Source organism: Tamandua tetradactyla, chromosome 11 (genome assembly GCF_023851605.1).
Source record: "Tamandua tetradactyla isolate mTamTet1 chromosome 11, mTamTet1.pri, whole genome shotgun sequence".
Classification (NCBI taxonomy): Eukaryota; Metazoa; Chordata; class Mammalia; order Pilosa; family Myrmecophagidae; genus Tamandua; species Tamandua tetradactyla.
Window position 1 is genome coordinate 21,493,640 of NC_135337.1, and position 239,308 is coordinate 21,732,947.

Genomic DNA, 239,308 nt, shown 5'->3' on the forward strand with positions numbered 1-239,308 from the left:
ACTCTGTTAAGATGTCAAATATACTCTCACCCTGAACCTTACCTCTTATAAACATTGAATACCAGTGATACTATTTTGCATTCTCTCAATTGCCAACTCATTCCATGGACTGTCAGTGCCATCCTGACTATTGGAAATAAAGTCACTAGTGCCTTTGAATCTAATGAAACTAGAGAGCAAATTCCAAAAATCCCCAGAACCAACCCAGAAATCTCATCCTTAAAATTCTGTTCTCAAGAACTACTCCTATATATAACCATACATCTTTTACAATGTTACTGTATGATTGTGAAAACCTTGTGTCTGATGTTCCTTTTATCTAAGGTGTGGACAGATGAGTAAAAAAATAAGGATAAACAAAAGGACTACTCCTGATACCAATTCTGTATTGGTCAGCGTTCTCCGGGGAATTAGAACTGACTGAAAATATATACATTATGTGAATATTATGAGATTTATTGTAGAAATTTGCATACACAACTGTAGGGTTGGGCAAGTTCAAATTCCATAAGGTAGGTGACAAGCTGGGAATTCTGATGAAAGCTTTAGATGAATTCACCAGGAGAAGCTAGCTGCTGAAATAGAGATGGAAGCTCTTCCTTCTGACTGCAGAAATCATCAGTTCTCCTTTTAAGTTCAACTGATTGAATGAGATTTCTCTCATTGTTGAAGACAAACTCCATGGTTAATTGTAGATGCAATCAACTTACTCATGATTTAAATCCACAAAATATCATCACAGTAACAGTCAGACCACGTTTGCTTAACCATACAATTGGACACCATAACCTAGCCAAGTTGACGCATGAACTTAACTGTTGCATTTAACTTTTCTCTCCTTTCATTTCCACATTCAGGTAAAATAATTCCAGTATATCCACATCATTGGTATCAATTTTCACTTTTTTACACCAATCACAAATCTCTGGCACAGACCTCTCAAAACCCTGGACTCATACAAATACCTACTCAGCATCCCCACTTAAATAATTCAAAGGTGCTTCATAGCCCAAAACTCAATTCATTATTCCCAACCTCACACTGCACCTCCATAACTGGTTTTCTTCCAGTGTGAGTATTATCAGTAAAAAAATACAAGCTCTTATTCTCTTAAGCAAGCCAGAAATCAAGGAATCATTCCTATTCCTTTGCCCTCACTGTTGATATCCAAAAACACATCCTGCCAATTTTACTTTTGAAATACCTCCTGAATCTGTCTAGTGCACCACATCCGCTCTATAATATTGTAAACCAAATTAACCACACCTCTTGCTCAAACTGTTGAAATTCTTCTTACATACTAATGACCACTAATCTACTCTCTACAATGAGACTGATCTTTTCAAAGTACAAATTTAATCACATCGTTCCATCACCCCTTAAAACTCATCAGAGGCTTCCCTTCAATACTGGCTAAAGATTCATATGCTTAACATTAGTCCCCCAAGATCCTGCCTTGGCCTGGATCTTTTCTGCCTCCCCAGTTTCATTAAAATCCATAATTCCACTTTCCCTCTGCAGGTCAGCCACATTAGCTTGTTTCTTGAATAGGCTTGCTCACTCCAGCCAAGGGGTTTTGGAACATAGAAATTCCATGGTTTCAAACAATCTCCCTACCCATCTCATGCTCATTTTAACCTCTTCCTTTAGATTTTTATCTCATTTCAATCCTAATGTGAGCTCCATCTGTGATTAATTTCCTCTTTCATAAGTTGTCCTAAAAATCTCTCTCTGTGTGCCAAATCACAGTCGTAAACTTGCATGCATCTGTAGGATTCTTTGATTAATTCCTATTCTCCTCACTACACCACAAGTGGCCCCATGAAAGGGGAAACCATTCCTACTTTTATTCCACCAGCATATATCCTCAGGGACACAGGCAGTAGCCGGGAGTGTTCTAAGTTCTGGGCATTCAGTAATAACGAAAAGAGAAGCTTCCATCTGCTGTGGTATTTTCACTATAGTAATAAAAAGAGAAGGGCAAATATGGTTTTTTTTAATTAAAAAAATAGCAAAATAATAAGTATTATGCAGAAGATTAAAATAAGGTGATATGACACATAGTTAGGTGACCTAGTGGTTACTTCAGATTGAAAGAGGACGTTTTTGGAGTGGTGAAATTGAAATTTTTAGTTAAGGCTCGAATGATAAAGGTGAAGCCAGACATGGGAAGATCAGTGAGCAGAGGGAACAGCTACTGCTGAGGTTAGAAGGCAGAAGCAAACACCTGGCACGATGCCAAGCTCATCATGAATGCTCAATAAATATTAATTGATTGCTGTTGTAGCAAATAGATATAGAAGTACGGCCCACTGAGGGGGCCCAAAACCAGGCTTCTCTTCTTTAGGTTGTGAAATACGGGAGGAATAGGAGAGGAAGGGACAAGCGATGGGGATGATTTTGCTATTGACTGCCAGATCTCCAGGCCTGCTCTCCAAGGAAGTGAGGTGTGACACACTGATTTTTGTCATTTCTATTGTGCGACAGGCATGACTCGTCTTATTGACAAGGGTGCTTTGGTAAACTTCATACAGTGAGACTTTGGGCGGGCTGAAGAAAAAGCTGCATCTGCTATAACTATTGCTGCTTTGCTCAGATTATATCTAACTCCAAGGCTTTGCTTTGAACCAGGCACAGTAAAGTTAAAACTGTTTTCTTGATTTAGGGTTGTGCTTTCAGAGTGAAATTATGTGTGTAAATAAATTCATAATATCTAAAGTAGGCGTCAACCGTAACATATAATTTTTAAGTCTAAAATCATCTCATGTCTTCTTCACAGCCTTTGGGTATTCTCTCAAATTACAGTTTCCTCAGTTATTTTTTTCTTCATCTATCTCTAGAGCAACAATAAAATTTTGCACACTGAATGATGAATAAGACATGCTCTTCCCCAGGCAGAAACCAGGATCAAAGCAAAGTATGTTACTCAAATCTTCAGCATTTTTAAAAAGCAAATGTTTCTTTACAGATTGAACTAAAATATTTAATGTTTGAAGAAAATATGGTCTGTAAAGTCCTTTAAAGTTGCCATCCAATTACATTAATAATTTGCTCTCCTGAATAAAGAGAATTTTAAACCATCCAGTTCATTTTTTATTTTTTATTTTTTTAAAAATGTGTGTGTGTGTGTGTGTGTGTGTGTGCAGGTGGGGAGGAGGGAGGAGAAGGGACTTTGGAAATTTTCTAAATAAAACTGTTTTATTTAAGGGTCCTCTGTCCCTGCCTTTGGGAAAAGTAACTTTTGATGACAGCGTTTAGAATGCTTCAGTCACCCCAGATCACTATCATTAATGAAGTAATGAGCAAGCTTATGTATTAACCAAATCAGCCTACTCAATAGCAATTCTTTGGGGAAAGTTAATTACCATCTCTGAGTCTCAGCTTCCTAGCCTGTACTATGGTGATAATAACAATCTCTTTTACACAGAGATAATGTCAACAGCATCTAATGCATCGCCTAAATGTGGGACGGTGATCAATGAAGATAATTACTATTAGCGTGATTTCTTATGAGGAGTGTAAGACTTTGCAATTTGAAAGAAAGTAATAGTGAAGATGTTTGAATGAAATGCAGTTTTCTGACATCACCGTTCAGACAGTTCTCTGCGAACGGTTCTCCATTCTAACTAACAATTAGCATCACATGGGGAGCATTTTTTAAAGTACAGATTCAGGAGGAAATCTGACAGTCAGCTAAGTTTGGGAACAGTTAATGGGCAAGCATATTATAATATGTAATGTAATTACTAGAACATTTTTCATATATTACCGCTGGTAATGCTCATGCCAGCCCTCCCTGTATTGAAATGAGAATGGAATTTGGAATTAAAAGAACTGGCATTTCCACTTTTTAGCTTTGAAAATCACTCAACTCCTACGATCTTTGGTGTTCCCACCTATAAAATAGAAATATAGCTAAATCCAACCTGTTGTCTACTAAGCTTTCTGTAAACTCTGAGGCTCTTGCAAATATAAAGTATCATTATAAAAAATGGAAAATGGAGTTTTAGTCCCAAGTGTTTTTATTAAACTCTGCAAAAGTAAAAATAAAACCATGGGTGTCTGAAGGAAGACACATAAGTGTCTGTGTATATGTGTGTATATATGTGTATATATGTTTATGAGAATATTAAAGAAAAGTTAGGCCAAACAGGACTGTTTTAGTTTCCTAAACTGCTCAAGCAAATACCATGTATGATGATTCTGGTGTCAACTTAGCCAGGTGGCTATGCCGCGCTGTCTGGTTGGGCAGGCACCGGCCTGACCACTGCTGGGGGAATGTTTTGTGGCTGGTTGATGAACTGGAAGGCTGGTGTAGTAAATCAACACTCAGTTGATTGCATCAGTGGCTGACTGCATGTGACCTACTAAGGCATGTCTCCACAATGAGATAATCCAATCATTTGAGGGCTTTTAAGGAAAAGGAGAAACTCTTTCACTGCTTCTTCAGCCAGCAAGCCTCTCCTGTCCACTTCATCAGACCCTTCATCAGAGCTGCCAGCTTCGCAGCCCGCCCTATGGATTTTGGTCTCTTCCATCCCCACAGTTCCATGAGATACCTTTTTAATTCTCCAATTTACAGATTTCTCCTGCAGGTTCTTTTTCTCTAGAGAACCCTGACTAACACACCATGCAACAGGGAGGCTTAAACAATGGGAACGTATTCACTCACAGTTTTCAGGCAAAGAGAGAAACGATATCATGAAGGCTATTCTTTTTCTCTGAGGACTGTGGCATATTGGGGATGGCCCCATGCAATCCCGGAACCTTAGCATGTCACATGGCAAGGCACAGGGCAGCATCTCCCTTCTCTTCGGGATCACTTGATGTTCAGCTTCTGACTGCTTCTTCTGTGGCTTTCTCTCCCTCTGAATTTCATGCCTCTTATAAAGGGCTCCAGTAATAGGATTAAGTCACATCCTGCCTGATTGGGCCAGGCCACCCTTCAAGTGAAGAAACCTCAGCAAAAGTTCCTATGTACAATGATTCACACCTCCAGAAATGAATTAATTTTAAACACATGTTTTTCTGGGGTTCATACAGCTCCCAACTGCCACAAGGACCTTAGGTGATGTCACCTTGGATGGCACCTGGAAATTTTTTTCATTTTGTTTTGTGGATTTAACTCAGGTTGAGTATTAAATAAAATAAAATCTCATCATTAAATGTGAACTCTGGAAGAAAATTCTGCATGTTATCATAAAATATAATGTCTATCTAATTAAAGTATTTAGGAAAACTACATCATTTTTTTAACTTTGCATGCTGCACTGTGAACTATTCTAAAAGTGCTTGCAATCAGGAAATTTTATGGGTTCTCACCCCTCCTCTAAAACATAATTTTAATTTTAGTTGGGTTTACTTTAATAGTTTCCATTCTTCTAAGTCACTGGTAAATTAAGTTATATAGGGAATGGGAGCATTAATGAAAGAAAAGAAGATAATCAAAACGTGGTGGCTTTTAATGTATAAGTTACAGAAACAAAATTTGTTTCCTCCGGATGCAGAATGAACTTTCACCCATGAACCTAAATAAAGCAATTGCAATGGTTATGTAAAATAAGCATAGAAATATAATGCCCACTTTAAGAAGGAGTTACATTACACTTTACCTACAGAGTAGGTAATGACCACTTAAGTTCCAGAAGTAAAACATTCTGCCATTATTTTCTTAACTCTGGACATTAAAAATTAGAGAACAGATGGAAAGATCCAGGACATAAAGAGGACACACTATGAGACTAAAAGTCATCCCCACAAAATGCTGCCTAGGAAGTTTGTTTAAAATGAGATGTCCTAGCCCTACCACCAAGATTCTAATTTATTAGTTCTGGAGTGGGATCCAGATAACAGATTTTTTAATAAGCATTTATTAGATCCCAAAACAAGTATAATGAGGGTAACTTCACAATCCTTGGTGTAGGGTGTTAGTTAAAGCAAGGCATGTAGCAGACACCTTTCAAATAACAATCCAGGTGATGAAATTCCATGCCCTTCACATCTTTATCTATGGAATCTGTAACTCACTATGCAACAGAGTATTCCGTTGCATAAATAAAACTCAATGAGAACGCCAGCAGGGAACCCCAAAACCACACAGGTTTGAATCTGTCATGTACCCCAGAAAAGCCTATGTTCTTTTAATCCAGTCTCATGGGGCAGACCTATTGTGGGGTGGGACCTTTGATTTGGTTCTTTCCATGGAGATGTGACCCCGTCCATTCCAGACGGGTCTTAATTCATTTGCTAAAGTCTTTTAAGGGACAGACGTTTTGGAGACCTGAGAGAAAGACATTCTGGATCGAAGGACCAGCAAATGTTTCTGTGTGACTTCCCATGTAATAGAGGAACCCTGGAGGCCAGCAGCCTTTGCCTCCCAGAAGATATCCTCTTGTTGATGCCTTAATTTGGACATTTTCATGGCCTTAGAATTATAACTTGTAACTTAATAAATCCTCTTTGTAAAAGTCAATCCATTTCTGGTATATTGCATTCTGGCAGCTTTAGCAAAACGAAACAGAAAGTACATATTATTCTTTAATACATGGAATATTAAAAGTCACCCTTTCAAACAAAGAAGTATTAAGAAATGGAAAGAATCAAAAGTAAATGCATGTATATATCAGCTAATATGTAATGATAACTATATAAAATGTAATCATGAGATCACAAACAATTACAATTATCTTGCTAATTGTAGCAGAGTTGTTACCCAATGCACAGTCCATACACTTACCACCAAAGTAATCTGTCTGAAGTATTGTATCATCTACTGCTATACTCATTCATTCCCTCAGCTGAGTCAGAGTCAAACTGAGAAGGCCAGAACAAGAAAGCAGTATTAAGTAAGCACATTTTGATGCAGGGGACTCATTTCCTGTCATTCTTTCAAAACTTTCATTCATCCTTATGTCCTAGAGACTCAGTTTTTCAGCTGTTTTTCTATGGTATGGTTGATTAGAATAAGCTAATGCTCATTCCATTTCTCAACACAATAAAAATTTTATGTTAACAATCTTGGAGATAGAATTAATAATCTTCTTAAACAAGCCATACCATGTCATACCTTTAGAGAATACAGTGAAAATTCAAGGGACATAATTTGACACATAGCATATTATGTGCATTATTATAAATATAGTGATATATAATAGCAATAATGGGATATTCACTTATCCTTGATCAGTCTCAAATTTTACATTTTTAAATGCCATCTGTCACCCTAAAAATACTTACATAATATCAAACTATGCTAGATTCATGAGATCTTGCATTAAATAAAATATATATATGCCTGACTTTAGGTAACCTGCACTCTAACACACAAGTCAAAAAAAAAATAAACATATTGTTGTGAGACAATTTCCTATAGGTCTGTCATGTGATTTGTGTGATTGTGCAAGCAAAGGTACTAATTGCCCATTGTTCTAAATTACCCTTTTAAGACTGTTACTATAACAACCTTGGAACACTGAAATTATATCTTCCTATGCAGCAAAGGGTAGGTTTACCTACTGTCCAGCATAAAATATTCAGAATCCCTAAATTCATGAATCATCTTCTGAAATGCAATCTGCTGTGACTTCATTCGGTCCCATCCACATCAAACCAGCCCCACTCCATGGGACTGGAGGACAAGGAGAACTGATGAAAATATGCTAATGCTCATGGTGCCTGCTGAGCTATGAGTAATAACATCTTTTGTCTCTGACCCAGGAGTCTCATATCTTCAGTTAGCATCTGTGAAACTGTGGCAGGTTACTTGTCAGTTTGCAAGTAGTTTAAAATCTTAAACCCTTTACCATTACTGACTGATGTGACTATTATTATCCCCAGAACTTTACATGAATGCTCATTATTTCTTTAGTTCTAAGGTGCCATTGATTGCGAGCTACCTTACCAGCGTGACAACATTTGGCAGTGGATTAAGAGGGGGGATGACTGCCATTTAAGGTATACATTTAATATATAATGTATCACAATGTTGAAAAATTAACAATAAGTGAAATGTCACAATAAAAAAAATACTGTGTTCACTTTGAATCTTTGGTTTGAAAATCAAACTGGAAACCTAAAAATAAAATAAAAAATTCTTATTCTTTCATTCATTTGACAAATATTTATTCCTCACCTCTTATATCCCAGGCACTATTCTATGTGTTGGCAATACAACATTGAACAAAATAGGCAAGACTTCCAGTTCTCATGGAACTTTCATTCTAGAGGAGAACTCAGATGTTAAACAATTAAATAAAATATAGATTATAATGGATTGTGATTAGTACTAGGGAAAAAAATAAAGTACAAAAGGGAAACAAGAAAGGTTAGAAAGGAGTTTTGAATTTTTAAAAGGGACAGGAAAGGCGTCACTGGGAAAATGATAGGTCAGTAAAAGTCTGAAAGCAATGAGGGACCCAATGCCCTGGCTACTGGAGATATACTTCCAGGCAGAGAGAACGGAAAATACAGCTCAGAAGCCCGTATGATTGAATCAGCGTGATCTAAAGAGATAGAGCAGATGAAATCAGAGAAATGGGGGAGGGCAGGTTAGAGGAGGGGGAGGTCATTGTAAGGATTCAGCTTTGATGGTGCTGGGAAGGGAAACCAATGGTTCTGAAAAAACAAGTGATGTACAACATCTAAAAAGACATATGAAGCAGAGGAAAGAATAGACGTTTGTCAAGTACAGAAAAGCAGTACTGGTCTTATAAGTGGAAGTTATAATAGGTAGATCTAAGTTTCCTATAAAGAAAAATTGCTCCACAAGAAATTCAAGCAGAGTCTGCATGATATTCGGAGAAATTATTACTAATTTCTAAGTGAATGAGATCCTCTCTCACTGGTCAATCCAATGATCCTGTGATTTGTTCAGGTCATGTCCCAGCAGAGTTAAAATCGCAATTTTTCAAAATTTCTAATTCTAAAATGGAAACATGTTTCATGTTGACCAAATGAGTCACATTTTTCAGGGAAACCATGATACTAGGTTCTCAACTACAGTGTTAATACACCAACTTATTTCTGTCTTAGCAGATTATCAACTCAGAAGAATTCATACAAATATTATACAAAATAATTTACTGTGTCATCAGTGTGTGATGTGAGTTCAAATACCTCTCTATTTTGGTGACAAGGAAACCCAGAAAGGCAAAGAGGCTTAGATATCATCTGGCTTGCTATCTCCCATCAAATAGTGGCTCCTTGGAACCCTTTCTTGAGTGTCTCAGTTCTAGAGTCATGATCTGTTTGCTAGGAGTATGGCTGCTTACTTCATATATAGCTATCATAATGTAAATTATTCTAAGCAAAGACACAGATTGTTCCAAAATTGATAAATTGAGAATCACATGCTTTAAGATAGGGGTTATGTTTCTGGTTCCTGCCAAGATGGCAAGTTAGTTCCAGCTGCTGGTTACCACCCCAACTTCTTCTACCTTTGGGAACCTAAAGAGTATGCTTACAATGCCCCATTTAGGATGATGTTTTTTATAGAATTTTTATAGATATCTTTTCTGCAGTTTAAGTTCTCTGACATTCCTAATTTATAAAGGTTTTATTTATTTTAATCAGAAATGAACACTGAACTTTAAGAATTTTTTTCTGCATTTATTGCATTGACTATATGGTTTTTCTCTGTTAATATGTTACTGGGGTGAAGAACTTTTATATTGTATCATTTCGCTCAGTTCTAAGTATTCTTAAACTTCAACTATACTTTCTCCTTTATTATATATGAATTATTCAAGGGTGTTTTTATTTTCAAATATATGGTGACTTATATTTGTAAAAAAGACATGAATTGTTATACCAATACTCTAGTGTACTCATGCAAATAATTCTTTAATGTTTACATTAGCAAAAACTAGAGAATAACTGACCATGAACTGGGGAATATTAGATGTTATATTATACCCCCTTATGTAGCAATCTTCAAGCATTAAAAATATGATGTAGACATTTATTAGATGACATAAAAAGTGTTTATGATGTATTTGTTATGTGAAAACATGGGTCTCAAACCATAGAAAGTATGACCACATCTTTTAAATATATAGTTTTGACATAGGAAATATGTTGAGACAGGATTTACATATGTAAATATAAGGCAGGTCAGAGTTTTGTTCCTTCCTCACCTCCCTATTTGCTTTCTCCCCTTCTACCCCTGCCTGGGAGGAATTTGGGGGTTTTTGTTGTTTTTTTTTGCTACTGTTGTTCATATTACTGTTTTCTTTTGTTTGTGTATTTGAAAGACAGAAAAAAAAAGAGACCAAAAATCTGCTAGCCTAGAAAGGTATTGAATTTATTCTATAAAAGACATTAATGTAATTAAACAAAAGTTTTGTTGTTTGTCCTGTAAATTTTTAACTCTGAGTAAACAAAAGCTCCTTACCAAAAAGAAAACACCTTCCAGTGAAACACATCAAAAGCCCCGACACCACCTCTCCAGGAGGGGAGGCCAATAGAACCAATAATAAAAGGCATTGAAAAAGGCTGAAAGCCTAAGGCAAGAGGGAATCCATCTGAGGCAAACCCAGACACACTGACACATGACTCAAAAAGGAAAGTAAATGTCTGTTCTGCATTATCCTCTGGGCCCTGTGTGTAGCAGAGTAGCAAAAGTGTCTTAATGGACTTGACCTCAATGCCCTAAAGTTCTCGCTGGCATTACTAAGGGACGTGGGTGTTAACGTGCCTGTGTGTTTCCAGAAAAACTCAGAAACAATACATATCATGGTAGTAATAGTAAGTTATACAAGAGTGATGAGATGATGCAGAATTTTTATTTTCTAATTTTTGCTTATCTATGCTTTCTAACCTTTTTCTACAATAAACATGTTGTGTTTTGAATAAGAAAAAATATGTAATCATTATTTTAAGCAAAGGAAGAGAGAAAGCTTGCAAGGGAGATTTCAGACAAGGTAACTCTGGTGATCTCCCCATCGTTTCACCTGCAGGGCAAGCAAAAAAAAAAATAAGAAAAAAAAACATGCTGTGTACTTCCAGAAATTGTAACACTAGATGGGATCTTAGAAATGATATGGTTCCTCTCTCTCTCTCTCTCTCTCTCTCTCTCTCTCTCTCTCTCTCTCTCTCTCATTTTACAGATAAGGAAACCCAGGCTCAGAAATGCTTAGTATTGCATCCAATAAAAGTTCATAGCAGCAGTGCAAGGAAATAATTTAGATTTGCTAGTTCTTAACCCTATACTTTTATGAGGTAGCAGGAGATGTAGAATCATAACAAATTAAGGTTCTACAGTGTATACAATTAATTCCATCCAAAAAAGAAAAATATGAGGTTTTTTTGGCCAAAGACAAAAGAATGTAGTTAGCAATACTTAAAAGTTTAGGTCCAATCTATTTGAAACTGATGTTTTAAATCAATGTCCAACTCCCAGGACATGTTGAACACATATGTATTTATAACGTTTTCCTCTATAAACTAACTGCTGACCTCTGTGCTCTATCCCCTCCTGTTTAACATCCTCCCCTAGGTGAAGACTGTCCAGTGATGGGATCACTGATCACCAACCTATTCCCTTCCCAGAGAGTGAGGTAAAATTATTATCAAAACCCCAGCAATTTTCAGTGTCATTTTTTTCTAAACATGTCTGTTCCTGACTGATAAACAGGAGGCATTTTCCTTTCAGCTATCTCTTATTCTAAAAGTAGAATTGTAAGGATGACTTTACAAATAATGCATGCCTCCTATTTGGCTCAGGTAAGCCAAATGGAACAATATCTACAAAGTACTTTGAGCTCCCAGACATGGACTCCTGCAATGAGCACTAGACTTACTCTCGTGAAAGGTATCTGCTGAGCCTGGCAAATCACCAAACTGTAAAACAACTTTGCTGCACCCCATCTGTATCTTTCACCTACATACCGAAATTGAAAGTAGGAACCAGGAGTTTGGGGCAAAATCACATGCCACAGTAGTTCTGCAGCGTGGGTAAGAAAGGAGGTGAGAGATGCAAAGGGGAAGCTTTCTGAAAGCAGAGAGGGTATTTAAGTCAACTTTCAAATTTACCTCTTCCTTTCCCATGTGTTCTAAATCTGACATCTTTCCCATATGCCTGCAGATGGTGTCTCTAGGGCTGGTGCCACTGCTCTCTAAAGGGTAAAACTAGAACTGAAACCCACAAGCTTAGCACCTGCGGGGGTCATTAACGATGTCAGCACTCACTTAATTCTAAGAACTGACCCAAAAAACCTAACTCCTAACAAGGAGACCCCTCATCCTTTGGTGATACGTCACCTTCTCCTTAGCAGTCCAGTTTTTAGTCTTACTCCCTGTTTGATCCAGCACAGGTATCTTAAATCTTGAACTCTCCTTAGTAAAACTCAAAGTTGAAACGTCCTGATTGACAAATCTCATCCAGCAAAGAGAAATTTACTATGAATTTACATCTTCAACATTGGTGAGTGTCTGTTGTTTTTAAAAATTACTTTAAAGTTGCCAGAAAATCATTACTCTACCTTTCCTCACACACATTTCTTCATCTTGAATTTCTTGCTTTTCATTCTGATTGCAATTAAAGTATGCAGAGGTTGTGAATGTAAGTGGTGCGGCTACTATGGAATATAATATGGGGATTCTTCAAAAAGATAAATGTAGGATTTCCATACAGAATTACTCAACAATTTCATTTCTAGGTCTGTACCCAAATAAATTGAAAAGCAGGCTCACACAGAAACTTGCCTGAAGGGGGAAGAGGGAAGAGGGAGGTGTTGCTTGGTGGGAAAAGAATCTTTATGATTTGGGGACATTTTTAATCAAAACCAATTTTTAAAATAACATCATTTAAAAATAAGAAACTAAAAAAAAAAAACATGAAGAGGATGCATCAGTAAGGCTAGCTAGTCATCTTATCACACATAAATGATTTTGTTTGTAGAGCTGTCCCCATCCATAGAAGAAACCTTCTGGAGAATCTTATGAATAGCAGAAATATTAGACCACATCTGTATGAGCTGTGGATTAGAGGTAGAAGTACCAGGAATTGCTAAAAACAGTAAGGACTCTGGGTCTGTGTCTTAACACTTATACCCATTTTACAGAATAACAAACCTAGGCATAGAGAAGTGACATAAAATGCAAATTATATAACTAAATTAGAAAGATTCCTATAAATATATTTTCATTATGTGAAGCACATTATACATTTTACTGAAGCATTTAGTATTACTAAGTAAACATCAGTCTACTAATTTAGGAGCATATGTTTTAAAACAAGATAGAATCGTTCATTTTGAGCAAGGCTTTGGGCTGGCGATAAATCCAGATGACAGTTTTATTACTGAGAACAGCAGCTCTTTGCATAACAGAAATAGTCCTTAATCAAGGGACAAACTTGGATCTGCAGTGGAAAAAGCAGTTTCATTTCAACTCCAAACATCTCCCAAGTATCAATGAACCTGTCCCTGGCACTGTGCTGATACGTCACACAGATGCATTCATACCCTCGTTTTCCAAAATTCTGAAAATCTTATGAGGGTAGAGAGATGACCAACTATAAAGCAATGCAGGGACGGAAAAATCTCCAAACAGCTGTAAGTGAGGAGCATTTGGAACCCAGGAGATGGAGCAAGATGACCATGAAAAATGTCAGCCATTGGCCCAAATTAGCCTTTCAGCTACAACCACAGACAGGAGCATTATCTTTCAAAACAAGGAATAAGCTGTAATTACAGAATTGACTTGAAGGTAAAATTGGCCCATAGATGGTGGTGGCAAGGTAAAAATGGCTAGAGAAAAATCTGTGTCGCTTTCCCAGAGAAGGGATGGTCTGTCAAAGAGCAAAATAAGGAGCAATAGAGTTTGGCGATGAGCAGAAGAGAGAATGTTCCATGCTTCTGGGGTAGTTAATGGAAAGTAAAAAAAAAAAAAAAGGAAAACAAATAAACAAATAAAAAACAACATGGCCAAAACAAAATTTAAACAATTTGATCAGTGGCTTCAATTTGATCCAGAAATAGACAGGAGTAGAATAAAGCCGTCAGAACAACAGAGCAGAAAATTATTGAACAAAAAAGATGCTGTCATCATAATTAACACATTCGGTTTTCTGAGAGCATACTGCATCAATGTTGCAGTAGGTTAAATGATATAACCCCCCTAAAAAACTTTTTCTTAATCTTAACCCCATTCCTATGGATATGAAGCCACAGGATCTTTTGAAGATGTTATTTAAAATTGAGGTGTGACCCTGCTGAATCAAGTTGGATCTTAAGCTATATAACTGGAATATTCTAGAAGCAAAAGAAATTCAGACAGTGAAAAAAAGCCACAGGGGGAAGCCAAAAGCTGGAAGTCAATGGAACCTGGAAAAGAAAGAAGCCTCACCAGGTGATAGAAAAGCAAAGGGACCCAAGCATTACCAGCCAGCCATGATGCTGTTGACCCCAGGAGGAAGCAAACTTTCCATACTCTGAAACTGTGAGCCAATGCATTCCTGTTGTTGAAGCCAATCAGTTGTGTGATAGCTGCATTACAGTGCAACAAAACTAAGACAGATGTTATTAGTGCTAAGTCTATAGAATAGAGTTAAGACAGCCTTTGCTCTCAGGGAGCATACATTCTAGCTAGGGAGACAGACAAAACAATATAGGCAGCCTATATTAAATGCCAAAATGAGATGCATATAAAAATAAAGCTTTGGGGATCAGAGAACAAAGAAATTAGAGACCAGGAGATGAGAAAAATAATGGGTTTTGATAAACCAAGGATGTGTTACCTGGGACTCTGAGGGAGGCAGGGATGTGTAACACTTTTCTGTGAAAGTAAAGAAAGAGCAACTTGAGATTTTATTAAACTGCTGTAAAGATAACTAAATGAAGTGTAATATTTTGTGGGGCAGAACATGCTCAGCCGCAAACACTGAAACCATTTGGGCTCCGTGGACTTCCCCAGGATGTGAAAGTACACACAGGTCCTCAATGAGTTAAACAACTGTTCATTGAGGGTATGTGCATGCTAAGAAAATCTTCTTTTTTATTTTTATTTAAATTCACCATACTTAGACAGCCAAAAGGTAAATCCCCTCTAAGAGGTTGAAGAATGATGCCTCTAGTACAAGTGGTACAACTGATTAGCAACTTATTCTGTGGCAGGATAATTATCTATAAAACCTGTGTGTTCCTGTGTTGAATTATTCAGATGTATTGTATTTACATACTACAATCTTCAAAGAGTTCCTTATACCTAGCACAGGGAGGAAGTGGTCTTATATTTAGAAAATGTAAAATCAATCTGTTTTGTTTAGAAAATCCAGTGGAATGTGATTATGCTCATTTGGAAAGTGCTTTATTTATGCAAACATGTATTGTACTTATGTAATAAATAATTCATTTACTTTCAAATGCAATCAAGACTCTATCGTCTCCCAAATACTCTAGTGTCCCCTTTGAAGTATCAAATGTATTTCATGCATTCCATTTAAAACATAAGTAAAATACCTAAAGAACTCTAAAGTCACCGATTTTTTTTTTTTTAATTATTATAGTTCTCCCTGTTTAGCAATAGGTAAAATTGTTACAGCAGGGAGATACATGGGTGGAGGTGAACATAAGTATTAATCATCTGTGGTAGACTGAATAATGGCTCCCCAAGGTGTCCATGTCTTAATCTCTGAAACTTGTAATAGATTGTCTTACATAGCATGATGGTTAAGTTCACTTGTCAACTTGGCTAGGTTAAGGGATTTTGCAGATGTGATTAGATTAAGGATCTTCATATGGGGAGACTATCCTGGATTATCCTGGGTGGACTCAATATAATCACAAATGTCCTTATAAGAGGGAGGCAGGGAGGTTAGAGTCAAAGAAGGAAATGTGATAGAGGAAGCAGGGCCCGGAGTGGTGTAAAGAAGCTCTCCCTAGTTTAAGAATGCAGGCAGCCTCTTCAGTGGGAAAAAGCAAGGAAACAATTCTCCCCTAAAGCCTACAGAAGGAATAAGCCCTGACTACCAATTTTGACTTCTGACCTCCAGAACTGTAAGATAATAAACTTGGGTTGTTTTAAGCCACTATGTTTGTGGTAATTTATTACAGCAACAACAGGAAACTAATACACCATCCATTTTAAAAGTTAAGATCATGCTACTGACTCTGAGTCAAGTGTACGGAATATGCATGGCATTTTCCCACTAACAAAAAAGGTTTTCAGTGAGGACCATAATCTGACTATTTATAACCATTTATAAGAAGGCTCTCTGGGTCTGGAGGTACCAAACATAAATTAAAATCTAGGACTTCGGCCTCAGTATTTCTAAACCAGCTACAACGGTCGGTGAATTTTCTCAGTAAAGAGCCAGATATTAAATATTTTTTACTTTGCAGATCATACAATCTGTCTCAACCATTTAATTCTGCTGTTGTAGCACAAAAGCATAACTAGACAATGCAAAAATGAATGGGCTATCTGTGTTCCAGCAAAACTTTATTTATGGGAAAACACAGTGGGTTGGATGTGGCCCATCGGCCAACCCCTGAACTACAGTATTGACATTAATAAGCAGTAGCAGGCAAGGTTAAATAGTCCTCATTTACAAGGGATTAATATTTAGGGGAATCAGAACTCATGGATGGAACCCACTGCCTATGCAAATGGAAACCACTGGGGAGCCCATACCAACATACTAAAAGAGTTTAACAGACCAGTATGAGAGACTTACAATGTGTGATTTAAGATGCATTTGTCACCAGGTCTAACCAGGTATTAGAGGAAATCTGAACTTGTGTTTCAGGACCTGTTCCATTATTAAAATGCATTTCCTCCAGCAATTTCTAACCGCACACCCCTTCTCATCCCAGATTGGCCCAGATTTTCTCTGACAAGAGCACTTTTAGTCTCAAGAATCCTCTACTCTCAGTGTTGCCGGGCAAAAGTTAATTTCAGCTCATAGGCTGGGCTCTCAGCCAATCTAGGGGGAGGGCTGACATGCTGCATATCTTCCTTTGTTCTTTGTGTACAATTTAGTTTCTGCATTTTCTACATGTGAAATGTTTCAAGTCCATATATTTTCAAAGAAATGATCCCCCCTGCCCCCAATTTTCTACTTCAGAGGGAACAGCTTATCCACTATGATGTTAAAGATTTTTTCTAAAGCGAGAAAAATTACTCCTGACACCGAATGTGTTCTTGATAAATTATTCCTCCAAAGATTTTTTGTTGCTGTGTTTAGTATCCTTTACATGAAAGAAGTCAAATGAAGAGCTCAATAGAATAATGCAAAGATTCTCATTTCAATTTCGATGACCCTTCTAAAGCCCTGGAGTTATTGGCCTAAAATTGAGTCCAAACTTTTGGTGAAATGGTTACTCATCTTCCTAGCCGCCACTCCCTCTACTTCTTGATGTTTCTCTGGCATTTTCCAACCATCCTTTTGAGCAAATCAACCCTTCAGCAGGAAGCATCATGTATAATGAACTCTCCTGAGAAGGGTGTTTATCTCACACCCAATCAATGGTAACTTTTCCTCTGACTTCTCTGTTTCTGCCCTGATATGCCTTCTAGGGTTTCAGTTCCTTAATATTCTATTCAACAGGGAGAAGGATGAAAGGACAGGACTAGCACTGTTATAGATGCACTTCCTAGTCTGAGATACTTGCCAATGCAGAAGAAAAGAGAAATCCTCTAATGTTCTAGCACATTACATTGATGCCAGGGAAAGTGCAAACCTGCAGGACTGAATTGGGAAGGAATTGACATTATACCTATACCTCCCTCACCCTGGCACTGCAGACCGGTGATTCAGACGCAGCGCTGGAAACAACGCCTCTCTCACCAAAACTGTGAAGCCAGGGGGTTTGTCTTCAGGCTGTACATTCCTCCTTGTGCTTCTTCTCTCCCTCATCACCTTCCAATCCAGGGGTCATCCCTCTGACCTAGTGTCCTTAGATTCACTCTGGGCTCACCTTCTTAAAGTTCTGATGAACTTATTCAGATTGGATTGTAACTCCTAAGACAATGGGTTAACCCCTTCTGATGTAATTTGCATTTTGATAAGAGGAAAACCCCTTTTGAAACTAAAACCAAAGGAATGAAGACCATCATAAGGAAAATATGGTATTAAAAAATAAGAAAGAAGAATTTGGGGAACAAGTCCCATGGAGAGACTCTTGTGGCTGCTTCCTCCCTCCTGTGTGCACACCTCTGCTAAAGGATTGTAGGTGGCAGTTCAAACAATGCATGCTAGCAGCAGATGGTCACATTTCATAAGCCTATTCCACCTCTTATTAGCAGTGTAAACTTGGACAAGTATTTAAGTTCATTTGCCTCCATTTAATCATCCCAAAAATGGGCATAATAATAGTACATTCTTCATGGGTTTGGCTATGAGGAGGGTTAGATGAGTTAATACATGCAAATTACCTAGAAGTGTGCCTACCACATAGGATGCAGACAATAAATGTTAGCAATGATTATTGCCACAATGCATATACAATATAGAGTTTCTGTCTCCAAAAGAAATTAAAATTCTTGAGTATGAGACCCTTGTCGGGGTCATTTTTGAGCCTACATCACATTGAGGCATTGAATTGATGCATTAAGTCAGGTTCTATGCAGAAGAAAACTGAAATGAGTATCCAGACATATATCCTTTCATTCCCTAGCTTCCTAAGGTAAGCCCAGTGTCACTCCATTCAGGAAACCTGATGTCCCTAGCCACTGTTAAGAACTCCTATAAGAAATCCACTTGGACCTCATGCATTTCCCTTAACACTGTTTATTGAAATCCATGTTTAATTTTTCTTTCTCATCACAAGAGAAAGTTTCCTGAGAGCAGAGACCATATTCTTTGTCATTATATTTAATCACCATCACCTCTAATTCCTCATACAATATCGTTGCATAGTAGACGCTCAATAAATATATTTGAATGAATAATGATATTATTACCAATTAGTGTAATCTTATATTGTATGATACTTTTTTAATCCTCGTAGCTGGTGGTGCTTTTGTTATCCTCATTTTATATGCCAAAAAAATGAGACTCAAAGAGGGAAGCAATATCCTAAGGCTGCACAGATGTAGGATGGAAAACCATGGGTCTGTTATACAAACCACTCTCTAAAAAGTTAGAGCCAGGCTCTTACATGGAAAACCAAAGAGAAAAAAAAGTGGTATTTATCCATAAATTTTTATCAACTCTACTATTTCTATTTTCAAAACCTAATTTTGTATTTATTTAGAATATAATTGTATGTATTTATTGTACGTAACATTGATAACTCAGAAAACATAGATATTTTTATTTAACTAACAATATTAAACTAGTCATGTTTGTCTAAATTAGATGAAATTGATTTTTTAATTTTTATTGTGAAAAATGACATCTATGCAAGAAAACAATACATTTCAAAGCACACTGCAAAATTAGTTACAAAACAGATTCAGAGGGTGCATGGGTGGTTCAGTGGTAGAATGCTTGCCTTCCATGAAGGAGGCCTGGGTTTGATTTCTGGACCATGCACCTGAAAAAAAAACACAGTTTTCAGAGTTTGGTATGGGTTACAGTTTCACAATTTTAATTTTTTTCTTCTGGCTACTCCAACACACTGGAAACTAAAAGAAATATCTATATAATGATTCAACAATCATACACATTTGTTAAATCCTATCTTCTCTGTTATAATTCCACTGTCTCCTTGGATCTTTCTCCCAATCTTTAGGGGTATTTGGGCTATGCCCATTCTAACTTTTGCCTGTTGTTAAGGGTTGTTGATAATAATATGGATAGAGGGGTGGGACTACTTAATATTCTGGAGATACTGGCCCCTCTGGGTTTCAGGACTCATCCGGCCTAGGAACGCATCTGGAGGTTTTGGGAAAGTAATAGGTTTTTGGAAAGTAATCATAGTGCATGGAACCTTTGTAGGATCTCAGATAATGACCTAGGTTACATGAGAGTAGCCTCTCAACTCTTTCAGTCCCTCATACTTTATTTGTTGCAATTCTTTTCCCCCTTTTGGTGAGGAAGGCATTGTTGATCCTGTGGTACCAGGACCATGTTCATCCCTGGGAATCATATCCCACATTGCCAGGGATACTTTCACCCTTGGAAGTCATGTCCCACTTAGTGGGGGAGGGTAATGGTTTTACTTGCAGAATTGGGCTTAGAGAGAGAGAGAGAGGCTGCATCTGAACAACTAACAAGGTCCTCTGGAAGTAACTCTCAAGCATAACCATAGGTAGGCTTAGCCTCTGTGGTTCATAAATTAATCTCACAAGAGCAAACCTCAAGATTAAGGGTTTGGCCTAATAACTTGGGAGTTACTAATGTTTGAGATACTATCAGGGATTTCCCCAGTGGTAAAGTTTAATAGTTCCATATTTTTTGTCCCATCCCTCAAGTGACTTTGACACTACTTTTTAATGATCTGCTCAACATACTTTAGGATGTATCTGGGCATTATATTAAGCTTTACAGAATTTCAAGCCCTCGTTCCCATTCTGGGTTCCCTGTGTTTGGGCTGTTTAAATGATCTATCCCGACTGGTTGAGTTAGATTATGTGCTACAGAAAATTTAGATTTTAAACAAAATAAACCTCACTTCCTTTGGTCTCTTAGAGTAGGTGAAATTCTAAAATACAGATAATGTCCTCCTTACCCCTGTATTCTAATTTACCTTCACCCTGACTCAATATACTTTGTTCTTATCTCTAATTGAAGTCTGATCTCTTTTCACTTTCTTTAACCGTTGTTGTATGTGGCAATGCTGACCTTCAGAACTACAGAATTTCTACTCTGAGCGTTAGTTGATACACAGGTACCCAAAGTTCCAGGGAAATATCAGGTTATACATATATAGCACAGCCTCTCAAAATCTAGAAATAACAATTACAGCTCTGGACTAAATGTGACTACTAAGAGAGCTTACAACCTAGATCCCAATTTTCTTATAGGTATTTCTAAACGAGACCATACAATATTTGCTTTTCTATTTCTGCTTATTTTGTACCACACAATGTCCCATGGCTTCATTTACAGCACTGCATGTCTCATGACTTCGTTCCTTTGTGTAGAACACAGTATTTGATCATACGTATGTACCACAGTTCGCCATTCTACTTCTCCGTCAGTGTATTCTTCAACCACTTCCATCCATTAGGCATCATGTATGATGTCCAACCTCAGCTGTCCATATCTCACATTATACCACTGAGTGGTATAATCATCAACAGTCTCCATTTTAGACAGTTTTCATTGCCCCCAAGAGAAAAATAACCAATAAACACATCTTCACCAAATAGAAATTCCAAGCCTCCCCTTACTCTTGTCTTTTCCTGCCCATTATTTACTCCTGTTATTGCTTTGGTACTGTTGATGTCTTCCTGCTAAACACAGCCCATAGCAACCAATAGTACTTTCCCCCTATACCCGATATCATAAACTCTTTGTACAAGATTCTTACCTTTGAAGTAGTTCATGCAATAACTTATATTTGTAGTGTTAATCATTGGGATACATGGCTCTAAACAACCCCTTTCAATCATTTTCACCTTCAATATGGCAATATTACTTATAGACCCACTGATGAACTGCCTTCACGTCTATCTCTTCCCTTACATTTAAGTTCAACCTTATTAGCTAACCATTCATCCATCTCTAGCTTCCATGTGTCTCTGTATCTGTATTATAAGCCTCTGAATTTTTCTTTACCAAGGTCATAAAAATGAAATAATGCAGTATCTATCCTTTTGTGTCTGGATTATTTCGCTCAGTATTATGCCACCTAGGTTCATCCATCTTGTCATATGCTTCAAGACATCATTTAATCTTACTTCTGCATAATATTACATCATATGTATATACCACATTTTGCTTATCCACTCATTTGTTTATGGGTATTTGGATTGTTTCCATCTTTTGGCAATTGTGAATAATGTTACTATGAGTATAAGTGTGCAAATGTCTGTTTTCTGTCACTGCTTTCAGCTCTTCTGGTATTGTCAGGTCACAGGGCAACTTCATATTTAGTCTTCTAAGGAATCACCAAACTGTCTTCCACAGCAGCTGTTCCATTATACAGTCCCACCAGCAGAGCATAAGTGTCTCAATTTCTCCACATTCTCGCCAACATTTGTAGTTTCCTGTTTGTTTAATACCAGCCATTCTTATAGGTGTGAGGTGATATCTCATTGTAATCTTGTTATGCATTTCCTTTACAATTAATGAAAATGAGCAACTTTTCATGTGCTTTTTAGCTGTATGTACTCTCTTCAGAAAAATGTCCATTAATATCTTTAGCCCATTTTATAATTGGCTTGTGTGTTCTTTTATTGTTGAGTTGTATGATTTCTTTATGTATATAGGATATCAAACTTTTATCCTGTACATGATTTCCAAATATTTTCTCCCATTGAGTTGGCTGCCTCTTCACTTTTTTGTCAAAATCTTTTGAGACACAGAAGCATTTGGTTTTGAGGCATCTGCATTTATCTATCTTTTCTTTCGTTACTTTGGGTGGAAAGTTTAGGAAGCTACCTCCTATTACTAGGTCTTAAAGATGTTTCCTCATATTTTCTTCTAGGAGTTTTATGGTGCTAGTTCTTATATTTCAGTCTCTGATCCACTGTGAGTTAATTTGTGTGTAGGTTGTAAGGTAAGGATCCTCTTTCATTCTTTTGGCTATGTGTATCCACTTCTCCTATACCCATTTACTGAAAAGACTATTTTGTCCCAGTGCAGTGGATTTGGGAGCCTTGTCAAAGGTCAATTGATCATTGATTTGGTGGTCTATTTCCACATTCTTGATTTGACTCCATTGGTCAATACTTCTATCTCTGTGTCAGTAACAAGCTGTTTTGACCATCGTAGCTTCATAGTAAGAACTATAATCAGGAAGTGTTAATCCTCCCACTTTGTTCTTTTTTCAGATATTTCCAGCTATTTGACGTCTTTTTTCCTTTGAAATGAATTTTATAACTAGCTTTCCCAAGTCATCAAAGTAGGTTACTGGAATTTTTATTGGCATGGCAATGAATCTGTAGATCAATTTGGATAAAATTAACTACATTTAACTTTCTTATTCATGAGCAGGGAATGTCATTCCACTTATTCAGATCTTCTTAGATTTCTTTTAGCAATGTTAAGTAGTTTTCTGTGTACAAGTCCTTTACATCCCTAGTTAAGTTTATCCTAAATACTTGATTTTTTTAGTTGCAATTTTGAATGGAACTTTTAGCTTTTTTCCTCAGGTAGGTCATTACTTGTGCATAGAAACATTTTGATGTTTGCACATTAATCTTACATTCCAACACTGTGCCAAACTTGTTTATTAGCTCAAGAAGCTTTGTTATAGATTTCTCATGATTTTCTAAGTATCATGTCATCTGCAAATAATGAAAGTGTTACTTCTTGCTTTCTTATTTGGATGCCTTTTATTTTTTTTTCCTGCCTGATTGTTTTAGCTAGAACTTCTAGTACAATATTGAATAATAGTGGTGAGAGTGGGCATCCTTATTTCATTCCCAATCTTAGTGGGAAGGCCTTCAATCACCATTGGGTACAATGCTGGCTATGGGTTTTTCATATAAGCCCCTTATCATATTGAGGAAGATTACCTTTGTTTACTATCTTTTGAAGGTTTTTATCAGAAAAGGATGTTGAATTTTGTCAAATGCTTTTTTAGTATCAGTAGAGATGATCATGTGATTTTTCTCTTTCAATTTGTCAATGTGCTGTATTACACTGATTGATTTTCTTGTGTTGAACCATCCTTGCATTCCTTGTATAAACTTCACTTGGTCATAGTGTATAATTCTTTGAATGTGTCATTGGATTTGATTTGCTAGTATTTTGTTGAGAACTTTTGCATCTATGTTCATTAGGGATATCAACCTGTAGTTTTCCTTTCTTATAATGTCTTTACCCAGTTTGGGTATTATAGTGTTGTTAGCTTCATATAATGAGTTAGGTAGTGTTCCTTTTTCTTCAAATTTTTTGAAGACTTTGAGCAGGATTGGTGTTACTTCTTTTTGGAATGTTTGATAAAATTTCCCCTGTGAAACCAACTGGCCCTGGGATTTTCTTATAGAAATATTTTTGGTGACTGATTGAATCTCTTCACTTGTGATTGGTTTGCTGAGATCTTCTAATTCTTCTTGAGTCAATGTAGCTTGTTTGTGTATTTCTTGAAATTTGACTATTTCACCTAAGGTTAATGGTTCTGACAGTATCATCTTATGATTTCTTTATTTCTTCAAGATCTATGATAATGACCCCCCCCCCATAATTTCTGATTTTCTTTATTTGCATCCTCTCTTTTTTAATTTGTCAACCTAGCTAGGGGACTATTGATTTTATTGATTTTTTCAAAGAACCAGCGTTTTGTTTTATTGATTCTTTCTATTGTTCTTTTGTTCTCCAAATCATTTAATCTTGCTTTAATCTTTGTCATTGCTCTTCTTTTATTTGCTTTGGGATTAGATTGCTGTTCTTTCTCTAGTTCCTCCACTGGAACAGTTAAGTCCTCGATTTTCATTCTTTCTTCTTTTCTAATACAGGCATTTAGGGCAATAAATTTCCCTCTCAGCACTGTCTTTGCTGCATCCCATAAGTTTTGATATATTGAACTCTCATTTTCATTCATTTCCAGATAATTACTGATTTTTCTAGCAATTTCTTCTTTGACCCACTGGTTGTTTAAGAGTGTGGCATTTAATATCCATGTATTTTGTGAAAGTTCTGCTTATTTGGTGGTTGTTGATTTCCAGCTTCATTCTATTGTGACCACAGGAAGTGCTTTGAATAATTCCAATGTTCTTACATTTATAAATCCCTGTTTTGTGCCCAGCATATGATCTATCTTGGAGAATATCCCATGAGCACTAGAGAAGATTGTATATTCTGGTGTTTTGGGGTGTAATGATCTATATATGTCTTTTAGGTTTAATTCATTTATCAAATTGTTTAAGTTGTCTATTTCCTTATTGATCCTCTGTCTGGTCATTCTATCTGTAGAAGATAGTGGTGTACTGAAGTCTTCCACTATTATTATTGAAATGTCTATCTTTCCCTTTAGTTTTGCCAATGTTTGCCTCTTTTACTTTGGAGCATCTTGATTGGGAGCCTGAATATTAATTTGTTATTTCTTCTTGGTGAGTTGTCCCATTTATTAATATATAGTGTCTTCCTTTGTCTCTTATGACTTCTTTACATTTTAAGGTTATTTTGTCTCATATTAGTGTAACTACTCCTGCTTTCTTTTGGTTACAGCTTACATGGAATATCTTTTTCCATTCTTTCATTTTATATCTATTTGTATCCTTGGGTCTAAAATGAGTCTCTTATTAGCAGCGTATGGATGGATCATATTTCTTCATCCATTCTGCCAATTTGTATTATTGAGTTGATGAGTTTAGTTTGTTAACCTTCAAAGTTATTACTGTAAAGGCATTTCTTAAATCTGCCATCTTATCCTTTGGCTTTTACTTGACAGATTTATATATTCTTTTCCCTCTTTCTCTTTTTACCCTTTAAGTTACCCTTACTGATACTCTTCAGTTCTGTGCCCTCCTCCAGACCTCTTTCTCCTGTCCTTTTTTCAGCCAATAGAGTTCCCTTTAGTTTTCTTTGTAGGGCTGGTCTCTTGTTGACAGATTCTCTCAGTATTTGTTTGTCTATGAAAATTTTAATCTCTCCCTCAGTTTTGAAGGACAATTCGGCTGGGTACAGAACTTTCGGTCAAAGCCTCACTCTTTCAGGATCTTAAATATATCATATCGCTGCTTTCTTGCCTCCATGGTGCCTGTTGAGTAGTCTGACCTCAGACTTAAATGAGTTCCCTTGTATATAATAGATCACTTTTCTGTTGCCACTTTTGGGATTTTCTGCTTCTCTTCAATACTTGACAGACTGATTAGTATGTGTCTAGTCATAGACCTACTTGGATATATTCTGTTTGGGATTTATTGGGTTTCTTTGACTCACATATTTATGTCTTTTGTAATGGTTAGCCAATTTTGCCTCAACTAATCTTCCTAGCCCTTTACTCTACTCTTCTCTTTCTGGGTCACCAATGATTCTTATATTTGTGTACATCATGTTGGCCATCATTTCCCTGAGATTTATTTCAAAATTTTTCATCTTTTTGCCATTTGTTCTTTTGTACATTCAAAATCTATTGCCCTAACCTCTAGTGTGCTTATTCTTTCTTCTCTCTCTTTAAATCTACTATTCTGTATCTGTAGTATATTTTTTATTTGCTGTACAGTATCTTTTCATCCTTGTGATAGCTGCCGTTTTCTATTTATTCTTTTAAATTCTTCTTTATGCTCTTCTAGTGTCTTCTTGATCTCCTTTATGTCATTAGCCAAGCCATTGATTTTATTTAGTAGAGTTGTATGAATATTTTTGATTAGTTGTTCCAAAACTGGTTTCTCCTCCAGTGTTTTAATTTGGTCATTATGCTGGGCTGTATCTGTCTGCATCTTCATATGCTTTGTAACTTTCTGTTGCCTTTAAGGCATGTAATTATCTTGGTAGGGTTACTTTGGAAATTGATTTTCCTCAGTAGTATAAGATTTTGTATTTGGGGGATGGGCATGAGGCAGGACACGAGGCACAGGGTGGGGTACAGCAGGACAGTAGTGGGGCAAGAGCAGGGCTAGGAGTTATGCTGGTGGCTGGGAGAGTAAAGGGCAGTGCATTGGTTTCTGGGGGGTTCCGTGGGAGCCATGGGGTGGGGTGCAGCTCAGGCAGGTCGTGAAGCACAGGATCAGGGCACAGAATAGGGGACACAGAGGCAGGGTGCAATGGAAGGCAGCTTATGGAGGGTGTGCAGGGCACAGTGTGGGTGATACGTTGGAGGGCAGGGCATGGGCAGTGGGAGAACATGGTGTGGGTGAGTGAGGGCCCTGAGAAAAGTCCACAGTCATCTGGGAGCTTCTGATGTGTCCCAAGAGTGGGGTGGACCTCTGAACTAGTCATCAGAAAATTGATTCCATTTAGATTGCCTAACAATGGCACCATATATAATGAGATGTGATTGTGTGCATTTGTGTGTGTGTGCATTTGCATGTGAATATAACAAAATCTATGTCATAAACAGAAAGCAATTACCTCTTTGCTAGGCAGAGTTAGGGACAAAGGAGAGTTCCAAAAACCAAGTTATGGGGATTTTACTGTAGAAAATACAACCAAATCTGAATTTTTTTTAAAAAGAAAAGCAATTCTTATATAAATTGTAGCAAAATGAAATTAGGATCTTTGCCTATCAGTTCAGCAAAAGCTAAAAGGATTGATATCAATGCAGGCAAAGGTGTGAGAGATTTAACAATTTTGTACATATCTGGTGGGAATGTATTTAGCATAATATTTCTGGAAGGCCATTGGAGATATACGTTACAAGGTAAATCATGCATGCTTTTGACCCACCAATTCCACTTTGCAGGGTTTTATCACAGGAAATGAAAGGATAAGCATGGAAAATTATAGGTGCAAATGTATTCCTTGCAGCATCGTATATAACAGAAGAAAATATCCATCAATAAAAGATTCATCAAATTAATAATAATACTGCTGTTTGAAGGATGAGCTGTAGGTCTGTAGGTAATGACCCAGAAAGGTGCCCAATAACTAGTCTGGAGGTAAAAGATCACATTACAAAGCAAGAAGTGTAGTCTGGTTGTGGTTCTGTAAAATAAAATTGTGTTCATGTTTACAAAAAATATTTGGAATGATTTATAACAAAATCTTAGCAAGACATTGCGTCTAGAGGATAAATGGCATTATGGAAGTAAGGAAAGAATTTCACTTTCTACTTTGTACATTACTATTTTTTCCCAAAGTTCATATGCTATTTCTACATTTGGAGAAAAATAACAGTAAGACTACTGTCATTTAGGAAAGAAGAGAGAAGAAAGTTTTTTTCTGATACCTTATGGTAGAGCAGGCTCAGTTTATATCTCTCCACTCTAATCTGAGGTCGTGGCCAGATTCCCCCATTATGCAACAAATAAAAAATTTGAATTTCCATATTTCTGTATCTTTTTTCCCACTGATTCATAAGCTGGCATTTCCTGTGCAGCCTGTGCACCTGTAGTCACCTTGGCAAAACAGAGCTGCGGTAGTAGACAAGCAAGGAAAGTGCTTTTCTGGGAGCCCAGTTACTGCTAGCTAACAAATAAAGAACAAATGAGAGCTTTACCTGTTTGGAACCTTACAGATGGTTCAATTTTCTCCTATAATAAAAATGAAAGCAAGGGCTAAATATACTCTTACAACAAAATCACAAAGAGCACTAAGAGCACATGCTATTCTGCATATAAATGTACAGCTCACCTTTTAATACATAGTAATACTGTTTATTCTGAAATGTTCTTTTCAATGTTATATATTAGAATAGTGAAACAGTACCCTACTTCCAACAACGGCATTGCAGTCAACAACTCTACGCAATTGATTTGGGCTTTGTTTTCTGCCTGTGACTTGCTGAAAGAGAGCCCTTCACCATTCATAGCACTTCTTATTTTTAGAAAGTACACTGCCATGCCTCTCCTCTGTGTAAAAAGACAGCCTTTATCATGAGAGAAGGAAAAGACACTTTCTATCTTGCAAACCATGATAATTTCCATTTTATAACACATTTTTCCTAAAATTAGCATAAATTTGTTATTTTTTCTATTGGCCTTATAATTTTAAGTGTTTTCTTTTCATTTTTATTTCTCTTTGGTCACTAATATTTCCTAAACATTTTATGTTTTTCTGCCACCACCAACACCTCCTGTCTCTCTGTAATCTATAAATAAAATACCAAGTGTATTAAAATCATTCTATTAAAAGACTCATGGTAGAAAAGCCCTTTGCAAACCAAGTTATTATACAGGCCAACACTATAACTTACCAGTTTTGTAAATTGCCCATTTTGAATGTGGGTGATTTTTTAAGCAGATACATCTATATTTTTCTTTTCCTTGTTGTAGAACTATAAAAGCTAAGCAAGGAAAGAGAAGGAAATATCTTGAGATGATTTGCAAATTAATGGCAATTGGTTCAGAAACCTTAATTCTCAGTTATAACCAATGTATGCTAAAGACTAATCCATAGAAAAAAATTTTTTTAGTCCTGAAAATAGCTCTTCCTAAGAAGAGAAACATGAATTCATTGCAAGTGCTAATTTCCCTGGGAAGGCAATTGGTCAGTTTCTTTTTGGCAGCTTCTTTTTCTTGGGTAACATCAAAGGCTTTTATATCTTTTCAGAATCAACTGTTTGTCAATAACCTGAAGAAGGATGTAAGGAAGGAGTAAAGCAAAAATAAATAACTATGACCTCATGTGCAGAGCCTAGGGTCATAGGAAAACAACCAAAAGCACAATCTGTGTGGGGATCATTCTTTGCACATACTCAGATGACAACAGAAAAATATGAGAGGCATATAGAGATGGGGAAAGACAGGTAACAGACCAAATCCATTGCAAACTATTTACAATTGTTTCTACTTTTGTGACTTTGATTGCTCAATGACCTTGTATCTTGCCTGTAAGAGCTCTCTCCACCAGTTGTTACAGTATTATTGTAAAAGATTCAAACACCACAGAGGTTAAGAAGAAATGGAGTCTTCCTTCCCTTCCTTTACATTTTTGCTCCTCACACCAGATAAGGACTTTTAATACTTAGGAGCACATTGGTCCAATCCTTTGTTTTTATCACCGCACGGATATAAATATGGAATTATATTGCTTTGGTGATTGTGGTAGATTCCATTACTGCAGCCAACTATTGGCTCTTTTGCTGAAAGGATAGCACACGTCCCTGCTTAATGCTGTATGATTTGCAGTACTTCCCAACAAGTATATTTCAGGTGGAAGAAATTTGAATAAGTATAGTAAATTGAATTATGTATCCCAACATAGACATGTTCTTAATCTTAATCCACATACCTATGGGTTTGAATCCATTGCAAATAGGACCTCTTCAAGATGTTACTTTTAGTTAAGGTATGGCCCATTTAAATCAGAATGGACATTAATCCAGATTACTGGAGGCCTTACAAAAGAAACCAGGAAGTCACAGGAATGAGAGAGGAGAAGACATCACCACGTGACACGGCACAGAAATGTAAACCAAAGAACTCCAAAGATTGTGGCAAACTAGCACCAAAATGCTACCTACCCCAAGGGGAATCAAGCTTTTTAGCTTCCAAAACCATGAGACAATGAATTCCCATTATGAAAGACAACGCATTAGGTAATATTTGTAATAGCAGCCTGGCAAACCAAGACAGATTTTGGAACCAGAAGTAGAGTGCTGCTTATTAAAAAGCCTAAAAATGTAGAGATGGCTTTAGAAGAAAGTAATGGTAGAGGATGGAAGAATTTTGAGGTGCTTGGCAGAAAAAACCTAAACTGCTTTGAAGAGATTATTGATAGAAGTATATGCATACTTAAAGGTGCTTCCAATGGGCTCTCAGAGGGAAATGATGAATGTGTTATTGGAAACAGGAGAAAAGGCAACCCTTGTTATAAAGAGGCAGAGAACTTGGGAAAAGTGTTTCTGATGTTGAATGGAAGGCAGAAATTGTAAGAGTTGACCTTGGATGTTTAGCTGTGGAGGTTTCTAAGGAAAGTGTAGAAAATATGGCCTGATTTCTTCTTGCTACTTATAGCAAAATGAGCAAGGAGAGATATAAATTGCAGATTGAACAGTGAAGCACAAAGAACCAACAATTGGGATTTGGAAAATCTTCAACCTACCCAGATAGTCTGCACTGAGAATAGAGCCAGAAGCAGATTCTCACAAATGTATAGCCAAACAACCCTTTGCTAGAGATTGTACCTGAAAATGGATCCAGTCAGTCATTTTAAAAGAAGTCAGGGTTGGAAATATATTTGTCTAGGAAAAATCTGTGGAAAATCCTTTGGTTTGATGATTTTGACTCCCATCAACTGCATGGAAAACTAAGGTTTTTTAGAATATTGTATGAACAAAAGCATTGCCAGTCTGGACTGTAAGGGACAGAAATTGGATGAATCCAAGGAAAAATTATTTAAAGGGCAAAATCATGGAAGCAGAAGTCTGGACCAAATTGAACTCAGGCCAAGAGAGAGAACCAATCCAATTTGAAGAACAGGTAGTCTGACCCTGTGCTTCTGCCCTGATGTTGGAGGGGGCAAGGCTTCTCACTCAGGAACCCAATATGTGGAGAAGGGGGTCTATGCCCACGTGTTTGGGGAGAGTTCTGCCACCACCCCAATGTTTGGAAAGGGTGAAGCCCTATACCCTAGCTTTCAGGCACAGCATGCTCCTCACTCCTGTGGGCCTAGGCCCAGCTTTCAGGGAGTACATGGCTGCTGCCCTAGGTCATGGAAAGGGCATGGCTGACACCCCAGGGGGGCTAGAGGACAAAACATCAATCCGGAGATGGTTCTCTGAACTTGAAACCCAGCTGGGCTACAAAATTGCTGGGGGCAAGCAAGTTTTCTTTCTAGTTTCTCCCTTCTGGAGTAGGAATGTCTGCTCTACTCCTGTCCCATTGCATTTAATTTGTCTTTTACACTTCACAGGTCCGCAGATGGAGAGTATTTTTTCCACAGAATAGACTTCACTCATAATTGATTTCGATGATGCCTTGGGCTTAGAGCTGTTACTGAAATAACATAAGGCTTTTGGATATTGTAATATGATGAATATATTTTGAATGTGGGAAGAACGAGTCTTTTAGGGGGTCCAGATGGTAGACTGTGGTAGATTGAAAATTCAACAAAGATATGTTCTTAATCTGAGCTACATTCCTATGGGTTGTTAATAGGACCTCCTCTTGAAGATGCTACTTTCAGTTAAGGCATGGCTCAACTGAAGCAGAATGGACCTTAATCCAGATTACTGGAAGCCTTATAGAAAGAACTGGGAGTCCGAGGAGTGAAAAGGGAAAGAACATTGCCATGTGATTTGAGGCAGAGATGTAAGCCAGGAAACACCAAGGACTACATCAAGCCATCACTGGAATGCTCCTGACTCCAGTAGGAATCAAGACTTCTAGCCTTCAAAACCATGAGACAATAAATTCCTAATGTTCAAACCAACCCATTGTATGGTATTTATCATAGCAGCCTGGCAAATTAAGACAATGGACAATTGGAACTCCAAATCTCCATCTTAAGTCTAAAATGGATATTTTATGAAAATATGTAGGATGTTTTGAGTGATGGCACCAATTCCTGAATCAAGAAATCATGGAGAAGGGTCAGTATTTCTACTTACTAAGACTGTATATAAACTACATTTAAAATTTAGTGCTTTAAATAAACAACATATTTCATACTTTTCTGTCATGGTTCTTAGATGTGATGGATTTATCTGAGCAGTCCTCACTCAGGTTCTCTCATATGATTGCAAACAAAGGTCAGGGACCTATGCTGAGAAGATGTAAACATCTGGCATCTGCAACAGCTGAGGACCCTGTAGCATTTCTCCCTATTCTACGCATTCTCTCCATGCAGTCTCTCCCATGCAGTGGCTTCAGAGTAGTTAGATGTCTTACACATCATCTTAGGATTTCCAAAGTGTGTTTCCTGAGAGAGTTATTCATACAGAAGCCATGTTTTCTTTATGGCTCAGCTTCGGAAGTCATATAGCATCACTTTGCCTCACTCTGTTCATCAAACTAGACACAAGCTCCTTCTCCTTCAAGGGGAGAGAACAGAGTCCTCACTTCTTGGTGGGAGGAGTGACTAATTTTACGAAGAATATGGAGATCATGATTTGCCAAACCCCAATAAAAACCATTCCTGCCAACCTTAATGAACACCAAGGGCTTTATCTGAGAATCAACAAAGGTTCTGTGCACCAAGATTACTTTCCAGGAAGCTATAACCTTCAGGTGGATTCCTAGGTCAGATAAGTCCTGAAACCAAGAGGGACCAGCCTCTCCAGGCTATTTCCATCCGCCTATCCCATATTATCCACAGCCCTTTCCAGCATGCGAAAGTTAGCCCAAATACCTCTAAAGATTGGGAGAAAGATCAAAGGAGGAGGTGGAATTATAACAGAGTAGACATTTAATAAATGATTATGATTGCTGAATCATTATATTGATATTTATTTTAGTCTCTAGTGTCTTGGAACAGCCAGAAGGAAAAATCTAAACTTGTGGAACTGTATCCTATACCAAACTCTGAAATCGGTTCTATAATTAATTGTTGGTCTGTGTTTTGAAATTTATTGCTTTTCTGTATATATGCTATTTGCACAGGACAAAAAATAATTAAAAAAAAAAAAAGCCTGGGGAATAGGATATATATAATTTGTACAGTCAAAGTTAAGAAGTAAGAATCACTATTTCAAGTATGGAGAACATGATTTTGAAATACCTTTGGAATAATTCAAGATATTTGGGGTGAGCAACTAAATATGAGTCCAGAATTCTGAGGAGATATCTGAGCAACAGATAGAAAGAGGTGGTCAGTATCCAGCAGATCCAGGGAAGTGACGTATGAAATTCCAACTGAATGCAGAAGAACCAAACCGAAGTCCCATAATGAAAAGAGTTAGTATAGTTCTTATGTTGGAATAAAATGCATTCCCACAAATACTGCTTTACCATTTTCCTGGAGCCTGGCTAGTACAAATGAGCTGATAAAGTTTTTGTCAAAATCCCTAGAAGCTAAAAATTATCATTGCCATCATTGAAATAACTATTTAGTTAATATTTTCACACATCCTACTGATAAAATTAAGATGATTAGTAGAAAATTGAGTTATAATTGTGCTTTTCTTTGTCATTAAGGGTAGAGCATTGTACTCATTTATACATTAATTTAATCTGTATATTAATAAACACTTTAAATATTTACATGAAAAGTCACTGATATCTACTACTCAAATCTTCTCTTGCATGACCTTTTCAGAAGACAATTATTAAAAACATGTAAAGTACTGGATAAATTAGATTAATGGGAAGATTTTATTATAAATACATTGATGAATTGCTCATAATAAAACTAATTGCCTTATCTTCTGAAGACAGAGTAAAGATCTAATAGAAAAAATAGAGCTATAAACCACGTTATTAATTTAGAAAGCTGCAAGTTTTCTGAGATCTGTGTACTATACAAAAAACAAGGAGAGCCCATGGAGAATAGAGCCTTAATAAGAAAGTGACCAGGAAGAGATTTTGTCAGCATTTCTGAAATATTTACCATCAAATTAACTTGAGTTACTGTGGTAATGCAACTGAGAAAATGCACAAAGAATTCTAGAAATAGTCATGTTTTCAATAATGAGAATAAGAACCTGAATAAAAATACTAATGTGAGGTTTATAATTATATAAGGGCCAGCATGTGTTAATTCATGGAAACAATTTCCAGTCATCAACTGTCTTACCAACTACTGGTTTGTGATACAAAAATTATTCTATCTTTAATGTTGCATTTAAGTTAACTGAACTATTTAATAAAGCATTAACAGACACAGTGGCCCCTTTGCCATCAAATTTGCCCAATTCCTAATGAACTAAGGTTTCCTATTGAGTAACAAATTCTAATTTTTATATTAGTACTATACAAAGGACATATTTTTAAAGGAGTTGAACACATTCTTTTACATTTTTAAGTATCCGAAGCTGAATATTATTAAACATTTCACCCATTGGGTAGCAATAACATAAGGAGAAATTTTATTTGGGAATTAGTTAACTTATGACACAATGGTCTTGAAAGAAAAACTTCCCTTAAATAATTATGCCAAAACTTCCAATCAGCTTGAAAATTTTGCATTGTGCTAGGAATCCAACTCAGTGTTCCTTGAAAATGGAATGTATTAGTTCATGTAACTGAAAAATCCAAGGATAGATTTTTAATTGCAGCTGGAGTCAGCAGTTTAGATGATACAGTCAGAACCGCATAGTCTCCTGAAGGGGACTCATCCGGTGTCATGGCTTGAAACGCTGGTATTTTGTTTTAAACATTTCAGCAAAGAGAAGGAGGAGAGCAGAGGAGAACAGAGAGAGGGGAGAAGGGAAGAGAGGATTGGAAGGAGGAGGGTTGGAGAGGAGAGGGGGATGGGCTAGGGACAGAATGGGAAGAAACGGGGATGGGAGGGAAGGGGAGGAGAAAGGAAAAGGGGACAGATGCAGCAAATAGAGCAAATTTGTAGTAACTTTTGAACCAGGATGATACATATCAGACATTCATTATACTCTTCTTCCTGATTTTGTTGTTTTTTAAAAATCTTTTCCAATTTTTTAAGTATAATTTTTAATTTATGAAGAATTGCTCCTGAAAAAAAGGGAATAAAACAAGGGAGCGAAAAAAACACAGGCATGAGATCCTACACAGAACAGTTATATATACTATAATGGAGTATTTTGGAAAAATATAATGGAGTATTTTGGGAAAAATAAGAATAGGTATATAAGAGATTATGGAAGTAAAAAATGATAAGGCAGTTTTTAATTCCATGAAAAAGTTTAAAAAATAAGAAAGGGAATGAATTATAGTATAATAGTAGACTATTCAATAAGATATATTTACTTACTTCATCAAAATAATGTAAAGATTGATTGCTGACCACGAAAATTACGATTTTATTATATATAGTGGGAAAGGAAGGAAAAAATTTGTGGAGATGGTGGTAGAGAGCCAAGTACTCAAATTTTCAAAGAGGAAAATTTGGCCATAGAGCATGCCAAAAACTTAGGAATCATAATGATATTGCAGTTAATAATAGAAAAGAGAGCAAAAAAAAGTTAAAACTTAGGGATCATAATGATATTGCAGTTAATACTAGAAAAGAGAGCAAAAAAAAGTTAAGAGTGATCTCCTTAGGGATAGAGAGGAGTAGTTCAAGAGACTACCATTTTTCATTATAAGCCTTGGGTAATATTTTATAACTTATTTGCATGTATTGCATTGACAAATTTTTTAGAGTAAGAAAAAGTATTTTGTTTAATTGAAGAAGCAAAAAGCCTAAAATTTTGTTGTTGTTTGCGTTTATCCTTGGAAATGTCTAGCTCAGATTTGTCTTTTAGTTCAGGAGTTTGGCAAGTACCAACCATTCAAAGAAAATTGAGTCTTAATGTCTGCCTTTGACCATGTCAGAAGGTGTAGTTTCAAACACATCCTCATTAAGGCATCACTAAACTTAGCTAAAGAAAAGGCTCACTGAGGGCTTTTAATTATTACACACTGCGGTAGATTTATTACTCATGGTTCTCCAGAGAAACAGAACTGATAGGTTATATAGATAGATATAAAAAGATGATGATAGAGATAGAGATACATAAATATTATGGGAATTGGCTCACAGGACCATGAGGATTGGCAAGTCTGAATTCCTTGGAGTAGGCTTAAGGTGGAAACTCAGTGAATTCCCCAGGAGAAGCCCTCTGACTGGAGTAGAGATAGAAAATCCTTCTGACTGCTGAAATCCTCATCTCTCACTTTAAGATCTCCAACTGAAGGCAGGCCACAGTGGCTCAGCAGGCAGAGTTCTTGCCTACCATGCCAGAGACCCAGGTTTGTTTCCCCATGCCTCCATGCAAAAAAAAAAAAAAAAAAAAAAAAGACCTCCAACTGATTGGACTGCTGAAGGCAGGCTCTTTTGTTGATTGTAGATATAATCAGCCATAGATGCAATCAATTGACTTGGCTTAAATCCATAAAATACCCTCACAGTAACAGTCAGGCCAGTGCTTCTTTGAAGAAACAACTGGATACTGTAATCTACCCAATTTGACACATGAAATTAACCATCACAGACAAAAATGGGCAGTCATAAATGAAAAACTTATTCTGATCAAATAATTAGCCAGCTTATAAAATGACTTATAAGTCCTGAATGAGCACTGAGAGAGAAGCCATAAGACCTGGCTTCTGACACCAACTGAATATGTTACACTGAGTAGGTGACTTCAATCTTCGAAGCCTCAGTTTCCTCAACTTTAATTCCCTTTAAGCTTGAAAATTTTGTTTTTGAACATGGTTCCAATCAGAAATGCCAGAGTATATGAGTAGAAAATAGAGACTGTTTTCTGTTTTTGTTTTTGTTTTTGCTTTTTGTTCTTTGTTTTATTTTCATTTTGAATTTTAAGCAGGTTGGCTCATTTTTATTTGGAATTAGAAATGTTCAGGGCCCATAAAGGGAACATATTGAATATACAGTAAAAGATTTCAGCAAGCGCAATTTCAGACAAGAGCCTGAAAGGATTCTTTTTAGGCCAAAAATAGAGTAGTTTGTCCTTTAAATTCCAAGTACATTTTGACAGGGTGACACTCACTGCAAACATAAAGAACAAGAGAAAATAATGGCTCTGAGAGAAAAGCTATTTGGATCATTTGAAAAAGTCCAGTTAAATGGGATGTGGCCAAAACGTTCACTTACTCTCTTTACCACAATCCATCTACTTGGCCTGGTGCTGCAGGGGCTCAGAAAATATATTATCTGATCCCGTGTGTATGACCAGAGAGATGCAAGGAAATAAAATTAGTCAATGAATGAAGCTGGGTTTTGGAGCCATCCTTAAAAATGTGAGTTTTGGGCCATCCTCCAAGTTTTATTTGACTCCTGATTTGTTTTGAGCTGTGAAAGAAGAGATTTCCTCGTTTTGCCTGACCTTCTCTAATCCCTCAGCATCCCTCCTCTAAATATGTGCAAAGTATGTACATCCTTCCTCTGTCTGTACAAACACCTATTGCAGATGGAGTCCTAGAGGATATAATGGAAGGACATGTGTGACATTATAAATAAGGGCAGTGTTGTAAGCAAACGGGGGGGAGATGACCTCCAAAAGAGTCTCACTTGCAGCTAAACTTTTCACCACCACTACCCATAAAATAGAGGTTTTTTTCTCTCTGCCTTTCAAATCCTAAAGTCCTTTTTATCTTTCTCTCTAGTTCTCTCCCACTTCGTGCCTTCCCCTTGATTCAATCAGTTAGCTGGCATCTAAAACTAATGGGAATGGGGAATATGAAAGAATCATGACAGAGTTACTGTTTATTGAGAGTTTATTAAGTATCAGCCATTAAGCTAAATGAGAATCATGTAATGTTTCTCTCATAATTGCATTTTACAGATTAAGAACTTGAAACCCCAAAAGGTTAAGTCCCTTTGCTCAAGGTTCTCCAAATAGAAATGACAAGCATGAGACTTGAAGCCACATCCATCAAGCTCCCAAAACCCCCGTCCTTAACTACATGACATAAGTAGTTGTACCAACTGAGAATAGAGATGCACCACTTACCATATAGAGCACACAGGGGTGTGATGGCTGAAAAGAGCTTGACATAGTTTACCAGAGCAGTTCACAAACCTTAGTGACTTAAGAATCACCTGGGGAACTTGTTAAAAATAGATTCATAGCTTGCCATGCAAGAGACCAGGGTTCAATTCCTGGCCCATGCACCAAAAAAAAAAAAAAAAAGATCCATAGGTAATTCTCCCAATTTACTAATCCAAACCTCTAAGAATGGGCCTGAAGAACCCGCATCCTTTAACAAGCTCCACTGGTGATTCTCACTCTGTGGTTTAAACTCTATAACCTTTTGTCAGACTCTCAGATTCTCAGGCTTTATGCTTTTGTTTTCATCTGACCACAATGTGTCTGGTGAAAAATGATCTAGTTCTCATGTAGTTTCTTAAGTCTCTCAGAAATAGTCCCAATAACATTAGCTCTGGTGAGTGCCCCTTGGTTCTAAATGGGATACTCAGTTACTCTGTTTCACTCCTTCTGCTTGATAACTCTTGAACTTGGCACTTGGGCTACTCAAAAAAATCTGTACAGAGACTCATCATAGTTAAACTTCTGAGAGCTTAAGACAAAGAAAAAATTTTGAAACCAGCAAATGAAAAGCAACTCCTTTCCTATAAGGTAAAATAGTAATAATAAAAAAGAATGTGAATTAATTTCTCATCAAAAACCATGGAAGCCATGAAAAATAGAAAAAAATTTTATAAGTGCTGAAAGAAAAAAATCCTATATCTTATAAAAATACTTCCAGGAAAGGAGGGGTAAATCAATAGTCTCAAATAAAGGAAAATTAAGAAAACTTGTCACCAGCAGAACTATTTTAAAAAGTTCTCTAAATAGAAAGGAAATGATAAAAGAAGGAATCTTGCAACATCAGGAAGAAATTAAGCACACAATAAGCAAATAAATAAAATATAAGATTATATAGCATATAATAATATATAAGTATAATTACTTTCCTTCTCTTCTTATTTTATAATTTATATATGAGGGTTGAAGCAAAAATTATAACATTGACTAATATTATTCTTAATGTATGTAAAGGTTATATTTGCAATAATTATTATATTATAAACAGGAGAGGGTAAAATGATTGAAAGGGACATAAGGTTATTACGTTTTACTACTGCACTTTACTCCGGCTGGTAAAAAAAAATGACATCAATATACTTTGATAAGTTATGTAATATCTACAGCAACCATTTAAAATGTGTATATAATTGAATATATATAAAAGGGGAAGTTGTAGGTTGTATATATATTACTAGAATAATTTTTTAAATGTATATAACACAAACAGTGAACTCTAATATAAACTATGGACTATAGTTAACAATACAATTATAATAATATTATTTCATCAATTGTACAAAGGTATCACTAATACAAGGTATCAATAATGGGAGAATATGGAAATTGAATTTTCTGCCTAATTTTTCTGTAAACCTTTAATTTCTCTAATTAAATAATTTCTATTTAAAAAACTAAGCAAAGAGATGCACTCAAAGACACTGTAGATAAAGCAAAATGGAGCTCAAAAAAATATGTTCAAGTAAAACACAAGAAGGCAAGAGAAAAAAAACAAAGAAAGGGAAAATAAAAAGAAAGAGCCAAGAAAAAAGTAAAAACAGCAGGCCTCTACCCTAGTAAGTCAGTAATTATATGAAAGTATACTTATTTTCTAGGTGGATTAAAAATCATTACTCAACTATATGCTGTTGACTGGAAACTTATTTTAAAAATAAAAGTATAGGCAGGTTGAAAAACCAAACCAAAAATATATATATATATATAAATGCATATATATGTACATATGTATTGAGATGTTTATTAACTGGAAAAACTCTATTAAAAAACTAACATATTTACCCTTTTTAAGTAAAATAGCAACTGCTATTCAATGATGCCCTGAGTCATAACAAGATCATAGATTCCCTGTGAATTATCAAAGAAGATTAGTTTTAGAAGTAAGAATTTGGTTGTTTTCTTAGTGAGGTGGAAAGGGCATGGACTCTAGATTAGCATAGCTCTAGGTTTAAATACTGGTTCCTCCATTAATTAATTGTATGGTCAAGAGCAACTTATATTACTGTTCTAAGCATTAGCATCCTCACTCCAGTATGCCAGCTGTTTTGTTGATTTAATGAGATAATATTTGTAAAGTGTTCAGTACCAAAAAGACTGAAAATACTAAATAAACATTCCCCTTAACTCTTTCACCCTTATAAAATTGAAAATGTATTCAAGAGTCTCTATTTATAATATTTGTATTAATCAGATTACCTATTCCCCAGTTATGATGTAAAACAGTTAAGTTTATCATATAAAATATTAAAAAGTATTTACCAAAACCCTGATATTGTAGCATCCCTTTGTATAGCAATACTTCTTTGGTATTTTGTCTAACTCAAAAAAATGGACTCTTTGCCATCCTTTCTATATCGAATCCATTCTTCACAGTTGGGTGTTTTTGCTTTCAATGTCAATCAGCAGCATTCATTGTGAGTTGAGTCCTGTACTGCGTGTCAGAATGTTCAAAATTATTCATTAACAAATGAATATGTTGGGTGCTTGGGTATGTAAAGGGACAACACATGTGACTGCCCATGCACTCCCAGGAAGCTACAGTGTAGAGGGGGTGAAAATAAGTCTGGTGAAAACTGGAATTCAGTGTGATAAGTGCTCTGATGGCATATAAAGAATATGCTCTGATAGTATATTCTTCTGATAGGAAGAATCAGAAATGGTTTCCTGGAGAAAGTGAGAGACCTATGGAAGAGCAAGCATAAATAAGGTCTAGAAGAAGGAAAGGGTCCTTATAAGAGGGACACAGGAAGGTCAAAGTCAGAGAAGGGAGTGCCCTTTCTCTTCAAATTGCTTCTCCTCACCAACCCCAGAATGATGAGCTCAAGATATAGCTGGCCCACACTTGGATTCAAGACCACTAAGTGCAACATAGAGAAATGGTTTTATGTTTACAGATATTCTGAGTTTCTCTCCAGAATGTTTTCATGTGTACCCTACATGCAGGGTTAATTCTTTAATAACAGTCAACTCCAAAGGAGTGTTGAAGTTCTTTTTGTAGTGGGGCTTTTATTGGTCAAATGTTGAAGTAGACTGTAGAGTCCCATAGAAATGATGTTCATTTACTACAGGATTTAACCTATAATACTCAACATATTTTTTGCTAAAAAAAAAAGTCAGGGAAGTCAATGTGATCACAGAGTTAGAGACCACAGTAATGTGAGGCCATGAACTAAAGAAAGAAGGCAGCCTCTAGGATTGGGAAAAGACAAAAACGTGGATTGTCCCTATAGCCTCCAGAAGGAACCCACCCCTTCCTACCCACTGGACTTCTGACCTCCAAAACTATAAAATAATAAATTAGTGTTGTTGTAAGACACTGCATTTGTGATAATTTGTTATAGCAGCAAAAGGAAACTAATACACTAGACATCATCAAACTCAAGAATCTTTTGAGCCTTGAGAATGAAAAGTCCAAGAAAGATTGGAATTAAATAGCATAAATCTAATAAAAGACTTGTACCAAGAATATATAAAGATATTCTAGAACTCAATAATTTTTTACATTGACCATTCATAATAAATTTTTTTTTAAAAAAGACACAGCTCAAAGCAAATAAAAACTTATACTAAAAAAAAAAATAATTAACAGTAGGGTACATATCAAAGGGCAGATGCTCAGAAAAGCTTAGTTCTCATCCAATGAAATTCATTTCTTTATATTAATACTTCCATCATTAGAACAGGGGCATACAACAGAGGTATTTGGAGAAGGGATAGGGAGCAAGAGCAAGCAATCTGTAGGATTCCCTCCAAAAACAGATTCCATGTTTCTCTTCCATGTTTTCTGTGTGTCTTTGAGTGTTAACTGCACAAGCATTGATGTGGGGACCGTTGTTGAATGTCAAAGCATGAATAAATTAAATTGGACTCGGACATTAAACACTTCCCAGGACTTTTCCATGGTGAAGATAAGTGACATCCTCAAATTGGTGGATTAGGATTAGCGCGACCCTAATCCATTACTTACAATAGTAAAAAAAAAAAAAAAATCTAGTTGATAATTTTCCATACCCTTGTCCCTGACTGTCATGCTCCTCAAAGCAGAGTGAAGATGGAGCTCCCTCAGCCTAGGTTTCTGGACCCATCACATAAGTAAGAAATATATTCTTTTTCTGTTAAATTCTGAGGTTGGGGGTCGTTTGCCTGAAGCAAAATCTAACGCATTCTTGTTGACTGAGCCGCTTTTCCTGAATTGCTCCTTTGCTGAGTGGAGTTTGGGGAAGCACCAGGAAGGAGAGGTAGCTTCTTTGGAGGTAGAGACTTGTGGGGTGAAAATGTAGAAGCCTGAATGGGATGAGTCCTGAATTTTTCTGACCCTCTTGTCTCTTCAAAGAGGGATGAGACCTGAGGTATGGAGAAGGGTGTGTGAATTTTGTCCCGAGAACCTTTGCATTGGGAGAGGTGGTAATGCTTGGCCTGATAACAGTTTATGGTTTCACCTGCAGGATCAGATATTACCCCCTCCCAGTACCTCTCCAAACAGACCCCCTCAAAGCCCCGACTAACTTCATTTCTTAGCACCCAGTGGTTCCTTTGCAATACAAGCTGTTAACATACTGACTTTTAAGTGTAAGCAGATATTTCCTGCCCTAATCTATAAATATAATGCAATTATTCAGACTTACCTGAAAAATTGAAAATGGAAGAATAGCTAGAAAGAACGTTAAAGACTTGGAAGAGAATGCTTGCATTACCACATAGCAAAATAGACTACAAACCCACAACAAGGAAAACGGTACGATGTTCACACAAGATTTGTGAAGCAAATCCATACATATGTGAGGTTTTGGTATGTCATAGTGATGACATTTCAGGTCAGGTGTGGTAAAGACCATGCTATGAAAGAAATAATTTTTATACAATTAGCGCAGCATTTGGAATAGAGTAACTTTTTCAAAGACTGCATGCAAAATTAACATGAGATGAATGAAAATTTTAAATGTAAAATACAAAGCTCTAAAATTTGGGAAAAAAACAGATGATTCTTATAATTCCTTTTTTGTAATATAAAACTTGCTTTTTTATGTTTTTTGATTACTAGGGAATATCCTAGGAATGGAAGTTTATCATATGAGGAAAATGAGAAATTTTCACTTTCTACTTTTACATGACATAGCAACACAGCATGCATTGCATTTATAATTGAAAAAATATTATTTTTATACTTTAGAAAACAAAAGATACCATGAATGAAATTAAGAAAAATTATAAACTAAAAAAATTGCAACACATATTAAAAGCAATGGTTTACTATTCCATAAATCAGTAAGAAAAGGATATTTGAAAATTAAAAGTGGTCAAAAAAAATGAATTGATAGATGACAATTCTGCTACAACTAAAATGAAGTGATGCTAACACAAGATTTATGAAGCAAATCTAAGGAGAAATAAAACTGGCTATAAATAAGAAAATATACACAATTTTACTAACAAAGAAGTACAAATTAGAATGCCACCAAGGTGCTACTTATCACTCATAAGATTGTCAAGGGTAAAAATGATAAACACTATCCAATTCAGGGAAGGGAGAAAGTTGGGGTATAAGTTACAAAAGTTTTTCACAGAGCAATTTGACAATATCTGTCCCAATGCAAAGTATGAACTCTAATGGCAAAATTTGGAGAAACAGGCAATTTCACATATTGCTAGTGGGTGTGTACTTTGGGACTAATTTACAGAAGGCAATTTGGCACTATCTTCAAAAAAAAAAATTAAACGTACAACTTACCTGTGACCCAGCAATTCCACTCATTGATATTTACCCAAAAGAAATGAAATCGTATGTGCATACAGCCTTATATATGAATACTCATTGTAACTCTATTCAAAGTAGCCAAAAATTGGAAACTAAAATTTTATTAGTGAGTAAACAGAGAAAAACATGTGGTAAATCCAAACCTTAGAATACTATTCAGCAATAAAAAGGAATGAACTAGTGAGGCATCAACATGAATGAATCTCAAAAGACATGATGCTGAGTTAAAAAAAAAAAGACACCAAAGAGTATATATTGTATGATCCCTTCTATATTAAATTCTAGAAAAGGCAGGGGCAGTAAAGAAATGATTTCAAAGAAGAGGGTGGGGAGAGTTATACGAATGGAAACTTTCTATACCTTGATTGTGTTCGTGGTTACACTGATAAAGGCATTTATATGCAAATAACTCAGTGAAGTTGATTTTAAAAAGAAAAAGACATAGTAATTATTAAAATGTGGTGATAGGGAGAATGAGTATAAAAAGACCATCAGTCTGAGATGGGGTTCACACAAAGAGCCTCAGGAACTCAGTGAAGCAGTAGGTACAGAGACTGTATGTGTTAACAGCAGACGTGCCTTAAATGATCATTTAGAATAGGTAGGTAGAATTTGAGATTCTGCTAACAGGGAAAGAGGCATGGCATGTTGGTTTGAAAGGATTATGTACCCTAGAAAAGCCATGTTTAAATTCTGATTCAATCTTGTGGGCGCAACCTTTTCTTTTAATCCTTATTCATTAGAGTATGTTGCAAACTTGATTAGATTATCTCCACAGAGACGTGTCTCACCCAAACGTGGGTATTAACCTTGGATTAGAGGGAGCTGTGACTCCACCCAATCCAGGTGGGTCTTGATTAGTTTACTGGAATCCTTTAAAAGAGTCAGCATTTTGTAGAAAGCTTCAGAATGATGAGAGAGCCATGAGAACTACAAGAGCCCACACAGCCAGACACCTTTGGAGACAAAGCAGGAGAATGCCCCTGGGGGAGCTTCACAAAATGAGAAACCTGGAGAGAAAGCTAGCAGATGCTACCATGTTTGCCACTTGCCTTTCCAGTTGAGAGAGAAACTCTGAACTTCATTGGCCTTCTTGAACCAAGGTATCTTTCCCTGATAGGACATTGTTATAGCTTTGCCTTAATTGGGACATTTTCATGGGCCTAGAACCATAAACATGCTACTTATTAAACTCCCCCTTTTTAAAAGCTGTTGTTTTTCTGGAATATCACATTCCAGCAGCTAGCAACTAGAACACATGGGTATTCTGCTTTGTTCATCGTTTGACAAGAGTTTTATCTCCAAAAGTTGCTAGGCAATATATGAGAAAGTCAGTTCTACACATTTATGATAAAGAAGTTTTTACATAGGAAAATATTAGACCTTATGTCCCAGAGAACTGAACTGAATGCACATAATGGGAGAACTAAATGGAAATATTGTCAACAGTAGAAAGCTTTCTGGAATTGTTTGAATAGCCATAACTCTATAACAAAAATAAACAAGAAGGAAGAACACAGTCTTTGTGAGAGCCACAGGAGTCCTCCACTTATTGTCTGATTACCCTTTGAAAAATGGACAGCCTTGGGTTGAAATAAGTTCCCCACTGATTCTGCAGTAAGTAAATGAATAAATAAATTTCTCATTGGTATTCATCTCAACTGAGTCAAGGCAATGCTGGTGCTGTTCCCTGAAACAACAATGGAGGAAATCACATATAGGCTGAATGGTTGTACACACATTGCAATTAATGAGAGAAGTTGTGCTTAGGAATAACAATGCCTATTTATTTCATAAGAAGCTAAAAGAATGTATCCATGTGCTTGCATGGCTTCATGACTTGGGGCTAGCCAAGTTGATGCCCTCTTGGAGACCTCCCTAGCTAGTGACCAAGCTAATGACCAAAATTCCAGAAAACCACCTAATCCTGTACTTGAGTTCCTTGCTGGGCCCTTCCACTTCACCAGTGAAGAGGAAGAACAAGAGCACATGGCTTCTTCCATTCACTCCTTTCTTTCTTCAACTGGTAAAAGAGAGTCAAATAATGTAAAAGCTACAATAATGGGATGGGCTGCCTCTGAAGGTGTTCAAGAAGAGGTCCATATCAGGAAGGGGTGGTTAAGGGAGATGTGGTAGGCACTCTACAAAGATGTCCACATCTTAGTTCCTAGAACCTTTGAATATACTATCTTACATGGCAAAAGGGATGTTGCAGATGTGATTAAGTTTAGGATCATGAAATGGGGAGATAATCCTGAATTATCCAGTTGGACCAGATGTAAACAAGGGTCCTTAAAAGGGGCAGGCAGTAGAGTTATAATCAGAGAAGGACAAGGATGACAGAAGCAGAGGTTTGCAGTGATGTACTATGAAGATGTACTATGTAGAATCTACATGTAAAGTTCTAATCCTATAAAGGTCAGCTAACAAATTCTACACCAGCATGTTTTTCCCAAACCCCATTTTTGTTTTCTTCAACCACTGTCCTTAATGCTCTTGGTCATTGTCGCCATTGTTGTTGCTCAATAAGTGCACAACCATTTTGGTTTTCTAACTAATGGAAAGGAAGTCAAAACACAGAAACATAAAGTGGATACAGGACGTAAGCCACCTGTAACAGTTTGAAAGTATTATGTGCCCCAGAAAAGCCATGCTTCAATCCCAGTTCAATCTTGTTGAGGCAGCTGTTTCTTTCAATCCTGATTCAGTTCTGTAGGTTAGAATCTTTTGATTAGATTATCTCTATGGATTTGTGACACACCCAATTGTGGGTGTGCTCTCTGATTAGATGGGGATGTGACTCCACCCACTCCACATGGGGTTTTGATTAGTTTACTGGAATCTTTTAAAAGAGAAAACATTTTGAAGAGAACCAGAAAAGATAGAAGCCTCAAAGTCAACAGAAATTTCACAGCAGAGCTGACATAGATGCAGACATGTGGAGAACAGAGATACAGATGTTTGGAGATGCTTGGAGCCCAGCAGATATTGCCATGAGATGTTAAACAAGACACAACCTGGAGAGAGCCAAGGGAAGCCAAGAGATGAAAGCCAGCCCCAGAGAAGCAAAGTGAGGAACCCCCACAGGTACAGAAGCTAAAGCCCTCAGAGCCCAGGAGCAAGGGACCAGTGATGCCAGCCACATGACTACCCAGCTGACAGAGGTGTTCCTGACCCATCAGCCTTTCTTGAGTGAAGGTAACCTCTAATTAAGTTAAATTGAGTGCCTTTATTTAGACACTTTCACTTCCATCGAACTGTAAACTTGTAAAAACTTATTAAATTCCCCTTTATAAAAGCCATTGCAATTCCATTATATCACATTCTGGCAGCTAGCAAACTAATACACCACCTCTTCCCCATTTGTCCTCATTAGTTCTCTTCTTGCTTTGCTTAGACCCTGCCCGGCAAATCAAGTGCAATCATCACTTCGCCTGGACTCATGAGTTTTGTTCTGGCAAAACAAGGTCTACTCTGTCTCATGCAGCTTATGAAATATTTCTCTCCCAGCCCCAAGGTAACTTTTCATTCCAAAGAACCCACCTTTTATCTGTTTCTATTACTCAAAACAGCAGGCAGTTCTGTACAGAAATTAGCATTTTTTATGAAATCCGGAACAACGATCTTGGTGTCTCAATTTAATTGAGGTAAAGAATGGGCTTCTGGAGCCCAGTCTAGCAGAGCTAACATAAATAGTCATTAAGACATGAGTAAGAATAAAGAGGGTGGAGTCCTTACATAAGTATCTACAGTGCAACAGAAGCATTACCTATACATCATTTTTTCCTTAAATAACCTTGAAAGTATTATCTTCTCTTTATAAATGAAGAAACAAAAGCACAGAGCAGTTAAACAATGGCTAAGTTGCCCAACTGTATGTTATCAAGTGGCATTGCTCAGACCAGAACCCACATCTTCCCTGACATTCTGGTTAGCAACATAACAACTGCCCAAGAATACTGGGTAGAAGGAAAGGCATCCACAATCCCCTTGTGCGACTTGCCTTAGGTTCCCACAGCCCCAGGATTGACTTCCTATTCTTTGAATCAGAGTCTCAAGCACCCCTTCCCTGCAATTCCCAATCTGAATTCCACCCTCTTTGAGGGTACATTTGTTTTCTGTCTGCTAGAGGGCAAGAAATGGAAGAAATCTCGTTTAGCACTTGGCAATTTCAGAATTTTGTAACAAATGCAAGCTCCGTGGGTTTTCCTTGGGCTCCTGCTATGCCGCCACTTTGTCAGTGTCCCCATCAAGCACAGGCTGCACAATGAGAAAATTGCTCTCTCTGTGGGAAACTAAGCCTCAAGGCCGAGAGAAAAGCACCAAACCCAAGCCCCTTGGGTTCTTGTCCCTTGGTCGGAGTCAGGGACAACCTACAAATGTGGGTAGGCTATTTGCAATTTTGTGATTCTATGTTCCCTTCCTCAGGATCACTCAGCCAATCATAAACCTTGGAGAGGTGGGACAAAATGAGTCCGGATGCCTGGGAGAGGCCTTGAGGCCATCCAGAAATTGGCCTCTTATTTACTTTGTATTTATCCCAGAGGGACATCAAGAGAAATATACAGTTCTTCTTAATGCCAAATTCCCAGTGCAGAGAAAATAATCACAATAACCATTGCCTAAAAATCCATTTTGAAATAGTGGCTCCACAAAATATTGAACATGCAATTTTGGGTTTCCTGATAAGCTAAGGTCAGCAAATGTCACCATAATTGGCATATTGTTTTTGTGTCCCCAGAGTTCACAAAGCATTGAACAATGTACTTGTATGCCTAAATATGTGGAGGTGCAAATAGCAGGAATTAAGAAATTCTTGCTTCTGGAGCTTGTTTCCAGAAAACCCATTCATGTCTGATTGCCAACAGGAAGACACCAAACCCAGCCACATAAACATGCAATGTTGTGCCTTCCGGTAATGCTTCTTGACTTGCTGTTGATTTAAGTCTAAAATCCCTCACAAGGGAGAATTTCTCCGGTCTCCAATGGTTCAAAAATAATGATACGTTTAGAATAAAGATGCACCATTTATTTCTTCTTTCTCTCACAGAGAACTAAAAATGGGGGAAAAAAGGTTATATAAAGGCAAAGATAAGAAAAGGGCACTTTAACACAATTACATTTTCAAAGGACTTGCCAAGAAAATATTTTCAGCTGCCAAGTCAGCAATTTTCCAAAGATATCCTAACAGAAAAAAAAAAGGATTAATGGAAAATAAATTATCAGGGGAAATTTAACTATAGTTTAAAGAACAGCAGGTGGTAACAGCACATTATTACTTTTTTATTCATTACTTGCTTCAGAGATTCAAAAAAAAAACTAACCAAACTGACAGGCAGCAGCCCGGAGCTGTGACCTTATGAATACCAAATCTGTGCAATAATAACATCAGCCTGACCCGTGGGGCCTCCACCTCGCCGCGTCTATTACAGTGTTTTTTAAAGCACACACTGGAGTCCTCCCTGGTTTGCACATAGGGAATCTGAAGCATCACGTGTCAGAGAAACCTTCCCAGGGTCAAACGAAAAGCCTGTGGGTCCAGCCTACAGCGCCCTAGAGTCTTTCCCCTCCCTCACTAGTGCCGGTACTGGCGCCGGTACCCCTCACTTCTTCCCCTGACACCCAACGCTGCATCATCAGGCAGTGACTTTTCTCTGACCCCAGCAAACGGATCCTTTTTTAAAAATATCCAGTCAATGGGAAACTGCGACCAAGCTTGAGCAATTGGTTTAAAGACTCCTGGGTTTTCCTTGGAGATTTTAATTTAAGAAGTTAGAAGATTTATGTCTTGGGGTGATTTGGTGAAAATTTGTTATTGTGAAATGGACATGAATTCTGGTAAATTGCCATGGGAAAAATAGGAGGACTATTCCTGAGCTTATATCAACTTTCAATTTATTCTAGAGCTGCTTATCCAGTTTGTGTGTTATTTATGTTTTTAATTCTCCTCTCTTTTGCTGTCTACCTTTTTTTTTAGCCATTTTAATATTCTCAGAATTTTCACGATAATATGGCAAAGAATACATTTCACCATTTTATAGTACCATCACCCGGGTATGGAGAGAAATTTAAAATCCTAATTACTTCATCTTTTCAGCAGTTTAATATAATATATGTGGGGGGGAAGTACAAGTCGCTACCATAATTAAAATTTGAGGATTGTCTGTGGATTTTATTTATTTTACTATTAACTATCAAGCTGCATTTATTGAGGGCTTGCTATATGCAAAATATTCTGAAAAAAAATTATATGATGGAAGGAAAAGGAACAAAAAATACATGGTTTGCATTCTTATAATCTCAACAGATAGTATGATTTTCAGTGTTTTTACATGTATTATTTATCCCTTCAATAATACATATTGAGTGCCTACTGTGTATCAGACTCTGATATAGATTCTGAATACACATTAAATAGCTCACTGAGGTAGAAATTGAATCCTGTTATTTTTAAGTAAAGGTTTAACACTTAATAGCTACCACTTCACTGAGGTCTTATCTGCTAGGTACTTCATTAAGTGCTTTATTAACCATAGCTATACTCAATATTTATTGAGCTTATCACATGCCAGATGTGTTGGGGGAAAAACTTTCCATGAGTCTCTTGCATTCTTGCCCATCTGGCAATTGGAGGCCTTGATCACCTTTTTCCAGGGCTATTTTTTCAAGGATACTTGCTAGCTAACAGTCTTGGAAGACAGAGAGAATAACTCCCTCCAGACCAACGGAGCAAGTTTACATACTACCCGTTATAAAAATCTAGATTTCCTAAAACCTGAGTTTTTCTTCTGTAACTCAATTCTCCGCACAGGCAGGCATCACTTGGCTCTTGTTTTGCCTTGTAGGAAGTGGGGCACAGGTAGCTAGCATTTCTGCTGATCCTGTTGCTACTGCTATAAAGTCCTTTGTCTCTGACCCAGGAGTCTTGTGTCTTTTGCCAGTGTTCTTGAAACTGTAGTAGGTTAATTTGTTAGTTTGCAAGTAAGGTAAAATATCAGATCCTTCACAGTTCTTGACACTGCTGAATGTTTTACATACATCATTTCACTGACTCTTCCCCACAACCTATCCATATTACCCCCATTTTAAAAATGGAAGATCCAAGACTCAGAGATATTAAAGTGCTGCTCCAGTTCACATAGCTGAAGTTCTACCTCCAACTTCCCCAAATTTTTTGTTCACAGTAAACGCCCGTATTACAACCAAAGGTGTAAGAGTCCAAGCGGATGGGCATGAGATTGGCTTTGAGAGACACATTGATTAGGGCGTTGGAGCCTGTAGACTTGGAAGGAAGCAATGAGATCTTTCCCCATGAAATGAGCTGCGTTAGGGGAAGACTCTGCAAGCCATGGCACTCCAAGTTTTGCACTCGAGGGAGACAGGACTAAATTACTGAGGTGGAGGAAGGTGGAAGAGAGTCACACTTTGGAAAATGATTCTATTGGAAGAGCTTAGACAAGGCTTGAACGAAAGATGGGGAGCCAAGTTCAGAAAAGGGAGAAATGAAGGCAGAGATATTATCAGAGAAGCTATTGTTGAAATTCAAATACAGCTTGAGGAGAACTTCACACACTCATAAGCAACGTTCTCACTTGGGAGCCACGAGAGTAATGTGACCTATCAAACTCTCAGATATGACTCATACTGAGAAGTTGTTCTGGAAATAAACAAAGTCTATTAGATATAGAATCTGTTAGCTTAAGTTAGAGTTCCATTCCCATTTGACTCAGAGAGATGACAGAAGCCCCATCAGGGAGCCTCTTAAATATCCTCCCAAATGCAAATCTATGGACCAATGACTGGGTCTGAAGCTAGCAGGGACTGTGGACAATGAGAAGAAATCTTGTTCTCATGGGAAATCCCAGGAAGTGGGTCCTTTAAGATTCAGATTTCTGCCACTAAAAGATGGTTCCTCAGTGACATAAACAGCATGGGTTATCAGCCTAGCCTTTGCAGTAGAAAAATGTGAATGTGAGGGAAAAAATCAAATGATTTTTCTTGGATCTGATAGCCTAGAGTGGCCAAAACTCGGACTGTACCAGGGGCACATCAGAATCCTAAATAGCATATTTGGGGTGATTTAACTTAAGGTCAGGTTACGTAGCATCAGAAAGCATGGACTTCCAGGCCAAACTCTGCCTAGATCCAAAAGCATGGACAATCCTGATTCCCAAATACTGGGTAATTTTTTTGTGAGCTTTCAGGGAAAATTCACAAGTGCTATTAATAGCCTTTGACCTTGGATATTTATCAAGGCAAAACAGGAGAAGTTATAATTAGGAATACAGCCCATGAGGTAAAGGTCAGATAACATGCTAAAATACTGCTTAATATACAGAGCACTGAGCAAAAGTGCTGATGCAGGAGAAATGACTATTGATTAAATCTGGTGCTTCAAATCCCTGCTAATACCATAAAATTTAATGGATTACAAAGTGAACACAAAAGGCACAAGGAAAAGATGGGAAGCACAGCTTCAGTGACTCATCTAATTAAGGCAGGCAGAAAACATACACTGTTTTTTTTTTTTTTTGAGAAGCCAAACCTTTAAAGATCCAATAAAAAAAAAAATGCATCTTTATTTATCCTTGCCTTATGCAACTTTGCATCACTTCTTCTTGGGGAGAATTTACTACTCACATAAGGAACAGCCCCAGACGCAGCAGGGCTGTTGGCCTTTCCTTTATGACCAGCATAATTTGGGCTTTGAAAAGTTTTCCCCACAGTCCTGTATCACACTCCCTGCCCTGTGCTGTCAACATGCCCAAAAGCAGCAATAGAGGGCTGGCTGGGCTCACCTCTAGCAGTCGTCACTCTCTGTGGTCATTCAAGGCTTCTAGGAAGGACATTAATGGGAGGATCTTGTTCTTTTCCTGCTTTGCTTGGTGGGAAAGGTGATTATTCACCTCACTGCGAACAGCCTTAACAGCTCCCTCTCAGAACATGGCAGAAGGACCTTTCCACCTCATGAGGGCAGTTGTGTTTGATTGCCCCCTTCATTTTGCTCCTCTTTATCACTGCCAAACAAGCCTTAGCTTGTCATAACCACTTCACAAACAAATGCCCTCAGTTGCACAAAGCAGACAATGAGTTTGGCTTGCTTACTTGGAAAAGGAATGTACCAGAATCTCAGTTACACAAAACAGACAGTGACTTGGGCTTGCTTACTTGGAAAACGAATGTACCAGAAGGATCACAGAGAGGTTGGAGAATCAACGTCCAACATAGAGAATCAGGTTTAAAAGAGGGACATGTGTCAACGGAGACAAGGTACAGCTAAAACAGGACCACAGAAATGGTCTGCTTTGAACTCTGCTCTGAGCGCCACCGCCTCCGGCACTACTGCCGCTCACCACAGCACTCTTGGACTCACCCCTTTTTAACTCTCTAGATTAAGAGTCCCAGGCCAGAGCCTCCGTTTGCAAAGTCTGAGTCACATGTTTGTCCCTGGCCTGCCTGGGAGCTGTAGGCAGGACTATCCACCTCCATAAACAGGAAGGGCATTCAGATGCCAAACAGTCTACAAACTCTTCAATAAATCTCCAATGCCTACAGAATAAATCCAAGTTCCTTAACCTGTCATAAAGATAAGGTGAGGATGTCTGAGTTTTTCTAGCTTTTAATTGTTGTCCCAGAATAGTTAATAATGTGAACTCCTCGGTCTCAAAAATGTCAGTAACTTGAAAAAAATTATATATTCACCCTACTTAGAAAGCTCTTCATGATATGTCCCCTGTCTAACTTCTCAACTTCATTCTTTATTCTCCAGTATAACAAAAGTGTTCATAATTCTTCATTTCCTAGGGTGGCCATAACAAATTATTGTGAACTTGGTATTTAAAACAGAAAGCCTTTGTCTCTCAAGTTCTGGAAGGCAGAATCCTGAAGTCACAGTGTCGGTAGGGTCATGCTCCCTCTGAAACCTGTAGAGAAGAATCCTTCTTTGCTCCTTCCTAGCTTCTCGTGGTTTGCTGACAATCCTTGGCTGTTCTTGGCTTGCAGCTCTAGCCCTTCGATCCCCACCTATGCCAACCATGGCTTTCTCCTCTGCGTCTGCCTGTGTCTCTTCTCCCCCTTTTAAAAAGGCACCAGCTATATTGGATTAAGGAAACATCCTACCCCTGTACTACCCCATTTTAACATAACTAATTCCATCTGCAATGACTCTACTTCCTCACACGGTCATGTTCATAGGTACCGAGGGTTGGGACGGCAACATATTTTTTTTGAAGGGTACAATTCAACCGATAGCTTATACAGATGCTATTTTTATGTTCAATTCTGTGCTCATGCTTCCTCTCTGCCTGGAATCTCCTTTTCATTATCTCCATTCCATCTTTTAATAATAAAAGCCTTCCTTGGCCTCCACTCGCTCACTGAGTAATATGCTTATCCCCTACCAACAACGCTCTGTCCATACACACGTCTGTCTTTTGCCTACCACTTTATATTGTAATCATCTATTTAAAGTCTAACCTCTCCTTTAGACTGTAATTGCTTAAGACAAGGAGCTGTAATGTGCTCCTCTTTGATTCGTCAGATCGTAGAACAGCGCCTGACAAATGGAAAGTGAAGTTTCAAAAATAACTGATCAACGACTAAATCATGCAAGTTTGAAATAAGGGATTTATTGGGAAATTACCAGAGTGGCAAAATAAATAGAAAGAGGAAAGATCTTCAGAGGAAGGAGAGGCAAGGAAATATAGAGGGAGAGTAGAGCAAATCACTAACTTGACTATGCAAGGCAAAACTGAGTGAATTCCAAATCCCAGGTCCCAAAGTTGTTCCTCAAATTTAGCTCAGAGCCCAAAGGGGTGAGCGCTGATGGGTGGAGTGAGACAAGGTCTGAACGGTAGAGGAATAAAGTCTCCAGCTGATTTGTTAGATGCCAGAGTAAAGACCAACCAGTGTTTGGGATTATAATGGACAAAGTCAGACTGTCAAGAGTTCAGGCAGTGTCAGCTCGCCAAGGCCACTGGAGTGTGATCAGGAATCTGATCACAGGGTAGACAAGTACAACAGATGATGAAAGAAGCATGAGGTCTGAGAGACTCAGGTATACCACATCTTACTCCAAAGATACTGGGTAAGGCTACTTCCCAGTATTTTTGGAATAAGGTACTTTCTAAGCTGCCTTTATCAGGATTGACTCCAGGCCCTGGAACAGTAAAAACTTCAGGATAAAAAGCCACAGTGCCTGCCAGTTAGCAGGGCTGGTAAAGGCAGAAGCTGTCACCTGCAATTAATAGCAACTACAGCCTGGGCTTTAAATAAGATCTGTTTGGAAGGGGTGGGGAGCACTGGCGTGCTTACCCTCTAAGAATCCAGTACATACGATTTGATCTATTGAACTACATGTTTATCTTTCTTCCAGGCAGAAAGGAATATCTATCATCAGGTCCTTGCACTTAATTTCCACTGTGAATTCTGGGCTACTTTGGTGCCAAAGTAAAATCATAGAAAACAGAAAACTTGCAGGCCAGGGTAGCAAGAGAAACTGCACAGAACTACCCTTGCAAAGCTCAAAACGGACTGCAAAGTGTCCCCAGTATGTATCCCATGTCCAGTGCTACTTAGTTTGAGCTGTGCTCCCTTTTTACTCATTTTACTGTGTTTGGGCTTATCCAGGAACAAGCTAGCACTTTTTCTCTTTCACTTCATGTGTTGGTTCTTCTTGTCGGGGAGAGGCCAGGAAAGGTAACGGTTAGGAGACTGCAAAAGAGATACAGAAAATTTCTGTGGCTTGCCAGCTAGGCATCATGGAGTTTTGAAGACACAGAAATGGTCTCTAGTCTCAGCTCTCCTGTTTACAATCTACTTTTGAACAAGCTATGTCCCGGAGCCATTGTCCTTTTCCATAAAATGGGGATTTTATTACCTACTTCGTAACTGACTTTGTTTTAACATAGTTCTTAGCACATAGTAGACATGCAGTAAATATTAGCTACTATACATGTTCATAGTCAAGGTGAATTGGGTAGTACTGGCACTTAAGCCATTTAACTAGAAGAAAAGTAGTCAGACTTCCACTAAGTTTTGGACTTCATGCCCCTGGCTCTGTATCATCAATACCACTTCAAATCAAACACCAAAGCCCAGATTCCAGTGCTTCCAGAATATCCCAATGACCAGAGCACTAGATCATCACCAGTAACTTAGGATTCTAGGCTCCTGGCATTTTTTTAACATAATTTTATTGAGATATATTCAATACCATATAGTCCATTAAATGCATACAATCAGTGGTTCATAGTATCATTGTATAGTTATGAATTTATCACTGTGATCATTCTTAGAAAATTTGCATCATTCCAGAAAAAGAAATAAAAAGAAAACAGGAAACCCCAAATATTACATACACTTTTCCCCTTCAACTTATTGACCACTAGTATTGCACTCTACCTAATTTTAAGACTTATAATAGAACTAGGTTAACTAAGACAGCATAGTATTGTCTGATATATATATACATATCAGTGAAAAGTGAAACAGAACAAAACATCCAACAAGCATGAGCAACTGACTTTTTTTTTTTTTTTTTGCAGCATAATCATACCATCACTATGAAGGATCAAGGTTACTGGATTACAGTTCAACAACTTCAGGTATTTCCTTCTGGCTATTCTAAAGCATTAGACACTAAAAAGAAATATCTATATAATGAGCTCTGACACCTTAATAATATTTCAGCTTACCAGGAGGTTTCTTTATTATTTGAGAGCCTATTTCAAACAAAAATTTGGAAATCCAAGTGAATCACCTCCTCCTTAAGACCTCCGTCTCCTTGTATTTCCTGTGATCCTCTGGTCGTTTTCATTCTGTGGGGAAGCTTCTTATTGTCCTTACACTGCGTTCCAGCATCAGGCAGATTAGATCCCATCTTTTATGGGAAGATTCAGAGATCACTGTCCTACAGACTCTGGCCAGCCTGGCCCCAAGGTCTTTAGAGCTCCCACCTGATGCCAGATGAAGAAGGACCAGCAGCCAGGAGACTCCTGTAGTTTTCTTTAAGGTTATTTGGTTTTTGTTTGTTTGTTTGTTTGTTTTAATTTTTTTATTAATTAAAAAAATTAACAGACAAAACATTAAGATATCATTAAACTATTTGTTTTTTTTACTTGCTAATGAAATAATTCCTCTTTCAGCATCACAGGATAAGTCTTCTTAATAGCTCCAGGATTTCTACATAGAAGGGGTTTAGTGGTAGCAATCTGTTTGAAAAGGTACCTAAGGAAATAGCCTCGAAGCTATATCTGCATAGTAAGTCCATAGTTTGGGACTGGACTATATGCTCCAAATCAGTTTCCAACATTGGCAAATCTTTCTAAATATATAATTCACATTATACATAGCATTGTGGAAATTGCCTTATCAAAGAATGGGCAACTTAGGGAGATAATGGAGGTCAAAGTCCCCAGCTCATCCCTAGAAATCAACATGGTCCCAGTCTTCCCCTAACCACTCTCAATATACAAGAGTGACAATAATTCATTAATTGTTTCCTCGGTGCTATGGAACAACTTCAGGGCAGAAGGCTGTGAACCAGCTTGTGGGCAGTACTACAGTGGAGGGGCTGCTGAGCCCCTGTTGTCCAATGCAGTGGTTCTCAGCAAGGGATGTCCATCACACTCACGTATGGCTCCCTTAAAAAAAAAGCACAGGTTCACACACCCCTCCTCAAACTTATGTACTCAGAATCTCAAAGGGAGGACCTCAGGCACAAGAATATTTTTAAAGTAGCATGAGCGATTCTGATACATAACCCTGACTAAGTGGCCTGGTCTAATGAGAAAAATTAGATAATTTGAGCTGAACAACCAAGGCTCAATCACAGCCCTATCAATCATTTAGATGGCTTAAAGTAATTCATTCAACCCTTGAGTGCCAAATTTTCTCATAAGGAAAATAATAATGCCTTTATTCTCCTTAAAGTCAGTATGAGGATCAAATGAAATGATAGCAAATATATATATATGCCTACAGCTCTTAAAGATCTACAGCTCTGTGCAAGTGTTAGCATTGCAATTTGAGGAATCTTTGCTCTTACCATCTTTCCCAGGTTCTGTTGATGTTCAGCTTTTGGCTATTCCCAGTGGCTTCTCTTCCCGTGTCCAATTTTCTTTGCTTATAATGATTTCAGCCATAGTGGATTAAAACCCACCCTCATTCCATCTGTGTGCTGGTTTGAAATGATGTATGTACCCTAGAAAAGCCATGTTTTAATCCTAATCCCATTTTGTAAAGGCAGCCACTTCTTCTAATCCCTATTCAGCACTGTATGTTTGAAACTGTAATTAGATCATCTCCCTGGAGATGAGATTTAAGATGGATTAGCTGGAGGCATGTCTCCATCCATTTTGGTGGGTCTTGATTAGTTTCTGAAGTTCTATAAAAGAGGAAACATTTTGGAGAATGAGAGATTCAGAGATAGCAGAGCAGAACAACATAGCCATGAGAAGCAGAGTCCACCAGCCAGCGACCGCTGGAGAAGAAGGAAAATGCCTCCCGGGAAGCTTCATGAAACAGGAGGCCAGGAGAAGAAGCTAGCAGATGCCTCCATGTTCACCATGTGCCCTTCCAGATGAGAGAGGAACCCTGACTGTGTTTACCATGTGCTTTCTCACTAGAGACAGAAACCCTGAACTTCATCAGCCTTCTTGAACCAAGGTATCATTTCCTGGATGCCTTAGATTGGACATTTCTATAGACTTGCTTTAATTGGGACACTTTCTCAGCCTTAGAACTGTAAACTTGCAACTTATTAAATTCCCCTTTTTAAAAGCTTTTTTGTTTCTGGTATATTGCATTCCAGAAGCTAGCAAACTGGAACAATCTGGCACACCTTATCTAACCACATCTTTATAGGTCCTGTTTACAAAAGGGTTCACACCCACAGGAACAGGGGCTGGGGCCGTGAACCTTTTGTAGGGCAATGATTCAATCCCAATGCTATCCACAGACCTGGAGGCTTTCCTGGCCTACGATTACAGGATCTCCTGTTTTTCTCTTAGCTCTACTCGAGTTTTACTCTTCCTGTTGTAAGGAAGACACTCACTCAAATTACCTCAAAAATTGTTTTATATAAATATAGATATGGAATGAAAATAGAACTAGACCTGGAACCAGGAAGCTGTCAGAAACCAGGACAATCCCAGGGACCAGCAACTCCCCCAACACTCTCTCATGTGCCCTATATAACCTCTGGGACTGAAAGTCTTTGCCACCAACCCATGTCCTCTCCCTCGTCACCCACAGAGTTTACCCACCAACCTCATGAAACCAACTCTACCTCATTGTCCTCTCGGCATCATTTCAGCATCTGTAGTCTTCTGAAAGAAGAAATATAATTAGCACAGTCCTTGGCTAATCTTAGATCAATAAAATAATATGTCACTGGCTCATCTCAGATCATGTACCCACCCTTATCCAAATACTAGCTATGAGACAGGCAGTGTTGAGAAGAGAACAGAATCGCACAGTCTGCATAGAGTAGTCTCCTCAGCAGCAGCTACAAGCAAAGCAGTTTCACTGAGAAAGGACTGTGGGCTGGCAGGAGTCATGACTGACATCTTTAATGAAAAGTCTCAGCTTTCTTCTCCTGGGAGTAAGTCAGTGAGAGCAAAATGTTCATCCTGGTAGTAATAAAATCAAGAGATTACTTTCCTGAGACGTGAAGTTTGAATAGGTCATAAAGTACACCCAGGTCAGCAATTTCAGCCATAGTATGCAGTTAGAATCCAGATCTGAACTGCTTAGGTTTATTTAAAGACCCCAGGCTCCAGATGCCAATGTTCAGTCATTTCAGTTAATTAATGTGCCTCCTGAAACCCCATATTCCATTGCTGGTTTCCTTCTTTACCTCTACCCTCCTTATTCCCTAGACTCAAGGCAAATATTTTCTAAGCTTCCTGAGCCACTGGGGATCATGGGTTATGATCCACGAGTCTCACTAAAGGAGAGCCACCCTTTTCAAGTTTTTCTGGATATCTGTTTTAGTTTGCAAGCTGCCGGAATGCAATATACCGAAACTGGAATGGCTTCTACAAAGGGGAATTTAATAAGTTGCAAGTTTACAGTTCTAAGCCTGTGGAAATGTCAAAACTAAGGCATCCAAGGAAAGTTACTTAATTCAAGGAAGGTTGATGCATCTGCAACACCTCTGTTGCTGGGATGGCACATTCTGCTGGTCCCTTGCTCCTGGGCTCCGTTGCTTTCAGCCTCTGTTCCTGTGGAGTTCTTCACTTTACTTTTCCAGTGCTAGCTTTCATCTCTTGACTTCCCTTGGCTCTCTCCAAGTTCTGACTTGCTTAACATCTCATGGCAACATCTGCTGGGCTCCAAGCACCTCCAAACATCTGTGTCTCTGTTCGCCACATGTCAGCATCTGTGTCAGCTCTGCTATGAAATTTCTTTCATCTCTGAGGCTTCTGTCATTCTGTCAGCTCTGTCATCTCTGAGGTTTCTTCAAAATATTTCCTCTTTTAAAGGATTCCAATAATCTTTTCCATATCCACCTGAATGGGTGGAGTCCCATCTCCAACTAATCAAAGGTTAATACCCACAACTGAGTGCGTCACATCTTCATAGAGATAACCTAATCAAAAGATTCCAACCTACATTATTGAATCAGGATTAAAGGAAACAGCTGCCTCCACAAGATTGAGTCAGGAATAAAACATGGCTTTTCTAGGGTGCACTATATTTTCCAATGGGCACAATGTCTAAAGAATGATCTTCTACAAGTAATTTTCCCTTCCCCAGGTGGAGAAATAACTAGACTCAGGAAACCATCCCACCGATATACTCCTTACTTTCTAAGACTTCACCTGTGCCAGTTTGAAAAGGTTTATGTATCCTAGCAAAGTCATGTTTTAATCCTAATCAATTGTTGTGGGAGCAACAATTTCTTCTAATCCCTCTTCAGTACTGTATGTTGAGAACTTTAATTAGCTTATCTCCATGGAGATGTGACTCAATCAAATGTGGGTATTAAACTTGATTAGGTGGAGATGTGTCTCCACTCATTCCAGGTGGGTTTGATTGGTTTTACTGGAATCCTTTAAAAAAAAGAAGCACTTTGGAAAAAGCAAGAGAACAACAAGAGAGAAAGCCACGAAATTCTGAGAGAGCAGAGAACACCACAGCCATGAGAAGCAGAGTCCACCAGCAGCAACTTTCAGAGTCCACCAGCAGCAACTTTCAGAGATGAAGAAGGAAAACGCCTCCCAGGGAGCTTCATGAAGCAGGAAGCCTGGAAAGGAAGCTAGCAGATGATGTCATGTTCTCCATGTGCCTTCCCAGATGAGCGAGAAACCCTGACAGGGCTCACCACATGCCTTCCCATTTGAGAAGGAATCCCTGAACTTCATTGGCTTTCTTGAATCAAGGTATCTTTCATGGATGCCTTTGATTGGACATTTCTAAAGACTTGCTTTAATTGGGACATTTTCATGGTCTTAGAACTGTAAACTTGTAACTTATTAAATTCCCTTTAAGCCATTCCATTTCTGGTATAATGCATTCTGGCAGGTAGCAAACTAGAACAATACTAAACCTGCATAAAGCATTTTACTGGGAAAAAAAAAGTCTTTTTTCTTTGCCCACCCTACTTTCACCACCAGGTCTGCTCCACTCCCTCACAGTTCCCAATGTCTCAGGCAGCTTGTTGTCCTCCCAGGTTGTCAATTTGATTTTCCCAGCTATTGCTCTCCTTCCTTCTACCACATGGGGGCACTGTTCTCTGGCAGCTTCTTCCTAGCCCCTGGATTAAAAGATGAGGTTGCCGGTGTCCAGTCCTCAGACTTATAGGAGGATTTCTGTCTTGTCTGGTCTTGGAGTGAATATTGCTCTGAATTAAATTCCCAAACATAGACTTTTCTAACCTTGTTTATTGTTTCTTCTTCCAAAGACCTGGGTAAGAGAATACTTGAGTCTCATCAGCCTGTGTTGCATTTTAAAATGCCTCTTCCCTACAGAGGACAACCAGGACCTAGGCACAGGGGTCCAGGCTCCTCAACTTTCCTAAATTAAAGTTATTTCCCTGTCTCCTGCTGGAGGGAGTACATGTCCGCATCCCAAGTCTATCCTTCATTCAAACCTCACATGCAGTGTTTCCCGGGAAGCCCTCACATAATGCGACCCCTCAGGAGCCACTGTGTTGCCCAACTCCACATCCTCACCACGCTCACATCTCTCACACCACCCCGCCCCAGCAAAGAGGGAAGAGTAGGCTTTGAGATCAAACCTGGTTCCATTCTTATTAGCTGAGTAGTCAAACTGTCCAGGTTAAGCCTCAATTTCCTCAATTTCAAAATGGGGACAACATAACTCATCTCAGTGATTAAATGGGGTATAATATGCAAAGCACTTAACATAGTATTTGATGTATAGTAGATGCTCAATAAATGTTCACTCCTTTTTTTCTTCTCTCCTTATCCACAAGCCTGGATCCTTTAGTCTGAAATCTCTTGTTTGTCTAGGCTCTAGGGCCCATCAATCTAATTTACTTTCAGTACATGACTCTTTGTGTTTTTATAACTGAACTCTAGTTACCAACAAGATACATAGAAGGAAAGGTTTTAACTGCAGGATTGTGGGGGAAAAAGCAAATCTGTTGTACTTTTTAGGATACAACATTAATTGATAAAACTGTACCCAAAATTACAGTGACTTAAACAAGATTGAAGATTTTTCTCTCTTACAAACCTCATATGGAAGCAGCTCCGCTTGGCAGGACCAGGTTCCTTTTACGTTGCCACTCAGCCATCCTTAGAGTGTTGCACTTGCCTCTTATGGTCCCAGCTACCGTACCATGGTATCTGCATGGCGGTCATCAGGGTATGGGAAAGACCAAAAAGGAGGGCAAGCCATCTCCCCTTAAGGGCACACAGAAGTTGCCCAGCTCATAGGTCTCTCCTATTCAGACCTTATTCACACACCCACCTCCAAGGAGGCCGAGAGGCCAGCAAAGCTATTATGCATCAGGCTGAAAATACTATTACTTTGCAGGAAGGAGGGAACCAATACAGGAGAAAATAAACAGTTCCGGCCACTGTGCTAATCGGGAGTTTTTCTCTTCCAAAACAAATTTCAAAGCCAGGATAATCCATGTAAGCAGAAAGCTATCCAAGCTGCAGGTAATGACCCATTCATTTCAAACAAATCCATAAAGAAAATTTAACATCAGCCAAAAACCCATATATAAATGACAAAGACTTTCAACTAAATCAAGGGAATATAGCCATATAAGAAAACATGAAGCATTTTATCCTATAAAATCAACGATTCTTAGAGCTGGTGGGAATCTTAAAGATGATTTAGTACAACCTTCCTCTTAATGCAAGAATTCCCGCTACAGTAATTTGACAAAAACTATCCCATCTCCACTGGCACACTTTCGGGTGACAGTGCCTCCAGCTTGAAGATCCACAGTCCCTGGGAGTTGTGGACAAAAGCAGAAATATGGAGCCAGCAGGAAACACAGGTCAGAGCCTGCATCCAGGACACTAAGCCAGGGTGCAAGGTCAGAGTGTACTGCGCCCCAATCCCAGGATCAGCCAAGAGATCGTGATGGAGGGAAAAGGGTTTTCATTCATTTGGACCTAAGTGTGAATTTGCAAAAAGAACATATTGTTCCTGCAACATAGTTTTAGAAGCCCCAGAATATGCCATTTCAGCACAGCTGCCTGAAAGGGGTAGCTCCCAATAATGTTACATTTAAGGTGCCTTTGAGACATTTGGGTCAATATTTCAAGTAAATATCTGTAGCTCAGGGAGAAGGTCAGTACTAGATATACTTAATTAGCTGCATAGAGGTTATATTTGAAGTTGTGACACAGAAAAGCAAATAGATATAGAGGTAAGAGAAGCTGGATCAAAGCCTTGTTTTTAGAGAACAGAAAGCAGAAATGCTAGAAAAGGAGGATGATGAACTGCTTTGAAAAAGAAAAAGAAAAGAAAATTAGGTGGTCTATGTTTCATGTCAGATGGAAACGCAACATTAACACTCATTTTATAACTTACCAGCAGGGTCTATCTCCTAGGGAACTGCTTTGTGTTTGCATTTGTTCTGGGCATATGGTGTGGACAAAAATTGAAATGGATGCTTGGCTCAGAAAGACTGCAAATCCCCGGTTCTAATGAAAGGCTCTGTCCCTGCCAGACTGGGCCAAGCACAGCACCTTGGGGCTTTAGCACAGTGTTCGGACCTGGGAGGACTCATGCGCCAAGTCAATGTCAGTCTCTCCCTGGGATCGCTGTAGCTGACGCTACAAGAGAGAAGCTTTTCCCTCCGCTCTTTGTGTTGTAAGGATGTGGTCCTGGAATGGCTAACCAGTAAAAGCAGAGAGGCAGAGTTGAGCCGAAGTGGAAGTACCAGCATCATACGACTTTGGCTATGAATCCCTAGAGGAGGCCTCATCAGGGGCATGATATCCCCCAAGGGCCAGACCAGTGAGGTTTTCTGAGGTCAGCCTTGGGCTTGTTTTTAGCCTTCAAGAGCCATCATTTTAAGTAGCAATTGTACGCTCTGGCCCATGGTTTGAGGGAAGGGAGAGTCCCCTCCCCAAGGCTGAGTGAATGTGTAAGCAGGGTCACCAGGAGAGGACATCAATGCTCAATGTGAGAAATGGGATCTCGCAAAGGTCACTGCAGTGGAGGCAGCAGTGTAGCCACAAACAAAAGAACAGTAAACGGAGGACCCCAGGAATCTGGGATAACCCAGCTTGAGATGGCAAGAAGGGACATGCTGAAAATAAGAGCCACGGGCAGGACGGCCTCCTAAGGTGACACATGACAACAGGGATAAAACCTATGAAATGTCGAAGAATTTCCTGGAATTCCCAGGGATGCAGAAGATGAAAGCTCAGTGAAACTCTGTAATTTCTATAGGTAAAACAAAATAATTTTAATATAAAAGAGGATAGCGTGAGGGGGCGCAAGAGTAGTTCAGTGGTAGAATTTTCGCCTGCCATGCGGGAGACCCAGGTTCGATTTCTGGCCCACGCAACTTCCCCAAAACAAACAAACAGACAAAAACCAAACAAGCAAAGAAAATTTTAAAAAATCAACAAATGGTACTGCAATAACAGGATACTAACATGGAAAAAGAATGAAATGTGACCGCCATCATACAACATACAAAAAAAAAAAAGATGATAGTGTGATCATAGCGTGGTGAAGCCTGAGATAAGGGATGGAAAAAGTTTCAAAGGGTTGGTGCTCAAGACAGGACAGGAAGGTAAAGATCAGGAAAATGATGTTAGAGGTTGTGACTGCATTTATTAATGACCTTTAAGGTAGTTATTTAAGTAAAATGATGAGGCAGAAAACAGATTCAAGGATATTAAGAAGTTAGTGATGGTGGAAAAATCTAAGAGCAAGAAGTGACTATATTTTCAAGAAGTTTGTGAAAAGAAAAAAGAGCTAGAATCATAGAAGACAATAACTAGATTGAAGAGAGGTATATGGGCAAAGAGAATGGCCCAGGTGGCAAAGAAGACGGTGAAAAGAGGCAACAGGGGACAGAGTGAATGCAGATTAATAGAAATCTTAAGGTATATAAAAAGGAAAGTTAAGCCATACCCTTTGGATATAATTTTTCAGAAAACTGTGAATCCACTTTTCTCTATCTTGCTAATAAAAACAATTATTCATTCTTTTAGTCTTGTTTTATTTTTAATATTAATTGAGCATCTCTCATGTGTATGAAACATACTAGTACCAAGGGGGAAGAAAAAATATGTATTTCATAAAGTACAGCTCTTAAAAATCTCAACGGACTTCCGGAGAAGATGGCGGCTTAGTAAGACGCGCGGGTCTTAGTTCCTCCTCCAGAAAAGCAACTAAAGAAACAGAAACAATACAAAACAGCTCCCAGAGTCACGACAGAGACCAAAAAAGACAGCGTACCCCATTCTGGAACGGCTGAACGGGTAGGGAGAATCCACTGCTGTGAGATACCCGAGGGGTGCACGTTTTCCCGGCTGGGGTGGCTGGCGTCTGGGGTCCCCTCCACGCACGTGGCTCCCCGGTCTGACTGGGAACATTGGATAGCGGGGCCCTCCCGTCACGCTTGGCGTCTCGGGCCAGCTGGGCAATTTGGACCGGCACTCCCCCAAGCCACGGCCAGCGACCCCCGCCTCCACGCGCGGTTTCCCGGGCCGACTGCCCCGCAGACAAACGACCGCCACGAGCGCCACCTACTGGGCAGGAAAAGAAAAACAGAGCCCAGAGATTCCACAGAAAAACCTTTCAACCAGCTGGGTCCCACACCCAGGGAGATCTGATCAAATGCCCAGACACCAGCAGAAAATAATGGATGACGCTCGGAAAATTGAAGATATGGCCCAATCAAAGGAACAAACCAATAGTTCAAATGAGATACAGGAGCTGAGACAACTAATGCTGAATATACGAACAGAAATGGAAAAACTCTTCAAAAACCAAATCAATAAATTGAGGGAGGACATGAAGAAGATATGGGCTGAACAAAAAGAAGAAATAGAAAATCTGAAAAAACAAATCACAGAACTTGTGGGAGTGAAGGACAAAGAAGAAAAAATGGAAAAAACAGTGGATACCTACAATGGTAGATCTAAAGAGACAGAAGCTACAATTAGTGAACTGGAGGATGGAACAACTGAATTCCAAAAAGAAACAGAAACTATAGGGAAAAGAATGGAAAAACTTGAGCAGGGAATCAGGGAACTGAATGACAATATGAAGCGCACAAATATACGTGTTGTGGGTGTCCCAGAAGGAGAAGAGAAGGGAAAAGGAGGAGAAAAACTAATGGAAGAAATTATCACTGAAAATTTCCCAACTCTTATGAAAGACCTAAATATACAGATCCAAGAAGTGCAGCGCACCCCAAAGAGAATAGACCCAAATAGGCGTTCTCCAAGACATTTACTAGTTAGAATGTCAGAGGTCAAAGAGAAAGAGAGGATCTTGAAAGCAGCAAGAGAAAAACAATCTGTCACATACAAGGGAAACCCAATAAGACTATGTGTAGATTTCTCAGCAGAAACCATGGAAGCTAGAAGACAGTGGGATGATATATTTAAATCACTAAAAGAGAAAAACTGCCAACCAAGACTCCTATATCCAGCAAAATTGTCCTTCAAAAATGAAGGAGAAATTAAAACATTTATAGACAAAAAGTCACTGAGAGAATTTGTGACCAAGAGACCAGCTCTGCAAGAAATACTAAAGGGAGCACTAGAGTCAGATACGAAAAGACAGAAGAGAGAGGTATGGAGTAAAGTGTAGAAAGAAGGAAAATCAGATATGATATATATAATACAAAAGCCAAAATGGTAGAGGAAAATATTATCCAAACAGTAATAACACTAAAAGTTAATGGACTGAATTTCCCAATCAAAAGACATAGAATGGCAGAATGGATTCAGCTTTAAGACAAGATAAACTTATGAACCATGTAATAACATGGATGGACCTAGAGAATATTATGCTGAGTGAATCCAGCCAAAAACTAAAGGACAAATACTGTATGGTCCCACTGATGTGAACGGACATTCGAGAATAAACTTGAAATATGTCATTGGTAACAGAGTTCAGCAGGAGTTAGAAACAGGGTAAGACAATGGGTAATTGAAGCTGAAGGGATACAGACTGTGCAACAGGACTAGATACAAAAACTCAAAAATGGACAGCACAATAATACCTAATTGTAAAGTAATCATGTTAAAACACTGAATGAAGCTGCATCTGAGCTATAGGTTTTTGTTTTGTTTTGTTTTATTTTGTTTTGATTTTACTATTATTACTTTTATTTTTTTCTCTATATTAACATTCTATATCTTTTTCGGTTATGTTGCTAGTTCTTCTAAACCAATGCAAATGTACTAAGAAATGATCATGCATCTATGTGATGATGTTAAGAATTAATGATTGCATGTGTAGAATGGTATGATCTCTAAATGTTGGGTTAATTTCTTTTTTTCCGTTAATTAAAAAAAAAAAAAAAAAGAGAAGGGATAATTGGAGATGAAGGGATACAGACTGTACAACGGGACTGGATATAAAAACTCAGAAATGGACAGCACAATACTACCCAATTGTAATGCAATTATATTAAAACACTGAATGAAGCTGCATGTGAGGTATAGGTTTTTTGTTTTTTTTTTTTTGTTTTTTTTTCTTTCTATTATTGTTTTAATTCTTATTCTGTTGTCTTTTTATTTCTTTTTCTAAACTGATGCAAATGTACTAAGAAATGATGAATATGCAACTATGTGATGTTATTAAGAATTACTGATTGTACATGTAGATTGGAATGATTTCTAATTGTTTTGTTAATTCTTTTTTTAATTAATAAAAAAAATAAAAATAAATAAAAAAAAATAAAAAAAAAAAATCTCAACGGCTGGCAGAAGGGGAGGGGTAGAGAAACAACTTCTAAACAGTCTGGTGAATGCAATAATAAAGATATAAGAAGCTGTTGTGGGAATACAAAGAACGGAATGGCTAAGTCTGCCTGAGGGAATCAGAAAATACTTCTCAAAGAAAGTGATATTGGCTGAGCTTTGAAGTATGACTAGGAGTTTGCCAGGCAAAAAAGGAGACCGGGAGATAATGGACAGGTAGAAGAGCATTTCCTTGCTTTATGGGCAGCGAAAGAGATAAGAATAATGAAAATGTGAGTGTAGTAAGAGCCTAGGTTGTATGCAGTGTTTCGGGAGGCAATCGTTTTGCTAAGAAAGGCAGCAACAGATTGTGAAGCATTTTATAGGTCAGATAATGATGCTGGGATTTGTCCTGTGGATGTCAAAGAGCCAGCAAAGTTTTAAGCACAATCAGATTTATTTTTAGATAACTCTGGTGGCAGCACAGAATACGATCCAGAACAGAGAGAGAAAGGTGAGACACTCTCCAGGAATGATCCAGAGATAAAGAGGAACAAAGCATCAAGGACAACTGTGAGGGCTAGATCTTAGAAGACAGGCTTTGGTAGTCCCACCAAGACATTAAGACGGAAAGCTTCTATGAGGGAAGATTTTAAATTCACCTTAGGTCATGCTGTATTTGAGGGAACAACATATTCAGTAGGTAATTAAAAATAGAAATCATCAAACATAAAGACCTTAGTAAAATCGAGATCAACTGTGTCTGGATGAAGCAATTTGTTCATCAAGAAAATGATCCTGAATTTGCTATGAATTACTTTTAATGATACGGATGTCATGAAAATGGATATAACAATGGATAGAGGCAATAGATGATAGCTAGTGACCACCATTTTCTTTTCTCGGCTGTTTACAAGCCATCTGCTTAACAATCTGTTTAATAATAAAAATCAGTGATCACCTCAATCATGCATAATTTTTAGAAACTATCTTTTTCTCTTTTTGGAAAATTGTTACAACACAATGGTGCATCTCTAAATATCTTCATTGTCTTATGCACCATTATTCTGCAAAGATTAGTGACAATGGTTCTAGTTTCCCACCTGTAGGTCCTCTCACTGCCCAGGAATGTCATCCATCTGCATTTGGGATTTGACCTCCTTAAAAACAACTAATTCTCTACAGTGGTAGGATGCTAGCCTTCCATACAGAAGACCAGGGTTCAATTCCTAGATCATGTACCGACCACACCCCCCCAAAAAAACAACTAATTTCCCCCTTACTATCCTGACCTAATTGGGATTGCAATTCCTTTTTGAATGTTGCTTATTTGGACTTGCCCGTTTTGAAATTATTTTTGTGAGTAAAAAATATAGCAACAACATAAAAGTTGGGCAGTTTTGCTTTCTCTTTGTCATCTGCAGTTAGCATTACAACATCTGTTTCAAGAAACGGGTCTCAGGCAGGTCAGAAACATTCCTTGTTTTTGTCTCCAACAAGTTAAATCAAAATCAGAATGTTGCTGTCTTTAGCATTTTGGAGAGGCCCAGTAAATTGTTGCCTATAGTTTCTTCACACTGATGTTATCGATTTATGCCACTCTTTTGTATTCCTTCTTAGCCTGTGTCCCTCCTTCAGGGTTTTGTGAATATGCTGCCTATGGTTCCTTTATATGAGTGCCTCTTTACAACCTCATTGTCTGGCAGCTATAATTGCAGTGTCAGAGTTATGTTTTTTTGATCTACCTAAGTTTCTTCCCAGTTAGTCTTTAAAATTTTTAAAGACTTTCTTTCTCTTCAAGTTTTTTAGTCTCATTTCCCCAACCCTTGTGTTTATGTCTGACAATAACCACCATCCTTGACCATCACAAACTCCAAGATGACAGGGTCACTTTCCCTTAAGATTCTGATCATCATCGCCTTACCACTATGTTCTCTCCTTTGTTGGTCATTGTTAGCCATGCATCGTATTCTCAAAATTCTGAGAGATGAAATTATCTTCAAGACTTAAGTGTTCTAGGTGCTCTGCTTTTGCCAGATTAGATCTCCAGCCACTCTGCAGATGCTGAGACATCCTTCCCTTCCCATCTAGTGAGTATTCTTGTTTCCATGCCACATTTGAAGTTTCTATTGAGAAATGGCCATCTATGCTTCATTTCTGACTAAGTGTTCAACAGTACCACTACCTTTTATCCTTAAAAAAATGTTCTATATTATTCATCTGTTCATTCGGAAAATAGTTATTAAGCATACACATTATGAGCCAAGACTTGATCTAGGTCCTGGGACTATATTAGTGGAAAAACAACATCCCTGCCTTCATAGAGTTTTCACTCTGGTGGGAAAGTGGGAGAGAGACAGTAAACAAGTATACAATGTATGCCGGCTAATAGCATTTGGAATCTGTGATGGTTAATTTCATTTGTCAGGTTGGCTGGGTTATGGTGTCCAGTTGTTTGGTCAGATGGAATTTGTATCTATAATCAGTTGATTCCATCTACCATCCAAAAGGAGATTACCCTCAGCAATGTGGATAATATACTCAGCTAAGCATTTGGAGCTCATAAAATCCAGAACTGAGGATTTTAGAAGGAGAATCTCTTCCTCAACTTCGTATTGGCTCTTGCCAGAATTTTCAGCTGGTTAACTTTGCCAGGGGGAAGAACTTCAGCTTGCAGCCTGCCCTATGTAATTCAGACCTGTCAGCCCCTACTGTTGCATGAACCTATTCCTTATAATAAATCTCTTAGTGTGTTTGTGTGTGTGCAGATTAGATGGATAGATAGATAGATGATTGCTAGATAAAAATTAGATATATAGCTAAAGATTAGAGAGGTAGGATAGATAAGAATTAGGTGATAGATAAAGATTAGGTAATAGATATAGATAGATGATAGATAGGTAGGTAGGTAGATAGACAGACAGGTCTTCCTCTGGAGAACACTGACTAGTGCAGAATCTTAAGCAGGGTAAAGAGATAAAGGGTGTCAGTAGGGGATGAAGCAGGGAGCATTGTCATTCTAGCTGAGGCAACACTAGGACAGAGATGTGCATGAAATGAGGGACAAGGTCTGTGGTTATATGGGAGATCTGCATTCTAAGCAAAGGGAAGAGCAATTGCAAAGGCCCGAGGCAGGAGCATGTTGGCATATTCAAGACGCATGCAGGAAGTACAGGATGAAGTACAGTGAGTCGGGAGAAGTCCAGTGGTGAGAAATGGTATAGGGTATTGTAAAGGTTTGGGTTATAGTCTAAATATCCAAAGTAATATGGGAACCCATTTGAGAGTTACATGTAGGGAACGGACTTAAGAGAGAAAATTTTACCAAACCTGGCTTTTATGGGATATAACTGATTGCTCCTTGCAGGTAATAAATACTTATAGGTAATAAATAGCATTCTTGGTAAAAGTACTCAATTTTCTAGTAGACTTCATTGAAATGAAGAATTCCTCTTTAAGGGAGTGACACACACTAACCCAACTGACTATAAATCTTATAAGAAACTTGATAATATTTCACTAACCATTCTTTTATTGTACCATTTTTTTCACAAAAAATATCTTTACCAAGAGGGAATCTTTAAATAGGCTTTTCTGGAAACCTCTTCTCTTAACGCAAGTTTGAAATTAACCTTTGACACATGCTTGTCATCAATTTGTCTGAGTTGTTTTAGTAAATGAAATTATATTTACATTTTTAAAGAATTACTCTGGATACTGGATAATACACTATAAGGTTTTCATTTGTATATATAACTTCTTTTATTATACCTGCCTGTTTTATATAAGGCGTGACCTTCTATTGCCATATTCCAGGCACAGATCTCTTAATTATGCTTGTACTTTTCAAGTCTAAATTTATTACTTAGGTCCTCTATCTCTAGTATAGTCCACTCAATGACTAAATTACAAGAAGATGAATGATTACAAAATATCTAAAATACCAAAGCAAGCCCATTTCTGATACAAACTGACCTTTCTGCAGTAGTAAATAAGAAGTTTCCTAAAAATGTCTCTTTTTTCTAATTTTCCACTTTAAAATCATAGATAATTATATATTAAGAGACAATGACTGTTTGAAGACTGCAGAACCAATCAAATAAAACTACCATTCCTCTCCCATTAAAACAAAAAAGCAAGACTGTTTTACTTATAAGATTTACATTTTCTGATCTAACTGCAGCTGTAGTATTTACTAAGAGAATTCCAACAAGCATCAAAGAGAAACTATACTGTCAGCAGAACCAATTTCTTGCATTATTTGCTAATATGGAATGTATGAAGCCCCAAGTTTTTGATTGGTTTATTAATGAAAAAGGATGAATTGGAAGTTCTCAGATAAATTAGAATGCTACAAAGTTTTGTTTTGTCCATGCATGTAAAAATATGAAATTGTCCCCTGATAAATGAGATACAAAAATGTCAATTTTTTAATCAAATCAAATCCAGATCCATTTTCCCTCTCACTTGAACGGGCAAGTACCATATCAGCTACCATTGGGGTTTCCTCCCTACACAGAGCTCCCATGATCCCAGGAACCAAGGAAGGCAGGTCCCGGTTGCTATCATTTCCCACAGCTCTTTCCATGTGTGTAGCCCAGAGAACGTTTCAGCTTAAACCAGTTTGGAGCTTGACTTCAGGGCAGCTCCTGAGTACAGAAAAGAGATTGTAAGGTCCAGCTACCTTTCCAAGGGCAGGGTGGGTGTGGTTATGAACGTTTACCGTCCATTCTTTCTGGAGTCAAGAAAAGTGGGAAAACATATTCTTATTGATTGAATGGTTAATTTCAAAGAGAAAGACAATCAGGTCTCCTGCCCAACCACCCTGCTCCTTCCACTGATTCATTCATTAGACAACCTTTTTCTTGCCCCTGTTTTGGTTTATTAGCTGCCACTATGCTATACACCAGAAATGGAATGGCTTTTAAAAAGGGAAATTTATTAAGTTACAAGTTTACCATTCTAAGGCCACGAAAATGTCCCAATTAAAGCAAAACTATCAAAATGCCCGAATTAAGGCACCAACAAGGGGTTAACTTCATTGAAGAAAGGCTGATGAAGTCCAGGGTTTCTCTCTCAACTGGAAAAGCACATGATGAATATGGTGACATCTGCTGACTTTCTCTCCCGGCTTCTCGTTTCATGAAGCTAACCCAGGAGCATACTCTTCTTCATCTCCAAAGGTCTCTGGTTGTGTGGGCTCTCGTGGTTCTCGTGACTCTGCTGTTCTCCAAAATGCTTCCTCTTTTAAAGGATTCCAGTAAATTAATCAACCCCCTGCAATGGTTTTGATTCCATCTAATCCAGAAGTTAATACCCACAATTGGGTGTGTCACATCTCCATGGAGATAATCTAATCACAAGATTCCAACCTACATTATTGAATAGTGATTAACAGAAAGAGTGCTCCCACAGAATGAACCAAGATTAAAACATGGCTTTTCTAGGGTACATAATCCTTTCAAGCAAGCACAGCCCCTTTTAGTGCAATACAATGTTATAGATGCTGTGGATACCAAAAAAGAAAGATAAGGCGCCTTTCCTAGTGAGATTTGCATGGAGAGAGTCCACAATCAAACATACTCTGTGCTGTCTAATAAGAGTTGCTGCAGACAGAAGTAATCCTGAAAGACCAAGACCACAGTAGGGGTTTCCATCTTACTGCTATATAATCACTAAGTAAATAAATATATATACTTAGCTTTTCTTTTTTTATTCTTTTTCTCTGATTTTCCTAATGAAATTAAGAACCTTGGCCAGAAAGTCATTACCTTCCCTAATGAGATTATTCCCACTTAGCTCCTGTGCTGGTTTGAGAGTATTATGTACCCTAGAAAAGCTATGTTTTAATCCTAATCCATTTTGTGGAGGCAGCCATTTCTTTTCACTCTTATTCTGCACTGTAGGTTGGAAACTTGATTAGATTTTCTCCACTGAGATGTGCCACATCAAATTGTGGGTATTAACATTTGATTAGAGGAGGATATGACTCCACCGTTCCAGGTGGGTTTTGATTAGTTTACTGGAATTCTTTAAAAAGGGAGCATTTTGGAAAAAGAGAGAGAGCCACAGAGCCCATGCAGGTAGCGACTTTTGGGGAGATGAAAGAGGAAAACGCCCCTGGGCATGTTGCTTCATGAAACAAGAAGCCTAGAGAGAAAGCTAGCAGATGTCACCATGTTTGCCATGCACTTTTCCAGTTGAGAGAGAAACTCTGAACTTCACTGCCCTTTCTTGAGTGGAAGTAACCTCTTGTTGGTGCCCTAATTTTATAGACTTGCTTTAATTGGGACCTTTTCTTAGAACTATAAACTTCCAACTAATAAATTCCCCCTTTTAAAAGCCATTCTGGGGCGGGCCACAGCAGTTCAGCAGTCAGAGTTCTTGTCTGCCATGCCAGAGAAATTGGGTTAGCTTCCCGGTGCCTGCCCATGCCAAAAAACAAAAAAAAACCATTCTCTTTCTGGTATATCACATTCCAGCAACTAGCAAATTAGAACAGCCACCCATCCAACTTTGTGTATTGTAGAGTAAGTACTTTTAGAAAATTGAGTTTACTAGCTCGTTGAGATTTTATTGGTTCTGGGGCCCAAAGAGAAAAACAAGAGTTGGAGAAATGGATGGGACAGGAAGGGAAGAAAATATGGGAGAGATAAAGAGAAAAAGAGAAATAAGAAAACGTAAATTTGTTTAAATTTTAATAAAGAACCAATATATGCAAAGTAACTTGCACTCAAGAGATTATTTACTTAAAGATAAAATCACATGAACATATTTCAAGTTAAAAACTATTAGAGCCATGTTAAGCAGGGAAATTAGGGGCTTGCACTGACAGGCAGCACGTAACAAAAAATTAGAACTTAGAAATTAGTAATTAAGTCACAGAAGTGATGCATTTTTTTCCAAATGAATTGTACCATCTTTTGCTTAGAAATTTCAAGCTTTCTGTGTTCAATATTACCTCCAATCTTTGTTTGTTAATCCAAGCTAAATATCTCTAAAATACTCTGTTAACATGATATATTCACTACCCCCTCTACATAAAGAACATTATAGTAAATGTGTTCTTTTTCTTAGCTGATTTTTATTTAATGATTCTTATTTCACAGCCAACTTTTCTCAAAATCACCTTGCATTTAATGCACCCCATATTATGAAGGTGATATATTCATCCCACCTACACCCCTCAATGCTGAGTCAAAAATCTACCAGTCACTGTGGGTAACAGCCCCAAAATGGGAAACAATGACTTTGCATTTGCCATTCCTTCTTTGAGTTCAAACAGTCAGTCAGACATACTCCTGTGGCTTCCAAGAACCCTAGTGTTCTCTCTCTACAGAGCCATATATGTGAATCTTTCAGATCATAAATCCATAGTATATGAAAGATTGAGGTTGAACTAGGTTAAGACATCAAACAAAGATTTTTTCTCATATACATTAACTATACATATACCCAAACAAATCTATCTGAGATAAACCACAGTGGAATTCAAATAAACATTTAATCCATGGTTTTCAAAAGTGTGGTAGAATGAAATTCATTAATAGATTATTTTACAAACAAAACCCAAGTTATAGGGAAGGATCTTAGTGAAAATGTTAGAATACTTTGTACCTTATTTGGGCTTAAGTCACTGACATACCAAAGGTTAATCGAAGCATTAGAGAGGTTCAAACAATGCTGTGTTTTAGTATTCTTGGGTGCTCAAGCAAATACCATGCAGTTGGTTGACAAACAATGGGATTTTATTGGTTCATGGTTTGAAGTTAGGAGAATTCCACTGAGATGACAGTTAGGCAATACTTTCTTCTTGAAGTCTGGTGTTCTGGAGCTGGCTGCTGGTGAACCCTGGTCCTGGAATTCCCTCCCACATGACAATGTATATGGCAGCCTCTCCTGGCCTCTTCTTTCTCTTCCAGATTCTGTTGACCTTCAGCTTCTTGCTTCCCATGGTTTTCTCTCTATGTGACTTTCATTCTGCTCATTATTACTTCTTTCATTCCAGTAATAACACTATGACTTATCCTGATTGAATCGAACAGTAACTTAACTGAAGTCATCTCATCAGACGGTCTTACTTACAATGGGTTCACACTCACAGGAATGTTTTCAAGTTTAAGGACATGTTTTTCTGGGGTATATGGCTCCATACCACCACATGCTGCAAGGGTTAGCATAGCTCAAACTTTGTCTGAGTTTTTTGATATTGTATAAAGAATCAGGAACTAATTATCTATTTTAGCTTACTAAAGCTGCCAAAATGCAATATACAAAAATTGGGTTGACTTTTATAATGGTAATTTATTCATCTACAAGCTTACAGTTCTGAAGCCTTGAAAATGACTAAACATCAATAGGCAATGCTTTTTCCCTGAAGACTGGCTACCGGTAATCTTGAATGCCTCTGTCCCATGCAAGGCATATGGTAGTTTCTACTACTCTCTCCCTTCTCTCCTGCACTTCTTTGCTTTCAGCTTTGGATACTCCATCTCTGGCTTTCTTTCTCAGTTTCTGTGTCTTTCTTCGCTGAGCTTCTGTGTCTTTCTCTGACACAGAAGCTTTATAAAGTACTCCAGTAACAGGATCAGGAACCTCCTGGGGTATGCCTCAACTGAAATAACCTAATCAAAAGATTCCATCCACAATAGGTTTACTCCCACAGGAATGGATTATCTTTAAGAACATGATCTTCTGGGGTCCATAAAGCTTCCACACCATTACACTTCACCCTCTGGACCTAAAAAGACATGTTCTTTCCATATGCAAATACACTCATTCAATCACAATATCCTAAAGCCTTAAATCATTTCAGTAATGATTTAATGTAAATATTAATTACAGTTTCCTCAACCCAGTTACATGTGTGGTCTGTCCTGGAGCACAATTCCTCTCAGGCTATGGACCTGTGAAACTAAGGACAAATTCAAAGGAGGGATAGTTGTACAGTAAACATTCCCATCACTACACAGAGAAATTGGGAGGAAAACAAGGGTCATGGGACCTAAAGAGTTCCAGAACGCTGTTGGGCATATTTCATTAGATTTCAAGGTCTGAGGGTCATCTATAGAATGATGCTTCGCCTTCCAGCTTGATGGGATAGCAGCCCCACACATTCCAAGGACTTGTGCAGCAGACTTGCCCTCTCCAATCACTGGGGTGAGGACTCTAATATCTACAAGTATTGGGGTGGTCGAGATGCTCTTGGCTCTACCTTCATCAAGCAGCATCAGGTGGTAGCCAAACCCTAGGGCCCACCCTCTTCAAGCATTGGGGTGATGACCAAACTCTGCAACATTGGGGTGATGACCAAACTCTGCAACCTCTGGAGCATAGGCTCAACCCCTCAGAATAATGGGGTGGTGGCCAAATCTCTCCAATCCCCAGAGAATGTGTTCCACCCTCTCTGTATACTGGGGTGGCAGCACTCTTCTAGAGCAACTGGGCAGAAAGCCTGCACTCTACAATCTCCTGGGCATGCTGACCTTTTCTACATACATGGATGGGTTCACTCTTTCCCACAGAGAAAATATCTTTGTTCCAGAGCTCAGCTTACATGGTTCTGCCATTAATCATTTTTCCTTCAATTTATCCCTTTCCTGTCCCTTTTAGTATGGGCTGACAGTGGTTCTGTTCATACAGTTATTGCAAAATAAAAATAAATAAATAAAATAACTTGTCAGTTTTGCATGTAGAACACAGGGGTCCCGACTCTCAGATAATAGGACTTTCCACAAATTCTTTCTGAATAACTGCATTTCCAATCCCGTCTTGCACTGAAATGGCTGACTGGCTCCATGTTCAGTTAAACCCTCACATGGGGCACTATTATCTGGGATTTAATTTCTGGATGCTCAGAATTTTGCAAAATCATGAATTTTTGGTTTCTTTGTACCCAGGAGTTCAGTTCTCAGCTCATCCCTTTCTTCTCATGTAAGCTGCAAGGAGAAGCCAACCTTCACTTTCCACTTTTAGTCTGGAAATTTTCTCAATCAAACATCCAGGCTCATCACTTTCAAATTCCACTTTCCAATGGACATCAGAACTCAATTTTGCCAAATTCTCTGCCACTTCAGAACAAGGATTGCCTTTCTTTCAGTTAGTGATGACGCATTTGTCATTTCTGTCTAAGGCTCCTTTGGAAGTAACTTCAGCATCCATATTTCTACCAAAAGTCTCTATAAAGCAATCTAGGCCTTTTCTATGAAGCATCTCATAATTCCTCCAGAATATCCCCTTGCCCACTCAAATTTTAAGAAAATTGCTAGAGACATTGAAAATTGTGTGTGTGCTGCCAATCATCCAGAGTCTGCTCAATCTTCAACAACACTTGTTCCATGTCAAATTGAGATGTAAGCCAATTTCTGCATGAACATTCACTTATTTCCCCTTTTTTGTGCTGTAAAAAATTAAGTGGTAGATCCATTGAATTAAAATATCATTGCTAGCTCTGGAGTCACCACAAGCAGCCTTTTCACCATGTGTGAGCTAGACACAATCCCTGCCCACCTTGCTCTCTGCTAACTGCAGTTCATTCCTTCAAAATGACTGAGGAAGTATACCATGGAAAGGATAAGGTGGAAACTTTTGGCTTCCAGGCAGAGATTGTCTAACTTTATGTTCTCATCATCAATACCTTGTATTCCAATGAGGAAATTTTCCTTTGGGAGTTGATTTCTGATGCTTCTGATTCTTTGAACAAGATTCACTATGAGATCCTAACAGACCCCTCTGAGTTAGACAGTGGTAAAGAGCTGAAAATTGACATCATCCCAAACCCCCAGGAATGTACTCTGACTCTGGTGGATACACGCATTAGTGTGACCAAGGCTGATCTCACAAATAATTTGGGAACTATTGCCAAGTCTGGTATCAAAGCATTTATGGAGGCACTGCACTCTGGTGCAAACATCTACATGATTGGGCAATTTGGTCTTGGCTTTTATTCTGCCTATTTAGTAGTATAGAAAGAGGTTATAATCACAGTACAAGTGTGATGAGCAGTATGCCTGGGAGTCTTCCTCAGGTGACTCCTTCATTGTTCATACTGACCACAGGGAGCATATTGGCCAGGGCACCAAAGTGGTCTTGCACTTTAAAGAAGACCAGAGGGTACTTAGAGGAGAGAGAGGTCAAAGAAGTGGTGAAGAACTACTCGTAGTTCTTATGCTACCCCATCACCCAAGAAGGAAGAAGAGAATGAAATTAGCAATGATAAGGCCAAGGAAGGAAAAGATGAGAAAAAAGAAGATAAGAATGATGAAGAGAAGCCCAAGATTGAGGATGTAGGCTTAGATGAGGAGGATGATAGTGGTAAGGACAAGAAAAAAGAAAACCAAGAAGACTAAGAAGAAATACATTGATCAAGAAGAACTGAACAAGATCAAGTCCATTTGGACCAGAAACTGATGGCATCAACCAGGAGGAATGTGGAGAATATTACAAAATCTTAAGAGAGATTGGAAAAACCACCTGGAAGACAATCACTCTCTGTGGAAGGTCACTTGGAATTCAGGGTATTGTTTTCATCCCCTGCCTGACTCCCTTTAACCTCTTTGTGAAAAAGAAGAAAAAGAACATCAAACGTCATCTGTTCATCATGGACAGTGGTGATGAATTGATACCAGAGTATCTCAACTTCATTTATGGTGTAGTCAACTCTGAGGACTTGCTCCTGTACATCTCACAAGAAACATTGCAGAGGAGAAAAATCCTGAAGGTCATTCACAAAAACATTGTATAGAAGTGCCTTGAGCTCTTCTCTGAGCTAGTAGAAGATAAAGAGAATTACAAGAAATTCTACTAGGCATTCTCTAAAAACCTGAAGCTTGGAATCATGAGGACTCCACTAATCAATGACACCTTTCTAAGCTGCTGCTCTATTACAACTCCCAGTCTGGAGATGAGATGGCTTCCCTTTTTAATATGTCTCTAGAATGAAGGAGACCCAGAACTTCATCTATTGGTGAGAGCAAGTAGAAGGTGGCCAACTCTGCTTTTGTGGAAGTGGGGCCTTGTGACGGTATATCTGACTGAGCCTATTGATGAGTACTGAATAGCACAGCTCAAGGAGTTTGATGGGAAGACCTTAGTCTCAATTACCAAGGAAGGCTTGTAGCTACCTGAGGAAGAGGAGGAGGAGATGAAAATGGAGGTGAGCAAGGCCATTTGAGAACCTCTACAAGCTAATGAAGAAAATCTTGGAAAAAAGATTGAGAAGGTGAAAATCTCCAATAGGCCTGTATCTTCACCCTGCTGCACTGTAACTAGCATCCATGGCTGGATACCCAACATGGAGTGGAACACGAAAGCCCAAGAACTTCAGAACAACTCTACAAATTGACTACATGATAGCCAAAAAGCACATGGAGACCCACTCTGATGATGCCAGTCTTCTGCCACAGCAGAAGGCAGTCAAGGACCTGGTAGTACTGTTGCTTGAAATTGCACTGCTCTCCTCTCACTTCTCCTTTGAGAATCCTCAGACCCACTCAAACCAAATCTATTACATGATTGAGCTAGGCTTATGTATTGATGAAGATGAAGACCAGCAGAGGAACCCAGTGTTGCTGTTCCTGATGAGATGTTCCCTCCATGGCTGCCCAATGGTAATGAAGATGCATCTCACATGGAAGTAGATTAGGAGTTTTTATCCACAAATGTTGTGCTCACTGTATTGCATACCCCTGGCTCCCACAGCAGCTTGAGTGGCCCTGTCCCACTTGGTTTTACCTACTGAGGTCTGGTGTTTTTTCTCTTTCCAGCCCTTGTGTCTAAGGCAACGTAAGGACCATGAGCCTCATCCCATTTGACAATGGGGCTGGATGTTGTATATTGTGAGTTTTTTTGTTGTTGTTGCTTATTTTGTTCTGAAACTAAAGTGCACAAATAAAGAAGATGCAGTTTTACAAAAAAAAAATGGGATGATAAACATTACTAAACTCATTTTAAAAATCAATAGGCGGTCAGGCCACAGCGGCTCAGCATGCAGAGATCTCACCTGCCAGGCTGGAGACCTGGGTTCGATTCCTGGTGCCTGCCTATGCAAAAAAAAAATCGATAGGAATACAGCAGGCATTTCTACTGGACATTAAAGTGAAAATTTGAATGTGACGCAGGGGGTTTTCTTGCTACATTCATATTTATTATTTAAGTACTATATTTATAGCTTGACTCTGTTTACCCTAATTTGATTTCAGGACTTGAGAAGTTGTCACTCAAGCAAACCTATCCCCCCAGGCCCCAAAATTAGAACATTCCCTCAGTTCACAAGGAGTAATTGATGGTCCTATTTCATAAATAACAGTGTATTCTACTCTCCCTTCTGGGCAGAAACCAGGCTGGCCGGTGAAGCTGAGTTATTCTCTGTGGTCTACCTCCTTCAGTCCTCTGTATCCCTCCTAGATAGAGAATATAACAAATATCCCTAAGAATTTGTTCCTCTTTCACATGCATCTCTTTATACTTCTTCATAGGTGTTTACACTAATCAATGTACAGAAAGCATTTTGTATTGTCAAAAAAAATTGCACCAGATGATGTGAAACAGGCAAGAATCACTTCATTCAAAGCTGTATGTAACAGGAAACCAGAAGGCGTTTGTGAGAGATAGACCAGAAGACTAATATAATAGAGGGCTCCACTCAGCTGAACCAGAAGGCAGGAGAGTTTTTAAGGACTGGGATAAGCTACTGGATGAGACTGAAGAACATGCTATGGGGTGTGTCCATCACATGATGTTATTTACTGAATCTACTCTGAGCTGAGGGAACTCAGGGGCCGAGAGTCAAGGAGAAGCCTTCTAAAGTTCAGTCAGACCAAGGAGAATTAAGGCATTGTACTGGTTTGAAAGGATGTATGTCCCTAAGAAAAGCCATGTTTTAATCTAAATACCACTTTGTAAAGGCAGAGCAATCCCTATTCAATACTGTATGTTTGAAACTGTAATCAGATCATCTCCCCAGAGATGTGATTTAATCAAGAGTGGTTGTCAAGCTGGATTAGGTGATGACATGTCTCCACCCATTTGGGTGGGTCTTGATAAGTTTCTGGAGTCCTATAAAGGAGGAAACATTTTGGAGAATGGGAGATTCAGAGAGAGCAGAGAAGAACGACATAGCTACAAGAAGCAGAGATCCCACAAGCCAGCGACCTTTGAAGATGAAGAAAGGAAACACGTCCCAGGGAGCTTCATGAAGCAGGAAGCCAGGAGAAAGCTAGCAGATGACAGCTTGCTCACCATGTACCCTTCCAGTCAAGAGAGAAACTGATGTTCCAGCAGCTAGCAAACTAGAACAGGCATCTTCATTGGTAACACAAAGGGTGGTCTTAACCTATACTGTTTTCCAAGATCACATGTTCAGGTAAAAGTCAACATTGTCAGTATATGTAAAGGGTATATCTGTATATTATTTGGTAACTTGCCTCTCCTCCCCACAATAATTTTGATGAATTGTCCATATTGTTATGTGTAGTTGTATCGCATTCATTTTCATGATGGTGTAACATCACATTATCTGAATATACCAAAATTTATCTAGCCATTCTCCTGTCAATAGACACTGAAGTGATTTTTAGTTTTATACTCTTAGAAACAATGCTTCTATGGAAATTCTTGTATTTTTTTTGTGTGTGTACAAACATGATCTTTCCTTTAGGACAGAAATCCTGAGCCAGTAAGCTAACCATTTGGGAAACAAATGAATTATGGGTATGCCAAGGAATATATCTCTCCAGCCCTCAGATTGGCCTGGGATGAGCAGAGCCTCTCATTGATCCTCTGCTTCACCCATTTATCCCCATGTATGCTGTGAAGTGAAAGCCTGAAATCATCTCAGGCAGGATGAGAAATGAAAAACATAACTCACTGTCTACATTATTTTTTGTATACTTTTGTATTTCATTAGCATTACTTTACTTAGCCAGAGGTCTCTTGCCCAGGAAAATGATTTGATTATTCATTGTAGAAATATCTTGAAAAATTCATCAACTCTTCAATAGAAAGCATCAATGGACAATTTGCACCCTAAGATTCTTTTAATTTCTTGCCTCAAAATTCTCACTTTGCTGTTTCCATTAATACTGGACAAATGTATCTGGGTCCTTACCCAATCCTAATCAAGACCCCACATTAAAAGATTCACCTTAAACCAGGCTTCCAATTCTCAATAAATTCTAACCTTGCCTTCCTCTCTCCAAGATTCTGTTAAATGTCTCTGTAGGTTGCCTTCTCCCTTAGCATGATAAACAAAAAACTCAGCTTTATCTTACCAGCAGGTGGTGTTGGTGATATTTGGGAGCTGGCATTTAATGGGAATATTAGGATTTTCAACAAGTGTCACTATGGAAAAAACTTTGAGAAGCCTGGCCCCAGGGTACTTGCCTAGGTGTGGAATGGCTAGGTCTTAAGGTAAATACATTTTAAACTTTACTATATATTGTCAAATTGATTAATTTAAGCCTTGTTTTCTCATCTGCAAAATAAAGTGGTTGACCAAAATAACGTTTAAGTTCTTTCTTGCTCTAAAAATAATGTTGTGATTTTCAGACTTGTAATAGGAACTCATTCTAAGAACAAAGAGAACATTACAGTGATTTATATGTAGATATACTAACATAGCAAAACCTCATCTTGAATGGTAAGGTATTTTAAAATGACTTTAATAAAGACAGAAAATGAAGCATGGAGAAGAAAAATTACTAACAATGTTCCCAACCATCCAAGAAGTGGAAAAAGGAAACACATCACTAAGCCTCCTTCAGAATATCTATGAACAAACCTCTTTTTATAAGTTCTGTGATACGATGCCAATAGCAGTAATATCAAATATATGACACATATGCCAACACCTCACTCTCTCTTGCCCTTAGCAGACATTAGGAAGCTATCACAGCATTCATTCTTGCTGTTCCCAGAGCCCATTTCAAAATCCCTCTCAGCACAACTCTAGGCAGGCACCACTAGTCACTTGGGTTGGCACTCAAGAGACCACAACTGACTATTCCCAATTATTCCATATTCTCCAGTCCAAGCAACCTGGTTTATCTGCTGCCTCTCCACATGTCATGCCCAATCCTCCACTGGATACTTTGATCATACTGTTTCTCTATCTAGGATAGATGCTCTCTATTCTCCTTTTATAAACTCTACTCACAGCCATTTTCAAGGTTAAACTCAAATCACATCTCCTCCGTGAAAGCTTCTCCTGTAACTCCACATCATGGTGGTCTAACCCATTCATAAACTCTTAGAGTCTGAAGCCATGCCCAACAACCTGGAATTCTCCAAACATACATGCTTCGGTTCCTTTGCATATTTCTCCTCTCTTCTTCTCCTTTTTCACCCTGGCAAATTCTCACTCACACTAGAAAATTAAATTCAGGTGTTGGCTCCCTTTTTGACATCTTTAGAAAAGAAAAAGCCTCTTTCTCTAAAAATTAAGCATTCCCTTTCCTCAGTCCCAGAGCATCCTGTGCTTTCCTCTGGTACAGCAAGTACCACATTGTCACATAGCTGTTTAATTATCTTTCGTCCCCAGGAGACACTGAGTTGGTTAAGGGATTTGCAGTCACATTTGGACCAGGTGCAGGGTTAGTAGTCAAGAAATGTATGTTGAATTGAAATGAAGTGAAATGTAATTAAATAAATTAGATTTACTTCAAGCTATAAAACCGAACCAGGGTTTTAGGAAAATCTCAATTTCACGAAATCACTTTACTTCACTGAACATAATTCATTAATATATTACTGTGATTTCATTTATATAATTCTGTAAGACTTTTCTCACAGATAAATTCACAGATCACATGTCCCCAGTTTGGGTGTGGGAAGTCCTGTCACTGAATACCATCTGATTGCATTTGCCACTGCACACTGTTCCTTGGGAGCATGGCCAGCAGCTGTGCTCCTCCTTCCTTACCTCACCACCTAGCAGGAGACTGAACCCAGAGCAAGCAGACAATAGGCCCACTGGTTGTCTTATGTATATCCAGTCACCTAAAAGGAATAGAAGAAACAAGAAGACCCTCTAGTGGAGTAAATAACCAGAAACAATCTCCCAAGGCAAATAACTGTGGAAAAGCACAAGGACAGGTAAGGAAGAACCTGGTACCTTCATGCAGACATCAGATGCCTAAGAGAGCACTGAAGAATAAAGCCATGCATTGATGAACACTGGAAATATGAAACATGTTTGTCAAGAGTAGAAAGGGAAGGAAAATCACTGTTTCCTTGTATAATCGTTGTTGGTTTTTATTCTGTCAGGTCATTTTTCTTAAAAGGAAATTGTGTGGTAGTTGGTGATGAAAATTAAGAGTAGCTGAGAAACAGGGCATTTCTACTCCCTGTGTTCTATTTTGCAGTCATTTCTCAGATACTGAATTTGAATTTCTCTATCTAGGATAGATGCTCTCTATTCTCCCTTATCAACTCTACTCACAGCCATTTTCAAGGTCAAATTCAAATCATATCTGGAGATGCAAATTTGGAGAAAGGAACTGATACTAGAATCAAAATGCTTTCTCCATAAAGATGATCAGCAGAAAACATTCACCTTGGTTACCAAGGTTTAGGGATTATGTATTGCTACCCATAAAGATTGAAGACCAATACTGAAGAAGAATCACCAAATAATTACTGGATCATGACCCATCAATCTAATTTCAGCAAAGGTAGCCGAAGTGACTGGATCAATAATTGTAAAGTCCAACTATCTGTTGTCTTGGAGATAGAATGGCTCACCCCTGTATGAGCTGATCAATTGTTCCACAATCATATTGCAAACAATGCTCTACTGTATACTCAGCAGGTTATTTTGGGCACAAGAGTAATTAGAATTCTAGGCAGATTTCCTATCACAGGTGGTTAGAAAGAGTTAACTAACACAAAGGATTGAAGTATTATGCATTTGAAATTACACAATTTTCTATTTGCTTTGTCCTTTCCCAAATTCTCAGTTGCTTTCAATAAGTTGCATGTTTAATTACCTTTGTCTGCAACCAGCAAGACTGCTAATTTTAATCCAGGAACTACAGATAATCATACAAATATAGTATTTTAATCATTTAACAGGTAAATACAATTTCTGAAAAATTGTATAGACCTTTCTTATCTTGTATTCTTTTGAACCAAACATAAATAACTTGTTAGAGGAGTTTATTTTCAGGTGTTAAACTATATGCTTCAGTCCCATGTAGAGGTCATAAGTGAGAATGTAAACAAATGAAAATGTTAATGAGGTGTTTGAGAAGCAAAATGAAGGCAATCGAAGGTTTAAAGATACTGTAAGTGTTCCATTCTAGTTTGCTAGCTCCTGGAATGCAATATGTAAGAAACTGAATGGTTTTTAAAATGGGGAATTTAATAAGTTGCTAGTTTTCAGTTCTAAGGCCGAGAAAATGTCCCAATTAAAACAAGTCTATAGAAATGTCCAATCTAAGACATCCAGGGAAAGATACCATGGTTCAAGAAGGCCGATGAAAGTCAGGGTTTCTCAAGTGGAAGGGCACATGGCGAACACAGTCAGAATTTCTCTCTCATCTGGAAAGGCACATGGTGTACACGGTCAGGGTTCCTCTCTTATCTGGAAGGGCACATGGCGGACACGGTGTCTTCTGATAGCTTTCTCTCCTGGCTTCCATTTTCAGGAAGCTCCCTGGGAGGCATTTTCCTTCTTCATCTCCAAAGGTCATTGGCTGGTGGACTCTCTGCTTCATGGTGCTGCAGCATTCTCTGCTCGCTCCAAATCTCTCTCATTCCCCAAAATGTTTCCTCTTCTATAGAACTCCAGAAACTAATCAAGACCCACCCACATGGGTGGAGACATGCCTCTACTTAATCCAGTTTAACAACCACTCTTGATTAAATCACATCTCCAGGGAGATGATCTAGTTACAGTTTCAAACATACTATGCTGCATAGGGATTAGAAGAAACGGCTGCCTCTACAAAATGGGATTAGGATTAAAACATGGCTTTTCTCGGGTACATACATCATTTCAAGCCAGCACATGTTCCTTAAAATAAAGTGAATAATAAGAAAAGTAAATTACTGAGGAAATCGCTTCCCTCATCTAAAGTTTAGGATTGGAAAAATTACAAACAATAAAAAATTATGAGGAATTAAAAACAACCAAAGAACTTCCAAACATGTGCCTTATTCTTTTTTTACATTGAAGGAGATAAACTTCTTCCCTGAGATCAATTCTGGTACTAATGTTTTGGAACCTACACTTGCCTCCTTCTCTGGAAACTTCTTTCTCCCACATAAATCAACTTCTCCTTTTTAATTGGTTCTTTCCCATCAACAATTTTACACACTTAATTTCTCTGCTGCCCTTCTAATCTAACTTTTTGAAAGAGTTGTCTAAGCACAGTTTTAATTTCTTACTTCCCACTCACTAATAAACTCATCCTAGTCTGGTTTTGGTGCTAACATGCCACTTTTTGCTTCTATGTCAATAAATCCAATGGCATATCAAATAAATATCTCTAAATTTGACTTCTCTTCTCAACTTCCAACCAATGCATCCAACTGCACTGTGAAATCTCCAATTGAATGGCTCAATGGCATCTCAATATGTACTAAGACTGAATTCATGATCTGCCCCTAAAACCTAATATTATTCCAGTGTTGTCCGTCTCAATGAGTGGCACCACAAGTCAGAATCTGGCTTAAATAGTTCTCCAATTTGCCTGCTACTTACCGTGTCCGCTGCCACTCCCTAATCCATGCTATCATTGTCTCTTACAAAAGCTTTTACAACAGCCTACACTGGTCTTCTGTACTCTAACCCTCTCCCAGCACATTGTTCTACTAGCAGCCTGAGTGACATTTTTAAAAACAAAACTCTGATGATACTATACCTCATAAATACCATACTTACTTCCAACAAACCATAAAACAAGATAAAAAAATTTTATATAAGAGGTTACCTCTGTTTATAATTACCCACTGCTCAAGTTTGCTAGCTGCCAGAATGCAATATACCAGAAATGGAATGGCTTTTAAAAAGGGGAATTTAATGAGTTGCTAGTTTATATAGTTCTAAGGCTGAGAAAATGTCCCAATTAAAGCAAGTCTATAGAAATGTCCAATCAAAGGTATCCAGGAAAGGATACCTTGGTTCAAAAAAGGCCGATGAAGTTCGGGAGAACGCACATGGCGAACATGGTCACAGTTTCTCCCACAGCTGGAAGGGCACATGATGAGCACAAGGTCATCTGCTAGCTTTCTCTCTTGGCTTCCTGTTTCATGAAGCTCCCCAGGAGGCGTCTTCCTTCTTCATCTCCAAAGCACTGGCTGATGGACTCTCTGCTTCATGGTGCTGCAGCATTCTCTGCTCTCTCTGAATCTCTCATTCTCCAAAATGTTTCCTCTTTTATAGAACTTCAGAAACTAATCAAGACCCACCCAAATGGGTGGAGACATGTCGTCACCTAATCCAGCTTAATAACCTCGATTACATCACATCTCCAAGGAGAAGATCTAATTACAGTTTCAAACATACAATGCTGAATAGGGATTAGAAGAAATGGCTGCCTTTACAAAATTGATTAGGATTAAAATATAGCTTTTCTAGGGTACATACATCATTTCAAACCAGCACACCCACCCATTAATGTTATCACTCATTTAATGTCTATCCCACCCACTTGCCTGAAAGCACCATGGAGTAAGATACAGACCTGTTCTGGCTCACTGCTCTGGCTCACTCAGTGCATAAGATCATTTAACAAATATGCATTCAATAAAGCAACGTAAAAATATTTCACCTGTGTTCTAAAAAAATGATCATGGTGATGAATATACTACTTTGTGATGATATTGTGAGCCATTGATCGTACACCGTGTATGGAATGTTTGTATGTTAAGAATGTTCGTGTTTCCAGACAAATCCAAACTGAGGGACATCGAGAGACAAAATAACAGATTAGTAATCTTTAAAGTATCAAGGTCATGAAAGGAGACAAAGAAAGACTGAGGAACCACTGCAGACTGAAGGGGACTAAGGGATTATGATGACTAAATGCCAACGGGATTCTGGATGGGATCCTGGATCAGAAAAAGGGAATTAGTAAGAAGAGTGATGAAATCAGAATAAAGGCTGTAGTTTAGTCAATAATTGGACCAAAGTTATTTTTTTAATTTTGATAATTTTTTTTTTTGCTTATATAAGGTGTTAGCATAGGCCGCTGGTATAATTTAGCTCTCTATACTATTTTTGCAACTTTTCTGTAAGTCTAGAATTATCTCAAAATAAAACGCTGTTTTAAAAGGATCATCAGGAGTAACTACAGATTTGTCGGGCTTTTTTTTTTTTCATTTTCTTTTTTTACTGAACCTAGGGTTTGGGGGCAGAGAGAATGGAAAATATGTCTAGGAGTTAACATTGTTAAAAGTGGAATTATGATATGGTAGCCCATGACGAACTCTCGAATCTGTCCTGTAACCACTCATTGAAGAGTGCTTTGAAAACTATTGTTTTTCTTATTTCTTTGCTTTGTATATATGTTATACTATACAATAAAAAAAGTTAAAAAAAAACGTTTGTGTTTGTATGTTGTTTTGTCAATAAAAATGTTTAAAATATACATACATATTTCACCTATATTTTATCCTTCTTTCATTGAAACTGGCTGTTGGATGACTCACATAACTTTGTTTGAAGGCAGGCATCATAAATATAAATATAATGTAAATGTCCTGGACACTGGAGGATAACTGAGTCTTCTATTTTAAGGCAAGGGGATGGAGAATCTGTTGAAACAAGCTGGAATCTCCTCAGCAGACATTCCCCCAACAACAGTCTCTGTACTTCAAGAGAGAAGTTACCAATGAAGATGTATTGTGTCCACAAACGTGTGGAAGAAATAAATGATCATGATCTTTTTTGAATCTAATCTTCTCAATTTACAAAGTAGCTGAGTTCCAGAAAGGTAAAAAGAGTTGTCCACTTTCTTCCAATGTAGGTCCCTTACTCCTAAGTCCGATAACACTACTTAATTTGTGTCCCTCCATATACCTAATATGTTCTCAGAGGACCTATGATAAAGTATATTAATTTAAAAAAAACATAGTAAATACACAAAAATATAATTCACTCAACAAATATTTATTCAACACATTCTATTTGTTGGGCCCAGGCATGTAATGCAGAAGTGAAAATAAGCCATATGTGGCACATTCTTCATGGAGCTTACATTCATTAAGATAATTCTAGCAATTCTGAGAATTGCTATAAAAGATATAAACATGGCAAGGAGACAGAGAATAGTGACTGGGGAGGAAATAGCCACAGCCACCTTATTTGTTTTCTGGGCTGTTATGACAAATACCACACAATGGGTTGGCTTAAACAACAGGAATTCATTGGCTCAGAGTTTCACAGGCTAGAAGGCTTGCTTCCTCTGAGGTCAGCACTGCTCTGTGTTGCTGGCAATCTTTGGGTTCCTTGGCTTTCCTGTCATATGGCAATGTCCTCTCCTTTCTCTCCCTGCTCCTCCCTATGGCTTTCTCCCTCTATGTCTGAATTTCTTCTGCATCTAAAGGACTCCAGTAATCCAGATTAAGGCCTAATGACATGTAGTTGGGCCACACCTTGACTAAAATGACATCTTCAAGAGGTCCTATTTACAATGGGTTCATACCCACAGGAATGCACAGCAAGAACATGTCTAAATTAGGGTACATAATCCAATCCACCATAGTCACTTTAGATAGAATAGTCAAAGCAGATCTCTCAGAGGAACGATACAGAACTTTAGATGAGTAAGATAAGAAGCAGCTAACCAAATTAAAGGCATGTGGGAAATAACTTCAGTGGAGAGAGGGGTCCAGGCTGAGGTAACAGCCTGTGTTAAGTCTCTGAAGAATGAAAGAACTCATCTTCCACAAGGAAAATAAGAGCAGTTGTGACTGGGAGGTGATGGGCAGTAGAGAATATCATATGGGATGAAACTGGAGAGACTGGTAGGAATCAAATCACCCAAAGCTTTGACGTCTATTTTAAGGAACTTGGAATTTGTTCTAAGAGCTAAATTGAGCCATGGAAAGAGTGTATTAGTTGGAGGAGGAATGGTCATGTCACCTAATTTTCATGTTTGAAAGATTACTCTGGGGAAAAAATTAATTTTTTAGGGGCAAATCAGTGATGTATTGCTGTAGTCCTTACAAGAGATAAAGGTGACTTGATCTAAGGGGATAGAGTGAAGATGGAGAAGTAAATGTTCATGTGATATATTTCTGGGAGGAAAAAGACAGAAACGAGTAAGAGTGTAGACAGAAACAATGATGAAGGATCTAAAGTCTTCAACAAATGTGTGATCAGGGGGTCAGTTTAAGGAAGTTTCAAGGGGGGTAGTGATATAACTGAATGTCATCAGGAGAAAGGAACTTGGGCTTTGCATAAGAAATGGAAGATAGATTGTTTAAATCATAAGACACAAGAAAGAATATTTACTACCTCTCATGAGGTATGAGAGACAAAGAAAGAAGTAAAACAGCTCCCACCAGCATGGGCTGCAAGGAAAATGGTGTCAGAAGGAAACAAAGTAGGTTCCAGTTAAAGTGAAAAGATGAAGGAATGTTCAAACAAATGGAGTTTGTTGATCACAGATCAGGAATTCCAGAGGACACAGTGAAAGAATTTGAGAGGAAGAGGGTGACTTCTTAGATTAGTGCCATATATGAGAATGCACATTCTTAGAATAATGGCAATAAGTGGGAAAACTTAGATCTGAGACCTGAGAGGATAAATTGTGAGTGGCTCATGACAAAGAAGACAATGAATTCAAGCTGTGGACCTTAGCACATGGCTTGATGGTGTGGAGGTTTCTAGGTGACTTTTTTCTCTTGCAATTCATAGAGTGGTGGTCTGGGTGATGGGGTCAGTTGATGCCACCTCTCCATCCAGAGAATGAGTACATTGTACAGTGAGGCATGTGACTGGATCCAGAGAAGTACTCTCTTGGATAGTGGAAAAGGTGTTTTGGAACTGTCACGTTTTTAGTGGATCCCGCCTTCCAAGACACCGTTGATTAGGATATAGATGGTCACCTGTTCCAAGTTGAGCTAACTAGAGTCCTTCTTATACTCTTTCCATTTAGAACAGGGAGCTTAAAATGTAAATGTAAAACTTGATATCTCTGGACAACCATTTTCCCATCACGCAGAGAGTGAAGCCTGAATGAGAATTCCTTAACTCCTTCTTGATTTCTTGGGGCCAATAAATTTATCTCTTTGCCTAAGATATTTAGAGTTGTGTTTCTGACACCCAAAACCAAAGAGTACTAACTTGAAGTCAAAATATTAATAGCTAATGCACAGATCCTGTAGCCCCCTGCTGCTTTCACAGCAAACCATAGTGTAACACCCCCCTTCCCCATAAAATAAGCTAGCAAATTCTTTATACATTAATGTGAAAGAGCCATAAAAGGAGGAAATACACTGTAGGGAAACACCCAACCCTACAAGGCACTTTCCAGGTATATGATTGGCTTGCACTATACAAAAGGCTGCTGGATAAATTAATTCTTCTGTTGACTTGGTCCTGATGCCAAGGGTGAACTTGGGCTTACTCTAAGACTAGGCAACATTCTATTGAAGAAATAGCAGAGGTAGGGAAATACATGGAGGAGAGAGGAAAAATACCCCATGTTGACCTAGTCAGTATGCTCTAGTGAACAGTCTCTTTCAAAGCAAGTGTTATGAGCATTGGGAAAATTCTACAAAGTAGTTTGCAAAAGCAGAATGAGCTCGAGGAAGGTTAATTTGGAAAGCCTATACACCAGTAAAGCCAAGCTGGTAGAGAAAAATTTTATGATCTGGGTAGAATGCCAAGAAATCAAAAGGATTTGACACGATACAAAGGGAAGGAACCTAGGTCCAAAAAGATAAACCAAAGCCTAAAGATAAACTCCTCAGGCCTCAGTTTACTCATCTGTAAATGATCATAATAATAATAGTGTATGACAGGAAGATTCAATCAGATAATGTAAGAAACCATTAGCAAGAACAAATAAGGACAACTTACTTTTGTAATGTTTATTCCATGTCCAAAGACTGCTTGCCATCCTTTGCATTAAGAAGACCTGCTAAGGGTGCACAGGTGGTTCAATGGTAGAATGCTTGCCTTCCATGCTGGAAACCTAGGTTCAATTCCCAAACCATGACCACCCCACTGCACCCCCCACCACCAGAAAAAGACCTGTCAGAGGAGGGAAACACAGAAACATAAAGTACAAGAGCTGAATTCAAGCAAAGGGGCTGAGGGCTGAAGAACCAAGCTTTCAGGGAGCCCTTTCCCTCATCTCTTGGGTGATGAAAGCATTAAGATCCCACCACATGCACTGATATATCCCAGAGTAATTTGGGCAATAAATAAAGAAGTATTTGCAAAGTTCCCTTGGGGGATGGAGAGAAAGTTGGAAATATTCAACTTCCTTATTTGGAGAATTTCTGATATTCTCGCAAGCAGTGCGGACAACCAAATCAATAAATCAAGCCCTCGATCTTGGGGTTCACCCCTATGAAACTTATTCCTGCAAAGGATAGGCTAGCCTTACTTATAATTATGCCTAAGAGTCACCCCCAGAGAACCTCTTTTGTTGCTCAGCTGTGGCCTTTCTAATTCAACTGGGCAAGTGAGCTCACTGCCCTCCCCCCTACATGGAACATGGCTCCTAGGGATGTAAATCTCCCTGGCAATGTGGGACACAACTCCTGGGATTTGCCAGGACCCAGCATTAAGGGATTGAGAAATCCTTCTTGGCCAAAGACAGGAAGAGAGAAATGAGACAAAATAAAGTTTCAGTGGCTGAGAGATTTCAAAGAGTCGAGAGGCTATCCTAGAGGTTATTCTTGTGCATTATATAGATACCCTTTTTTAATTTATGGTGTATTGGACTGGCTGGAGGGAAGTATCTAAAACTGTAGAGCTGTGTTCCACTCGCCTTGATTCTTGAAGATGACTGTATAATGATATAACTTTTACTATGTGACCCTGTGATTGTGAAAACCTTGTATCTGATGCTCCTTTTATACAGGGTATGCACAAATTAATAAAAAAATTATGGATAAAAATAAATAAATAATAGGGGGATATGGGGTAAAACAAATGGGTAGATGGAAATACTAGTGGTCAATGAGAGGGAGGGGTAAGGGGTATGGGATGTATGAGATTTTTTTTCTTTTTATTTCTTTTTCTGGAGTGATGCAAATGTTCTAAAAGTGATCAAGGTGATGAATACACAGCTATGTGATGATAATGTGAGCCATTGACTGTACACCATGTATGAACTGTATGTGTGTGAAAATTTGTTCATAAAAATATTCTTAAAACCAGAGTCCATCACGGGTACAAGGGTAGTTCAGGGATAGAATTCTCACCTAGCATGCGGGAGACCCAGGTTCGATTCCCAGTCCATGCACTTCCCAAAAAACAAACAAACAAGCAAACAAAAAAAAAAAATTCAACAAATTGTGCTACAATAATGGGTACATAGATGGAAAAATAATGAAATGTGACTCTACCATATACAAAAAAAAAGAAAAAAACAGATCCCATCACAGAGATGGTTTTGAGAGTTTGGTTTTAAGGGCTTCTCTGTTTATCTATATGCTATTGGTCTTTTGGGAGTGTCAGAATCCACCTACATTGTTTTCCTATCTTACAGTGAGGCTTTGTGTAAGTTAGTTACATTGTCAAATGATTCTAGATATTAATCGAGCCCAATATATTTGTCACGTGTCTTCCTCAAAAGTCTTTGGAAGAATGGAGTGCACTATAATTTTCTACAGCACTTTCTCTCTAAGGATCTCAAAGCATTTTATTCCTGCCAAGTGCAAATATATTACATGATTAACAACACTGCTTCTGAAAGTGACAGAGAAAAGAATTTCACAGCCCCAACTATTGTGCTGTCAAATGCAGCATTCTCTAGCTGCGATGACTTTATCATACCATTACATAAGAGTGATAAAATGGAAAGAAGTGAATGAAAATTAAGACTGTTAAACTTGCTACTTGTTTCCTAATTAATAACTAAAGAATGCCTCCCAACTGCTTTTTATTTTAGTTCATTAGGAAATCACACATGGATGGATTCATAATTACTCTTAAATTACAAGCACGTGTTTATTAATATTATCAAACTGAGGAGCAGTACAACTGTCAACGATATGTCAATTTCAAAATGCTGTGAAGCAAACTGTTACTCTGTGTTAATTATGTTGAACCTTTCACATTTTGGATTCTGAATGGTTGTAATGCTTGAAACACTCTGCCCTTATGCTTCACAGGGAGAAAAAAAAATCGACCTAATATTCATTGCTTAACCAAAGAGTAGATAGAAAACAGTTAACAGTATTTTTCAAAGGATCGTATGTGAAGCTGCATCATATTTCAATAAAATTTGATTACAGAAGAAATTAGCATTAGAATTCCTGTGCGAGAAAAAAAATGCAATTTTGGTTTTAGAGTTGCGCTTTTCCCAATTTTTGTTACTTGGATATTTAAGGGGCAAGCTGACTCATTAGAGAAAGACTCTAATCACTAAGTTTCTAAGTTTAGTCATGCATATTGGGGTGTGCATAATTTTTAAAAATGTAATTTTACATTTGAATAATAGTAATGAATTTACTGGACAATATAGAAAAAAATGAGATAAACATGACACCTTCTAGGGGCTTAGGATAATTGTTTTGTCCTTGCCAAGATTTACCAAAACTGGATTTGTAATCACCGAAGATGGTCTTGCAGAAACTATTTCTGTAATCTATAGGATCTTCCTAATTTCTACTAATTTACCAAAACATCCACAATGAATTATAAAGTTTTGTGAATTAGAGAAAAAATAATATGATTACTAATATTCCAAGGCAATGAATCAAGCCAGATGTCTTCATCCTACATAAAACAATGCCTTTCAGCGGTGGCCAGAATGTATCCTAGCAACATAGTAGGCTCTTTACTGAGAACAAAGGAAATGTAATAGTTAAAGCAAAGAACTGCCCATCTCCAGTTTTCTGTTCTGTTCTTGGCTCTGCTACTAATTTTTAGCCCGAATAAGTCTCTAATATACTTTAATGTCTCTAGGCCTCTACTCAGAAAATTAAAAGGATATGTTATGGGATATTTAGCCTGAGCAAAGACCTAGACTAGGTTAAATAATATTAATTTAACTCAAATTTAAGGTTAATAAAAAAGGTAAATGTCAAAAAGATTCCAAACCTTCCCTTACCCACCAACAGTGGATTTCACAAAATGCTTCTTGTTCTTTTGATAGTCTCCAGAGAGCAGCCTTTAATTTCTCATGATAACATATTTTTAAAACCCAGCCATACAAAGCAGGAGCATCGGTGATTTTTCCATCTTTCCCTTCCCTCCCCTCACTCACTACTCTCCTCTTTCTGCCTTTATAATGGGATTTCAGAAGCAAATTGGGGGCAAGGAAAGATTCTGGTGACTCATCCGACATCCTTCCCTTCTCCTCTCCCTTAAGGAGCTCTCCCAGTGTTAAAAACACCTTATTGATAGAAACAAAGAGGGTAAATCAGACCTTGGAAAGGTCCCACCACCAATATTTCTCCTGGCCCACTCCCACCCATCCATGGATGCCCTCATCTATGGATGCCAATGAAACCAGCGCATTTTGAATCCATTCCTGGATATGACATAAAAATATAGTATCAGAAAGCATTTAGTGAAAATGTAATCTCTATTAACAGAACAGTATTCTGTGTGTGTGTGTATGTGTTTAAATAAGCCTCTGAATTTATTTTTCACTGCTAAAGAATCAAAATCGAAACTCTGCAACCAGCTCAAGACTCCAGCTATAAGAACCACACTCCGATCTTTCCAAAAGCGTCTCCTCGGTGGTCATTCACAGCATTCCATGCAGCAGATGAAAAATTGGCTCAGAGAGAAGCAAAGCACTCATTTACAAATTAGCTCCCCTGCAGTTAATATATTGTTGCTTGGATTTAATGCTCTCATTATCTTTCATTATTTACAGCTAATATATTAACATCCAGGAAATGTTTCTTCTGAAAATGATTTTAATCTTCTTATCTAGTTTGTTCTAAATGCAACCACTTTGCAGTAATGAAACAGCTCCCCCTAATTAACTGTCCATGAGGAACCCCCTACTCTGTAAGGAAGTTATTACTAATGTGAAGTGTTCAAAAATTCCTGGTAGGGGTGCCTGGCTGTCAGCAGGAATTGTCACAGTTCTATCAATTCATTCAAAATCATGAGCATGGGTTCTAAGTAGCAAAACCTTCTACATATCCCACACGGGATCCCTTTGTTCCACATCTATGACTATAGCAGTCGACACCAGACACAAGTTTATTAAATCACACACCTTTTACTGACATGCTTACCAAGCAACCATCACTGTGCGGCACTGGAGCTTAAAAGATAGAAGCCACAGCCACAGGCCTCAGAAGCTTCCCAACAGAGGAAAGTCCGCAGGAGAGTTATTTCTGAAAAAGATGTAAATAAAAGTGCCACAAAAATCTCATAAAACACTACAAGATTAAACGCCAAATAAGTAGATGAGACAGTTCAGCACAGGAAGAGACCACAGTGAATGAGAATGAGCTGAGAAGGCCTTGCAATTTTAAAGATGCTTAGAGGGTGGGCCGCGGTGGCTCAGCGGGCAGAGTGCTTGCCTGCTATGCCGGAGGACCTCGGTTCGATTCCCGGCCCCAGCCCATGTAACAAAAACGGAGAAACAGAATACAATAAAACAAGAAAATGTTTAAAAATGTTTCCCTTTCTTCCTTCCTTCCTTCCTTCTCTCTGTCTTTCCTTTAAAAAAAAAAAAAAAAAAAAAGATGCTTAGAAAAAAATCTTGCTGGAAGGACAGGGTTTGAGTGGTGACAGACGGAGTAGGGCATTCTTAATATGTGCAAGCTATTCACTTAATGAGTTCCTATTCTTTATCAGGCAATCCACTCCGGGCATTACCTACACTAGCTCATTTATACTACAAGACGCACAACAGGTAGGTTTTACATCATGATTCCTTCAAAGAAGCACTTAGGCATAGAGAAGTCTAACAGCTAATTAGCGGTAGAGTCATAATTTGGACACGTTCTGACTCTAAGTCAGTCTTTTGACTCTGCTAATACTATGTCCCCACATGTCAAGGAAACGGAGTAAGAAAGAACATGAAGATCAGAGTCTAAGTAAGCCAGCTTTACAGGAAAGGGCCCAAGATAAGGAAAGAAAGAGGGACTGTGGAGTTCTCCAAATGTCATGGCATCTACTGAGGAGTTTAGAAAGTTCGCTTTGGTTGTCAGGTCAAGATTCATTAGAGGAGAAAAGACTGGCAGTAGGGAGACAATTTAAGAGACAAATAATTCAACGGACATTGCAGTTCTTCATGTGCAATCATGGCTTGTACGAGGGCAAAATACATGGATATGAGAGATGCCACAACAGAGCAATCAGCAGGATTCGGCCATTGGCAGAGACTGGCCAGCTTTACTGCATGTGCTCCGCTTCCGGGAGAAACAACTACCATTGCAGTTGAGTGGCCCACGCGCCTGAGTTCCAGCCACAAGAGCACACACAGAATTGAAGGGCACTACTTCTGATCCACAAAGTTTCCCACATAGCATCTTCCATGTTCTTTCCCCCTATTTCTGGCACCGTGAAGGCTCTGAGAGGATAGAGACAAAGGATGGAAGGAATCTTGATCAGGTGTCTCCTCCCTATTCAGAGGAGAGCTGTGCACTGACCAGGAATACCTGATGGGGACATTATATAACTGAGAAATGAACTGCTATCGTGTTTGAGTCATTTTCCATGCTTCTATTACTTCTTACAGCAATTAGGAGGGCCTTAGCTAAGAAAGCCACAAATCAGATGTAGAGATAAGATTGAGCAAGAGAGATCATTCTAATGATCTGCACATCAGTGCATGGAATGACCATTTTTAATAGGATGTTGGTAAAGTGTAAATAAATAAGTGAAAGTTGGAACAGAAGATGATGATTTTGCTTAACATATATGAAAAAGGAGGCAATAGTGGAACAGCTAAACTGAAATATCCACTTAGTGGCTCATGTCACGGGGAAGATAGGCCAGGGACAGCATAAATTTTGGGGTGTTGCTGCAAATGATAATGGTTAACATTATAGCCGCTGCTGAGATTCCAAGTAACTGTAGAAAACAGGAGGCAGTAGCTAGAGACGCACACAGGAGGGAAAGGGAATCATCATGAAAGCCAGGTGTTCTAGATTGCTAGCTGCTGGAATGCAATATATCAGAAACAGAATGGCTTTTAACAAGGGGAATTTAATGAGTTGCTACTTTACAGTTCCAAGGCCAAGAAAATGTCCCAATGAAAACAAATCTATAGAAATGTCCAATCAAAGGCATCCAGGGAAAGATACCTTGGTTCAAGAAGGCCGATGAAGTTCAGGGTTTCTCTCTCAAGTGAGAAGGCACATGGTGAACACAGTCAGGGTTTTTCTCTCGGCTGGAAGGGCACATGGCGAACACAGCATCATCTGCTAGTTTTCTCTCCTGGCTTCCGGTTTCAAGAAGCTCCCCGGGAGGCGTTTTCCTTCTTCATCTCCAAAGGTCACTGGCTGGTGGACTCTCTGCTTCGTGGTGCTGCAGTATTCTCTGCTCTCTCTGAATCTCTCATTCTCCAAAATGTTTCCTCTTTTATAGGACTCCAATAAACCAATCAAGACCCACCCAAATGAGTGGAAACATGTCATCACCTAATCCAGTTTAACATCCACTCTTGACTAAATCACATCATCCAGGGAGATGATCTGATTACAGTTTCAAATACACAGTATTGACTAGAGATTATTCTACCTTTATGAAATGGGAATTTGATCAAAACATGGCTTTTCTAGGGGGCATACTTCCTTTCAAACCAGCACACCAGGTGAGGAGAGAACTTGAAGTAAATGTGGTCAAGTTTGAGGGAAAAATAATGAAGAGTTTATTTTAAAACAAGGTTTTGCTTTTTTAAAGGATGGAATTGCAGAAAGGAAGAAAGACGATGCTCATGAGCCAGAGTCCGGGGTTCCCTCCCCCAAATTTCTTTACACAAGAAAAGAATGAAATTACTTTGTACATGAACACAACTTAAGACCCTCTCCAAGAACTGCCATTGGTTCAGAAGGAGAAAAGGGAAGGAAAATGAGACCTCATGACACACGGGCAGTGGCGGGGAAGAGGAGAGCTTATAGTGACAAGCTAGTGAGCCTCCGTGAGGCTACTTGAGAGGGAACCTGGCACATTTGAAACGGATCACAGTATTTTTCAATTTAGGGTCTGTAATGGGGTTACGACATTTGACCATGGAAGTAAATCAGTAAAGATCTCTGTTGGGTTTTTTTTTTTTTCCTTTCAGAATATGTGGTGCAAAGTTCCCTCAGTTATGGGAGTTCTTGTCCTTTTTTATAAGAGGCCAAGGTGTAGGGGAGGAGAGAAGCTGTCTGTAGTGGAGGAGGGAGATGCCACAAACCTCAGGCATGTGTATGAACTGTTAGAGGTAGAGTTGTATATTTATACGTGTGTGAATATAGAATTATATATACTAGTTGTCGACATGTGGGGCGGTAACATGGGGGAGGGAGGAACCAAGAAAAGAAGGAGGAAAAGAAAAAAGATTATACTAAAAAAAAAACCTATGATATGATTACATTTATTCATTGAAGAATAATTATATATATACATTTATAAAACTAATTTAAGTTTAAGTTGGAGGTAGTGGATGTATGCCACTCATTGCAAATGCTTGCCAGAGCTAAAGGAAAGAACAAACTAGAATGTTAATTTGGGGGGAAGACTAGGTAAAATGAAGGTTTTAGCAATCCAGTAGATGAACTGCCAGTGATCTTTTATATCAGTGTTTGTGAATTACATGAGGAAGCTAGGTTGAATTTAATATTCATTGACTATTTTTCATTTGAAGAAAAAGAAGCTAAAAGTTGTAATCCATTTTTTAACTATCTTATTCGATCTACCATTTACATTGAATTAGTTTCACAAATTTAAGACCATAAGTTTTAAACTTGGTGATTTATTATGCAAACTGTTTTTAAGTCATGGACACTAGTCACCATCATTAACCTAAAAAGGAAGTTATTAGCCTCTTCAATTAGCCATTTACAGATAAACAAACAAAGACCATTCAATAAACCAGATGTTTTTAGCCTCCATCCTTTTCAAAGTCCACTGTGCATTCCTGGAACTGAGAAGTTTTGCTAATTCTGAGCCCGCAAGCAGTTCTTGCCACTACTAATAAATATGAATTTTTAAAAGAAAATTTTAAAAAAAGAAGCTTCCTTCTGAGCAGATTCCCAGCACACTGTGATGGAATGAAGCTCCCAGAAGGGATCCTAAGAAACAAATTCTCCCAAGTGTAGGTATTATTCCAGCCCTTTCAGCAAACCTGAAGCAGTCATAAAGCCACTTGCTCTATGAGACAAAACCTCAGGACATCAAAGCTAGGACTCAGAGAGATTTTCTAAGTCAAGCCCCTTCAATTTCTGGGTTCTCGCTGTCTGTCATCCCAGCCTTTGCACCTGCCAAGTGTCAAGATCTAGATGCAAACCTCATCCCCACTCTGCCCCTTTCTGGCTAGGTGATCTTGAACCCAGGGCTTAATCTTTCCGTACCTAAATTTCTTTATGAAATGATCTCTGTAATTGCCTAGTTAGCTTATGTAATCTGTAAACATCTCTTCAGATATCTGACCTTCCAGTCTCCAAAACATTCTGGGAACTTCTCTACCCAGCTGGGAAAATTAGAGAGAGAGGTTTCCAAATCGCCCATGAAAACCCTCATCCATCATTTAAAAAAAACATTAAGGTCCTTTCCCCATTATGGCAGGTGTTTATTTTGTATCGGTTGACTCGGAAAACAGTAGCCCAAAAGCTTTTCAAAATTGAGTCCGTGTTTAGAAGGTTTGCATTTTCCCATTTGCAATAGCATCTACACACAGTTGACAAATAGAATTGTTAATCTGAGGGAGTCACAGGATCTATTCAGTCTGTGGACAACACTGATAATAGTTTTGCCACTCCTTACAATAACGTTGAGGCCATCCTGAAGATAGTCAGCTCTCAGTTTGGGAACCACTGATCAGAGTTATTAACTAGCTGGGTAATTATTGAGCTCAGAAAGTCAATTTTTCCTGTAACTTCCTCATGTAGTGAAATCGGTTGTTAAAGGAGCCACATAGAAAGTTGGTCTTGTTCCATGTACGCACTATAGATTACAAATATGGAGAGTCTTAAATCACCTTCCTAGCATAACTGTATTCTCATCAAGAATTTAGAAAGCATTTGCTTAAAGGGCAGAACTCTTGTTTTGTTGTTTGCTCGCCTTCCCTTCTGAAAGGCCTCATTAAGCTGAACAGCAGATTTAGAAAAAAAGAAGAAGAAGAAGTGAAACTGCCTTCCAAAATCCAAGAGTTCAAGTGAGATTGCACACAGATTGCTAGGGTTTCCCTTCTCTCAGCCTAGCAGCTATTATTCCCACTTCTATGTGACTTGCATGGCAAACAACGGAACAGAGCACAGAGCCAAAGACCCACGGCTGTGAAAACAATGAAATTGTTGTTCACGTTTGCTTCAGTGATCTCCCAGGCTCCTCATTGCCTAGCAAATTTCTTCCACATGCTGCTGCCCGTCGTACCGGCAGCTTTAAGGAACTGAAAGAAAAAAAAAAAAAGAAAAAGTCATCAGCTGTCATAGAAACAACAGCAATTTGTGTCACCTTTGTGCAAGCAGATGAGAGAAGGCTTGCTGCTGCTGTTTGACCATTTTCCAAGGACCCAGATTGAGAAACACTCCCCAGCTTAAAAGGGAGCCACTGAATTTCTGCCAAACAAGCAAATCTACACCCTTCAAGTAGGCTGTCAAACATTTGCCTGGAGTTGAGGGTTAATTAAAATACAACCCTGAAAGAAGGAGCAGTTTGGGAAAGACAGGTGACTCGACCCAAAATTCCCCTCGCTGAGGTCTAATGAGGCAATTGCAACCTTTGTGTACCACGGGGGTCCTATGGAAAGCAGCAGGGAGCAGAGCGTGAAACCCACAGTCTGATGGATTCAGTTCTCATGACAGAGGGATGTCATCATTTCTAAGAGACTATGATTACACTGGTGATTAAGGTTAGCATTGGGAAAGGAAACATCCCAAGGGTGAGGCTGGGCTGCCAGGGACTGTGCTAACAGAGTGCAAGGCCAGGTGGCTGTGGCTTTCCTTCAATTTATGGTCTCTTTAAGACAGCTGCAAAATGGCTCCCCTCATAAATCATTAGGCCAACATGAAATAGTAACCCCCAACCTTTAGTAGTGAACTCTAAATGACTGGCAGTCCCTGGTGACTCAGCCAACATAGAAAGTATACATCTGAGAGACATGGCACTGAGGCCTTAAATTCACTATGCTTATGTGAAAATGCAGGTCCCATGAGTTTGTGGAGAAGAAAATCCTGTTACCAGAATTTTGGGGAATGGAGGTGAGATGAGGGTCTCTCCCCCACTTTGTGCTGTTTCTACTTGTTAGTCCTGAGACTAAGAATAGCTGAGGATTACAGATCCAGAGCAATGAGTCAGCATGGGAACCTTAGGCTTGGTGATGGAGACATGGATAGTGCAAGCTAGGCAGGAGATCTGTCATCAGGCAGGGGTCAAATCCTAGTGAAGGCCAGAGGAAACCAGAGAGCTAGGGGAATGAAAGCACAGGAGGAGGAGGAAGCAGGGTCGACACAGGCAAAAACAGGAAGCGCTAAAGTTTTCCTTGGGCTGGAGATCTGCAGAATCTCAGAGCAGGCAAGAGAATGCAAACTGAGGCTTGATTCTGAGGCACGGTCCAAATTCATTCAGCAGCTTTCCACATGTTACTGTTAGGACAAGAGCAAATCCAATACCGGATCCATCCGATTAGGTTTAACTGCCTGACACAGAAAGTCAAAAAGCGCCCTGGCAAAAGTCACAGGTGACAGAACAAAACTGCTGTGTTGGCTTTATGGTATTCAAGAACACAGGCTCCCTTCTGCTGTCCGTTCCACCTGTAGGCTGAGGTCATCCTCAGTGCCCATGTGAAAAAGGAGGAATAGATCATTTTAGTTAACTAGAAGTCTCTACCCAACAGAATAGTTCTTCTTGGACTTTCTGATGAACCCCTTCAAATGTGTCAGTCAAGGCTATATACTTTGCATCAAGCCTGACTTGGTTCAGTTCTTTGTCCCCAAGATAGAGTACCATCTTCCCCAGCCATGGAAGGCAGTACTGGAATCAGGAACCCAATGGAAGGTAAGAGGTTTTATAAGCTCTTGCCTATCAGGAAAATCCCTGAACAGTTAAATCCCAGCAATGTGTTCTCATCACCCAGGGACTGAGTCAGTTTCACAGAGGCCTCTGGTTTAATCTATTCTGGGTTTACACTAAAGGCAAGTCAAGCTTGGCCCCTGTGAAAGCCTAGGAGACCACTGTCGTAACCAGAACACGGCAGTGTGATTCATTCACTGAATGAGTATTTACTCTCTGCAAACACTTCCTCAGGTATGGAAGACACAAACATGAGAAGCATCCCTGCCTCTGAAGATGCTTCAGCTCCTGCAGGTAAGATCCTAGTAAATCACAGGTTAAAGGGCAGTGTGATAAGTGCAACATTAGGTCACACTGGTACACTATGGAAGGATCATCTAAACCATATGGGAGCAAGGGAAGACTGAGTAGGGTGAAATCCTGTTGGGTTTTGAAAGGCAAGTAGAAGTTAGGCTAGTTGAAGAAACTGGAAAAGCATTCTGTGTAGGGGAAACAGTGCGTGCATGTCGCAGATAAGACAATGTTCAAGAAGAGTACTGACTGGATTAGTGTCCTAGAGCTGCCATAATAGAGTACCACAAACTGGATGGCATAAAACAAAAGAAATTTACTGTCTCATAGTTCTGAAGTCTAGATGCCCAAAATCAAGCTGTTGACAGTGCCTTGCTTTCTCTTAAACCTGTAGGCAGGATGTGTTACATGCCTCTCTCCTGGCTTCTGGCAGCAGCTTGCTGGCAATCGTGATATTCTCTGCCTCATTTGTCATATGATGTCCTTCCCTTTGTTGGTATGCATCCAATTTTCCCCTTCTCAAAGGGACACTGGTCATATTGAACTGGATTCCACCCTAGTACAGTTTGGCTTCGTCTTATCTAATAACATCTTCAAAGACCCGATTTCCAAAAAAGGTAACATTCACAGGACTGGAAGTTAAGATTTGAGCATATCTTTTTTTTTTTTTTTTTTTTGGTGCATGGTCTGGGAATCAAACCCAGGTCTCTTGCATGGAGGGCAAATCATTCTACCCCTGAATCACCCATGTACCCAGAGCATACCTTTTGCAGACACAATTCAACACATAACACAGGTGTTTGAGCCTGACTGGAGTATAGGGTAAAAGTGAATGGATAGAAAAAAAAAAAAAAAAAAGTGGATGGATAGAAACCCAATCTTGAGTACTAATAATAGTTAACACTTATATAATGCTTATCCTTTGCCAAATGCTACTCTAAATGCTTTAGATTATATAATCCTCATGACAACTCTGAGTAAATATTTTATCCCCATTTTATAGATAAGGATACCAAGAGCCAGAGAATGAGGTCGGACAACTAGCACGTGAAACAGGCAGCCTGATTCCAGGGTCTGTGCTTTTAACCAGACTGCACCATACTACAGCCTGGAGAATGGCTACTATAACTTCGGGTTTGAAGTGTACTCCAATGGCGGTTAGGAGCCTTTAAGTCTAGCGGAGACAGTATCAGACTTTTGTCTTTAAGAAGTCACTCTGGAGTTCGGTGAGGAAGGTCTGAAAGGGGTGAGAGATCGACCACACCTAGGACTGCTGGACCCTGAAGGCACACAGTCTCTTTGGTTTAAGTAAGCACTAGGAAGAGGTGTGACCTTCAGGGTTTCAACATCAGGAAGTCCAGTTGCTCCCAACAGAGGGAAGTCCTAGCAGGCAGCTGGAGCACTGCATCTGAGGACCTGGTAGGCAGAGCAGCAATTTGTATCAGGAGGACCCATGAGCAGGCACCCAGAGTGGCATCCAGCATTCTGGAGCAAGACTCTCATCTTGGGGTAACTGGGTGTGAAGCAGGTGAAAGAAGGTGATTTTTAAATTCCTAAAGGTCTATGGGTACTGAAGGAAGTCAAGCGTTCAGGCACTATGGCAGTTCAGTATCACGCCTTGGTTACTAGAACAGAGATATAAGCAAAGCTGGGGCACAAATGAGGTAAGAGTCTAGTTCGTAGCACGGGTCTTACAGTCTTCTAACATGGAAGAGAAGCCAGCAGATCATGACGCTGTGCAGGAGCGCCAAGCTCCCAGACTGAAGCTCCCTCTGCCACAATATTCCAGACTGTATGTCCCCAGAATCTGAAGCTGGGCGGACCTATTTTGAGGAGCAGAGGATCAGGGTCTTTCCCTGGGCCTGTGAGAGGGGCGCAGGCAGCCAAACAGAACATTGCACTGAATTATCAGCACTGTTCTACATTTAAGCCCCTGAGCCACAGAGCCTGGGATACTTGAAACACAGATGACTGAAATTCTAAAAGTGAGACCACTGGGAATATTCAAAGGCCTAAGGAACTTCATGCCGACAAATGGATTTCTGATGCTGCCATGTGAACTAAACTTTCCTACCTCTGATCCTCCAAATGAAGCTCTCTCTGGCTTTCCTCTCTAGGATGACAAGCACAGGAGAGCTATGTCTTCCCCACTTCCTGGACAATCCACTGTAAAGGCTTAGGGAGGTAAATGAGCGGAGAAAGGACCAACCAGCCAGGGTGTCCCCCAGATATTTTAACAATTAAGAGTAGACAAGACAGTTCTGCTGAGAGCCCCACAATAAACGCCATCTGGGTCTTGAACAAGCAGCACAATCTCCTGATTCCTCAGAGAACATTTCCCCTCTGGGTGATCATTGAGAGGGAAGGGCCTCCACCCTTACCCAGAAAAGGTAAATGCTGCCACATGAGAAGCAACAAGATGCAGAAGGAATTTGGTTGAAAGAGTACAGGCTTTGAGCTTATTTAGCAAATGTTCATTAATCTATTACTATGTGCCCGGCAGTCTGCTGGGAGTGCAGCGGTAAGCATTGCTCCTTGGAATGAGAACAAAGGAAAGTGTTATAATCATCATTTTGGAAATGAAGGTGGAAGGAAGACGTTGTAATCATCATGTTGGAAATGAAAATAAACTGCGGTAAAGAGAGCAGGTGCCCTGTTATCCAGACAATGAAAAAAAATAGCATCAGAATTTAAGACTATAGTGAGAGACCATGAAATAAATAAATAAACAACCAACAAAAAATTCATTTATACAATAATGACAAATCAAGAAGAGCTGTGGAGTGGCCCATGAGTCTTCTTTATTTTTCCTCTTCTTATTCTAAAGCAAGGATAACAACTCTACAGTTACAAACCATCATCTAAAAATATATTCACTGCAAACTGGAGACAACCCGGTCCTCGGGAGCGAAACATCATGTGAGCTCATTGCATCAAATCTGTCACCATGAAATCATGCTTTAAATAATTTTACCCTTCCTTTTCCTATCTATCCTCCACTCATGGGGAGCTGGGGAGCATTTTCCATTTGTATTTGTTGTTGAGAATAAGTTTATGAACACCTCTGTATAAAGTGAGAACTGGTATCCCTTGTATATTCTTAAAATCATAGACAATGTCTGTAGACATTGTTTCCTAGGCCCTAACGCAGACCCTCACACAAGCCTCTTCCTGCACCTCACCCCAGGAGATGCTCTGAACATTTTAAAACAAATAAGTCCTCATTAATCTGAATTTCACCACTTTGGAAGATGCGGTCTTTTATCTTCTGTTGGGATGAAATTTACCTAACACAATTGAAGATAGGTTTCTAAACTGCTTACTAGCAAAAACACCACAAAGCACCTGATATGTTAGTTCTTTTCTTCTTTGCAAGTTAATGTTTTCTCTTCTGGGGTAGCTAAGACAAATGCAAACCCAACGCCATTCTTTCCCCACCACTCCATCCCCAGATTTCCTGATGCTGGGTGACTGTAAAAGGACAAATGAGCAGTAGCAGGCAAGGAGGGAAAGGAAGACTGGGGTCCGATTTATTTATCTTATGCCCACCCTCCGCCCCAGTATTCAAGGGGGGATTTAGTTCTGGTCGCCATGGCCTCTGCGACTGGCTGCAAAACACCACTGCACCGGAATTCCAGCAAGGAATTGCTCAACCGGGAGCCGGCCTGAGTAAAAGAGGTGGGGACACAAATGCAACACAAGAGATCAAAGGGTGGTCGGCGGGATTAAAAGTGACGGGGTCCGAATGAAAAAGTCGGGGGTACATTCTCAGCTCACGCTTGGCCAGGAACACTGCAAAGGGCTGCGGAACAATGCGGAACCGCGAAGAGTGGTGCAGCAGCCTGCAGATTTAACGTCTGTAACTCAGTGGAGCTTGTCAGCAATAAAACCTGACGTGCTAAAAAAGAACAAAGGAAAGAAGGAAGGCTGGTGAATATCACAGGGCTCGAAGAAATGCTGCAAAGTAATGCTTCAGCCCAAGATGCTTTCGCATGCAGCCCCCGCTGCCGCAGCGACCCTGAGCGTTGCCTTCTCTTAAGCTGCCACTTTGATGCCGCAGCCTTTTGAAGTCCTTTTTCATATATTTGCAATTTACTTCTGTAACAGAACTTACTGTTGCTGGATTTACCCTCCAGCTGGGCTCAGCTACCAGGCAAGGTAAAAGGTAGGTCCGTCGGCGCCCTCTTCTGGCAACACTAGGAAGCTGCAACAAGCATAGGAAGACGAAAAAGCCTCCCATGTTTTCCCATATATAGTACAGTAAGTTTTTATTAAAGTTTACCCCAAATCTGTGGTTCGCAAACCTTAGCGTTCATCAGAATCACCTGGAGGGCTCGTTAAAACAGGATTGCTGGCCCCACCCTAAGAGTTTCCGAGTCAGTAGGTTTAAGGTGGGACCCGTGAATTTGCATATCTAACAAGTTCTCTGGCTGGTGAAGCTCCGCAGTACCAGAACCACTACCAAGTGCACAAAGCACTGGGGAGCGGAGGAAGCCGCTTTTCTCAATCTGTGGACCTTCTTCTAAAGCAGGAAGGGGGGCGTGAGATGAGTAAACTAAAGAAACGTTTCTGTTTGCCGGCGTTTCATGCAAAGCAGTAAATGGCGCCGCCTGACTGAGATCTCAGGTCTCCAACCCCAGCCAGCAACACCCACCTCCCATCTGGGTATGCGATGCACGAGAGCCCAGCCACAAAAGCATCATCAGGGCACGGCTGTGGTGGATTTGGACACAATCAGGCCACCATTGTGGTAAATTTTCTCCCCACAACCCAGTGTGCAGGAACAGGTGTGAGAAAACCAAATCTTCGTGATTGCTGCTGTCACCCATTTTGTAGCTCCCCATTGCTCTCAGAACAGGTTCTTTTGCAGGACACACCTCCTGACTTCCCCTTTCTCCTCACTTAATGTTCTGAATAATTACAATTGCTCCTCTCTCCCCATTGAAACTTGGCACTTGCATGTCTTCTGCCTGGAATGCCTTCTCCTCACCTGCTCAATCAACAATGCCTCCTATCAGCACAGCTGTCTGATGAGTACATCCACCAGGACCCAGCCATGACTTTTGTGTCTGGACAGCCTCTTTTCATCCTCCCCACCCCATGACTGAGGGTTCCTTCTGAAGGTCTCCCACAGACTGCCACAGCCTCAAATGCTCTGCATGGCAATTGCTGGTTCTGGGGATGGGGGCGTGGGGGGGGGGCGGATATCTCTCCTTGAGGGCAGGAACTATGCCTTTTTTATTTTTGTACCTTCATTTTAGCACAGAGCCTAGAACATAATGGGTGCTCAAGACATAAATCTTAAAGGAGTGAATGAAGGGACATGGAATGGAAATGTTCTATGCCGCAGATAGACATAAAATGAAAAAGAGCAAGAGTAAGTGAGACCAATGAGCATTTGAAGAATATGAAACATTGCAATTCTCCACCCCCAGGCCGTGTAAGAGAAGCCACACTTACTGAAAAATACCGCAGTTGTATTTTGGTGAACCCTAGCAATCCCAGAACAAATCATAAACGCTGAAATGTCATGATTGGGAAGTTCCTTAGAGATTTCACAGAGACACAGAAAGGTAGCATGGATTGTCCATAGTTCCAAACTTTTCGGCAAAACTATAGGAAGTCGCACCCAGGTCTCCAGACTCATGGTCCAATGCTATTCTCACCACATATTATGAATAAAGACACTGAATAAGCCCAAAGACAAAAAGGTGAGGTTGAAAATAGCAAGAGGACTGCAACAACAGATGCAGCAGCCATGGATCTGGGCTGCTCAGATCACTCTTCAAAGAAGAACTTGTCATCAATTGCAGGGCATGCAGTTAGCTGACAGCCTACGGTGTCCACAACTTCAAGAGTCACCTATGTTTTCGGGTCTTGTCTGTGGTTTTCCTGGGAAGCTCCCAGTCAGTGACTCAGCACAGCAAAGGCAATAGGAGCTGGTCATTTCTGCCTAATGTGGGATTCCTCTAATGAGTAACCTTTCCCAGTGGACTCCCAATTACACTGGCTGACACTTACAGATCTGTATAGCGGTCTGGGGCTTCCCCTGCTCAGTCCTGCTGCTTCCCCCTTTTACTTTCCACGAACTTACCCTCCTGATAAACTTCTTGCCTTCCTAACTCCATTTTACTGTCTTCCTGGAGAACCAGACACCTCATCCAATAGCCAGAAGACAGAGCCCATGGGGTAGGAATCACAGGAGAAAGGGGTTTCCTACAGCTGGTGGAGATCACCAAACCCAGAGGTCCTGTAAGTTACCTCTCACGAGACCATAAAGCAGACATCTTTGGAGACACTAGAACTGTTAAGTGCATCTTCCATGGGCATTAAGGAGCAATTATCTTTTTTTTTCCAGTAGCCCTAAATGCCTGGAGCCATTATTTCATGTGACCTTGCTTTTCTACCAAGAAAGAATTTCTGAGGTTCTTTGCATGTGAGGGAAATTTGCACAAAGAAAGGGAAAACAGGGGTACCGAATCGGAGGTTCCATCATTTCAGTTTTTTAAAGCAAGCTCCCTTAACTCCAGCCCAAATTCCAGGTGCATGCCTACCTTTAAATGTGTCCTTCACCACACCCTCCCTCCTCCCACTGTCCAGACACACACACCACTAACAGCAATCTCCAAAAGAGCAGCCTAAGTAGACTTAAATATACTGTCCCTTCTGAGGGACTGGAGATAATACAGAACTATTAAACTTTCCCATCTGGAAAATACTTGATACTCCCTCAAACACTAGGAAATCCCAAGTTAACAGGCCAAGCCCTAGATCTTGAGGCTTGCTCTTATGCAACATTTCTGTAACAGAGAAGCTAAGTCTACCTAAAATTATGCCTAAGAGCAAATTCTAGAGGACCTCTTTTTTTGCTCAGATGTGGCCTCTCTCTCTAAGCTCAACTCTGCAAGTGAAATCATTACCCTCCCCCTTACATCCAGAGGTGTGAGTCTCCCCAGCAACATGGGACATGACTCCCAAGGATGAGCCTGGCTCTGGCACCGTAGGATTGATAAAGCGTTCTTGACCAAAAGGGGGAAAAGAAATGAAGCAAAATACGGTATCAGTGGCTAGGAGAGTTTAAATAGAGTCAAGAGGATATTCTGGAAGCTACTTTCATGCAAGCTTCAACGAGGTATTGCTAATTGCTATAGTTTGCCAAACCCCAACCAGCATCATTCCTGTTAACCTTAAAGAATACCCAGGGCTTTATCTGGAATCCTACAAAAGTTGAATGCACTGAGTTTACGTTTCAGAAACCTGTAACCTCCACATGGTTCCTAGGCCGGATAAGTCCTGAAACCCAGAAGTGCCACTCTCTCCAAGAACATCAACCAGTTCCATTCCCGTACCCCATATTGTTGACACCCCTTTTCAACGTGAAACACTTAGAATTAGTATGACTGCAATCATTATATCAATATTTATTTTTAGTCTCCAGTGTCTTGGAGAAGCTAGAAGGAAAACTTTGAACATGTGGAATTATAACCCATAGGAAACTTTGGAATCTGTTCTATAACTGCTAGGTAAAATATACTTTGAAATCTATTGCTTTTTTGTATATATGTCATATTTCACAATAAAAATAATGTTAAAAAAAAAACAAAACTGCCTTTTATCTACAGTCATTGTTTGTTGTTTCATCTGACTCTCAAAGAGACATTTCTTGGTCAGAGTAAATATAGTTATATATACTGACCTATATAGTAACTCTATTTTAGTGCTCACTGTCAAAGACAATTTAGAATTGAGTCCATTTCCTCTGCCTCCAGGCTTTTGCAGAACCCTAGGAATCAGAAAGTGACTAAGAAGGCTCCCAGTTCAGCTACAATCTTTAATTAGCGCCACACTTAAAACTTCCCGACAGAGGAGAATCTATACATACAATTCTCAAGACACTAACTGAATAGAAGAGGTCATTCCATTAATTAAATAGTGAGTAATAGACATTTCTGCACATAAATGGCATTGCTATTGGCTGTGCCACCTGTAGAAATCTAGCCTGCCCAGAATTACTACACTTAGGATCATAATCTCATTTGGGACACATTATCAGAAGATAAGAACATAATGGGCAGAAGTTATAGCACAGTTCCCAGCTTAGAAAATGAGCCAATTTGACTTTCCAAGCTCCTCCGGGAACATGTTTAAAAACCTGGGAAAGGAACATCCTTCTCTGAGCAACTCTGATTAACTCTCAAGGTATTTCCTGGGAATTCACAGCCAGCAAGGCCACCCACTGACCCAATTGTGCACGTCATGCCATTAGCCCAACACTGGATACTCACTTCCAGGAAATCTATTGAGCTTGAATCATTGTCATTAAAATATGCAGGGGAAAAAAATGGGCATAAAGATTTTTCTTGGATGAAGTGTTTCTGCCCAGTTCAAGAAAATTTTTAGCCTAGGATAAATTTCTCCAGTCTTCAGGATTCTTCTTGAAAGGGGTTAATGACTCATTACAGACTGCACTGGGGAGAAACAGAAACTCTTGGAGGCTCTGTAAAGGTTCTTGTGGCAATTGATAAAATTGAACTAGAATCCCAGGTCAATCATTTAATAAATGTGCATCCATGGGAAAGCTCTTTAACCTTTCTGATACTCACTTTTTTTTCATGTGTAAAATGAAAGAAATACTATCTGCTTTATGGGTGGTTGTAAGGATTCAGTGAAGTCCAGCACAGCAGTAGGGATTAAAAGCCACTCTTTGGCACCAAACTCTATCCAAAATTGGTTTTTACAAAGGGTATAACTTTGGTCAAGTTATTCATCCTTTTTGTGCCTCAGTTTCTTCTTAATAATCATACCTATTTAGGGTATTGTAATGAGAATGAAATAAGTTAGCAGAGGTAAAATACTGAGAACACATAGTAGGCAGCCAGTATTAGCTATTATTATTTTTCCTCTTTGTAAAGAACCAAGCACAGAGCCTGCACAGAATAGACACCCCACATAAGTTCTCTTGGCTATTCTCTTGACCAATTCAGACTCCAGGGAAAATGGTAGGTAACATTATTCAGTACTTGTTATTTACTATGCCCTCTGTGTATAGTACCGGAGCTCCCCGAAATCAGGAAAACTGTGAAGAATTGTCTCCTCATCTCCACGGTCATGAACCTTGTCCTTGTTCCCACTGGAAATGTTTCAGATATAGTACTATCCCCACACCCAACAAAAGGGACCTATAAAGCCCTCTTGACAAAAAAAAAGTACACCCCTCTAGCCCATCTGGTCCCAGCCAAAAAATATACACAAACCACCTCACCTACCCACCCAGGTTCTTCAAACATTCATGATTTCATAATCAAGCAAATATTAGCAAAGTGTTTAACATATGTAAAACAATAAGTGGATATGGTGGTTTGAAAAACATGTCCTTAAAATCAATCTATTTCTGTAGGTGTGAACCCATCCTAAGTATTACCTTTAGATGAGGCTGCTTCAGTTAAGGTGCAACCTGCCTCAATCAGAATGGGTCTTAATCCTATTACTAGAGTTCTTTGGAGTGGAGTGAAATTCAGAGAGGGAAAGAAAACTACAGGAAGCAAGAAGCTGAGCAGAATCCAGAAACAGAAGGGATCCACTATATGCCTGGCCATCTGATAAATGATGCCTTGATCTGGACTTTCTTTTAGCCTCAAAATCCTAATTAATCAGTTCTAATTGTGTAAGCTAACCCATTTCATGGTGTTTGCTTGAGCAGCCTAGGAAACTAAAACTAAAAGATGAGTTCATGGATTCTGCCTCAAGTTCCCGGAAACCTGTAGGCGCAAAGGAAGATAACTACCATGAGAGAAAAACAAAGTGTTGAAAGAGCAATTCTAACCAGTGAGAGAGTGAGAAAAGACTTCAGGAAGGAAGTGGAATTTGGACGTCATCTAAACTAATACACAGAATTCCAAAGGCAGAGATGTGAAGGGGGATTCCAAAAGGAAGGAAGATTGGGAGCAAAGGCTAGACAACATGGGACAGATACCAGGAAATGCATATCATCTTCTCAGGCAGGCACTTAGAATAAATAAAGGGTAATAGTTAATAGATAACATTTTAAGGCAGTGCTTGGAGGATATCAGAATATGTATAAAATGACAGGCCAAGGAAGGTTTTTGAAAGGCAAGGAAGTAGCATGACCAAAGTTGATTCTTGGATAGTCAGTCCAGCAATGATGAGAAAGATGAATTTGCAAGAAAATAGATCAGAGTTAGGAGACTATTGCAATACCGCAGGTAAGAGATTAGGCTACTAATGGGGGGTGATATGGGAGAATGAGAAAGACTTGGCACGTAAGGTCCATAGATCTTGATAAATGATTCGATATGGAAGTAAAAAGAGAAAGAAATCAAGGATGAGCCTCAGATCTTGAACCCAGTGTCCAAAAGAACAGTGGTATCCTCCACAGAAGTAGGGGAAAAGAAGATGTTGGTTCTGGTAGGAAATGATGACTTGAGTTTATCCCTCCAAATGACTTAGCATTCATTGCCCTTTCTGGGCATCCTTTTATGAAGCTGCAAATAATGAGGATTATTTTCTCATATCTTTATTTGTAGCAGGGGTTTCTATGAAAATTCCTGAGACACTTGAACAGAGAGGAAAAGATGACAAAAGCAGAACCAGAGATGGGAATAAATCTTCTGTCTTCCTCAGATGTGTCTGACAAGCCTGCCCCTTGCTCATACAAGAGAAAGAAATGGATGGCAGGAGGAATTTTCTCAACTAGAATATAATTTCCATGAGAGATAGATTTGGGGGGGGGGGGTGTATGTGTGCATTTCTATTTTGTTCAATGATGCATCTCTAGTGTCATTTATAGCCCTGGCAATAGTGGGAGCTCAATCAGTAATTGCCAAATGAAAGAATGGTCCCTATCTCTAGGCATAAGGAGAAATAACAAATCAAAGGTCCCTTGCAGCTAACTCAGGAACTTCCTTCCACACCAGTCATCTAGCCAATTCATTCTTTTATTCATCTTCATCTTTGTCCAAGAAACACCTAGAAATAATTCTCGAAGAGCTCCACTTTGTATTCTCACACCCTTACAAACCCAACAGAAATTGACAGTTGGAGCCAGGAAACGGGAGCTTTTTGATGAGCAGAAAGCTGGATATATACAATGTCAAGCAAATTTGGTCTCAAGCTGTGGAGGGAGGCTGACTTTGGAAATATGCAAGTATTGACTTCTTCCTTGACTTTATTTTCTACGTAAAAGTTCACTTGGCCTCTTAGATTATAACTGGCAGAAACATGCCATTTGTACATTGGAATGCCATCCGGAGTGGTGTGAATCTCTTTTTGATGCCATGAAAGGGCATCTTACAACCAGTTTTGAGAAATCTGAGAAACGGAATCTTCTATAGACCCTCACTAAACATCCCAAGGGCCAGGAGGAGAATGTTTTTAAGTGGATAAAGATTGGGAAGTAAAAGGATGTTATTCAAAAAAATAGTTTATGAGTCAGATTGGTCTTGACATCAGACGCCTTTAAACCAGGTCCACCCATCCGGACTTATTAAGTTAAATTGTGTCTTATCTTCCTTTTCTGTTTCCTGAGATTTAATCATGGTTTCCCCAGTAAGTGTCATCAGCTGCCTAAAACTTTACAAGATAAAAGGATGTTTTCTTTTTTGGAAGGTGCTGCTCAAGGGCTGAAACTGATTTCCAAAACTGCAACTTTAAACTATGTAACGATTGACATGAGCAACTTATCCCCACTCTTCAAATTAAACTCCAGGATCATTTATTATTTGCCTACTGCAGGAAAGGCATGGTGGGAATACAATACAGAGATGATTAAGATTTAGTCTCTGCCCTTCAGAAAGCCATGTAGAGAAAGACACACAGCCAACTTTTCTATAATAGATTGTGACAAGTGCTAACACGGAGTCATTGAAAATTTTGGAGAAGCAAGTAACATGGTCATTCAGGCTTAGCCTTTTCTAGATATATTTTACAAGTATGTTAGATGTATTTTATTTCCAAGTAAGTGTGGGAGGGAAGATAAATTCATTTGTTCACTTTACAAATATTTATTGCTGAATCTACTCAGAAATTCTACAGGCACCCACTTCTATTCAAAAGCTAAAGTAGACTACCCATAGTTAAGAGCAGCACAACAGAGCTTGAGCTGAAGGTGAGAAAAGTGGTCCAGTTCTGGGGGAAAATGAAGAAAACAGGAAGAAAAGAGGAAAACAGGGCAGAGGTGAACGTGGAAATGCAGAATCTAGGAGAAATAGAGATAAGAGATTCTAATCTGGAGACATGAAATGCTAAGACACACCAAGATGCATGTGAGAGCGGACATGTCTGGATTCTCCCCCAGAACTTAGGATATGTGTAGTTCTTAGGACACTTAGACTCCACATATGGTATTGAGTGAACATTTCTTGATGAATATACTAAAAAGCAATTAATTTGGTGTGCTTCATTATAATCCTTACAATTATGAATCATTCTTTCTTTGAAATGCAGAGCTTAAACTCTCTCTACCATCACTGTTTAATTTTTCAGGTCATTTTAACATATGCATGGTTATGATATCATGAAATATTTTGATTAAGCAATCTCTTGTAAATAATCTACATTTTACATGATTCACAATATTAGATGTTAACATTTTAAATGTATATTGGAAAGGCAAGAAAACATCTCGGCACTGCAGATGAGATATTCTAAGTAAATAAATAAATGTTGCTCACTGTTTGGGAATTCAAGAGCAATCCTGGTGACCTGCTCATCACTGGTTCTCCCTTTGAAGACTCTGCCAATTTCAAGAACAAGCTTCTCTCTACTCCTGCTACATCTGCCCCTACCTTCTGTCTAGCATCAGGATTTCCTCTTGGGAAAGAACACTGAATGGGTTGACAGCTAATCAACGAGGGCTGCTCGCACTGGACAGAGTTCTTGGATCTGGAAATCCCACAGATGCTAATCCACAAGATGTTGATAGTTGAGGGGTCAATTCCCACTCCATTGTGTCCATGGCAACACAGTTTGGAGAAACTCCCTGAGGCTGCCTAGAAGGCTAGGAATGTGACAAACACTTAGGATTTCATAGATGTTCAAATTTACATGAATATAGAATGACTAAGTATTCACAGAGCTACCAGAACTAGGAGAACATTGAAAACATCTTATGCCTAAATCTGAATTCCTGAAATTTCAACCCACCACCCAGCCACCTCCAGCAAACCTGCTGTTCCCACCATCTTCCCCATCTCAACTGAAGACAACTCCATCCTTTCACTTACTCATCTATATAATTGGATTCCTCTTGATTCCTGTCTTTTTCTCAAATCTCACATCTGGTCTGAGAGGAAATCCTATTGACTTCACCTATAAAATATACCCAGAAGCTTACAATCTCCACTGTCATTGCTTCCAACTTGGATTTATTGCAGTAGTTCTAATTGGTCTCCAAGCATCCACTCTCCTGCGCTCACTCCACCACCAGTCTGTTCTCAACACAGCAGCCAGAATGTGCCTTTTAAAACATACCATCTGTCTTCAACCCTCTCCGGTAGTTCCCCATGTCTCTTGGTATAAACCCCAAATCCTCCCCAGCTCCTGTTTTAACACTCACTCTCTCTCACTCTGTACAAGTCACATGATCTTTTCTGATGTTTCTGGAACATACCAAACATGCTTTCACCTTTGCATAGGCTTTTCCCTTGTTCTGCAAGGTCCTTCCCCAAGATAACCACAGGGCTAATTCCTGCAGTTCCTTAAAGTATGTGTTCCCACGTCATCCTCTCAATGATACTTAACAAATCGCCTCACTTAAAAACCCTCCAGCAATCCCAAGCCATTTATCTGTGCTATGTGGTATTTTATAACATATCATATAATTTATGTATTCATTTTGGGTTTAGGGTTTGTTTTTGTTTGTTTGTTTGTTTGTTTGTTTGTTTTTGATTGGCTGTTTGGTTAGTTAGCTTGGGCATTTTATATTTTTTATTTCAGTCTCTCTTCTCCTGCTAGAATGAAAGCCCCATGGGGCACCTAAACCAGCCTCTGGAACTTAATAGGTGCTCAGTAAATATTTGTTGGTGAATAAAGATAACACCTGATTACCTGATTATGACAGTTGTTGCATATCCTGAGTGTATCAATTTAGAAGAGATCAAGTATTGTGAAAATTCATCTGTGGCTTGAGGTTTGGCATGAGGGAATTTAAAAAAAAAACTTCAATTAGAAAAGTATACTCCTTTTTCTCACTATCTTCTAATCAATCTACTCTGATGTGATCTATATGTAATGCTGATAAATAGATGTAAAGTTGGAAATCAGTCATCAGCTTAATGCAAATCACTATGGGCCAGGGAGAATGAAAAGATAGGGTTTTTCTCCTCAAAGAATTTATATGTGGCATGCATGGATTATTCCACTATACTCCAATGCAAGAAATATCACATTATTGTTTTTTTTTTCTTATCTCTAAATCAAATTAAATCTGCTTTCCCCTCTGAACCAACAATAAGGTGAGATCATCTACTATGGACCCTAAGGTCACCATCTTAACCCTTTGCCACCCTTGTTCCCACACACACCCACCAGTCATCCTATTTACTCTTGAGGTGCTGGGAAGGAGTTGTGTCATTACAGCTCCATGACATTCTCAGATACAAAGATCCAGAATTTATCTCTTTCCCTGATACAATGTATCTGCCAAGATAAAATGGCTTCAGAACAATTACAACAAAAGAAATTGCAAAATATAGCCTCTTAATTGAATGTATAAATTATCAAGACAATGTAAAATTAAGAATTGATCCAGTGAGCTAGAATTTATCAGAGAAGTGTTTAAAAAAACAGAAAAAAGAAGTCGACTTGGTACAAGACAGGTGATGAGAGATAGAAACTTCCCAATGAAGGAGGAGTGATTTTCTTCTGGGTATATCATGGGGGAGAGAGGGTGGGACGAAGTCAGGAAATGGTGAGTCATATATTGGGATAAGAGTGAGAAGGTCATGATGTGGGACACCACAGTCACAACAGGACCCATCACCATGGCAGAAGGGCAAGTCCATGGTGTGGGAGACTCAGTTGGAAGTCTGGTAACACACAAGGGGTGTGACGCAAAGCCAGCCCGGATTCTGGGAAGAAAAACTGGGGAATGAAATGCTTTCATTTCTCCTTAGTAAAAGGAGACCCACAAAAACAGAAAAGAAGACCAAATACCACAATGAAAAATCCCAAGCGTGGTGTTGGGTACCCCTTTCCAACTAACGCATAAAATTTCAGCCGTATTGTGTTTCCCAGAGCTGTTTCAATCATTGAGTTCATAAACCCAATTCCTCCTTTTGGTGGTCAAGAATTTGAAGCCACAGAGACTCGCTGACATTCAGAATCTAGAGACAGTCTGTCCTGATTTTCTGAGGTGGTGTAAGCATTGTCTTCTTTTTTTTTTTAATATTTTTATTGTCAAATATTAAACATTCTTGACATACAAACATTCTATACATGGTGCACAATCAATGGCTCACAATATCATCACATAGTTGTGTAGTCATCACCATGATCATTTTTTTGAACATTTACATCTCTTCCAACAAAAGAAATAAAAAAGAAAGAACTCATGCATACCATACCCCTTATCCCTCCCTCTCATTGACCACTAATATTTCAATCTATTCAATTTCTTTTGACCTTTGTTCCCCCTATTATTTGTTTATTTGTTATCCATATCTTTTATTCATCTTTCCATACTGTAGATAAAAGGAGCATCAGACACAAGGTTTTCACAATCACACAGTCACACTGCGAAAGTTATATCATTATATAATCATCTTCAAGAATCAAGGCTACTGAAACACAGCTGCACAGTTTCAGGTATTTCCCTCTAATCACTGCAATGCACCCTAAACTGAAAAGGGGTTCTCTATACAATGTATAAGAATAGGGTGGGCCTCGGTGGCTCAGGTTCAATTTCTGGTGCCTAGCCATGAAAAAAAAATATATATATATATATATATATATATATATATATATATATATATATAAAATACATATGAATAACCTCCAGGATAATCTCTCAACTCTGTTTGAAATCTCTCAGCCACTGAAACTATATTTTGTCTCATTTCTCTCTTCCCCCTTTTGGTTAAGAAGGTTTTCTCAATCCCTTGGTGCCAAGTCCCAGCTCATCCCAGGATTTCTTTTCTGTTCCATGTCGCCAGGGACGTTGTGTTAGTTAGATTCAGTTGTCAACTTGGCCAGGTGAGCATACCTAGTCCTGTTGCTGCAGACATAAACCAATGGTACGTGAACCTTGGTACGTGAACCTCATCTGTTGCCAATTACATCTGCAGTCAGCTAGGAGGCGTGTCTGCTGTAATGAGTGACGTTTGACTTAATTGGCTGGTGCTTAAATGAGAGATTGCAACATAGTGCTGCTAAGCAGCTCGGCATTCCTCATCTCAGCACTTGCAGCTCAGCCCAGGCCTTTGGAGAAGTCACCCCGGGGAAAGTTGTTGGAACCCAGGGGCCTGGAGAGAAGACCAGCAGAGACCATCCTGTGCCTTCCACGTAAGAAAAGAGCCTCAGTGGAAAGTTAGCTGCCTTTCCTCTGAAGAACCAACAACATAAATCCCCTTTTATTAAAAGCCAATCCATCTCTGGTGTGTTGCATTCCGGCAGCTAGCAAACCAGAACAGACGTTTACACCCCTGCGGTCATGTCCCACACAGTAAGAGGGAGGGCAGTGAGTTTGCCTGCCATGTTGGCTTAGAGAGAGAGAGGCCACATCTGAGTAAAAAGAGAGGTTCTCTGGGGGTTCCTCTTAGGCCTAATTTTAAGTAGGTTTCACCTATCCTTTGTGGGGATGAGTTTCATAGGGGCAAATCCCAAGATTTCGAGCTTGACCTATTGATTTGGTTGTCCCCACTGCTTGTTGCATTGTCTTCCACCTCAGGGCTCAGAACCCTTTAGAAGACACAGAGGGCACACTTCTAGCACGAAGAGGGACCAAACACAAACCAATATGTCCAAGGTAGCTCTGTTCCCTTCAAAGCAGTTTCACTTGGGGGTTATATACTTTTGCTCCAGCTGCCAGCACACAGACATGCAGCTTTTAATTATGCCTAAAACTTGTGAAATCTTTATCCTTCAAGGGGGATGATTGTGTGAAATAGCTAAAAGTTTTTCACTTCTAGTTCTGTTGATTAAGCTATGTAATCAAACTGGGTACAATGCCATTTGCATTATAATAAAGTAACTAGATTGGATTTCTCCTGTGGTTCCTTATGGAAGTTCTCTAGAGAGATCTAGTGATCCCTTACCCTGCGGCAGGTGCTGCAGAAGAAAACAGAGATGGATTCCATGGTCCTTGCCATCAAGAAGCTTGCATTTTAGGGAAGTACTTATCCAGACAAACGTGTTTAATATCAGAAAACGTGAAATACCATGATGTGTGCAGAGAACACAAGCCATTATTCTGATTTGAGGAATACTTGAGGAAAGGCTTCATAGGAAAATACATTTTAGCTGGTCCTTGAAGGATAAACAGAATTTTTTGTGGGGGGAGGGAAGGGGCACACATGGTCTGGGGATCGAACCCGGGTCTCCCATATGGAAGGCAAGAATTCTCCCACTCAACCACCCGCGCACCCTTTAAAAAGAGAGTTGGGTTTTCTTTGTGCATATTTTTGGGGGGGGGATCATTTGGGAACCTGGGTCTCCCACATGGTAGGCGAGAATTCTATCACAGAGCTACCCTTGCACCACCCCAGGATAAATAAGCAAAGAAGTTGTTTTTTTTAAAAAAGCATTCCAAGCAAAGAAATTGATTTTTTTAGAAAAGCATTCCAAGCTGAGTAGGAATAACAAAGCCACAGCAATGTGAAAGTATAGGGTGAATTCAGGAAACAGCCAACAATTCTGCGGCTGGAGCAAGAGGCGCTTGGAATACGGTGATGGGAGATAAAGCCAGATCGTAGAGGGGCACAAATATCAGGCTCAGCATTTCAGCAGATCTGGAAGAGTAACCCCAATCGCGTTTTGAGCAATAAGGGTCCTGTTACAAGTGGGTGGCCTCCCCATATGATTACTTTGAAGGGCAACACTCATTGGGATCCTTAGTTTCCAGGTCTGCTTAAAAGGAAATCAGTCCCCATGACTTCATAGTCACATTTTTCTTGCTTCTAAGTTAAGGAAACTTCAGCACCAATTAGGTAAGAAATCAGACTTCAGAGCACAAAATGATCAACAGCAGACTCACAAAAGAGAAAGAGACTCAGTCCTGCTGGACTATCTCGCATGTGAAATTACTGAGCATAAAAATAAACTCTTCCTGGAGGCCCCTTTGGAAAAATCTGTTTCTGGCTCCAGGAATTGGAGACGTCCCTCCTAGAGGAAGGACTTCTAGGGAAAGGACTTCCAGGGCTCAAGGTGACAGGAGTGCACGTGCATAGACTGAGTTTAGGAAGAGCCCAGCATAGTGAGATACTAAGGCACAAGACAGAAAACCAGTTTATTCTCAAGCACCGAGATAGAATGGAAGTGACTGCGGAGAAAGGCTGCAATTTTCTGGGCCTGTGGGTACCCAAGACACATGTCAAAGGCTCGAGATAGAGCACCATAGCAGCACCGCACTGGCTGCCAAAGGTACCAATATAGTTCTCAAGTTTTAGTGTGCTCCAGAATTATCTGGAGGACTTCTTAAAACACAGAGTGCCAGGACCCAACCTCAGAGTTTCTGATTCAATATATCTGGGATGGACTGAGAATTTGATTTTTTAAGGACTTGCCGAGTGGTGCTGTTTCTGCTGGTCTGGGAGCCACACTATGAGAGACACTGGCCTCATCCTTGATGGGCCAAAGCACTCAGGTGAAGTCTTCAGAAGCTGAACCTGAAAGGAATTAAAAAGGGTAAGAGCTGATACTTTCCAGGGGTTATATGCTGAGGAGTCAGGTGAGCATCCAAACAGGCAACAACCCAAATAGAGATGAAGATAATACAATAGACAGAGGAGAAGAAGAGATGGCTGGATTAAAGGAAAGGGTTGGGGAAGGAAGGAATCCAGCCATCAGCTCAGAAGACAGCTATCTCTTGGAGGAGGAAGGCATTGCATCACTGTCATTGAGAATCTACAGCCTTGTTCTGTAGAACAAGGGGCCTTCTAGAATCATCTGGGGAACTTTCAAAAAATACCAAGCCCTGATCCCAGGAGAGAAAGAGGATATCCCCATGTGATGAGAAAGCCATGGAACCCTAAGGAACGCCAGCAGCCAGCACCAGCCTACAGAATTTTTAGGAGAAAGGAAGCCTTACGAATTTCTTGATTTTGGACTTCTTAGAGCCTCAAAAACATGAGCCAATATATTCCATTGCATAAGCCAACCTATTGTATGATATTTGTCATAGCAGTCTGTCAAACTAAGACACTGTCCAAACAATACGCTCTTGGTTTTGTTTGTTTTTGTGTTTTATAAAAACAGCACTTTTAAAACAGTTGTAGTCACATGACACTTATTTTTTTACTCTGAGTTATATTTTTATGACTCATGCCTATTATTTCATGTAGCCAGTTCATTCATTTTCACTTATGTTTTGCCATTCTGTAATTATGCTACAGTTTCATCACTTTTCTGACAATTGGCATTTCTGCAACTTCCAATTTTTGTTATAGTCTGCCTGTGAGTATTCTTAGACATATCTCTCTTTATCTATCAAATGTTCTCCCAAATATTTTCAAACAAATCTCCTCCCAAGTATTTTTAGGTGCATGCAAGTTTAAAACAAATTTAATATAAATTGTCTTTAAGTTAGTCAAGTTATTACTTCCTGGCAATATTGTTTTTTATCCTTTTATTTCAACTTGTGTAACTATATGTTTTAAATATTATATTTTTTAAAAATCATTCTGAAATTTCTATCTTTTTAACCAACAAACTTAATGCTTTAAAAAATACAACAAGTCATGGACCCCAACCCTAGAAAAATTAAATCAGAATCTTTGGAGTAGGCCCCTGACATCGATAGTTTCTGAAAGCTCCCAGAGGATTCCATTTTGCAGCTAAGGTTGAGAACCACTAGTATAAGGGAAATCTAATCCTTTTTCAGTGAAGAAAGTTCAGTCTACAGGGATTGATAGGTTACCTCAATTAAAAAGAAATGTAATAGGGGATCTATGGGATGAGAAGTCCATCTCCAGTTAACCGAAAACTTAACAAAGTTTCTAAAATGACCAATCTTTTCCCCTTTGCTCTGTCTTTCCAAGTCCTTCAAGTCCATCTTTCTGTTGGACCAAAGACTACAGCAAGAAAAAATATATCCAAAGGAAATGCTCAGGGCTACCATCTACAGATCCAGCACTGTGCCTGTGCAGATTATTTATTATCCTTCCCCTGTGCCTTGCTAACTGTGAGTCACTATTATAGTTACCAGCCAATCCAGTGTTACAGCTGAAAACCTTGAAAACAGGTATTCTCCTTGAGCTCACTTTCCTCCTATCTTCCAGAGGCCTGACACTAAGCAGGCTAAAGGGACTTTTGTATTTTCATTGCCACACACACACACACACACACACACACGTATATATATACATGTGCATATACACATATGCATGTACATGTGTGTGTGTGTATAAATCTCACTATAAATTTTTAGGTCAAACTTCCTCTCTATAAAATAGGTAAAAGAGGAACTACAGAATAGTGTGTATAATATGTTATTTGTGTTAAAAAGAAGAAGAGTGGGACAATATGCTGTTTGAGAGATATTTCTGGAAGCTATACAAGAGACTTCAGCCTTGGTTTCCTCTAGTATAGGAAACAGGGTCAGGTTGGTAAGGAAGCATTTCACTGTATACTTCTTTGAATTGTTTTTAACATTTTCTACTGTGAACTATAACATGCATACAAAAAAGCAATCAATTTCAAAGTTCATTTTAACAAGCAGTTATACAACAGATTTCAAAGTTTGCTATAGGCAACAGTTCCACAAGTTCAGATTTTTCCTTCTATTTGCTCCCAGAAACTGGAGACTAAAATATCGATACAGTGACTGAGTAGTTACACTCATTTGTTAAATCTTAAATTCTCTGTTATAACTCCTTCTTCTTTGATCCTTCGCCCAATCTTTAAGGCTATTTTGGGCTACGCCCATTCTAACTTTTTCCATGTTGAAAATGGGTGTTGACAATATAGGAGCGGGGGATGGAACTGGTTGATGTTCTTGGAGAGACTGGGCAAGATAAGTTCAGAAACTCAAGGGTGCCAGTCTTTCCTTTGAATTTTGAATCATGTGTGTATCATCGATTCAAAAATAAATTTTATTTTTTTAAAATGGAGACTTTCTTGTTAGAGCAGGCTGTACCTTCCCTTACCACCTCTCTCCCTCACCCCAACCTCCACCTTTCCCTCATGTGACACATGAGGATTTCTACTCCCATCAGGATCCGCAGAGGAATCCTGAAATCCCCATTGGAAAGTCAGACAACTAATGAACTTTTTCACCCTCCCCTCCCCCAGCCTTTTAGCAGCCAGAATTGATGCCTAAAAAGACAATGTATCTGGCTCAAAGTCCCACAGCTAACAAATAAACTTGATTCTCTGTCCAACATTTTCTTCTACGCCCTATCAAAAATGTAATCCCTCCAACGCAGCATCTCAGATAGTTGTTGAACTCTTGTTTACTTTTACAAAGGGACACCATTCATGCAAACACACATCAACAACAGAGAAAAATGTGTTGGCCAAATCCCAATAAGCACAAGCCTCACCATTGCAGTATTGATCATACGATGATATTGATTATGTGATTATATTACTATATTATATATAATAATATCCCTCCTGGTTTCTGAATTTTTGCTATTAACAACTAAAATATATAAACTATCATGCAGCATACTCAAATATGTTAAAGCCTGAGTCACGAGACAAACATTTAGAAGAGGGAAGCACCATATAGAAAGCAACTCAGCGAGATCTTTTTTGGTGCCTGCATAGCCCCCAATGACCAGTAGATGGCAGTAATGTTATAGTAACAATAAAGCAGCTAGGGCTTGAGCTCTTAAAGAAGAATGAATCAATATGACAAAGCTGACCCAACTGGGTACACACAGCCTTGAGGCCCAGAGAGAATTATTATCACTATACTCCAAATATCTTTTCCTTTTATTTATACGCTGTGTCCTCTATTGTAACCGCGTCCCTGGAGCAGAATCTGGTCAGCAGTGAAGTAATTGCCTAGGGTGGTATTTGGTTTTATGGTTGTTTTGTTTTGATCTAAAAATGCCTTTGAGACAGTCCCTCTCCAGTTTACCACAACTCCCACCATCCCTTAATGTCTTTTGCAAAGATCCTTCACACATTTGCGTGGTCTCTGAAGTCATTTGAGATTGGGATACCTGCTGAAATGCAATCTAACTGGTCAATTCAAGTACCTTGGGCTCTCCCTCCTCCATCCCTCTTTTCCCAGGTCATTCCTCTACCTACAATGGTCTCTCCCAAGCATTTCCAATTTTTTTACAATCCTTTCCATTCTTGAAAGCCCAAATCAAGTGTCACCACCTCCTTTCTCAATTACACCTGCCTGAAGTACACTCTCTCCTCTACCTCTCATGGCATACAGAGTCTAGATTAGTTAGTGAGTGCTTATTTTCTGATCTCTCTTGTCAGCTATCATTCGTATGTCTCAGCTTCTTGTAAGTTGTCTGAGGGAAGCAAAGAAGGTTGCCACTGCTTTGCACATGGATACTGGAATCCAGTACAGTGTCTTCTCCACGAATTTGCTACCTCTTCCAACTCCAAAACTCAGCCAATGCCTCCTTCATTTGGACTAACCAGAGGCAGGATCAATTAGAAAAAGACTCAGATGTAGAACATCTTTAAAGTTATGTCATTTAATGACACCAATGTATGAAAAATAAAAACCATTCCATTGTCTTCTAGATGCTCGAAGGGGATATTTGGGGGTTCAATATAAGCTCTAGAGTCAGACCGTTGAGGTACATAGCATTGCTTTACCCTATACAAGCTGGGTGACCCTCAGCAACTTTCTTCGCTTTGATGACAAAAACACACAGTTTATGAGGGTTTATATTTTAGTCTGCTGGGCTGATGAAAGCAGATGCCATGAAATGGGTTGGCGTTTAACAATGGGAATTTATTAGCTTATAGTTTTAAAGCTGAGATAAAATGTCCATATCAAGGCATCATCAAGGCAATGCTTTCCTTCTGAAGGCTGGTTGCTGACAGTCCTTGCCTCCTCTGCCACATGGCAAGGGACATGGTGGCATCTACTGGTCTGTCCGTTCTCCTCTGGATTTCATTGCTTTCAGCTCCTTGCTTCTGTGGCTCTCTCTCCATTCTGTTTATAAGGAATTCCAGTAACAGGACTAAGACCCCTGCTGAATGAGGTGGGTCACATGCTAACTGCAGTAGCCTTATCAAAAGATCTTACTTGCAATGGGTCCATACCCGTAGGAATGGGTTATGCTTTTCGGAATACATACAGTTCCAAACCACCACAGTTTACGAGAACTGAATGGAGTAAGACATTTATAACAGCACCTGACACAAGAGGAAGACTCAATAGCTTTTAACCATTTGTAATATTATTATTATATTAAAATTTTTAAAAATTTTTAATATTACTATTAATGAGACAATATGAAAGTTTTGGACTGAGTACCACTAAAATGTTTAAGGAGGTCCCAAATTAATCTACCTATTTTCTTCAAAGAACTATCATGAAGAAATGATTGTCTATGGGAAAGTGTCTTTAGAATTGGAAAGCACTAGTATAGAAATCGCTGCAACTCTTGGTAACCGTTTGCAAACTTCACATACGATTTGCTTAAGCATTCCCTTGCAATGTTATTAGCACCACTGTTCATTTGGCTACGGTTCCGTGGCTGTCAGACAGCTCTGGAAGGCAAACATGAACCCAGTGGCTGTCCCCATTATCACACGTTCTCAGTGATTGGCACCCACCATCAGTGAGGTTTTGCCTCCTGAGGCTTGGGGCTTCCAGCGGCTGTCTTCCGGCCCTGTGAGCATATCCTTCCCTCAGAGAGGAAGCCTGCCTGTGAACCTGCCAGCAGAAGGCTGATTTCTCCATTAACCAGCTGTGTAGCCTTGGGTCAGGCCCCTCAGCCCAGCACTTTGTCTCAATTCCATGGCTGCAAAATAAGGATAACAATCCTTACCAGGAGACAATGAGGATTAATGAGCTAATCTTTATAGAGCTTTTCGGTACTACAAAATGGGCAAACTCTTATTCATCTCTTTCTAGAACTTGCATACAGTCTAAATACCTGCAAGGAAACCAGAAACCGTTTATTCAATGTTGCTTGAAATAAATCGCCTTAGCCTCCGAGGAGTGGGAAAAGGACCTAAACTTCACTATGTCTGAGCAAGTAAATAAGTGGAATGATGTCTTCCCCTGAAGGCTTTGCTTATCAGACACTCACAGAGGCCAGGCAGAAACTGTAGCCTGCAGTTTGCCCTTGCAGAGGGGCTGCCTGACATGGATAAGGAAAAGAACCGGAGACTCTCCCCAGGGCTGATGAATATTTCTTAAACCTCTGTCCACAGCCTCCACACTCCCAGTGTGTGAGAAGGGGAAGTGGATAACGCTTAGCAGCTTCCTAAATCAACTTTCCGAGCCCACCGCCATTCCTCAAGGCTAGCAGTAACTATTTCTTGCTTAAAGTAGTGCTCTAAAGACTTTCAAAGTTATCAGTCATGTGGCAATCAAAGCTTGAAATTAATCTCCCCATCTGTGATTTCTTGCCAGGGGGACTGTTTTGTTGCAATCCTATCTCCATGCCATATCCTTCCTTTCCTTGCCCTACTCCCAAGCAAATATCACCTTGTGCCTGGCAATAGCTTTCTAGATGATCTCCCTAACTCTGCTCCCAAATTCATCCTGCACACTCCTGCCACAGTCTTCCCAGGTCCAGTCCACCTATCAAAAAACAAAATTGTGAAACAATAAAAGCTTTCAAATCCCATTTCTATTCCTATAACTTCTTTGGAGTCTTTTATAGTAAGGGTCAGTAGCTATTAGCCAAGCAAAGAGAAAAGGTGTGAGAGCGTGGCAGGGCTGAGGACAGCACAACAAACAGAAAAGTCCATGAAGTGAGAGCATGGCCTATTTTAAAAATTTACATAATTCAGTAAAGTGGGAGCCTAAGAGGCAGAGGAGAAAGAGAAATGAAGTGGCAAGGGAAGCAGAGCCAGGTCTCAGAGAGCCCTCTCAGCTCCCACATGAAGGAGTTCAGACTTCATCTAGGAGGGGACGGTGCCGGTAAAGAGTTTTAAGTAGGAGAGTGTCACAACAGACTTGCATATTTGAAAGATGTTTCTGGCAGAAGAGTAAATACATTGGAGGAAAAGACTGGAAGCAGAGAGACCATCTGGGAGGTTGTTGCAATAATCTGAAGGAGACAGCAACAAGGGATAAGAGACGTGATAATAAACACTGTTACGCAAAGTGTTGTCCTTGGACCAGTGCCAATTTCTGGACCAATGTCAGTCTCCAACTATTTTTACTGATTCATTATGAGATAAGGAACTTGTGCCTGAATGCAAATGCAAAGCACTTCTTCCTTCATCCAGAAAGTATTGCTTTATTTAAAAAAAAAAAAAAAATTTCAGTTAACTAAACAGTGTGCTCCGTAAGGTGGTTGATTTGTATTCTGGGCCAAGTTCCTTATCCTCGTGAACCCGTGGTAAGCAGCTCACAGCGCTTTCTGCAAGTGGCACTGACTCAAAGTACTTTCTGGACTGATTATGATTTAGATCAAAATGAAAATTTATAGTCATGGTAGATTAAGAAAGGGAGGGAGACAACACATGCTTATAAGGAAAATAAGTAATTTAAGGGAAGGATGGGTGTACACAGGAGTGACATGTGAACTAAATATTCAAGAGCTGCACTGGAGAAGGTCTGGATGGGACGGTGGAATGACCACAGGCTTTTGAGTCAAGCAATGCTGAGTTCAAATCTCAACTTCATGACTTACTGTGTAGACTTAGGTTAGCTAACTAAACTCTCTGAGCCTCCTTTTTCCCATCTGTAAAATAGGTGAAACTTGACCTGCCTCTCAGGGATGTTGTGACAATTCCAAGATCTAGTACATGGCAGGTGCTCATTAAATGTTCCCAGGATCTGGCACATGGCAAGTCACCTGAAATGTGTTGAATATCACACATAAAATGAGCAGAAAATGATGAGATGACAGCAAAAAAGGAGAGTCGAATGAGCAAAGACAGAGTTGGGATTGTCAGCTATTCTGTTAGCACAGTATTCTGTATAATAATAAAACAACGCAGTGACAGTCTTACCTCAGTAGAGGCGTAAAATCCACTTTTCTTACCCTGTCTCCCTTCCCCAAACTCTGCTTATCCACCTCCGGGCTTGGCCCCATCTTCTGTGGCCCAGTTTTAAATCACCTTGAGAAGGATCCATTGCAACACTGTCTTGGTCTGATAACAGGGTCTGCCTTGATACCTACCACGTTTCAACCTATACCCCAGGTCCCTCAGCTAGACCACCTGGGCTGTTCTTACCGATTCCCTTCCCCGGAGATTCCTAAACTCTCTACCCCAAGGCTGTTGCCCTGATACCTACTTACAGACAGATGTCCTTGAGACCACATGAGATATTAATCCCCATTTTGTCTCGACCTCTTGACAATTTTCTTGCTAAGCTGATGTAGTATTGCCTTCCCCTTGGACACCAAACTTTGCACTCAGCTGGAAACTCACCCCAGTACCTGCTGAAGCCAAAACTTTTTCTTTTTCTGAGCGCCTGCCTTACGCCTAGTGTGTAAATCCAGTTCAAGATCAAGTTCTACACTATACGCACTTGGGGTAAGAACAAAATAAACAGCCCTTTGTGTTTACGTGGCAGTTGTATAATTTACAAAGTTCTTTCGGATGATCTCAAATGACCTTCACACCAAGCTCATAACAGAGAAAAGACTCAGGTTCCCTAATTTGCAGATACATGTGTGTGACTTAGCTAGGGTGGTCACCAGTTCCTGTTTGCCTGGGACTGCAGGGTTACCAGCATGCAGGACTTTCAGTACTAAAACCAGGACAGTCCCAGAAAAACCAGGATGGTTGGTCACCCTAGACCAAGTAACTAGTAAGTGGCTGAGCTGGAATTTGAACCTAGGGCACCTAATCCACTACTATAGCAATTGGCACTCATTGGTTGTTGAACGAATGACTTCCAGTTTGTCTTTTTTGGGGGGGGGGGGTATGGTCCAGGAATCTCCAGCATGAAAGGCGAGTATTCTAAGCACTGAACTGCCTGTGCACCCTATTATTTTCACTGCACTGTGTTCCTCTCGTAAACAGCATCCTCTGCAGGCAGATACATCAAATTCTTTCTTCCTAAAATGACAATCAGAGATGGTGGGCAGAGAACACTGCTTTGTGTGAGAAAAGCTTCCTTGTGTTAACTCCCATGGAGGAGTAAACAGCAATAGTAATAATTTCAACAAAGGGATTAATTAAGCAGAGTCTGTGATTATCTTAATAAGAACTTGAAATTAAAAGTGATTGTGAACCGGCCATCAACCCAATCAATATAAATACTCTGCCCTGAGATAATCAAAGGTTGATTGCGTGTATGAATATTCAGTACATGTAAATTTAAAATCCTACTATCAGATAATAATGAAGAGTTGTAGGAGACATCAAATGGTTGGTACATCTTTTTAAATTCAGGCTGAGCCTCCCTGAAACTATCTCGGACAAGATGATAATATACGCTGCTTTTGAAGACCTCTGGATGAGAAGAGTCTGCTTCAGGTGGTGTTTTTAACATTTAACCATTGAGAAATGATAAGCAAATATATGTGGGAGTATTTAGTGATAAAGAAGCATAATGTAAGCAGCTTACTCTCAAATGTTTAGAAAATAGATAGCCATATAGAGATACAGAGAGAAGAGACAGAATGATGCAACCAAATGATTAAAAGTTGATAAATCTGAGTATCTAGGTAGGTGCTATATTGGAATTCTCTGTATTATTTTTCTATTAGTTTTTCAAATTTCTTACGTTTGAAATAATTTCAAACCAAAAGTTGCTTTTTAAAAATATATATGGAAGAAAGGATGAGAAAGAAGTGATTTCTGGGGAAGGCCATGGTAGCTCAGTAGGCAGATGCCTTGCCTGCCATCCTTGAGACCCGGGTTCGATCCCCGGTTCCTATCCATGCAAAAAAAAAAAGAAGTGATTTCTGGATGATGGTGTGTTTCTCCTATCTCAGCAAAGAAGAGTTTTCCTTTTCCCTTCATCCACGAAGTAGGCTCCTGTTCTTTGGTGAAAAATGAGAAAATATAAGCTTAGCTGACTCAGGACAGATCCATGGTGACGCTAATATGGAAGACAGCATGGATTTCTTTATGAAATCAGCATTAAAAACCTCAAAATTTGGCCTCTCCAGGACCAATGATAGCCTGGGACTCTGCAAATAACAAAACCTCAGCCTCTCTGGGGACCAATTAGAACAGGGTCGTCCAACCTCAGGCCTGGCTCAGCCTTTCTCCAAGTACACTTGACCCGCTGACAAGTGGAGGGTCCATTAACCTCCCCTGCACCAGACTCTTTTGGGCAGAACACAACCTTTAGAAACCCTTTCTCAACCCCTGCCATTTCTCGCGCCCCTCTGTTGCCCAGGTGCAGCTAGCATCCAAGACTGTGTCCAGTCTTTCTTTCAGCATCTTTCCTTTTTTTAGCAGTTTGGGATAATTTATTCCAAAGACTCAACCCCATGGTAGCACATACTTTGTCCGCACCCAGAATTAGCCTTTTACATTTGTTTACAATCTCCACATGCATCAATGAATCGCCATCATTCATTCAATAAACATTTATGAAATGTCTGTAACGTATCAGGCACTGTGCAGGGTAGTGAGGCTAGTGTAACTTAGACATGTATCATAAGTCTAGTACAATTATAGATGAGATGCTATGACTGTGGAAGCTAATAACCATTAAGGAGGGAGGCAGGGTGGTAGGAACATTTCAGAGAGTAGGATTTCTCAAGGCAGTCAAAGGAGCAGGGAAGTAGAAAAGCCGTCCAGGGAAGAGAGGATAGCATTTCATACACAAGAAGATAGGCTACAAGTTAGCTCAGAAGGGTTGGAGGCAGAAATTCTTTGAAGCATTGGCAAAACATAAGCCCAGAAAATTTGGTACTTTCTCAGGAAATCTTCTCTGCCAATTGCTGCAGAAGCAGTAGCTTCTGCCCCTCATCTTGAATGAATATAAAACAATCAAAGCCTCTTACTCTTCCTTCCTTATTTTCCAATTTCCAGTGCTTTCCCACTGATGAAAATACTTAACTGCTACTTGCATTTTCTTTTCCATCTGTCTTTTGTCTATACCCTACATATTGATCCACATTAATGTTTTGTGCCAGCAACCGCTGGCAAGGGTGGAGTAGCCAGCGCTTCCTGTGGCCCAGGAAGAAGAGAAAACATGGGTTGTCAGCTCTGTGCTATGATTAAGTCAACTAACCACTGCGTCAGTAGTTGTGCTTCTTTGAAAGTCTGATATACTTGCCTTTATGCAACATCAAATACCTGTCTCTGCTAACCATGCCCTGTTAAGTGAGAGGAGAGAATCACTTATACTTCCAAACATGCCTTCCAATGACAGAAAGGTTGCTAAGCAAAGGACTGGTTTAATACAGTCAGTACAAAGAGAGGGAAGAAGACTAGAAGAAAAGCTGAGCAAGACAAAGGAAAAGAGGAAAGAGGCTCTGTGGGAAGGATTCCTGGTTTGGGCACTATTATGAACCTGTCAATCACATGCATGCCCCACCCACATGCTCAATTAAATCTGCCCCCAGCCCCACCTGCAGAGCCTGAGCTGATTGGAACATAAATAGGATCTGACCAAGGGATGTCAACCCACAAGCTGGACAGTGACGACTTGTTATGCAGCTGAGAACGATGACAGTGCTGATGGTAGAAATGATAATAGCTATGATTCATTCAGGGTTTTCAATGTGGCTGGCAAATAGTTTATCTCATTTAATTCTTTCAACAATATGCTGTTATTATCTCCCTTTTACAGATGATAAAACATGGTTCAAGAGGTTTTTCGAGACTTCCAAGGTCAGAGGATTGAGTCAAACCCTGGCCCATCTGATTTTAAAACCGAGTTCTTCCTTACCTTTCAGTATTTCCTTTCATTCTCACTCGACCCCCAGCTGCTTTTGACTACTCAACTGTTATCCAAAGCACAGTGCAAAGTGCTAGAAATATCGTGGGGAACCTAAACTAAAAATGTCCCTATCCCCTGGAGCTTGTACTCTGCAGAGCAGAATAATTATCAACAATAAACAAATAATCACCTAAAATAAATGCGAGTTATATTATATGCTTGGAAATAGATGATTGGTATATTGTGGGAGAGAAGCATAGGGATTTGCTTAGGAGGTTGGTTGGGGAAGGCCCCTCAAGGAAGAAGGGACAGCACACCAAGATCCGAAGGATGCAACAAAGCTTGTGCTCTTGTTTCCTGGCTGCCAAAACAAATACCGTGCGATGGGTTGGTTTAAGCAATGGACATTTATTGGTTCACAGTTTTGAAGTTAGGAGAAGTCCAAAATTAAGGCGTCATCATGGCAATGCTTTCTCCTGGGAGATTGTAGCATTCTGAGGCTTGCTGCCAGCGATCCTTGGTCCCTGGCTTTTCTATCACACAGCAATGCACCTGGTGACCTCTCCCGGCTTCTCCCTTGTCTTCCGGGTTCCTTTGGCTTTTAACTTCTGAATGCTCCCTCTCTGGCATTTGTGATCTCTGTGGCCTTCCCTATAAGGCCTTCGGTAACAGGATTTAGATCCATCGTGATTCAGTTGGGCCACACCTTAACTGACGTACCTCATTGAAAGGTCCTATTTACAATTTCACAGGAATGAATAAGTTTAAGAATATGTTTTGTGAGGATACATGGGTCTAAGCTCAAATTGAACTAAACCTGGAAGAGAACTGAGAAGCTAGGAGAGGCTGCCATGTACATCACTAGGTGACAGAACAGCCGAGGACTGAGGATCACCAGCAGTCAGCCCCAGAACACCAATCTTCAAAACAGAACGCATCACTTTGATGATGCCTTGATTTGGACTACTTCTAAGCTAATGAGTTCCCACTGTCTAAACCAGCCTATTGCATGATATTTGCTTGAGTGGCTAAGGAAACTTAAGCAATGTCTTTACACATATACTCATGTGAATAAATGTTTGCACAAATACAAAAATGTAACATCAAAAGCATGCCCTTCTCTTTATGAACTCTTTTTGCTTTGTTCTTGACTTCTTTCTTTTTCTCCCCCTCTACGCACATCATTTATTGCCCCTTCCCAATGTAACTCATGTCAACAACCCAGTGTTTCCTATCAGATAGTTCTGAATAGGCATACATAAGATTTACATAAATATATGTATATAAATGTGACACATATTTGTCTTTGACTTGTAAAAAATTAAATCATAGTTTACATACATTTTTCTCACTTACCACTAATTTGTGTAAATCTCCCCAGGATAATTGCTATTGCTTTAATTGATCATTTTAATGGATGCATCATAGTCCAAGGGGCAGATTTGACATAATTCCTCAGCTGTTCTCTGTTGATGGGTTTTCATTTGTTTCCATTTCTTTTGCTGTTTTTGATATTGCTTCAGTAAGCATTTCATCTCTATGGGGTAGATTGCTAAAAAAAAGATTATTGGATTAGAGGACATAAAAATTTTATTTCTCTAATAGATTAATATGATAGATTACTTCTTTAAAAGATTGAAACTGTTTACATTTCCTGCAGGAAGGTATGTGAGTACTCATTTGCCCACATCCTCTGCCACAACAGGTAATTTTTGTCAGTTCAGAACTGTTTGAACTGATATCACTTTTTCATTAAAAAATTTTATATTTATTTAAAAAATTAAATATAGTAAAACACGCGGATTTTACAGAAAATTTTCCTCATCCCAGAAAGTTTATTACTGTCCTTTAGAGCTCTATCTATATCCCACACACAACCACTACTTTGATTTCTATCACCATAGGGTAGGTTTGTGTGTAATTAAACTTCATATAAATAAATTCATCCAAAATATACTTTTTGGTGTCCAACTTCTTTTGCTCAAAATTTTTTTGAGATTCACCATGTCTTTGCATATCAGTTCTATTATTAAAATTTTATTTAATTGTATTTATTTTTAGAGTTCATTGAAATACAATAAAATGTATAGATCTTAATTGTTCAGTCTGATGAATTTTAGCAATTTTGTACATTAATGTAGCAAACATGCAAAATATTTCCATGATCCCAGAAACTTCACTCCTGGCCCTTTACTGTCAATTCTCACTCCAATTCATCCTTCCAGTGGCAACCAATTATTTAATTTTGATGGCCACTTATTACTTTTGTCTATTCTAAACGGTGATACAATGGAATCTTGGAGTATGTATACATTATCTCTGATTTCCATTATTCATCATAACACTTTTTTTATTCATTCAAAATGTTGTTTCATAATAGTAGTAATTTGTTCTTTTTCATTACTAATTAGTGTAATTTTCCTCTTGCCTGCCATTTGCATTGATCATTGTTTTTTAGATATATAAGACCTCTAAAACTTACTGTGCAAGACTTTTGTGAATATGTGTTTTGGCTGTGTTTTTTATTTATTTATTTATTTATTTGGGGTAAATTCTTTGTATAGTAATTGCTAGGTGAAAGGGTAGATGTATGCTTAACTTTATAAAAAACTGCCAGCTGTTTTCCAAAATGATTGTAACATTTTGCATTCTTACCACAAACATAGGAGAGTTCCAGTTGCTCCACATGTTCATCAACATTTGGTGCTATCATTTTTGTTTTAGTCTTTATTGGATGTGAAATAGTATGTGTTGGAGCTGTACAGCCCCCAGAAAAATATGTCCTTAAACTTAATCCATTCTTGTGAGTGTGAATTCATGGTAGATAGGACATGTTGATGAGGTTACTTCAGTTGAGGTGTGGCTCACCCCAATCAGAATGAGTCTTAATCCTATTACTGGAGTCTTTTATAAACAAAAAGAAATTCAGAGAAAGAGAAAGAAAACCACAGAAAGCAAGAAACTGAAGATCAATGGAACTCAGAGCAGGGAGAAACCAGGAGACATCTACCATGTGACAGAGATGCCAAGGACCAAGGATCAGCAGCAGCCAGCCCCAGGACACCCATCTTCATGGAGAAAGTAGTACCTTAATGACGTCTTGATTTGGATTTTCTCTTAGCTTCAAAAACAGGAGTTAATAAATTCCCAATGTTTAAGCTGACTGTTGTATGATATTTGCATGAGCAACCTAGGAAACTAAAGTGCTGAACAAGAGATCCCTAAAATTTTCATAAAAATAGCAGGTTCCTGAATCTTCAAATTTTTATCTTGCATGTGTCCTACCAAGGTTTCCAGAATTCTTTACAATCTGCATGATGTCATTAATGGAATGAATCAATGTGATTTTCAGTGGCATTTCCAACTGATGCAAATCTCCTCAGACTATGTTATGAGAGAAAGAGGAGAGTCAACATATCCCTCAGGCAAAGCTAAAATTGAATATTATTTGAGTCACATGAGTGTGAACGGTTTCTGATCCTCTTTATAAACAGAATAGGAAAGAATGCATTTGCTAACTCAGTGGCTACATACCATGTACTTGAGGCCCTATTAATCTATTTTATCTTATTATCTAGCAATGAAACAGTATCCTGCACAGTAGCTGAGTCAGGTTCTTATTTGGTCAAGCCTGTATTTGAGTGCAGTGATTCTCCAGGACTATCCAGTTTCCATAGGGACCAAAAGGGTGAATTCAAGGGAATATGACAGTGAATGCCACTCCTGTATCTTCTAGAACTTTAATAGTGGCATCAGTCTCTGCCATCTCACCACCTCCAGGATAAAATATTTTGGTTTTGATTTTCTGTTTTTGTTGGTGGGTGGGAAGGATCTGTTTCAGAAGTTTCCACTTGGCCTTTTCCACTATTGATAGCAATTTCCTCACAGGCCAACAGCCTAATGCAGATGTTGCTCCAACTACCAGTATGTTGACTGCAGATACGAACTCAAGATGTGAGAAATGTTCACTGGGTGAATCTGGGGACATGATGGACCTACAATAGCTGGAATTTAGCCAGAAATTTATTTATTCCTGGTCCCTATAAATCTTTACACTAATGGGAAGAGGAGGACATGATGACACTGGGTCTCTGGGTGGCAGTATTAACTCACCCTGTGTTCCTTGAAATATTAAGTATCCCCTTTCACCGAGGGTAATTCTGAAGTTAATATGACTCTTCAGTGCCATCCCTAGTTGGGGAAAGAGAGTCGAGACTTTATGCCACCATGTGGCCCAGTCTTTGGATACAAGCTGCCTGAAGTTACCTTCATCTGAGTGTATTTGCCGCAGCATTCCAGGTAGTTATGATAATTGATCCTTTATTTCTGAAGATGCATTTGGGTACATCACAGTATCTACTACAGAAATTCTCTTGGAAATAATATCTGTAAGGGAATAAGGGAAGCACAATTGGGCAGAGGGAGAAATTAAATGGCAATTGTAACAGAGACCTCAGCCAATCCTCAGAGACCTCTGGAGCTGGCATGACCTCTCTGACTTGCCCTGGTTGTGCCAAGTGGCCAGACCTTGCTTCAATAAGCCTTGAAATGCAGGTGGCTCTTAGCAAAAAGATGCAGTGTTGGCCTGAAGGTAGTACTCAGGGAAAACATCAGCTATGAGCTGCCAACAGCCAACACTCACAGCAGGTGGGGAGAGGAATGCCTTAGTTATGAAGGGGTGTCTGGGTGGTGTACCACAGTATCCACAATGGGAGTCAGCAGCATATAAATGGTATTTCAAGCATTGGATATGGATGGGATCACAAGGGAAAGAGTTCAGAGAGAAAAGAAAAAGGGAACAGGACTTACCCTTAAGTCAAACTTAGAAGCCAGTAAGAAGAGGAGACCTGGAGAAAAAAAAAGGTAGAGAAAGATATTCGAGAGTATGATACGGAAAAGCCCAGAATAAAATGATGTCACTGAAGACAGGGAAGAAGGATGAAATAGTCCACCATGTGGAATGCTGCTGGGAGATTGACAAATGTAAGGCAAAACATCCAAATTGTTTTATCAACATGAAGGTCATCAATAACTTTGGCCAAAGCTTTTTCAGTAAATAGTGGAGACAAAAGGCACATTAGAGTGTATGGAAGAATAAAATGGAGTGGAAATAGTAGAGACAGCATATTAATCAAACTTTTGGTTTTACTGTTAAAAGGAGTGTGAAAAATTTGGGTGGGGGATAGTAGCTGGTGAGAGCTATGGGTGCACTGTAGAATTCTTGTTTGTGCTTCCTTTTTAATTTGATAGCTACTAGAATAAGTTAATGTTGAAGGAAGAGATGGATGATTCTGGAGAAAGATAAGAGAAGAAACAGGGTTGTTGTTTAGTAGGCAGAGGGACAGGGCCCCAGAATCGAATTGGAAAGTATGGCTTTCGGTAGGAACAGGACTATGAGAGAAGTTGGGCAGAGATGCAGATTGGACTACTAATCTGACAGTGAGAGAATGAAGCTCCCATCAGTGGTAGTTTAGAGCTATATGTGCCCCAGAAAAACATGTTCTTAAACTTAATCCATTCCTGTGGGTGTGAACTCACTGTAAGTAGGGCCTTTTGATGAGGTTACTTCAGTTAAGGTGTGGCCCACCTCAATCGGGACTTCATAAGCAGAATGAAATTCAGACACAAGAGAGAGAAAGCCAGAGGGAGTAGCCAGAATCTGAACATCAACAGAAGCTAGAAGAGAAGGGAGAGACCAAGAGATGCCACCATGTGCCTTGCCATGCGACAAGCTAAAGATTGAGGATTGCCGGCAGCCAGGCTCCGAGCACCACAACCTTCAGGAGAAAGCATTACTTGATGATGCCTTGATCTGGACATTTTCCTAACCTCAAAACTGTGAGCGTATAAATTCCCATTGTTTAAGACAACCCATTGCATGATATATGCTTGAGCAGCCAAGGAAAGTAAAACATCATGTTATGCCTTTTATTCTCTCAATGTAATATGTTTACTTTGGGTAAGTAAGTATCTGCTGTGCATTGCATATCTGTTCCCACCCTGAAGTAAAATTGCCCAAGTCTCTGGTTCTTATCATGACACAGGAAGAGAGAAACAAGGTGTGGCTTTGCAGAGCTGGCAGCCGCTTGACACATGTTGCTTTGCTTCTTTGTCTTCTTTCTTTTTTTCTTCTATTTAGAGTCATGTATGCCAGTTTTCAGGCTGGTAAACAGAGGTGGGGCTAAAGGTCAAAAGGTGATGAGGTCTCGATTTGAATTCACTGGCGTGATCAGCTGTGCTTCCTCATTATAATCAGGAAATCCTGGAGTGATCAAGCCAACAACAGCACATCTGGAGAGTGTGCAAGGGTGGGGGAGAAAGGGAAGTAGTAGGAGGGGTCATACAGCAAGAAGGGAAGGGCTCACATCACTTTTCTGGGCTCAGATTGGATCTTCATTTCTTTAGTTCATATTTTTGCATAATTAAAACAAATATGTGCAAACTCAATCTCTGCCATATTTTTCCCTCTTTGGGGCCCTGATATTTTTATAATCTCTTTCCCGACTAGAGGGGATTTCATTGCCTTTACAGATAAGGTCTGTTGATTTACAGATAGAGCCAAAGATGGTCAGCATTCTATTTTGTTATGATTCAAAGCACATAAATATTAGTGGTAAAATAAAGGAAAGTAAAGGAAGCAATAAAGTATATTCAAGCGGTACAAGGGTAGTTCAGTGGTAGAATTCTCGTCTGCCATGCAGGAGACACGGGTTTGATTCCCAGCCCGTGCACTTCCCAAAACAAACAAACAAGCAAAGAAAAAAACAAAAAGTCAACAGATGGTGCTGCAATAATAGATACTCACATGGAAAAAGAATGAAATGTGACCCCGCTATACAGCATACAAAGAAAAAATATATATATATATTTTTTTTTTTCAGTGACATGGAACAATATTTCTAATATATGGCTTAGGACTAAAAGTATATATTTTAAAGTGTAGATTAATGAGTATATATGTTTGGAAAGATTTATATGCACATGCAAACACTATGAACACTTTTAAATGAATAACATTAATTTAGTGATTATTATGTGCCAGTTACAATGTTAACTGTAGGTATTAAAAATAAAGGTGATTTTTAAATTTTGAAGTTATATCAGTAGTTATTCACTTTCTTATATGCCTTACTTTTGTAAATAAAAGCTAATTTTTGAGCCACCATAGATTCCACCATGCCTTGCCATGTACAACCTATAATTATATCAGACCAGAGGTTTTGAGTTCTTTCTTTTGCTCTAATCTAACTCAAAGCTGTTCTCTGCTCTTTGTAACATTTGCCATCACTTTGGGTCTGAGTTTGGAGCTCACTCTGTTAGAAGCTGATTATTTCCTGGGCTCTGTAACTTGATTACAACAAATTTCATGTGTTAAGCAACATTAGCTTAATTTAATACTTGTTCTCTTCTAAAAGAAACTCTCTGACTTTTGAAAAGCTTGTGCATGGATTCCTGTTACTTCAAGGCTTGTAGCTTTGACCTCAAAAGTCCATCTTAACTGTTGGAATCCCAGAAGCAGTTCCAGCATTTGACTGCCTGCTTACAATTCCTCCTCGGAAAGAAGGCATTAAGTGCTTCCCCAACGCTCTTATTCACCTCATTTTCCACTTTACCTCCATTGTGTCTCCTCTTGTTTAATGAGAAAGAAAACTGTCCTTTCTCTCTTTTGAGTTCGGGCACAGGAGAGAGGGTAAAAGCGTGCTCAGAGGAACCAAGTTTGTTTTTGCATCATGTCTGTCTTATTCCAATCAGGAAAAGTTACCCCGGCAACCAAATAACTGGTTTGTTTGTTTTTTAAACTATATCCTCCGTCTTCTTTAAATTTAGTTTCCTCTTCTCCAATTAGCCTGCCTCCTAAACTATAAAAGCCATACAATTCAGTTTAGCCTGCTGACAATGGCAGGCATATCTTAATAATTTTGAATATCTTTGTTCTGATTTCCCTCCCTTGAAGTTGAAAATTGCCTGAATGTTCATATCCCATAGTTCCTATTAAATCTCCCATTGACCCGTTCCCTCTGGAGGCCACAAATGAAAGGGCCTGGCAATGCATCTCTTAAGGTGGTATGTTAAAGAGTATGGGAGGGGGCAGGCCACAGTGGCTCAGCAGGTAAGAATGCTTGCCTGCCATGCCTGAGAACCCGGGTTCACTTTCCGGTGCCTGCCCATGTTAAAAAAAAAAAAAAAAAAAAAAGGAGGACTCATAATTCCTGCAGGGAAAGAAAGGACTACAGACCCATAGAATCATGCTTCCTGATTTGCCATGTGAGTTTGATCATCCTGACGTTGAGCTGTTTCCAAAAGGTATTTTCCTGAACTGATCAGAATTATTTTACTTAACAGAAAAATAATACTCTTTTTATAATTCCAAACTTTTCGTTTTGATCGCTACTCCTTTGACAAATCCTTTGAATAAGACCCTAATTTGCATGAAAAAGAAAAAAAAAGTAAAAGTGCAAGAAAATATGTTCAGATGCTAAATCATTCTTCTTTTATTTCCTATTAATTATCTGCCCCGTGGACTGCTGTTTGTTTCTGATTACAGATTTCCCCTGCAGTTATTTTCATCTGATTCCCCCTACAAGTCAATTAGTGTTCTTGAACGTCCATCCAAATGCCCTTTATCGGCTAGGAGCAGGGCTGGGGGTGGGGGAGGGGACCCGGGGACCCTGAATGGTTAAAGCTAGATTTGGTCACAGCTAGAAAAATGACTTGGAATGCATGCCCTGTTCCAAGTGAGTTGGTGACAGCTTCTTTGTCTGTGAAGGTCAGTATGTTCACCACATAGTCCCCCCGCCCCCAAGCCCCCTCCAGCGAACTCTGGCAGGGTGAAATGGCATTGTTCCCAAAGAAAGTAAAGCCGAGTACTTAGGGAAGTTACTGGCCACCCCACTTCTCTGCTCAATGCTTGGTAGGAATTTGAGAGCATAAACGGTCTCAGTCAGACGCATGCGCCACTGTCTGGCACTTCAGGCTGGATATCATGGACTGTTCTAAATGCTTAAGGCCCACTGGAAAACATTGTTCTTCAGGGATCCCTGGGTTAAATTATGTGTACATCCGTAAAACAAGTTCAGGAACACAGATGTTACGTGATGTGATGATCTCCTTATGTTTATACATTAAAAGTTGATCAATAGTACAGTTTAAAATCAGTTTTTATTAATATGTCTGTCCACCAATTACTGTAGTAGTGCACACAGGTCAACATGGTTTTGCAAAGTTCATTTCTTCCAAGTGCCTCTGATATTACTAGCTGTGAAAAGTTTCCTGAAAGGCGATAGCAGCTTGAGGGCCAAAAATCTTGGATCTCAAAATAGCATAAGCTTGAGGAACTAATCTTGCTTCCTCCAGTCACAAAAAGACCTATTCGCATTCCTCTGAAACAGGAACCTGTGAAGATCTTTCTTTGTCATAAGATGGGGATCGCTACAGGAACCCTCCCCCATTCTCTCCCATCCTACCTTTTTAAAATAAATTTTATTGAGGTATGTTCACCCACCATACAAACCATCCAAAGTATACAATTGCTGGCTCACAGTATGATCACGTAGTTGTACATACAGCCCCGTGATCAATTTTAGAACATTTTCATTACTGCAGAAAAGAAATAAAACTAAAAAAGAAAGCCCAAATCATCCTGTACCTTTTCTCCCCTCTGGTTTGGTTTGCTAAACCTGCTGATATGCAATATACCGGAAATGGATTGGCTTTTATAAAGGAGTTTAATGTTACAAATTACAATTCTAAGACCATGAAAATGTCCAAACTAAGGCTACAACAAGAGTATATCTCACTCAAGAAAAGTAGACCGCAATGGCTTCTCTATCACCTGGGAAGGCACATGGTGACATGTGCTGTCTCTGGGCTTCTGGTTACAAATAGCTCTCAGCATCTCCAAGCGTTCGCATCTAGGCATCTGCTCTCTCTTTTGACTCTGTCTGCTGCTCTCCTTGAATTGTTTTAAGGACTCTGGTAAACCAAGAACCACCTTGAATGGGTGGGACAACGTCTCCATGGAAGTACTCTAATCAAAAGGTCCCACCCAAACAACAGATCTACCCTCACAAGTTTGGATTAGGATCGAAAGAACCTGGCTTTTCTGGGGTACCTAATAGCTTCAAACCAGCACACTCTCCTTTTATTGACTCATAGGAGCAGTGTGGTACATTTGTTACTGTTGATGAAAAAATATTAAAATATTATGAGTAACTATAGTCCATAGTTTGAATTAGGTACATTTTCCCCATACGCTCCTTTAGTATTAACTCCTTGGAATAGGGTCACGTATTTGTTCTAGTTCGTGAAAGAACATTTTGTTTCCACATTTGTATAGTTAATCATAGACATTCCACCAACAGATTCACTGGGTTATACATTCCCGTATTTTAACTTCCAACTTTCCTGCTGGTGGCACACACGACTCTAAACTTCCCCTCTCCACCACACTCACACACCATTCAGTACTGTTGATTATCCTCGCAATAACATGCCACTGTCACCTCTGTCCATTTCCAAATGCTTACGTTCATCATGCACATATTAAGCAACCACTCCCCATTCTTTAGCTTCATTCTACATCCTGGGAGCCTATATTCCATGCTTATTGCATATTATAATTAGTTCAAATCGCCCATTCTCTTTGGAAGACAAGGAAATCAGAGGGGGAAAAGAAGATGTCAGTGGGAGAGGAAGGGAATTAAATATACTTTAGATTATACAGTCTCTTTGAAAACTCTCCTTGTTGTATTCCCTTCTCTCCTCTAATCCTTAGAAGGTCATTCACTGAACCACTCTAAATCATCATTTTAATTTTATAGTAGAGTTCATTATGTTTCAAGAGTGTGCTAAGAAGTAGCTCATGTGAAATAGTTAAACATTCTTCAAGTAGCATTCATACCTCTACTCATCACATATGCACACATTCCCACACATTCACTTACTCACACTTTTTTTTTTTTTCTGGAAACAATGCTCAGTCACACTTTTTCAGTGATTCACCTATTATCTTTTAGCAAAACCTTACAGAATAACAAATATACCAACGGGGCTCTACATTCAACATCTGTTACATTGGCACAATTATGATTGGTGAATGATTTGGCCAATCATGAACAGAAGTTAAAACAAAAATTCAAAGGGCCTTACTTGTGATGGCCAAGATATTAGAGATTAGGATTCCAGTATGCTTTAATTTCAGAATACAAGAACCAAAACAAGAGAAAAGGGACAAAATATAAATAAGAAAGGGGAGCAAATAAGGACAGATGCAAAAAGATGCTAAAAAAATAGAAAGTTAAATGTGATTTTAAAAATTAAATAACAACCTAGACAAGAAAAGGCAGAAATAATTTAGCCTATAAGAACAAAACAGAAGAGTGGAAGAGGAAGTGGTTAAATTAGCCTAGAAAAAAATTGGAACCAAAATAATAAGGAGACCTTCACTGTTAGCATTTTTGAATGGCTCTGGCTGAGATCTGTAAGGTTCTTTCCATTTCCTGGCTTGTAGTGTCCTCTTTACCAACACTAAGATCAAAATAAGCAGTCATCAGACCGTTAGTCAGCACTTCTAATAGAATTGCGTCAAGCATTAATCATCTCTAAAAGCCAGTTCCCCATTTTCCCCTTAGAAGTTTTGGTTTTAAGACATTATCAGAAAATTGTTAAGTTCCATATTCAGGGTTACTATGGATAGATAATTTGATTTTCATAAAATCTTCATTTGAAAGTCTAAAGTTTGGTTCAGAACAGTGTGTTTTAATGGAGTGGGCTCTGAGGCCAATGAAACCTGGGTTCAAGTTCAACTCTGTCATTTATTAGTAGCTTGAACAAATTTCAAACTTCTCTGAGCCTCAGTTTCTTCCTACATAAGATGAGATTCTGTAACCGAGAAATCAGGATTTAAGGGATGATTTTGATTGTTGAATCGATATATAAATATTCCTTTTCGCTTTCTGGTATATTGGAGTAGACAGGGAAATACCTGAAATCTCTGAATTATACTCTAGCTGCCTTGATTTCTGATAATGGTTGTATAGCCCTTATCTCCTCCTGCTATGATTGTAAAAAACCTTGTGACTAACTTTCATCCATACCTAGGTATCCAGTTTTTCAACTTCAGAGTCTTGTACTCACTAAAGATAGCTCCTAATGGCTGTTAATGAAGGGTTTGGGATCCACCTGGAACTAAACACGCCAAGTCCCAGTTTATATTGATGACCGAAACTGGATTTAACTTAAGAGGGCCCACCTGTCATGAGCAGTAGTTTAGACCATAACCTACAAGTCATCTATACCTCATTCCCCCATTTTCTTTCATGTGACTAAGCATGCTCGATAATTAGATCACCTGTAATTATATCATCTGGGACCACTGTACTCATTATCCTAATCCCTGCCCCTCTTTTCTCTAGTACAACTATCCAAAGTACTACAGATAGGGGAGACAGATTTTGGGCTGTTAGGCCATCTGCTCTCCTACTACGCATGTAGTAATAAACTCTCTCTTTGAAACCCCAGTGTCTCAGGAATTGGCTATCGAGTGTGTCGGGCAGAAGAATCCATGGTCTTTGTCCAGTAACAATTCTCAGGATTGAATGAGAGAGACAATATAAAAGGACCTGCCACCCTCCAGTATGCAATAGGCGTTCAATAAATCAAAGTAACGATTATGATTATATTAAGGGATCAATGCTCATATACATAGAAGGGCAAAAAGAGCAAGTTCTGTACTAAAAGCTAAAACAAGTGGGGACTACAAATGTGTTTGTATGGATGAAGAAAAATGTGTGGTGAATATGCTTGCTTTTATGCATGTGCTCAGGCTGGTACAAGTATGGGAGCAAGGAGAAAAAGAGAGGTAAAAAGAAAGACATCTAATATCAAGGATGGAGAAGAGGATAATAAAGAGTAAGAGGAGGGGAGATCCCTTTAGTAATAAGGAAAATGAGGGGCACATTGGGTGAAGGAGGAGAGGCATAACTTATGAGCATGGAAACTGCCACTGACTCCAATTTAATGGACAATAAGCCAAGTCTCTAGGTCCGCCAGCTTCCGGGTGCAGTCCGAAGCTAATAAACACTGAACCCCTTGAAGGCAAGATCCATGGTTTTGTAATCGGGGTAAAATCTTAAACTTTTAACATACTTTCCCCTTTTTGCCTTCTTGACTAAAATCTTCACCCTACTCTGCCTTAGATAAGCATTTCTTTAATTAACTGATTTTTTTTTAAATTAAACAAGTAGGAAATGTACAGAAAAATCATATAAAACGACAGCGTTCCCATGTACCCTCCATTATTAACACTTTGCATTAGTGTGATACCTTTGTTACAACTGATGAAAGAACATTAAATTTTACTATGTAGTTAAAGCCCATAGTTTACATAAGGTGTATAGTTTACCATATATTACCCTATTAATGTGGTGCATTTTTTCTTTTTTAATTCTTATTGATTAAACAATGTACAAGCACATACTCAGTTAACATGCAAACATTCCATACACAGTGTACAATCAATGACTCACAATATCATCACATAGCTGTATATTTGTCACCATGATTATTTTTTAGAACATTTGAATTACTCCAGAAAAAGAAGCAAAAAGAAAAATGAAAAAAACTCATATATAGCATACCCCTTACCCTTCCCTCTCAATGACCACTAGCATTTCCATCTATCCAATGTATATATTTTTTAATTTTAACATTTGTTCCCCCATTATTTATTTATTTTTTAATCCATATGTTTTACTCAATTAGATAAGCAATTTGCCAGAAGGTTTTCGATTGTTTTTTTAAGGAATTTTTGAATTTATTATAGAAAAGGACAAGAGAAAGAATAATATTCTGCTTCTGTCATTCCAAATTTAAAAAAAAAAGGCTTTTGTAAGCCTCTTGAAGAGGGATTTACTGATCTCTTTTATGAGACCTCTAGTATTTTAACAAACAAGCTTCAGATCATAGAATTGTATCACAATAATGTGAAGAAAAAAAAAGCAAACTGCTTGTTGCTGAGATTTAGCCAGGAGAGTAGAATCAGAAAGAATATACGATGAAAAGAAAGCCCTGCCCTTTGTTAGTGTGAGGGATGTGGGAAGTGAAGGGAGAGAGAGAGAAATGGAGAGAGAAGGAGAAGGAGAGAGAGATTCAAAGAGAAAGAAAAGAACAATGAAGGCTGTTCTAATCTTCCTTTCCCCATCTTTCTGAGTTTGGCCCACATAGGAGGCTGTGTTTTAGGAAAGGCAGAGCAGGGGTCACTCTTCAAGAGATTCCTGCTGGACTCTAGAAGGAGGTAGCTTCGTGTGTAATCCACCACCACACACTTAGGGACCAAGCCTCGGCCCTACGCAGTGACGCATGGTCAAATATGGATATATAAAGAGGACACAGAAGTTTAAGCCTCACTGTTTGTCAGAGGCAAGGGAGGCCAAGGCTAGGGGAGAAGCCAACTAGACTTCAAAGGGACCTCAGCACCAGGGGAAACTGAAATGAGGGCAGGTCTGCCAGAGCACACCACTCGACTTTGACCTGGCCCCAAGACCAACCACAAGCTCACTTGCCTGGGCTTCAACCACAAACACCCACTGGACAAACAGTACAAAGTGGAAAAGGGACAACAGCCTGGGGGTCAAGGCAGGGAATTGTGGTTGACAATACCAACTCCTCTCCATTACCATGAGGTCATATAAGCTTCAACCCTTTCCCCATGTGCCAGGCAACCAGAAGAGGAAGAGGCTAAGAGCCTGAGTATTTTTATCCAAAAGAAGCAGAATATTATCCAAATGGATTATTGAACCAAACTACATTTTAGAATAGACATTTAGCTAATATTATTTATCCTCCATCCCTGACCCCCAGCCAGAAGGTGAGGGCTTAGGAGGGAAGCCAAAATGGTTATAGACTAAATAGACTTTGTTTTTCTAAACATCCAATTTGTCATGTCAGTTAAATTTTGCAATTCCATCACACGTTCTTTGGTTTCATGCCAAAAGGAAGTCTAAGCGCAAAATATAATTGTTGACTGGCAGAACTTTCAAAAGAACAACTTCTTTGGAAGAGCAGGAATATGCATGCTAGGCGGCCTGGCTATAGTGGTGAGAATCAAGTGATTGAGAGGGAGGGAAAGAAGAAAGGGGACCAGCTGTGGGTAAGAGTTTTGTCTATTTTGTTCACTTCTGGGTCTTCTGTGCCTGTATTAATGTAGATGTTCCATAAATGAATGAATGAATGAATGAGTAAACATTTGTTACCTATCTCATGCCAGGCATTATTAAACATGATCCTATTTAATTCTCACAATAGCCTTTGAAGTTGATGTTATTATCACTTAGAGATAAGGAATGAGGTCAGATAGTTAGATAATTTCTCCAGGGTCACACACCTAGTAAGTAGATAAGTAGGGACAGAATTCAAACACCAGTCAAACTGACTACTGTGATTTCTCAAAGTATTTCCTCTTATGAATGGAAATATCTTCATATGGAAAAAATTCCAATGCTACTTCTGATCTCCATTTATATTACAAGAAAGGTCCCAATGTGTTCTGTGGTGACCAGACTCCCACTGCAAAAATGCTTCTTCTGCAAATGCGATCACCTTATGAAGGTAACACTAACATTGTGGCAATTGCTATATCTAAGTTATCCAGATAAAATGAAATCACAAGACAGTAGAAAGAGCTCTGTGGGAAACCAAAAATGCAATCCCAGAAAAAGGAAGGGGAAGGAAAAACATGGAAATTATAACCATAGTCAGTACTTTAAATGCAACAGGCATTTTTAAAAGTCAAAAGAACCCTTGAGCTTTGTTCTATTTGTTGTAATCAAAATAAACAACAAAATAGGCAAAACTGCACAAAATAACTCCTCTCTTGGGTTTCCAGTGACATTATAACCACAAAAGTCTCCACCATCTATTTAAATTATAATATGATCTGTTACCCTCTTGTGGGTTTTTGGTCAAACACCATTTGCATCTGCCTTACCATTTGCCACACCCTCTTACTTTGATCTGCAGCTCCCTCTAAATGCAACAGACATTCATACTGCTGCAGAAGCAAAATCATTGTAATTTCCAGGACTTGCATTCCATTTATCTCAGCTACAAAATTAGCAAGGGCCGAAGGATCTAAAGAAAATCAAACTGGATTTAAAAGAAATGAAAGCATAAACATGGAAATATGATTAGCAAGACAAATGTTTTACTTTTCATCATTGTCCTGGTTAATGTAACCATGATTCCAAATAGTTCAGGGAAAAGGGATAAATGATTAGGAGTCAAAAGACATGGATTTCTATCTTGTCTCAATGATTATGAGCAAGTCACTTTCCTTTAAGATGAGTCAGTTGGACATGTTAATCTCTAAAGTCCCTTCCAACCCAATGGCTCTATAACCGTAAGTCTGGGGAAGCCTGAAGACGTTTTCCTGGCACCACTATGTAATGGAAAAGCAAAGTCTAGCTTCACTGATTACCCACTATGTGATTTAGGCAAAGTTGTTTAACCTGGCTAGCTTCAGTTTCTTCATCTGAAACGGACAGATAGTAATATACACTATTACAGGATTGTGTGTTCAGCTAGTTGAAAAGTGGGAAAGTCACATTTGTTAATATAATTTTTAAAGCTCTTAATTTTTAAAGAAATTTTAGAAAGGGAAACTGTAGTAAGGATGTAATCCTTGGAAATATCTTAGAATAAAACATACAATGTACATGGCTGACTTTCCCATTATGCTACTACATTGTACAAGATGGCACCTGTCTTGGTTTACTAAAGTTGCAGGAAAGCAATATACCAGAAATGGAATGGCGTTTAAAAAGGAAATTTATTAAGTCATAAGTTTATAGTTCTAAGGCTGCGAAAATGTCCAAATTAAAGTACCAGCAAGAGGTTATCTTCATTCAAGAAAGGCTGATGCCCTCTGGAAAACCTCTGTTAGCTGGGAAGGCTTGTGGCTGACTTCTGCTGGTCCCTTGCTACTGGGCCCTGTTGCTTTCAGCTTGTTTCCTGTGGGGATTCCTCACTTAGCTTCTCATTTTATAAGGTTTCCCTGGGCGCATTTTCCTTCTGCCTCTCCAGAGTTCTCTTGTCTGTGTCAGCTCTGAAGCAACTGTTCTCCAAGTGTCTGCATCTGAGGTTTCTCCAAAATGTTTCTCCTTCTAAAGGACTCTAGTAAACTAATCAAGACCCACCTTGAATGGGTGAAGTCATATCTCCATCTAATCAAAGGATCACACACACAACTCGGTATATCACAATCTCCATCGGAAGAGTCCAATCAAAATTTCCCACCATAAACAGTAGGTCTGGTGCCAAAAGACTGGATCAGGATTAAAACGTTTTCTGGGGAACATAATAGTTTCAAACCAGCATAACACTTTTAGAAAAGCTGAAGTGTCACTGCTTTGGTACCCATCAGCACAAAGTGGAAATCCAGGAAAGCTGCACTTTTCCATCCACATATGTGATCACATCTGATGACCAAATATGCCAACCCCAAATCTTCCAAGTCTGTAGTCCCCAAACCCAAGCTGGCTTGTTCCCCCACTCCACCCAAACCCATCATATCCCAAGTCCTCCAGAAAGAAATTGCTCAAATGTGAGACTGACTGAGCAGCCATAGTGGACCTTCAGGTGTGTAGCTCAGGTCTTGAGAGCTCAGTTATTCAGTTTAAATCAAGTGGTAAAATGGGGACCCTGGGTCCTGGTGTTACGCCATGTCATATTGGGCCTGAATTGTTTGGTTTATTAAATCTAGTTATTTTCCAGCATTTAAAAACTAGGAGATTACACCTCAAAACGCAGATTTTCAGCCCTCCCTTGGACCTCTGACAACATTGCACCTGCATTTTCAGTCAGCAACAAAAAGTAGAGTAGGGGCCTCCCTAAGTCCTCCACGGAGATGGTCATTTACTCTTAAATTCATCACAGTCCCAAACTAGTCCACTTCTAGAGACCCACTTACTAACTGGCCTGGCTCCTAGCAGCATTTGAGTGCAAGCATTGATTCAGAACATCAAGAAGTTTAGAAAAACTGTATAAAAGTTGACTAGAAAAACATCTGAAGGAGCTCAACTTTTGGGATATAGCTACCTGTGGATCTAAGTGGCTACTTCAGGATCTAGTGACAGAGCTGATCTAACAAAAACATATCATAGAAACACAGTGAGTCAAGATGGCGGCTTAATGAGGCGTGGGATTTAGTTCATCCTCCAGAGCAGCTAGTAAATAGCCAGGAACAGTACAGAACACTTGCTAGGGCCACATTAGTGACCGGACACACAATGTACACCAGTGGACCAGCTGGACTGGCTGCAAGCCCACTCAGAACCATGAGTTCTCCAAGCCGTAGCTCCGGCATCCCTCCCCCACAGGCTGGTTCCCAGAGGGGAAAGGAAAGAGACTTTACCAGCAGCAAGGGGTTGATCTCTACCGAGCTCCAATTTGTGGAATTAATTAACAAGTTCTCACTACTAAAACTAGGCCCCTAGCTCAGTTAAACCTTGAGTAAAAGTTGTGGTTGTTGGTTTTTGCCTTGGCGCAGAGGGGGTAGGGCTGACAGAAAAAGAAAAAAAAAACAGGTTATTTTGGATCAGACAGCGCAAAATGCTTGAGAGGGTCTGGGCCCTGAAGGAAAGTGGGGGGGACACAGGACCTGGAGATACACAGAGCAATGTACCAATTTAAGCTCTTGATTAGCAAACTCAAGGAACGGGGGTCCTGCTCTGAAAAGGATTTTTTTTTTCTTTTCTTTTTTGTGGCTGTTTTTCTATGGCTTGACTGCTCTTTGGATACACCTGCAAGGCTTCTCAAGCTCCATCTGCCCCAGGTAAGTGTGAAATTAAGCTTCTCTGAGAGCTTGTTTGGAGGCTGTGCCTTCCCCAGGAGAGGGGTGGGGCCCAGATTAGGTGGAATTCCTCCCTCAAGGAGTTCAGACCCCAGGATCTGGAAAACTGAAGTGATAAAAGCCAGCCTACAACCTCTCCTCTGTCTTGACCACACCCCCAGCAGAGAGAGCCTACTGAAGTTAAAGGTACCACATCACCTTATGCTGGTGGGACCTGCAGAGAGACAAGTGCCACATACAGGGCAAGATAGAAAAAACACAGAGTCTAGAGGCTTCGTAGAAAGTCTTTCAACCTGCTGGGCCTCACCCTCAGGAAAATGACAAAGGTGACTCCTCCTGAGAGGAGGCCAGTTTGGTCTGAAAAAATCTGACTGGGGTCTATAATACCTAAGAAGACCCTCCTAAGGAAAAAAGAAAAGCCACTATACAGGAATGGCAATAAACAAGAAAACAAGAACTGAAAAATTCTGATCTGTTAAACAAAACCTAAGCTAGAGGTCTAGAATAAGCTGAACTTAATGTCAAAGAACAGGTAGACAACAAAATCATCCAGCAAGAAAATCCTAGGTAAAAAATGTGAACACAATCTCCGGAATAAACTAATTAAGGAAATTAAATGCCTAGACACCACCAAAAAATAACAAATCATACTAGGAAAATTGAATATATGGCCCAGTCAAAGGAACAAACCAACAATTCAAATGAGATACAGGAGTTGAAACGATTCAGAATGTTTGAACAGACATAGAAAACCTCATCAAAAATCAAATCAATGAATTGAGGGAGGATATAAAGAAAGCCAGGGATGAACAAAAAGAAGAAATTGAAAGTCTGAAAAAAAAAATCACAGAATTTATGAGAATGAAAGGCAAAGTAGAAGAGATGAAAAAAAATGGAAACCTACAATGTTAGATTTCAAGAGGCAGAAGATAGGATTAGTGAACTGGAGGATGGGACATCTGAAATCCAACAAGCAAGGAGAAAATACAGGGAAAAGATTGGAAAAATATGAGCAGGGCCTCAGGGAAGTGAGTGACAACACGAAGCACATGAATATATGTGTGGTGGGTGTTCCAAAAGGAGAAGAAAAGGGAAAAGAAGGAGAAAAACTAATAGGGGAAATTATCATTGAAAATATATGAAAGACTTTTATGAAGGACTTAAAATTACAGGTCCAAGAAGTGCAGCATACCCCAAACAGAATAGATCTAAATAGACATTCTCCAAGACACTTACTAATCAGAATGTCTGATGTCAAAGAAAAAGAGAGAATTTTGAAAGCAGCAAGAGAAAAGTACTCCATCATGTACAAGGGAAACCCAAAACGACTACGCACAATTTTCTCAGCAGAAACCATGGAGGCAAGAAGGCAATGGTAGGATAGATTTAAGATACTAAAAGAGAAAAACTGCCAACCAAGAATTCTATATCTAGCAAAATTGTCCTTCAAACATGAGGGGGAAATTAAAACATTTTCAGGAAAAAAATCACTGAGAGAAGCTGTGACCAAGAGACAGACTCTGCAAGAAATACTAAAGAGAGCAGTAGGGACAGATAGAAAAAGATAGGAGAAAGAGGTGTGGAGAAGAGTGTAGAAATGAAAACTACAAGTAAAGGTAAGAAGAAAAATTAGATGTGGCATATAAAATTCAAAAGGCAAAATGGTAGAAGAAAGCACTGTCCTCACAGTAATAACACTAAGTATTAATGGATTAAACTCCCCAATCAAAAGACATAGACTGGCAGAATGGATTAGAAAACAGGACCCATCTATATGCGGTCTACAGGAGACATATTTTAGACCCAAGGATAAACATAGGTTGAAAATGAAAGGTTGGAAAAAGATATTTCATAAAAACAACCAGAATGTCAACAAATTAGACCTCAAATGTAAAACAATTAAAAGAAGCAAAGAAGGACACTGTGTATTAATAAAAGGAACAATTTAATAAGACATAACAATCATAGATATTTATGCACCAAGCCAGAATGCTCCAAAATACATGAGGCAAACACTGAAAAGAGAAATAGATACATCTACCACAATAGTTGGAGACTTCAATTCCCTGCTCTCATCAATGGAGAGAACATCTAGACAGAGGATCAATAAAGAAACAGAGAATTGAAATAATACAATAAATGAACAAGACTTACCAGACATTTATAGAACATTACAGCCCACAACAGCAGGATACACCTTTTTCTCAAGTGTTCATGAATCAGCATATGGTCAAGGATAGACCATATGCTGGGTCACAAAGCACATCTCAATAAATTTAAAGAGATTGAAATCATACAAAACACTTTCTCAGATCATAAAGAAATGAAGTTGGAAATCAATAATAGGCAAAGGGCCAGAAAATTCACAAATATATGTAGGCTCGACAGCACACTCTTAAACAACCAATGGGTCAAGGAAGAAATTACAAGAGAAATCAGTAAATATCTCAAGGCAAATGAAAATGAAAACATAACATATCAAAATTTATGGGATGCAGCAAAGATAGTGCTAAGAGGGAAATTTATTGCCCAAAATGTCTATGTATTAGTGTTCTCTAGAGAAACAGAATCAACAGAGAACGCTCACAATTATAAAATTTATAATTTATAAATTATAAAATTTATAAAAGTGTCTCACGTGACCACAGGAGTGCAGATCCAAAATCTGCAGGGCAGGCTGTGAAGCCGATGACTCGGATGGAGGGTCTGGATGAACTCCACAAGAGAGGCTCACCAGCCGAAGCAGGAATAGAGCCTGTCTCTCCTGAATCTTCCTTAAAAGTCTTTCTGTGATTAAATTAAGCATCACTCATTGCAGAAGACACTCCCCTTTGGTTGATTACAAATGGAATCAGCTGTGGATGCAGCCGATGTGATCATGATCTAATTCTATGAAATGTCATCATTGCAACAGACAGGCCAGCACCTGCCCAACCAGACAAACAGGTACCACAACTTGGCCAAGTTGACACATGAACCTGACCATGACAGCCTACATCAAAAAAGAAGAGCAAAAATCAAGGAATTAATTGTCCACTTGGAAGAGCTAGAGAAAGAACAGCAAACTAACCCCAATGCAAGCAAAAGGAAAGAAATAACGAAGACTAGATCAGAAATAAATGAAATTGAGACTATGAAAACAATCAACAAAATCAGAAGTTGGTTCTTTGAGAAAATCAAAAAGATTGATGGACCCTTAGTGATGTTGGCAAAAAGAAGAGAGAGGATGCAAATAAATAAAATCAGAAATGGAAGAGGAGATACAACCACTGACTGCACAGAAATAAAGGGGGTAATGAAAGGATGCTATGGACAACTTTGTGCTAATAAACTAGACAATGTAGATGAAATGGACAACTTCCTAGAAAGGCATGTACAACCAACATTGACTCAAGAAGAAATAAATGAATCCACAAATCAATCACAAGTAAAGAAATTGAATTAGTCATTAATAAATTCCCAAAAAAGAAAAGTCCAGGACCAGATGGCTTCACATGTGAATTCTACCAAACATTCAAGAAGGAATTAGTACCAATTCTGCTCAAATTCTTCAAAAAAATCGAAGAAGAGGGAAGGCTACTTAACTCATTCTATGAAGCCAACATCACCCTCATATCAAAGCCAGACAAAGATACTACAAGAAAAGAAAATTATAGACCAATCTCTCTAATGAATATAGATGCAAAAACACTCAACAAAATTCTTGCAAATCGAATCCAGCAGCACATTAAAAGAATTATACACCATGACGAATTAGGATTCATCCCAGGTATGCAAGGATGATTCAATATAAGAAAATCAATTAATGTAATACACCTTATCAACAAAGGAAAGTAGAAAAACCACATGATCATCTCGATTGATGCAGAAAAGGCATTTGCCAAAATTCAACATAATTTCTTGTTGAAAACTCTTCAAAGGATAGTAATAGAAGGGAACTTCCTCAACATGATAAAGGGAATATATGAAGAACCCACAGCTAGCATCATCTTCAACAGGGAAAAATTGAAAACTTTCCCCCTAAGATCAGGAACAAGACAAGGATGTCCACTATCACCACTGTTATTCAACATTGTGTTGGAAGTTCTAACCAGAGCAATTAGACAAGAAAGAAGGCATCAAAATTGGAAAGGAAGAAGTAAAACTCTCACTGTTTGCATATGATATGATACTATATATTGAAAACCCTGAAAAATTCACAGCAAAACTGCTAGAGCTAATAAAGGAGTACAGCAAAGCGACAGGTTACAAGATCAACACTCAAAAACCTGTAATGTTTCTATACACTAGTAATGAACAATCTGAGGGGTAATCAAGAAAAAAATTCCATTTATAATTGCAACCAATAGAATAAAATATTTAGAAACAAATTTAACTAAGGATGCAACAGACCTATACAAAGAAAACTACAAGAAATTGCTAAAAGAAATCACAGAAGACCTAAATAAATGTTTTCATGAATTGGACAACTAAATATAGTTAAGATGCCAATTCTACCTAAATTGGTTTAGAGATTCAATGCAATACCAATTAAAATCCAAAAAACTTACTTTTCAGAAATAGAAAAACCAATAACCAAATTTATCTGGAAGAGCAGCATGCCCCAAATAGCTAAAAATCTCCTGAGAAAGAAAAATGAACTCAGTAATCTCATGCTACCTGACTCTGAGGCATATTTTGAAGCTACAGTGGTCAAAACAGCATGGTACTGGCATAAAGATAGATATACTGACCAATGGAATTGAATAGAGTGTTCAGATATAGACTCTCTCATCTATGAACAGTTGATCTTTGATAAGGCAGTCGAGCCAACTTATTGAACAGTCTGTTCAATAAATGGTGCCTAGAGAACTGGATATCCACACACAAAAGAATGAAAGAGGATCCATGTCTCACACCTTATACAAAAATTAACTCAAAATGGATCAAAGAGCTAAACGTTAGATCTAAGACCATATAATTTTAGAAGAAAATGTAGGGAAATATCTTATAAATCTTATAATAGGAGGCGGTTTCCTAGACCTTACACCCAAAGCATGAGCATTGAAGAAGGAAATAGATAAATGGGAACTCCTCAAAATTAAACACTTGTGCATCAAAGAACTTTATCAAGAAAGTAAAAAGACAGCCTACACAATGGAGACAGTATCTGGAAACAATATATATCAGATAAGGTCTAGTACCCAGAATATATAAAGAGATTGTTCAAGTCAACAACAAAAGACAAACAACCTAATTACAAAATGGGCAAAAGACATGAACAGACACTTTACAGAAGAGGAAATACAAATGGCCAAAAGGCGCATGAAAAGATGCTCAACTTCACTGGTTATTATGGAAATGCAAATCAAAACCGCAATGAGATATCATCTCACACCTACCAGAATGGCCATTATCAATAAAACAGAAAACGACAAGTGCTGGAGAGGATGTGGAGAAAGAGGCACACTTATCCACTGTTGGTGGGAATGTCAAATGGTGCAACCACTCTGGAAGGCAGTTTGGTGGTTCCTCAGGAAGCTAAATATAAAATTGCTATATGATCCAGCAATACCATTGCTGGGTATCTACTCAGAGGACATAAGGGCAAAGACACAAATGAACATTTGTACACCAATGTTTATAGCAGCATTATTTACAATTGCCAAGAGATGGAAACAGCCCAAATGTCCATCAACACACGAGTGGCTAAACAACTGTGGTATATCATACAATGGAATGTTATGCAGCTGTAAGACAGAATAAAATTATGAAGTATGTAACAATATGGGTGGATCTTGAGGACATTATGCTCAGTGAGATTAGCCAAAAATAAAAGGATAAATACTGTATGGTCTCATTAATATGAACTAACATTAATAAATGAACTTGGAGAATTTCAGTTAAGAACACAGACCATCAGGAGATAGAATTAGGGTAGATATTGGGTAATTGGAGCTGAAGGGATACAGATTGTCCAACCGGACTGATTGTAAAAATTTAGAAATAGATAGCACAATACTACCTAAATGTAATACTATAATGTTAGTACATTGAATGATGCTCAATGTGAGAATGATAGAGGGAGGAAGGCTGGGAGCACAAATGAAATCAGAAGGAAAGAGAGACAATAAAGACTGAGATGGTGTAATCTAGGAATGCCTAGAGTGTACAAGGGTAGTGATTAAATGTAGAAATTAGCAAATGTTTTTGCATGAGGAAGAACAAAAGAATGTCAATATTGCAGGGTGTTGAAAAGAAGATGGTAATTCATATTTTAAAACCTTAACTTATGTGTGAGACTAAAGCAAAAAAATGTTTATTTGGTACAAAATTTATATTTTGATTAGTGCCTCTCCCAATATAACTTGTATGGACAGTTTAATGGAATACCATAAGTACACGGAACATTGAGTAGGGCATGAGATTTTGTAGGTTTGTCCAGAGTGATGCCCTGATAAATTTCAGAGTGATTTGAACTGTGAATAAAAAAGTATTCGCAAAGTCCCCTTGGGGGAATGGTGAGAAAGAGAGAAAATTCAACTTCCCCATATGGAGAAGGCCTGATATTCTCGCAAAGCAGTGAGGTCAACAAAATCAATAGGCTGAACCCTCAATCTTGGTTTTCTTTCATATGAAACATATTCCTGCAAAGGACAGGCTAAGACTACTTAAAATTAGGCCTAAGAGTCACCCCCAGAGAATCCCTTTTGTTGCTCAGATGTGGCCTATCTCTCAGTTGACACGGCAAGCAAACTCACTGCCCTCTCTCTTTCTATGTGGGACAGGACTCCCAGGGGTGTAAACTTCCCTGGCAACATGGGACAGAAATCCTAGAATGAGCTGTGACTCAGCATCAAGGGATTGAGAAAACCTTCTCGACTGAAAGGGGGAAGAGAGAAATGAGACAAAATAAAGAGTCAGTGGCTGAGAGATTTCAAATAGAGTCGAGTGGCTATCCTGCAGGTTATTCTTACACATTATATAGATATCCCCTTTTTCATTTCAGCTGTGTTAGAGAGGGTAGAGGGAACTGCCTGAAACTATAGAGCTGTGTTCCAGTAGCCATGTTTCTTTAAGATGATTGTATAATGGTATAGCTTTTGCAAGTGACTGTGTGATTGTGAAAACCTTGTTCTAATGCTCCTTTTATCTACGGTATGGACAGATGAGTAAAAAATATAGATTAAAAATAAATAAATAATAGGGGGAACAAATGTTAAAATAAATGGGGTAGAGGGAAATACTAGTGGTCAATGAGAGGGAGGGGTAAGGAGTATAATATGTATGAGTTTGTTCTTTTTTCTTTTTATTTCTTTTCTGGAGTGATGTAAATGTTCTGAGAAATGATCATGGTGATGAATATACAACTATGTGATGATATTGTGAGCCACTGATTGCACACCAAGTATGGAATGTTGATACATTAAGAATGTTCATCTTGTATGTTGATTGACTTTATTAATAAAATTTTTTTAAAAACATGTTGTAGGGACTCCTGAAAACCAAATGGTTGGAGAACATTACCTAGCTCAGTGATGGGGCACAGAGGCAGGAGGGCTTACAACAAGCACTCTGATAAGGAATCAGGTCTAGGCCAGAAGCACTGCTTTTATTTGTTTGTTTTTTTCTGTATAACTTCAACTACTTTTATTTAAGTTACTTTAACTTAAATTCCAGATTAGAAGAATCAACAGGGTTTCTCAAAAGGCATAATGCCAGCCACCCCAATCAAGATGGTAGAGTAAGAAACTTCAGGGTTCTGTTCCCCTAGAGAAGCTTTGAACAACCAGCAAAGACTGGCAGAAGTATCTTTCTCAAAGTTCCAGAAAACATTAGAGGATTGTAATTTTAAAAGCAACTGTCAAATTAAGAAGAAGTGGTAGGATCTTCTAGCACCTTTATTGGCAGCTTCTCCACTTCTCACTTGCTGAGCAGAGCTAGCCTGTGCTCCTAACACGCAGATCTCTGATGCCGGTTCTGGAGAGAGCAGTTACCTTCATGCACATGCTGGGAGCATGTATGTCTGGCCCAATCTGTATAGTGGTGGCCAAATAGCTGCCTGATGCAATGCAGTGCCTTGGACCATGAGGAAATTACATCCTAGCAGGAAATATGCAGGTCCAGAGGCATACACAGAAAGGACCAGGGAGGCCTCTATGCTTTCCCTTGGAGCTATTCTCTAAACTCAGTATATGGAAAAGCTCTGAAGAAGCGTACTCACACAAGTCAATCTGCAATGATTGGAAAAGTTGGATTTTTTTTTCCTTTTTTCATTTGTTTGCTCCTGGCATTCAAGGAAATCTGTATCATACATCAACTGAATATAAGCTTAAGGAACATAGTCCAAATTCCAGCAATAGCACAATAGCATAATAGGCGTAATGACAGTTAAATGAAAATATCAAAAAGTCCAAGTTGCAAAAAAGGATTATGACAATTTTTTTAATGTTCCTAAACATGCTCAAAGTGATAAAAGAAAGCAGAGACAAAGAACTAAAGGAAAGCAGGAAAATGATAGATAATCACAAAGAGCCTATCAATAGAGAGATGGAAATTATGAAAAGAAACCAAACAGAGCTGAAGTCCACAGTAGCAAAAAATAAAAATTCCCAGGTGGGCCACGGTGGCTCAGCAGGCAAGAATGCTTGCCTACCATGCCAGAGGACCCGGGTTTGATTCCCAGCACCTGCCCATGTAAAAAAAAAAAAGAAAAAAAAAAATTCCCTAGAGGGGTTTAACAGCCAATTGGAGCTGGCAGAAGAAAGAATCCGAGAATTTTGAAGATCCCAATAATTGAAATCATCCAGTCTGAGGAGCAGAAAGAAGAATAAAAAAAAAGCCTGAGGAACCTGTGAGACACCATTAAACATACAAATGTACGTATTGTGGAGCCCTGAAAGAGAAGAAAGAGAGAAAGGGGCAGAGAGAATACTCAAAGACATAATGCAGAAGCACTGTTTTTAATATTGCAATTGTTTTTCAACTACTCTGACACTCCTAGTATATAAAATAATGCTTAATAGGACACTTAGAATAATCATATTAAATGAATAACAAATATATAGAGATATTTCCACAATATGAAAGGATATTTCAGCCTACTTGAAGCAGGATTCAAACACTGCTGTATTAAAAGTAAATGCTGGGTGGGGGGGTCACGTGGCTCAGCAGGCAGAGTTCTTGCCTGCCATGTGGGAGACCAGGTTCGATTCCCAGTGCCTGCCCATGCAAAAAAAAAAAAAAAAAAAAAAAAAAAGCTGGGTGCACAGGTGGTTCAGTGGTAGAATGCTTACCTTGCATGCGGGAGACCTGGGTTCAATTCCCAGACCATGCACCTAAAAAAAAGAAGTAAATGCTTTCTAGATCCTATAATTCTTTAGCTCCTATAATCCTCTTCAGTAAAATATACCCGTTTCCATGGAAAAATGCTATAAATCATGGAGATCATGAACTTAGTGAAGTTGAACAGATAAATCCTTGTCTTCCCAAAGCCTTGGCTCATTTCAGTGGAATTACTTTTATTTCTCCACAGCGCTGCTTCCTGGTATATGATAGTTGTGAGCGTGGATGCCAGTCTGTGAATCAAAACTTCTTGCGGGAAAGGGCTCAAGGCACTTAGACTTTTATGTTAGCTCATCCCATTAAAGGGCTTATGCTTTTATCCTCTTCTGAACATTGGCAGGCCCTCTTCATTCTCTTACACATTAAGTGAAAAGCAAAACTCTGCTCTGGGCTGTTAATGATTCCTGGTGAGAGCCATGAAATGTGAATCCTCTTGCTCCTAAGAGATTATTCAAGTACACAGTTACAATCCCTGGGTTGCCCTGCCAGTTTGAAAATATGGGGAACAAAGTTGCACTAACAATGGGTGTTCCTCCTTAAATTTGCCAAAAAAAGGACTTCTGGAAAAGGAAATGACGCTTCGTATTATATTTGCTTTAGTCAAGATGTTACAGCCTCTGAAATAAGAGTTAATGCAATGGAGTTCCTCCAAAATACAGAAAAGTTCAGGGAGTGACATATAAAGAATGTGGATAGTTGATAATACAGAGAAGCTATACTAATCCCTGGTGTCTGAGACTTCTTTTGTCTGGAGTGCAAATGGCTCTATTTCCTTCAGATAACCCTAAATGAAAATAGAGAAGTAAAAGTAGTTTTAACAATACAAAACTGTTCCAATTCTTTTGCTCCCAGTGGAAGTTTCCTGCCAGTTACCAGAGAATTCTTATTTGCCTATGAACCTCAAAGCCTAAAGCTAAAATTACTGTGGTAACACAAACACACAATTCCCTATGAGTCAAAATTTTGTAAACCACTTCATTACATCACCAGAACCTGACACTGACATGGCAAAAAGCAGTTGTGCTGCCCTGAAAACTACCCTAACCAGAGGAAGAATCCTAACATTAGATCACTCTGTGTATGCGGTTTTTCCCTGAAATTCATCTTTTGTGGGCTTTTATTCCCCTTCGTTGTTTACTTAATTCCTCCAAGTTTTCCATGTGTTTATTCTATCCATTAGGCAAAAAGTATGTGTAAAAAATGCTTCATATAAGGCATTCTGGCCACTAGAGACTAAGAAAATCATATATTACTTCCAAGAAAAGCCACCCTCCAAACATCACAAAACTATCGCCTTAAAAACACAAATGTCTTAGTTTGCCAGGACTGCTATAACAAATGCCACAGTCTCCTGGTTCAAACAGCAGGAATTTATTGTCTCATAGTTTGGGAGGCTAGAAGTTCAAAATCAAAGTATGGGTAAGGCCATGTCGTCTCCGATGTCTGTAGTGTCCTAATGCTGGTTTGCTGTCGCCTCTTCACTCTTGCCATTTCCACATTCTTTTATCTATTCGGACTAAAGTCATATTGGACTAAGACCCACCTTGAAGGATCTTTGAAGATCCTACTTATAAATGAATTCACTACCATAGGACCAGAGATTAGGACTTGAACATACCTCTGTGGGGCACACGATCCAATCCACAACAACAAAGAGAAATAATTGGCTTTAACTTAAACTTAGTGTACTTTATCAAACAATGTTGGATGTCATGTTGAATGAATACATTTATTCTAAATATTCATTTTATGAGAAACTAGTTCATTAATTCATTTCTTTTCTGTGAAGGCAAATGAAGGATGGTGCAATTTTTTTTCTCTGTTGGGAAATTTCATGTGTTCTTAAGCTTCAAAGATACCATACTACCAAGCCTCCATTCGTTAGCTGTTATGAGTGTTTAAGTATTAACACACAGATCCAAGGGACGTGACTGGCATTTCACCTAGATTGCGTGAGAATGCTCACCACTGGTGTGTAGATAACTTAAGTGGAAAGCCCAGATGAATGTAGAACGATACCAAATAAGCAATCTTGGAAATCAAAATCCCCCTCTCACCTGGAGGCCACATAAACTCCAGCACATCTCCTGCCCCTGCGGTACCTCTTGAAGGACAGGATAGGACAATGGAGAGATCTCCTTACCTTTACCCTGGTAACAAGTTCAGACCCTTATTAAATTCCTTAGACCCTTATTAAAATCCTTAGAAAAGAGATAGGAGAGGAGAAATCTACTTAATATAAATTACCTAAGATGTTTGTTTCTGTTTGCCAAAGCTGCCGGAATGCAATCTACCAAAATGGGTTGGCTTTTTCAATGGGGATTTATTAGGTTACAAATTTACAGTTTTAAGGTCATGAAAATGTCTAAATTAAGAAATCAAGAGGGAGAGACCTTGACTCTGAAGAAAAGCCAATGACATTTGGGGCTCCTCTCTCTCCCATGGGAAGGCATGTGGCTAGCATCTACCCTTCCTTCCCTCCTGGATTGTGTTGTTTTCAGCTTCTGATTCCAGTGGCTTCCTCTCTGAGCTTCTGTGGGTCCTTGCTTGCTTCTCCAGGGACACCTCTCTGAGCTGTCTATGTCCTGCATGTCCACTCTTAGCATCTCTGGGGTGTTTAGTCTCTCTCTAGGCTGTGTATCGCCTGTCTCCAAAATGTCACTGGGCATTTCTTTACTCTCTCTCTAAATGTCTCTGAGATCTCTCAGCTTTTACTGTCTTTTTATCCTCTCGCAAAAGACTCTAGTAAAGAGAACTAAGACCCACCTTGAATTGGGTGGGTCACATCTCTAAAGAGACAGCCTAATCAAAAGGTCCCACCTGCAATAGCTCTTCATCTGCAAGAATGGATTAGAAGAACATGGCTTTTCCAGGTACATAACAGATTCAAACCAACATAATGTTTAAGTGACTTAAACACATTTCAGATGTTGCCAGTCAGGGCCACAACTCAAAATCACTGATCATAAAACAGAAACAACATAAAACACTGAGTGAACACATTTAAAAAAAAAAAAACAGCTAATAAAATGAATATATAAAATGAGAATATATGTAAAATTGCTTTTCAAACTATGGTCTTATGTGGGTTATTTGACCCTTTAATTAGAAGGTGCTTGGATATGTCTTCTAAATCCCTTATAATTCTAAAACTCCTACTATGGAGCCTTTTATAGTTCAATAATCCAGCGAGAAAAGAAAATGTTGACATAAAATATTCAGATAATTGAGGCAAAGGATACTATACATTGAATAATCTAGGTAATTCTTTGATACTCTAATGCATTTACACGTGTGAATGAGAACATGAAAATCTGTGTTTTTCTAAATGTTGCCCTGACTAGCATCTAGACAAGGAAGAGAAACCAAGAACTATTTCTGCAGGTGGCCACACAAAGCTAGCTGAAGCAGAACAGCATGTGAGAGCTAACCACTATTTCTGGTGACACAAAAGCTCTGCAGAAGTTTATGAGTGAAGAATCCCCAGGCATATGATCGTAATGTCTTTGCAAGTGATTTAGCACAAGTCCTCTCTTATTTTAGAGCAAAAGTTTACTGGTGATCTAAATTTGCTTTTCCCTGAAGTGTCTAGACAGGTGCAAGTGAAACACTGAAATTAGAAATAAATATGCTTTCCTTTATACAGAAGAATTAAATCACTAATCCTCCACCCAGCAGATCTCAGGCTGTGAGGGGTAGATCCGGTAATGGTGAGAGAGCGTTTGAGCTATTCTCATCCTCAAGAGTCTTCCTCATAAAATAACATGTGAGTGTGAGAGAACCGACTCAGGTTCAATAGGGGTGGTATGTAAGATGGGCGCAGAGTTCTTGGGGGCTCAGGGAGTGAGCCCCAGCTAATTGAAGAAGTGACTGAACATGCAACATTCAAAAGACTCATTCACGCTCCTCTCGCAAGTCCTCTAGATGATTTGAAAGTGGTCACTATCAGATTTTCTTCTTCCATTATATTAGGCACATGGAATTGGGTCATAACGATTTAATAATTAAGGACATGTGTCAGGGTCCCCCTTGAGTCATGCATTTTTGTCTCTCTTCCCTTTTATCCCAGTTGCATAAGGGACAATAGCAAAGACTGATTCAAATGTAACTTCATTTGCATATCTTAACCCAAGGGGCTCAAGAAAAGCATAAACTAAGGTGAGATAGAAACTAATAACAGTGTTGAATGATGTGATTTCAGAACTGTTTCTGTATTTACATGGGACTTAGAACAACTTGAAAAATAGACTATAGATACAATATTTATAACATCCAATGAACTAAATAACCTTTCTCCATTACAAATCTAAGAGGTGATTCACCATTACTTAATTTCATTAGTTAAATAAAGGTCGAGAATTTAAAAACTTCCTACATCAATTGCATTATGAAATGAAATTACTTTCCACTGTCTAAGAACTCATTAGGGGAAGTGTACAACAATGAGCCAACTCAAGAAAAAAATGAACTCTTTCTTTTATATCAGGCTCCCTGGACCCCAAATTGAGAGAGCCAGTGAAGTACCAGGGCAGGAGGAACGAATCCTGTAAGCTCTGTGAGGGCAGGTACTTCATTCATCTTTCACCACAGTATATATAACACATGGTACTGGACAACCATTCTTACTGAATGAATGGCCAAATGGGTGGAAGGATCCATTAGTAGGGGTCCATAGAAACAAGAAGGACGAACTACCCCAGTGCTTTCTCTGTGTTCTGTCCTGCTATCAACAAAGCAGCAGGAAAGATGAGCACTAATAGGTTAAGAACTCTAGGGAAGCAACTAAGCGATTACCAACCCACCTCCAATCAGTGCTAGTAGCACTGCCCCTTCTTTCCTCTGTTCCCATCCCACTTTTGATTCTAATCAGCCTGTCCCAGGACCACTACAGCACCTGAGGCATTTCACCTCTGCCCTGCTACTCCCAGAGCTGGTCAAGGGAAGGAATCCTTAGGACTCAGTGCAAAAAAAATGTATCTAACCACAGTGAGCTTATAAAATCCTCAGGAGCATGACCTTACCTTCCATTTCCTTTGTGTTTCTGCTCACTACTTCTAACAATGCAGTGCTTGCACTTAAGGCATATGTTATTACCTCATTGAGTGCTTTCGTAGGTTTGGCCAGGTGGCCACAGCAAGAACTAATTGGCACTATCCAGTGTATGTATCACCAATATTAATATGTTTCAATATCTGTGCAAGTATGTAAAAATTCATTCCTCCCAGGATTATTTACAGCTTACAACATATTCCTAAAACTGAAATCCAAATGTCAATAAACTTTTACTTTGACAGTTTTATTACATCTCTAGGTGTCTCTAAGTCACAGGATTTCTTCAGGGACTACAAATACTAATATTAAGCCAAATTCTCATGCTATAGAAGCAGAGAGTATATCATCGGTCACAATTATTTCACCTTTTAGTGTTGTGGTTCTAGGACATAGGGAAATACAAAAAGAGAATATGTTCCTTCTGTAGAATACTTCTGGACTTTTGCCGGATTTTACTGAGCTCCTTGGAAGTTTGTCCCATAATTTCATAGAGAAAGTCCTATATGGCCTGCATACTTAGCAGTGGAAGTCAATGATACTGAGTTTTAATTTCACAGGTGTTAAGAATACAATTGGATGAGTTTTGAAAAATATATACACCCAAGAAACTAGCATCCTAATTAAGACATAGATTGCCAACAACCTAGAAAATGTCCTCATTTTCTTCTCCATCTCATTCCCCTGCCTGAGGCAAACAATGTTCTCATTTCTAACCCCAGAGATTAGTTTAGTCCTTTCTTGAGCTTTATATAAATGGAATCCTAAGTTTTCTTTTTGTGTGTGTGGCTGGCTTCTTTCGCTCAGCATAATGGTTTTGAGATTCAGACAAGTTGTCTCAAGTATCAGTAGGAGTTCCTTTTTTACTGCCAAGTAATATTTCATCATAGGAATTGAGCACCATGTCTTTATCCATTAGTAACAAAGAAGCTGGCTAGGACATAAAGATCTCCAACAAAACATACTGTAGCTATTTCAGATTCAATCAAGTTTGCAGTCCATACTTGGCCTTTGCTAATGCCTATATCCAGAGCTAAATCTGATTTTTAATCCTTCATTCCTCAAAGAGATGAAACAGAGAACATGGGAAAAATAAAAACTGCTTTGTGAGTCTGAATTTTGAGAAGAAAGCATAAGGAGCAAGAGATAAGATATATTGAATAAAATATATTCAACATGAACCAAATTTGCACTTTATCCCTGTTCTTGTCAAAGACTGTCAAAAGACTGAACTAAACAAAGGCCTAGTCTTCCCTTCCTTTTATCTCTCCTAGCTCTTTTAGCTACTGGGTGAAAATCCTTTCTTTTTATTTACAGATAATCTAAGGATTTATGGCTGTGTAATTAAACCTTCTTTGCTTGGCGATTCTGAAAGATGACTCTGGTGGCTATTAGTTTGACAGTGACGGCAGTGGTACATATATACACATTAAAAAAGCATATTGAGTCCCTTCCCTAACCATGCATCAAAAATAGCCAGAAAGATGGTTGGATGTAATGATGTACTCTATTAAGATTTCTCATAATCAAGAATTTATCACATATACAAGGAGAAAATACTCTATTAAGTATTTTAATAGATGAGGGTTACTTACTGTTATTTTTTTATCCCCTCCCTCAAGATGTTTTTCACTATTCTAGCTTGATCTGGTTAGTTAGATGTCCTTAGGAAACAAAGAACACCGTCTTAGTTGAGGAGTATGGAGTAAGCAATATTAGAAAAGACTAACCGAGGGTGAAGCAATGGTAGCTCAGCAGGCTAATTCTTGCCTGCTGAGCTGGAGACCCAGGTTCAATTCCCGGAGCCTCCCCATGCCAAAAAAAAAAAAAAAAAAGAAGAGTAACCGAGCATTATAGAGATTATAGAAAAAACTTAATACAAATAACGTGGGTCTATTAATGGTCCTTAGTTAGAAGTTCACATGGAACCAGTGTCTGTCAAATTCATATGATCAAAATCCTTAACAGTTTTTAGTTAGCACATTTTTTTAATGACTCATTCCAGTGCCATCCTCTAATTTTCATTGAAAATACAGTTGCTAGTACTTAGAATAACTTGAACTTCAGGTCTTTACTTTGTAGGATTTCCCCTACAGGGAGTGCCAGGCATGATGCTTTTTCAGAGTAGTAACTCCCACACAGCAACATTGGCAGTTACAAAAAGTGACAGATCTCAGCAATGTACTGAATCAAGGTATAAAGAGTCAAGTCATCCAAAAAAGTGCAGTCTAGACTGAAAGTACTACAATGATGTAGAATTGACTATTTTCTTAGTTTAAAATCCTGTCAAATGAGACTTTTGTTTCAGTTCTATGAGGCTTTTCCACTTTTCTATTATGATGTAGGAAAAAGGTAAAGCATACAGGCAATATCCATAGCAAAAGTTAATCCATTTTGTAAAGAGGTAAAATTTAAATCTTTATGTCTCTTCACATAAGGGAAGAAAACTAGAGATACCATAAATCACACCTGAACTGCTGATAGATCTAAAATAGAATCACGTATCTAATTAATATGAATGCAAAAGTCCCATTACTACACATTTTGAAATTCTAATAATATCACTAAACCTACTTTTATTAAAGAATTAAATTTTTCTACTTATGAGACTGGGAAAACACGTGCAAGCACTTACATGTAAGTTTTCTACTTGAAATTATAATCATACTTAATTTTTATTGGGAATAAAGTATTATTTGATATGATTTTGTGACTTTCCTGAACATGTACCAGCTAAGTGCACTGTATACAAGAATATGTCAAGTTTTGCCCAGGTTATCTGTTTTATTCCTCTTGAAAAACACTACATATGGTTTTTAATCAAAACTTTATATGTGCATATTTTAATAGAAACGTGCAATTACTGAGATTACTTCCCCATCCTAAACTCTCAGAATATGCTGAATTAAAACCATATCTTCTTGTTGGGACACAATCAAGGATTCCTTCATCCTAGCCTTTGTTCCTTGGCTAGCTGGAGCCACACCACATCCATCTGCCCAGGAAAACCACAGCCCACGACTGTCCAGCTTTCTTGAAATGAAAGAAATTCATTCAAGAATTCTGGAGTTTCCAGGAAGAAGCACACCTAATCAGGGATCATGTACTCACAGATGGGCAAGTGACGTTATCCTCTGTCACCAAAAGCTCTACCCTTCCCCAACATCCTCCACCTCATGTGAAGCATTACTGTGCTTAAGAAGAAAAGTCTAATACATAAACATTTTTCTTCCATAGAAACACAAAGTGAACATACTTTTTCCATTATTCTTGACTCTGTAACGAAAGCTCTAGGAAGTGAGTGTTCTATGAAATCATTCCTTCCGCCTCACCAGACAGATGGATAGAAACATTCCAGTTTGTTTCCAGTCTTTTGTCTCTGGGAGCATTTTTGGCATTTCCTTCAGGAAACTGGAGGTTGTGACCTAAGATTTCCTTAGTGAACACACTCCTGTTTCCCACAGTTAACTTACCCAGAAATGACATCCACTCTATTAGGTCAGGTTTATCTTCTTGTCCCAACTGTGTCCTGTACACATTCAATGACACTTGAAAGCACAACCTCTGAAAGTAACAACAATGGAACTGAAGAGCCAAATGCTGTAACCGAAATGCTTGGATTGAATCCCCAATGAAATCGACAATAATATCAAAACAAGAATTAACTATTAATCATCATTTTGTAATGCTTGCAAAGTGTCATTGCTCTCATTTTCTAGTTAGAGAAACTAAGGACTAAGGATATGAAAGTTTCCAGATATTAAGAATTGAAAGCTTGTAGACAAAAAGCGCTATGCTACCCAACTCACATTCTACAACTTGTTACTTCATTGATATTGTATACTCCCATATTAGTTCAAAGCATAGAATCGAAGAAGCCAAAATAGTGCCCTGAAAAAAGTAAAGTGATTTAATATTCTCTCCCATGTCCAAGCCCCTATGCCACCCCATCCCCCAGCATGTAGAGAAATAGAAACTTTTGTTAGTGGGTTTGACCACTGGGTTTCATGGTTTAAGTTAGCTCTACAATCATGTTGTTATATGGTATTTCTTCTAAAATCCATGTTTTAGGACAGTAACTGTACTTAATTTAGTCTGGCTTGAATGCAATCAATTTAAAACACAGACAATTGCATATACTTGCCAATGTGGTAGTTAAAAGGTTGGTGACTGTTATGTCATTCTTTACTGCTCTTCAATGTTAGCTAATTGAAGTTTCTCTTCCTGAAGAAGACACAGTGGTTTTAAACTAACCACGTTTTCTTTCACACCCCTGGTTTATCAAGGTAAATTCCTTTCAAGAGTAACAGAATTTGGTTCTACTTTGATTCTCAAGGCCATTTTGCCAAATGGAATGTCCCAATAATTATTTTTTTAATGCTCATCACAAAGAGATCTTTAAAAAAAAAATCAGTTTTATTAATGTTTAAAAGTTGATAAAGCTATGTGCAAAATGAACCACAAGTCAGAAACCTATTAAATACTATTTTTTAAAAAAAACAAGACTTTTCTCAGTTTAATTGCACTGAAAACCATACTAAAGACACAGCAAAATATTTTTATTCTTTATGACATTTATACAGCTCTTCAATTAATTACCTAACGAAAAGAACTGAAAATGAACTGAATGAACTAATGAACTGAAAAACTCCTGCTGTTCCCTATCAGTTAAAGTAATGCTTTAAGGGCACAAGAGAGTGGTAATATTTTGAGAAATACACATTCAACAGTGTTAACATGGGTTAGAAAAATCCAATGAAATGACCTCTGCTGAAAGAAATACATTCAAAAATCATAAAACATATTTTTAATACAACAAAGTAGAACCATCCTGTTGGTTGAAATGAAATCACATAACAATCTGAAATACACATCAAGAAAAGTGCCAAAGACATGTTGTATTTGTTGGACACGTTCATTAAGAAATCTCTCGCGGTTGACAATAGTCAACCTCCAGTCAGCTTTCACCTTGTTTTCTTTGTCTGTTTCTCCTATGACACTAAGGCTCCTGGTTGATGTCATTTAGATAAAGTGGACTTCTTTACACAAATTTCATCCACAATGGATATGATATTGTAACACATTTCATTGTAAAGAAGTAATGTTGAAATAAAACAAAAATAAAAAAATCAAAGTGATTTCAACCAAATTCTTAAAAACTGATTGAGTTCACACGGAAACTTTGGCCTCAGCAAATGGGATTGCTTTACATCTCCAAACCATCTCTGTCTCCTCAGGGTCTGCCTACTCAGCACGGCTAACCTGCTACAGATGATCATGAAATGGACCATGCCATGACCCCAGCTCTGATGAATGCCAGATACTTAACATATAAAGTAAAAGAAATTTGAGGAGGGGTGTGTAGGAGAAAGGAGAGTAGGCTATGCAGAGCATACCTAAGGAAGCAAAAATGCACATACTCATTCGGGTTTGAAAGTAAGGTGAAAGACAGCATCTTTTCCTCAAAGTTCCAGACACAAAGATGCTTTCACATGGGGATATTAGTCTTCAAGGAGGGGCCAAATGAACTCTTCAGGAGCCTGACAATGCTAGACCTTTGGCTCAGTGCAAAATCAAAGCTCCAGGGGGGAGGAAATATATTTCAGGCCAGGACCTGATCTCCACCCTTCCCAGTGCATTGTTCACAGGAACTATCTCCATCCACCAACACAGCACCACCAGGTTTCTCTTATTCTCCCCCTCCGTCCCTCTGGCTTGCAGCAGTGCCTCCCAGGCAATAGTCGAGGTCCAGAGAATTTTTCCAAATACTGGAGTGGTGACCACGTAAGAGCGCTCTCCATGGGTTGGCAGCATTTCAGTTTTAGGAAGAAGAGTTGACATTTCCAGAGGACATAATGGTCTCTGGGTTGTCCCCATCGTCCTTCTGGGGGTGGGAGGAGTTGTCCGACTTACTCCGGCTGAATTCCACGCCGGCGATGATGGGTCGCTTGAATTTGCCGGTGGAATCTTCGCTGGGGCATTTGCAACAGGACATGATCCGAATGAAGGCCCTGCGCATCTCCTTGTTGGTCAGAGTGTAAATGATGGGGTTGGTGCCGGAGTTGAGCACAGCCAACACCAGGAAGTACTCTGCTCTGAAAAGGATGTCGCAGGTCTTCACCTTGCAGCCCACGTCCAGCAGGAGCAAGATGAAGAGCGGCGCCCAGCAGGCGATGAAGACGCTCAGGACAATAATCACAGTCTTGAGCAGCGCCAGTGACTTTTCCGAGCTGCGGCTGGCCTTGGAAATGTTCTTGCGGAAGGTCAGACGACGGCTTCGAGTCCTGACCAAGGAGTAGATTCTGCAATACAGGATGACGATGGAGAGCAGAAGCAGAGTGAAGACTGTGGTGCAGAAGAGGATATAGTGCTTGTGGTAGAGGGGCAGCACCGTGGAGCAGCTGGTCAGCGTGCCAATGCAGTTCCAGCCCATGATGGGCAGGCCACCCAGGATGAGGGAGATAACCCAACAGGCACTGATGAGTAGGAAGGAGCGGAAACTGTTGCTCCCGTTGTGAAGTTTCATCTTCAGCATGGTGATGTAGCGCTCAATGGCGATGGCTAGGAGGCTGAACACCGAGGCAGACAGGGCCACAAACATACTCCCTTCCCGCAGAAACCACTGGGCGGGGGTGAGCTTGTAGGTGGTTGCCCCAGATAGCAGCAGGTTGGCTATATAGGCCACGCCTGCCAACAGGTCTGAGAGGGCCAGGTTGCCGATAAAATAATACATGGGTCGGTGGAACTTCTTGGTTTTCCAGATGGTCAGCAAAACGAAGATGTTCTCCAGGATGATAAAGCAGCAGATGAGGATGAACACCACCGAGGTTAGTTTAATGCCGTTCTCCTTGTCGGCGCTGATATTCAGCTTTCCGGTGTAGTTGTAATGCAGGACGATGATGTCATAGTTGACATAGTCGGAGGTGAAGGGGGTCTTGGCCATTGAGCCGCTGGAGGATCCCATGCTGCCACACCGTGTCCCCGAGCCCAGATTTCCGGACGAACGCTAGAGGGCGATGTCGAGAGCCCTTCACTCGTGGCCCGGGTGCTTTAGTGAGAGAGATCCAGGCTTTTTGTGTGGCTTTTCCTCGGCTGGAGTGGGCCTCGGAAACCGCAGCCTTAAACGAGTTACAAAGAGGACAGAGTCAGGAAAAAAAGCCACCTCACACTGGCATAATTCATTGTAGCTGAGGCATTGCTTCAGTTTTGTTATTTTTGTATTAAGGAAACTCGGGGAAAGTGTAGGGAGAAGGATAAAGAAAATCAAATTCCCATTCCTTGCAAAAAGAAGAAGAAGAAGAAGAAGAAGAAGAAGAAGGGGGAGAGAGAGAAAGGGAGAAAAAACAAAAATCTACCGAAACCGAAAACTCTACCTAAGGTTACAACCATTCAAAATGAAATGGGAAACCTGGAGAAGCACGCCCCATACTGGCTCCAGTTTCGTCCTCTTGCCCCCCGATCTCCAAACCCCGGGATTTTTTAAAGCATTCACTGGTTCAGTCACGCACTCACCGCCTGCTCATGATACCTCTCCAAGAGAGACCCAACTGCCAGTCTGAGGGCGGAGATGCACAGCTCTGCCTCTCGACTCCCCCAGCTAAAAGAGCTGAGCACCACCTCTTAATTGCCATGCAAGAAATTAGATTTGCACGAAAATAATTTGACAGCATAAGTCATTCTTTGGGCTCTATTAATAACTCTCTAAGAGCAGGTGTGCAACGCCTGCTTCGCCACCCTGGTCCAAGGGCGCAGTGAGGTGTGGGCAGCTAAACCCGCCCTGGTCTTCGGTAAACAGGAAAGTGCCTCCGTGAAGCAACCGCCTTTTCTTTATTCTTCTTTTTTGTCGTAATCCAGTGCAAGTGAATTTAAAGGAACTCGGTAAAAAACCATTCATAAGAAAGCGATTGCAACAAATCCCAGAAGTTCCCAGTATTAACTGATTGCACAGTGTATTTTTTGGTTGCTATTGGGTTTGTCTAAAACAAGAACACACACATACAAACGGGAGAAGTCATACGACTAATGACAACAACATATACCATATACCTAATTTCGAGGGTTATGCTGCTCTCCAGCAACTCACATAAACGGACGTCTGGTGCATTGCTAAGCAAGCTGGAACAGTTTTATTTACTGCCATCCCCCAACAAGTTGCCTCCTCTCTTCTAACTAGAAAGTGTGGAGGGAACGAAACGCCTGCAGTGGTTACCAGAACTCTACTTTTAAGATGCTCAAATGTTTCAAAGTAACACAGCAACGGAGATAAAGTGAAGAAATAGGCGAGAACAATCCTGAAATTCCCGGACAGCAGAGGCTGCTCGCGCCAAGAAGCGCCGCACTTCCCTAATTGAATTCTGCACCCTGCTCTCCGGCAGTGCAAATTAAAGCATTCCCCACACCCACATATTCTTTGTCTGTCGGATTTCCCAAAATAAGCGCCTTCCCTCCCTCTCCTTTTAACCACCGCAGTTTCTATCACTCACAACCCCCGCTCTCTCGGTCAGTTCTGTAATTGGGACTTAACCCTTCTTCAAACTCCATAAATCACAAATGCCCCAAGAACAGTCCGACCGGATTGTAACCCAGAAAGGTTAGTTTCCAGTGATCAGAGAAGTGTAGGTTTTTCAAGGATTTTTCTTTAGCTTCGTTCCGTTTTAAAACTTCACTTCTGACACCGACGCCCTCCCCGCAAGCTGGGCTTCCCCGCGCCGTCTGCCCGCACGGCTCCAAGCCTCCTACCTAGCTCAGGCAGGACGAAGTTGCGTTCGGAGAGCTCCGCGTCTGCACAGCGCTCTAAGCATCTTGCTGCCCCCGAATGAGGGCGTCGTGCTCCAGCAAACTTACTCGAATCGGGGTTCCCTCCCTCCACTGCCGCGCACTCCAATGGCCCGCCCGGCTCGCCGCGGCCCGCGCTGGCCCGCGAGGCGAAACCGCGGAGGCTGGGCGGCTTAGTTAGGAAGAGGCGGGGAGGGGTTAATGCCGCAACACCCTACGCCCTCCGCGAGCAGCTGGGGACCTCCGGCTCTCGGCTGCTGATACACACTGTCCAGGAAAGATCTGGGGCAAAGCAAAGAAAAAAGAGAGAGAGAGAGAACCCCTCCTCCCCTACTAGCCACCGAAAAAAAAAAAAAAAAAAAAACCCAGAAGGGGCGGAGCCTGGTGCCCCCTGGATTCTAATGTATAAATCACGGCCCTCATCCTGCTGGCCGCCGCTCCCGGGCAGTGGAGAGGATTCTCTCAAGCTTTGGGAAAGTGGGGAGCCTTTGGAAACTTTTTTCGTAGGGTGCCGAGGACAACCGGCGTCTCTTAGCGCACCTCCCCCGCCCCGCGGGGTCCGAGACCCGGGGTACGATCCGGCGCCCCCGGGGCCACCCTGTGCACAGGGGAAACCCAAGCAGCCGCCCAGCGAGCCCGGGCTAGGCTAGGGAACGAGGCTGGGAAGGGGCTGAACGAAGGAGGGAGGAGGCCAGCAGCCCGAGAGGGCGAATGGGCGAAAAGGTCCCTCCACCCACTCCCCACCTCTAAATTCTCAGGCTGCCCGGAAACTTGCGGTCAGAGGGGCAGAAAGTGGTTTTCGCAGAGTGCAACGGGCCAGCGCCGGGCGAGGTGTCGTCAGGCCGGGTGTTCTGGATTCTGGCCTGCGGAGTGGACTTTGAGGAGAGGTGGGGTTTTTTGCCAGCTTCTGGGACATTTAAAAAGTCGGTGTGGCTCGGTGAGTTTAGGAATTTCGAAAGGGAAGAGCCTCCGGGGTGTCAGTTTAACCAAGAGCCTGCAGCGTCCCAGCCAAGAGCTGTCTCCCTTCTCTCCTTTCCTACTCTGGGCGGGGTGGGTGGGTGGGTGGCGTCTCCGGAAGCCCCCACACCTCAAGGCTCGCACCTTGCCCACCCTTTCCTTTCGCTTAGGTGCTACTTCAGAACGTGAGGCTGAGAGGCGCCCTTAGTCAAATTCGTCCTAGAGGTGAGCGCAGGGCACTTAAAACCCCTGCCAGACTGCTAAAAGGAAGCTTCCCACCCAGTCCCTGATCACACCGGCTTCCCATCCCAGCAGATGTGAACTCACAACCTCCCCCCGCTGTGTGCAGTTTCAGTGATAGACACGCCCGGTACCTGAATGACTCAGAAGGAGGTTGAATGAATAAACAACAACCCCCTGGCTTCTTGGATCTTATGAGCGAGAGAGAAGAAAAAAAGAGGGAGCGACAGACAGAAAAGATGGAAAGAAGAAAGAAAGGGAGGGAGGAAGGGAAAAAAGAAAAAAAATAATAAACGCAGGTTTAATTCACAGTTGCCTTTAAGCCTTGCACCCAGCACATACCCACACTTAACTTGCATACGACGTCGAAACTTAAGATAACGGTCCTCTAGACTCCAGAATAAGCTGTCTCCTTCATTGAGCTTAGTTCTTTCGAAAGGGGAGATCCGTTGAGTTTACGCAGCACAATGTAAAGTGGAGACGCGGCAAACCCTCCCCTCCCCCCCCCACACACACGCTAACCTATAAATTCTTTAAAGGGAAAAAACTTTCAGGTGAACTGCGCAACTTACAGTGTGATGACCTAATGTAACACTGCTGCCCAATGAAGCAAGCGTTGTTAGCCATTTCATCGATGAGGGAAATGTTACTCGGCTTAAGTCACTTAAATAACTCTCAGCTAGTGAGTGCGCAACTGAATTCCAAAACTTAAAACACTGCAGACGCTAAGTCTCTCAGCTCAAACACCTTCAGGCAATGAACAGTTCACTGAAATGCATATTCCTGAAGGGAAGCAGATCTCTAACAAAATTTTAAATTTGTTTTGAAAGTGCACCAAAGGAGGGTGGGCCAAGGTGGCTCAGCAGGCAGAGTTGTTGCCTGCCATGCCGGAGACCAGGGTTCGGTTCCCAGTGCCTGTCCATGTAAGAAAAAAAAAAGTATGCCAAAGTACACCCTAATGACTGCTTTATAAAGCCACTCATTTCCCTACTACACGTGTTTGCAGAAGTATGCTTATGAATGTCCTTTTTAAACCTCCTGTTTCTTGACTATGCATTTATACAAAGTATATTCAGGGGTATGCTAATGTATGTTTTTTAAAAAACCTCTCATTTCCTGTCTGTAATAACCAGTATAAGGATGTACTTTAGTATTTAGTATTTGTGTGCCAGATTGTTACACATTTAATACTTACAATAACCCTGAAAGTTAGGTACTATTATTATCTCAATTTTATTGAATCATGGGTGTATGGAGCACCTTGCTTAACATGGTATTTGAACTTCGAGGGGCTGCAGCCTCTTTACCCACTGCTCCAAATCACCATAATATGCCTCAAACATGGCAAAAAATTATATAAGGGAAATTGGTCCTTTTCTGTGAATATTATTGGTGAACGCAATGTTTAATATTGACTTTAAAGAGCCCAAATTCTTTGCAGATGATAATTTAGTTAAACTCATACTATATACCTATGAGATGTAAATGTAAGATGACTACTCTTAGGAAAAATAAGAAAGTGGACAAGGCTATTTCTAGTGCTTCCTTGCTTATTTCAAGTCTCTGGTCCCTACGTTGGACTCTTCCACATGCCCTCAGGAGAAGCCCTGGGAATTGCCCCCTCAGGGTATCTCCTGGCTGTCAGCCCAGAGACTCCTTTTTCACCACTGCCCGGAAGCCAAGGCCAAGGTCTTTACTTTACTTCTCATCTTATCAAGATTCGCCATCTGATGCCCAATTCACATTAAGATTGCTAATTGGCTCCATTCCAAATTTCTGATTTCAAAGCAGTTCCACTATTCTTTATGCATACTTTAGTATCTATACTATAGATAAAATACCAGACAAAATACCAAGCAATATTTGGGTCATGCTAATACTAAAAATATGTGTTGTTAACCTGAAAATCAAGTTTAACTGGCTGTGTTTTTATTGCTAAATCTGGCAGCCCTACTCTCTTTCCTGATTGCTTCAGTCACTGTCCCATCTGCCTTTCCTATGCCCGGCCACTGCTCCACTCCCAAGTCCTGGTAAGATCCAGCCATCCCTTTATTCATTTATTCTCAGGAGAGTAACTACAATCTTGCTTCATGGAGAAAACAGTATGACCACCTCAATTTCCCTCCTCTCCATGTTCTATCTTAATAATAATTTACCTATTTTACCTCCTCAAAAATAAAAATCTGTCTCAAAAATAAAAGCAGCTTTGCAAACTTCCAAAGACAAGCTCTTGCCATATTATCAGGCTGCTTTCCTCAAATTAAGATTTGGCTCAAACAGTCATTCCTTCTCTCTCGTACTTTCAATTTTTTGGCTTCTGATTTTTCTTTAACATGGGCAGACACCAGGAATCGAACCCAGGTCCTCTGGCATGGCAGGCAAGCATTCTTGCCTGCTGAGCCACCATGGCCTACCCTTCTGATGAATCTTTATCTAACTTACATACTGTTTGTTTCCTATACCCTAAAACTCACTGTTTTCCCCCTCCAACTTCATTCCAATCTCTCTGTCTTCTCATTTGTGCCAATATTCAAAACTATGTGATGGGGCATGATTGAGTTTTGGAAACTGACAAACTTGGGTTCAATGTTAACACTGCCAATTCCTTGTTGCGTGACTTTGGGCAACTTCCTTTATTTCCTTGAGTCTCAGCTTCTTATTTCTAAAAGGGGATAATGATATTTCTCTTTCTTATTTCTAAAAGGGGATAATGATATTTCTCTATTTCAGTCCCTGTGAGGGTTAAAGACCTTCATACATGTAAAGTGCCACAAAAGTACAGAGAAATGCTACACCCTCCCACCACTGTGAACTTTATTATATTCAATGTATTCATTGTCTTCATTTTCCATTTTTCCATTAACTTTCCTTTTTTTATTTTCAAATAAAAATATTTTTATCAAGTTAACACATGTACATGGTTTTTGGAAAAGTAATAGTATAAAACTTGCAAGGAAGAGCATCCTTCCGCAGTGGCCCCCTGGTCCTTCACAAAGGTTCCCTGGTCCTCCTGGCATGCCATTTCACCAACCACTCTTAAGTCTTTTTGGTATTTCTTCTGGTGGTTGGAAATGTTTGCATCTCTATTTCTTAATTTTCGATTTTCGACATGTCCAAAGAATTTCTGCCATGTCAAAGGAATATTAATTCACTTGACCTTAAGAAACATGCTTGTGATATAAACTTTCTAAATCTTTGCATGTCTGATATTTTAAAAATTCTGTTCTTAAACTTGACTAATATTTTGACTGGGTATAGAATTATAGGTTGTAAATAATTTTCTCTGAAAAAATTTGGATGCATTATTCCCATGTCTTTTAATTTCCAGTGGAACTGACAAAAAATCCAAAGTTATTCTAATTTCAAAACTTCACATGAGATTACCTGTTTCTTCTTTGGATATTTTTTGAATTGTCTCTTTCTTCTCAATGTTACAAAATTATACAATGATCTGCCTTGACTTTCCAAAGTTTCTCCTAGATGCACAAAACGCTTTAAAGTTCTGGGAAGTTTTATGGAATTATTCCTTTGAAAAGTTCATCTTCTCAGGAAAGTTTTATAAAAAATCATCTTTGGGTGCATGGGTAGTTCAGCGGTAGAATGCTTGCCTTCCATGTGGGAGACCCGGGTTCAATTCCCAGACCATGCACTTCCCCCACCCAAAAAAAAAATCTCTGCCCAGTTATGGAATTATACTTTTATAAAGTAATATGTGGGAAAATCCAAAGTATTCAAGATGAATTTTTAAAAAGGGGAGTGGGGGAAAACTATAAAAATGACATCATATATGCATACATTTACATATGAATATGTGTGTGTGTGTATATATATATATATATGTATTTAGAGTGAATACAAATTCTGGGAGATTTTTCCACATATAAAATAAATCAGAGTTGTCAGCTTTGAAAATCTGTTCAGTAGGTAACCTTCTCTCGAATCACTTCACTTCAACTGTTTTGCAAACATTCTTGAGATAGATTCTCCAAATTTTTGTTAGACTCTCTTTTTGAAGTTTCCAAAGAAGGCTTAGCTTATAGATTTGAAATTCAGTGTCTTGCATTTACAATCTCTCGTCGCGTTTTTACAAGTCTCAAAAATGATCCCATCTTCACACTAATCTTGAGGCAATTGAGGCACTTGGCAACTGTATTGTTCTATCCACGGTGTGTGCTGCTGAGATGCACATACAGAGAGCAGTCCAGGTTATGTGGACTGGTGATACATTTAAGGGGATTGAATTGAATCGTGCATGTCCCCCCACCCCAATTTTTTATATTGGTGGGAAATATAAAGGTATTTGAATCTCACAATTCAGTTTGGCAAATAGAAGAGAGTTCTAAAGCAAGTTCACAGCTTCTAACTGATTTGTTCCTCCTAACTAAGTAGTAGGCACGGATTGTCATCCTTGTTTTTACAGGTGAGGGTGACACCTAAGAGGGAAAGTGCGATGCCCAGATCACATAGGGAATCTGTAGCTGAGCTAGATGTGAAATTGTAGACTACTAACTCCTTACTACTGGTCAAAAAATAGTTCAAATAAAAGTGTTGAAAGAATGAAGGAATAAAAGAAGAAAAGGAGGGATAGAAGGAAGGAGAGAAGAAGGGAAGGAGAGGAAGACAAAGAGAAGAAGAGAGGGAGGGAAGAAGAAAGAAAGAAAAGGAAGAAAGAAGAAAGGAAGAGAAAGGAAGACTCAACTATGATACTTCTTTGTTTATTGGCTGACCACAGTAGAATGCAAGTCCCATGAAGACAGACATTCTGTTGCTCTCTTTTAATGCTGTATGTTAGCACCTCGCACAGTGCCTGAAACATAGAATATGCTCAGAAGAATTCATGAAAAAAATGAGCGAATGAATAAATTAAATGTCTGCTGTATTCATCCAGAATTATGTCAAATGGAGTGAACCATTTGAAAAAAAGCCAGATTATATAATCAGAGTGTTCTCTTGAATTCAAAATTATAGAGGCACTGTTCGTTGCCTCTCCCTATGCTTCATTCCTCTGTAGAGAACAACTTTAGTCCCTCTTTGTCCCATTGTTTCATCTGCATTGAAGGATGGTTATCCAGCCTTTCTGGGATCCCCCAGGACACCCCAAGTTTTTATCTATGTATTTTAGATTAGCTCATCTGCCTAGCAAGCTTGGCATATATTGTCATATATATATATATATATTACATATATTATAAATTTACATAAATACGTAAATTTAATTGTTGTTAACAATATATATTGGCATATATATTACATATATTATAAATTTACATAAATTTAATTGTTATTAACATTGCAAAATTATGTCAATCCCTATTTCTAGGGAAAGGCCCATTCACCTCAGTGAGACATCTAAATTAGAAAGTATTTGGAAAGTAAATTAAGCCTTATTCATTTAAAAATCCCCTGGATTACAGGAATGAAGGTAACTAAGCATTGTTTAGGAGATGGACTTTAATAAATAGAAGGAATGGATCAAAACCAGCTCTTACAAGTGTGAAATAAACTTCTGAAAACTGCAGAATTGGGGGAAGATATACGGCAATTATTCTCTGAGCATCCTGCTCATTTGAAATGAAAGTTTCTGCTTTAAGTAATATAAAAAGAAAATAATCAAAGCTTAGTTATTTAAATATACTCAGAAATAACTGAGCTCTAATCTCTTAAATCAAGGTCTTTGCATTTGCCCATCTTTCTACCTGGAATCTTCAGATAGTTCATTCCCTTACTTCTGTCAGGTCTCAGATCAAAGGTCATTTCCTCAGAAAGGCTGGCCCTTGACTACTATCTAAAAACACACACACACTCCCTCTACTGCCCTCTCCTCAGGGCTACTTTTTTTTTTTTTCTTTATAGCACTCACTATCACCCAACACATAATTTGCTTGTATTTTGCCTGTCTTTTCCCATCAGAGTGCAAATTCTAGAAGGGAATTGTTTAGTTGGCTGTCCCAAAGACAGTCCAGGTTCCAAACACCTGGAACATTAGATCCACAAATATTCATTGATTGACAGAGATCAGCACACACTAAAGACACACATACACAACATTGTGATTCTTTTCTGTAAATAACTATTTTTTTTAACATTTAGAAAGTGAAACTTCTCTGATTCAAAAGAAAAGAGCAAACCAAAAAAAAAATATTATCATTAAGGCCTAAAAGAAAGCATCAAAACCTTTAAAGCTGTAAGTAAAATCTAGAACTTTCATTAAAATGTTTATGACATACTCAAATTGTACCTGACACTGGACGCCGTATCACCCTTAGAAGAGGAGGTATCAGCTAAATTACTACTCACCTACTAAATTCAGTCCATTCAGTTAAGGAAATCAGTCATACTGGTTGTTTGCCATTGCGTAGATAAAACAGTGGTTGCTTCGTGACATTTTGCACCGTGGCTTGGTGTCAGTATGACAGCACAGGATCCCTAACTGAAAAATCCAGTGGCTTAAAGTAGGCTTCCTCCCTGGTCTCTCCTGTTTCCCTTCCCACTTTATATTTCCATGCTTCATTGTTGGGTTAAGGATTTTTTGACATAAGGATGATATATTTATGTATTAATCCAATGCACAAATATCTGGCACACAACATATGCTAACATAAAGGATGTAAAGTCAAATCCCTGCCCTTAACATGCTCATAGTCAGAAAAGACTGGGAAAAAAACAAACATTTATCATCCAGCATGGTAAGTCTATAGTTGAAGCATGGTTCTGCTCCTCCAGCTGAGCTTGCCTTCCTAGAATACCAGCTTTTGAGAGGCTTCTTTCCTGTAGAGACTACTAGATGGAGAAGAACCTAGTGTCTGAGCTAAAGTTGTCTGAAACTTGGCCTAAAGATCATTGCAACCTCTGCGTGGATGGAAATGGAGTTGGAAAAACTCATTTCAAAACTGCAAGCAGTCTTGTGGAGAATGTGACACTTGAATCCATTTTTGAGTCAGATTATTGTTTTGTTCTTGAAAAAAAAATCATCTGAGTGGGCCATTCAGTTATGCAAATGAAAAGTTAAAACCCTGCCTCAAGAAAAGCTGCTTTTGAGAAGTTGCGGCTTTTAGGGAGTTAAATTTCTATTGCCACAATATCAAAACAAGCAAACAAAAATAACCTACTTAGCACCTCCATTTAAATGTCTTAGAGGTCTTAGACTCAACAAAACTACAATAGAACTCAAGATTTCTCTTTCTAAAAACAACCCTGTATTTCAGAGCCACCCCTACTCCCTCCCACCTTTCAGTTCTCAGTAAACAGTTATCACCATCAACCCAGTTACTCAACAAGCCTAAAGATCAACATTGATTGTCTCTTTCATTTACACATAGATTCAATCCTTCAACGAGTTCAGACAATTCTATTTCCAAAACACTTCTCCATCTCTGTTCACTTTTCTCTTTCTCCATTGTCACTCCCTGGGTCTAGGCCAATATCACCTCTCCCTGGATTATTGCAATGGCTTCCTCATCTTCTACTCCATCTCCAGTCCATTCTCCACTCAGGAGCCAGAAAGGAGCTTTTAATAACACAATGTTACTTCTTTGCAAATATCTCAAAGACTTCTTGTTGTCTTCAGATAAAATCCAAAATATTTATCAAGGGCTCCAAGAATCCCCTGCTAACCTTTCCATTTCTGTCCCTGTTCCTCTTCCTCCATGCTTTCTTTTTTTTTTTTTAACTTTTTATTTTCTTATGATTTCACACTTACAAGAGAGTTTCAAAAATAATGCAGAACAAATACAATGAAATCCAGTAAACCCCTACCCAGATGCTCAGATTTACCAACTTTCAACATTTTGCCACATTTGTTGTATCATTCTGTCTATCCATCTATCTATGTATATACATCAGCCTGTCTGTCTGTCTGTCTCTATCTATCTATCTGTCATCTATTTCCTAAGTATGTGAGAGTAGGTTGCATACATCAGTAGCCTTGAACACTTAATACTCCCACGTACATTTCTTTTTTTCTTTTCTCTTTTATTATGCTATATGGTAGGGTCACATTTCATTATTTTTCCATGTGTGTATCCCATTATTGCAGCACCTTTGTTGAATTTTTTGTTTGTTTGTTTGTTTGGGGGGAAGCGCATGGACCGAGAATCAAACTTGGGTCTCCCACATGGCAGGCAAGAATTCTACCACTTGCACCCCCCCACACACACACATATATTTCTTAAGAACAGGATCATTCATTTATATAATCAATTAAGTATAGCCATCAAGCTCAAGAAATTTAACATTGATATAAAGCATATAGGCTATAATTCATTCTTTTCAATTGTCCCAGTAAAGTCTTTTGGGGAATTCTCCTATTAGATTCAATCCAAGATCATATATGACTCTATAGTCTCATTCTCTCTCTCTCCTTCTCTTTTTACATGTGTAAACATACATGCAGCATTAAACTTTCCATCTCTACAACTCCCAGACATACAAATCAGTGGGATTAATCGCATTCACAATGTTGTGCTCCCATCACCACTATCCATGATCAAAACTTTTCCATCAACCCAAAATAGAAACCTTGTACCCATTTTGCCTTAACTTCTCATTTCCCTTCCCTCTTCCTCTGACAACTTGTACTTTACCTTCTGTTTCCATACATTTGCACATTCTAGTTATTTCATGTAAGTCATTGTTCCAACCCAGCTCTTGAAAAGCCCAGTTGGTGCAGCCCCACAACCAAAGAACATGCTAGGCAAAGAGTTGGGCATGGATTTTATTGGGACTTATGAACAAAAGAAGATCTTTCCTGGGTGGTGGCTGTCTGGAAAATGAAAGACAGTGCTCCTCAAAGGGGCAAGGAGTGCAAGGGACAACCAATAAAGGTTTAGGACAAGACATTCCATAGGGTGTGAGAACAGAGTTTCAGCAGGGTCTTGTGACACAGGCGTCTGGAAGTTTGTTATCAACAGTGATTGAAGGAGGGAAATGTTAATGCTTTGTGTATGATACCATCTGTACATTCTTTTCTCCTGAGGAGGTCTGATGACCTCCTGAGGAGGTCTCCTTTCACTTCTGTCCTGGTTATGTAGACAACTATGTGCAGTAACTTATTTTCAATATGCAGGGGGCCCAGGTCCTGGGTCTCCATAATCATACAATATCTATCCATCATGACTGGTTTATTTCATTCAATGTGATGTCTTCAAGGTTCATTCATGTTGTTGCACGTATCAGAATTTCATTCCGTCTTATAGCTGAATAATATTCCATTGTATGTTATCCCATATTTTATTTATCCTTTCAAATATTGATGAACATTTGGGTTGCTTCTACCTTTTAGTTAATGGTGAATAATGTCTCTATGAACATCAGTGTACAAATATCAGTTCAAGTCTCTGCTTTAATTCTTTTGAATAAGTACCTCAAAGTGGGATTACAGGGGTATATGCTTTGTGTTTAACTACTGAACTGTTTTCCACAGTGACTTCACCATTTTACATTCCTACCAATAATGTAAAAGTGCTCTTATTTTCTCCATATCCTTGCCAACACTTGCTATTTTCTTTTACTGGTATCCATTGTAGTGGGTGTGAAGTGATGTTTCATTGTGGTTTCAATATGTATTTCCCTAAAGATTAATGATGCTGAGTATATCTTAATGTGTTTTTTAGACATTTATATATCTTCTTTGGAGAGATATCCTTCAGGTCTTTTGCCAATTTTAAAATTGGATTGTCTTTTTGTTAATTCCTTCTCACTTTTTATTCACCACTAATAGGAATTTCTTTTGGTTTTCTAACAGTATCATGCTCTTTATACCTCAAGGCCTTCATACAATCTATTTTTTTGTTGCAAGGAATGTGCTTGCCAATCTTCCCTCTTTCACTTCCACCACTCTTTCCATACCTGGCTAATTCCTTTTTCATCCTTTGTATCTCAGTTTAAACACCACCTTCTCAAGGAAAACTTATCCTCACCCTCCAGACTAGGTCAAGTTCCCATATTACATGCTCTCATTCCACTTTGTATTCCCCTTTGTAGCACATATTAAATCACAATTATTTTACAATTTGTGTAGTTATTTTGCATAATGTGTGTCCCTACTGGATTATAAGCTCTATGAGGCCAGGGATCTTGTCATCCTGTTAACTGCTGTCTCCTTGACACTGTGGCAATGTGTCAAAAAGTATTAGTTGAACAAGTGAGTGATTCAACCCCCCAGCCCCTATCTACATAGTCTCATACACATTTGAACAATACACAGATGTCCAACTTAGATGGGCCAGTCTTTTCAATAGTGGAAACCATTTCACAAGATTAGAATTCAGATATAGATTCATTCTTTATATACTTTGCTGGCAATTATGTAACAACAACAAAAAAGGCATTTTACTTTGGTTCTTTTACTTGTAAAATGACAACTATAATGAAAAGACAGATAAAGTCCTGTTCTTTCTCTCTGAAATAGGTGTTTTGCAGGGAAGAAAATTATTTCCAATTACAATGGCTTAATTAGACCTCTTGGACTCCCCTAGAAAAAATTTCATGAAGAGTCCACCCACTCTTAATAATTAGATACGGAGCATTGCTCCAGCTGTTGTTTAGGTAGTATGTTTACCTTTGGAGACAGATAAGAAAACTGGTTCTAGGGAGTGATTTCCTTTATTCTGGCTGTACTCTTTAATACTTATTGTATTTTCATAGGCATATGAGTACATAATCCTTAACAATCTAACTGATCTTTGGAACATGGGAACAACTGACTCTTACTTTTAATAAGTAACTTAAGTAGGTATTACAGAAAAATAGTTTTAAAAGAAACTTTGAAAGTTTCATTAAATGCCATAAATAACTTTTTGTATTATGAACTTGACGAAGAAGGAGCTCAACCAGTACCCACTCCTGACATTGATCCTGGATTGGATGCTGGGAATAAATTCTGGTAGAGCTCAAATTCTGTGAGAACTTAGCAAATAATAATATGGTCTTATAGAACACATTTTTTATAAAAACTATCTTAATATGGAAATATACTAAAGCCTCAAGTTAGCAGCATTCTAAATAACTTTTAATTATATTTCTATAATTGGGGGGCATAAATGGGTTTACTTATTAAAATAATTTCATTCATTCATCAAATATTTATTTAAAATTAAAAATGCAGAGGGTGCAAGCGTAGTTCAGTGGTAGAATTCTCGCCTGCCATGTGGGAGACCCGAGTTCGATTCCTGGCGCATGCACTTTCCAAAAACAAAACAAACAAGCAGACAGTAGAAAGAAAGTAAACAAACAAAAACTCAACCAATGGATACTCACTAGGAAAAAGAATGAAATGTGACCTACACACACACACACACACAGTTTAAAAATATTTATATCAGGCCCAATTCAAGGTGCTTGTGATAGATCAGTGAACAAAACAGACAGAAAACCTTGACCTAGTGGAGATTATATTTTAGTAGAGAAGACATCTAATTAACCATCACTATAATAATAAGTAAATTGCATATTATTAATCCATTCAAAAAATGTTTACTGAGCACATAATGGAAGCCTAGCAATAAATGAAACAGGCAAAGCTCCCCACCCTGTGCAGTTTACTCCCTAGAAGGGAAAGATCAGCGACAAACATAGTAAGTCAGATAATAAGTAAATTATATAGTATGTTAGGGATAGTTAAAAGCAATAAGTTGAAAGTAGAAACAGAGGGAAATGGTTATTGCAGTTTTTCCTTCCAAAAGTTTCAAGGGTTCTACATATTCTGAAAGCACAATCTGTTTTCTTTTTAAATAAATTTTCTCCAAAAGATGTGTCCTTTCACATAAAAGCTCTCTCTTTTTTAGGCTACATGGATTCATTCTTTTATTGATCCATTTATTCCAAAAATATTTATCAAGTGTCTACTAAGTGCAAAAGATATGGCAGCAAACAATACAAACACTGCCCCTACCCTCATGGGTAAATATTTTACACTTGTCTAAGAATTTCATGGAGAAGAATTAGATCAATCCTAAGTTTGTGAAATATTCCAATGTCCAAATTCTGGAAAATAAATGATTTCAAGGAAGAAAGTCTGCAATATCCAATACCTTAATATGTCATAAAATTCTCCAAAGACTTTTGTGGTGGAATTCGTTCTTTTTGGCTTTCCAGATCTCTTCTCCCTTCTCTTGGTAATAGCGCCACCTTTTCCTTTGGAAAATTACCACTCCGCAATTCCACACGCCATGACTGCCCATCAAGTGGCTCAGCTCCCTTGGTCAAGCTCTATGCCTAGGACCCAAGCCAGGCCAAGCTGATTCTCCTGGGATTTGAATCTTGAGAAGAGTAACTCAAGGTCAGAAAAGATTTTAGCCAAGACTTTCTGATGGCACAGCCTTGAAGAGATTATCCATTAGTTCATGCCATCTAGATCTCTGAGCTCGACTGAACCACCCCATGTTCTTCTTGTAAAATTTCCTTTTACTTAAATTCACTTAAATTGATTTCTGTTGCTTGCAACCAAAGAATCTTCATATACATACCCTTATAAATAGGTTGGAGAATGTAATTTAAGGAAATATTAGACTTTTAAAAATATATAGGTTGAAAATAGTAGAAATTAGGATTTTTTTTTATTTTCCTTAAGAGTTGTGCAGACATCTAATTTAAATTGTATGATCAGTTTACTTGAACACCATAGTTACATAGAATCTGGAATTGGGTGTGATATTTGTTAGTCTGTACAGGTTAATGTGATGCCATGATATATCCCAGAGTAACTTGGGCAGAGAATTAAAAAGTATTTGCAAAGTACTCTTGGGGCACTGTAGAGAAAGGAGGAAATATTCAACTTCTCCACCTCAGGAATTCCTGGTAGTCTCACAAGCGATGGAACAACCAATTCGATAGGCTGAGCCCTCAATCTTGGAGCTCATCCCTATGAAGTTTATTCCTGCAAAGGAGAAACTAAGCCTAGCAATGATCGTGCCTAAGAATCACCCCCAGAGAACCTCTTTTGTTGCTCAGATCTGGCCTTTCTCTTTAAGCCAACTTGGCAGGTGAACTCGCTGCCCTCACTTGCATGTAGGAGATGGCTCCCAGGAGTGTAAACCTCCCTGGCAACATGGGACCTGACTCCCAGGGATGAGCATATGTCCAACATCACAGGAATGAGAAAGCCTTCTTGACCAAAAGGGGAATAGAGAAATGAGGCAAAATAAAGTTTCAGTAGCTGAGAGATTTCAAACAGACTTGGAAGATCATCCTAGAGGTTATTCTTATGTATTATATAGATATCTTTTTTTTAGTTTATGGTGTATTGAAGTGGCTAGAGGGAAGTATCTGAGATTGTTAAGCTGTGTTCCACTAGCCTGATTTTTGAAGATGATGGTATAACTATATAGCTTTTACAATGTGACTGTGTGATTGTGAAAACCCTGTGTCTGATGTTGTTTTCATGAAGCGTATGGACAGATGAGTAAAAAAAAATAAGGATAAAAATAAATAAAAATAAGGGGATGTGAGGGTGCACAGGTGGTTCAGTGGTAGAATGCTCACCTTTCATGCAGGAGACCTGGGTTCCATTCCCAGACCATGCACCCACCCCCCCCAAAAAAAGGGAGAGAAATGTATTAGTCAGGGTTCTCTAGAGAAACAGAACCAATAGGAGGTATTTGTAAATATGACATTTATAAAGGTGTCTCATGCAAGTGTGATCCAAATCCATAGGGCAGAATGTGAAGCTGGCAACTTTGATGAAGAGTCTGGGTGAAGTCCACAGGAGAGGCTCACTGGCTAAAGAAGCAGTGAAAAAAGTCTCTTTTTTTCCTTAAAAGCTTTGAGCTGTGGGCAGGCCACGGTGGCTCAGCGGCAAGAATGCTTGCCTGCCATGCCAGAGGACCCGGGTTCGATTCCCGGTGCCTGCCCATGTTAACATAAAAAAAAAAAAAAAAAAAAGCTTTGAGCTGATTGGATTTCTCATTGGTGGCGACATGCCCTAGTTGATCACAGATGCAATCAACCAACTGATGATTTAATGCATAAGACTTCTGGTTTATCAACCAGCCAGGAAATATCCTTGCAGCGATGATCAGGCCAGTGCTTGACTGACCATACAACTGGGCATAATCATCTGACCAAGTTGACACCAGGACTTAACCATCACAGTCCACTTCTTGGCTACTTGGCAGCTATACACAGCACCTTGAAACATGCTTAAATTCCAAAACCAACACAGCAACAGACACATACTCAACTATCTTGTGTACAACTGGAAATGCACTACATCTCTCCAGAATAAGGTGCAAGTTCTTAGGTACCATTCACTCTTGAACTTTATATACTATGACTTAAATACTATAACATGAATAATACAATCTATGTCATATGATAAGAGGAAAACAAGATATTTGCTTATGTGCAAATGCAACCATACTCATAACAAAGTAGGGAGGAAATATTCATATAATCACAAGGCTCATTTCTGTAACTGGTCACACAGTCATAGCCCATATTTATCACGACCTTCTTCTACTACCTTAGCAAGTTCCCTTTATCCTTAGCAAGCATCAGCTGGTCATGGTTCTTTGCCAGGTGGGGTGACCCAAACCTTCACTGATGAAGTTTCTGGGCCATTAGCCGTCCTTCCTGGATTGGGTTGTTGGATTTTTGCAGTTTTCCATTGACTTTAATCACAGAACATTATAGTATTAAGAGACAGCCTGGCAGGTCTCTTGCATTCCAAGAAAACTCTTCTTTACCTCCATTGTGTAGCTTCAGGATCAATCACCCCAGATAGAACAAAAATCCCCTTTTCTGCCCTTTGATTTGGTGGTATGAGAAACCCAAAGTGGCCAGGTGACAGTCTTAACTTTCTGTTCAATGGAATCATTGTGTCCCCAGTAGGAGCACTCCTCCTTTTGGAACTAAGACCTGTAGACCAGCAGAGCTTAAGGTATCAGGGACAGAAAGCAAAAATTTTCCTAGTGGATCACTAGGGGTGATAGGGAGTGGTGTTACTCTCATTTCCTCCACTTAATTCCTGGACCCATGAATCCTGTCTGTGGGAGAAACAGCACCATAGAGTGGATGCTGATTCAGAGCATACACAGCTTCATGGAGAACACTGCCCCAGCTCTGTAAGGTATTACCACCTATTTGGCACCATAATTGGGTTTTCAAAAGGCTGTTCCACTGTTTTATCAACCCAGCTACCTCTGGATGATGGGAAACATAGTAAGACCAGAGAATTCCATGAGCATGTGCCTATTCCTGCACTTCAGTTGCTGTGAAGTGGGTTCCTTGGTCAGAAGCAATGCTGTGTGGAATACCTTAACAATGGACAGGGCATTCTCTAAGTGCATGCGTGGTAATTTTTGCACAAGAATTGCATGCAGAAAAGGCAAACCCATATGCAGAGTATGTGTCTATTCCAATTAGAACAAATCATTGCCCCTTCCATGATGGAAGTGGTCCAATGTAATAAACCTACCAACAGGTAGCAAGCTGATCACCTTGGGGAATGGTGCCATATCAGGGATGGAGTATGGGTCTCTGCTACTGGCAGATTGGTCACTCAGCATTGGTTGTAGATTGGTCATCCTTGGTAAGTAGAAGTCCATGTTGCTGAGCCCATGCACAACCTCCATACCTACCACCAGGCTTACTTTGTTCATGAGTCCATTGGGCAATGGCAGGAGTGGCTGAGGAAAGAGGATGACTTGTATCCACAGGACAGGTCATCTCATCCACTTGATTATTAAAACCTTCTTCTGCTGAAGTCACACTCTGGTGAGCATTCACGCGGGACACAAATATCTTCATGTACTTTGTCCACTCAGAAAGATCTATCCACATACCTTTTCTCCAGATCTCTTTGACAAAATTTCCCAATCATACTCCTTCCAAGTCCCTTACCATCCAGCCAAACTGTCAGCAACAGTCCATGAGTCAATATACAAATGCACCTCTGACCAGTTCTCCTTCCAAGCAAAATGAACAATTAGGTGCACTGCTTGAAATTCCACCCACTGGGAGGATTTCTCCTCATCACTATCCTTTAGGGACATCCCAAAAAGGGGCAGTAGTGCTGCAGCTGTCCAATTCTGGGTAGTCCCTGCATATCATGCAGAGCCATTTGTAAATCAGGCTCAAATTTTCTCTTCCTCAGTCTACTGAGTATAAGGAACTCCCTAAGAGGCCATAGTTCTGATCTGGGAAAAAGAAGGTATTGTGGCCGGAGTGGTGGCCATGGGCATTTGGGGCACTTCCTCATGGAACTTATTTTGTCCCTTCAGGACCTGCTTTAGCCCTATCTTTGATATACCATTTCTATTTTATGTTGGAGTGCTGCTGTGCATGGAGCTTTATGGCTTGGTGGGTCAGACAACACCTAGCTCACAATAGGCTACTCAGGTTAGTTAAGTAATTTGGTAGCCCATGGTCAAGCGTTCACTCTCTACCAAGGCCCAGTAGCAGGCTAAAAGCTGTTTCTCAAAAGGAGAGTAGTTAGCTCCAGAGGACGGTAAGGCTTTGCTCCAAAACCCTAAGGGTTTGCATTGTGATTCTGCTAAAGGGGCCTGCCAAAGGCTCCAGACAGCATCCCTATTTGCCACTGACACTTCCAGTACCACTGGGTCTGCTGGATCGTATGGTCCAAGTGGCAAAGCAGCTTGCATGTGAGACTGGATACATTGCAGAACTTCCTCTTGTTCCTGTCCCCACTAAAAACCAGAAGCTTTCTGGTCATTTGGCAAATGGGCCTGAGTAGAACACCCAGATGAGGAACATGCTGTCTCCAAAATACGAAGATGCCAACTGATACTGTGCCTCTCTTTTGATCATAGAGGGGCCAGATGCAACAGCTTATCCTTCACCTTAGTAGGGACGTTTCAACGTACCCCACACCACTGGACACCTAGAAATTTCATTGAGGTAAAAGCCCCTGTGTTTTTGTTGGATTTATCTCCCATCTTCTGACATGCAAATGCCTTATCAATAAAACAGGGCAAGTACCAAATGGAGAAAAAGGCTACTTAAAAATGGTGAGATCTCCTGGTGCCCTAACTGGCCTCTCCTCAGCCCCTTACCAACTTGGCCTGGAGCTGGCTCACACTCCCAGGGAAGACCCGCTTCTGTTCCTGGAAGGGCAGAGCACCCTGTGCACACACCGGGAGCATGTGTATCTTGCCCAATCCATCTGGTAGCGGCCTGATTGACTCACTAACCCAGAACTTACCCTGTGTGTAGAAGGCAGTTCCCAAAGCTGTCCTAAATAATGTGGTGGGAGAGCCATCAAGTTGTGCTGCCTGGGACAAAGACTGATGACTGTAGAACATATAGTTCAGCGCCCAGAACCACAAAGAAACTACTCTCTAGTGAGGACAGACATTTGGAACTAAATAAACTAGGAGAATTCCTAGGATCACATGCACATGTCCTAAACAAGACACATGCACAGAAAGGATTAAGGAAGCCCCTACACTTTAGCCTAGAGCTATTTTCTAAACTCATTAAATGGATAAGCCCTGGAGGGGAGCATTTGCACAAGTCAATCTACAAAGATTGGGAAAGATGTTTTCTTTCTCCCCTCCTTTTTTTTTATTAGCTCCTGGCATTCAAGGAAAGCTCTGTCATAATAGCTGGATACAAGCTTAAGAAATAGACATCTTAGAGTCTAAATTCCAGCAATGACACGTTAAAATATTAAAATTCCCAGGTTTCAACAAAAGATGAAAAAACATATCAAGAAGCAGGAAATAATTGCTCAGGCAAAGGAACTGATTAAACGTTAGAAATCATCATTGAAGAGGACCAGACTTGGAACACAGTAGGCAAAGGCTTTTTAAAAAATGATCCTAAATATATTCAAAGAACCAAAAGAAAACTAAAGGAAATCAGGAAAAGGATAGATAAACACAAAGAGAATATCAACAGAGAGATGTAAATTATGAAAAGGAATGAAACAGAGCGAAAGACCACAGTATCAGCAATTTAAAATTCTCTAGAGGCAATTCAAGAGCAGGTATAAAAATAAATAAGAAATAAATAATAAAATTTGAAAAGAGCAGGTACAGTCAGCAGAGAATAATCATAGAACTTGGCAATGAGACTAACTGAAATCATTTATCTGTGGAGCAGAAAGGAAAAAGAATGAAGAAAAATGAGCAGATCCTATGGTTATTTGGAGCTGTTATGTACCCCAAGAAAACATTTCCTTAAATTTTTTTCCATTCCTGTGAGTGTAAACCGTTTTAAGTAGGAACTTTTAACGAGATGACTTCAGTTAAGATGTGGCCCACTTCAATCAGGATGGGCCTTAATCCTATTACTGGAGTCCTTTACAAGCAGAATGAATTTCAGACAAGAGAGAGGAAGCTTCAGAAAGTAAGAAGCTGAATGTCAATGCAACTCAGAAAAGAAGGAAGAAGCCAGAAGACAACTGGCATGTGACAGAGGAGTCAAGGACCAATGTTCAACGGCAGCCAGCCCTAAGGCACCAGTCTGTGGAAGAAAACATTGCCTTGATGATACCCGGATTTGGACTTTCTCCAAGCCTCAAAACCATGAACTAATAAATTCCTAGTGTTTAAGCTGACCCAATGCATGGCTTTTGCTTAAGCAGCCAAGTAAACTAAAACAGAGCTTGAGGAACTTGATGTGGGACACCATCGAATGTGCCGATATCCACATGTGGAAGTCCCAGAAGGAGAAAGATTGAAAGGGGCAGAGAAAATATTCAAATAAATAATGGCTGAAAACATTCCAAAACTTTAATGAAAGACATGAATATACACATCCAAGACACTCAGTGAACTCCAAAAAGGAGAAATCCAAAAGACCCATTCCATGGGGTATTGATATTATATAGTAAACATAAAAATACTTTGATATTATAATACAAAATATAATCTAATATTATAATCAGAATTTCAATTGCCAAAAATAAAAGAATTCTGAAAGCCACAAGAGAGAAGCAACGTGTCACATACATGGGAACCTCAAGAGAATTAAGTGCTGAATTCTCATTGGAAGTCATCAAGACAACAAGGCAGTGGGCTGACATATTTAAAGTCCTGACAGCAAACTTGCCAAGCAAAAATTCTGCGTCTGGAAACGTTGCCTTTCAAAAATAAGGGGGAGATTGAGACATTTCCAGATAAACAAAAGCTGAAGGGCTCTGCAGGTTGAAAGGAAAGGCAGTAGACATAGATTGAAGCCACATAAGAAATAAAAGATCTCTAACAGGTTAATGACAGGAGTAATATAAATGCCAGTACTATTGTATTTTTGCTTTGTAACCCCACTTTTTGCTTCCTACGGGACTTAACAGACAAACACGTAAGCGTAATAAAAAATCAGTCTTGAACTCATACAAACATGTAATTTGTGCTAAGAATTACATAAAGGTAGGGGGTTGGAGGAGTATAGGAACAGTCTGTGTTTTCAATTAAACTTTTAAAGTTAAATTATTATCAAAGCAAACAGCATTGCTATAGATTTAAGATGTTAAATTTAAGCCCCATGGTAATTATAAAGAAAATATCAGAGAATATGCAAGCTCATGGAGACAGAAATTAAAATACAGATTACCAGGAACAGGGTAGGGTACGGGTCAAGGGTGATGGGGAGTTAATGAATAATGGGTATAGGGCTTCTGCTTAGGGACAAGGGGGAGTTTGGATAATGGAAAGTGGTGAGGGTATTGCAAGATATGAATGTGATTAATCCCATTGAATGGTATGCTTGGGGTGGTTGCAATGGGAAGTCATGTTGTATGTATGTCTCCCCAATTAAAAAAAAAAACAACTAAAGAGACAATGACAATTAAATGTAATACATGATCTATGACGGGATCTGGCAAGGGAAGAGTTAGGCTCAAAGGGACACTATTTCTTCATATGAAAAAAATTGGAATGTACAATGTAAGATTTAAATCAATGCTAAATTTCTTGAACCAGAAAACTGCACTTAAGGTGGTTATATAAGTGAATATTCATGCCCTTAGGAGATGTACAAACTGGTATTAAATGTTCAAGGAACCTGATACATATACAACCTGTATTCAAAAGTTCAGAAAACGGATTGGTAGGTACGTAGAAATAGAGATAGATAACAGAATGATATGGCAAATGTGGTAATATGTTAAAATTGGTGAATCTGGTTGTCTGGGAGTGAAGTTAGGGTTTTTTGGGAATTCTTTATATGGGATTTATATTATTTTTGTAAATGCCCATAAGTTTAAAAGTATTTCAAAATAAAATGTTAAAAAAAGGAATTGGGAAATGCCACGGTGGTGCACTGGCAGAATTCTCACCTGCCATGACAGAAACTTGGGTTTGATTCCTGGAGCCTGCCCATGCCAAAAAAAAAAGGAATTATAAATAGGCTGAATAGGCTGAGAACTTTTTATGTAAAACTGCTAATGTTTAAATAAATTTTATAATGATTATAAACACTTTTCCCCAAAATGAGATACTTATAGCAGAAGTAAAATAGTTAACTGCAATTGCTGTGTGGAGGAGTTATTGCCATGGTCTCTTTGCTAAAAAAATGCTACACACACACACGTACACAAACAATGTCTACTTATTCTACATTTCCATCTATTCCTTGAGGATGGGAGTGTAATTGTGATCGGATATTCTTCCATTTTAATAACTATTGAACTTTCCTAGCTGAGGAATAAAAACCAAATTCAGATCCACTTAATATACCATAACTTTGATTACTGGCTTCTGATATTTTTATTTCTGGGCTCACACAATATTTAGATATAACCAGGAAAGTTTTGCAAACTTTACAATATAGTACAGAAAATACAGCCAAATACCAATAAATATTAATTTGATACCTTTATTTGAAAATATTAATTTGACACCTTTATTTTTATATATAGTCCTTTATAGCTTTCAAATTCTTTCACATACTGTCCAAGTCAAGTTCTGACCAGAAAGTAGAATTCACTTGTAATGAAAAGACTTTAATGAAGGGGCTACTTACAGAGGCGTGGGAAGGTTAAAGGGGCAAACAAAGCTTGCCAAGGAACTGAAGAGTCTAGCAACAGTAGAACACCATTATTTCCAAAGCACCATTACCTCTAAAGCCAAGGAAGAGGGGCAACACAACTTCTGCCAAAGTTGTAGAGTAGAAGCTGCGAGAGGGCAAAATTATCTTGCTCCCTCTCTCTTTCCACCACCTGATACACTGTGAAAGCCAACCAGGAGCCAAAGGGCAAGGAAGTCCTAGCAGTGCAGTTAATAGGAGGTACAGAGGAGGGTAGAGAAAGAGGGTGAATACATCTGGGTGAAAAACAGAGAATAGCCAGCCACATACATTAACTCAAACAGTACAGGCGCCAAGAGATTAATAGTCTCATTAAATTTGCACAGCTCATGATTCCTGGTCTGAGACTTAAATACAAGTTTTCAGACCCTTCAAAGCCAGTGCTTTTTTCAGTATGCTTTAGCTACTGCCTTGGTTACTGATGATTGGGAAGTAATGTGCTGTTTGAGTCAAATGAAGGTCTCCCTAAGGAGGTCCTTTGCTGCACGTTTACCATGGAAATTTGGCTCACTGGTCAGATTGTCCAAAGAACCAAATGAACATAAAACAGAACAAAGGTTGGCTACTGGCCTGAGACCCTGGAGCAAGCAGAGGCAAGACCAGCTCCTTAACCTTCTGAACGGTGTCCTGGATAAGAAGGAATCCAGTTTCCTAAGCAGAGCCTGCTTCAAGAAAGCAAAATGCATCCTTGTTTTGTGGCCGTATTTTATGGGTTGAAGAAGACCTTTTGTTTACAAAGGTGTGGAAAATGCTGGAGTAGCACACTAGGAACCTACAGGAAATGGGATCATCTAAAACGTGCCAGGCACTAACAGCGATATTGACCATCCTGGTGAGGTCAATTGAGAGACAATAGGAGTCACGGGAGCAAGAGAGAGAACCACAGGCAGCAAATAGGAGAACCCTGATGGCCGTCAGAGAGAAAGCCATCTATGTTGGTTAAGAGTTTGGAAGCAGCTTGGAATCAGCAAGACTTGAGTTTGAATCCACTTTCTCTCACTACCTAGGGACACTGGGCAATTAATCTGAGTCTTAGTTTACTCATCCATCATTGGAGGTAAGAATACCTGCTTCCTAGGGTGCTTTGGAGGACTAAAATAATGTTTATAAAGTGCCTAGTATAATGTATAATACAAGTAGCTCTAATTAATAATGATACCTGCCATTTACTGGGCTCTGACATCACTGTTTTTCATAAAAGAGATATAAGGTAGGGTTTAATGTCCCCTGATTTTCAGGATATAGAAATTGAGGGTGAAAGAATGGTTTACCTAACAATATATACCTAACTCCAGAGTTGAGATCTGAATTTAAAAGCTCATACTTCTTACACTCTAGACCAGATGGGGTTCCAAAAGTTTTTCTGGCAGAGCATCAGGCCAGAAACATAAAAAAATATTCCTAAACACACATTTTCTTGAACTTTTCCAGGTCGACATAATGCAAGGGACCTGAATTATACACCCAGTTCTGGTTACGGCTCTCCACAGCATGGTGTGTCCATTGTTGACATTTCAGGGCCAGCATCAGCAATGCTACTGTTTTTTAAATAAAGCCCAGTGCGCCCTTGAAGAATACGCTTTTCATCATGGGCTAATTGGTTTGGAATCCTAATGCCGGTATTTATCATCACGTGAAGCTGATTTGCAAGGAATATGGCTTTGATGCTTGAGGACTGGCTTTGTGCCAAGAAGTCATTGTTGGGGATTCTGGCTGTTTGATGTTAAGATGCAATCTGCTAAGGAGCTGACTAGACCTATTAATAGGAGTTCAAACACAGTGTCACGAGCTTAACTATGAGGGCTTAGGAGGAGAGGCCTGAATAACAACTCTGATAGAGCCAGGAGGTATCGTTGACGAGGACAGTGCAACCTCAACACCATGATAAGAACTCGCTAAGGCATCTAAAACATGCCAGTAGTTCCTCTTCACACCCACTCTCACTCAAATTAACTATTTTGGGCACTGACATAGCATGGCATGCTACAATTAGGTTTCTGTCTTTCCCACAGGGTAGGGCTCCTTAGAGGCAGGGATTATGTCATTAATTCAGAAAGCATTCATTGAGTGCCTCTTGCTACTGCCAGGCATTGTATGAGGAGCCAGGAGCTTAATTCATCTTAGTACCAAGCACCTAATACAGGGCAAGCCTATGGCAGGCATTCAATAAGTGTTATGGGTAAAATATTTCTCACTGAAGAGGCTAAATGCAAACACTGTGCTCACTTGAATAATGAACATATTCTGAATGCATTGTTTTTCTCAAACTTTGCTTGAGAAATACCCAAGTCAAAAGACTTCGAAAATCAACTTTTGGCAAATATGACAGAACTATTAAATATACTTTTATTTGTCTAGACCAAGTATTTTGATTCTTCGAAGGTTAAGTCCATATCTGGTACTACCAATGAAAAAAAACTAAACATAAATCATATTTTGAGGATCAAAAGACAATGTATGGTGGAAGGTGGGTCAGTGGTAGAATGCTCGCCTGCCATGCCAGAGACACGGGTTCGATTCCCGGTGCCTGCCCATGCAAAAAAACACATACACACAATGTATGGTCCGGCAGAATTGATATCTATGACCACTCAGCGGCTGCAGAGCCCCTGCAGCAGTGCTGGTGGCCAAGGTTCCCAGAGCCAGGGGAGCTGCCCACAGGGCCCCCACTACACAGCATATGTAGGAAATCGACCTTTTAACCCAGTTCAGGGCGACATCCATGCAATCTTTAAGGATCTCAGCCTAAGGAGAGTAGGGCTACCCAGAAACAAAGACACAAATTTAAAGGACTCTGCCATGTAGAATCTGATAGGCAGCTTTGACATATGATGGTGCCCTTATGTGTGATCGGTCCCTGTGTGTGGACATTGCAGAAGGTAGAAAGCAAGATAAAGGCAGCTTTGGATTCTGAAAGGTGGACTAGACGACAGAGGAATGAGTGGCTCTAGAGAATCTAGAGGTGGATGGGATTCCCGGATGACTTCAAATCCGGTTTTAGGGATGACTTCTTGGGAGGCAGGGAAGAGGGTCGCCCAGGGGACCGCGAACAGGAGGTCCCATGGAGAGGCAGCTTAGAGATGACCACCCCTTGGTGGACCCAACAGGGGCTTCAGAGAACCAACAGAAGAGGAAAGAGCACAGAGACCACCTCCCCAGCTTAAACTTCAACAGTTGCAACCGCCTTCAGTCAATCGAGTAGTCAATCCCAACTCTGCAGTCTTCCGGGGAGCCAGGCCCAGACAGGAAGTTGTTCACCAAGAGCCCGATCCAACTGGCCTAAGGGGAGGGAATGGGGCGTGGGGGGAGGAGCAGCCTGGTTAGCCCCGGGCTGACTGTCCTGCAGTTACCATTCCTATATCTGACCTTTGTCCTTCTTTCTCACAACTGAAACACAGAGCTTGTGGGTTCATGTCAACTGTTAACAAGTGGTTTTAGTACATTCTTGGCTTTTAGCTTTGCTATATCTATTTAGTGCCTGTTTTGTGCTTTTTTTTTTTCTACCACCCCTTCCTCATTTTTCCTTCTGCCCTTTTGCCTTCCTGCTCATCTTCCAGATAGCATATAGATTCTGTAGTCCTCGGCACGTGGGCTGCTTCAGTTTTCTCCTTTGCTTTCTCTTTTTTGCTTTAGACACACTGGCCTGATGCCAATATTTTCCTCTGATTTTCCTCAGTGCTTCTCCTCCGACCAGCATGTTGAGTTCTGTAGAGCTGTGGCTTCCAAGAAAAAGAACAGACAGAGTCACTGACAAATTAAATAGCATCCTGTTTTATTCAACACAATTTGAGGCACTTTATTTTCAAAACAAGGAAAAAATATCTATTGGTACCTTACAAATTCCATCCTCTCCCCATTTATAGGTAGTCTCATCTCCTTTTCACCCTCCCCAAATGGATTGAATGGTTGTGATGGAGTTGTGCGTGGCTCATTTGAAAGCACTGACATTGCTTTTTTCTCAAACCCCTCTTGTTTGTGTATTTTGCATCTCTCCTTTGTGTTTATCTCTTCCCCAGTATAAGTAACAACTAGACACTGTGCTTCCCACCATCCCTTAAATATATAGTGAAATTAGCCTAGAACTTGGCACATTATTTCACTTGATGAATTGAAAATTTTACTATGCAGCGCTGTTAGGAACCTTAAAATAATTTATAAATGGTTCTAAATTACTAGACCTGCAGCTGCATCTTTGGGGCAAAGTTTATTGTTCCCATGTGCAGCACTCAGCCCTTACCTGGGGGTAGGGGACCAGGAAGTAGCTTTTGAGCATGAATCACCTACATGAGAACAAATTAACAATTCTCTTAATACCCAAGTCCCAGCCTGTCCATGGGGAGCAATTCAGGGTCCTACCACAGCTGGAGAAGCTAGAGGTGGGACTGGGGAAGAGAGGCGAGGATGGATGCCTGAGGGCTGAATGGTGGCTTGCCTTCTCTAACTGCCTTTATCACAAAGGCTCGGCGCTCTGGCTGCTATCTTTCCTTCCACTGTCTTTTCTGCTTCTGAGGTAAGAACCATTTGTATAACACCAATACTTAATTTAAGAAAGAAATACATTATGTGATTGTAATCAAACCTGATGCTTTCAGATGACCTGATTACATCTTCAATGTGGAAAAGATTAAGAACAAAACAAATTCATCTAAAACTTCTGGGCAATCCAGTTGACTTCTAAATGTAAGAATGGAACTACAAACACTTAACACATTCAACTATATGATAGAAAGAAAATCTATGGATATGATATTTTATGAATCATCTTTTCAATAAAAGAGTACCTTACATAAAAAAAGACAATATATGTCTCAAGGCCATCATTAAGAAATCATTTATCATTATATAGATTCTAGCTATACATGGGAGTTTAGAGGTTGGATGAACAAATATTCCCTCTCTCACTGCTATTTATTTTTTTATAGTCCATTAATGATACATAATTACCATGAGACCCCTAGACTACAGACAAGCATTTATTAAAAAAGAGTCCTGTAGGGTGGGCCACAGTGGCTCAGCAGGCAGAGTTCTCGCCTGCCATGCCAGATACCTGGGTTCAATTCCTGATGCTTGCCCATGCCGAAGGAAAAAATAAAAATCTTGTATCACTAAGAGTTGCTATGCAAGCAACAATAACTAACTCTGACTAAATTAAGCATAAAGACAATTCATTTGAAACATCTTGGGCTCTTAGAGGGGAAACTGGAAGCTCAGGTTCAGAAACAAATGGAAAGAACCAAAGGAGGTTAATAGCAGGAAACACAGCCAAGTTCATGCCACTGCAGCTGTACAGTGACGCTGCCACTGGACCCTCGCCAATACTGCCCTACTGTGAGTAATGCCTAAATGGTCTGTGACATGGAACTGGAGACCAGATGGACTAAGCCAAGATCATGGGATCACAGCCTGGATGCCAGGGCTTGGGAAGAGGGAAGGTTTGGCCCCTTGAGGGTTTGTAGCAATAATCTGGGCCCTGGCTCCCATAAACCTTACCCATTTGGAGAGTCAAAAAAAGGCAGTGTCCAATATTTAGAGTGGGTAATATTAAAACAAGTCCAAACCATATAGTTTGTTATAACACCTTGTGGCAAAATATAAATGTACAAACATATAATGCAATAGGATAAAAATAGAAAAGTCGATAAAGGGATAGTAGGCTGAACAAGGGTCTTCCACGAATCCTCAAAACCTCTGAATACAATATCTTATGTGGCAAAGGGGACTTTGCAGGTGTAATTGAGTTAAGGATCTTGAGATGTAGAGATTATTCTGGATTATACAGATGGGGAAATGTAATCACACAGGTTTTATAAAAGAAAGGTAGGTGGATTAAGTCAGTAGAAGCAAATGTGACAACTGAAGCAAGATATTGAAGTAATGCAAGGAAGAGGTTATGAGCCAAAGAATGAAGGAAAAGGCTAAAAACAGATTCTCCATTACAGTCCCCAGAAGGAGTCCTGCTGATATCTTGATTTTAGCCACACACACCCCAAGACCCAATTTTGTAACTTCTGACTTCCAGAACTGTAAGAGAAATAAATTCTGGTGTTTTTAAGTCACTAAGCTTATGGTAATTCATTGTAGCAGTCATAGAAAACAACTACAAAGGGTAAAGGGGAAATCCTAGTTATTTAAGCTTTCTAGAATAAAATAGAATCCCAGATAAATAGGATACTCCAGAAAATGAAAGACGGAATATAAAGATACGTTATGGTCATTAATTGCATCCTTCAGTATTGTCAGTGCCACCAGCTTACTTTGCTTTATTCTATGAGCCAAATTCTTTGATAATGGGAACAATGTGGTGGCATTTTGGATACAATTCCATAAGCCCATATGTCTCTATAACCTATGAGTATGCCTACCAAGGCTATGCAAAAGAAAATACGTCTATTACCAAATACAGTGTGAAGGAAAAAGGAAAAATACTTTTTTATTATACTTGACTCTTCACTTTGATAAACCTTCTAATAGTAGATGTAATTTTGTTACACTTAAGCCTAGAGAATGTGCTAATTTCAGCACATAGAAGAAACAAAGCAAGAACGTTGTGCTGGTTTGAATCTGTTCTGTACCCTAGAAAATAAACATGTTCTTTTGATCCATTCTTTTGGGGGCAGACCCATTTTGGGTAAGACCTTTCAGTTAGGCCATTTCAATGGAGATGTGACCCAGCCCATTCAAAGTGGGTCTGAATCCTTCACTGGAGTCCTTTATAAGTGGATAACAAGTGGAGAAGTTTGGAGAGAGAAAGAGAAACACTCAGGGACATTTAAAGGCAGTCATTGAAACCAGAACCAGAAGAGAAGGACCAGCAGCATCACCATGTGCCTTCCCATGTGACAGAGGAAACCCAGGCATCAGCAGCCTTTTCTCAGAGATAGTATCTTCCTCCTGATGCCTTAATTTGGACATTTTTATGTCTTTAGAACTGTACATTTGTAACCTAATAAAACCCCATTGAAAACGCCAACCCATTTCTGGTACATTGCATTCCAGCAGCTTTAGCGAACTGAAACGAAGGTAAATACTTAAATTTCTTATATTTTCAAATAACGCAAACCATAGAAATTAACTCTGACACTGGTCATTAAAAGAGATGCAGTATTTTTTAAAGTGTGCTTTTCATATTTTTAGTTTAAAACAAAGTTTTATTTAATAAGCTATTTTGAAAGAAGAATGCATGCTATTCTATGATAAAATATCTTCTTTTTCTTAACCCCATAAAAAATTAAAAATTGTATCTACCCAAAAGAAATCCTCATCCTCTTAAGATATCTGACATCCTTACCTCCACCCAGTTCCTCCCTCAATTAGAAATATGGAATTCTAATTTTTTTTAATTATTTTATTTTATTTTTTTAAATACAAAAAAAAATCCCTAACAAACACGAACATTCCTATTTTGATCATTCTGTTCTAAATATTTAATCAGTATGGAATTCTAATTTTTTTATCCAGTGTGAAATAAAAGCACAATTGGGTCACTGAAGGGAAGACGTATCTCTGAATGTCAGTTCCCTCCCTCATTTGTGCATGTGCCTTGGTTATGTGTAAGGACTTCAAACCAACAATAATACTGAGTTAAAAACAAATACTTTATACTTAAGATAATCCTCTCTTTGTAGTTAAGTGTTATGGGTTGAATTCTATCACCCCAAAAAGACATGCTTACTTCTTAGCCCGCAGTCCTGTAAATGTGACCTTATTTGGAAATACAATCTTTGAAGATGTTATTAGTTAAAATGACACCAAGCTGGATTACGGTGTATCCTAATCCAATATGACTGCTGTCCTTCTAAGAAAGGGAAAATTGGACAGAAACATATAAAGGGAGAACACCATGTGATGGCTGAGGCAGAGAGCAACATGGGATGCCAGCAGTCCACCACGAGAAGCCAGGAGAGAGGTGTGGAGCAGGTTCTTCCCTACAGACCTGAGAGGAAGCAAGGTCCTGCCGACACCTTAATTTCAGACTTCCAGCATCCAGAACTGTGAGAAGACAAATTTCTTTTGTTTTAAGTCACCCAGTTTGTGGTACTTTGGGAAACCCTAAGAAACGAAGACAAGTACCAGTCGAGACTTTAGTTCTTTAAAAGCAATTTGAAAAACTAAATACAGTGAAATGCAATGCTCTGCTAAGTAAAAGTAACTGCAAGAAAGGTGGAACATATCAGTGATTTAGATGTATCATACAAAATGGAAACAATATTTAGTACTTTTGGAAGAATCCAAAGAGATTAAGTCAGTGGGCCATGTTCTTTATTTTACAAAAAAAAAATCAACCTGGTTTTGTATAAAAACTTGTCTTGGTTTTGTGTTTTCATCTCATGGGTAGGTGAGATGGGTCTGTTGTTTTTGTTGATGTTCATCAAGCTTAAAAATTCCATATCCTCTTCTATCAGAAAGAGAGAGACAGAGAGAGAGACAGAGAGAGAGAGAGAGAGAGAGAGAGAGAGAGAGGGAGAGAAAGAGAGAGAGAGAGAGAGAGAGGGAGGGAGGGAGGGAGGGAGGGAGGGAGGGAAGGAAGAAGGAAGAAGGAAGAAAATGAAAAATTTTGTTCGAGTAAATCACATAATCATACAGTTACAGAGTGGCTTTAATGAATCAAAGCTTAGTGTTTACTATTCTCCCCAAATTGTAACATTTTGAAAAGCACTTAATCACATCATTGATAAAAATCACGGTTAAAAACAAAAAGATAAATAGTTATCCTTTTTCTTTGAGCAAGACTTCATGTTTTGACTTCTTGTGAATCTTGGAAGTCATAGTACAACTTTTATGGAGTTATCAGACCTTGATGTAGTTTAAGACAATGTAAACAATTATTTTTTATGTTAGTGAAGTTAACTATATTTCCATGTGATTCAACAGACCTAAATTTCCTACAATTAGAAACAATCCTTAGGTATGCTGTTCCTTGCTCTTATAGCCCAGGCTCAGTCTTGTTCCAGAACCAATTAACTGGGAGCAGGTAAGTATATTAAGAGTCCCAACTCCATTTTGGGGGTGAGGCCTGGATCTGAGTCTTGCTGGCAACAGAGTAAGTATCTGATGGACCCAGGCATAAGCCTCAGTGCTGGGAAGCCTCTGAATTTCACATTACCTGCACTCCTATACTTATGCCTCACTTTCCTTCCTTGGTCCTTCATTTACCATTGAATATCTACTCTAAACATCAACTTTGCAGCTACCTTGCTCTTATCAATTCTCCCCCTCAAGCCTGTTTTTTCTATCCCTGGGCTATTGGAAGCAAGTCAGGAATCCCCAGAGATATATATAATACTTCCCTCTCTTATTTCTAGCCTCATCTTCACCTGATCTTCCGTTATCTAGCTATAGGAACTACAGCAGAGGTTCACAGAACTATTTTAATAAATCTTATTTAATAAATCATTGCCCAACCTGAGGTACTTTTGAGATGCCCAAAGGGTTGTAATCAATAAATACCTTGAGGAAAGAGATTAAAATTGTCCTAGACAAATCAGGATGAACAGTCAAGCTAATGTTAAGCTCTAGGATAGCTTGCACTGAGGAGAGAAAAGGAAGGGGAAAGCATTACTTTTTAATGGGGACTCTTGAGAATCAAACAACCTGACACGTTTAAGAAAGACCACTCTGGTGGCATTTGGCAGAGAGGTTGTTGGGTAGGGAGGAAGACTGGAGCAGGAGTCTATTGCAAAAAACTTGGACAAAGATGATGGGAGTGTCCCTGAATTAAAAAAGTTATAAGGGCCACGGAAGGAAGACACAGGTGAGGGATGATCAGAAATAGAAATAACAGAAGTTGGTCACAGAGTACATGTAGGGAACAAGGGACAAGTCAAGAAAACAGGTTTTGGCTTGGGTTTATTAGTCAATGGAGATAGAAAGTAAAGAAGGTGTGTTAGTTTGCAAGCTACCAGAATGCGGTATACCCAAAACAGAACAGTTTTTAAAAAGGTAAATTTAATAAATTGCAAATTTACAGTTATAAGGCTGTGAAAATTTCCAACTTAAGGCCCAACAAGAGGCTACCTTGACTCAAGAAAGGACCATGAAGTTTGGGGTTTCTCTATCAGCTGGAAGGGCATATGGTGATATCTGCTAGCTTTCTCTCCTGGTTTCCTGTTTCATGAAGCTCCCCCCAGGGCGCATGCTCTTGCCTCCAAAACAATGTGGTGGCAGCCAGGCTCTCCCCAATCCCCAAGGAATGTGCTCCACTCTCTCCAAGGCCTGAGGCCACACAACTCTACCTCTTCAAAGAGATGGAAGACCCACCTTCTGCCTTTGGGGCAAACTCTTCCTCTCCAAGTGCTTGGGTGGGTCTGCTCTCCTGGCCCATGGTTTCTTGACTTCAGACCTTAGCTTCCATAGTTCTACCTCTGAAGTTATTTTTCCTCCAATGTGTCATTTTTCTCTTCCTTTTATTCCAGACTGGCAGAGGTTCCATTTATACCCAGCACTTTTGTTGGTTTCCTTTGCAATAGGCTCGCATCATGCCCATCAGACAAAAGGACATTCCACAAATCCTTCCTAGATAACTCCATCTCCAGTCCTGTTTTTTTCTGAAATGGCTGACTGGTTCCACATTTGGTTAAATCCTCACAGGGGGCACTATTCTCTGGGATTTCCCTTTCTGGAAGCCCAGAATTTTCCAGACCATCAATTTCTGTTTTTTTATACCCAAGAGTTTAGTTTTCAACTTATTTTTTTCCTGTTGCATTTCACTATAAGCTGCAAGGAGAAATCAGGCTGCACTCTCTCCACACTTAATTTGGAAATTTCCAGAGCTAAGTATCCTGGATTGTCACCTTTAAATTCTAACTTCCATCAGACAGCAGTACAAAACTTTGTAAGATTCTGTGCCTCTTTAAAACAAGGGTCACCTTCTTTCCAGTTTGCATTGCCACATTCATCATTTCTGTCTAAAGCCTTGTCAGAAATATCTTTAGAGTCCACATTTCTACCAACAAGCTCTTCAAAGCATTCTGGGCCTTCTCTATCAAGCTCCTCACAACTCTTCCAGAATCTTCTCCTTATCCATTTAAAAAGTCATTCCAACATGCCTGGTATTTGCAAATATATATTTGCAGTACCCCACTTCTCTGGTACTAGATTCTGTGTTAGTTCACAAGCTGCTGGAATGCAATATACCAGAAACAGAACAGCTTTTAAAAAGGGGAATTTAATAGGTTGCAAATTTAGAGTCATAAGGCTGTGCAAATGCCCAAATTAAGGCACCAACAAGAGGTTACCATCACTTAAGAAAGGCCGATGAAGTTTGGGTGTCTTTCAGTTGGAAAGGCACATGGCAATGTCTGCTAGCTTTCTCTCCTGGCTTCTTATTTCATGAAGCTACGCTGGGGATGTTTTCCTTCTTCATCTCCAAAGGTCTCTGGCTGTGTGGGCTCTGTTGGTTCTGGTTGCTCTAAAGCTTTTTCCAAAATGGCTCCCTCTTAAAGGACTCCAGTAAGCAACCCCACCTTGAATGGGTGGAGACACACCTTCATGGAAACCATTTAATCAAAAGTTACCACCCACAATTGGGTGGGTCATATCTCCATGAAAACAATAAAAAAGATACCACCCAGCAATATTGAGTGAAGATTGAAGGGCATGGCTTTTCTGGGGTACACAACAGATTAAAAATGGCACAGAGAGCAATTAAGTTTCAAGGGGAAATTGCAAGTACTTTGTAAAACAGCTAATGGTAGTCCTGGCTATGTACTTTTTAGGTTTTGATCCCCAGACCATGAACTATAATAAAGTTAAATTGATTAAAATTAAAGTGTTTTGAAATATTTATTAAAAGCAGAATGAACTTTCTGACTGAAATTTCCAACTTCTTTTGTATAAGATCAATTAGTTTAAATAATCAGTAAAATAACATACCAACCACAACCTTATAGCACTTATGATAACTTTTGTACTTAAACAGCATATATCGTTACTTATTTAGAAACTATGAGGATATTTTCCCATTACAGGGGATGCAGATTATCCATGTTTGATGAAGATAATCTTTGGCCATTTCAAATTTTGACTATCTGGAGTAGCAGGAAGATTTGGTCAATCAACCTTGAAACTAGTTGTGGTTGTTCTTTAATATCTTATTTTATTTTTGTGATTCATCAGCTTTTCAGTAACCATTTATCAATAAGAGTCATTCATTCATTGATCCACTCAATAAGTAGTCCTAATAAGCCTGCCTGCTACCTGGAAGCACTATAATTGGTCTGGGGGACACAGATTGATAGAGTTATGACCGTTGTCCTCAAGTTGTTCCTCTTCTCATAATGACACCAACAGAAAAATCAATGATTTCAGATCATATGGTGATTGCCTTAATAAAGCTAGACACAGGGAAATCTGGCAGTCCTTAGATAAGTAGTTATTTTTCTCCACTCTGAGTCTATAACATATTTATATTTTAAAGAACAGAACCATAAATCCTCATATTCTTTGTGGGGAGACAAGGATAATGTCTAAAGTTGATTAAGAAGTAATGTTACAAACATGTCATCTAAAGATATGGAGCTAACTACCAGAAGTACTAAAAATAGAAAAATTTCAAGTGTTTGCCCCTAGGAAAGGAACCAGTGGCAGAGAAAAGTGGGGTCAGAGAATCGTTCCTTTTCATTATAAACCCTCCTATTTTATCTTTCTACCATATGCATTCATTTGATAAAAATAAGAAAATATAAAGAATAAAGATGCATAAAGCCTGCTTAGCCTTTTCTCTTCAGCCCTTTCTTTCCCCAGTAGCTTCCATATCTAGCTCTCAATTGTTAGAATGGGGACCAGACTGACTCAGGAGTTTCTTGGTCAACTGCATATAATTCTGTTCATCTCAACATGTGTTTGTTGCCTACTATAGCCAGGCAAGGAGGGTAAGGTGGTGAGTAAGAGAGACATGGCCCTTGCTCTTACTGAGCTTACACTGGTGGGAAAAATGAATGTAAACAAGCAGTTATCTAATTTCAGTGTCTATCCTTCCATTCTCATCTCAGTCACCTGAGTACGCTGATAAGCATAAATATCAGCAGTTAGGTTGGTGAGCAAGAGACCCATCGTCCTTGCTCTCACTGAGCTTACACTGGTAGGAAGAATGAATACAGAAATATGCACTGTTAACACTTTCCACTCTAGGCTGATGGAGCGAATGGGTAGCAGAATGAGGTATTGAAGTAACAGGCTCTGGACCCAGATTTTCTGGGTCAGAATCCTAGCTCTTCCATGGCCTGTTTAAAGTGTGACTCTAGATAAGATGCCAAACCTTGATAGAGTTATGATTCTTCACATCTAAAAGGAGGACAATACTACTACCTATCTCATGCTTATAATAATTAAGTATTTTACCTGGAGCACTTTGCGAGTACCAGATAGAATAAGTACCCGATAAAAGTGACATTGCTGTTTGGTATATATACAGACATAAACTGACTTTAAAAAATGATCCTGATTATGAACATTTCATATCAATATGTGACTCAGCTTTTCAATTTAGAATTTAGCATTTTCTCACAGAGCGTACATACATTCGTATCAATTTCCATAGGGACACATATATGTACACAAATGCACAGAAGTAGACCTGAAAAGATGCACATGGCATTGATGACAATGTCTAGTTCGTGGAGAACTAGAGCGGAGATGGTCAGGAAGACTTCAGCTTTTTTAATCAAGTGTTTGGTTTCTTTTTAATGAAGAAAATGTATTTATGAATCAAAATAATTCTTAAAAGATAATAAAATTTCTATAAAAGGGATGCTAGGGTGGGGCAAGGGTGGCTCTGTAGCAGAATTCTCACCTGCCATGCCGGAGACCCGGGTTCAATTCCCGGAGCCTGCCCATGCCAAAAAAAAAAATAAAAGGGATGCTAGCTAATACTCCATATTAATAAAACAAAAGCGGGAAAACACATGATTGTTTCAATTGACACAGAAAGGCATTCAACAAAATTCAGCACCCCTTCCTGATAAAAACACTTAGAAAACTAGGAATAGAAAGAAACATCCTCAACATAAGAAGACCACAGCTTACATTATACTCAACAAGAAAGACTAAAAGCTTTCTCTCCAAGAGTTGCAATCATTTTGCTGGTGGAGAGTTTTGCTTCCACATTGATAGCTTCTGGCTCATCAGGATGGAGATTAATGAAGGTTGGGGGTGGCTGTGGCCAGTGAAGTTTATCACATGGATTGACTCTTCCTTTCATTAAAGATTACTCGGTAGCATGCAATGCTGTTTGATAATATTTTACCCACAGTAGAACTTTTTTAAAAATGGAATCAATTCTTTCAAAGTCTTCCACTGTCTCATCAACTAACTTGATGTAATATTCTAAATCCTTTGTTGTAATATCAACAATGTTCACAGCGTCTTCACTAGGATTAGATCCCATCTCAGGAACCACTTTCTTTGCTTATCCATAAAAAGCAACTCCTCACCCATTTAAGTTTTATCATGAGATTACAGCAATTCAGTCACGTCTTCAGGCTCCACTTCTAAGTCTGGTTCTCTTGCTGTTTCTTACTTTCACCTGAACACTTAGAGGCCATTATGGGATTATTAATTTGGCCTAATTTTAAAATTGTTGCATCCAAGGAATAGGGACGCCTGAGGAGGGGAAGAGAAACAGGAAATGGTTGGTGGCTCGTAACACCCCCAAAACAATTATGATAGTAACAGCAAAGACCACAATTCACCATAAAAGATATTATAATAATAATGATGAAAAATTTTTAAATATCACAAAAATCATCAAAACATGACACAGAAACATGAAGTGAGCACATGTCAGAAAAATGGCACCAATAGATTTGCTTGATGCAAGGTTACCACAAACTTTCAGCTGAAAAAAATGCAATATCTGTGAAGCACCATAAAGTGAAACACAACACAACAAGGTATACCTGTAATAAGGACAACTGTGTGTTTGGAGTGGTATATGAAAACTCTGTACTTTGTGCATGATTTTTCTGTAAACTTACAACAGTTCTAATTTTTTTAAGAGCGATATTAACCATCAGTTATAGACATAAAAGAAGGTATTCCTTCGTTCAGATAACATTTCCACATTCATTGTGAATACCTAGTTTTCTCTATATACTGCAGTAGGTGCTTTGTGTGTGAATGGTACATGTAGATTTACCCAATCTCTTGCAAAGATATTTTTCCTTCATTTGTAGCTAGTGTGACTTGAATTTGAACTGGACAGTGTTGGATGTGGGTTTCAGTTGAAGTGCCTATCTAATCATAGGGAATAGTGTAAACGAAAACACTAGAACAGGAAGCTGTGCGAAATGTTCAGGAAACAGCAAGTCGTTGAGTTTGGCAGTATCACAGGGTATTAAAAAAGGAGTGGTGAATTAGAAACATGGAGAGGTAGAATGAATTCAGTGTGCAGAGAACTCTGAATGCCAACGTAAGGCATCTGGCTTTATTTCTTTAAGGGAATGGGAACCACTGAATTTTGAGTAGGGACATAATACAAGGCCTTAGGAAAAGTATTTTGACAGCAGTATGAAGGATGGGTTCAAATGAGCTTCCTAAAGGATGAGGATCTAAAATGATCCACCAAGAGGAGATGAGTGCTTGACCTAAGTGGGTAGACAAGAAGAAAAGAAGAAAAATATAAATGGGAAGAAAACATGGGTGAGACAAGACAAACTATTAATGGGCCGAAAAACTCATGAAACTGGCTAGAAGTGTAAAGAGGAAGGATTTACAGGCCACTGCAAGATTTTCAGGAGTAAATTTTTAGAAAATGATGATGCCGTTATGGAAACAGGGAAGCCACAAGCAAAGACTACCTTGGGAAAGAGGTTATGTTTGTGTTGAGACTGAGTTGCTAGAACAGCACCTGAATAGACACAAACTTCGGTCACTTGAAGGCATCTGCCCAGAGAAGACAGTTGAAAATGTAAGAGTGGTCAAGATGGCCCTGTAAAGAGTGTAGAAGAGGAAGGGTGACAGATCCTTGAGGAATGATTTGCTGTGAGGATGCTAGGGTATTAGAAAAACTGGGGAGAAACAGAAAAGGTCCCTCAGAAAAATAAGAGGAGAACCAATTCATGCCTTTAAGGGATCCAAGGGAGTGTTTCAAAGAAGGAGAGGTCAGATATATTCAACATAGAAGAAGAAAATACAAAATGAGGGCATTTATTCCTTCTCTCTCACCAGAAATACTTTGGCAGTAGTAAATGAGGCCAAAGGGCATTTGACACAGGTCTCTGCACAGCTTAAAGGTGGAAGGAAAAAGTCAAGTCAATATGAAAATGTGAAGCTAGAGCTGGAATGGATGGATCTCAGAGTAAAGATAGAAAAAGGTCTGGGGTGAATTGAAAACAGGGCCATGGCTACATGAAAATATCCCATGACCTAGGACATTTTCCTTTCACCAGTACCCCAGAAGGCCTTGTTAAAGAGAATATATTGATGGCCTTCTATGTCTCAAACTATGAGTTACATAAGCTAATCATTCCACAGTGGAATGCAGAGAGGATTGATTTCCTTTCAAAAATATACACACACAGATGACATCCTCATTCTGCTCAAACACTTTTAATAGCTCCTGCGGCCCACACAAAACTTTCTAAACACTTTGTCCTAGAAATGAAGATTCTTGAAAAATTGACTTCCTTCCAATATTAATTTGCACTGTTCCTAAAAATAAAGTGAAACTGGTCTACTCATTATCTCCCAAAATGTCGTCTGTTTTTTGGCATGGGCAGACTCTGGGAATCGAACCCAGGTCTCCAGCATGGCAGATGAGAATTCTGCTACTAAGCCACCATTGCACCACCCTTCCAAAATGCCTTTTGATTCTTACGTCTGTCTTTGCCTGGAATCATCTTTCTCTTTCTTTCTACTTCTTCATATTCTACTAAACTCCCAATGTTCAATTCAATCCCATCTTCTCTGTGAAGTTTTCCTATATAATACAATTCCTATAATAATTGTTTAGGGGCTACTCACTTGGTATGTAGGCATTCAGTATTGTGCCTTCTTCCTTTCTTTCTTTCTTTTTTTTTTTTTCTTTTTTGGTGCTTTCTTTAGATTATGAGCTTCTTGGAATGGAAAAAAAAAAGATTTGAGCAACAACTATTTTTATGTTTTTTTAAAATTGAGATTTAAAAAAAAGAGTGGTACCTAAGTGTATAGTTTGATGCGTTCTGAAAAATATATACACCTGTTAATCATCATATTAGTCAAATAGAGAGCATTTCCATCACAGTATTTTGTACAAAATAAGTACTTAGTAAACATCAGGCTAGGCACAGAGAGAAGCAGGGCAGGTTGGTTCAGGAAGGACTAGGAGAGTGAATCTTAAATTTGAGGCCTGTGTAGTGGGGGGGTCGAGCATCTGAGGTCAACTGAAGTGAAATACTGAAGTTGGGGTTGGTGGGGAGAAGGAGGCAGAATTTTGTAAGTCAGAGCAGCTTTGGAATTGGGCTATCTTGTATATTATGCAGGCAGCTTTCAGAGTCAGCAGTGGAAACAGGGACACTGTGGCAGTGACACCAAAGTCAGCCTTGACTCTCCAGGTGGGAGAATTTGCTTTAGAAACTCTAGAATTCCAGTGAGTGGAAAAGCATTTGCAAGCCCCCTTCAGGGAATGGTGACAGCGGGGAGAAATTCAACTTTCCCAAGTTGAATTCTTGATATTCTCACAAGCAGTGTGGACAACCAAAGCTATAGGCTGAGCCCCCAGTCTTGGGGTTTGTTCATATGAAACTTAACCCTACAAAGGATAGGTCAAGTCTACTTAAAATTTAGGCCTAAGAGTCACCCCCAAGAGAGCCTCTTTTGTTGATCAGATGTGGCCTCTCTCTCCAGCCAACACAAAGAGCAGTCTCACCACCCTCCCCCTCTCTGCATGGGACATGACTCCCAGGGGTGTGGACCTTCCTGGCAACGTGGGACAGAGATCCTGGAATGAGCTGAGACTCAGCATCAAGGGACTGAGAAAAACCCTAGAATGAGCTGAGAATTAACATCAAGGGATTGAGAGAATCTTCTCAACCAAAGGGGGAAGAGTGAAATGAGACAAAGTGCCAATGGCTGAGAGATTACAAACAGAGTCAAGAAGATATCCTGGAGGTTATTCTTACGCATTAAGTAGATATCACCTTTTTGTTCAAGATGTAGTGGAGAGGCTGGAGGGAACTGCCTGAAAATGTAGAGCTGTGTTCCAGTAGCCATGTTTCTTGATGATGATTGAATAATGATATAGCTTTCACAATGAGACTCGATGAATGTGAAAACCTTGTGTCTGATGCTCCTTTTATCTCCTATATCAACAGAAGAGTAGAACATATGGAATAAAAATAAATAATAGGGGGACCAAATGTTAAAATAAATTTAGTTTGAAACGCTAGTGGTAAATGAAAGTGAGGGGTAAGGGGTATGGTATGTATAATCTTTTTTTCTCTGTTATCATTTTATTTCTTTCTCTGTTATCTTTTTATTTCTTTTTCTAAATCGATGCAAATGTTCTAAGAATGATGAATATGCAACTATGTGATGATATTAAGAATTACTGATTATATATGTAAAATGGAATGATATCTTAATGTTTTGTTTGTTGTTAATTTGTTCAATTAATTAAAAAAAAAAAAAAAACTCTAGAGTTCCTGTTGTTCAAGCCAACCCATTGTGTGGTATGTCTCAGCAGCCTTGGCAAACTATGAATCATAACAAGCATTTTTTAAACCTTAAAATTATTACCTATACAATCCAGAAATAAGCAGGGCCAAAATTAGTAGTACATAGAAAATTTTTTTGTAAAGTTTAGCTTTTACTTTTTTGTAAAGATCAGAGTACTCGAAACATTTTCAGTGAACCCAAAGACACATTTAACAAAGAAACTCAGCCCCCTACCCTCCATACACCTAACCTGAGTGAAGAAACATTTTATATGAACAACACTTGATGGATAGATGGATACTATTATCAAATGCCATGAGAAATGGGGTTTGTTTTTTTGAGGGCAGAACATGGCTTTATTATAGCCACATATCAAACAATATAATCAAATGTTCATAAGTGCATTATGAACTCCATTATGGTGTTATTCAGCTTCCTAAATTTTGAAGGAATTGTCTATACAATTCTTGGAATTTACTGATCTTCTTTATAGAGATACAGATTTGAGATGCATGGGCACATTTTTTGTATGTAAATTTTTACTCTCCTGACCTTATTTATAATCTTAGCCTTTTCATACATCCTTAATCAAAGTCAAAACCTCAGTGAGTTAATCAAACTCAAAGCCTCTTGTTCCTAGAACAACCAGCAGTTATATTTGCTCACAGCAACATCCTTAAAAGGAAAGAATTTTGAAGTGAATAACAATTAATAGGTAACCAATAAGCTTTTTATCTCATTCTTTCCCTTTATAGCCAAAAAAAAAGATTCACTTGCCATCTGTGTTTACAAGCTGACAGAATGCAGTATACCAGAACTGTAACAGCTTTTAAAAAGGGGAATTTAATACATTTCAAGCTTACAGTTCTAAGCCCATAAAAATGTCCAAACTAAGGCATCCAAGGGAAGATATCTTAATTCAAGGAAGGTCGAGGGTCAGGAACACCTCTGTCAGCTGGGTAACCATGTTGCTGTCATCTGTTGGTCCCTTGCTCCTGGGCTCCTTTGCTTTCAGCCTCTGTTCCTGGTGGGGGTTCCTCACTTTGCTTCTCCAGGGCTGGCTTTCATCTCTTGGCTTCTCTTGGCTCTCTCCAGGCTCTGGCTTGCTTAACATCTCATGCCAACATCTGCTGGGCTCCAAGTATCTCTAAACTTCCATGGCTCTGTTCTCCAAGTGTCAGTATCTCTGTCAGCTCTGCTCTTCAGTTTCTGTCAAATCTGTTGTTTCTGTCATCTATGACTCTCTCTCTGAAATGCTTCCTCTTTTAAAGGACTCCAGTAAACTAATCAAGATCCATCTGGAATGGGTGGATTCACATCTCCATCTAATCAATAGTCATAGCCACAATTAGGTGTATCAAATCTCCATGGAGATAACCTAATAAAATTTCTGCCCTGCAATATTGAATCAGGATTAAAAGAAACAACTTCTCCCACAAGAATTGCATTAGGATTAAAGTGTGGCTTTTCTGGGGTACATAATAGATTTAAACCAGCACATTCTACTCTCTGGACCCCAAAAAAGACATGTTTTTCTATATTCAAAGTACATTCAATCCATTACAATATCACAAAATCTTAAAACATTTCTGTAACAATACAAATGCAATACAAAGTTAAAACCAGTACAAAAATCTCATCAAAGTCAGTTATAGGCATGGCCTAATCTAGGACAAAAATTCTCTTCTGCCTCTGGACCTGTGAAACTCAGAACAAGTAATCTGCTGCCAATATACAAAAGAAGGACAGTCATAGGATACATGTTTCCACTGCCATAGGGAGACATTAAAAGGTTCAAAGAAGTCACCAGACCCAAACAGTTCTGAAAACCTGCAGGGCAAACTCCATTAGATTTCAAAGTCTGGGAGTCATTTATCTTCAGGACTTTTGAAAGCAACAGTCCCTCCCTTTCCAAGGGCCTATGTACCAGCTTGCTTTCTCCAAATGCTGGCATGAAGTTTACAACCTTGGAAGATATTGGGGAGACCACCTTTTTCTCAGCTCCACCCTCTCCAAACATTAGGGCTGCACCCAGGCTCTCTGCTATTTCTGGGGCACACACTCAATCCCCCTAGAACAATGGGGTGGCAGCCAGGCCCTCCTCAATCCCCAAGGAATGTGCTCCACCCTCTCCAAGGCCTGGAGCACAACTCTTCCAGAATATGGAGGTGGAAGGCCCACCCTCTTCTTCCAGGGCACGCTAACCCTCTCCATGTGTATCTGTCAGTCTGCTCTTCTGGCATGAGGTTTCCTGGCTCCAGACCTTAACCTCCATGGTTCTGCCTCTGAAGACATTTTACTTTCACTTTGTTCCTTTTCTGGCCCTTTTAGTCCAGACTCACAGCGGTTCCATGTATATGGATACTATAATACTCTTAATTTTCTACGCAACACACTGGGATCATGTCCATCAGACAAAAGGACTTTCCACAAATTCTTTCTGGATAACTGCATCTCCAATCCTTGCTTATCTCATAATGACTGACTGCTTCCATGCTTGGGTAAATCCTCACATGAGACCCTGTTACTGGGGTCTCACTTTCTCAAAGCCCAGAATTTTCCAGAACACCAACTGTACCTAAGACTTCAGTTCTCAATTCATCTCTTTCCTCTCTCATTTTACTATAAACTGCAAGGAGCAGCCAGGCTGTATTTTCCACATTTAGTCTGGAAATTTCCTCAGCTAAATATTGAAGTTCATTATTCTCAAATTCTGCCTTCCAGACCCAAAGAATTCCTTTCTTCCAGTTTGGAAGAACATGCTCATAATGTTTGTCTAAAACCTCATCAAAAGTATCCTTAGAGTCCACATTTCTACAAACAGTATTTTCAAAGTATTCTAGGCTTTCTCTATCAATCTCCTCACAACTCTTCTAGAATCTTCCCTTTATGCACTAAAAAGCCTTCCAACATGGTTGGTATTTGCAAACTGCAGTACCCCACTTCTCTGGTACCAAATTCTGTGTTACTTTGAAAGCTGTCAGAATGCAACATAACAGAACTGTAATGGTTTCTGAAAAGAAGAACTTAAGAAATTACAAGTTTACAATGCTAAGCCTATAAAAATGTCCAAACTAAGGCATCCAAGGAAAGACACCTCAATTCAACAAAGGCCGATGGGTCAGGAGCACCTCTGTCAGCTAGGTTACATGGCTGGTATCTGCTTGTCGTTTGCTCCTGGACTCCATTGCTTTCAGCCTCTTTTCCTGTAGGGTTTCCTCACTTTACTTCTCTGGAGCTCGTTTTCATCTCTTGACTTTCCTTGACTCTCTCCAGGTTCTGGCTTATTTAACATCTAATGGCAACATCTGTTGGGCTCCAAACATCTCCAAACATCAATGGTTCTGTTCTCCAAATGTCAGTATCTCTGTCAGCTCTGTCATTTCTGTCATCTCTAACTCTTCTCTCCAAAATGTTTCCTCTTTTAAAGGACTCCAGTAAACTAATCAAGACCGACCTGTAATGGGTAGAGTCACATTTTCATCTAATCAAATGTCACACCCACAATTGCATGTTTTAAATCTCCATGGAGATAATCTAATTAAAATTTCTGTCCTGCAATATTGAATCAGGATTAAAAGAGACGGCTGCTCACACAAGATTGGATTAGGGTTAAAGTACAACTTTTGAGGGTTACATAATAGATTCAAACCAGCACACCACCCAACCCCTAAAGACTGACAAAACCTTTGAAACAATTCCCTTAAAAGCACTTTAGACGGCCATTTCCATTTTAATAGTTGGGTTGCACCCTTAAATCTGAAAGTCTTTAGCATTTAAGTCATCAACCGTTTCAATTTTTCAAAGAATTTTGGAGTTGGGGAAAGGTCTTGGTTCTTGCTGAAGCTGAATTTTCAGTGCCTCGATATGATTCAGGTAAATATGTGCATCTCCCAAAGTATGTGCAAAGTTACCTGGCTTCAGGCCTGTGATGTGTGCGGTCATGCAGGTGAGCAGGCCGTAGCTGGTGGTGTTGAAAGGCGCTCCGAGGTCCATGTGTCCCGACCGCTAGTACAGCTGGCAAGTGCACTCACCATTACCCACATAGAACTAGCTGAAGGAGTGGCCCAGCAGCAGCAGCATCACAGGAAGCTCTTCTGCATTCCAAGCACACGTGATGATTCTTCTGTTGGTTTTGATTGTGTTGATCATGTTTTGCAGCTGCTCTACTCCTTGGCCTGAATAATCAATTCCTATCTTTGTATTCTGCCCCAAAATGCCTCTACTGAAATCCATAAAGTGGGCCCAGGTCTCCTTCTTCTCTGGTGGAGAATCCCAGGCCGTCCAGAAAGTCGCAGGGTCCGTTGGCATCCCAGATTTTTACTCCCTTGGAAGAGAGTTCTTTAGCATTTGTGGGTCCTTTGAAAAACCACCACAACTCTTCCCCAACACCCTTTCAGAACACATGTTTGGTGGTTGGTCAGCAGAGGAAATTTCATTCTCAGGCTGTAATGCACCTGCAGATTGAACATGGACAGGGTGCTGGTGCACTCTTCCTTCCTGGAGCGGCAGCGAAGCTGCCCCAGGTACTGCAGCTCCCCGAGGGGCGTGGCTCCCTCTCCTGTGCTCCAGGCACCCCGGAGTCTGCAGGCTGTACCAACGAGGGTGCAGGAGGGCTCAGAGCCTGGCCAGCAGGGTTGTGGGTGGTGGTGGGCATGGGGCAATTCAGTTTTAATGGGATTTATGTACTGGTTATCATTACGTAACTATCTAGTTTGTTTCTCTGTAATGTTACTCTAGGGAATCTTTACTCATCATGTCTCCTGCCCCAAAGGGATAACCTCCTCTGGGAGATCTAATTGGAATATATTCCCCCCCCCCCCTTTTCCAGGTATTAGTTTCAGTAACCACCTTGGATTTGAAATAGCAATGCTTCAGTTTGGTCAGTACAGCGTTATTCTCCAGTTCCACTCCCTGATCAGGAGCTAAGTTTTCCAGACACGATGAAGTGTCCCCAGTGTCAACAAGTACAGAAATCACTTCTAGACCAAATCTTTCACCTTCCTGAAACAACAGGCAAGCCAGCATAAGGCTGCAGGGAGAAGGTCCAGCCAAACATCTCTTCCTCAAGCTGTCTGATCTTTTAGTATTACTGGTGTGGCCTACATCATCTTATTTAGTTGTTTTCTTGGTTATTGCAGGAACTGAGTTTTGTTAACCACTGTTTCTCTTGGGCTTTTCCTTATATACTTTTCCTTATATACTTTTCCTTATATACTCTTCTCTGCTTTGTGGCCTGAGGAGGAAGCAGTCTTAAGGCTTGACTCAATTTCTTCAGAGCCAATGTGTGAAAGGTACTGATTCCCTTGGTGCAGAAACACATCTCATGGTCCCTGAAACCACCCTGGCTGAGAGTCCTGGGTACGCTGGGCTGACCTAGGCCTGAGGCCATGGGAAACACAGTACTCAGACTCCCTGGGCTCAGCAAGGCTGCCAGGTGCAGACCATCACCTCCAACTCCCAGACTAGGAGACCCCGGCCAGTGACACCTGGAAACCCACAGCTGAAATCATGTATTCCTACCTCCCCTTCCCACTTATCTCTGACTCTGTTTCACTGCAGCCCACTATAACCAGAATTTTTAAAATGTGAAATAGAATGGAATACAGCAGAAAATATCTGAGTGCAGCACATATAGTAAGGCTTAACTTTTTTGCATAATTATATGCTCTCAGACTTCAAAGGGTAAAAATATTTGTTTTACTGTGGGTCGTGATCAAACAGTTTGAAAGGCACTATGCCAGTTTGTCATCTTTGTCTTCATTTTTGTCCCTGTTTTATTCATTTTCCACCCTGGGGTTGACTATTCTAAAAAGTAAATGTCATGTAGGAAATCTATTCACTATATTCAATGTCAGACAGAGCTGGGCTTGAAGCCGGGCTCTGGCATTTGATGGCTGTGTGATCTTGGGCAAGTGACTTCAACCCAGAATCTGGATTTCCTCCTTTTAAAAAGTGGGACTAATAACATGATGAATTTAAAGCTGCACACCAGACCCAAAACAGCTATTTTAAACCATTTATCTCTAAGTTGTATAAGAATCCTTAGTAATCTATTGTTTTCCTTATTATGCTGAGGGAACTGAAGCCAATAGAAGTTCAATAACTTGGTCAAGATCACTTTGCTAGTATGGTCCAGAGCAAGCTTCATTTCAAGATTTCCCATGCTCTTTCCATTGAGCATGAATTCTTACCTATATAGAGCCTGAGATTTGTCAGCTCATGGTACCTACTGTTGACTTCTCACACATCCATTTTACCCTAAGTCAATCAATCGAGTATTTACGAGCATTGATTTTATTCACAGCACTGAGTTGGGGACTGCAGGGGAAATAGAAGAGTAAAACGTAGTCTGTTCTCTTTAAATGTGCACTAAGTTGGAGAGAAAACACTGATAGACACAGAGAAACAGAAAGCTAATTGATGGTGCTAAGTAGCTAAAGCACATTAGACATTTAACATTGTAGCAGGTGTTATCCTATTATAAATTAAAATGATATTAGTGAAAGAGATCAATTTATATTTTTTTACAACACATGGGGGCTAGTGTGTCGATCTGGTTTATAGATAAGGGATCTATATGGACAGGAATAAGTAAAATACTTCATTTTAAATTTTGCAGAAGAGGTCCCATTTTATAAACTATGATTATATGGAATATACTTCTTTTGTGTTTTAAAACTAAACCCCAGCCATTGATTGGACACCATGTATGGACTGTATGTATGTGAAGATTTTTCAATAAAAATACATATTAAAAAAAACTAAACCCCACATGCTGGTTTGAAAGGATTATGTTCCCTAGAAAAGCCATGTTTTAATCCTGATCCATCTTGTGGAAGCAGCCTTTTCTTGTAATCCTTATTCAGCACTGTGGGGTGGAAACTTGACTAGATTATTTCCACAGAGATGTGACACTCCCGGTTGGGAGTATTAACCTTTGATTAGAGGGAGATGTGACTCCAGCCATTCCAGGTGGGTCTTGATTAGTTTATGGGAGTCATTTAAAAGAGGAGACATTTCTGGAGAATGCTTGAGAGCCAAAAGAACCAGAGTCCAAGCATCCAGAAACCTTTGGAGATGAAGAAGGAAAATGCCCCCAGGGGAGCTTCATGAAACAAGAAGCCTGGAGAGAAAGCTAGCAGATGACACCATGTTTGCCATGTACCCTTCCAGTTGAGAGAGAAACCCTGAATGTCATTGGCCTTCTTGAACTAAGGTATCTTTCCATGGATACCTTAGATTAGACATTTCTATAGCCTTGCTTTAATTGGGACATTTTCATGGCTTTAGAACTGTAAACTTACAATTTATTAAATTCCACTTTTTAAAAGCTGTACCATTTCTGGTGTATTGCATTCTGGTAGCTAGCAAACTAGAATACCCCATATATTTGTGCTTTACCTAATTACCAACTTTTAAAAAAACAAAGTAGTCTGCTTTGTGGTTAAGAACTGAAAGGAAAGAACATTTTTCAAAAAAATCATTCCTTAAAGGACTCTCAGGAAGTTGCCTAGTTAGTCACACGTTAGAATAAGCCTCACCCTTCCATGTTTTGTTTACTCTTTCAGCTTTCCCTGTTTATTGTTTTAAGTTAACTTTCCATTCCTCTAATAAGCACTATGTTCCAAGCACAGCTGGAAGATTCCGTTTATATACACAGTACCAACTTAGTTTTTTCCATCAAGAATGATTTAATACAAATATGATGTGTGGTAGGATGAGAAGAGATTCAATAAGAGAATTGGAGAGCGGAGTCTTTGGATTGGGGTGTGGGTGGCTAAAAATGGGCTGCTTCCCTTGGGCAGCTTATCTCTATAGTGTAGAGGAACTGGGAAGAGGCAATAATTTTTTTTTTTTTGTAACAGTAGATATAAAAGACAGTCAGACAGCTGTTGTCTTTGAGATATTTTTAAAAAACCTGACACAAGCCATGTCATTAGCTTGGTATCATTGATAATTAAAAATTATGTCTGCTGTTGCCATTTCCCAAAGCTAAGCTCTTTGGTTTCTTAACTACAAACTGTGAGGAAACGCTAAAAGGAAACTCCAGGAAAATGAAGTTTTCAGTTTTCTTTCTTTTCACTTCTTTGCTTGCAAATAAAATGATGTTAAAGCCTCTAGAACAAAAGAAGTACTACTCATATCCTGTTTAAGTAAGCTAAATGGCGTGCCTGTTTATCCAGAAACCAAAAAGTTCATTTCACTTTTACTATTTTTCCACCCTAGAGTTTCAAAGGATCTAGAATATTTCTCCAATGGATAAGAGTTTGCGTGTAGGTTCATATTTCAAAACATGCAATATCAGTGGGGGTGCCTGGTCAACAAACTTAACGGTTGAATTTTGAAAAATCAATGGAAACTTTATAAGACCTAAGATAAAATACACAAAAAGAATCTTTAAGAAACACTATCACAACTCTGAAACTAGACAAAACACTTGACAAGAGAAAGAAAACTAGAGCTTTAACACGTACAATATTGCCACCATATTTCCAGCCAGTTCAAGACAACAGGACTCCATTCTTGTGATGTTGTGGGAGTTAACATGAATAAAGAAAATAATGGTTTATGGTGAGTGCAGGCTCAGGGGAAAATTTTCACATCATATCATCCAGCCCAGGAAAATAATATGGATCAGGTTTAAAATCCACCATGAACTTGTTATAAGGTATGTTGTCCTAAGCAGGACTATGGAATTAAAGGGGTCCTCTGTAGGTCATGTTAGTTAGAAATGTGAAAGAGTGAGCCAGAAATTAAGGAATGGAAAATAGCCATCTACCCATTCTCCAAAGAAATACAAATCTATGTGGAATAGAAGGAAAAGACTAAAACATAAAATCGATTATAAAAGAAAAATGGGTTAATGAACTTTACACGAAATAGTTAGATTAAGAGTATGCTGTCTTGAAGGAAGTGGTAATATTATTTTTTCAGATATGCCAAAGTATGGTGACAAAGATGCAATCACAGAACAAAAGCTTTGCTTCTTTAACTTGAAAAATATACTCTCAGAGCCTCCTATGTATATATCATGTTCCTTACATACCACAATCTTTTTTAAAAAGTTAAATGATGGAACTTAGTGATCAATTCTGGAGTTTGGATTTTTACGTACACAACTGAATGATGGTGCTGAAGTTTTGACATAGAGATATTTTTAAAGCAATTTTTAGTTTTAATCCCTTTTTAGAGATATAAGGAAATTAAAAGGGCAGCATGAAGCAATTGCTGAACTTATGTGGGCTAAAATCAGTTTATAGAAGTAAAAAGGGTAGTGTCGTTTGTATGTTCACATGTGAATGGTTGCATGTGAGGGTCTCAAATTGAATTCAGCAGATTATCTCTTATAGACTCTTGCTTCAGCCCCTCATAACAAATCACTCTTCAGCTTTCAGTTTTCTAGCCTTTTTAAACATGTATTTTGGGGATGGAGACTCTTTCATCAAATGTCTTATATATGCTACTTTTACTCTAGTCTTGTTGGTAAATGTCACAGATCACAAGATCACCAGATCACTTTGTCTATAATTTCAAAGGACAATGGATTTGATTGCTTGATCAAAATATCACGCTGAGCTACAGTAAATATTTATTTTTAAAAAGTTGAGCATCGCTTTCACCATCAATATGTAAGTGCATATAGTAGCATGTAAATAAAGACAGATTTTCATATGTCAACAAGTGTGACCACTTGCATAAAATGTGACTTAACTGAATATTTAAAATCTGGTTTAGAAAATAATTATGCTGAGAGAAAGAAGCCAGATAAAATAGAACATATACTGTATGATTATGATTCTGTTTATATAAAATCCTAGAAAGTGCCTCTCCCTATAGTGGGAGAGGACTGGGCAGGAAGGACAACACAGGAACACAGGGAAATTTACGGGGGGTGTTGGAAATTCTTGTTTTCTTGATTGTGGCAACAGTTTCACAGGTGTACACATATGTTAAAACTTACCAAAACTGTGTACTTCAAATATATGCCTTCTATTGGATGTCAATTATATCTCAATAAATCCTTTTAAAGATCTGATATTGACTGTCAAGTTATCCCTGCCCAAATGAACTGTAGTAACATAACTGCTATATTTTACAAATATCTGGGGATTAAGGTGCAAAATACAAGTAAGAAAACAGAATCCCAGATGTATGATTGGCAGAAAGACAGGTTCTTCTTTTTATGCTGAATCTGGAGATCAGTCTCTAGTGACTGATTTATCACATTAAGCTTTTCCAGCAACTGAACAGTGTGCTTTCATCACCACAGAACAAATAACTTTCCAAGTCCTTACATAATGTTATTTTCTATGGTCTCTCAAGAAGGTAATGTTAGATAAAAATCTCATAGTATTGTAACTACAAAAACCATGGGGCAGATTTAGTAGTTTTCACTGAAAAAGGGAAGAGGAATGAAAAACAATGATTTAAGGAAAGTAAAAGACAATATGCTGCCTTTCTTTTTCCCATTAGTATCTAAAAAGGGAAAAGTTTTTTGAAAGATGAGTTTGGTGTTCAAAGCAGCTCTGCAATCAATTCCATCCAAAGTGGTATTTCAATACCTCAAATCTGATCCTGTCATTCTCCTACAGTGGCATCCCTCTAGTCACTGTCTTTAGGAAAAGTCTTTCACATGGCTTTTAAAGTACTTTATGATTTAACCTTTTTCAGCCTCATCTCATTTCTTTCTGCCGCTCACCCAATCTTACAGCCTTTTGGATGCCTTTTAATACCTTAACTCATCAAGGCTTTTCATGTTGTAATGCAGTATGGGTCCACAGGAAACAGACTCAGAGCGTTTCGCGTTCAGGATGTTTACTGGGACTGCTCTTAGGGCCAACACCCATGGAAGGGAGGGGCGGAAGCAGGATTGGGCAGAAGGAGAAATCAAGCTGCGATGCAAGCTTGACGCCTCAGCCAAGTCCACGGGGTCCTCTACGGCTGAAATGATCCATCAGAGTTGGTCTGGGAGCGGAGAAGAGGGAGGATGTCCACTGTGCAGAGGCAATGCCTGAAAGGGCCGACAGCCAAAGGCTGTCCACTGCCCATCCTGCCAGCTCCTGGGACAAGTCCTTCTTTAAAGGGAAATCTGGGTGATGCATCTTCATGTTCACCCCATCTTGCATTTACTTTGCATGAAACTCTCTTTTCCTCCAGTTGACTTACTTAATTTAGGAACTCAGCTTCATTTCCACTTCTTCAGGGAGGACTTTGTAAATTCCCAGACTAGGTAGGGTTTTCCTGCCAGGTCAAACTTTCCACATTTCTTTAGTACTGCCTTTATCATATTCCTTTTCATATTTAGTGACTTATCTGTTTTCCCCTCTACACTGATAAATCCATGACAGCAGGCACAACTCTGTATCAACCATCTCTATATCTTCTATGCCTACCACAGTGCTGGTACATGGTAGATAGTCAATAAATATTGACTGAGTAAATGAATGAATCTGAGGTTTAAAGAGCAAAGGACCTTGGTGACATATCTGTATTGGCATGTACTTGTGGCAGTGTGATGTTAAGGCAAAAACTTCCATCTCTGTAGTCAGATTAACCAGTCATTCCCAACTCTGTCTTATCCTAACTATGTGACCTTGGACAAGTGAATTGTCCTCCCCAAGCTTCAATTTCTTTATCTGTAACAAAAATAATAGTCACAGTACTAATAGCATCTTTCCCATAAGGCTGTTGGGAAAGTTCAATGAAATTAGCTACGTAAAAGGTTTATCACAATGCCTAGAATAGAGTAAAATGTCAATAAATGTTAGCTATAATTGCTATTACTATTTGGTCTTTATTGTAAATTCTTTATATACTGAAAAATATTTGGAAAATACTTTTTTATGTTTGCTACTGAAATTTCACCAAAGTAATGATTTTAGAAAAAATGAGAACTTTGTTAAGTTTCCCTACACTCATTAAAGTTTGGTATTAGCTTTTATTTTGCATTATATATGGAAAATAGGGGACAGTATTATCTTCTCATTATTTAGAGTTCTTCTAAGGTGTCCTCTCCAGTCACACAGCTTAGGAACTAATAACTCTTTGATGCTAGTATGAACTAGCTCAAAAATCACCTCCTGAGCAATGCCTTCCCTTTCTCCATGCTTCTCCTACTTCTACCATGACACCATTTTCTGGACTTATTCTCTTCCCATGCATTGTATCTGCCCTATTAGACTCTGAGCTTCTTGAAAGCAGGTCTTCCTTATTCTTTTGCATCTGCCATGTTCAGACACGCAAATGTTTCTTAAGTTGACTTCAATTAGAAGGAAAACAACAGATCTCTTCAGAGAGACAGAAGTGATAAAAAGGGGATAGGTAATCTGTGATGTACTTAAAAAAGCACAGTATAGGGTTAAATAAGCGAGAAACTAAATGTCGATTCATTGTTATCCCCTTTTTTATTGAAGTGTAATGCTTATAAAGAAAAGGACCTGAAATATAAACATACTGCTCAATGAATCACCAAAATGATGATTCACCAACTCAGTTAAGAAATACAGAATTGCCAGTACCCCTGAGCCCTCTTTTGTGCCCCCTCAAGCATCATCTTTATAGACCATTTTCCTTTATACGGAAAGCTTAGTTGAACCATCAGAGGCTAAGTATTTCCTCTGAGGAATCATTGTCCCACCCTACTTTATGGACAGCCATGGCAATTAACTGACAGTCACTTACATTCTTTCTTGGCATGTATTTTTTTTTAACCCATAAGTTTTACTCATCTATCCATACCGTAGATAAAAGGAGCATCAGACAGAAAGTTTTCACAATCACACAGTTACATTAAGAAAGCTGTATCATTATACAATCATCTTCAAGAAACATGGTTACTGGAACACAGCTCTACAGTTTCAGGCACTTCCCTCTAGCCTCTCTAATACATCTTAAACTAAAGAGGAAATATTTATATAAGGCATAAGAATAACCTCCAGGATAATTTCTCGATTCTACTCGAAATCTCTCAGCCACTTTATTTTGTCTCATTTCTCTCTCCCCCTTTGTGGTTGAGAAGGTTTTCTCAATCCCTTGACGCTGAGTCTCAGCTCATTCTAGGATTTCTGTCCCACATTGCCAGGGAAGTTTACACCCCTGGGAATCATGTCGCACATAGAGAGGGGGAGGGCGGTGAGTTTGCTTGCCATGTTGGCTAAGAGAGAGAGAGGCTACATCTAAGCAACAAAAGAAATTCTCTGGGGGTGACTTTCAGGCCTAATTTTAAGTAGGCTTAGTCTATACTTTGTGGAGATAAGTTTCATATGAACAAACCCCAAGATTGAGGGCTCAGCCCATTGATTTGGTTGTCTCAATTGCTTGTGAGAATATCAGGAATTCTCCAATGGGGAAGTTGAATTTTCCCCCTTTCTCACCATTCCCCAAAAAGGACTTTGCAAATACTTCTTTATTCAATGTTCATATCACTCTGGGATTTATCGGGGCATCACACTGGACAAACTTACAAAATCTCATGCCCTATTCAAGGTTCCATGTACTTATGGTGTTCAATTAACCTGTCCATATATGTTATATTAGGAAAGACACGTGTCAAATACAAATTTTGTACCAAATAAACATTTTTTGCTTTAGTCTCGCACAGAAGTTGGAGTTTTAAAATATCTTGGCATGTATTTTAAAATGCTATCATCTCCTTAAAGAAAAGCAGACATTTGACACCCCACTTCTTTTCTCTCCTACATTTTTTTTTTTTTTTTTTTACTTGGGCAGGCTCCAGGAATTGAACCCAGGTCTCTGGCATGGCAGGCAAGAATTCTGCCACTGACCCACAGTTGCACTGCCCTCTTCTATGCTTTTAAGACTCTTGTTTTGGTGGGGCTCCACTCCTTCCTTTGTCTCCTTCTAGTGTACTCTCTTTACCCACAGTCTTCCTAAATGAGCACTTCACTTGGGTACCCAGACCATCTGGCCTCTCCTTATAACTCCTCCTCCTATAAGACCATTAAAAATATCTCCAAAATGATTTGAAATCTTGGTAAGTACTTAAAACAAGATTTTTCATTAAACTCAGACTGCAAAGATTGAGAACGCATAAGATATGGAGATGCATCAATAATAAAGTAGAAAATGTGACAAATTTAGGGCAAATGATTTATTTTTCTTGTTGTAAGGTGAAAGAATGAAGAAACTGAAACCAATGACAAACTCAAAACGGCTAATACCAAAAGCTGTATTCAAGATACATATGTGGCAGTGGTGTAGATAATGGTACTGCAGAAAGTCTGAGAACTTACTCTAAGAAACATAACTGCCAAGTATTGGAACTGGCATTTAAACATAAAAATGACATTTGCTGCCCTCCTGATGGGGTCACTTTTTTGGTTGTCATGTTATCTTCTTGTTAAAAAATAAGTTTTTACTAAGGGCTCCCATGTGTTTATAGAATAAAACATAAATTCTTTAGCTTGGCATACAAAGAAAAAGAGATCTTCCCCAGCGTAGCACCACCCACTTTTCACATCTCCCTTATCTACCTACTCCTGTGGTGTACTGTAAACTCTTTCATGTCTGGATTTCTCACAGTTTCTCAGACTTCCAAGCTCTTCCTTGATTCTGTGCCTTTGCACGTGCTAATTCCTGCCTGGAATGATCTTCTGTTCTTTGTCTGGCACACTTCTCTTTTCAACCATCAAGATTCAACTCATAAGTCAATTGCTTAGACATTTTCTTGACTTTTCCAGGCAGCTGGTTGCTCTATCCAATTGATCACTTGACTATCACACATTCTACATCATGCTAAATATAACCTACTTACTTAGCTTTTGGACTCTCCCACTAGCAATACCTTACTTGTGTGTCTTATTGTCCCATGGTGAATTCAAGGACTTAAGCTGCATGTTTATTCATATTGGTTTCCAGAACACATAGTTAAAAATTCTTACCAAAGAAAGGATGGAAGGATTAAGTGCTGGTACTGAAAAATGAAAATTTCCTGCCTTTTTTTTTTAACTCTCACAAAGCAACTCAGAAACAGGCTTGTTGATGAGGGCTATATGCTTACATAGTTCTGAAAATGTGATTGTTTCAATAGACATTTAGTGAAACGATTAAGAGAATATACAATTAGCAAAGAATGAAAACTATTAAATCTAAATAAACAAAATAACAACAATAACGGCTAACATCTATTGCTTAATTGCTATGTACTAAGGACTGTTTTATTTGCTTTACATGAATAAACTAATTTAACCTCCATAAAAGCCCTATGATTTTCCCTTTTTTGAAAATTATGAGCCCCATTTTGAAAATGAGGAAATTTAGGTACAGAAGGTTCCTAACAAGAACGAATAAGTGGCAAAACCAAGATTTGAACCCAGGTAGTCTGGTTTCAAAACCATGTTTTAAACTTCTACATTATATTAAGAAGAAGCCATAAAAAACCAGATGGCAGAGATCTGTCCAGGAAGATTACATTTTCTTATCTCTGTTCTAATTCCTTGTATAAAACTCAAATCATGAAATCCATATCTACAAATAACCAACAGTGTTGTTTAGTACTAAGCTATGCCAGGGGAAAGTCTAAAATGTTTCCATAGAGTGTAGAAAGAAGGCCAATAAAGCACAAATTATAAGAACAATTGAATCAGAAGAATATAAGATAAACACCAATTTATCAGTGAGACTCCATCTCTACCCCTAGCACTATGTTATAGGCTTTAGGGAATATAAAATAACAGAGGCAAGAGTCCCATCTAAAAGGATAAACACTGTCATTGCAAAAGATGTGACGCTCACAAAGCAATTAGAGTGAAGAATAGATAATAAAATTTTAAATTATATGGTACAAACAACAAATGCAATTATAGAGCAATCAATGATGCTAAATAGTCTAGTTATTTAATTTTTAAAAATAATTTCGAAAATTAAACAATAATTTTTTCTCAAATGCTTCCAGAATTATACTCCCAAAAGGAGAAGTTTTATAAAATGAAATTGCCACTACTATAAAAGTCCGTAAGTTAAACTTAAGAGACAAAGAATCAAATTGAAACACAGAGTTTGAGGTTGAGTTTTGAGTAGAAAAAAAAAAAAAGCAAGAAGCTTTGTTTCATGGTATGACTAAAATGGAAGACCATTAGGAAAACTGCTTCAGGAAGTCAGAACACAATATAAATCAGTCAGACTTTCCATACCTTTCTAGTCACAGGAAATCTTAAAATATTAGTCCATACGCTCAGTGTGTTCAGCAAAAGCAGTTTCTGAGGCATACAAAATATTTTATAAAGCTGAGATTATATGCTTTATCAAATTAAAGTAACAATTTATGTATTAATCTCATTTAGAAAAGTTTTTTCAAAACAGTGTACATAATGAAAGACAAAAATCTTAGCAAAATTGAAAAAAGGAGGTGCAAGTGTAGTTCAGTGGTAGAATTCTTGTCAGCCATGCAAGACAACCCAAGTTTGATTCCTAGTCCATGCACTTCCCCAAAAAACAAACAAGCAGGCAAAAAAAACACAACAAAACAAACAAAAAAATTCAACAAATAGTGCTACAGCAATGGAATACTCACATGAAAAATAATGAAATGTGACCCCTCCATAAATAACATACCAAAAAAAAAAAAAGGTAAGTTGGTTCCACAGGAGGCTAAATATAAGGTTGCCATAAGATCCTGCAACCCTGTCATTAGGTATATACTTGAAAGAACAGAAAGGAGACACACGAATAGACATTTGCACACTGGTGCTTATGGCGACATTATTTCTGATTGCCAATGGATGGAGATGGCCCAAGGATACCTTGACTACTGAAATGGTATGGTGAACTGTGGTTTATACATACAATGGAATCTTGAGCAGCTGCCAAAAAGGGAATGAAGGCAGCTAGGTGAATGAACCCTGTGAACATTACATTGCATGAAGTAAACCAAAACAAAAGGACAAATAAGGTATGATCTCATTAATATAAACCATAGTAAGCAAACTGAGAATTGAATTTGAAAGCTTAGGTTATCAGGAGATAGAAATTGGGCAGAGATTGAGCAATTGATGATTAAGGAGTACAGAACATTCAGTAAGGCTCATTATAAAGATTCTTAGGTTACAAACTCTTACATCAGTCACATTTATTACGGAGTTTTACCTGTTATTTCTAAATTCTGAGATGCTGTATTCCAGTTCCCTGGAACTTTAGGTATGTAGGTGACACCTGAGACTCACTCGGAGTTAGAATTCTGCAGCTTTGAAAGTCAGCATTAGTCCATAGAGCAACTGGTAAAAGAGCTGAAGAGGTCAGACTTCAATTAGAGACGTGGATGAAGCAGATCTGTTTAGAACTAATGCAATCAGAACTCAGAGTGAAAAATGATATTGTCTGTATTTTAAAACTTCAACTTCTGTGCAAGACAAAAGGAAGAGATGCTTATTTTGTCCAAAATTTAAATTTTCATAGCACACTGTCTGAATTAACCTGTTTGGTTAGTTTATTTAAACCACCTATGGAGCCTAGAACAGGGTATAAGATCTTGTTATTCTGTACAGGTTAATGTAATATCCTGAAACATTCCAGAGTATTTAAAAATATATATTTGTAAAGACCCTCTGAGGGATTCAGGGAAAATGTAGAACTATTAAACTTCCCTACCTGGGGAATTCTTTATATTTCTCAAGCATTAGGGACTCTCAAATTAGTAAGCCAAGCCCTTGATCTTGAGGCTTGCCCTTATGAAACTTATTTCTGCAATGGTGAAGCTAAGCTTATTTATAATTATGCCTAAGAGTCACCTCAAGAGAACCACTTTTGTTGCTCAGATATGGTCACTCTCTCTCACTGTCCTACGCCCTACATGGGGCATAACTTCCAGGGGTGTAAGTCTCCCTGGCAAAGTGGGACATGACTCCCAGGGATGAACCTGGCCCTGGTATTATGGGATTAACAATGTCTTCTTGACCAAAAAGGCGAAAAGAAATAAAACAAAATAAAGTTTCAGTGGCTTAGATCAAGAGGTCATTCTGGAGGTTATTCTTGTGCAAGCTTTCAGCCAGATATTGCAAATTGCCATAGTACGCCACACTCCAACCAAAGTATTCCTGAAAATCCTAAAATATACCCCTAAGCTCTGTCGAAGACTCTATAAAAGTTTAAGTTTATTTTGCAAAAACTTAAGGCCTCCATATTTTACCTATGCCAAATAAGCCCTGAAACCCAGAGGTACCAATTTCTCCAAGAACGGTTTCCTTCCTTTGCCCCATAAGTTCACACCCCTTTCTGGCAAGAAGTTCAAAAGATATCCCTGAAGATTGAGAGAATGGTCAAATGAGAGGGAGGAGGTGTAACTGAAAAATTAAGATTCAAGCAATAATTATGACTACTGAATCACTATATAGATATTTCTTTTTAGTTTTTAGTGTATTAGAATAGCCAGAAGAAAAACTGAAGTTGTTGAACTGTAATCCAGTAGTGTTGACCTTTGATAATGACTTTATGACTATTTACTGCTTATCTTTAACCTTGTGAGTGAAAAAAAAAAAAAAAACTTGTGAGTGACACTCCTTTTATCCAGTGTGTAGGTAGATGAATAATAAAATAAAAACATGAATGATAAAATAATAATGATAGTAAGTTTGAGATATGGAGAAAAATAACCCTATATAAACTATGGACAATAGCTATAGTACTAATTTAATAATCTTTCATCAATTGTAACAAATGTAACTACTGTTAAAAAATAGTAGAATTACAAAAAAAGTGTTATCATCAATTATAACAAACTTCACACCAGTGAACATAAATCCTATATTTTATGCATGATTGTCCTATAAACCTACAACTCCTATAATAAAATTTTTTAATTGAAAAAAGTTCAATGAAAGTAAGAAAAAAACTACAAAAAGCCAAACGATTAACTAAAAGAATAAAGGGAAAAAATTCTAGTCTTCAATATCAAATGATCTCATGCTTACTGAAATGATAATTTACTACAGAATCAGATATATATGGTAAATTTGAAGATGTGCTGCTGGGAGCGTTGGTAGCTGTGGACTTCAGGGGTTATACCACTAGAGGAAAGATTGGGAAAAGGTAGCCCTAAGCAAATAAAATAGGGGACACCTTGGTCAAAAGATTTCTGTAACATGATTCTTGGACTGAGTGGTTCTGAGATGTTGGGGATTGGGAGGCCAGTTAGATTGCAATGATTTGTTTGATTAGCGATCTCAGGTCATCATAGGCAATAGGGAAGTTTTCCCACTTGGGAAAAAAAAATTTTTGACTTGCTTAAAAAATTCAGTGTCTTTGATTAGTTATCTAAGAGTTAATAATATTTCCCACTTTAAGTATTAAGGTCTTCCTTTGTCACAAAATTTTATAATTGAAAATTCATTATAATTATTTTCAAGTTGTCTCATAGGTAAGGATGAACTTATCTCTATATATGGATATGTAAGAGTGCATTTATCTATAAATATCCACCAAATAGATTGTTGCAGCTTGTCTCCAAGATGACTGCCATCAATTTCTTCCCTTCCTGTATGTGTCTACTGCTTTACCCCCTGAAACCGGATTTTCTTGGCAGCTTTGACTAATAGAACCTAGGAGAAATGACGCTGCATGACTTCTGACACTAACTCATAAGACTTGAAGCTTTTGCTTGGGTCTCTTGGAACACTTTCTCCTGAGGTGGCCATGCTGTATGAAGCCCAAGCTAGACCTGTAAAGTGGCCATGTGGAGAGAAGAAAGAGGCAGGGGGGCCCAACTAGACCCAAGCTATTGTAGCCACCCCAGTACAGGAACCAGATGTACGAGTGAAGAAGCCTTCTGCTAAGTTCCAGCCTCAGCATCATCTCACTACAACCACCTGTGGGATCCCAACTGAGAAGTGCCCGGGAGAGTCTGTCAAATCCTAGAACCTTGAAAAATAGTAATAAGCTGTTTACTGCATTTTGAGATGGTTTGTTGCACAGCAGGAGATAACCAGAACATGCAATAAGCATTGGAAGTCAATTCTAATACTTCTTTATTCATACATAATATTTAGTATAATATTCAACACCACGCTGACATTTAATAAATGTAACTAATTTCACATGTCTATTAAATATTTAATCAAGCAATATCACCATACTCTAGTTATTTCATTAAGTGCAAAGATAAGTTGAAATATTTTGTTGAAACTTTTAAAGCTACAAAATGATACAATAAAAGTGATGAATATATGAACATACCTAGAAGCTTATAGGAGTGGAAAATGGTATATATTCTTCCTGAAAGAATACCCTTAAAACAACACTTTTTTTTCTTAAATCTCCAATCACTCCTTAGTTCTTTTAGATTCAGCTTTTGTCCTCATCTCTCTTTGGAATTCTTTGCTCTTACAGATTACAAAAGACATCTTAGTTTCAAAATTCAGAGGCTTTTCTGTAGCATTGAATATTGCTACCTACTGCCTCTTTAAGCTACTGTCTTTGTCTTTATGAGATTCTTTGCTCATTCCTTCTTTGTCACCTTCCCACATACTTTTAAAGGGTAGGTACTTCCCAAAAGGTTCTCCTTGACCTTCTCTATAATCATTACTATCTCAGCATCCTTATCTCTCACGTTCACATTATCCTCAAGCTAATTTCTAAGAATAATCTTTAAGAATCTCCCTTACTTCTTACCTTAACTAGTTACCAAGATCTGTTAATTCTCCCTCCCTTTTATATCTTGCAACTGTCCTCTTTCTATGTCCTCTGTCACTTTCTTAGTTGAGGATCTGTTAATTCTTGCTTAAATAATGACAGTAGAGTCCTAGCCAATACATCTTTGCTTTAAGCCTATTTTCTTTCAGTCTATTGTATTCATTTTTGCCATATTAGTTTTCCTAGACTGGCTTTCTGATTAATGCCCACCTCATTTGAAGTATAAATGCATATTTGTTATTTCAATAGTAAAGTTCTGGGACAAGTAATGATTATTGTGAAAATTATTTTGTATATAAAATTATTAACACAAATAAATAAGGAAATAGTTATTGGGGCGATTTATATTTATAATTATAAAATCATTTAGTCTAAAACTATTTATAAAATTTTGAATATAATGCAAGATGGAATAATAGATATTAGATTTTATCATAACTCTGTTTGTAACAGACCCTGTATACTGGCATTCATATTTTTAGCTCTATTTGTTATTTTATTCAATATAAGCCATGAGCCTTTTATGAAAAACTACAATTTGTCAATTAATCATGTCCTGAGAGAGTGATTTATGAAGCGGAATGGCAATTTTAAACCCTCAAAATTTCATAAATAAAACTTGTGGGGAAGATGGCAGAGTAGGTGTTAATAGTTTGCAAGCTGCCAGAATGTGATATACCAGAACTGGAATGGCTTTTTAAAAGGGGAATTTAATAAGT

At 39.1% G+C, this 239,308-nt stretch overlaps 1 protein-coding gene, 2 long non-coding RNA genes and 3 pseudogenes across 6 annotated transcripts; 3 read left to right on the plus strand and 3 right to left on the minus strand.

The window, feature by feature from the left end:
- Positions 1–70,388: 70,388 nt before the first annotated feature.
- Positions 70,389–200,924, plus strand: LOC143649952 (uncharacterized). The gene is made up of 4 exons (XR_013159271.1): positions 70,389–70,495; positions 104,953–105,012; positions 132,691–132,774; positions 200,748–200,924. It is a non-coding gene; the product is annotated as an uncharacterized LOC143649952 (long non-coding RNA).
- On the plus strand, positions 78,950–81,048 carry LOC143649421 (heat shock protein HSP 90-beta pseudogene; annotated as a pseudogene).
- On the minus strand, positions 128,915–139,987 carry LOC143649953 (uncharacterized). The gene is made up of 3 exons (XR_013159272.1): positions 139,949–139,987; positions 136,496–136,691; positions 128,915–129,128 (listed from the first exon to the last, which is right to left on the minus strand). It is a non-coding gene; the product is annotated as an uncharacterized LOC143649953 (long non-coding RNA).
- Positions 173,152–178,143, minus strand: S1PR1 (sphingosine-1-phosphate receptor 1). Of its 4 annotated transcripts, XM_077120090.1 has the most exons (3): positions 177,879–178,143; positions 177,099–177,416; positions 173,152–175,477 (listed from the first exon to the last, which is right to left on the minus strand). In XM_077120090.1, the coding sequence occupies exon 3, from the start codon at positions 175,321–175,323 to the stop codon at positions 174,181–174,183; it is 1,143 nt and encodes a 380-aa protein (XP_076976205.1). In that variant the 5' UTR covers positions 175,324–175,477; positions 177,099–177,416; positions 177,879–178,143; the 3' UTR covers positions 173,152–174,180. The 4 variants fall into 4 exon arrangements, with proteins under 4 accessions (XP_076976205.1, XP_076976207.1, XP_076976203.1 ...); XM_077120092.1 differs by lacking the exon at positions 177,879–178,143 and having other exon boundaries at positions 177,204–177,473; XM_077120088.1 differs by lacking the exon at positions 177,879–178,143 and having other exon boundaries at positions 177,099–177,473.
- Positions 200,925–201,899: 975 nt separating the features above from the next.
- Positions 201,900–202,640, plus strand: LOC143649089 (eukaryotic translation initiation factor 4H pseudogene; annotated as a pseudogene).
- A 19,020-nt stretch (positions 202,641–221,660) lies between these two features.
- Positions 221,661–229,057, minus strand: LOC143649090 (thymidylate synthase-like; annotated as a pseudogene).
- Between the last annotated feature and the right edge of the window lie 10,251 nt (positions 229,058–239,308).

Bases quoted from the DNA above. Each gene is read 5' to 3' on its own strand.
- S1PR1 (XM_077120090.1), bottom strand. From the start codon at position 175,323: ATGGGATCCTCCAGCGGCTCAATGGCCAAGACCCCCTTCACCTCCGAC.